Source organism: Myotis nattereri (assembly GCF_964212035.1).
Source record: "Myotis nattereri genome assembly, chromosome: 2".
NCBI lineage: Eukaryota > Metazoa > Chordata > Mammalia > Chiroptera > Vespertilionidae > Myotis > Myotis nattereri.
The window spans coordinates 16,472,488-16,760,845 of record NC_138076.1 but is presented as its reverse complement, the minus strand read 5'-3'; the positions used below and the strand labels follow the sequence as shown (position 1 = coordinate 16,760,845).

The following is a 288,358-nucleotide window of genomic DNA, read 5'->3' as shown; positions in this document are numbered from 1 at the left end:
TCATTTGCACAGTAGAAAACAGGTACTAAAATATGTATCACAGTGTTTTGTAAAAGGTACGGAAAAATAAAAGGAAAGAGCATAAGTATTAACCAAATGGAAAGTGGATAAATAAATTATATTTAAAAATGGAATACTACATAGTAATTTAGTAAAAAATGAAACAACATGGAGGAATCTCCAAAAAACAAAACGTTACATTTACAAAACAAGGATAGTACTGAATGATAGCATGTATGTAAAATTTAAAATGTGCAAACAACACTGTTAGTACATTGTTAATCCTCACCAGAGGATATTTTTTCCATTGATTTTTCAGAGAGAGTAGAAGGGAAGGGGAGAGACACACAGAGAGAAACATTGATGTGAGAGAGTCACATGGATTGGTTGCCTCCCACACTGTGGCCAGTGTTCGAGCGGGCAACCCAGGTACGTGCCCTTGACCGGAGTCGAACCCACTCTCAGCTGCATTAGGCTGATGCCGACTGAATACAGCAGGTGTATTCAGGCCTCAGATGAACAGGTGCTGACTGTGTACAGGGACCCGGACCTGTCAGCAGGCACAAACTAGGTCAGCAAAGACACAGGAAGACGCACCCAGGAGGCTGAGCCTTCCTGAGATGTCACAAACACTGGGGACTGCCACAGCTCATGGAATGTCATCCTGGAAAGTGGCAGCCTGCCAGAGACCCCTTGGTACTCCACGAAGGGTTCAGACAAGAGCGAGATGCGCCCCGTTCTCAGCCTCGCCCTCGTGGCAGGGCAGCTCTGGCAACACACAGCTTCATCATGAAAAGAGTAATGCCCTTTCTTGGACAAGACACCGGGAGATGCAGGAGCCGAGCCTGCCAGGCCTTGCCGGGAAGGCACACAGGCCCGGCTGCCCCTGGGGTCCTGAACCGGAGTCCCTGAGGGGCTGGCCCGGCTGACTTCGGGGCTGGAAGGTTGGTCTGGGTCTGAGCCCGGTGGTCTCAGTGCTGAGATACCGCGATCTGTTGACAGTCACCGGGGCTCACCAGTCAGTGGTCAGAGGGCTCCCTTGGGACACGAAGCACAGCTTTCTCTCAACCACGAAGGGTCAACAAGCAGCTCCCAGTCATTTCTAGTCCGTTAAACATTGAAAATTGGAGTCCACGGGGGAAGCTCATTTCCATCCCAACAGAAGAACCACGGCGCCCCAAATCTGTTCTCCAGTTTTGCCCAGATGGCTGTGTAGGCGCACGCGCACAGGCCAGCTCACCCCGTCCAAAATATAACAGCAAAACACATAAAAATAAACAAGTGACTAGCTCCTGGGGCATGTGCTCCATTTTCGGAACAACTCAAGGGGCACGACTCGGCGCGCTAAGATTTTGTGGGGAGGGTCCAGGTGTTTGAAACAGGATTGCTTCCTGACGCGGTTAACCTTACTCTGATGCTAGAAGGTTTTCCGCAAATGCCCAGAAAGCCTCGAAGACACTGCAATCTCCCATTTAAGCTGCTGCTCCACTCCGCATCCACATTTCAGACCAATTTATTCTACTTGAATATAATGTGTCTCATTAATCTCTTCCATCTGTTGTTTATGCGCGTGAACAATTCTAATGGGAAATATAAAGGACTGACAAGAGGATTTACTCCTTGGGCCTCTGAGTCCAGGACTAATTTGCAAGGAGTTACTATTCCTGCAGATGGGACACAGACACCTAAGAGCTGGCTTTCCCCCAGTCGCCCAGGCATCTGTGAGGGCGCCCCTGCCTGCCTGGGCAGCGTTCCCATGACCAGTGCCGCACAGATGCTCACGAGTCAACCTGTCCTGATAGCATCAGACGTCAAAGGCAGAACAGGACTTCCAAGACAGGAACAGAGGGCTGCCAACGCTGTCATTCAGGCATTTTCTCCTTCTGTACTGCGTAATTGAAAGTACCCATGTGAGAAGAACCTGACATTAAATTGGCCGCACTGAGGACTCGGGCTTATGGACCATACAGTCCTCCAATTCCCACATCACCAGGATAATCAACATCTTTGAGGGAAAACTGACACCTCATGAAAAGCCAGTCTGAAAACCCGGGGTATAATTAGATGAGGATTACTCAGTGTATTCGTTACTTCCACAAATTTGTGAGGGCCCTGTATGGGCCATGCGTTGTGCTGGACACTGGGGCATTCAATGGTAAAGAAAACAAACACAATCCCCATGTGTCTAAATTATTCAGTGCTGCTGTGGGTCGACTTGTGCCCCTCCTCCAAATTCATCTGTGGAAGTCTTAACCCCCTGACCTCAGAATGTGACCTTATTGGGAGATGGAGTCATTACAGAAGTAACCAAATTAAAGTCATTAGAGTGGGCCTTAATCCAATATAACTAGTGTCTTTATAAAAGAGGGAAATTCGGACACAGAGACAGACATGGGCACAGGGAGGACGTCCATGTGAAGATGAAGGCAGAATTGGGGTGATGCTTCCAAAGATTGGCAGCAAACCACCAAACACTAGGGGAGAGGCATGGAACATGTTTCCTCGCCCAGCCCTAGAAAAAACCAACGCTGCTAACACCTTGATCTTGGATGTCTCGCCTCCATAATTGTGAGGCAGTACATTTCTGTTACTTAAGCTACCTGGTCTGTGGTACTTGGCATGGCAGCCCTACAAACTACATACAGATGCCTTCTACACAACAATGTCACTGAAAAAGAAAGAACTCATGAAACATTAGACAACATTTTCCTCATTTCCCTTCTACCACCTAAGGCATCCAGCTTTCCATAAACACAACCCGACTTCCATCTCTTCCAGCGGCAACAGGTGTTCCCAGCTGTGCATAAACCCAACACACAGCTCCGGCCAGCCACTCTGAAGGAACTAGGGCCAGAATAAGTGGGGGCCCTTGGGGTCCTGTGGAGATGATCTTAAGCATCAGTGGACTAAGAAATAGTGAAAGGTATTATCTATAAATCAACAAACAAGTGTCGGCAAGGATGTAGATAAAAGGGAACCCTCGTCCACTGTTGGTGGATTATAAATTAGTTGCAGTCACTATGGAAAACAGTATGGAGATTCCTCAAAAAATAAAAAACAGAGCTGCCATACAATCTAGCAATTCCTCTTCTGGGTATTTATCCAAAGGGGGAAAAAAAAAGATCTTATTTGAAAAGATATATGTGCCTTATGTTCATTGCAGCATTATTAGTAATAGCTGGATATTGGAAGATATGGAAGCAGCATAAATGCCCATCAGTAGAAAAATGGAGCCCTAGCCCGTTTGGCTCAGTGGACAGAGCATCAGCCTGTGGACTGTAGGGACCCAGATTTGATTCTGGTCAAGAGCACATACCTCCATTGCAGGCTCTTCTCCAGCCCAGGCCCTGGTCCAGGCAGGTGCATGAGGCAACCAATCGATGTGTTTCGCTCACATCGATATTTCCCTCTGTCTTTCCCTCTCTTCTACATACTTTAAAAATCAATGGAAAATATCCTCAGATGAGGATTTAAAAAAACAAAACAAAAGAATGGATAAAGACTTCCCAAGATAGGCACTGTGAAGAGACTGGGTGTGTTTTTATTTTCTAAGCATATACAAGAACACACACACACACACTCTCCAAAAAAATGTAATCATACCCAACATAGGGTAGGCATCTTGCTATTTTCTTTCAATCATTGTGTTTTGAACAATTTTCCATGTCAACATTTACAGCTTTTCCTTATTATATCTTTTAATAGCTGCATTGTGATTCCATTCTATATATGAACCATGTTTATTTCTGCATCTGTTATTAATAGGCATTTAAGTTATGTTTGAGGGTGTTTTTGTTTTGTTTCTTTGCTATTACAAAGAATGCTACAAACAGTATCTTTATACACATATCCTTGCATGCTTGTATGATTAATTCTATAAGATAAAGTTTCTAAAGTAAAATTACTGGACCAAATGGTATGTGTACATTTTTTATTTTGGTGAATATTTTCCAAATGTGGCACCAGGTCACTTTTGTTTTGTTTTACAGATGTACTGTGTCATGGCTGCGGGTCTTGGTGGGTCCCAACCTTACTTATTTGGTTTAGAAGTAAAATCCTGGGGCCTCATTGTGACTAAAAGCACTTGGTCATTAGAAACCCATCAAGTTTGCCCTAATCGGTTTGGCTCAGTGGATAGAGCGTCAGCCTGTGGACTGAAGGTTCGATTCCAGTCAAGGGCATGTACCTTAGTTGTGGGCACATCCCCAGTAGGGGGCGTGCAGGAGGCGGCTGATCGATGTTTCTCTCTTATCGATGTTTCTCTCTCATCGATGTTTCTAACTCTTTATCTCTCTCCCTTCCTCTCTGTAAAAAATCAATAAAGTATATTTTTTTAAAAAAAAGAAATCTAGCAAGTTTGCACAGCTCTGCCAATTTATTTACTGGCAACATGGGCCTCAGCAGTGGTGGGGGAGGGTGTTTTAGGATCACAGAGGTTGGCACGATACAGTCCTTAGGGAGATGATTTAATCGACCTCCTCATTTGATGAATGAGCAAATGGAACTGTGGGCGGGTGCTGTCTCTGGGTGTGCATCACCCTGTCCCCGTCTTTCTGTGAGGTGTGGGTGGTCATCAGTCATCCAGAACTTCTGGGTCTTTCCAATGCAACCTCGGGGGAGGGGCGGGGACAGGCTTGGGAAGGTAGAGTGGCCGCCTAGGCCATGAGAGGTGTTCTCAAAACGTTCGTCATCCCAGTGTGAAAGCGTAGCACCTGCTCTGGGGAGAACAAAAGGATGAGAATATATTTGTTGAACAACAGGCTGAACTATAAATCTACCTCCTGTGGCATGATTCACTTCAGCATGCCATCTGTGGGAGGGGGCTGGCTCCTGTTTTAATATCTTAATTGGTACAGGACTCACAGAAAGAGAGGGGCTTTATTAATCGGCTCTTCTGAAACCACAGCGTTCTCCCTCCAAGCCTTTGGGTGAAACGCTCAGGAAAGGAGAGGTGGATCCAATTATTCACCTGACGAGGGCTCAATGGCCTCCTGTGTGCAGAAGCTGCTGGACCACGGACCCTCACTCTCCTTCCTCTCAAGAAGCAGGGAATGGGATGGAGTGGTTCTCTCAGGGATATTCAGCAGGAGATGCCCTTTTATCTCAGCTCAGAGGATTGGGAGCTAGGTGCCTGCTGGAGCATCAGCACACCTGTTAACAAGGGGACAGAGGTGCTGGCAGAGCCAAACTGGGAATAAGAATTGTGAAACCAGTATGTATACATACACATGCGTGTGTGTGTGTGTGTGTGTGTGCGTGTGTGTGTGTGTGTGTAGGGAGGGAAGAAGGGGGAGAAAGAGAGGGAGAAAGAGGAATTAGAAAAATTATATAATTGAGCCATATCTCTTCAATTGTTAGGAATGTTCCTAATATATTGTCAAGGGGAGGAATGGAGGAATCGAAAAACAAGTTGCAGGCTAATGCATTTACTTTAATTATACTTGAGCACAAACAAACCCAAAATATCTATCTAAATGTAAATATGCATTTGCATCTGTTTGAATGAGCAAGGGAAATGCGTGGGAAGCAGATAGCAGGTGTTAGCAGTGGTAGCTCAGGGGATGGGATTGGAGATGGGACCCAAGGAGATGATTTGCTTCTATTTTATGTGTTTGTACCATTTCCATAGCTACAATAAGCATGTATTACTTCTGTATTGAAAAACATCAATTAAGGAAATTAGATGAAAATGAAAAGAAAATGTTCATCCAAAATTAGTATATTTCTCTGTTTGGTGAAAGAGGGGGGATAATAAAATAATGTGTTTCATATGATCTATTTACATCAGCAAAAAATATTCATTCACATATGTGCTAGTATATGCACTGAAATATTTTTTCAGTACTTTTGAAACATTTGCCATGGGTATGTAATTCTTTCATTCATCAAAAGGTTTAATTATATTTATGAATAATGCGTAATACAAGGAGAAAATGCTTGTGATGTATTAAACCAGAGAGCAGTAACTCAAACTGCTAATATCTTAAAATTTCACTAGTGAGGGAAATGCGCAGACAGAAGGCTAGATGGGAAAATGCCATCATGTCAACAGTGACGGCTAAATTATCGGTGGCATTTGTTAAAGTTAAAAACAGGCGCTGTGGGCATGACTTTACCTCTCATGCTTCAAAGTTGGGAAAGGTTTGCCGGTTGTGGATGCACAGCAGGCTCCGGGACCATGGCATCTCTGTGGTAGCCCCCGGAGGTCCAGGGACATCGTGCCTTGGCTAGGACACCTGAGGGACAGCACAAGAAGCACAATGCTGCCAGCTCAGGGAAAGCAGCAGCAGTTCCTGTCCCGATGACAGAGTCAGCACCCTGTTTTTTTAAATTATTATTAAGGACAGAAAGGATTCCATAGGAATGAACAGAAATTAAAAAATACTTCTTGTTAAATAGCTTCCTTTTACTAGACTGATTCAGAATACAGACTTTGGAGTCTTACTTCTTGGACTCAGATTCCAGTTCCATGATCTAGATCTTAACCTGCCCATGCTTAGGCCTTTTCATTGCAAAATGATAATAATCATAACCTATGGCTCATTGGATTATTCTGAAGCGTCAGTGAATTAAGAGATGTAAAAATCTTAGAATAGTGCTTTGAACATAACATTCTGTGTTTGCTATTGTTATTAATGTGATGATTCCCTTAGCATTTAGGAAATGATGGCATCAATACTCAATTTCTTATCATTGTTTTAATAATTACTACAACTTGCTGGAAAGTGCATGGCTCTCTTCTGAGGAAGGGCCCCGGGGTCAGCACAAATGGTCCTTCAAGTGAGCAGCAGAGTCTGAGTTTGTGAACTGCAGACAGCCTGTCCCTAACGGGCACTCCCATGCAGGGTTGGGTTTGAGAGCTCAAGGGTCCTTGGAGAAGTTATGGCTCTGGGACAGGTGGTGAAGACAAATGACATTCTCAAAAGGCAATATCTCACACTACAGTCTTGGAATTTTCCCTGGCAGGTTTAGGAAATGTGGTACTATTTCAACTCGTAAAGATAACTAGCCAGGTCTGAACCACTCCTAGGTCAGCACATGGTCTGTGTGTTTCTTGCAGCGATCATCACATGTTGCTTCATTCATGACATGAACCTATCTGGGCCAAAGAGCAAATTCTACAGCTGATGTGCCATTTGCATCTCCTTGTATAAATACAGATGAGTGACAATAGCCAGACAAATAAATGAGTATACGTACCATTGTACATGTACTAATATATATATATATATTAAGTACTATATATGTATTAATTTAAAATGTTCACATCCATCCTCATCTATCAAGTTCTGCCCAGGTAAAGTTGTACCTGACCATTTTTTCTTCTACCAAATGTCCCCTAATCACTCCCAGATCCCATAGATACCCTGTTCTTTGGAATTCTTAGGCCTTCTAAATAATTTGCAATTTAATCATAGAGTAACTTGCATTGTTACAGGCATTTCATATGGGTTTATCTCTCTTGTCTTGATAAACTTTCTGAGGATAAATGTTGTAAAAAATTAAACTTCCTTTAAATCTACTCCCTCCCCCTCAAAATCTGAGCATACCATGAAAAAATACAAAATCATAGTCTCAACGAATTTTAAAGCTCACAGGAACTTGAATCTATGAAGGAACTCCTTTCATAAGATGAGGAACCTCATCTAGCATTGCCTACTAAAATGATTATTACATCTAAGCTATGGACATCGCCAATAAACACACACATACACACACACACAAACACGTGCACGCACACACGTGCGTACACACGCACACGCACACATATCCCCTACCTGCACAGGTCCACTCTGAAATCAAATGGACATTTCTCCTATAACAAATTTAGACACAGCAGAATTCTGAAGCAACTTCTGATCAACCAAAGGGAGGCCTAAAACGTCTTCTACCTGACAAAGACAGGTCTCAAGAGCTTTCTGGGTGCAATTCTTTTTTATCGTCTTTGCTTTACAAATGCAAAGGGAAGCAACAAGGTTTGGCTTTGGCTGGTCTTAAAGTTTCTACCAGTAAACCATGGAAAAGAGTTTCCTACTTGTAACTGCAAAGCACTGTGGGAATGTGTTTAATCCTATTAGTCACATTCATGGGGAAACTCTATGCATGGTTTTATACCTTTTACGTTAATCCACCTTATTCATAAAATGTAGGGTAACGTTCGGCCCACAATATTATTTCACCATGTATAAGAAAAAGAACAGTAGCTGGGGGAGGAGGCTGAACACAGACACCAGAACCAGGGCCCAAATCTTAGTTTTCTGATCCATTAATAAACACAAATGGAGCCAGAAAATTGGTTCCCAGGGCTTATTAACTGTGACTTTGGAGTAAATCAGACCCTATGCCTTCTCTGCCGCATTACACAACACACACAATAAGAAGGAATAGGACTTGACTGGTCAGCCACCAACTTCTTGAGTCCTTTGGGCTGACAGTTGTAAGTACCACATGCGAATGGAAGGACTTTGCAACTCTGAGTTTAGTGGTTGGGCAGTTGCTTCAGTATTCTACTTTGATTAATCTCTAAAAAATCTCCTTCCTCTGCATTCAGTGGACTATAAACTGATCAGCCATCAATGTTATTGATCTCTGTACCCGACTACTAGCAAAGAGGTTAGCATGCAGTAAGTGCTCAAAGGACTGATTTGAGAGTGAATAGAGTAACAGTAGGAAGACTCCTGCCTGGACAGTAGCCATCTCTTTCAAAGCAGCACCTTCCTCCTATCCACCACTCCTTTTCTTTTTCCGCGTTTCTGGACATTAGGAGGTCGGCCCTGACTACCGAACAAACCCCCACTGACATTTGTTTACAGATGATCCCAGATTACGCAGGGCTCTTCATCGTCCCAAAATAGCCTCCATCAGTACCAGCCTGAATCTGGAGAGTAAAACGAGCACTGATGTTCCGCCTAAAGGCCTTCCACGGGCTGCAGGAAGAATATCAATTATGTGTTCTATTTGTTTTCACAGCCTAGGGGAAGCCTCCACAGACACCAACGCATCTTTCATCGCCTTTCCATTTCCTGTCTGGGGGAGGGGCAGGCTGACTCGCCCTCCTCAGTCTTTCTAATTCAACCATATCCCTTCCTGGGGAGCTACTGAGAGCAGCAGAAAAGCACTGGACTCTCTTCCCAGGGAGGAGTGGCATGAGATTAAGTACAAGGTCCAGGCTGGGGAAACGTTCTCTTGAGCCCTTTACTTCTGGCTGGCCAAATAATGCAAACAACAAACAGCACATTAACAGAGAACATCCAATTTTAATACAGGGCACAGAGAATTCACATAGCATGAAAATTCTAAAGACAGGCAAAATGAGGTTTATATGTCTTTTTGGACCAAGCAGGAAAGATAGGCAGTTCACAGGTAGGCGAGAAAGAGCAAATATTTGGTAAATTCTTGCAGGGCCATCCAGGAACCTTGGGGCACAGGAAGGGTTTTTGCTTGGATCCTCTCAGCCTGCCACGCTTCATTCATAGGTGCCAAGGTGAATGGTAAGGTTCCCTTCCTGAGCAGTTCCGTTCCCCAGCCCCAAAACCTCACACCCCAATAACCTGCGTGCCAGGGTGGCACATTCTGGGGAGACTCACTCCCAACCCCCATGGCAGTTCTGAAATGACACAGGCTGTTTTACATCTGTTCAAACATAGAATATTTCTTCTTTCATCACAGTCCATTATAATGTCTATCAGACTATTTTGCCTCTCTTGGTCAATTTCTGTTTCTCAAAGTTTACCTCTGGGCCAAGTTTCATACATTTATTGGATTGTAGAATTCTAGAACCCTGTCAAGGGTACTAAAGAAATAACAATGTTACTAAGTATCTTTTTAGTTATAGAACACTGACCTAAAGGTATATGTGTTAGTACCCAGCCTTTCTGTAAACCAATCATTGGTATTTGGAGTTTTATATCCCAAAGAATGTTCAGAAAAATGGAATAATAGCTTTACTTATGATTCATTTTTCAGCATTTCCTGACTGATTTTGCCTTAAATTGGGTGAGATTTAGAAAGAGAAATATGTTTAAGGAAGAAATAGATATCTATTACTCAATCTCCAGTCTGCTATATTTGGATTTGGGAAAAATAGGTGATTTTTCTAGGAAACTTGGAAACCATTTTTTAAGCAAATTTTTAGACAAGAGGAAGTATTTTCTGATTACACTCTGACAGGGTAAGCCTTCCAAGTACTTCATTGACCTAACCTTTAAAGCATGCTCAGGAACAATTAAGGAACAATAAAAATTATACCAACCAGTCAATCAAAAAGTACAAATGGGCTTTTGCTAAGGGGCAATGATTGGCCTAGATTTTCAGTTTACATAATTAATCCCACACAGATGTAAGCCTGGTTGCAGCCAGCTATGCTGAGGGTGAACCGATCACTCTTCAGTGATTCCAGACAACAGAACACCCTTGCCCTTGGGTGTCTCACGTTACATGGCACTTAGCTATGGTCCCTGTGGGTGGTGAAATACAACCAGCACCACTGAAACACACACACACACACACACACTTCATAATCTCCAGTGTCTTTCCCTGTACTTCCAGTTAATGTTTGGTGGATCTCTGTTACTAGGGTGATGTGAGGTAGGCACTAATCTTGGGAACAAACTTTAACAGGACACCAAAAAACTCAGTCACCAAGACAAATAATGTTTTAATGCATTATTTTAAAAATCAGTCAATTGCAAAACAATCCATGCTGAGCAAAATAGGAAAATATTTTAAATATATTTTGATTGATTACACAGAGGAAGGGAGAGGGAGAGAGAAATAGAAACATCAATGATGAAAGAGAATCATTGATCGGCTGCCTCCTCCATGCTCCACACTGGGGACTGAGTCTGCAATCCAGGCGTGTGCTGTGACAGAATCGAAACATGACTTCCTGGTTCATAGGTTGACGTTCAAGCACTGAACTACACTGGCTAGGCCCAAATAGAAAAAATTTAAATAATAACAAGAATCAACTTGCACACCCTTGCCTCACTCACCCTACCCTAATCTTGACTCTGGCTCCAATAAAACCTTATTTATGAAAACATGAAGCCAGCCCCACTGGCCATCATTTTCCAACTTGATGTTTTTAAATATATTGCATGAAAGTATTATTTATGTTGATTACTGACTGTTTTAGTAGCCTTTAAACTTCATATTTAGTGTGAGAACAGTCTCCTAATAAGCAGTAAATACTATTGATACCATTGTAATAACCTGGTTATTAATTAATAACTGGAAAGGAGCAGAGGGAAGCTGTAATTTAGACGCATGCCAAGTAAGGTCTGGGTGACATGACATGGGAAGATGCTTGAATGTCAGTCATATCTGGGAACAGGGCATGGGCCGAAGTAGGCATGTAGGCATGGCCACTGCAAGCACGGGAATATTTAATATTTAAGCTCCTGAACAAAGGAGACCCCCCACCCCTCTCTCTTGCTGCTCGAGTTTGACTCATGGCTCATGGTCATGTGGACCCCACACACAATGGACTAATAGATTGTGACTAGCCTGATTCTGTGCTGGACTCAACTCCGCCATGGAACGGAGACTGGACACTGGCTTTGCTTCTAGCTCTGCTGAAGCCCAGCTGCACATTTTCCAGGGCTGGCTGAAGGAAAATGGGACTTTGGAAACTGAGGGTTATCATTGCACACAAATAAACCTGTCTACCACATCTCATTCTCTCATGCAAGTCTTAGAAAATTCTTAAGATCTTATCAGAACCCCACTCCCACTAGCAATCGAGGCATTTCACCCATGCAATCCTCCAATAACACTATGAAGGCAAAGATCAAGTGTTATTCATCTTTGGTACACAAGAAACACTCATTAAATGCTCACAAGTGATTGTCAAAACAAATACTTAAAGTCATATTCAAATCATTTCCCCAAATTTAATTCTTAAATTTTTTAGTAAAAAAAATATATTGCAACCCTGGCGAGGTAGCTCAGATGGTTAGCATTGTTCCAATCTGCCAAGGTTGAAGGTTTGAGCCCTAGTCAGGACACATACAAAAATCAACCAATGAATGCATACATACGTGGAACAACAAATTGACATTTCACTCTCTCTCAAATCAATAAATTTTTTAAAATGCATTGCTTGTTCTGTAAGAAAAATACAAACGTAGTGGAAACTACAAATGTAATCTCTATGTTTAATATAAATATTCTACTTTTAGGAATTTATCTTAAGAAAGTAATTCAGCTAAGCAATAAGGTATAGGTATGAAAATGTTATGGCAGCAAACTAGAGAACTGTTTATATATTATGGTATATCAATAGGATGGAATCTTATGTATTAATTAAAGAAAATAATAATTAAAAGACATGCAAAAGTTTAAAACATTATGAAATAATAAATTAAAATTAATAAAATATAGATAAATATGTGTATTTTAAAAAATAAGCCAATGTACACAATTAGAAATTAACAAGCAAAACAAACATTTTTAGAATAATGGAATTATGTTTTCACAATTTTCAATAAATTATGTTCTAATCTTGTTTTTATAATGCTGCTATTAAAATTATTTTAATGAAAATTTATTTCCCTTAGTATGCACAAGGTAAGTCCAATAAGTGCAGTATATTTTTTGTCTTCATGAATATCCTAAGATGAAGAGAGAGGAGTTGAAAATCTGAGAACAAAAATATACCCTTTCTTTTACTTCCAGTGAAGGGAATTCTTTTTTCTTTTTTTCTTTTTCTTTTAGAGAGAGAGGAAGGGGGAAAGAGAGAGACATTGATCTGCTGTTGTCCCACCTATTTATGCATTCATTGGTTGATTCTTCTATGTGCCCTGAGCAGGACCAACCAGCAACGTTGGCCTATGGAGATGACGCTCTAACCAACTGAGCTACTCGGCCAGGGCTGGGAATTCTTGACTATTTTTCTCACAAAATTTTCAGAAGTATCCTATTTATAAGCATGGCAAATACTAGGAGAAGTCACATAAAGAGGGTTTAAATATCTCAAGTTTCTACTTGAAATGTAGATAAGGGGAAATATGAGTGGTTATGACAGAGGTTAAGGAAAGAGGAAGTGTTCTAGGGCAGAGATCAGTAAACTGTGCTCTTTGGGCACAATCCAGATTGCAAACTAAGAATGATTTTTATAATTTTAAAAGGTTCAGAAGAAGAAAGAGGAGAAAGAAGAAGAGGAAAAGACATACTAGAGACCTACATGGCCCACAAAGTGTAAAATACAGAGGGGGCAAAAGTAGGTTTACAGTTGTGAGTACACAAAACAGAGTTTATTATTGTATTTTTATTTATTAATTATTGTTTATTTTCCATACAAACATCTGTTAACCTACTGTTGCCTCATCCTGTCCTTTTTACTATCTAATCCTTTATAGAAAAAATGTTGCCAATCTTGCTTTAGGAAAAAAATAAATAAATTTCTCTGTGTTGAACAGTCTACTTTATATTTTTTTAATTAGTAGATTTTATTTTTTTAGAATAGTTTTAAGTTTACAGAAAAATTGAGCAGAAGCTTCCATATACCCCTTCTACCTCAACACACCTCAACAATTTCCCCTATCATTAATATCTTGCATTAGTGTGGCCCATTTGCTACCATTGATAAACCAATATTGATACATTATTATTATAAACTGAAGTCCATAGTTTACATTAGGGTTTACTCTTGGTATGGTACAGTTCTATGGGTTTTGACAAGTGTATAATGTTATATATCTATCAATGCAGTATTTTCCAGAATAGTTTCACTGCCCTAAAAATCCCCAGGTTCCATCATCTCACCTTTTCTCCTCCCAAAACCCCAGGCAACCACTAATTTTCTTTTTTTTTTCCACTAATTTTCTTACTGTCTCTGTGGTTTTGCCTTTCCCAGAATCTCATATCATTAGAATCATATAGATATAGTCTTTTCAGGCTAGGTGCTTTCATTTTTACCTCCTTGATATCTTCTAAAGGTATTTGGTTTTGCAATATGCCTTCAGGATTCCTCCATGTCTTTTTCTGGTTTGATAGCTCAACTTTTTTGTCACTGAATAACGTTTGATTATATGGATGTATCACAGTATCATAGTATATTTAGCCATTTGCCTATTAAACGACATCTTGATTGCTTTCAAGTTTCAGCAATTATAAATAAACCTGATATAATTTGCAGGTTTCCTATGTGGACATTAATTTTCAACTCCTTTGGCCAAATACCAAGGATTGCTAGCTCTGTGGCAAGACTATATTTAGCTTTGCAGGAAACTGCCACACTATCTTCCAAAGTGACTGTACCATTTGCATTCCCACCAGCTATGAATTCGAGTTTCTGTTGCTCCACATCCTCACTGCGTTTGATGTTGTCAGTGTTTTGGCTATTGGCCATTCTGATAGATGTCTATTGTATCTCATTGTTGTTTTATTTTGCAATTCCCTAATGACATATGGTGTTGAGTATCTTTTCATCTGCTTATTTGCCATCTGTACATCTTCTTTAGTGAAGTATCTGTTTGGATCTTTTGCCCATTTTTTTTTTTAAATTGGGTTGGGTGCTTTCTTATTGTCAGGTTTTAAGAGTTCTTATGTATTTTAGGTACAAGTCCTTTATCAGATATGTATTTGCAAATATTTCTCCCAGTTTGGACTTCTTCCTTTTTTAAAAATTGATTTTCAGAGAGAGAGGAAATGAGAAGGAGAAAGAAAAACATCAATGTGAGAATGCAACGTGAACTGGCTGCCTCTTGCCTGCCCCACATCTTTCAATGCATCGTACCACGTCCAACCAGCGGAGCCACACCAGCCAGGGCTTTTCACTTTTCAACAATATCTTTTGCAGAGCAGAAGTTTTTAATAAAGTCCAACTTATCAATTTTTTCATAGATTATGCTTTTTGTATTGTATCTAAAAACTTATTATCAAACTCTAGATTTTCCCCCTATGATCTTTTAAAGATATTTAGTTTTGCATTTTATGTTTACATCTGTGACCCCTTTGAATTAATTTTTTTTAAAGATCTGTGTCTAACTTCCTTTTTTGTGCATAAAGATGTCCAGTTTTTCCAGCACCATTTGTTGAAAAGGTCAGTCTTTCTTCCATTGGATGACCTTTGCCCCTTTGTCAAAGATCAATTGGCTATATTTGTGTGGGCTCTGCTCTATTCCAAGGATCTATTTGTCTGTTCTTTCACCAAGACCATGCTACTTTGATCCTGTAGTCATAGTAAGTTTTGAAGTCAGGCAGTGTCCATCCTCTAACTTTGTTTTCAATATTGTGTTGGCTATCATGAGCTTTTTGCATCTCCATTTAAACTTTAGGATTCTTTTGTCAATATCCATAAAATAATTTGCTGGGATTTTGATTGGGATTGTGTTGAATCTACAGATTAATTGAAAAAGAACTGACATCTTAAACAAAACTGAGTCTTCCTAACCATGAATATATTTCTATTTAATTTAATTTTATTTCTTTCCATGGAATCTTTTGGTTTTCCTCATATAGGTTTTGTACATATTTCAATAGTTTATATGTAAGTATCTCATTTCTTTGTGTTATTGTAAGTGGCATTGCATTATTTATTTCAAATTCTAAATGTTTATTGTTGATATATAGGAAAGCCATTGAGTTTTATATGTTAATCTTTCATATATTATGCAAACAGATTGTAGAGACTTGGTTCCTCCTCCTCCTCCTCCTCCTCCTCCTCCTCCTCCTCCTCCTCCTCCTCCTCTTCCTCCTTCTTCTTTTCTTAAATGTTTTGTAAAATTCATCAGTAAAGCTATTTAGGCCTAATTTTTTTGAAAGTTATTAATTACTAATGCAATTTCTTTAATGGATATTCTTGTATTCAGTCTATTTCTCCTTGTGTGAGTTTTGGTTGAGAGTGTCTTTCAAGGAATTGGTCCATTTAAACTGGGTTATCAAATTTGGGGGCATAGAGTTAATCATAATAGTCTTTTATTTTTCTTTCAATATTCATGAGATCAAAGCCTCAGTAGTGATGGCTTCTGTTCTGATATTAGTACTTTGTGTTTTTTCTCTTGTATAGTCTAGCTAGAGCCTTATCCATTTTACTGATCTTTTCAAAGAACCATCTTTTGGGTTTGTTTATAATCTCTATTGATTTCCCATTTTCAATTTCATTGATCTCTACTGTAATTCTTATAATTTCTTTTCTTCTGCTTACTTTGGGTTCAATTTATTTTTCTTTTTCTAATTTCCTTATGTGGAAGCTTATATTATTGATTTTAGGTCTTTCTTCTCTTGGAATATATGCATTCCATGCTCTTTAATTCCCTTTAATCACTGCTTTTGCTGCATCCCACACATTTTGATGAGTTGTATTTTCATATACTTCTATGTGTTAAGGAGTCTGTGGGGTTTTTTAAGTAAACTGTATCTGTATCATAATATCCAGTAGACAGGTTTTTTTTAGAGACTCTTTAAGGCTAGAAAAGCTATAGTTGGAAGGAAAAGTAATGGGCAAATAGGAGAGTGTCTACACCAACCCTCCCTGAACTAATTATGGTGAAAACTGACTCAATGCCCTAACAGGTTTGGCTCAGTGGATAGATCATCAGCCTGCAGACTGAAGGGTTCCAGGTTTGATTCCAGTCAAGGGCATGTACCTTGGTTGCGGGCACATCCCCAGTAGGGAGTGTGCAGGAGACAGCTGATCGATGTTTCTCTCTCTCTCATCGATGTTTCTAACTCTCTATCCCTCTCCCTTCTTCTCTGTAAAAAAAAATCAATTTTATATATATATATATATATATATACATATATATATATATTTAAAAAAATAAAAAAAGAAAGAAAACTAACTCAAACATTTTTCTAATACATGGAGCATATACCAAAGAGCTCAGACCAACAACAGCCACTGTGACCACTCCTCTTCACCTGGTCTTTCTCTTTAGAAAAGTGACGACTTACTAAACTTTATGGTCTCAGTGCTATGCTAGAGCCAGTTAGACCTGCTTTGGAGAGTCCACTGTTAGCCTAACTTGAAATTGGCCATGGTGGAAGTATTTGTACCAGGAAAATTGGCACACACTACAAATCAAGGTAGGGTGGTGGGGGAGTTACTGCCTCATCAGCATACCAGTGCCAAAAAGTAAAAACTATGAATTCCCCAAGCTTTCTAAATTTACTAGACACAAGTAAGAAACACATACTATTGTATGTGAAAATTGGAGGGGAATATTCCAGACCATCTAGAAGAGGAATTCTTTCAAGCAGCAATTTTAATTGTAGCTGGGCCACCGTCCAAAATAGATTTTCTAAGAACACTCAGTTGTGTCTTCTATAAACATGAGGAAAACATCCTTCGACTGACTTTCATAAGGTTAAACTTAGGTGATGTGATTCATCCAGAAATACAAGCTAAAAGCAATTAAAAATGGAAGCTACAATGTGCGTTATGATTTATGCCATGGTGGTTCAGGCCGAGGACTTTACCTAGAAATCAAATGCCATCCACCTGTATCAGGATAAGTGCAATTACCTGAGGCTTGAGGTTTGGAGGAATTGGGCAGTAACTGAGGGGGAAAGCCTGGAAAAGGGAGAAAGGATTTTCCTGTAAAGTTAAAAATAACCTTGGTATCATGATGTGCTTATTGGTATGTAAATGCACATTCCTAACTATAATTTTAAAAGACATCTGGCTCTTCAATCTGATTACTGCCAGGAAGAATAGAAATCAATTATTTTAAAAGTTTTAATTATGTATAAATAAAAATTATACAAAACAAGTTGTCTCTTGTAATTACCTTGATGTGTATTTTACAAATTCATGAATCCAGGCACACGTGTCTCCCCCCACCCCAACACACACACACACACATACACACCCAGAGACACAAGTGGCAATCTATCCATAGCCATCTCTCCAACTATTCTACCTCCCTATGAAAGTATAAAAAAATAAAAGTCAATAGTACTATTACAATAGTTTTCACAGACATTATCCTGTTGCTTATCATTTGTTAATAATGTAGCATTAGTTACATTCTACGTGAGGAAACTGAGCCTCTGAGAGGTTCGCTGACCTCCCAAGGTCACACTGTAGGTCAGCATATGAATCAGGATTAAAATGTAATTTGTTTTTAACTGGGGCCTCCCATGTTCCCTTCATCACACAGAAACCCTTGCTCCATCTTTCCATTTCCCCTTTGTGGCTGCCCTGGAAAAATACTTTAACAGCCTCCATCAGTAGCATTGAAGAGGAGCAGAAAATGCCATTCCAAAATATGCCATCTTGGCATAAGAATTATTTTGAGCTGAAGGCAATTGAGAAGAAGCGGATACTAGAAAAGCTCTGTCCTCTCCCTATTCGCCTAAAATCAGGACATACATTTGCAAAGGTGTCCCTCCTCCCCTCTCTACCAGGAAAAGCAAAGGTGAATCACCAGAGTCAGTACCAGAGGCATCAACATAATACACTTTACCAACCAGCCCTTATCTACCGTTGGTTTCCCCATGTCTGCCTTCTCACAACTTGCCACCCTAGAAACTCAAAGTCCCTTTCCTTTGTCTTGTCATTTCTCTAAATGCTATTGTTCTTTTGTTAAGGTGCTATGTAAGCCCAAGTTCTAACCACCCTTTTGAGTTACTCATCCATGCAGGTGTTAATAAACTTCTGTTTGTTTTCCTCTCGCTAATCTGTATTCTGTTAGTCTAATTACAGGGCCTCAGCCTGAGAACCTAAGACAGGTATAAGAAAAATATATATATATTTTTTCTCCCCTACAGTGTCATACAATAGACATAGCCTTGGACCAAGAATTTTCTTACCCTTTCTATTATAACCTCCCTGCTACATTGGGCACTAACCTGGAGGAGTTATGGACTTGCCACCGGAGGTAAGAAATGTACTATCTGCACAGGCCCAACATATGATCAAGGAGAGGGCCTTTCCAATGCAAACACATTCTTCTGAGCTTGTGAGCGGCAGCCTTGCTTGGGTTTGGTTCTATAAAACACAAATAGTAACATAGTTAATGTCCAGCTCAACATGCTTAAAAAGGCTCTTTCACTATGTCATGGATTCTTTTTGGACTTTCTTATACAGACATAGAGAAAGTAACTTTTTAAGTCAAATGAATTACTAAGAATGAAGTCATTTGATTTCCTTGAATGTCTAAATTTGCATCTATCTAGCTCATGTTTCTAACACTAAAAAATTTTTTTTGATTTCTCAAAAGATGGAAACTACCTATATAGTATCATTCAAAGGTTCTAAGTAATTCTAATAGATCTAAAAAAAAAAATTTATATTTAAGGGTTTTTGTCTGTCTTTACCACTAATTTTTATAATCTTTGTCAGCTACTTCCTATGTATCTGAGACTTCATGCAAAGTGTATTATTCAGGTCATGAAATGCAAATATGAATAAGGACTATGTGCCCATCTCAAATTCTAAGAATTTGTGACCAATGCTAAGAATTTTTTTAAAGCATTTTATTCTAGTATTTTGAAGCCCAAACTAAATTTAGAAGGATGTCTTTAGATTTCAAGATTCTCTAGATTTTTAGTGTACAAACATAGACAAGTACTCAGGTTATAGAAGTAGTGGAGAAAAGCTAAACAAACTGAATTATCCTATATGAGCTGCCTGATTAGTGTCTAAGTTGCCCAAATGCCACTTTACTCTGTTGCAGGTGGACAATCTGCTTCTAATTAGGATCTAGTTGAAAGCAGATATGTTGCAATCAACTTGGCTCACCAGTGTCAAGAACTGTCACTTTGCTCATAACTGACTCTCCCCCGGTATTTCATTAAGGTAGCACCTCAAGATACTAGAAGTAGGCTCCTAATTCACTCTCCAACGGGAGGTGGGGAAAAGCATTTTCTAAAATTCTTAGGCATTGAATCCAGGTTAACTGAATGTTAATTAAACAAGGAGGCCATTGACTGAGGTGGCTCTAATGCAGTGGTTCTCAACCTTGGCTGCACATTAGAATCACCTGGGAATCTTTTTGAAACCCTGATTTCTGGGCCTCATCCTCCGGAAATTCTGTGTCTTTGTTACTAATGTTGTGGCCCCACCCCATAACAAAGAAACAGAATTTCCAGAGGATGAGGCCCAGAAATCAGGATTTTTAAAAAGATTCCCAGGTGATTCTAATGTGCAGCCAAGGTTGAGAACCACTGCTCTAATGCTTTGGCTGCCTGCATTAGCAAACTAAAGCCTAAGCCTGTAAATGCCTCAAGGTTAAGGACCTGAAACCTAAGGACATCCAATCACAGACAGCTAACGGACTTTACCAAATAAGCTCACCACTTATTAGCCAATCAAATAATTTCCTTGCTTTATTTCTGCATCTTCTCTATAAAAGTGCTGAAGGGAGCGCTCCAGACCCCTTCCAGTTAGGCACTGCTCCATTAGATTTCATGTTTGCTCAGATAAACACTTAACACATTTATCTTATGCCTCAGTTTATCTTTTAACTTAAGGAAAGATAAATGGAATTATTGTACTGTTATTTTAAGTAATTCTCCTCCTGTCTTAACATTTCTCTTTAGCTATGTGGAATTTAAAGACAAAACAAAACAAAACAAAAACATGGTCTTAAATCTGCACACAAATTATTCCCTCATCATTAATTTTTTGCTAGTAAGAGTTTGGGAGAGAGAAGAAGGAATTGGTTCTGTAACTCAATATACTGGGTGGGGCAAAAGTGGGTTACAGTTGTTCATAGGGAAAATATACAATAATCTATATATATATAAGCCTAAGCGACCATCCGGCCGTTTCACCAACTGACCAGTAGCTATGACGTGCAATGACCACCAGGGGATAGACACTCAATGCAGGAGCTGCCGAGCCTTGGTGACTTGGCAGCTGTAGTTCTCAGGTGACCCACCTGGAACCAGAGCATGATTCTGGGGTGCATCACCTGAGAACCACCCTCTTGCAACGTGGGACCCCTCAGGGAATATCGGAGAACTGGTTTCGGCCCAATCCCTGCGTACCAGGCAAAAATTCGTGCACTAGGCCTCTAGTTAATAAATAATAATATAAGAATAAACTGTGTTTCACATACTCACAACTATAAACCTACTTTTGTCCTACCCTGTGTAAATATTTCTCTCTTTTCCACATCCACTGTGGCTAAAGAGTGGTCTGGTTCCCGAGTAGAGGCTGCTGGGGACTGAGAAAATGAAAAAAAGAGACAGACACAGAGATAGAAGGAAAAGGCTAGGGCCGGGTGGGACAGCTGTCCTCTGATAGACAGTGACCCAGAGCCAATAAGGCACGTTTACTTTATACAGCAAAACCTAGGAAGTTTTACTTAAGGTCAAGACTAAGATGATTACGTGCTTTCTTGGATGGGCCCGAGTCATATTCATTCCTGGTGCTTGGCTGGATTTAGATAACGAAAAACCCCCCTGGTGCCTGGGCTGAAGGTCAGGCTGACAACACTGCTGCCTCTGGAAAGGTGTGTTTCCAGGATGTGGCTCTGCCAACACCACTGGATTCAGCTGACAATAATTAAAGAAATTCCCATGTGCCTTCCCAGGTGCTCTCTACAACCCTGTATGTTGCCTACTTCATGCAGACCGACCCCTTTAATTAGGTAGCTCAGAATCTGAAAGGCCAGCACAGATCCCCCAAAAGAGAGCTTATGATGGGTTCAGAGTGGGGAGAACTGAATTCAGAGATGCTCCTGAAACTTCTTGGTAAAGAAAAGCATCCCTTCAGAAATCAACCAATTTTAAAGACCAGTACCCACCCACCCACCCACCACCCCCAAAAAGGCCTCAGGGTTCTGTCTCTGTTTCAATTTCCTGATTAATGGAGAAGCACTTCTCAGAGCCAGTAGGAAAAGTTTTCATTTTCTTTAGCATTAGGAAAGACACATCCAGGGCTTTTATTTGTATTTTGATGATAGCTTGCCGGTCCCTCAATTTACTCCCCAAACCTACACTGTGTTGACTAACTTGATTGAAAATTGCTTCATTTATAACCCAAAAGGTAAAAAAAAAAAAAAAAGTGGTGGAGGAAATTTAAATAGGTAATCCCAATGGAGCTGACCAGCAGAGAAACCAATCATACTAATCCTGCTATTTTAACTCCCTGGGGTCTATACCTACCCCTACTCCTTAAGTAAAATTTTTGTTTTGAAAGTACCTATTGCATTTTTATTCCTAGGGAAAGTGTGTAGAAAACACATCAAATTTTCAAAGATGTCCATGCCCCCCAAAGTTTTAAAACCCCCACTGTGAGGCGGAGAAATGGAGCTGCAATCTATGAAGCCTGAAAAAATGAAAAGGGCCTGGTGCTCCCTGAACTAAAAGTCAGTTTCCCAGTATGCAACAAAAGGGGCCAAGGCTGTTAAAATCCGGTGGTCAGATGAGCTTCCTGTGGTTTCCCAGTGGGATATCACTCTCTTGAGAATCTGGGAGGACTTCTGATCCACAGATGTAGATGCAGTATATTTCCATGAAAGAAATCAGAAATATACCAATAAAAAGAAACATACCAAGTCAGAATCATGAGAGAGAGAGAGAGAGAGAGAGAGAGAGAGAGAGAGAGAGAGAGCAATAAACACGCAAGTTGTCACAAATGGAGCATACCCTGTAAGTACCACTCAGCTCAATATATTAAAAAAGCATTGCCATCATTATCTGATGACTATTGATAACTAATGAGGCTGAACACTTTTCATAGATGTAGGGTGTCCCAAAAAATGTATGCACACACTTTGAATAGTTATAAAGGCAGTGTTTACTAAAATACATTTCATTTTCAAAATTGAGCTGTTAGCTATTAAAGTGTGTATTCATTTTTTGGGACTCCCTGTATTTTGGTTATATAAGATCTATATTATGATTATAAATTTTAATAACATTTATATATTATTTAGATATTCTTTTTTATAAAGTGAGTTTTCAAGTCTTTTGTTCATTTGTTTACTGTGTTATTTGTCTTTTCTAACTGATACGTAAGCAATAATTTGTGTGTTCTGGATATGAGTTATTTGTGAGCTATATGTCTTGCACTTACCTTCTCTCACAATGTTAATGGCCCTTCCCTCCCAAAGACATATCTGTGGTGAATACAATTGACAGTTAATATTTGTTTTTTGTCCTGTTTAAAAAATTTTTGCTTACTCCAAAGTCATGGGAATATTCTGCCATGTTATAGAAAATGTGTTGAATTCCCATTCACATTTAAAGATACAGCCCACTTGCAATAGAGTTTCATGTGTATGAGTTAGGAATCAAACTTCAACTTTTCTGTATGGATATCCAATTGTCCCAGCATCATTTATTGAAAAGACTGTAATTTTCCCATTGTTCTGCAGGGTCCCTTTGTCATAAATCTAGTATCTATAGTAGGTACAGGAATCTGTTCATCAATTTGACCTATTTATCACTCCTGTGCCAATTATATGCTACATTAACTGCTGTAGCTAAATAAAATTGTTACCAGTAGTATAAATTTTCCAACTTCATTTTTTCAAGATTGTCTTGTCTTGGCTATTTTTTTCCTTTTGTATTTTCTTATAATTTTAGAATCAGCTTGTCAATTCTCTCTCACACAAAAGAATCCTATTGGGATTGCACTAATAGATATAAATTCAGGGGAAATGACACCTTTACCATATTGAGTCTTCTCTCCATTTATTTGTGTGTTTTTTATTTTCTTCATTTGTTTCAGTACTGTTGTATATTTTTCTGTATAGATATCTTGCACATCTTTCTTAGATTTACTTTTAAGTAGTTGATTTTTAAAAACTAATCTAAATGGTGATATTCAATATTATTTTCAATTGTTTATTGTTGGTAAAACTATCAGTTTTTATATATGGATCTTGTATCTAGTGATCTTACTTAATGCACTCATTAACACTAAAAGTGTGTTTGTAGATTCACTTGGAATTTCTATGTAATTTCATGTCATTTACAAATAATGACTTTTTTTTCTTCCTGTCCAGCCATCTCTTATTTGTTTTTCTTCTCTTTTAAAATAGGACTTCAGGACAATGTTGAGTAGAAGTGGTTACAGTGAGCATTATTGTCCCAGTCCCTATTTCAGGAGAAAGTTTCAGAAGTTCACTGTCAAGTATAATGTTTGCTATGGGATTTTTGTAGACATACACCATAAGATTAAGGAAGTCCCCTTTTGTGGAAATCAGCTTCCAAGATGGTCCTAAATACGTTTTCCATTCTGGCATTCAAGACCTTGTATAGTATTCTCTCACACTGAATCATGGCTGGCCTGTGTGTTCAATAGAATATGGAAGAAATAATGGGTGACTCCCAATTAAGCCACAAAAGACACTGCAGTTTCCACCTAATCTCTCTTGGAGTTCTTAATCTCTCTTGGATCACTCACCTGGAGTAAGCCAGTCCCTACGTCCTGAGAACACATAAGCAGCCCTGTAAAGAGGTCTGTCTACCTGTGTTTGATAAGAATGATAAAATAACCAACGCCAACTTGTCAAACATGTGAGTGAGACACTGTGGAAGCAGATCCTCCAAATCAAGCCTTGATATTGCAGGGAAGAAAGATCATTTTCCCTCTGCCTCTCTAAGTTCTTGCTTTAATTCCTAACTTTGCAATAAACACTCTCTATGGCCTCTAAAATTTCTCCACGCCTCAGTTCCTCTGCTATGGAATGAATGGTAGTGAAATGTGCTCTACTTCATAGCCATGAATATAAAAATGACTCAATGCATGTATACATGTAAATTATAAAGTTGGGAGGTGTGGTCTATGCTTGTTTTATAAATATGGGCATTACCTCTTCCACTTCGTTTCATCCTGCTTAGTAAGAACTGCAGAGGCATCTTGAAACCATGAGAGAAAAGCAGAGACCTCAGCCCTGGCATCCCTGGGCCAAGCTTTCATGGTGTTTGAGAAGTCAGAATAAACAAACAAACTTGTGTGAAGTTTAATCCTTGGTAAATATTAACTCCCAGTGCCTCAGGGAAAAAAGCCCTGATCTTTAGCATTTGCTGTTTTCTGTGATATAACTTGAAGAATGGTGGGAGATAACATTGGCTGATATATTAATTAAGATTGTGTCCCTCCAAGAGTAATTTGAAGCTACCAACGTCATGCCACTGACTGCAAAGATGAGAACAGATGCACAATAGCACACTATTATATTGTATTCCAGCTACTAGATAACAGAGATGCAAATAACTTCAAAAGAATAGATAATAGTGGGAAAAAAAAAGAATAGATAATAGTGAAATGTAGTGAAGGAATTAGGTTCTGATGAATTTCTGGTATTTATTAACTTTGTAATATAATTAACTTAATTGTACATTTAAACCATTTAATTTTTAATAATGGCTATATTTGACAACTGGCTTGCAAAATTCCTGAAAATTCAATAGTCAGCTCTTGTGAGCCAGAATGCATCCAGTCCAACACACTGCTGGGTTTCAACCCCCATTAGTGTGTTACTCCTAGAGGGATACAATCTTAATTAATATGTCAGCCAATGTTATCTCCCGCCATTCTTCACCTTGGCTGCCTAAGTCATCCAGACCAGCACCTCACCAAGTTTATTCTTGCTTTCATGCTTTTTCTTTCATGCTTTTTCATCCTTTTTATTTTATTTTTCCATCTTTCAAAGGGGTAAAATTCCATGTGCTAAAAACTTCGTATCTAGGGCAGATAGACCCCAGGATGACCCCAAAGTTCTTGTCCTCTGTAATTCCCTACCATTGAAGTGCCTGTGACTTGCTTCTAACCAATAGAATATGGCAAAGATGATATGATGTCACTCCCATGATTGTACTAGGAAATGCGTATATAAGGCTTTGTCTTGATAACATGCACTAGAGATTCTCTTTGTTGGTTTGATAAATGAGCAACCATGCTGAGACAGCCCAAGGTCAAGGAACTGCTGATGGCTCTGAGGACCCGAGGGTAGCCTCCATCCCATAGACAGGAAAAGGAGAGACCTCAGTCACACAGCCACCAGGAAACAAATTCATTCTACCAACAACCTGAATCAATTTGAAAGAAGAGTATTCTTCAGTCAAGCCTTCAGATAAGAAAAGGCAGCCTAGCCATTGCACAACCCTGAGTGATACGGAGCGGAGAACCCAGTGAAGCCATGCATGGACTTCTGACCCATAGAAACTCTGAGGATGAATGTGTTGTTTTAAGCCACTGAGTCTGTTGTAACTTATCATGCAGGATAGAAAACTAATACAATGCTTCATCATTGTTCTTCCTCCCTGCCTCCCATTACCACTTAAATTCCATACTAGAAAATTGAACGTAACTTAGGAGTTCTGTGATATGGGGCTAGCATTCATTAATTCAAAAAAGTCTCATCCAGCCGAGACCGGTTTGGCTCAGTGGATAGAGCGTCGGCCTGCGGACTGAAGGTTCCCGGGTTCGATTCCGGTCAAGGGCATGTACCAGGGTTGCGGGCACATCCCCAGTGGGAGATGTGCAGGAGGCAGCTGATCGATGTTTCTCTCTCATCGATGTTTCTAACTCTCTATCTCTCTCCCTTCCTCTCTGTAAAAAATCAATAAAATATATTTAAAAAAAAAAAAAGTCTCATCCACATTAGAGGTGTATACATCGGTCACTCCTGTCTGGGTAGGTTCAGACCTGTTCTGTTATTTACATGACATATGCTTATTAGCTGCAACACGAAACAGGAAGAGGTAACTAATTTTTTCAAAATAATAGAACAGATTAAAATAATGAGCAAAATAACGAGATAATGGGGATGAGTGTAAAGCAACTTCAGGTTTAAAAGAATAGAATGTGAGAAGCCTGAATTAACCAGAAATATCAATGATCAAAAGTCTGGAAACAATTGATCACAGAAGGAAAAAAATAGTCAAAAGACCTGTCTGATGTGTGTTTTTATTTAAATACCATTAAGAATTCAGTTAAGAAATTAACTGAATTCTCACAATCAAGGCCTCAATTGTACAAAACTACCCACCAACCACCCCCCCCCCCCACCACCACCACCACCACCATCATCACCACCACCAACTTCAGTTGCTAATGGCAAATTTGGATTGTCACCTGTGATTCTGACCAAATGGCTGTAGACTGGAGGTCCCCACAGGCCCCTTCTTGGTTTAGATTAATGTGTTAGAGCGGCTCGCAGAACTCAGCAAAACATTTTGCTTGCTAGATACTAGTTACAAAAGGATAATATATGATTGGTGAGGGACACTGTCCATTCATTCAAAAACAGACAAAGACAATGTATGTGAGAAGGGGTGTGGAGCATCCACGCTCCCCTGAGTGGGCCACCCTCCCTGAATCCCCCACAAGTCATCAACCTGAAAGCTCTCTGGGACACTCCGCGATGCCAAGTCCTTTTGGAGTTTTATGAAGGCTTCTTTACCTAGGCACAGTTGATTAAATCATTGGCCATTGGTAAGAGAACTCAATCTCCAGCTTCTACCCTTCCCGGTCCAAGGCCCTGACTGAAAGCTCCGACCCTCTAGTTACATGCTTGGTTTTCCTGGCAACCAGCCCCCATCCTTAGGTTACCTAGGGCTTTCCAAAAGTCACTTCATTAGCATAAATTCAAAAAGGGCTCCAAAGGTTTAAGGAGCTTTGTGGCAGAATACAGGGACAACGACCAAACATATTTCTTATTATACATACCACAACCTGTAAATGTGTAAGTTGAACAAAATCCCAGGCCAGGAAGATTTATGAAATAAATCTAAGGTGCCATCAAAAAATATGAACCCACGTTGGGAAGTATCTTGGTCCAAGGGTATGCAAAGAATTGCTAATAGTCATTCATACAGAATCCAATATGAAGGTGTAGAATCTTTTTAAAACTTGGTGTGGCTTTACAATAACCATCAACACCTACAGCATTGTATGCCCCTCCCTCTCTCCTTGGATTGGTCAATGTCACTATGGATAATTGTGTCGGTCTATTGTTACATAACAAATACTCCAAAATGTAGTGGCTTAAAATAAAAACTGTCTTATTGGCTAATAGTTCCGTGGGTCAGCAATTTGAGCTGGGATCAATGGGGCAGGTGACTTTTGCTGGTGTTGCCTGGAGTCAAGGAGGTTACAGTCCTGGTGGATCAGCTGGAGGTGGGTTGGTCTAGGGCAGTGGTTCTCAACCTGTGGGTCGTGACCCCTTTGGGGGTCGAACGACCCTTTCACAGGGGTCACCTAAGACCATCCTGCCTATCAGATATTTACATTACAATTCATAACAGTAGCAAAATTACAGTTATGAAGTGACAACGAAAATAATTTTATGGTTGGGGGTTACAACAACAGGAACTGTATTTAAAGGGCCAGAAGGTTGAGAACCACTGGCTAGGGAATCTTGGGTAAGAGAGATCATCTCTATTCTGTTTCATCCTTTAGTGGGCTAGCCTGAGCTGCTTCACACAGCAGTGGTAGCATTCCAAGGGGACAAAAAAAAGAAAGTAAAAGCCCTCTTGTGGCCTAGGCTTGGAAGTCATAAACATCACCTCTTTTACATTTTATTGGTCAAAGCGAGTCACAGAGCCAGCTCAGCTGGAAGGTGTGGGGAAATAGATTTCACCTCTTGATGGATGGGGCTGCAGTCTTTCTGGCCATGTTTGATGTATCACATCCATGAATTTATGTGATTTTATCATCTCTTGTGCTGGTGCCTAGTCTTCTGTGTATGTTCTTTGATGATGATGTTCCAACAGGATGGGAGAGGAAATCTTTTCCAAAGAGATTTCAACTATGATGAGACAGGTGCAGCCTCATTACTTCATTCACGGTTGTTGATAAGGTCAGGCACATCAAACTTTTTCTGAAACTGTCTTTTGCCAGTATCTTGTGTGAAGAGGAGGCAGAATGGTCTCAATTGGCTATTAGAGAAGTGCTTGCTTTCTTTATATTCAAGTGCCTTCTTCACAGCACACTTGCTGGTAAACTAGTGCTAGATAAAAAGCAGTAAGCATGCTGACATTTCACTAAGAGTTGTTATCTCTAGACACCTGTGGATAAATGTGCTAATGAGAGACTTTTCTTAAGGGCTCTTATGTCCATGATAATTCCACACATGGGGAGAGAGTGGCTTAATCATCAAGCTTCAGGTAGAAAAGCACCAATAAGTAATGACTTCCCAGACCTGGGATACTTACAGAGCCTATGCATTTCCAGTCTAATCAAAACAACAACCAAAGTAACTCTTTCCGTCGAATTTTGTTATTCAAATCATTTATGGGATAATTTTCTAAGAGGGACTAGCTGCATTTCATACTTCCTTGGTAGAATAAGAGGCCACAGAAGGACTTTTTATATCATGCAAAGTCTTTAATCAGATACTCAGGGACCCACACTATTTTCACAAATATGATGACAGAGCATCTAGAGGAGGGGTGGGCAAACTTTTTGACTCGAGGGCCACAATGAGTTCTTAAACTGGACCGGAGGGCCGGAACAAAAGCATGGATGGAGTGTTTGTGTGAACTTATATAAATTCAAAGTAAACATCATTACATAAAAGGGTACGCTCTTTTTTTTTTTTTTTTAGTTTTATTCATTTCAAATGGGCCGGATCCGGCCCGCGGGCCATAGTTTGCCTACGGCTGATCTAGAGGCTGTTCAACTGCCCCTAAAATCAATGTGATCCTTGATGTTCACTTATTAAGAGATTTTAAACCTAGACCTTATGGCATTGTTGCTGCCCCTCCTAGAGTTTTTCATGTTTTACCTGGAATATCACCTGTGGATGTTACCTTATCAGTACCTCTTTCTTCTCCTTACCTCTTGTACCTTCTCTTTCCCACATCCCTTCTCCTTTTATCTTCATTATCCCCTTGGGACTGTAGGAGTTAGAATTTGGTGCTTGAAACAGAACTCACTCAATTTTAAACAAAAGGAGATTTAATAAGGGAACTGATGGAAAGGCTGGAGAAGTGGGCTTTCAGATGGGCCTGCAGGAAAAACTCCTAAAATGCCAAAATGCTGGCCACCAGGTAGCTGTTCCCTCGGCTAAAATCAAGAAAGTAGGAAATCAGAGAGCTGCCCCAGAAACTATGGGTTCAAGAACATATCATCATGGCTGCTGTACAGGGATGAAGAATCAAGGATCTGAAAGCCAGGATCAGAAGGTCATTACTTCTCATCACCTACAAAGTAGGACAAGTGCTTCAGAAAATTCCATGATCCCATGACCTGGTTTGCCTGCAGAAAATATACTTAAGCAGCATGGAAATGGTCACTATCTCACTTCCTCCTTGCAAATATCACATAAGCAAATCTGACCAAAGTAAATAATTTTCTAGCTGATAGAGGACCTGGGAAATGCGTTGGTTTGGGGTTTTCTAACTTCTACAGTAAGGGAAGGCACCATAGAAGGAGGTGAGAGTGAATATGAATGCCTCTTAATTAAATCCTACACAAGGACTCTCAGTGGCCATACTCCACTCTAATAACATTAATGAAAATGTATACAAGCAAGCATGGGCTGGGCCCTCTGAAACTCATTTTCAACATTATTCCATTTAATGCTTATATCACCCCCATACATTAGGCACTATTAACCCAGTCTTCCAGATGAAGAAACTGTTGGCAGACAAGTCAAGTAAATGCCCAGGGGCTCACAGTAGTAAGGGGAGAGCTGGTAATTCAGGTTTGTGTAATGCCAAAGTCCATCTGTGTCAAAATCTATCTGGCATCAAAGACTACAGTCGTAACCACCACACTAGACCACTTAACAGAGGTGCTCATTTTATATCCAGACCATGGGCTCGACCAACTGAGCTTATAAGAATAGTTTTCCATTCCCCTTGCTGGAATTTGTCTGATTGCTTTATTTGCTTAACCCATTCCAATAAGCTCCAGATTAAGGAATAGCCATGGGCCAAGTAAAGGACTGACAATACTCCCACCCACATGTCAACTGGTTTTCCTAAGAAAGCAGTATCTTCACAGAGAGACTTGAAAAAACGTTTAAAATCTAATGACATAAAAGATTTTGAGGACTTTTAGCTCGGTGTTTATAATCATCCCCGCATAATGAATGTCATTCACAAACATCAGGACAAGGGATACAGGCCCACAGCTGACCCCACAATAGTCTTGCGGCAGGTGAAAATCAAGGTGAGAGCATAAGCTCACCCACTTGATTGAATGCCAAGGGCTATTTAAAGCATTTTATTCTATTCTGATAAAGAACAGAATTTAGAATCTGATGGAAAATTCCCCTCCAGAGGCTGCTGGAGGCGTCGTTCTGTCATGGTTGATTACCAGACTAGTGTTGATTGTGAGGAAAACAAAAACACCAAAAAACTCTTCTTGGCAGAGTACTCGTTTGATTTTTTTTTCCTCATTATAATTATGTCTAGGTTCAAACCCTCTCAACTGAGCGATCCTTCACACACAGAGAATGCTGCGTGAATCCACAGTGGAGGTGAGTGTGTGACAGCTCCCACATCCACCTGACTCTGTACCTGTCAGGTCCTCCTGGCAATGGGGCCAGGCTTCAGATCCTTCCTTCTTCGACACAATGGCTTGAGACAGCTCCTGGTTCTCAGAGGAAATCATTCTACATACACTCACTGATTAGTGAGAAATGCTTTCAGCAAGCTGCCGTTTCAGAACTATCACTTCCTTAAAAAATGTAGAAAACACTGCCCAAGGGGGTTATTTTGGTCTGAGGAGTCCCATGGGCTACACCCTTCTAAAAAGGATATGATAATGAAAACACACCTTCCATCTTCCTCCCTGAGGATCTCTTTACCAACAGTAAAGGTTCTCAGTTAGCCATGAGGTGCCCTTTCTGCCTGGAAATCACCTCTGCTTGTGTGGGGGGTCATTTACTAAATGTGGGTGGTGATGAATCATGGGTAATAGACACTGCTTTGCATCATCAACTGAGAAAGTGAGAAGTCTTCCATTTATCAGTCAGATGATCTGTTCTTTATGTCTAACAGGTCATATTGCAATATCCCCCGCTAGCACCCATAAACTCAGTCCTTTCTTTGTGTCTACTATAATTACTTGGGAATTCTTCCTAACTCCCCTACAATACACCTGCCCCAATGGGGATTGTTATGGTCCCAAGGGAGAATGGCTATTTATTATATTGAAAGTCCAATCTTCTTGGGGTTAAATAATTCTAGTTCATTTGGCTGCTCCTTACCCTCCAACATTAGAAAGTTGGCTTTGTGACTCATCTTTAAAGTCTCTCCTACTTCTGCATATTCCTATTCTCTAAAACCCTGAGCAAGTTTTGATCCTCTTTAGAGGCAAAGCGTCATACAATGTCCTCATCTCCATACGTGTAGGAGGAATATGACCCAGCCTGAAAAGGGACCAACCCTTCTTTACAAATAAGAAGATAGAAAAGGGATTTATCAGCCCAATTTACATAAGAGTAGAAAGGTAAATGGTAGAAGCCAGGCTGGGTTCAAGTTATGATCAAGCCAAAAATACACTGTAGGTGAATTGTGTGCATCCACCTTATTCCTGGTGCGAACCCAACAGTAGTGACTCAAAACTCTTTCACTTCAAAATTCCTTTGACAGTCATTTCCCCCAGTGCCTCTTTGGTAAAACGCTTCCTTTGAAGTTAAACTTATTTCCATTAATCTGCTTGAAAGTCAACGTTTTTATTTTATTTTACCTACTGGAGGGTTAGCATTTTGCTAAAAATTGGTATCTACTAATGGGTATTCAAACTGTGTTTGCTATTTAACTTATGTGGGGAAGCACAGGACATGGTTGGAATGTCTGTAAGGAGGATTCTCCGGAAGGTCAGGGGCCTCTGAGGGGCCCTTGCGCCCTACCTTGACTTTTCCAAACAAGTCCGATCCCCTGGGGTATTTTGCTAGAATCTCAATGTTTAGTCCTTTAGACCCGACCTTGTAGAAGCATGTGCTTTCTCAAGGATACTTACCCTGTTGAATGTATCTAGAGGTTAATTTTAGTTCAAGCTGTTAAAACAATAAAAGCCAAAGGAGGCAGGTGAACAGGGCTACTTGGCAGAGATAGTTACTCGTAAGTAGTGCCTTAGCCTCTCTTTCACAGAAATGTGTGTTAGAGTAATCATTCGTCCATCATTCAGGGTCTGCTGGTCAGCCCTGGCAAACTTAAAAAAATGTTTTCTCATAAAATGAAAGACAAAGAGTAACTTTAGGAAACCCCACATTTGGCCATGCCTGCTCACAATACAGATTGGGGCAAAAGTAGGTTTAGGGCTGTTTATATATAAAATAATACAATGATTAATAAATAATAATCTAAGAAGAAACTCTGTTTTGCATACTCACAACTGTAGAACTACTTTTGCCACACCCTGTACATATTTGTAGCTCTAAGAGAGGGTTATTTTTTATTAAACCCAAGACATTGTACTGACACAAAATTCATAAAGTAATATTCCTGTAACAGTACAAATTATATAACAACATAACCATCCAGGAGATATGGAATATATAGAAACAAACAGATCAATTTGCCATGTGGTTCAAAAAACAAGCAGATGGAAATGAGGGCTTGGTATGATATTTAAGTTCCCCCCAAATGATTTTAATGAGTAGCCAAGAGTTGAGAACTTCTGACCCAAAGTTTCAATTTCTTATTATGGGAGGTAAATTCCTCTAGAGCTGTGCCCCTCATCGGCCTGTCTCTCACAATAGTGTCTCCATCAGACCGTGAGCTCAGCCTTCTCAAAGGCACATGGGAGTGCTTCCCACCTGCATCTCTATGCCACTGCTCTTCTCCTGCCCACCCAGTTCTGCTAGCAAAGATGACCTGGCCCTGCCACCAAGGAACCTTTCCCCCCCTCCTCGTCCCCCATCCTGCTGGGCTTATTTACATGTCTTACAGGTCTCCTCTTACAGGACTATATGTAGCTCCCCTAACCCCCACACCAGGGCCCAGGACCCAAATCTAATCCTAGAAAAGAAGCTCCATCAGATCAGGGATTTACGTCCGTTTTGTTTGTTCACCATTTAGAACTAGCTGCATAATTTGCAGGCTCAGTGCAAAATGCAAGTGCAGAGTCTCTAGTTCGAAAATTACTAAGGATTTCTTTCGCATTGGCATCAGCGGAGCATTAACTCAAGCACAGGGCCCTTCTGCCTAATACATAGTTGGGACCCAAAATGTTTGTTGAATGAATGAATTTCGCATCTGCTGCACCTGGCGTGGTGATCGGTGGAAAGAAGTTGTAGTCCCTGCCTTCTGAGAACAGAGGCTGCAGTGGTGGGAGAAAAGAAGGGAGGATGGGAGAGCCACTTTTCAACTTGTGCTGAAGCCAAAGCCGGGCACTGCGGACAACCCTGCAGGAACCCCCTTTACGGTCCTATCGGTGAATCTACCCAGCAACAGCTTTCTCCTTCCAGACTGGCAGGCAGAACATGAGGAAATGGGTCTCTCCAACCAATCACGTATTTTCTGCTTTTAATTGGGTAGCAACATAACCAAGAGAGCTCTATCAAAGGCACTTGATCCTGGAGGAAAAACATATATATTTTCAATTTTACAAATGGGGTTATTGTGCTGTTTTTTTTTTCCATTTGCTAAAACATAACATGCTTGTTTTTCTAATTTTTCTTATATTCCTGACAGGAGAGGCCATTGCTAACCTCACCTTTCTATAAAATGACAGTTATAATTTTGGTCTACTTTATATTTATATAAGCAAATCCAAGGTATTATGACAGTTTGTTGCTTACTGCAAGAAGTCCAGAACCAGTAATCATATTACACTAACAAAATGATAACCATACGCCATTATCACACCTAACAACATTATCAGCAGTTACTTCGTACCCGTCGCCTGTTTCTCTCTTGAACAAGTCCTCCAGAGTCTATTTTTGTTAATCTCCATCTGCAAATCCTTGGGCCCTGCTCTGTCCACCCAGAACCATCTGGAAAAGTACGACCTGGGAACACCCAGCCTCAGCAGAAGAATGAGTCACGTCGAAAGCACATCGTCATGTTCATTCCTGCCTCACACACCATCTGGCTAGAAAAGTCATAACATTTTGTTTCTGGGAGACCAGGGCACCTGGTTTTTCTCTGAAAGAGGAAAACCAGCAGGTCAGTTAACTTTCCTCATTCACTATTTTTAAATAGACTTCTTCTCTAGTAATTTCGGTTCCTGCCTTGCCACGCCCACGCTTCTCCTTCCCTTTTTGTTCACCCTCCTCTTCGCCCAAGACAGACTGAGCAAGGTACTCAACATACCAGGTGTAGCTCACAAACACTTCAGAAAACTTAGATTTGATTTTCAGCAGCTCAAATCAAGGGTTTTCTTAATCATTCCGTTCTCAGTCTTAAACACATCCTATTAATTATTCCATTAGCAGCCAGGAGTCCCACTATGCCTCGTCCCCCTCAGGGCAAATTCACACAGCTAAAGGTGGGCTTTCCATTGAGACCCATTTAAGGGAGAGGGGCATTAACATCTAAATGGATTTTTACATATAAAATGACACATTTACTAGCACCAAGTTAATTCTGTACAAGAATGCTGTGTGCAAGGGTAAAAAACAGCATTGCCACCCAAAGTCCTGAAGTGTTGGGGCCTCCAGAGGCAAATTCTAGAACATAGCTAGATACTATAGAAACAAATATATGCTGTTTAGGGCCCTACACTGAAATTCTATATAATAAAAGCCCAGCGACCAAACAGAGGAATGACCAGAACAACAGGTCGACCAGTCACTATGATGCACACTGACCACCAGGGGGCAGATGCTCAATGCAGGAACTGCCCCCTGGTGGTCAGTGCACTACCACAGTGGGAGCACCGCTCGGCTGACTGGGATGAGCGGCTGCTCCCGCTATGAACCACCGGGCTGATGGCCAGAAACCCAGGCTGCAATCATTGCCTCCTCGCCCCAGGATCCTCCTCACCCCAGGCTCCTCCTCCTTGCTCCCTGCCGCCTCCTCTGGATGCCTGCAGACCACGCAGCATCACCATCGGGCTCGCAGAGCTGACCCCAGAGGCTGGGAGGTGGGTTTGTGGCCACTGTGGGTCTGGGGTCCACTCTGCTGCCTCTCAGTGTTATTGTCCCTGGGCCCAGCCTCAACCGGGTCCCCTAAAGAGGCGAGTGCTCCGGCTCCACGGAAAATGCTGGACCAGGGAGCACCACTCAGAGGGCGGGTCCACAGCCACTCAGTGACTGGGATGAGCAGCGCTCCCACAGCTGGCCAATCCCTGCAGGCCATGCCCCCCGCCCCCATCAGTGCATGAATCCCATGCACCAGACCTCTAGTTTAAAATAATCATGCTAACATTTCTTTAGCAATTTACCAGGCCAAAACAACCCTATGAAATAGGCATGGTTATGCTCATGTTACACTTAAGTGGCTCACCCCATTGCACAGACAGCTGATGGCAAATCTAAGCCGAGGTCCTCCTGCTTCCCAGACAAATAACCAGGACTCTGGTTTATGTGCATCATGCTTTCCCCCCATTTTAAAAATACATTTCTATTGATTTCAGTGAGGGGAAGAGAGAGGTATAGAGAGATAGAAATATCAATGAGCGAAACATCAATTGGCTGCCTCCTTCACGCCCCCCACAGAAGATCAAGCATGCAACCAGGCATGTGCCCTGACCAGGAATGGAACTATGACCTCCTGGTTCATAGGTTGATGCCCAACTACTGAGCCACACCAGCCAGGCTGCATCATGCTTTTCAGTCTGAGGACAGATAGTGCCTCCTTGCCTATCCTCCCTTCTTGTGTCAAAACTGCATTTGGTTTCCTCACACCTCTGAAGAAGCTTCTGGAAACCTGAGACCATTCAATTGCATGCAAATATTTATGTCTATTTGCACTTGTTTATTTTTCTAGGAAAAAAAGACTGAGTTTTAAGGAAAACAGAAAAGTAAAAGTTCAGAGCTACCTTTTTAAAACCTTACAATATTTCCAACCTCTAGTAGTGCAATTGCACCGATGACCTCGCCTCCCACAACTGCAGGCGCTGCACATGTGCACATAGGCTCACACACAGTATTCATTCCTCTCAATCCCCACATTTTTAGTTTAATTGCCACATATGACAAATATTCCTCTGTTGTCAAGACCAAGTTTGACATAACCCATATAACAGCTAAAAATATATCCTGAAGAGACCATTTTTCCTGAAAAAGATTGCCTTTTAAAAAAATCAAAATTTAGAGCAGTTCTACAGATGAAATTTTATTACTACTTCTGTCTGTGCAGAGGACAACAGTAATAGAATGAGATATACCATCCCTGCCTATAGATTCATTACTGACTCATCGAACACTAATTAAGACGCCTTTGCTTGCAATTCTATCAATTAGACTTGTGTCCCAGACAGAAAACAGTCCACCTGAGAAGCCCAAGCAGCCAGGATGTGAAGGGTGGGATTAAATCCACAGGCCAGTGAAACAGAGTTATTGGAGATGATAGCTGGACACCCAATGGGGGGGGGGGGGGGGGTAATGAGTCTCAAACCCCAGAATCCTGCAACTTAAAAATATGATTTTCAAAGTGAAAATTTTAGTAACTAAATTCCCTGTTTATATCTAAACTAGGGCCCAGTGCACAAAATCACATGAGACCCAGACCTGGCACGCCGCGGGATGCAGCATCAGTCATCTCCTGGTGACCATCATTATGGTGTTACGACTACGGGGTTTTTATTATATAGACTAGAAGCCCAGTGCCCAAAATCATGCGGCACCGTCCACCAGCGCAGCCTTGCTGCACTCACAGCCCCGCCCACCCATGCTGGTTTTTGGTGTTACACCACAGGCCTTTTATAATATAGATGAGTGGTCTTGAAAATCAAGAACATCTCAAAGGATAAAGAGGAGAAAATTATGAAGACAAGATAAGAGGCTCAGAAAATACACCCAGGAAACTATGTGTAAAAAATTAATGTTTCCCCAGGTGGGTATTGGTATTAAGATATGGTAACAGTATTGCAGTTACATTGAGGGTGAGATTCAGATTGGTGTTCTTATGAGTGAAATGATAAGATGTCAGGGATGTGTCTTAAAATTCTCGAGAAACAAACAGAATGGAGAGTGCAATGAAATAAAATAAGAATGATAATATGTTGATAATTGCTGAAACTGGATAATGGTTCATGGAAATTTATTATACTGTTTTACAAGAAGTTGAATTAGAACCAAGTGCCCGGCCAGTGTGGCTCAGTGGTTGAGCATCGACCTATGGACCAGGAGGTCACAGTTTGATTCCCAGTCAGGGCACATGCCTGGGTTGTGGTCTCTATCCCCAGTGAAAGATGTGCAGGAGGCAGCTGATCAATGATTCTCTCTCATCATTGAGGTTTCTATCTCTCTCTCCCTATTCCTTCCTTTCTGAAATCAATAAAAATATATTAAAAACAACAACAAAAAACACACAAACTAACAGAGAAAGGTGGAAAAAAGTTTTTTTCAAAGGGTGGAAAATTGAGGGTGGCATCAGCATGGTGGACCAGAGTCTCTGAAGCTCCTACTACTATTAAAATATAACTAGTTTCTTGATAAATTATAACAGACAAATGTTATAATGACAATGTATGCCCTACATACTAGAAAATAAGAGAAATGTTCAAGAACCAGAAACAAACGAATAATAAAAGCAGAGACCTAAATCTTGAGTTGGGAGCATAAGTAATACACAGCTAGATAGAAGAAGAATTCATAAGAGCAGTGGCCCTGAAGAAACCTCCTTACTCCTAAATTAGCACAGTCTTTTATCTCTGCCTCCTTTGCCACTTGGCATAATCCATGTTACATATAGCAAAAGTCCATCCCTTTTTATCGTTGAGTAGTATTTCATCATTTGGATGTACCACAATTTTTTTAGTGGATTTACCAGTTGAAGGATGTTTGTATTAGTTCCAGTTTGGGGCTATTATGAATAAAGCTACAATAAACATTTGCATACAGATCTTAGGATGGACAGGTTTTCATTTCTCCTAAGAGTGGAATTGCTAGGTCACATGTTAAGTGTTTGTTTAACTTCAAAGAATTTGCCAAGCTGAAGGAAAAACAAAACTTAAAAAGACAAAAAAAAAAGAAAAAGAAATTGCCAAAATGCTTATCAAAATGGTTGTACCATTTTGTATTCCCATCCACAAAGCAGAAACGTTCTGGTTAACCCACATCCTTGAAAACATTTGACACAAATAGGTCTTTTTTATTTTGACTATTCTAGTAAGTGTGTAGTGATATTTCATTGTGGTTTCACGTTGCATTTCCCTAATTTCTAAGGGTGTTGAGTACCTTTTCATATGCTTATTTGCCATGGTGAAGTATTTGTTAAATTTTCTTTCTATTTTTAAATGGTATTGTTTATCATCTTGTTATTGAATTTTAATTATCTACACTAATAAAAGAGAAAAATGGTAATTGGCGTACGGCGATACCATTTTCATTGGCTAATCAGGGCTATATGCAAATTAACTGCCAACTAAGATTGGCAGTTAACTGCCAACAAGATGGCGGCTAATTTGCATATGTAGGCACAATGCAGGGAGGCGAAAGGGAAAGCAGGAAGAAGCCCCCTGCCACTGACAGTGATCTGAAACCCAGGGGGGAGCTAAGAGCTGGGGGGCAGGGCAAAGGCGGCCCTGGGGCTGCCTTTGCCCTGCCCCCCAGCCATGATCGGAGAATCAGGCGCCTTTGCCGCCCTGGCCAGTGATAGCAGGAAGTAGGGGTGGAGCCAGCGATGGGAGCTGGGCACAGTCGAAGCTGGCAGTCCCGGGAGCTAGGGGTCCCTTGCCTGGGCCTAAAGCGAAGCCCACGATCGCGGTGCCCCCCACTGCCACTGCAGGTCCCTGCTGCCTGGGCCGGATGCCTAGGCCAGAGGCGTTAGGCCTGGGCAGGGGCGGATCCTGCAACTGCGGGGAGCTGGGGGTCCCCTGCCCAGGCCTGACACCTCTGCCGGAGGCCTCAGGCCTGGTCAAGGGGCCGATCCGGTGATTGGTGATCGGAGGGTGATGAGGGTCAACTCCTCTGGCTGAGGCATCAGGCCTGGGTGGGGGGCGGAGCCGTGGATTGGGGGGATATGATGGTCCTCTTGCCCAGGCCTGAAGCCTGGGTCAGAGGCGTCAGGCTTGGGCGGGGGGTGGAGCAAGCGATCAGAGGGAGATGGGGGTCCCCTGCCCAGGCATGATTCCTGGGCCAGAGGCCTCAGGCCTGGGCGGGGGCTAGAGCCAGTGATCGGGGGGAGATGGAGGTCCCCTGTCCAAGCCTGACACCTCTGGTGGAGGCGTCAGGCCTGGGCAAGGGGCCGATCAGGCGATCGGAGGGTGATGGGGGTCAACGCCTGAGGGCTCCCAGTATGTGAGAGGGGGCAGGCTGGGCTGAGGGACACCCCCCCCCACACACACACACACACACACCCAGTGCACGAATTTCGTGCACCGGGCCCCTAGTCTCTATATATTCTACATACGAGTTCCTCATCAGATTTGTGTTCTACAAATATTTTCTCCTAATTTGTTGCTTTTTTATTCTTTCAACAGTGTCATTTGAAAAGCAGTTTTTAATATAGATTTTGTTAAATATATCTATTTTTCTTTCATGCTTTGTACTTTCTTGTGTCCTAGCTAAAAAATCTTTGACTAACCCACTATCACAAATATTTTCATATTTTCTTCTAGAAGTTTTACTATTTTAGCTCTTATGTTTAAACCTATGATTCATTTTAAGTTAAATTTTGTATATAGTTTGAGGGAAGAGTCAGGTTTATTTATTTGTTTGTGTTTTTACATATGAACGTCAACTGTTCCAATGCTATCTGTTCAAAAGAGTATCCCTTCCTCATGAAATTACCTTTACATCTCTGCTAAAAATTCTGTTGACCATATTTATATGGATCTATTCCTGGACTCTCCCTTCCATTATATTTATCTATATCCCTGTCAGAAGACCAATACCTCACTAACTTAATGATTTCAACTTCATAGTAAGTTTTAAAATTATGTGCTGTAAGTCCTCCAAATTGGATGTTTCTTTTCAAAATAGATTCTTTGTGTATAATTTTTATTAACAAAAGTGAAAATTAAAAAAGAAAGCCCACAAAGAAAAGAAAAAGACAAGTTAAGAACTTGAAAAAGATATTTACAACACATATGAACAGCAATGAATCTTTTATCAAATATATATATGTATTTCCTACATATCAATAAAAAAATACACACAACCCCAATGAAAATCAGAAAAAAAACACCTACAAACATTTCACACAAAAATGAAACAGTAACAGCAAAAATAAACATAAAAATATTCTCAGCCCCTTGATAACGAGAGAAAAGCAAATTAAAACCAAAATAGGTTATTATTTTACAACTTAGAAAATTTTGCAACTTGGGAAATATTAAGAAATTTGACAATATTAACTGTTGGTGAGAATGGGAAGCAATAGAAATTCTTAAACACTACCAGTGAGAGTAAAAATTGGTAAAACAAACAAACAAAAAACACTTGGAAAACGTTTGGCTTTATCTAGTACAGTTGAACCATAAAATTTTAAATCAGAAACAGCTATAATATTGTTTAGTGACACATAAAATATTTTTTAAAAGTAGGAGAGATGAATATTATATCAGAAAAGGATACTCAGAACAATTTAAATGTACTGTTAATATCCTAATTCCAAAGATTAATGTGTATAGAGTTGTTTCATAAATTTGTCACTATTATTATTTTAAATGATATTTTATTAAAAAGAAGGGTAGGTACCACAATACTAAGCAGATGTAAACAAAATAACCTGAGTGAAATGTAAATTTCAGACAAGATGAAATTTAAATTTATAAACATTTCGGATAGAGGCATAAAACTCAAATGTCCAACACACTTTGCTTTCTTTCATCCCAATTACATTTAATAGGGCATTATCTAAGGAAAAAGAGAGAGAGGGTTGGGGGGAGAGAGCGATATGGTCTCCACTTTCTTGCAGCAGGACTTTAAATGTTGCTCGGCTATCTTGCCAGGTTAGATTGATTTCCTAGGAGCTTTACAGTTTTAACTGTATACTGAAGCATAATAGAGAGAAAAATGTACCTGCGTAGTATACAGTTCAATGAATTTTCAAAAACATAACAACCTGAGCAGTTAGTCCCAGATCAATAGCAGGGCATTTCTAGTGCCTCAGAAGTGCCCTTCGTGCCCCTTCCAGTCACTACCCCTCAAATCAAGATAACCACTAACTTGATTTCTATCAGCATAGGCGAGTGCTGCCAGGGTAGCAGCTCTCTGTTTAACAACACAGAGTATGGAATCCACATTGTTTTGTATGGCACCTAGAATGAAGACATTTTAGAATGGTCATATTCCTCACTATCCCATGTGTACTCCAAGACACCAAAAATAAATTGAAGTAATTATTTGATCCTGAAGGTACATCTTGTGATGCTATACACATGTTAAAAAATGACTATATATATATATATATATATATAATAGCAGTGCGGTGACTTTATATATATATTTAAAACAGTGGGGTGACTTTATACTCATTCCAAGTAAGAAATTTTCAAAATATTTATTGAGTACTGCTACATGCTAGGTACCGTGCTAAGTGCTTTGCATATATAATCTTAGTTTGTCTTCATACAGATTCCCTTAAAAGTGAGCATAATTATTATCCTTATTTTCCAAAATAAGAAACTGAGTCTTAGAGATGTTAAGCAACTTTACTAAGATCACACAGGTAGTAAGAGTGTCTTTCTTACCCCAAAGCCCACATGCTCTTAGTTATACTATTAGGCCTTCTAAAGATAGTTGATTTCTCAGTGTGCAGATAGAAAAAGCAGAAATAGCTACTATGTACCCTGAGTCTATACAAGTTATCAGATAAGCTGTGTTCTTGACCACAGGAGAGGACATAATCATTTAAGAGGTGATATGAAGAAGGGAAAACTAAGATAACCCCAAATGACCCTTGTCCTGGGCAGGCCCCTGCATCTCCATAGACTGAGCTTACTCAGGGTAAGTGCCACCTTCCCACAGACTTTCAGAATATCCGTGTGGAAGAGGAACTCTGATGTGCTGGGCTCTTTTCTACATTCAGATCAGCTCAGAGGTGGGAGAGGCAGGGAGGAACAAGAGAAGAGGTTGGGGGCAGAGGGACTTGAGATAATGGAAGGTACATGTATGGCCCACACCGTTATTTTCAAAAGCATGAATGTATCTCCATGAGTGGGAATCCATGGCTCAGGCCATGCCTGAGTGCCTAAGGATTTGCACGATCTGGAAGTTTTCCCCCAGCTTCCTCAGTGTCAAACAGAAAGTGAAAAGAGTAGAGGCTTGCACATGGAAGAAGTTTTCTTGAGATAATCATCATCACCATCTCAAAATAGTCCCTCCATCTTGTCAGCAAAAGTGATGACATTTGGACCATCTAGAAAACATGCAAAATATGTGAGAATCTACTGAATCTTTAAGAGGTGAGCAGCAACGGAAAAATAAATGTTTGGCAGACCTACCCTGGGGAGCTCATCAAAGCCAGTGAGCTATTGACTAACAAGTCTGAGAGATGGACAGATCTGAGTATATGAAAACAATGCCTTCATTTGGGGGACATATTAAATTTGGGGTGCCTACAAAGATGGTGAGTATGCAGTTAAATATATGAGTTTAAGTTAAGATGAAATATTAGGGCTGAAGATAAATACTAGTATTTGAGAGTCAGTCTTATAAGAATGGTAACTGAATCCTTGAGAATAATTGTAAATAATCCAGATTCTAGACAGCAGATAGGAGAGGTAAGATAGTGATGTGAAAACCTGATTACTCAGAACATCAGGCCTTGTTCAAGGTGCCACTAGAAGAAAGTAAGAAAAATAAAGAGCATATTGAGGCTGGCCTTCTAATTTAGCTCTTAAAAGTTCAAATGTGTCAGTTCTACCTAAGTACTATAACATAAAAATTAAAAGCACTAAGTTTTAAGACACATAGATACAGAGGACAGACTGACGCTATCAGAGGGGAGGGGGCTTGGGAGCTGGGTGGAAAAGGTGAAGGGATTAAGCAACAACAACAAAACCTTCATAGCCCTAACAGGTTTGGCTCAATGGATAGAGTGTTAGCCTGCAGACTCAAGGGTCCCAGGTTCGATTCCGGTCAAGGGTATGTACCTTGGTTGCAGACAGATACCCAGTAGGGAGTGTGCAGGAGGCAGCTGATCGATGTTTCTCTCTCATTGATGTTTCTAACTCTCTATCCCTCTCCCTTCCTCTCTGTAAGAAATCAATAAAACATATTAAAAAAACAAAAACCTTCATAGACACAGACAACAGCATGGTGAATACCAGAGGGAAAGGGGAGTAGGGTGGTGAACACACAATACAATATACAGATGATGTATTACAGAATTGTAGCCCTGAAACCTATATAATTTTATTAACCAATGCCACCCCCAATAAATTAAATTTAAAAAAGCACTAGGTTTTAGAATCAGGTAGACCAGGATTTGAATCACAGTTCCAAAATGTACTAAATGTATGATCTTGGGCAAGTAATTTTAATCTCTGAATTTTAGTTTCTTCATCTATAAAATATGGTAATATTTATAGTAAATGACTACTTACTAGTTAGAGACTTAGATTAGAATTAGAATCCTATCTAATAAAAGAGAAACATGGTAATTAGCGTACGACCGCTACCCTTCCCATTGGCTAATCAGGGCGATATGCAAATTAACTGCCAGCCAAGATGGCGGCCGGAAGCCAGGCAGCTTGAAACTAACATGAGGCTTGCTTGCTTCAGTGACGGAGGAAACCAACGTTCCCCGCCTGCCTTGCCGGCCTCTGAGCATGCAGTTTGAAACATTGTAACAAATACAGAAGCTAAACAAAACCCCAGAAACCTGCTTTCAGCAAGCCGGGATCTCAGAGCTGGAGTTATACATTGTTTCGATTATAGAACCCAAACAAACCAGATACCTGCTTTCAGCAGCAGAGGCCTCAGAGCTGGAGCCAGAGCTAAAGCTGGCCCAGAATAAAAAAGAAAAAAAGAAAGAAAGGAGCAGTTGGGAGCTTCAGCCCTCAGCCCCTCACCCAGACTGGCCAGGCACCCCAGTGGGGACCCCCACCCTGAAGGGTGTGTGACCAGCTACAAACAGCCATCATCCCCTCACCCAGGCTGGCCAGGCACCCCAGTGGGGACCCCCACCCTGATCCAGGACACCCTTCAGAGCAAACCAGCCAGCCCCACCCATGCACTAGGCCTCTATCCTATATAGTAAAAGGGTAATATGCCTCCCAGCACCGGGATCAGTAGAGCCGAGAGGCCTCCTGGCACAGAGGTCAGCATGACAGGGGGCAGTGCCCAAACCCCCTGATCGCCCTGCGGCTCTGTGTGTGACAGGGGGCAGTGCCCCAACCCCCTGATTGGCCCTGCTCTGTGCATGACAGGGGGCGGCGCCCCAACTCCCCAATCGGCCCTGCTCTGAGCCCAACCAGGGACTGCACCTAGGGATTGGGCCTGCCCTCTGCCACCCGGGAGCAGGCCTAAGCCAGCAGGGCGTTATCTCCCAAGGGGTCCCAGACTGCAAGAGGGCATAGGCCAGGCTGAGGGACACCCCCTTCTCCCCGAGTGCACAAATTTTTGTGCACCGGGCCTCTAGTTTTATATATATATATAAATAATATATATATAAATAATACATATATATATATATGTATTACAATGCCTTGTAAATAATAAGTGTTCAAAAGATGATATATAAAAACATGATGATGATTATAAGAGAAAAATAGTTAGGTATCTGACAAAAATCCAGACACCTCCTTCCATAATGTAGAGTTGTTGCTAGGAAGTAGATACCTAGGCAGGGCCCATATATCCCAAGAAATAAATTTGGAGCATGGTAGAGCCATTATATACTTGGAGGCCTATTTGTTAGGAGAGTTACAAAGAGGAAATCACAAATAAAGTAGCAGTTAGTTCACCCTAATGGGTTTTAGTTTTCACTGACGTGGCTCTTGTGAGTTGAGTATCTACCTAAGAGGCACTGGTAGATAATAGTATCATTCTAGTGTCCTCATGCCCCACTTCTGTGCTCTTCAGGGCATTAAATACTCAGAGATGTATACTCCAATCTTTGTGGAAGGAGAGAAGCTGATAGTGTTGGTGTTAGATAGCCCAGGCTTTTAACAACCCATCATACCAAAGCAAAGTAGGCCCTGAAAGAGGGTGCAGGAGGTGGGAGTCAGCAGAAATGTGGTCAATAAGGAATTTCTGGTGGCAACGTGCCAGGGGGACTTTTAAAAACAAAGATGTTGAATATTCATTTTTGAGTTATTTGCATTGCTGCAAGGTAAACCTCCTTCCCCCCAAAACTTAAACAAATTTCACACACACACACACACACACACACACACACACACACTACATGTCTATACTGCACATCCCTACACAATTTTCTGTAAAGATATGTCTGAGAAGCTTTGGGAAATCTAAAATGTAATCTTGGTTACTTAATAGTCTCTGAGAAGCATTTAATAAAATACTAGAGGCCCAATGCACAAAATTCATGCAAGGGGCTCGGCTCTCATAGCCCTGGCTGCCTCAGTTGGCCCTCACAGCCCGTCACAGCATTGGCTGGCCCTCGTAGCCCCAGCTTCGTTCAGACGGTCATCTGGATGGTCATCCAGAAGGTCGTCTAGACAGTTGTGCTGCTGTTCAGCATATTAGCTCTTTATTATTATAGGACTAGAGGCCTGGTGCACGAATTTGTGCACCAGTGGGGTCCCTCGGCCTGGCCTGCAGGATCAGGCTGAAACTGACTCTCTAACATCCCCTGAAGTGCTGGGGTCCAACCCCAGCAGGTCCAGGGGTCCCCAAAGGTGTGGACAGAGTCGGCGAAGAAGGAATGACATGGAGACAGCGTTCAGTTGATCAGCAGCCTAGCCAGGATCTCCAGCCAAGTTCTGATCTGGATCTCCAGCGAAGTTCTGGTTAGGATCTCCAGCCAGGTTCTGTGTCCATGTTCTCTTACTAGGTTCTGCAGCCAGGTTCTCCAGGTTCTCCAGCCAGGTTCTGTAGCCATGTGCCCTCGCTAGGTTCTCCAGCCGGGTTCTGTCCAGGTTCTCCATCCAGGTTCAGTCACCAGGTTCTAGTCATGTTCTCTTGCCATATTCTATCCAGGTTCTGTAGCCAGGTTCTGTCTCTAGGTTCTTCAGCCAGGTTCTCTCGCTAGGTTCTGTCTCTAGGTCTGTTGCCAGTTTCTGTCCAGGATCTTTTGCCATGTTCTCTCCAGCGAAGTTCTTCTGTCTCTAGATTCTGTGTAGGTTCTGTCTTCTAAGTTCTGTGTCTTGCTGTCTTGTTACATCTATATTTATACCAGTTGATTCAATCCTATCAATCTCTGTTACAAAGGTTAGGGCGTTTCTTATCTCCATTCCAGGGAGTAAAGATTATGTAGCTTAAGCATGATTCTTCGTAGTTAAAGTGATTAATTACCAGCCTGGCACTTAGTTAAGGGGTTTTATTCCCTCCCTAACTTCAGGGGAAAATCCCTACCTGGGGAAACAACCTTTCTCAGAGAGGTGACCTTGGTTAAAACACATAGTGCCAAGAAGGTGAGCAAACATATTAAGAACAGTATGCCATATATGCCAGGTCCCTTGAAACAGCAAGGATGGACCGGCTCCCGGCACTGAAGGGTCCCAACTTGTGAGAAGGTGCAGGCCAGGCTGAGGGACCCCACCAGTGCACGATCGGGGCCCGGGAGGGATGTGGGAGGTTGGTCAGCGGGGGAGGCACTGCAGGAGGGCTCCAGGGCATGTCCGATAGGCAGGACCCCAGCAGCAAACTAATCTACCCGTCAGAGCATCTGCCTCCTGGTGGTCAGTGCACGTCATAGCGAGTGGTTGAGCGGCCTTAGCATATCATTAGCATATTATGCTTTCATTGGTTGAACGGACAACTGGACAATTGGACACTAAGCATATTAGGCTTTTATTATATAGGATTGGTCTAACTAAAAAGACAAAAACCTAGTTAACTGCATTGTGCCCGAACAGAAGGATAATGGTAAACATGAAACCTGCCTGGGCAGAGGGCAGAGTTAGAGAGTGTTGAGCAAAAAAGAAAAAGAAGGGTCAGAATTTATCCGTGTATATCTGTCCAGGAAGAAAACCACTGGGCCTGGTAGACAAGACCACGCCATGCAGGAGCGAGTTCTCCACTGAAGGAAGTAGGTATTTTATAGAGCACTCCATAGTAAAAAATACCTCTTAAATTATTGATCTCAGCAGTTTTTGTAATGGCAAGAGATCACAAGTAATAGATGTGCCCATCAATCATGGTATATCCAAACAATGGAAAAATGTCCAAGTACAGTGTTAAGTGAAAAAGCAAGGCATATAACAGTGTCTAGGGTACTCCTGATGAACATATAAAATGTAAGTGGAAGAAATATACACACATGTATGTTTCTACACATCCAGTTTATCTCCAGGAGGAAGCATAAGAAACAAGTAGCTGTAGACAGGGACTGGAGAACTGGGCCCATAAGTGGGAGAATGCTTCTGCTTTCACTGTATTCCCTTTGTTTATTTGAATTGTTTAGAATGTGCATGTTTATTATTACCTGAAAAAAACACATAGTAAATAAAAAGATAGAACAACAGAAACTATGTAAAGCTTTTTATTTATTTTATTTATTTTTTATTTTTTTAAAATATATTTTATTGATTTTTTTTACAGAGAGGAAGGGAGAGGGATAGAGAGTTAGAAACATCGATGAGAGAGAAACATCAATCAGCTGCCTCTTGCACACTCCCTACTGGGGATGTGCCTACAACCAAGGTACATACCCTTGACTGGAATCGAACCCGGGACCCTTCAGTCTGCAGGCCGACACTCTATCCACTGAGCCAAACCAGTTAGGGCGCTTTTTATTTTTTAACTTTAGCAAGTCAGCTACACACACACATGAGAACAATGAATGGGTAAATAAAATTGGATGTACATTTTAATTCACTCCCTTCCTTTCGATTCTAGCTGCACCAGGGCCTTCCTAAAATTACAATTGGCTTCACATGTACATAAGTCTACAGGGAGAAAATGAGCTGCTCAATTAACTCTTTTCTGGTCCACTGGTGGTTATATTTCTTATTCTTTTTAATATATATATGTGTGTATATATATATATATATATACATATATATTGATTTCAGAGAGGAAGGGGGGAGAGAGAGAAACATCAATGATGAGAGAGGATCATTGATTGGCTGCCTGCTGCACACCTCTTACTGGGGATGGAGCCCACAACCTAGGCAAGTGCTCTTGACTGGAATTGAACCCTGGACCTTGCAGTCCGCAGGCCGGCGCGCTATTCGCTGAGCCAAACCAGCTAGGGCTTCTTATTCTAAACTGATCATCTCCTCTTGGAAATGTGATTAGGATGATATGATAACACATATACGATATATGTTCTTCTGTGCCTAAGCTGCACATCTAGATCTGAAACTCCAACCGGAAGACCAGATCCCGGAAGGGGGATTTGTCCTGGAGATCGCTGGCTGGTCTACCTGGAACCCTCCATGCCCTGCAGGGGTGGCTAATGCCCAGAGCACAGGAAGGGCGGGTTGCCCAAGAGGCCACGTGCACGTGGATGGCATTCTTCCCCTCTGCATCCATCCAGCCCTTCACCTCCTGGACCCCAGACCATTCCCAGGAGGTGAAGGGAACATGCAGATCTGTCTCACTAGCCAATGGTTCCTACCTCATTTGAGGCCTGAAATATTAGCCAAGGGCCTGTAGGGAACCCAAACAAACAATCAACCAGAGCAGCGAGCCTGGGCTATTCAGAGACTGTCATTAAAGACGATTTCTTCAGCACTGGGCTCCAGGGAGGAGATTTACCAGAGGCAGCCTGCCTGCCCAGGCTGTGGGAGCCCGTCTCTCACACACGGTAGCGAGGAGGTTTATTCCTACCTGTGCCGATGAGTCACCGTATTTGTAGCTGTCTGACAACCACGTCAGAAACAGACAGATGACCTTGACCATGGGACTTTTTCTTTCAGGGAAAATCAAGTGTGTTTCCTCATAGTGGTACTGAGGCTGGAAATTCTCAAATCAGATCAGTGAGAGACGCGTGGGCCTGCCAAGCGAGGGGTGGAGCGGGGAGGGGGGGAGCCAGACCCCTCTCTCCTGGCTGTCTGTGATTCAGTGTGCTTGGGGACCCCGTAGGAGGAACAGCATTGAATTCTGACTATTGCTGAGCTGAGGTGGGAGAGGAGGGTAAATTACTTTTTTGAGGGGGGAAAGTTATAACTGTGTGATTCTTGCTGCCACTAATGATACTGCAAATGCATAATAGGCTGTAAAGCTCAGAAACTGGGCTTTGCTTCACATTCCCCTTCACTGTGACTGCCTGCCTTTCCCCACAGTGAAATGGGGAGGCTGTTGAAAGGCCCACAAGCACCTGGTGCCTTGGTTGAGGGGCCAGGGGAATGAAGGAGGAAGTCTTTGTGAACCCCAACAGAGGTAGGAGTGCGGAGGACATTGCACTCTCCGAGGCTGTGAGGTCACCCCCTTGATGGACTCCTGCCTTCCATAGTCTGTGAGCTGCACAGAACACAGCTTGGGGGATGCATAGGGGCTGTTTCCAGAGCCAGTAGCAGTTTGCTGCAGCCCCCTTCTCTCCTCTCCTCTCCATTTCTTCTGCACAAAAGTACCATTCTATCAGTTAATAGTAAATTCCAAAAAAAGGGGAGGGGATAAAACAACAGGTATTTGGAGATGAGAAATAAATAAGAGTGGCTCTTTCTCTCTGAGCTAGAAGAGGAAGGAATAAGAAAATGGTAGAGATTAAACTCTGAATCATAAGTCAGATGTCTCAGTCCTAGAGAAAAAGGTAGAGAGGATAGGGTAGGGGGATCAGCCCAGAGCAGAGCAACCCAAAACTCAGTTTATTTCCAGTCTGTCTTTGTTTTTATTTTGGCTGAAATTTGCTGCAATAAATGTGTATAAAATACACAAAAAAACTGATAACTTTGTTTGCTCCCAGGAGGAAACCTCTTATGGCTTCCAAGTATTGAAGGAGGTTTGAATATTTGCCTATTCAAACTATATATCAATAAAATATGTAGGAAATGAATGCTCTTCAACTCATGGCAATGAGAAAACAATGGTCCCTGACTGAGAAATTATGAGGATAATGTTACAGGTAACCCATTAGCAAATGAAACACCTATAGATGACAGTCCTACACACACACACACACACCTCACTTCCAATACACGGCAGGTTAAAGAAATTTTAGCTTTGAGACTCAAGAATATGTAAATCTTGCCCTAACCGGTTTGGCTCAGGGGATAGAGCATTGGCCTGCAGACGGACGCAAGGGTACCAGGTTTGATCCCGGTCAAGGGCATATACCTCGGTTGCGGGCACATCCCCAGTAGGGAGTGTGCAGGAGGCAGCTGATCGATGTTTCTCTCTCATTGATGTTTCTAACTCTCTATCCCTCTCCCTTCCTCTCTGTGAAAAATCAATAAAATATATTAAAAAAAAGAACATGTAAATCTTTAATAATATTTCTATCTTAATAATCATAAAAGTAACATACTAAATGTAGAAAATAGTGAATAGTATTTTTAAAAATGAAATTACATTTCCTCCTACAATCAGAATTAACCCCTTTCAGTACTTGCCCTATCTAGAGGTAGCTGAGTTCACAAGACCAATGTTCAGTCATATCTGACTAAACCTCAGCCCAGAGAGAGAGATGACCGCTCAAAAATTCTGCCAATCCAAATCCATAGATTAATGTTCTGAATATTTTCCATTTAGTCTTTCAACAAATAAAGCAACATTTAAATTTATTTTTTAAAATTTTATTATCTCAAGATAGTCAAATATCTGATTCCTACAATATGGAGCATTTTCTTGGAATCCTTCATAGAATACACCAGTTTTTCCTAATTTGGATAGACTAAGGTTGCTCTTTTCCAGAGAAGAGAAGTGGGCCACCATCACCCACAGGCTACTCCATGGCCCACTGACCATGAAGAAGTCCTTGCCTTGAACAACAGCATCTGCATCCCTTGGCTGCCTCTTTACTATCCACGCAACACTCCCTCCAAAGAAATAAAAATTCAGTTTGTTTACTGCATTATATTCCCTAAGTGGCACTCCCTTTGAAAGGCTCAAGTCAGGCGAAGTGAAATAAACCCAGAGATGCCACAAATAGAAGCCATGGAAGGTGTGTTATTCAGCACAGTTTAGAAGTGCAGTCCCCAAAATGTCACACAAAGCATTTACATTATGGGCACATTTGATTCACTTTCCTTTTTGTCACAACGAGGTAGAGTTCTCCCCTTAAAAGTGGGGCTTTGAAGTCAGCCAGAAGGGGACCCAATTATTTAATTGGGACTTTGGGTTAAATTTTTCATCTCTTAAAACTCTATTCCCTCATCCAGGAAATAAGGATAATAATGCCTTCCTCGTGGAGTTTATGAGAGTGCAAAGGAGAGGATATAAAAAAATTAACCCAATGCATGCTCCATGGTACACACCGAATCAACATTATCCATTTTTATTGTCCACATATTGTGGAAATAAGAATGCCTATGTCGTGGGTGAGTGAGCATTGCTTCACAGTTTCCAGGGTTCAAACTCTTATATTCTGTTTTTTTCTGGGTTCTAGATCCCTTGACTTCTCAGGAGCCCAAAAAAGTAACAGCTAATTTCTTGGGCTCCATCCAGTTCCATTCCTCCACCCCCATGCCCCACCTCCTATGAGTGAGCAAACAATACATCATCATGAAGGAATGAATTTTATTGTTTAGGATTTGACCCAGATCACAGGTGAGCTGTCCCTAAAAGAACCCTGAACAATAAAAAGTTGGCTTCATTTTTTTTTCCCCCTGAAACCCCAAATAGTTTGGGAAGTTTGGCAAGGAGAGGGCACAACTTTTCCAAAACTTGCCCCCGCGTCAAACACAAAGTTCTCTAACATCAGCTGCCAGCTTCCCAGACAAGAGGAGAGCATCCCAGCTGCTAAAGGACCCAGTGAGTGAGTTCAGAGGACTCGAGAGTTCCCAACCACTCTTTTCCAGATCACTGTGCTGGGTCTCAAGGTCACAGAATTTGGAATTTTTTTTGCATGACAAACAAAGCACATATCCTATATCCCACAGCATTGAGCAATTCAACATATAAGGCACTTGTGTTCAAAATGAGCACTTTCCCACCGTTGCGAGGAGAGAGCCATCCAGACTGGCTTGATTCCAACGCGCTTGCTATGCTCCCTACATTCCTCCACTGTGTTCCTAAAAGGACTCTATGAGAATACATACTACACTCCCACGACATTTTCCCTTTGCCCCCCACTCCACCCCTGGCATTCCCACCCCACCCCTACCAAATAATAACTTAAAAATTAATAAATAAGATGCCTTGCATTTGTGATAGGTCTTCCTCAAAGCAGGCTGTGTCCTGTTTATTTTATGAGTAAAGAAATTAGAATGAAATAACTTAGGCCATGAATACAAGGCATTATTGTATTGAATAAAACAAGAACTATAGGAACAAAAGTCAATTCTACCCTCAACATCTCAATATTGAAGAAAAGAATGACTTGATAAAAAAAAAAAAAAAACAGAAAGAAAAAAAAAACAATGAACACAAAATCCCCAAACCAGGACAGCTAAACCTAGCAAATATTGTCTTTTTCAATTTAAATTAACATGAATCTATAAGCTAGGAGTCAGCCACCTGTAGGAAACCTGTTGAGAAGGTAGAGCAATTAAATGGAGGCTGGGGGCCTGGGGCACTGGCTGTCAGGAGAAGTTCATATCCCAGTGAAATATCCATTGGTAGGGTGACCATACATCCCAGTATGCCTGACATGATCATTGGTTATGCTTGTAGCCCTAGTTTAAGAAGTAATTGCTCCTCTTTTCTCTCTCAAAACTGCCCTTATTTGGATGACAAGTTATATATTCACCCTACCCATGGGGGTCATTATAAAGGTGATAAATGTTCCATGAGGAATAGTAGGGGAGACCCATTTCTGTAGAAGAGACAAACTATAGGTGAGTTGCTATTCCACAGGGGATGCTGTAAGGCATTAACACCAACAGAGAAACATGGATATTGCACGGGGAAGAGCCAAGCAGCAGGGACATCCACAGGGACATCATATCCTGTCACAACCCCTTGTCCTTTGAACTCCCTGTGCATGTTGTACATGTACCATTCTTGCCATTCATAACATTCTGGCTTATCCTATAGCTATGTGTTTGTAATACATACAGAGTAATTTTTTCTACTAAGATGTAAATCCCTCAGGATAGACGCCTTATTTTTCTCCTTGTTTCCTCCACAGTGACAAGAAGAGGTTTGTGCACAGAGAAGTACCTAATAAATTCTTGTATCTTCAACCAGAGTGTTGTGATTGAGGTTGCTAGTTGTCCACCATAATCCATTTCATCTTTATTTCTGGGCATATGAGCGGACCACATTTCCCAGACTCCTTTGCAGTTAAAAGTGCCCTCTAACTAAGTTCTCCTCCAAGGGAGTGAACGGAAATGATACCTGCCCCTTGCAGGCTTGAGACTTAATAGAGTGCTCTGCCTCCTCTGTGTCCTTTCGTTACTTTCTTCCAGCAAACCCACCCCCATACACGCTACCACAAAGTGGCGATGGGGAGACCCTAGCTGATGGTGAAGAAAACCAGTGAACGAACCTGGGTTCTTGATAGCTAGCGAGGAGCAGGACTGTCTGCCAAATTGACACGTTTCTTTGGATGGCTATGTGAGTGAGAAATAAACTTGTATCTTTTTTTATCCACTCAACTATGACGCATCCCTATTGTTATAGCTAACCCTAACCCAACGAATAGAAATATAAAGCCAGTACATATATCCTAATGGGCCAGGCATCTTGTCTGCCTTGTTTTCACCTGGCAGGAAATAGGCATTAACAACTGTCGGACAAATAAAATCACCCCCTTCCCCGAGGGAATAGAAATGCCCCCCTGAAGCATGTGTGAGAGGAAATTTACTGATAAGACTGAGGCCCTCCTTAAATACCACTGGAAAACTGCTGTTCTAATATGGAAACATTCCTATGTAGAACTGTAACCTATTGTGAGATTAAAATAATATTATGATGTTGAGTCTGAAGAGGGAAATTAGCGTTTATTAATTAGGCAGTTCTTCTCCAATACTATTAATGAAAGACAGTCCCTGACCAAGTTGACTTCATGTATATACCTCTTTAGAGAAGAGAATGAGGGATAAACCTGAGACAGATTAATTAAAATATAATAAGATTATCCAACTCCTTTTGCTCTGTTCCTAATTTTACCAAGCAAACTTGTAATATTATTTGATTGCCTAAGCAAATTTCCCTATTAGAAGAAAAGAAGAAGTACTTATTCACCAATGCATACAAACCCAAATGTTTGTATCCATGTATCAGTCTGGCTAGGCTAGATTATGCTGCAAAAACAAAAACTCTCTAATCTATGTGGTATGCAAAAATAAAGTTTTATTTATTGCTCTTGCTATCATGCTCATCACACGTGGATCCAGTTCATGTGTGATCCAAAGATCTAGAGAGATAGAGTACCTACTACCTGAATGTTGCTAGTCTCTGCCAGAAGGAAAAAATAAAAGAGAGAGAGCTGTGGAGGATCTTGAATCAGCTATTAAATGCTCCAGTGAAAGTGACAACTAGCCTAGTTTGCCAGAGACTGTCCTGGTTTAACACTGTAAGTTCTATGTCCTGGGAAACCCTTCACTCTCAGGCACACTGGGATGGTTGGTCAGAGCTCTAGCCCCAACATGACACATACCATTTCTATTCACAACTCAATGTCTAGAACCAGCCACGTGGCTTCTCCCAACCACAGTATAATCTGAAAATGTGACCAGAAATATTTGCCAAGTCCTCATTTGGTTAGAGTGTCAGCCAAATACACCAAGGTTTCAAGTTTGATCCCTGGTCAGGGCACATACAAGAACCAACCAATGAATGCATAAATAAGTGGATGTTCTTTCTCTCTCTCTCTCTTTCTGTCTCTCTCACCCTCTTTCCCTTTCTCTCTCTCAAATCAATAAATTTTTTAAAAAGAAATACTTACCAAGCAGCATTAATACAAACTCTTATCATAAATTGCTATTCTAATTTGTAAATCGCTCTCTCATCAGTTTTTCTTTTTTTCCATTTTGCTTTTGATTGTAAGGAAACTTGGCTATATAAGTAAATTCTGAATTTGGCCCAATGTATTGAATTTCTATTTCTACACTGAGTTATGCAAGAGTTACAGAGATGAGTAAGCTGTAGCCCTCTCCTCAAAGAATTCAAAATTAATAGAGGAAATAAGATACAAACATTATAACACAAGAAACAGAAAAGCATAAAGAGCTGAGGCATTAAGAGTAAGGCAAAATCACATCAACTGAGAAGACATCCAAAAGAGTAATCCAAGAGGAAGAGTATTACCCCACAATAATATTCATCATAGACATAAGCATCTAAAAACATCAAAACCATAACATCAAGCCCTCCAGGAAATCTTGCTCCATTAAACAAACCTTCCATTAAATCCTCCCAAATTTAAGACTTTTAAGACTGATCCTAAAATCTGGGGTAGTTACTTAAATGTTATTTTTCTAGACTTACAATAATTTCCATGAAAAAAAATATTTCTTCAACAATAAATATTTATAGAATGCTATGTTGTTCTACCAGTGTTATTTTCCTGATGGGTTTTTAGAAATACCTTCTGGGTTATAAAAATCTTCAGTAACATCCCTCATAAGGGAAAGTTAGTATTGATGTGTGGGGATGCTTTGTATTGTAATAACTCCTTTTGATAAAAATGACTAACCTTTGCACAGTCCATCTTCAGTTAACAGGGGAGTGGTCATGTCTGTTATCACGTTTAATGAACTGGAGTCAGGAACAGATTTTTTAAAAAGTGATATCTTAATGTTTCTCTCTCTGTAGGACCAGGAGGGAGAATGCAGTAATTAGGTAAGATTTTTTAAGTATTTCTACCAAGCGATCATTTGTGGCAGACTCTCTTCCATCCAGGTTTTGTTAAAGCAGTCCTGGAAAAAGGAATCAGAAGTGGTTAAGACTGATATTCCTTTCTGTGGTGACCCCAGGATCGCAGGAACCTGTCACTCCGACAACTTGTGCTTGAAAACATGACCAGGTCTTCCGCAGCTGTCAGGCTTCCTCGTGACCGTGGAAAGGGCGTTCATTTCACAAACCGATTGTGAAAAGCCACATGCGACGTGCTAATGGGATTCACCTGTGTCTGAGTGCCGACAGCCTCAGCGAGGGCAGCACTCTCGCTTTTATCTGCTCATATCTTGTATCTTGCAGCATCTACCTACTCCCAGATGGTCATGACATGAGTATCCCCTAACCAGTGTGCCTCCAAAAACACAGCAATGGCAATAACCACGGGCTCCCAAAGGTGTACGCCTACAAGGCAGAGTCTGCATATACAAGTCCGATTATCCAAAAGCTTTAGAGGAAATCATTCATTCACAAACACTTATCAGCCCCTACTGGGTCAGGCACCTGCTGAGGAAAGTAAGGCTTGGTCCCTGATGTTAAAGGTAAGATACACAGGTGAAGTCAGAACAATGGATAGAACTCCAGTAGCTCCAGGTGCTCTGTCCTGGTGCCGTCCCAGAGGAGGGATGGCATTTGGGCTTCGAGGGCTGGCAGTATTGTAAGAGAGAAAAGGGGCCTTCTTGGCAGAGCAAATAGCATGGAGGTAATTGCATGGCATGCTTAAAGACCAGTGAGAAGTTCAGAGTGGTAGTAGCATGAGGGGGGAAGGAGAAACAGAGATTTGCTCATTTGTTCAGCAAAGACCTATTAAGAATTTGATAGTAAGCCTTGGAGATGTCACAAAGACTAAGATAAACTGTAGACAATGAAGCTCTCATGATTTAGGCAAGAAACAAGTAAACAAATGAAACGTAAAGGAATTTCGGATAGTGATAAGAGCTAGAAAGAGAATAAAACAGAATAATTCGGTGGTAAGAGAGAAGGGCTTTCTTTCGATAGGTGGTCAGAGACAGCCCTAACGTGGGGAGGGGACATTTTGGCTGGGAACCAAATGCCAAGGAGGCTGCCATGTAAGTTCCAAGAAGAGAGGTTCCAGGCAGAGTGGAAAGCAAATGCAAAGTTGGGCAGTGATGCACTTGGCCTTACCCACTAAGATGATTGCTTAGAAATCTAAGTTTTAATTCATAGTTGATTTTGAAATTCTATTCAGTCAGTGACCTTTTAACATACCTAAATAATATAAATATTCCCTTATATAAATAATCCCTGACAGAGATCAACACTAATCCTTTATACCTATGTACTTCTAAAATGTTTATTTTAAGAACTTAGTAAGGAAAGGTGATCTCCTCTCCACCTATCCAACCGCCCAAGAAAGGAGGTGAAGGTTGATAATGTATAATCCAAACAGGACTAAAAAGGAAAATTGTAGTTTTCTATCTAGAGTAGAAAGAATCTTAAAAGTCATCTGGTCTAACCCTTCCCCTTCACCCCCATTCCACAGATGGGAAAAACAAGGATCCAAGTGTTTAACTCACAAACAAAATCAATGGCAGAGCTGGGACGGGAGAACAGCCAGGTCTTCTGACTTCCAGTTTTAATGCTCTTGCCAGGATTTTTTGTTTGTTTGTTTCATTTGATTTTGTTTTAAGAAAAATTCAAGCCTTTAAGCAATATTAGTTTATTCAACTGGACTGAGAAAGAACATTTACTATTCCCATCCATTTCACTTTAAACAGAATCACACACAAGAACAGGACAATTATGTAAGAGCCCATCTATGAACATCTATCAGATACACTTGGCCTGGCTTTCCCCTGCCCCAACTCCACCTGTGGGCATAAAAACAGCACCTGCTCTCAAGGGCCTCGGAGAGTGAAGTTTTACTGTATACTCCATTTCAGTCATGGGAAAATCAGACCTAAAATAAATAATTACTCTGCAATTGAGCAGGCGACCTTGCAGTGGAAGTGTTTTTTTTCTCTTGGGGGAGGGGATTCTCTCCATTTTTTCCCATCAAATGATCAGAGCCATTAAAATCTTGAAGGAGTTAAAAAAACAACAACAACATTCCCAACCTTTCTGTATGGAAAATGAAAAAAAAAAATTGCCTTGAGAAACTTTTGGCATTTTCTTCTTCCTCCTGGTTGTGATCCATGCGCCTGAGAAAAGCCAGCCGTAGGTCTATTTTGGTCCACCCAATCCCAGTGCTGCAGGAAGCGCAATTACAACAAGTCCAAGTCCTGCTCAAGGCGGGTTCCGTTTAGTTTTGTGTTGGAAAGACAGTCCTGCCTTCTGCACAGGCTCTGTGGGTGATTTCATAACTGCCCTGCGAGCTCCCTCCATGTGATTCAAGTCACCCAGAAGGTTTGTGATTGAAAACACCCTCTGCTTGGGGTTTGTGTAGATATTCCTCTGACACACTCCCGCTCACGCCGCAGCTCCAAGGGGAATTGGATCGTAAGTCATGAAACCAAGCTAATATGACAAGCGGAGAAGAGCCATCTGGCAAGTTTGTCAAACACTTTCCTTGTGTTTGTTAAATCCCTTTTCCGTGTAAGTCACTTGCCAGGAGACCAAGCACACACTTCAACGAATCCTGAAAGTCCCCCGAAACTTTCTCAGTGGGAATTAAGGGCAGGACAATAGTTAAGCCTTTTGAGTATAGTTTGGCTCAGTGGATAGAGTGTCAACCTGTAGACTGAAGGGTCCCGGGTTCAATTCTAGTCAAGGGCACACGCCCAGGTTGTGGACTAGATCCCCAGTGGGGGGCATGCAGGAGGCAGCCAATCAATGATTCTCTCTCATCATTGATGTTTCTCTCTCTCTCTCTCTTCCTCTCCCTTCCTCTCTGAAACCAATAAAAATATATTTTAAAAAATAAATAGATAAAATTCAGACTTAAGAAGGAGGACTTAGATCCCTCAAAGTTAGAATATTTAATTATGGCGCTATGAAAGAGACATCATTAAACAGACTTGGAAGCTTCTAGAATTTCCAATAACTGCTATAACAAACCACCTTTTGGTAGGTTAAGCACCAAATTGTTTCCCTTGACATTCACAAGAGGCTGAAAAGAAGGGAAAAGAGAAGGACACACACATACATGCACACCCACAAGTACACACACATGTATGCATGCATGCGTGTGGGTCCCCAGACTTAAAAGGCAGAATCAAGTCTTAAGATGGTCAAAGGGTGTGTGTCAGTCCAACCAGGAGAAGAGGGAGAAAATGAGAAGGCCTCAGGCTCCCCTTCCAGCTGGTAGTGAGTAGGGAGCATGTCAACTATTAGATGAAATCCAATCAAACCCAAAAGAGTCTTTAATAAAACACCAAACGCCTTCCATTTTATTCCGAAGCACAATTTATCTCTCTCTCATTATTCTCTCTGGGCCCTGGGACCATGGAATGCCAAAAGATTTAAATGAGTCTTGGTTTAGCACCTAATTATTAGCAATCGCTATTTCTGACTTTGGTTTTATTCATGACTTAATCAGTGAAAGGCACATTGACTCTGGGTTTGGAATAGCAAAGTCGAGCTTCCCCCCACACCCTACATCCCAGTCACCCCCAAGTCCCTGCAGCCACCCTCCGCCTCATGCCATCGTGACACCAGAAACACAGGTGTGGCCCGTCCCTGGCCTCAGCTGCCCCAACAGCTCGGCAGCTGACAGTGTGAGCTGGGGTGTTGACAGCTGTTGTTACCCAGAGTTCCTACAGAGATAAATGCCAGGGGTGGGGACCTGCAAAGCAGATAAAGTTTGTTTTAGCAAGCCGAGGTGACGTCAGATGAAAAATTTACTAAACAGGAGTCTCTCGCCCGAGGCGAACGAAGGGTTTTAGCAGAGTCTTCAGCTATCACATGTCCCGCACATGTTCCTCACTGCTCACACTGATGTTCCATGAATTCTCCCCACTCCAGGGTGAACTAATTGGAAACTTTAGGAAAAGGTTCTCATTAAACCCTCAAGTACCTATTCTCCCAGGATCTCAGTGGTGGTGGTGGTGGTGGTGGTAGGGGGTGGGTGGGGAGTCTGGCTTCAAGTCTTTATCAGGGATCCTAAATATTTTTACTTCACTTTCTCTATCTTATAAGTGTGGACAGTCATAGTCAACCCCACATCTCCGGCTACTTACTGTCTCCACAATCTTAGCTTTGCCATACTTGGGAGAAGAATTTATTTATTTTTAAAGAAAGATACCTATAAATATGTTAAATTGGAAGAATTGAAAAGTTTAAAAATTGAACAATTTTGTTTCAAGTAAAGTAACCAAGGCCTAACCATGTTTTAAAATTTTCATTTATTGATTAGAGGCCCAATGCATGAAATTCGTGCACTCAGGGGCAGGGGGATTGGGGAGGAGGGTTGTCCCTCAGCCAGCCTGCGCCCTCTCACAGTCCAGCAGCCCTCAGGGGATGCCCAACTGCTGCAGATGCAGGAGAGGCTCCTGCCACCACAGCTGCACTCACCAGCGGAGAGCCTCGCTCAGGGCTTCTGACTGAGTGGTGCTCCTCCTGTGGGAGCACACTGACCAGCAGGGGGCAGTTCCTGCATTGAGCGTCTTCCCCCTGGTGGTCAGTGTGCATCATAGCGACTGGTCGTTCCACCCTTCAGTCAATTTGCATATTAGCCTTTTATTATATAGGATTTTAGACAGGGAGGAGAGAGAGAGAGAGAGAGAGAGAGAGAGAGAGAGAGAGACAGACAGCGATTTGTTGTTTCCCTTCATTTATGCATTCATTGGTTGTTTCTCTCATGTGCCCTGACAGGGGCTCAAACCCGCAACCTTGGCATATTGGGACAATGCTCTAACCAACTGTTTAAGGCAAGACCTAAACATTTTTATGTGGCCTCTCCCGACTTGGTGCCTACTGTGCATCTTGAGAAGTTATTTTTCCAGCCCCTTTCTAACTATCCATGTGAATAAGGGCTAGAACTAGTCTGATCACCTTACTCTCATTTGAGTTGGAGTTGTATATATTTGTTCAGTTATTTCTTCCAGTTCTATGCTCTAACTTACTTTCAAAGCAACTAAATATCATCCCATTTGATCTTCTCATCACTAATCCGAGGCACGGAAGTGACTGAATGGAAACCAGGGTGTCCTGATTTACAGGAGGGGTATGGGCTCAAGTTTTCTTTTTATCCCGTGTTTACAGTCTCACTGGACCCACACAGAGAGTCTCCAGGCCACTTTCCCACCCACAAGGTCAAAGTCCATTTCCATCCATTCACAGGAGCTGCTAAGTGACTTGAAGGTCAAAAACTCTGCCTGCCACCACCCCCAGCTCTCTCTCTTGACCCCCTGGTCAGGTTGAAAGAGTGAGTAGACAGGGGAAACAGGAACCAGAAGAAATCAAGGTCTCTCAGGGGGTCTTCCCTTGGCCCCAAATGTGCCTCTCCCTCCTACCCCTCCCCCCATCCACCAGGTTCAGCCCCATCAGGTTCAGCCCCAAAGTTTTGGTTCTCCGGGATCAGGTTTGAAGAGACAGAAGGGAGCAATGACCACCAGAACAGCGGGGCGCATGAGGCCTTCACCTGAGTGTCAGTCACAGCTGGGAAATCAGAATCATTGATCCACACATGGTGCTGCTTCATTCCTGGAATTTGAAGAAGAAAATGCAGATCGCAACTGTCTGCGTGCACAGCACATTACCGGTCCTGGAAAGCAATGTGTGTTGAGAGAGAAGGATTGGCCTAGGGAGAGGAAGCACGGTGTCCAAGGGCCTACTCGTCCCTTCTGTAGTCCACTGCCTTCCCCTCTTATCTGGGGCATGGCTGCACTGCAGACAAATGCTTAAATATAGACAACAGATGAAAGAAAGGTTTGCAGCTTATTCAGGTATTTGCTTCTCTTTCTCCTTTGTTTTATTCCCAACATAATAGTGCCCTGAATTAGTTGGGCCACAAAGTACCCTAAAAGAGGTGAACTTTATGAAACAGGTGGTGATAAGGGATGGTGTGGAGAGAAGGCACTGAGAAAATGGAAAGTCCAGCAACCCGCATCTGGGAATTTGTTCTAAGAAATAACATGTAAATATATGTATCTTAGCATTGTTTATAATAACCACAAAAAAGGGAAAAAAAACTATCAATAGGACACAAGTTAAAGCAATTGTGATATAGGCACAGAATGAAACACTATAGAGCTGTTTAAAGACAACATTATAAAACAACATCTAAAATTTTCCTATTGACATGATTAAATGTCTACAGCATGGCAAGTTTTTTTTAAAAGAGCACATTGTGAAGTAGCATTTATAGTATGATTCCATGTTTTGGTTTTTAAAAAAGCACGTATGCGTGTCATTTAATTTTTTGCAAAAAAGAAAAAAACATATATTTTACTTATTATGCCATACTTATTAGACTGGAAAAACACACACTGAAATGTTAATGGTAATTGTGGGTGGGGGTGGGATTCTTGCTTATGTATAGAATGTCTTTACTGTGTGAACTTTTTATAATGAAACACACACATACACACATGATCAGTTTTCATTAATAAGAAAGCAAAGCCTGGGCTTCTGGCAGGTAATCGGCAGGAGCCCTGACAGCTGGGCTCTGGAGCAAACATGTTGTGCAAACCGCTCATGGGATGACACGTGCCGCCCCCCTGCAGCACGTGGCTGCCTCCCGGTGCCTGGAAGGAAGAGAACTCCCAGTGTCTGCCGCTGTCCCCAGCTGCTTTATGGAGCAGACTTGAAGATTTGTGCTTTGGGTCCCTCCTCGGAGGAAAATAAAAACAGCAAATGAGTCAGAGAAACTGGGCGTAGGAAAAATAAAATAAGCCCCCCATGTTAAATACATTCATCTAAATTTGGATGCCATATCCGCTTTCCCCGGGGTCAAGTTCAGAGTGATAAAGGAGAGAATCTGGAGATAATCTCTGGGTTCAGATGCATAAAGACCAGATAAAGCAAACAGAAAAGGAAACGATTATGTCTTGTGACATTTTATGAGGAGATCACCTGCCTTTTCTTCCTCTCCACCTCAAGCAGTTTTTAAATGAAGACTCTCTCTGGGGGGTGGTACGTTATAGTTTCTGTTATTTCCCCAAGCAAAGACCTGGTCTGGCGGATAAAACCTTCCCAAAGGGGTGAAGAAGGACTAGAAACAGACATGAAGAAGAAAGAGAAACAGACAGGAACAAGCCCTCGGGGCTCTTCCTGTAGGAGATCATCAAATGTATTTTTACAAGAAGAACCTGAAGCTCAGAGAAGTCCTAGGAACTTACCCAAATTCACACCGCTTAATCCGTGGTAGAGCTGAATTGGGAATTCTAGTCTTGTGTACAGACTTGAATTCATAACACATTCTGACATCTTTGGTGGTGTCATAGTGATGACCCCAAACGTAAGAGCTGGATCAGGCTCGTGATCCATCCAAGGGCAAAGCCTGAGGTTTTGTAAGTATTATGAGTAAGGACATTTGACAGTGATGGCCAGGCCAAATTGTTGGGCAGCCCCAAAGGCAATAACTCCAAATATCCTTTGGTATCTCTGCTTTCTCTTTCTACCCTGCCAAGCTTCTCCCTTTCCTTTCTTTGGATACCTCCAGTGGAGAGTGTAAGGGGACTAATGTTTAGAAACTCTACGTGCAGCTATTGCACTCACACTGCACCCCGCCCGCTCCCCTCACCTCCCCCCCCCCCCCGCCCCAACACACAATTTTGTTTATTTTATCCACATTGTCTCCTTTAATCCTCACAACAAGCCCTTAGACTTAGAGGGTATTCTTATCAACATTTTCAGATGAGGAAGCAGAACCTTCCAGAGGTTAAATACTTTGTGGTTGGTCACTACTACATTGCTTGTACAGTAATGTGCTTTAAAAATCTTCAGTAAAATCAGTGAGATACTTGGACAATTCGCCTCTAAACTATACTCTGGGGCAGTTAGTGAGTCTTCAAAGACAAATAAGGTGCCAACCCTCCAGGCATGGTTAACAGATGATTGCTCCTATCAATACCTTCAGAGGAGTTACTTAGCATTTAAATTAGAGTATGGAATTCTACACTAAGGAGTCTATTAATAAGCAGAAGGGCTGCTAGAAATATTTCTATGGTGAAATGAATGCATGTCTTCTTCAAAAATAGGCCATTGGTTAGACTGATGACAGTCTCCAATGCCCTTTCATAAATGAGGCCTACAAAGTGGGCAAGTCAGCAGGTCCTGTGTCCTGCTGATGTAGCAGAAGATGCTCCCTGCCTCTCCCAGCAAACCTTCCCCGAAAGGTCCTTGTCAGAGCAACTGCAGGGCGGTTTGGGTGGGCAGGTTGTAGGACTGTGTTGTACCAGCCTGCTAATCAATGTTTGTGTGCTTGACCGGATTCAGTCTAAGACTCATTTTCACTGTATCCGAGAGCACCACTGCTGTCCCTCTTGAAAGAAAGCATGAAGGCCAAAGGGAACAAACAGAACCATGGGAGACCAATGCTTCTGTGAGTCAACAAGTAGGAAAAAATCCTTATTGACTAAACCATCTTTAATCTTCAGGACCTTCTATAAAGTGAAGCCTTAAAAATCCTACTTCTGTCATAAGTTCTTTAAAGGTCAAGCTGAATAGATAATCCACTTTAAGTCCTAACAGGAAATAAATGAGGTTCCCCTTGAAGTGTGCACTTAGGATGTGTCATGTAAAATTCAGTACCAGGCTAAGAAAATGGGGGCGGGGGGATGGAAACCATGGACACACATTTCGCGGTGTTCCTTTTCCAAAGGCCGGCTTTATTTAACGCTGGTAATCCAGGGAGACGCACTCTTGCCTTTCATGTGTTGAGACTCCAAGCTGCTGCTCTTTCAAGCAGATTGTCTGGATCATCAACAAATACTTATTTTTAGACCTGGAAGGATAAGAATTTCCTATCCTTCCAACATCCTCCGAGAGAGGTGGGGCCTTGTTTGGGAGTATGATCAGCAAGGATAGAAAGCAGACAAATCTTCCCCCAATTATTTTTTTCCATTCACATTGACAGTTGACTGGATGTATTTCCAAATTGGACACCCAAAGAGAAAACATCATGAGCAGGAAAATTGCCTCAATGAGAATGAACAGTGTGTTATTATCTTTAAAACATTCATCTTTGCCTTTAAAACACACGAGCTCACTGCCGGAGACCTCTGGGAACGTTTTCCCTGAATGCATTTATGGTAGTGAGACAAGCGAGACCACCGCTTAGAGCTCGTGGTACTAGAAACATGTTTCCGAGCTGGAAGGGAGCTTACAGGTGGTCTAATCCAGCATTCTCATTGTACAGGTGAGAAAACAGGCTTGCCTGATGTCCCATAAATCCCTCGGAAGAATGCAAGAGTTGGGAATCCCGAGTGTCCTTTTCCCAATGCTGTTATCAGAGGATGGCATGGGTGAAATTCCTCTCCGTTGCTAGTGGGAATGGGGTTCTTACAAGATCTTGAGTAAGAAGAATTTTCTAAGTCTTTCATAGGAGAATGAATAATTTTTACTTGCATGAAATTACATCCCTCAGTTTCCAAAGTCCCATTTCCTTTAATCCAGTCCTGGAAAATGTGCAGCTGGGGCTTTAGTAGAGCTAGAAGCAAAGCCAGTGTCCAGAGTTTCCCTTCCGTGGAGAAACTGGGTGCAATGTAGCATCAAGCTAGTTAAAGCCCATGAATCCATTGTGTGGAGTCCACATGGCTGTGGGCCACATGGATGAGTGCAGAGCGTGCAAGGCCTGCAAGCCAGAACGTCAGAGGGCCAAGTGTGCCAGAGGACCAAGAGAGAGAACTCCCTTTGTTTAGGAGCTTATGTATCGCAGATTTCGTGCCCTTGTGGTGGTCAAGCCAATTCTTGCCAATGACCTGCTCCCAGGTGTGACTGACAGATAAGCACCTTCCCATGTTACCCAGACTTTACTGGGCATGCATCTAAATTGTAGCTTCCATTTGATCCTTTCCAGTTACTAATTAATAGCCAGGTTATTACAACGATATCAATACCACTTACTAGAAACTAAAGTGCCTGTGGGTTCCAGGCCATCCCACAGAGTTGGGCCATTAATAGATAAAAATCTCTAGATCCTTGTGTATGAATCCTTCTATGTTGAGTCACACTGGGGTTAAAGCGCCCAGTAAACCTCCTCTTCTCCACACTTCTTTTGAAATCTTTAGTTCCTGCCTGGAAGGACTTGAAGTCTTTAAGACTTGTCATTTATCCCTCATTATAACAAACACATGGAAGTGAGACCACACTTTTCACTCCTTGCATAAGCAACTACCCATCCACAACCTGAAGAGCTAAATGGTCAGAACCCTTGGCCGGGATGAATGGAAAGCCTTTGATGCTTTTGTGAAGATCTGGAACTTTCAGCCTAAAGTAGCAATGGAAAGGGAGAGAGGCAATGTATTCCAGACATAGTGGATTTCCTGGGCCTCTCCAGTGAATTTCCTGATCCTTAATGGGTCTACTGTCCTGGGTCCACTGAATACAAGGATAAAAGTAATAAAGTGTGGGGTTTGGAGATAAGAGAGAAAACCTAGTTTATTCTAGCTTTTCCCCAGAAACTCTAAGCTCCTCCTCCTCATTTTCAGAGCACTCCCCTAGGTCTTTCTCCCTGTTTGACACTGTCCATTTGTCCCTCTACCCTGAGAGGTATGTCTTTCTGGATGCTAGGAAGTCCAAAAGCAAGAGGACCTGGTGATGTTAACACTCAACCTCCTATTTACTCCTCCATACCTATTCAACATATATGTTCTGAACACTTCCGTTCCAGGCTCTGTGTTTAGCACTGAGGCTCTGGTTTGAACTAACTCTGACATTTTCCCTGCTGACATTCTGTCTTACTTCTGGGGAGCTGACCAGGGCTGGTCCTTCCCCCTCAGCTCTTGAACTGAGAACTCTGCGTCCTCCGCTGCCTTTCATCCATTCAACAAAGACTTCCTGATTCATCTCCTATGTTTGAAACACTGTGAGGTTATGCAGATGAATCAGGTAAGCATCCTGTCCTCATTGCCGGGAGGGAAGATGGCCACATAAAAATAGAATGCCCAATTGGGTTGTTTCCAGTTTGGGGCTATTATGAGAAAAGCTGCTATGGGTATACTCATACAGTTCTTCTTGTGGACATGATGTTTTCATTTATTTGGGGTAAATGTGTTATCCAAAGGTTCATTATTGGGTGAGTAGATAAATTATGGTATATTCATCCAATGGAATATTACTCAGAAATAAAAAGAAATGAACTGCTGATACTTGCAGCATCATGGAAGAATCTCCAAAATATAAGAGCAAAATTCGGGCACCAACAAGTTCATTCTATTTGATTCTTTTATATAAAGTTCCAGAACAGGAAAAACTAATCCATGGTGAGAAAAATCAGGACAGTGATGGCCTCTGGCAGGGGGGGAGCTAGACTGGAAAAAATATATAGAGAAAATTCTGTATTTTTTCTGGGATGGTGGTTACACAGATGCACACAGTTGTCAAAACTCACCACACTGTACATTCAAAACCTGTGTCCTTCATTATATGTAAATTATACCTTAATAAACATTTATTTTTGAGAATCTGCACAGTTTATTTGCATCAAGAACAAACGTGACAGAAAGTTAAAATTTGACAATTACTTACCGATTGCATCTGTATTTGTTAGTTATTGTATTACTGGTATACTTTTCTGTATGTTCAAAAAATCCACAATAAAAAATATTTTAAAAGTTAAAAAGCAAGACATAGAATAATTAAACCCTAAGTTAGAAGGAATCTTAAAGTTCATTTAAACCAACTTTCCATCTTGAACTTGGATCCCCTTAAAACAGGGGTCCTCAAACTTTTTAAACAGAGGGCCAGTTCACTGTCCCTCAGACCATTGGAGGGCCGGACTATAGTTTAAAAAAAAAAAAAACTATGAACAAATTCCTATGCACACTGCACATATATTATTTTGAAGTAAAAAAACAAAACAGGAACAAATACAATATTTGTATTTGCATGTGGCCCGCGGGCCGTCGTTTGAGGACCCCTGCCTTAAAACATCCGTTAGATGGCTTCCAAATTTGACTTGAACACATTGAAGGAGAGCGCTTACTACCTCCTGGGGCAGCATATTCCAAAACTCAAATGATGAGTGCAGTGGCCAGAGAGGCACATGAAGGGTGACGTGGAAGTTCGGAGAAAAAGGAGGGCCCCTAGACAGCCCACCCTCTTGTGGAACAGGTTCACTTGAGAACTACCATTCATGGAACATTGACTAGGAGTTGCCAGTGGAGATGCAACACTGAGCAGAGGCTGACTGTGTCCCTGCCAGCGGCAGAGCTGCAGCCAGTAGGTTGGTCTGCATCCTTCCTCTCTGTTTCACATTTGCCTTGTCTCCTAGCACTGACCTAGCTCCAGGGGTGAGCTGATCTGGCAGAGAGAAGAGCAAGAGGGGAGGCTGCCCACATGGAGCCTGACCTAATAAAGAGTCAGAGCTGGGAGGCCGGGCTGCATGCTGGGGAATTGCTCAGAGGACCTCTCTTCTCTCCATTGAGGACGCAGGCAAAGTAAAGAGAATCTTCTGGAAAGCGTGGCCCATGAAGGACAACACTGACCACACTGCGGAAGCTGGGGACAGGCCAGCTAGCCCATGGACATCACAGTGCAGCTGGGTGGCTCTGCCTGCAGAGCCCTCCGCTCTCCAAGCTGCACCATCACTGGGGAAAGTGGGGCTCTAAAGACCCTGTGAGCCTGACTGGTTGTATGTCAACCTCTCCCTGTGTACCCTGTGCAGGATCAGGTCCAAGGACAAGCGAAAGATTAGCTTTCCTATCACTTAGGGTTCCAAGGTTGCCAGCAACAGAAAACAACTCTGGAAAATCTAGGCAAGAAAACAAACATCTTGGATAGACACAGGGTAGTTCCAGGAATGAGAAAGAGAAATGAATAATCAAACTCTAAACGGACAGGAGCCGGGGCCACCTGGGACCTGAGTGGCAAAATCCTATCAGCAGGCCCAGTGGGACAAATCAGTTCCAGCGACCTCATGTCTGCTCAAGAGAAGGAGTCTGACAGGCCAGCTTGGTGGCTGTATCCATCGCAAGCAGGCAGCTTGTTTGACAGTCCCACCAGAACGGAGGGAAATCATGGCGCTGTGGACAAAAGAAGGAATACTGGATAGATGAAATGCCTGGCATGATTCCACTGCCCTCAGTTTGTGGTCTGTATCCTCGTCTGCCATTAGGCACTGTCCAGGTAACGCGATATTATGGAGCACATGGCACTCTGCACCTGAGTGCACCAGCTGCGCGCAGCTTCCTCCAGTTCCTCTCCCCTGCAGTCTGCCAGCTTGGATTTCAAACAAGAAGCAGGGCAACTGGAGAATGTGGGTTCCAGAATATAATTGTCTCCAAAGCCACCAGCCAAGTTATGCTCATAATTGTGTGTCCCAAGTCCTGCAGTTTGAACCAACCTAAACTCAAATTGAGTAGGGGTTGTCCCTGAGCAATCACTGGAGGGCTTGCCTCTGTCTCCATGGGGCCGAGCAATTCTCAAGTCTTCCCTTGCAAGGCCTGCCCCAAGCGGGGCTTTAGGGAAGGCAGTCATGTGTCTTCTGCAGGCCGGGCTGGGGGTGTATGCAGGTAGGAGAAGAGGTCCTCGGGACTGAAACTAATCTGAGCCTCGCCTGTAATCTGTGCCAACTCCCAAGGTGACCAGGACCAGGAGGCAGGACAAGGTTGGGGGAGGAGGCGGGGGTGGGGACCACACTCACAGGATGATGGAATGCCCATCAGCACCATCTTCAGGCTGGAAGGCTTACGAATCTGGTTAACGTCACTCATTCACCCAGCAGAAGGCGAACCCCTGGAGGGCAGGGTTGCTCCTTGGTTTTGTTTACGGCTGCGCCTCCACTGCCTAGAGCAGAGCTGACCCATCTGGGAGTCATGAAGTGTTTGCAGCACGAGTGGGTAACACTCCTGTTTACTTCAATACTAGTTGGGGTCTTCTCACCCAGCAGCAGGGCCTGCTGTGAAGAGCGGCTGGACAGGCACCTCTGCCATTCGGTCCTGGCCATCGGAGACGGCTGGGAGACCGGGCCAGGCAGCTGGCCAGCTGCTCTGCAGAGCTCAGGGCTGGGGTGAGTCAGCTGCAGAGGCCGTGACGCAGGCCGGTGGCCCCTCTGGGCAGCCGCTTGCAGCAGAAACACACAGACAGACACACAGAGCCCTGAGCTGAAGAGGCCGGAAGCCGAGCGAGCAGGATGGTTATGTAAGAGACAGAAGATGGGGCATCAAAGGCCTGCTCGGTGCTCCCCCACACTGACTATTCCTGGGCGTCTCGTCTTCCTTCAACTCCAGAGAACGTGATGAAAAGGAGGGAAAGAACCTGCCCTGCACGGAGCTTCATTCACCGAGCTTGGGAGACAAACTCACACCCTGAAGAACTCAGGCACCTCAGGGGCTGAGAGGGAGCTGCTCCCCACACAGCCAGGCCCCTGGAGCCCTCTTTGCAAGGGTGGCTTCCACCCCAGCCTCCTGCCCCTAAGCTGTTTGCTAAGCCCATGGTCAGATCTCACCCTGCTCCCCACTCCTCACCCCGGGTTTTAGGTCTGTCTGGTGATTATGGTCCCTTAGCTGCAGCCCCTCTCAGCTCCTGCTTTCCCCCACCCCACCCTGCCCCCCAGAGCTTCCTTGCTGTGCTCTGAAAGCACCTCCCTTTGACCGTCAACTGTCCTGGGGTGTTGAGAGCTGGTGTCAAAGCTGTCCCCCTATCGGCCTGGCAAAGCTCACCTTCTTCTTTGCCCGGCACAGCCACTCGGGGCCAGTGGAGGACGTTCACTGCACCCCAGACGGACACCTGAATCCCCTTTAGTGCCATTTCCATCCCCCTCCACCTATACCCACCAGGGAGGAGGCTCAGAAGTAGGACCCTGGACCAGACACCTGAGTCACAATCCTGGAATATCCTTTGGAGTTCCTACCAGGGAACCTTGAGAAGGGTGCCCTCAGCTGTCCTCCTCTGTGAATTGGGCGCATTTGCAGGACCCACCTCACAGACCTGCTGGGAGGTGAACTGGGTTACTATAGCACCTAAAACAGCTCATGGCATGCAGCAAATGCTTGATAAATATTTTTAACTATTACCACACCTGTCCTCATCCTGCCTACCCTTCAGGGCCTAACGGGAAGTCTCATGAGTTCTCTCTCTTCTTTGAACTCCCATTGCAGTCTCCTCCGAATCACACAGAATGCTTTGTGTCGCACACTGCCAGTAGCTTTTACTCCGTGTGGTTGCCTTTGCTCCTCAGGGAGATGTGAGGAGCAGCATGAGCAGCTCAGTGTACGGCCTCTCTCAGTTGCCAGTCACACTGCACACCACCAAGATGTGTGTGTGGGGTGGGGGGGTGGGGGGAGGTTGGAGGGCTGATTTCTTACAAACTGATTTCAAAACTCTTTTAGGCTTTTCATATTTGAGTTCAAACAGCCAAAGGAATATTTTTCACAATCTATTATGTGTAAAGTACCATGGAGACAAAAAGAGTAATCAACCCATCTGCTCAGATTGAGCCAGAAACCTTTGAGTCATTCGTGCCTGGCTCTCCCCAGTCCCCATCTCAAGAGCACTCACTCGGCCCTGTGGCTTTCACCGCTTCCTTCCCCTCCTGACTTCTTCACGGCATTGCCCTCCTCTGGGCCCCTCTGCTTCTTGTCTAGACTGCTGTGAAGGCTCCTGGCAGGCCTCGCTGCCTGCTGCCTCCGGCCTCTACCTACAACCCCAGGCATCTCCTACCAAAATACAAACCAACCCTGTCACTCCAAGAGTTAGAAACGGTCATGTTTCCTATTACCCATGGAATAAAAGTTCCAGTTCCACACAAAGTCACTATCAGTGTGGTCTACAACCTTAACACACTCAGCTCCTACCATCCTCACTGCGTACCTGCCAGATATCTCATGCTCACACCCTGACAACTCTCTTCCTTCTTCTGAGAACAGCTCTCTTCCCCCCTCTGCTCGGCAACCACCACGCTTCCTTCAAGGCCCGATCAGATGCCACTTCCCTCAACTTCCCCAAAGTTTGTCTGCCTCTTTCTGCTCCCACAAACTTGGTGCCTTCCATTATGAGAATACCTGCCGCTGTTTGTAAATGAACTTCTCCTACTGGGTGGATACTCCCAGGGGAAGGCATGGCTCCAGCTTTGTTCTTTTGACACCCTTCCCTGGCCTGAATTAGATGATCAAGAAATATGGGATTGCCCTAGCTATTTGCTCAGTGGATAGAGCATTGGCCTGTGGTCTGAAGGGTCCCAGGTTCGACTGTGGTCAAGGGCACAGGCTGGGTTGTGGTCTCGATCTCCCTCCCTCATTGACTCAGGCTCAGCCACACCGGCCCAGGCTGTTCCTCACCAGGCCAGGCACATGCCTGCCACAGGGATGTTCACTTACTCTTCCTTCAGCCTGCAATGCTTCCCAGAGGATGCATGGCTCACCCCTCCACCACCTTCAAGCCTTCCTATAGGTCCTCCTTCCTGTGAGGTCTTCCCTCAGAACCTGTTATGATATTAGCAATTTACTTTAAAATACTTCGGTATGCTCAGCATGTGCCAGCTCATTTGAGTTTTAATTCTAGAGATGGTCTGCAACCAAGAGTGCTCGGCTGGCCTCTACCAGAAGAGCTGTACTCTGAAACTGCTATTCTGGGAGCTTCTGTTAACCATCCACATCTCAAGCAACAATCGACACTTCAATTGGCACACTAAACTAAAAAATAGGTCTTTATTGGTGAAACTAGAAACATGTTAAGTAGTGTACCCAGAATGAAGAATTTGCTTTCTTTGGTGAAATTAAAAAATGATTTCTGTGAATGGCCGCCAGTAGTCGGCTATTATCATTTAGAGACTTCGGGCCATTTCCTGCTCTTACTATATGTAAATGGGGTGTATGAAGCACTGAATGTGAAAGGGACAGATAGAATGTAGGAAGGAAGTTTTGTTCAGAAGGCTTGTAACCTGACCCTGCGTCCATCAGGAGAGACTTGTCCCATAACCAGATGTTGATTTGAAAGGATTTGTGGTGCATGATTCCAACATGGAGGCACAGAACCTCAGAAATGTGGACAGGTCCATGGGAATTCAAAATAGGTTACATGAACAATTTGGGACCTGCTTCAATAACATTTATCCTACATAATAAAAGGCTAATATACAAGTTGTCCCCTTGACCGGGAGTTCGACCAGCCTGCCAACTGCCTGCATCCTCTCCCCCTGGCCCTGCCCCAATCGGCCCCCCACCCCCACCCCACCCCTATTGGGGCGGGCTGGCTGGACCTTACCTGTGCACGAATGCATGCACCGGGCCTCTAGTTTGGTTAATAAACCTCATAAGAGAATCTGGTTTGAGATGTGTTTTGATTATTCCCTGATAGTGACATTATGCGGGAGTGGCAACCCTCACTACCTCAAACTTAGTAGCTTCCATTATTTACCCAAAAGGTCTTAAGAATCAAGCATATCCAAAACAGCTTGGGTCAAATTTTAAATGGTCTTATTTTAAATGTTTACCATCCTCCCAGGCTCTGTATATCTCTCTATTCCTGTGTTATTTTTGTCCATGACCTATACTCAATATCTAACATGCTATATATGTTACTTTTTTGTGTTTGTTGTCTGTCTCTACCTGCAGATAATGTAAACTCCATGAGGGCAAGGTTTTTTATCTTTTCTTGTCTGTTTTGTTCATGACCATAACCAGTATAAATAACCGTGCTTGGTATAATAACAATGCCTGGATGTCTGTTTAATAAATGAATAAAAAAAAGATAAGGGAGTACTTCGAGAGAATAGACAAAATGATGACAGAGTTCAAAAGGAAGAGGATTATTTTGGGCTGGAAAATCAAGGAAACATGAATTTGATTGTGCCATGGGACAAGGAGAACCAGTGTAATCTAAATGCATAGAGATGAAGTTATTGCTTGCCAGGGAGGAGAATCGCATCGTTTCAGAAAGGTCAGTGAGTCTCCGTGAACTGAAAGTGAAAGGGACAGAGCTAATGTGGAAAAGAAGTTTTGTCTAAATTTCCAACTGATTCAAAAGTGAAGTTTGAAGTCTCCCCTGAGATGGGCTATTATTCTGGTTTTGCATCACTCGGACATGGGGCAATTCTCAAGCAGATCCAGGATGGGTTGCCTAAGGGCCTGCTGGGAGTGAGCTGGGGATTGCACAGAGGGCACATTCACATGTGCACGCTCAAAGCTTGGCGAGATCTTTCTCAGACTGTCTCAGGAGACCCAGGAGCAGGGCATTTGGGGCAGAGAGAACAGTGTGAGCGGAAGCACTCAGGAAAGAAAAGAGAGCTGATCTGGGGAAGACACAGGCCAAAGGATTTGCAGACGAAGGGTCAGAGATGTTGGGGGAGGAGGTAGAGGTTCCACTGTGGAGCCCTTGAATGTGGCCGCCAATAGAGTCATCAAACATTTGTAATCAGAAAATATGCCCAGCTGTGTTTAAGACGATCGATCCAGCAGCAGCGTGTAGCAAGAAGAGGCGGGAGTCAAGTTAGGAGGCTGGTGTAATATCCAGATGAGAGGTAGTAAAGGCAGAAAGACTAGAGCAGGCTGTCAGGGAGGTGGTCAGAGAAGAGGGCACGAGAAGTCACAGACAGCTCTAGGTGAGGCCATGGTCAGTCTAATGCCCACTGCTGTGTGTATCTCCTGTGTTGACACTCTCCCAGATCCTAAGGCTTGGGGGCTCAGCCAGGAGGCCACCAGCCTGTCATTGTGGTTTGGCTGGCCAATGGGTGGAGGTGGAGGGAAAGGCAGGAAAGTACAAATTCCAGTTGTCAGTGGATAATGTAGCTGCTCCAACATCCCCCGCCCTGGCCCCGCCCCCAAGCCTGCACTGACATGCAGAGGTGGTCACTCGAGGAGTTCAAGGTCTTTAGGGCCAGCAGGTGGAACAACCTTCCATCTAGGAGGTGGGGGTTCAGTGAGCAGCATCTAGCCCTACCACCAGACCCAGCCAAGGGAAACAAGATTCAGCCAGCAAGAGCCCAGGCCCAGGAGAGGTTTGGAGCTGAAATCATGGTGAGAGGCCAGACCCAAGGTGAGGTTACCGAACGAACCACAGGGCCTGCCAGCGGGTAGGGAAGGGTGCCAGTCACAAAGCCAGGATTGGTGGAGGGACAGTGGGGCTCAGAGACATGTGTGTCTTAATGAATATGCTGGGGGAGGCTGGGAAGCCCTCTTTTTACTCAATCTCTCCTTCCCTACTCCTCAGCAAAGCTTCTGGCAGACACTCAGCTATGGAATGGGCAGCGCTTATTTAACCTGTCGTTTTCTGTTGCATTGGGAAGAAAGGGGGTGCTTCTGAGTCCACGATACCCAAATAAGCCTAACACAGCTTCCCCTGCCAAGCAAAACAGGCTGGCTTCTCTGTAACCTCGTCCCCTTTCGCACCTTCTGGAGAAGATGGGAATTAGCAGTGAGAGGACAGGGAAAAGGCACCCAAGGGCCAGCTGCCTCCATGCAAAGCCCTTCACGTGACTGACATCTTCTTTCTCTTCATTCATCTGCCAGAGGGTGCTGCCCACCAGAGCCCCGACCTCAGAGGATGGTGAGCGTGGGAGAGACGTGGGGGTGGCCCTTGGAAGGCACTGACTCCGGCAGCTCTGTAACAATCTTCTGATTGAGAAACTCTGTCCCTGTCCCCAGGGACGTCCTCCACACACTGCCATCGAGAGCAAGGAGAGCCAAGCTCTCCCAGCGAATCTGGCCCTCTCCCATCTTCTTCCCCTTCTTCGCTCTACACAACTGCTCTTAGCAATTGCTTCTGACTCTCCTGACAAGCCATCGGTCATCCTGAGCCTGGGAAACTGCTCATCACTGGAAGCTAACATCTAGTGCAAGAGGCTTTTGCCTTGGTCCCACTCCCCTGTCCCTCCCCGTGATTGTTAGGGTAATGCCCTTAGAGATGAGGCTCCCTAGGCCTCCCCCACCCTCAGCCCAGCAGGGGAAGGAGCTGCTGTGGGGAGGGTCCAGGAGTACAAAGCAGGCTCAGCTGTGCATGAGGGGACCGGGAAGGGCCCCAGGAGACCAAGATCCTGTCCTGGAGGTTCTGAGATGTCATGAGGTGGGCACAAGGGATTGACCCATCAATGCATCCATCTGATCTCTGCATGGGCATGTCTCTGGGGACTTAAGAGAAGTGAATGACTCAAGAGACAAGACAGGGGAGCTGGGTATTGAGTCAGGTACCACGCCAGGCTCTTTCATGTCATCTCACTGAATCCTCGGGCTTGCCCTGAGGTGTGTGCATTTCATCTTTGTTTCACAGCCAGGGAAACCAGGGCTCAGAGATATTAAGAAACCCGCCTATGGTCGCACTGCTAGAAAGGGCCAAGCTGGGGTCCAAATCCAGCTCTGGCTGACTCCAGAACCTAAGCTCTGTCCATTCCCTGAAACTAGCCCCTGAGGACAGAATGTCAGGAAGAACAATGGTGAGGGGTTCAGGTCTCTTTCTGGGGAAAGCTCTGGTATGTCACCAAAATTCATATCTTAAAGTTCTAACTCACCCGTTCCTCAGAATATGCAGAATATGATGCAAAGCCATTGTCTTTAAAGAAGTAGTTAAGTTAAAATTAAGACTTTAGGGTGGGCCCTAATCCAATATGACTGGTGCCCTGAGGAAATTAGGACACAGAAGAGAAGAAGGGCATTGAGGACACAGAGAGAAGGCCACAATCTACAAACCAAGGGGTGAGGCCTCAGGAGAAAGCACTCTTGCCAACCCCTTGATCTCAGACTCTGGCCGCCAGAACTGCGAGACAAGACATTTCTGCTGTTTCATCCACTCAGTCTATGATCCTTTGCCATGGCAGCCTGAGCAAACTAAGACCAGTCCCCATTCACTAAGCGGCCTATGTTTTCTAGACCTTCTGCAGGAATTTCACACTGAGCTATCTTCAGAGTGGAGCCCCATGCAGGAGGCTGAGCAATTGCTGGTGTCCACAGAACCCCTTCACTAACCGTATACTTTGGCTACAAAACTCAGCAGATGACATATGCCTTTGTCAACTATCTTTCCGTTGTGATGATCATGGCAACCACCACCTCCGCCTCCCCTCAAAGCAGGACCTGTAAGAGTGTAGGAGAGTGTCAGGTGGACAGATGCTGACCTCCCTGACTGCAGGCATAGCTGACCTTCAGGCACTAGCTGGGTGGGGGGCCAGGCACTTCCCCTGTGGCCTAATTTGAGCAACTACTTTTCTTCTGTAATGATCACAGGGAAACAAAAGATGCCTCACTGCCGGGCGCTCCCTGGTCCTCCCCATTCCTGCCTGTCAATCATCACTGCTGCCCTTCCAAACTGATAAGTAACTGATGATGCACTGATGGCAAGAAAACCCAGACTGGAGGTGGAAGACAATCCGTCTCTGAATTTTTTGAACATTTAATTTGAATACATCCTGTCACAAGTGAAGATGAGTTAACACTCAACCAAAGAGAGTGTGGGGGAGGGAGAGAAAGCCCCTTTGAATTGCAAGGGCTGGGCGAGGAATAAAGTGGGTTTACAAAAATGAGCCCAAGTATAGAGGGGGAGGGTGGAAATAGATGTTTCAAGAAGAAAACATAAATGTTATACACAGATGTATGTGTATGTGTATGCATGTATATGTGTACATGCATTAATGTATGTAAGTGTGTGTGTGTGTGTGTGTGTGTGTGCATGCGCACACACACACATGCTTCACACATCTCTGCAGTTCAAGGCCTTGGGGAATCCCATACAGGAAAGGGCCTTTACCAGCTGTCCCACAGGGGAGGTTTAACCCCTCTCCAACATTTTTCTTAATTCTTCTGTCCATTGGAAAAAAGGCACAAAAACAGGAGCCCTCATAAATAAGACCGAAAAAAAAAAACCCCTACATTTTTAGCATTCTGTGGTTTATTATCCTTCAAATTTGATAACTTCCAAGTGGAAATCCTGATCATTTTTAGAAACTATTTCTTCTGTGTTTTTCATAACCCTTAAACCAACCACAAACACCCCCAAAGCAGTCTGCTCTAGAACTGCATCTCTGACATATGTGTAAAATACTGAACAGCAGGCTTTGTTTACTCTATTTTTATGCACATGCATAAAACACGAGAAGGACAAACCTCTGCCTGACTGACCTAAGATTCTAGACGAGAATACATTCTGACCACACTTCATTTCAAGCGTGAAAAATAGCCCTCCGAAAGGGAAAAATACATGCGGTGTTTATGCCTCAGGCCAGGAAGTGTACCCTTTCGCTTGGGTTCTGCTCTGAACAGTCATCTAGACACATCAGCGCCTCTCAGTGTGACCGCCCTTGTGAGTTTCAGTTGGGCGGAAGCAGTTAGTTTGGTCAGAAGTTCCCCGCAAAGAACATGAGAAGATGAGATCTGCGGGTTTGGGACGGGGCTGGAGAGCGCCCGGTGCTCCTGGACCGTGCACGGAGCAGAGGAAGCCTGGGGCAGTTGGGGGGGAGGGGGGCAGACTAGTCAGCGGCTGAGGCTCTGGATGGGTCTCTCCAAAGAAGGGAGCTGCAGCCCTGGGCACCAGCAGCAAACATCAAAACCACATAAAAGGAGCAGGAAACGGTGGCCAGAGGAGCCGGCAGCAGTGGTGGTGTGGTAGAGCAGGTAGTGTTTGCAACAACGCGAAGAGCACAGCTGGAACAGAGGCTGGGGCGTGCAGGGTGGAGAGATGGGAGGGCTTGTGGTGTTTCTTCTGAGCACAGTCAGAACAATCAATAAATGAACAGATTTCCGTTCCAAACTTTCTGTGCTCGACTCTGGCCTGAGGACTGCAGAAGTTTTGTCAAGATCCAAGAGCAGATCTTACAGTGTTGCTAGGCAGATAATATGAACAGGGGTTATAATGTGAATTATACAAGTATACAAGACGAGTGTGGATGGGAGAGTTGGAAGGGGTCGACCTCAGCGAGTGTACCTCAATCAGACTGAGGACGTTTTTAGCAAAGGCCAGCTTAGGAGTACCCTAACTAAGTTAATAACAATGTACCTACCTATATAGATTAAGTTTAAAAAATGTGGCTCTCAAAAGAAATTTCAATCGTTGTACTGTTGATATTTGGCTCTGTTGACTAATGAGTTTGCTGATCACTGGTCTAGGTGTTAGTAACATTCCCATTGAAAATATGTGGAAAGTGAAGGTCAAACTTACCCAAAGTTCCCCAGCTGCTAGATGGCAGAGCCCACATTGAAAACCACATTCGTCAGCCCCAAAGCATGTGTCCATTCTCATTGCACCAAATGACACCCAGGTCTGGAGAGGACGCGGCTCAGACTCAGGGTGGCATCCAAAGGGGCCCTGAAAAAAAGGGCGTTGGCGGCCTAGAGGACAGACCTCGTCACGTAATTACTTGGTGGGGAGGTTCAAGACTGGCATAAAGGACACAGGGCACTGGGAGTTAGGGTTGGGGTGGGGGTGGGGAGAGAAATAAATTAAAAATAGAGTTGGCGGGGTGCTAATTAGTTAAGCCCTAATACATGGGATAAATAGCAGGATGTAATTAACCACTGCTTAAAGAGGACCCTAGGTATTCCCCTCCGAGAATAAATCGTGTGGATTGTTATGCTAATTCCTGTTCCTTCTGACGCTGGTAATCTGAGAATTCCATCCAGCTGAGAGAGGCTGTTCAGATCCTGACTTCAGAAAACCACTCTTCAACTGAAGTGAATTGATCAGTCTCACGGGGTGTCAAAGGCCTTGGGGTTTTTGCTAAAATAGTTAGAGATGACTATTTAGGAATTGTTGGTTCTAGGCCCCTTCCATCTACCAGAACATGCAGAAGTAAGGACTCTCGGGTTTCTAAAGGACTAGTTTCTAATCTAGAGCCACTGTTGGCGGAATGGGACCTGCTCCTCATTCAAGCAAAGTTCTAGTTGAAATTCTGACACCTCTTTTTGCACTGCCGACCACCTGGTCAAGCTGTGATATGGCTGTAACGAGGATCAGAATATGTCATTCTGGCATACGGGTTATTTTGAACTAAAGGCAATTGGAAAAAGCAGACATAAAAAGAGCTCTCCGTCACCCTTTCCATCTGCCTAAAAGCAGGCCGTAAATTGCCCATGTGCAGGTGTCTCCTTCTGCCCCACCAGGAAGAGATCAATCTTTATCACCAGAGGCAGTGATGGAACCAAGATGAGTCTGCACAAATAACCTTACTAAATAGCCCTTATGTACCATTACTTTCCCCCATTTATTCCTACTCACCTTCCCACAACTTATCAGCTCCAGAAGCCCAAAGCTCCTTTCTTTTGTCTAGTCCAGTGGTTCTCAACCTTGGCTGCACATTAGAATCACCTGGGAATCTTTTTTAAAATCCTGATTTCTGGGCCTCATCTTCCAGAATTTTAAAAAGATTCCCAAGTGATTCTAATGTGCAGCCAAGGTTGAGAACCACTGGTCTAGTCACTTCTTGACAATTTATTGTCCTTTGTTAAAATGGCATGTAAGCCCCTGGGTCTAACTACTTCTTTGGATTTTCATTTCTTTTCTGCGAAGTCCCTGTGCACCTGTAAAAAAAAAAAAAATAACATCAATTAACATTGTTTGTTTTTCCTCCGGTTAACCTGTCTTTGTGAGTTTAATTTGCAGGTTCCAGGTACAAACCTAAGAGGACAGAGAAAGATTATTTTCCTCCCCTACAGGTATGATGAGAATTAACCAACCATCACAGAAGAAGACCTCACGGAGGCCAAGATGTGGAGGTGAAGAAGAGCTGAAACATCGGAAAGGCTCAGGACATACTCTCCTCACACTTGCTAGGCAGGAAGGACTGTGGGCAGGACGAGCCAGCAGTGGGTAAGGATGACCTGGGGCTGCGGTAGCAGGCAGGTGGCACCACAGGGGCTTCCTATACATTTGCTTTACGGTTCCATCAATGAAGAAATCATGCCCCAAAGCCCAAAATTTTCTTTGATCATCTTAATTTTGGGTTGTTTCATTGCTTTCAATAACAGTTTTGGAATATGCATGAAGAATGTGATTTAATGTTTACTTCTCAATGAGAATTTTTATTTAATAAGTTCACAAGTCCAAAACTCTTTTCTGACCTCATACTCCAACACATTTGGAAAATATGTTTATTGCTGTGTCCTTGGAACAATGATTCAGACATTTTGTTGTCCTAAAAAAAAAAAAAAACACCAAAATAATTACATTATTTTTTTTCTAGCTTGACAAATGGTAAAATTAAGGTATAGAACAGTTGACCTGCTTAAGGAGACAATGAAAGTTATAGAATTGGGCCCACACCTAGGTCATCTTGCATCTAGGTCAGCTCACAGCTCATGGTCCATGGCATAGATTTTCTACAGCCTTTGCATCATCTTGGCTCCCTTGCAGCTTCAGACCAATTGTTCATCTATTTTTAGCAGGCAAAACCACTGGGGAAGGAAGAAGCTAACAAAGGAAAGGAAAAGATATAAGGCACAAGGGCAGAATGAATACCAGAGGTGGGATAAAAGTTAAAAAAAAAAAAGTACCCTAAAATAAATCCAGGGTAACACGTAAGTAGATGAGATGTATGTTATGCACAATGGAATTTTTCTTTCATTTCCCTAACCCCACAACAGGGTTCAATTCCTTTCTTGACTGAATCCCCCTCACATTTTGTTTGTTCTTCCCCAAGGACATTTATTAGATCCTGCCTCCCATAACATACCGTGACAATCACACCCTGACCAGACCAACTAGATTATAAACTATTTGAAGGCATAGACAAATTTCTTCCCCCCATTGAATTTAACATGTTTGTTGGATAACCAGGAAAGTATTCACAGCTAGAGTGATTAACAGCAACAACAAAACTGCTGGGTCCATTTTTATCTTCTATTTGGAAAAGCATTTGTTTCCAAAATGTGATTTTGAAAAGCTGAAGAACTGGCGTGGGACATTACCGCTTGCTTGACTAAACAGATAAATAAAAACCACCAACTTTGCTCTCCGCGAGCACAGGAGGGACAGAAAGAGAGAGGAGTTTGAGCCTGTGCTTTGTGTTGTGGCATTTGAGTGTGCCTGGCGTGAGGGAGGAAGGGGGGAAGGCTGCTGAAGCTTGGCTTGGGGTTGACAGGGGGCTGGCTCTCCTGCTCAGATCACACCATGTTGGCAACAGACCAGACATGAGGAACCCGCAGGACCTCTCTTAAACCTTTGTCACCTTCATTAATTCAATAATGATTTTTCAGGCAAGTTTCATTCAGGCACTTTGGGACAGGGCAGTGAGTCAGAGGTTGGCATTCAAACCAGAATAGAAGCCATAGTCCTCTCTGGGGAGCGTCCTCTGGGCCTTAAATTCCCAGATCACACAACTTCCTAATTGGTAAGAAATGTTCTTAAACAAGAGCGTCGGTTTCACCAGGCCTGACAGTGACTCACCAGGTGCTCCAAGGACTGTCTGATGAGAAAGAAGTTGGATTCACATGTCACAGTAAATTTCTAAAGTATTTTCCACCCGGAGGTTTATTGCTAAATATAAATAAGATATCTCTCCTTGGGCAATCCCATTCCAGCTCCAGCAGATATGCCTTCGTTAATTAAATTAACTTTGAAATGACATTCAGACAATGTCTTCCTTCCAAATGCCTTTGTTTTCTCCAAGATCTTACTGTCAAGCTGTTTCACAAGTTCCCGTGTCCACCGATTAAGCGCCCCACCCCCAGCCCGCATACTAATTGAGACGTTTTATCCTGTGTTCGGTAGGTTAGAGCAGTCCCCACGTTGCATTCATTTAACTGTGTTCCCAAAGGCCCACACACTTACAATACCAAAAATTAAAAAAAAAAAAAAAAAAGATCCAGGGTGCTTAAAAAGGATCCGGATAAATGCAAAACTTAAATCTCATTTACTGAAACGCACACAACTGACAGCAAATTCCTGAGTTGAGGAGAGAGGATTTTTTTTTTTAAAAAGTAGTCTCTTTCCAAAATCAGGCATTCGCGTCCTTATTACAGGGGCTCTCGGCTTAAATCCTTTCAGTCCGAAGCTGATCCCCGCCTCCCCACCCCCGTCCCCCCTCGCCTCCCCCGGCGCGGGCGCGCAGGCGCGGGCACGCACACGTGGACACACAATCACTCGCACGCGCCCGCCCACACCCCCTTCCCTGCGAATCTCCCGCGGGATTTACAGGTTTCGCCACCGCGGATTACTGTCAGGTGCAGAAAGCAAGCCTTTGTTCCGTGAGCATCCTGCCCCCCACCCCCCGGGTTTGACTTATTTACTTGCCACGTGAGCTCTGAGCCGGGGCGGGTCCGGCGGGGAGGCCACCCCAGCGCAGGGGAGACAAAGGCTGGAAGCGCGCGGCCAGTGCGGCCCGGGGACGTCCCCCAGCTCCGGCGACACGTGCGAAATTGGCCTGACCTGCCTGCGACAGAGCGGCTCTGGCACCAGACGTTCTGTGCCAGCCCGCGGGAGGCGTCGGTGTTCCGTTGCGCGGGGAGAGGGCCCGGCGGGGGCCAGAGGATCCCTGGATGGTCGGGGCAGAGGGACTCCGCAGAGAGGCGCGCTCCCCGGGTACCAGGTAGAGCGAGGCTTTTAGACGGAGCCTCGCAGCCACCGCGGTCTAAGAGAGACCGACAGTGGCCCCCTTTGTCCTCGGGAGGGAGTACGACCCCCTCCATTCCCGAGAGGCCAAGCTCGGAGAGCCTTGGACCGCTCTCCTCACACAGTGCCCGGCGTGAGCGACGCGCCTCGGGCGCAGAAGGTTAAGGGCACCAAAAAGTCAGTGGTCAAAATATGTATCCTAATGCAATGCTTTCTGAAGCGATTAAAATTAATGCCAAAAAAGTATGTTGAACAAAACACTAAATTCTAAATAGAGACAGTGCCCTGCTGAGCCAGTTTGTAGCCATAGGTCAAGGGAAGATTCCCCGGGTGTCGGGAATTTGTGGCGCAAGCGGGGAGGAGCGCGGGCCTCAGGCGTCGGAAGTGGAGGCCCCTGAGAGCCGGGTAGGGAAGTGGCGGGGTGGCCCCGGGGGCCGGAGGTGAGAGATCAGGAGGGGAACAAAGGCGGGGCGGAAGGCCAGTCGAGGGTGGGAGAAACGTCCTTCGATGCCGGGGTCGGGCTTCCACTTGGACCTGGAGTGTAAGGCTCCGCGCCGCCAGCGAGTCCTGCAGGGTTCCCGCTCGCTGGTTAATTCTCACTAACAAGACTTGGCAAGATGTCGGGCGAATAATTTTTGGCTTTTGTTGTGTCCGCATCGCGATGCACACAAGCCCCCTGACAAAAGCGGCTTCTGGGAAATTAAATGCATAACTAAAAACCGGGGGTAGCGGGAAAAATGCTACCTGACCCGGAAAGGGGACGCCCCAGAGCTTATTAAACCCTGGACGGTAAATTTCTCAGGGTCTAGCTTCGCACCAGATGTGGGCCCTCATTGTTATTTCCTGAGAAGACAATTTGCACATGTGCAGTACGGGGTGAGGACTTTTCCAAGTCACATAAATAAATAAATAAATAAATATCGGATTTTTTTTTTTTTTTTTTGGTCTACTAGGGTTAAACACACATCTTTAGGAAGCGTGGACGGGAGTAGCACCCTGCCTTCCTCCAGAGGAGCAACGTTCCGGCAATGAATGCCTCCCTCTGGATCTTAAAGCAGCTGCCCCAACACTCCGCTCCCATTACTGGACTTGGGGGCGGGAGGGCTTTTCCTTTCATCTTCTAAGTCGGGGCTTGCCCACGTCCTAGGGAAGCTATAAAGCTGATTTAATGGCGCAAGATGAAAATCGATCACGCTAATGCATAAGCTAACGTCAGAGGAAACGCACTTGAAAAAAACGGCTAGCCGGGCCCAACGCACTCGGTAAATCAGGAGCGAGGAGGTTCCGGGGCCTGTCGGGTGGACGGCGGCATCACGGTCCCCACTCCGCTTGGATGCGGGGCAGGGGACTAGCGAGGCTGGGAGGGGGGAGGGGGAGGAGCAAGGAGGTAAAAAGGATCAAACCCGATCCCTCGCCTCGGTTAGGCCGGGCTCTCAGCCGGCTACTGTCTTCCTGCCAACGCCGCAGCCCGGGTGGAGCGCCGGCACCGCCGCTCGCTTTGCTAGATCGCGGATGGCGGAGGCTCGCGCCCGCGGGCTGACGACGAGGCGCCGCCGCGCTCCATTCACAAAGTCCCTGCGCGCAGCTTGCCTGCGGGTCGGCGGCCTCCTCCCTCTTCCTCTAGGTCCGGGTTTTATGAATGGGCCGGGCGACTAGCGCCCAGCGGCCTGTTTACTCCGCTCTTTGTGACGTCGCGGCCTCGTGACTGAGCGCGAGCGGCCCGCACTCCATTCACCCGCAAGGGAGGGGGCGGGAGGAGAGGCCGGCGGGGCGGAGGGGGCGGGGATGGGGCGGGGAGCCCGAGCTGGGGGCGGGAGGCGGGAGGCCCCGAATGGAAAGGGGCGGGGCTTCGCCAGGTAGTACTGAAGCTGCCCTCTCCCGGGGGAGAGCAGAGGAGCCTTAATAAATCTCTAAGCCGAGGAGGAAACTCTGGCTGGGGCAGTGCGCCGAGCTCCGGCTGCTCCTGGGGTGCGGCGGCCGAGCGGCGGCGCCGGCGGCGGCAGGAGCAACGCAGCAGGCAAGATACAAAGAGGCCACGACAGAAGGGAGCCCTCGGCCCACTCGCGTAAACACAGCCCCCTTCACCGTCGCCTCCCCCTCGCACCGCGCGGTGCTGCCGGGTGCCCGAGGCCGCTCGGACTGTTCTGTGCCTGCGAGACTGCGGAAGGAAGGCTACTGGGGACCAGCCGGTCTCCTGTGCGAGCCCCCGAGGGCCAAGTTTCTGGCCACTTTTGCACGCGCCCCCCTTCAGCCCTCGCCCGCCCCTTCCAGCCGCCCAGCTGCTGTTCGCCGCCTCGTGTGCCAGCGGCCCCGGTTCCCAGCCACCATGGTGACGGTGGAGGAGCTGCGGGAGATGGACTGCAGCGTGCTCAAAAGGCTGATGAACCGGGACGAGAACGGCGGCGGCGCCCTGGGGCTGCTGAGCGGCGGCAAGTGCCTGCTGCTGGACTGCAGACCGTTCCTGGCGCACAGCGCGGGCTACATCCGAGGCTCGGTCAACGTGCGCTGCAACACCATCGTGCGTCGGCGGGCCAAAGGCTCCGTGAGCCTGGAGCAGATCCTGCCCGCCGAGGAGGAGGTGCGCTCCCGCCTGCGATCCGGCCTCTATTCGGCCGTCATCGTCTACGACGAGCGCAGCCCGCGCGCCGAGAGCCTCCGCGAGGACAGCACGGTGTCTCTGGTCGTGCGGGCGCTGCGCCGGAACGCCGAGCGCACCGACATCTGCCTGCTCAAAGGTAAACGCGGGCGCCGGGGTGCCGGCTCCAAGGGCGGTGTATCGGGGCTGAGTGGCCAGGGGAGGAAGTGCCCGGGGGGGTGGGGGTGGGGGGACTCGTGGCGGCGGGGATCCCCGTGAACTCCTTTGTGCGCGTCGGTGTGCACGGGTCTGCCCGGGTTTGGGGCGCTCGTGTGCAGTGCGAGCTCCTGGAGTCCTCGGTACGGTGAGCGCGCGTTTCCCCCGTCACCTGCCATGCTGCACCCTTCCTGGCAGGTCTGCGGTTGTTTACACTCACTAACGGTCTGACCTCGCGGGCGAGGCGCCTCTTCCGCGTTGCTCACCTGCCAGGGAAGCGCTCCTAAGTGTCACTGTGCGGGTGGGGACAGGTCAGGCCTGTTAGTTTGGCGCGCTGAGGCCCTGTACCGAGGTCCGACCCCGAGAAGCCAAGAGGCGGGGAACGGGTGAAGGACGGGGAGCGCCAGTTCGATGGTACACCTGCCCCTCGGAAATGCACCGGGAAGGTCGGGTTGTGGACGTTGCGTGGAGCGATCTGTACCCACCCCCCGCTTCCCCCGCTGCCGCCCAACTCGAGGACCTCCCGGGAGAGGTGGTCCACTCCTCCGGTGCCGAGCTAGAACCCGCGGGCGCGGGAGGCGGGAGGAGTGAGTGTTTGGGGAACGCAAGGCGGGACAGTGCCTCCCTAATATTCAGGCAGCGGAGTAGTACGACCTTTTGTTCAGGCGCGATTCTGGAGGATCAGACGGAAGGCTTGATGTAGAGAACCCTGGTGCAACTCTTCGGGGAGGAGAGTCTTGCCAAAGCTGGAAGCCGGTTGCCGACCTCATACCGTCCAAGTAGCTGGAGGGAAGGTGCGCTGGCCGCACCTGCGGACCCGGCCGCGCCCCTGGCCCCGTGGGCCCTCGCGCGGGAGGAGCCGCAGGACGCGGGGAGCGAGGGCGCCCCTGGCCGCGACGCGCCCCTGCGCCCCTGCCTCCGGCCGCCGCATTCCGCGCATTCTTCCGCCCGTCCGGTCCTCGCTGCCGAAGCCGGGAGGCGGTTCGGACTCCAGCCTTCAAAGAGCCGCTCGGTTCCTCCTGCCGGCGCCGCTCGCCTCCTCCCTCCTTTCCCTTCCTCTCCCGACCGGCTCACCCGGGAGGAAGGGAGACGGTGGGGGGAGGAGGGCGGAAACCTCTCCCCGCCGCCCTGTCCGAAAGGCTGCACAGAACTGCCCAGCGGCGACGGGCCGGGCTGGCCCCGGTGAACAGCGGGGGGCTTTGTTCTCGGCAGTTGTTTCCTGGCCATTTGACCTGTCAGCTGCCGGGGAAACGCTGCCGCTGACCTGTGGTTGAACCGCTCAGGCGATTTTGCTGATGCTTCTTTCCGTGGGAGGCTGCCTCCTGCACCTCCGGCGGAGCCCCGTCCTCCTCCCTTCTTCTCAAAGCGCTTTCAGAGAAAGTGCCAGGAAGGGGCCGGCGCCGCAGGGACCGCGCGCGGAGCTGTGTCCGGTCGGGGTCCCGGTTGGACCGTCCGCGTGGGGCCGGGCGGCGGCATACGCCCGCCTTTCCGTGCCCGGCGCTGGAGGGAACAATAAGAGAAGCTGCTTTGGGGCGAAAGTCCCTTCGCGTGGCCGGGGGTGGACGGGTGTCCTCCTTGCTGCGCTGCCCTGGGGCGGCTCCTGATTTAGAGCCGCAGCGCGTGCCTCCCTCGGGGGCTTCTGAACCCAGAACCCTTCTCGGGGGAGGGCAGACCCACGTGGAGTCTGGGTTCGTTTTGTTTTATTTTTCTTCCTGGAAGAAATCCGGAGGGGACCGCCCTAGAGCGGCAGCTAGGGACCTTGGCCCTTGGGCTTCCGGGCGGGCGCGCAGAGAGCCTCAGGCCCCCCTCCCAGGGAGGGAAGCATATTTTTAAGGTTTCCTCCTCTGGCTTGCGGCACCTCCCTGGGTCCCCCAACCCCATCGGGAGAGCCCAGAGCCAGATCGATTCCGAGAGACGCCTCCCGGACTAGCCACTCTGCAGGAGGCAAATGCTGATGTAAAGACTGGGTAGGACCCGAGCTTCTGGGTAAAATGACAGTCCCCTGGCGGTTGGCGAGGTGCCTGGCCCACTGAAAAGCAGCGTTTCAGGGGCTGCTGCCGCCCAGGCCTGCACTGCCTCCTGTTGTCGGACCTGGTGCGGCCGGGAGGACGACCCTATGCATCTCAGAGTCCTCAGACATCCTCCCTCTGAGATGCAGAGTGTCTGGGCCTGGGTCTCAGGTTCAGCTTGTCTTTTCAGGAGCAGGCCAGGGGCGTAGCCAGGAGGGGCCTGGGCTGCATGAGCAGAGGAAGCCTGCCCTTGGCAGCCAGGCCTGACATTCATTCCCAGGGGGGCCAGTCTCTTGCAGCTGGTTCTGTGGGCTGGCAGGCTGTCTTGGAGGTTGTTACCTGGGTCATATTCTGTTCAACTGAGCTTATTGTCATATACGTGCTAAGCTGAGGCCCTCTTAACACAGTTCCTCCTCCTTCTCTTTGCCTTTTCCTGGAAAAGGCTTTCACCCTGAGGACAGAAAGAAATTGGGCGGCCTCTGCTCCCACGCGCCTAGGGAAGGTGCTGTATGGGGGAGGCAAGCAATGGATGCCTCCTGCACCCCCAGTTGAAGGCAGCGGAGTGGAGGCCATGCGGGTTGTGGGATGGGATAGGGAAGGAAATAAAGGAAAACACCGGAAACAGCCTTAGATGATCTTTAGTCAATCCCTGAATTGATTAGGGGTTGGGCCATTTGGTTCCCAGTGGAGCAGTTCACCTTATTTTGTAGCTCATGGGCTTTTCTGTGTGTCTCGCGTCATGTGTGGTGCTGGGTGTGGAGTACACGTGGTTAGACATGAAGCCAGTCATCCAGTTGTTGGTGTCCGCCATCCGGAGGGACCATAAAAACAGCAGGGTATATGTTCAGAAGTTATATTATCCTTCCTGGCCAAAGGCTATTTAATTCTACCAATTATAATTATGTTTAACATTTTGATTTTTCTATGTTTAAAATTATGTTTAAAATTTCTGTCTCTTTGACCGGGCAGTTGCAGGTGGTTCATAACTAATACCACAGGTAAGAATTTCAGAGTTAAGAGTAAACTTTCCTTAATGCCAATAAAATGCTGCCAAGTTTTGCTAAAAGCAATAACCCAAATCACTACATTTCTCTGGTCTTTTTTTGTGATTAAAATTCCCATTGGGGTAAACTTTTTTAAAAAGCTAAGTTTATTTAAAATCCTATGAGGCATTTTTAGGGACAGTTTAGAAGTTTCAGTTTTTCAGCTTTTATTACAATACACCTCTCCTTTCAAATCCCTTTCTCCTTCATAAATCCTTGGATTAGGGTTTTAGACCACCCCCTCTCCCCCACCCACCCACACACACACCTTGGTCATTAGAGAAAGACAAAAAGAGAATTTTTTTTATCCTAATGGAAGTCATTGCTTACCTCCCATCTTCCCCAAATAACAAATCAGTCTGTTAAAACATTATCTTTCCCTTTTCCTGTCTAAAATTCATCTCAGCTCATGACCGTTGTCAGTTCTTCAGGTTCTGAAATAAAAGCTGAGAAAGTGGGAGGATCCACCAGATATTCCAGCTTCTCATTCCCAGTTGGAACTCATGGGCCCCTTGGGCCCCAGGCCTGGCCAACCCTTCAGAGGCTGTTATCACACTTTCTGCAAAAAACAGCCACAAAGGGCAAAAGAGAAATGGTTTGGGGGCGTGATGGGGCTCAGCCAGCAGCCCTGGCAACTCTGGTGACTCTCCTGCCTGGTCTCACTCTGTCCCCACTTGTCCAGCCCATCTCAGGTCCCCAGGAGGTGAATAGCATAGTCCCGGGGGGCGGGGGGGGGGGGGGGAGGATGCTGAGTGAGGTCACATACCTCCTCCACCCAAAGGGACTGGCTTTTCTCCTTACAAATAAGACACAGAGCCTGTGACAGCCAAGGATTTTAGAATTACAAAAAAAAAAATAAAAGGGTAGGCCCTAAAGATAATTTCTACCCCCTATTTAATTTGTTACAGAGTTACAAAGAATGAAGCAAACTCACTACTTTTTGCATCATTTGAACTGGATGCTTCTAACACACCAGTAACTACAGACAGAGTGTCCCCGTAAATGGAGAGTGAAAACATCATCCTTACTAAGCCCATCGCAGCTCCCTGGGGTTTGTCCCTGATGCTTATAAGAGAGCTGGGCTGCACCCACCAAGATGGGCTGCACAGGCGCTGAGGGGTGGAGAGAGGAGGGCGGCCTTTTTTAAGGAGCCAAGACATTTCTTTAAAAAGGCAGGACATCTGAAACCAGATAGCTGGTTTCCTTACTGGGAGGCAGTTCCCGCCTAACAAAGAGGAAGTTTGACAGGAAGGAAAGTTCCCTGAAACGGAAGCCAGCTTGCTGAACGCAGCAGACAAAACAGGACTGGGAAGGACTTGCAGACAAGACCAGCCGAGTGGGGCCTCAGGTGTCAGCCAGCTGTCCCAGGACAGGCAGCTTTGTGGTGAGAAGCCCACTTAAGTAAAATTTAATAACTGAAAACTGCTCAGCATTCCGTGGGTGCTTACTAAGTCAACACCCACCTCCAGGGAAGTGCTCAAAGCCAAATGACCTTCAAATGACCTCAGACTTTCTTGCTGGCAACAGATGCCTTGTATTGATAGGATGTCTCTGGAGAGCCGGGCTGCGAGCCCTGACTGTGAACGGGTGATATGCTGAGTGTTAGGGGGGAGAGCAGCAGCCACATTAACATTGGCGAACCCGGTCCCGCCAGTGCCAGTCTTCCCCATCCCAGACCCCATTAAGGGCCCTGTTATGGTGATGGGATCAGCACCGCATCAGCCTGTCCTTTCTGAGGCGCCCTACACACACTCTCCCAGCCCTGCATGGACGGAGGCCAGCCGGCCATCACTGCCGGTAAACTCTGAAACGTGCATTGCTGTGCGAGTGAGAGAGGAAAAGGAGAGCACAGAATTGAACTAGAAATGTTCCTGAAGGAAGTTGGCTGAGAAATTTTATTCCCCCCCCCTCCACCCCCCCAGAAAACCAAATCATTCCAGTTTTAAATGTAAGATGAGAAAACCAGAACTTTAAGACTAGGAAGCGTATTATTAAATAAGAACATGGAAGAAACAAACAGGTCAAAATGAGTCAGAGTCTATTATGGGATGACATTTACTAGGGCATAGAGAAAGCAGGTGGAATCAGTAATGCAATTGTTTTGAGATAACAATGAAGATCTTGAGCACGTAATGTCAGTTTGTAGTTCGCAAATAATTAAATTGAGGAATTTAGAGGTGACATAGTCTGAAATCCTTCCATTCTGAGGGCGGGAATACAAAGGGTGAGGAGGGAGTGTGCTTGCTCAAGCCCCCACTGGCGCCCGCACCCTGCGCTCTGCCCCTCTCTCTGCACCTGCAGGCGGCATGGGCTCCAGCCCGGCCCACGGTGTTCTGTTGGAATAAGCCTTCTTCTCCTAAGTTCTGGATAAAACTTGGTGATTTAAACTGAGCTCTGACAGGGCTGTGGCTCTGGTGTTTGCGTGGATTTGGGAGTGTGGAGGGGAGGCGCTGGGAAGCTTGGGAGCATATTTTGACCTCCCCACCCCGCCACAGTAGGAATTCATGTTCATTTCCATCCTGACCCAGTACAGGGATGCAGACACACCTGAAACCAGAGTTCCGTGAAATTATAGCGTCTTTAAATGCCAGTGCATTCTAGCAGTTTCTATTTTATTGCGTTAAATTTAAAAGGCTGGTCACAGCTCCTCATGACAACCTGGAGGTAGGAAAGCACTGGAAAGAAGTGGGGTTCGGTGAAATGCCAGCAGTGTTCTGCCGGGGCGGGGGGGGGGGGGGAGTTTTGCATGAAAACGGTGTCTTTGCACGTTGCAACCAGCAAGCAGGCCGTGCCCTGGAGAAGGACCACCAGGAGGGCAGGGCTGGGTGAGAAGCAGGGTGGGCCCCAGACAGCTGGTTAGAAGCCCCCTTTGAGTCCAGTGGGCTGAATGCTGGCTGTGCCCTTTCCTGGGGCTGCCCTGTACCTCAGCTTCCTCCTCTGTAACATTGGAACTAGCCACACCTTCCTCAAGGGCTGCTGGTTGGACACATGTATGGGAAGAGCCTGGCATGGTGAGCATTTCCTCTCAAGAGTGCCCATCATTTTAATTAGCACAGATCTGATACCCAGAGGCGGCTTCCTGCGATGTGGCCTGGTAGGGTAGACTTGGAGGTTCCTAATGTGCGCGATTCCATGTACCCCACTCGCCTGCATGCTTCTGGCCCGAGGGCAGCCACTGGCCCCCCAGAAGGCCCTCCTTTGTAACAACCAGCCGGACCCCCAAAAGCCACAGGTCCGGAGTGAAAACCCCTTTCATTCCTGCCACCATCACAGATGTGGCCCTTCTGTGCTCCTGTCCCTCCGGCTGATCTGCTTCTTCCCTTAAGTCCCTTTCTGCTTGTTCTTTAAAGGTCCGCCAGAGGGCACTGACTTTTCAGCATGTTTCTGTTCTCTTCCAATAGTGTCTTTTACCATTTCGGGTCTGGCCTCTGGGTCACCTCTGTCTTGTCCCCCCACCGGCCACTCCCCCGGGGTCAGCCTCTGATTGGGGTTCTCTGCACCTCCGGGTTGATGGAGCCTGGGAGGCAGCGGATGTCCCAGGCCCGGGAGGGTCTCCAGCCCAGAAGTGCGGTACCTGTCCTTCTGCTGGCTGAGTGTCGGGTCTGAAGACTCCAGCTGGAAAACACAATGACGCCCAGGAGGAGAAGGGGGCCCAAAGTCTGGGAAGTGGCCAGGAATGCTGGGGTCCCCTCGTCGGTGCCCAGAAAGGAACCTTCCTTATGCGTCTCCCTGAGGCCAGGCGCGCACTGGCCATCCCAGTCAGTCCTCCGAGGACTGCTGGCGTGGGTGCTCCATCCCATTATATGGACGAGGAAGAAGCTCAGCGCAGCTGAGTGCCGGCCCCAGGCCCGTGAGTCTGACTGCAAAGGCTGTGTCCCCTCCAGAACTTCAGTCTGGTGCCCTTCCTGTACCTTCTCAGCAGTGGGAAGAACATTCTTTTTTAAAAATATATTTTTATTGATTTCAGAGAGGAAGGGAAGGGAGAGGGAAAGAGAGATAGGAACATCAATGATGAGAGGGAATCATTGATCCGCTGCCTCCTGCACGCCCCACACTGGGAATGGAGCCTGCAACCCGGGCATGTGCCCCGACCGGGAATTGAACCGTGACCTCCTGGTTCATAGGTCTACGCTCAACCACTGAGCAACACCGGCCGTGCCACGTGCTGACTTTTTGTGTAGGTGTTCAACATGGTCTGTTGACTGATCCATTTCCCTTTCTACTTTCTCCGAAGGGGAGGAAGCATTTACAAGGTTTCCCATCTCAGATGTTTGGGGGGCAGTGGTGTTGGCAGCTTTATAAGGAAAGAGGGGGCAGATGGGGGTGATAATGGGAGGGAGAGCTGCCCTGTGCTGAGGTCACCGCTGAGGCCACCAACCGCTGAAACTGGCAGCACGGGTGGGCCCCTCCGCCGGTTGTCTGTCCAGGGAGGCTGGTCATTATGACTCAGCAGGAGCAGGTGCCTGTGACTGGAGAGATAGCCATTTATTATCCCGGTGAGGAAGGGAGGCAGCGGAGGGGAACAGAGCCTCCGGTCAGGGAGGAAGAAGTGCAGGCCCTGTTTCTGTAAGCCTTATGATGTGGCAAAGAATCATGTCCCTTCCTTTCTGAAGCAGCTTCTAGGGCTGGAATTCTGGGCAAGAAATTGACTAACCATCACATGTCAGCATATTGGAAGGTTACGATGAATGTTACAGGGAACAGTGGCACCAGGTCACTGAGTCACCAGGATTTAAAGGTACTAGCTACACACGTGACCATCAGTTCAAGGGGTCCATTAGAATAGTTGTTCCACAACATGCAGGCCCTACTGAATTATTTTTAAGTAAATTTATGGTTTAAAAAATTAGATATAATTGACATGTAACATTAGTTTCAGGTGTAAAACATAATTATTCGATATTGACTATATTGCTAAATATCACTGCAATAAGTTTACTTAACATCTGTCACTGTCTAGGGTTTAAATTTTTTTTTCTTGCGATGAGAACTTTAAGATCTAGTCTCTTAGCGACTTTCAAATATGCAATACAATATTAATAGCTATAGTCACTAAGCGGTACATTACATCCCAGGACTCATTTATCTTATAACCGGAAGTTTTGATCCCCTTCATCTGTTGAATTAATTTATAATCCATCTTTGGTCCTACAGAAACTGCAAAGTGAAAACACAATCAGGGCCAAACATTGACAGTAGTTGGCAAGTGACTGCAGAGCCACGTCCAGAAGTCACAGGATCTGAGTGGAGGCTGAGCATTTCTCGTCTCGGAGTGGTTTCCTGCCTGCCTCTGCCCAGCCAGGCCTTTCTGCTTGGCACCATCCCACAGGTTTAGCTCTTTTCACTGAAAAGATCTCCCTTCCCCGGAAGGTGATCTCACAGATAACCATCCCAGAGCTTAGCAACTCTCAGGTCAGGAAATCCTCCCTTGCCCCAAACCTGTGTGTGTAGCAAGAGGGGTTTATTTAGATTGAAGCCCATTTCCTCTTGTTCTGGCCCCTTGTCGACGGAACAGCTGTTCGCAAGGCTGGTCGACTGGCATCGGCCTTGTTGCCGAGATCCGGAAGGGCTCGTGCCAGAGTAACCTTTTTCCTTCTCCCCCCACTGCAGCTCTCCAAAGGAAGGGCTAAACTGGGGAAAGACAGACATCTTTGCAGGTTTCTTGTTCTTATGGACACCCACAGCAGCCTTGGCCTGTCCTCACCCTAAGGGGCTCCTCTGGAAAGAGGCGCTTCTGCATGCCCCCTGCACATCTTCCTCTGTGTGTCTGTATCCCTGAACGTGGACTCAGCATCTCTGGAAAAGGCTCCGGAGCCATTTTCTCTGGGCCCACAGCGCCACCCAGTGGTAAATGCAGGGACAGCTCGCCTCACTCAGTGCAGGGATAGGATTCAAGTTCTTTGTGGTTCCTGGCTGGCTTAGTGACCCCATTAACCTGAACTTCTTACTCCTCACAGGTGGCTATGAGAGGTTTTCCTCCGAGTATCCAGAATTCTGTTCCAAAACCAAGGCCCTGGCAGCCATCCCGGCCGCAGTGCCCCCCAGCACGGCCGAGTCCTTGGACCTGGGCTGCAGCTCCTGTGGAACCCCACTGCATGACCAGGTGTGTGGGGGCTTCTTTTCAGAGTTCTGCTTTCAGAGGCTTTGGATATTGGGATGGGTTGTAAGGTAGGTTAGGAATAGGTTATTCCTTGGAATTCTTCCTCTTCCCTCTCTTACTCCCCTAACTTAAGAAAAAAATAGAAAGACATAACTCCTGCCCTAGCCAGTTTGGCTCAGTGGATAGAGCATCGGCCTACGGACTGAAGGGTCCTGGGTTTGATTCCGGTCAAGGGCATGTATTTTGGTTGCAGGTTCCCCAGCTCTGGGGTGCATACAGGAGCCAACCAATTGATGTGTCTCTCACATCAATGTTTCTCTCTGTCTCTCCCTCCCCCTTCCAATCTCTAAAAATCAATGGAAAAATATCCTTGGGTGAGGATTAGCAACAACAACATTTAAAAAGACGTTACCTCCCTGATTAGTCTCTAGAGTTACGTGTAGACAAACGAGGAGGCTGCTGAGGCTGGACGTGTGGACCTGCCCTGCAGGAAGCTGAGCGAACACCCTTCTTTGAAGGAGTGGCCTGTGTACCCCACCCCGTCCAGAACACTCAGGCTGCCCCCACTTATAAATGACATAAATGGCCAGCCAGCTCTCCCCCAAGAGAACCGGCATAAGCCATTCCATTTCTTACAAGCCCATCCCTTCCAGCCCTTTTCATGTAGATGGAGAGGGGTGCACTTATGGAGCCCAGCAACTCTGCTCCCCAAATCTCAGATTGCTTAGGAGACCGTCCTTCATTTAAGCCAAGGTTACCTAATTTTGCCAAGATCCCTCCTTTTGTCTGTGAGGCCGGCATGGCATCTATTTTTTACGTAACAAGTGAAGAAGTATCCAACCTAAGAAGCCCTAAACCACCCAACAGATAGCTTGGTGATGGGCAGGTGTAAGCTCTTAAAGTCACAAATGGTGGACAAGCCAGCACCGTGTCTGTCTCCCTCTATCACGGGGGAGCTGCTTGAACAAGGCTTTCCTGTCCTGGCTTCTCTGCAGAGGGCAACGAAAGGCGAGAGGAGTCCCACTGGGCCACCGCTCCCTTCAGGAGCCTCCTCAGGATGAGGGGAAGCCTAGAAGGGCTGTGTCCAGGCATTCTCCCCAGGGCGGTGAAAGCCCCTCTCCCTGTCCCAAGCACCCCAGCCCTCTTCCTGCCTGCTTTGCACTCATGATGTTGGGGGTCTGTTTTCCCTCTCTGGTGCAGGGGGGTCCGGTGGAGATCCTCCCCTTCCTCTACCTCGGCAGTGCCTATCATGCTGCCCGGAGGGACATGCTGGACGCCCTGGGGATCACGGCCCTGCTGAACGTCTCCTCTGACTGCCCGAACCACTTCGAAGGACACTATCAGTACAAGTGCATCCCCGTGGAGGACAACCACAAGGCCGACATCAGCTCCTGGTTCATGGAAGCCATCGAGTACATCGGTAGGTAGGCTGGCCCTGGTGGGGACCGGGTCCAAGGCAGGGTGGTAGGGACCATATGTAACTCGTGTGGGGGAAGGAGGAATGGGAGGTGGTTCCCAGGGTGTACTCTGCCCTTTCCCCGCGCCCCCCAGCCCCCTTATAGGAAGGCCTGCCTGTTGCATGGTGTGCTGGGCAGGGATGGGAAACCTGATCCTAGCCCGTGCTGTTAGCTTGCAGAGCCAATAGCCTTTCCCTTCCATGTCCCCAGGTTATATTGGTGATAAGGCTCCCGGGATGGGGAGGAGGACAAAGAAAGGAGAATTGAGTCATTGTTTTTATTTCTGCAGAGGAAATCCTTGAATGTATTGGGGTTTAGCATGTGTTTTTTCCCAAACTCAATGCATGGGTTAGGTTGTCTGAAAAAAAGACTAGAATGGTGGGGATTCGACAGCCCCTCCACGTAGGTATCCTCCCTAACCCCCTTCCGTGGGAGTGCCCATCCTCTGACACCTGTCCAGCCCCCTCGCCCTCCCTCCCACCCCCACTGCTGGTCCGGCCGCCTGCCTAGGCATTTGGGACGGCCTGTGTGGGGTGGGGGGCGGCCTGTGTGGGGTGGGACGCGGCTGCGCAGGCGGGGCACTGACGCCTGGCTCCCCGCAGACGCCGTGAAGGAGTGCCGCGGCCGCGTGCTGGTGCACTGCCAGGCGGGCATCTCGCGCTCGGCCACCATCTGCCTGGCCTACCTGATGATGAAGAAGCGCGTGAGGCTGGAGGAGGCCTTCGAGTTCGTCAAGCAGCGGCGCAGCATCATCTCGCCCAACTTCAGCTTCATGGGGCAGCTGCTGCAGTTTGAGTCGCAGGTGCTGGCCACGTCCTGCGCCGCCGAGGCCGCCAGCCCGTCGGGGCCCCTGCGCGAGCGCGGCCAGGCCACCCCCACGCCCACCTCGCAGTTCGTCTTCAGCTTCCCGGTGTCGGTGGGCGTGCACGCGGCCCCCAGCAGCCTGCCCTACCTGCACAGCCCCATCACCACCTCCCCCAGCTGCTAGGGCCGCGCGGGGAGCCCCCGCACCAGGGGCCTTCAGCGACAGCCGGGACTGCCCGGCCGCGGACAGGCCCCAGGCCCCAGGCCCCTGCCGTCCCTTGTCCCCGGCCGGCCGCCGGCCGCCAGATGGCAATAAGGACTCTGCCCACCTGGTCACAGCCGGCAGAGCAGCGCTCCGACTTCCAGCAATAACGCCGCCGCCGCCGCCGCCGGGCGGGGGAGACCTGGGCGTGGTGTGTGAGTCCCTGTGACGTGGCGGATGGGAATCTCTTACCTCATTTTTCTAAGCAGTAAGGCTTGAAGTTCGGAAACCCACAGGTCCTGGCCAATGTGCCCACGCAGTTTTACGAAAGGGCGGGGGAGGGGGGAGGCGGGACAAGACGACGACGAGTTGCCCGAAGTGCCTGGTTCTGTGTGCTTGGCCCTTTTTGTGGTTGAGGTTACAGGGACTTTCCTCTAAAGGAGTCTTCGAGGACCCGGTTTTCCCTTCTAAGTCACAAACAGGTGAATAATTCTGCTTCATAATAAAAGTATTTATTAAGAGCTTCCGCGAGAATCTAAGTACAGGGGGTCTAGCGCAGTGACTGAAGGATATGCTTTTGTGACGGCATAGCGGCGGCTGACGTCACAGTGGGCACAAGAGGCGGCTGACGTCACAGCGGCCAGGAGGTCCGTGGCCCCCCCCCGACGGGGCCAGGCTTGCATCTGGTCCGCCCGGACTGGCGCTGAGGCAGGCAGGGCGCGGTGGAGGAGGAAGAAAGGGACTGCTTTTTAACAACTTTCCAAGCTGGTTCCTGGGCACGTGGACGCCGGATGACTTCAAACCACAACAGCACAGCCTTTTCTCTCTGATGCTCAATAATTCAGTTCGGCAGGTGGGAGCATTTTTCTCAGCCACCTGCCTGAGGACTTGCAGACCATCTGTGACAAATGCCATATCCTATCAGGTGCTCTAGACACGCTGGGTGCAGTTCCGCTTGTCCCGGGCCCTCGGGGAGACCAGCCAACTAGAGGCACACCGGAAACGAATCCTTTTGTACATGGAAATACCACCTTTTCTCCTTTGCATACATACGTTGGAGATTTTCATGTTCGGGGGTTACTTGGCATGAAGTGCAACCAACAAGTTTAAATTCCTGGTTTAGGGGAATGACTTCAATGGCCCGCTTTTGAATAAAAAGGGGAGTGGACCCCGCGTTTCAGGTCTCCCTGAAGTCCAGGATGGCAAAAGCGTGAGAGGGGATTGGGGGTAGAGACTTTGCTTAGGAGGTGGCTGTGGGCTCCTGTGAAGGTCACCATGGGCATTTGGGTGCCGTTTCAGGGTCCTGTCTTGAGATACTGCCATGTGAAGGGGCCTCCCAAACAGAGGAGGGGCTTCTGGAGGGAGAAGGGGCTTTCTGTGGGTTGGGCTTGCGGGGAGGGAGAGGGAAAGCAGCTACGTGTTACTTTGTGGTTCTGTGGAACAGTGTTGTTTCGGAGTGCCGGATTAGAGGTAATTGCAAACTTGTCTAGAAATGAGCATTTTTTTAGTCCCTGGAGAGCCTAGATCTAGATGGACATTCTTGCTCGCCTGTGGATAACGTCCAGCCTGTGTCAGGGCGGTGTTGGGGTGCACTTCTCAGCCTGGCGGTCCAGACAGGGCCTGGTTCCTTACATTTCCTTCGCGAACGTGAACCCGTGTTGGCATTATTCGTCCTGCCTCTGTCAGGCCCTGTCCTTGGGTGGTGATGCCCGAGATTCCCTCCTTCCCCGGGAGCTGCGCAGCTGAATAGTCAGGGGCGAGGGGTGGTGGGGCTGGGGTTCCTGGACAATGGAACTGTTCAGACACAGCACAATTGGGCGTTCCCCCCTTTTCCTTGATTCCTGGAAGTCCCTTCGTGTTTTGTGGTAAATGAGGTCAGGTGGGTTCTGGAGCTGAAAAAGCTATGGATTCCAACAGTGGGTAGGCCTGGAGGAGGGCTGCTCGAGGGGGGAGGGAAAGTATACATTTGCCAAAACCTATGTATCCTGCTTCCCCAGACGATCCCAGCCCCATGGACGTCAGAGCTTGGCCCATTCAGGCCTTCCCCCGCCTTGCAATGTGAGTCTTCTAGCGCAGTGTCAACTGCTATTTATAAAGCCATCTTCTGGGTACTGGTAACAGCGTGAGTCCCCAGACTCTCAGAAATAAAGTAGAGAATTGGCTTGATTGGAAAAGGGGGTTTGGGGTTATTCTCTCATCATCAGAGGCCACTCGGATGACTTGGAGTAGCTCCATGAAGATACCACCACAGGGTCAGTCCAAATGGCCAGCGGCTTTCAGTCGCCATCCCTCCCATGAAGTGGCTCCTGGTGATGAGGCCTTTCTGTAATGGCCGCTTCCACTGATGATCAGCTGTGCTGCTGGCTACTAAAGTCAGTGGACTCTGTCTTCTGTAGAGACCAAGGAGTGCTGCCAGTTGCCTTTCAGAACCGGTGCGGCGTAAGGGTGTTTTTTATGGGATGTCAATTATACAACCAACAAGATGTTCACTACCAAAAATTCAAATAACACAAATACATGAGTAAGGGAGCAGCAAGGGAAATGGACTTGGCTTCCCCACGGAGCAGCATCCGGCTGAAGTCACCGTGAGCAGGTGGCCTGGAGCGCCCAGCTTCAGTCCTCCTCTCCTGAGGCCATTGTCCTCAGGTGCTCATTCCAGGTGGATTCCAGATGGATTTCAACAAGGTTGGGAAGCCACGAGGCTATTTTTAAAATCCTTGGAAGGTGGACAGAGGGAGGTGGGATGGTTGATTCGAATGTGAGGGGGAGGGGCTGTTGGCCATCACGCCCACCTTAAAGCAGTGGTGACCCTGCCCACTCACGTCAGTTGGGGAGCTTAGAAAACCCTGCTGCCAGGCTATCCCAGACCAATTCAGCCAGGATTTCTGGAAGAGGGCCCCAGGCATCAGCATGTTTCAAAGCCCTCCACGCCACCACCCGGGGCTTGTCACTGGTTCAGCCTGGCCTCACTTGCAGTCCCAGCCTGGCTGAGGATCAAGGCGGTTTCTCTCAGGAGCTCAAGGAGCATGTGACCTGAAGGGGCCACCATTTCATGCTTGAAAGCTGATCTGGGGAGTATTGTTAGGGAACTGAATAGTGTCTGCATGTTGATGTATTTCCTGAAAAGTCTCCTTGTCTGTCAAGATGGAGAGTTTCACCTCTTTGAAGATACCCCTCCCGCCTCCCGGAGCACAGGGGCGACCGGCTTCCTCAGAGTTTGAGTCATCCCAGGGGGAGGCTTCTTCACCACCGAGCAATGCAATACGTGTAACTTGTGTAAATAGCCCCACCTTCCGGAGTGATGTCATTTCTACATTTGATATGCTTGTATCTCTGTAGGATGTATATAGTGTAGGGGATTTTCTTTTTTTTTTGGTTTGATTTTGTTTTTTAGAAAAGTCAACATGTCTGTTTTTATTTATTGCTTGAAAAAGATCATTTGACAAAAAAATAAATGCATTTTCAACCACCTTTGGCTCAGGTTATCCTTTCCTTGGAAACTGCTGCTATGATGACTTGGCAGGGGAGGAAAGATTTGGGCTATTTAATACTCTTGTGCACTTGGCAATATCTACAGTGGAGCCTGGCTCAGCGAGCCCACTTCTGCTCTCTGACCACCACTCAAGGATGGTGACAGGAGAAGACCGATAGAAATCTCCAACAATCTGATTTCTCTAGGCAGAGAGACCACCAAGAATTGAATGATAAGAGACAGGGAGTGTCTTCCATCTGAGAAGGTACTTTGTGCCCCGCACAGGATGGCGCGATAAGGATGGCTCCTCAATGGCAGACGTCAATCTTAAACAGCCCAAGCACCAGTGATTAGGGCTGTGACAAGAACGTAGAAGGCAGTCGCACTGCTGGGACACCCCTCCCCACGGATAACATTCCCACGCTACTCTATGTCACCACTTTGGTTGGTTGTATACGGCTTAAATTTAGTAAATTTACTAAAAATCACTGAATCGCTTCAAATGGGTAAATATTATGGGATGTAAATTATACACCAATAAGATGGTCACTACCAAAAATTCAAATACAAATAAATGAGTAAAAAGTGAAAATTCCTCCGCCATATCCCCACCTTATATCCCACTCCTTTTATTTTTAGTAACCGAAAGGAACATTTGGTGTAATGACTTTGAGACATTTATTTATGCATTTTATAGTTATGTGTCTGACAGGATACTATTCGAGGCATCAGCCAGGATCTTTCCCCTGGGTGTTCCCTGCCCTCAGTCTGATCAGCCATTTACTCTCACTGCCCCACGTTAGGGATGGCGCTGGAGAACACAGACATGGAAGATTCATCCTGTCTCTTGTGCTGCCAAGGCACAAAGCAATAGAGTTGGGCAAAGGTGCTTGCTTAGTCAGACCCTCCTGCGCAGGTGACGGTGGTGCACGCACACACGCACGCACGGGAATCCCAGCCGGCTTTCCCATTTCAGGATGCACAGCTGGCCCGTGTCTCACACAGTTCTGCTTCACCCTTTTTAATGGCTGCATATTTGATAATGTGGGTCAATTACTTACAAATAGCAAAAAATTTTCACTTTTTATTTCTTCTTTAGCTTAAGAATTATATAAGGCAGAATTTTAACCATTTTCATCTTATGGCATACCAAAATATGTATTTGTTGCCGATCTGACAAAAAAAAGTATAATTAAAAATACTATATATTTTTATTGATTTCAGAGAAGAAGGGAGAGGGAGAGATAGAAACATCAATGAGAGAGAGACTCATTGATCAGCTGCCTCCTGTACGCCCCCCACTGGGGATCTGAGCCCACAACCCGGGCATGTGCCCTGACCAGGAATGGAACCATGACCTCCTGGTTCATAGGTCGACACTCAACCACTGAGCCATGGCAGCCGGATTTCCACATCTTTTCCTGGCTTGATAGCTCATTGCTTTTTAGACTGAATATTATTCCACTGTGTGGATGCAGCAGTTTGTTTATCCTTTAACCTAATGAAGGAAAGGACATCTTGGTTGCTTCCAAGTTTGGCAATTTTAAGTAAAGCTGCTATAAACATTTGTGTACACACGTTTTCAAATATTGAGAAGCATGCTTGCTGGATTGTATAGTAAGAATATATGTTTAGTTTTGTAAGAAACTTCCAAACTGTCTTCCAAAGTGGCTGTACCATTGTGCACTCCCACCAGCAATGAATGACAGTTCCCACTGCTCTACATCCTCACCAGCACTCGGTGGTGTCCATCTTCCAAAGTTTGGTCCTAATAGGCGTGTAATGGCATCTCATTGTTTTAATTTGCATTTCTCTGATGACATATGATATTAAACATCTTTTCATTTGCTATTCACCATCTGTTTATTTTCTTTGGTGAGGTGTCCATGTTTGGGGCTATTTTTCACTTGAGTTGTTCATTTTCTTAATACTGAATCTTAAAGAGTTCTTTGCATATCTTGGATAATAGTTCTCAAACCAGATATCTTTTGCAAATATTTTCTCCCAGTATGTGGCTTGTCTTCTCATCCTCTCCAGTCTTTCACAGACGTTTAACTTCAATGAAGTTCAGCTTATCAATGTCTTCTTTTCACGGCTCATGCCTTTGGTGGTGTGTTTTAAAGTCATTGTGGTGTGGGGTTTCCAGTTCTGCAGCTAAGCAGCTTGCAAGCTGCCACCTTGTCTTAACATGTAAAAGGCTGAACAGACTGAAAAGTCAACTCTCCTCAGATGCATGAGAGGGGTAAGGACACAGGGAAAATGACTGTCCCCCAGAGGGAGAGACTGACAGGCGAATACGGAATATAACAATTTACCGGACACGAGACACGAGTGGAAACCGCTATGGGAACCAGGGCTGGGTAGGAAAAGAAGGCCATACTTAACGAATTGCTGGAGGCTCGGGGTGGACAATTCTGGGAGTTAAAAACTCCAGGGGGACCCAGTCAGAGGGGCCACTGTAATTTTGTGAGATTTATTTCTAGGAGCTCTAACAGATTCCCACAGTAAATACTGGAGAAAAATCTCCTTGTGCTTCTGGCACGGGGAGAAGAAACTAGTTTGAAATATGCCTGAGCATCGCTCCGAACAAGTCCTGCCCTTAGCTCTATTCATTCTCTTAGTAACTCTACGAAATAGCTGGGGCAACTACGGCACAGGGCAGATGAGGAGCTTCCTAAGGTCGCGGGGCCAGTAAGTGGCCGAGCCAGGCTAAGAGCCAGGCAGGCTGATGACGGAGCTGGTGGTCACCCCATACGGTTCTTTGGCAAACCTGCTGCACTAAAGGGACTGTCCCGTCACCTAAACTTCTTGCTCCACTTCCATTTTATTCTGGGACCCCAATAGCATTTGATTGGCATCACCTTGTACATCTTCCAAATACTCCTGTTAAATAACTATTTGGCAAACAGTATTCCTACTTGGTAGACATAGGAGTAGAGACAGAGCCGTCACAGAATTTCCTCGGAGTTGTGAAGCAATTTAGTAGCATACATCATGGTTTCCTGACAGCTTCAGCCCCGACGTATGGCCAATGATTCACATCCATGCTTTGTATCACGTACTCCTGACATGTAAGCAGGATCAGGACAGTCAAGATGAACAGACTTACTTTACAAGTCAGTTTCTGGCCAGGAAAAGTATGTGAAGAATCATATTAACAAAATGAAAATATTACCTACATATTGTCTTACTTAAGCTGAGCTGTTTTATTAGCCAGACGACAGGTGGAAATTAGTCACAAATGAAGACATAAACTCACCTCCCCTCCACTTCTGTTGCTCAGTCCAGGTCTTCAGGGTAGATGCCAACACAGAAAACTTGGCAGCTAGTCCCAACTTAAGGGGAACAGATGACCTTTTATTATTCCTAATGTAGCACCATATGCCCCTTCTGCCTGGAGGCCTATTGGACTGCCTGATGACCCTAAAATCATGAGGAGAAGTGAACAGTGCAATACGGTAAAGGTTCACAAGTGCCATCACAATATGGTGGGCGGGCCCTACCCTGAGAACTGGGCCACAACAACCAGGCACTCCATGTGGACAGTATCATTCAAAACCAGTTCTTCAGCTGGCCAGTGTAGCGCAGTGGGTGAGCATTGACCCATAAACCAGGAGGTCATGGTTCGATTCCTGGTCAGGGTACATGCCCAGGTTACAGGCTCAGTCCCCGGTAGGGAGTGTGCAGGAGGCGGCTGATCAATGATTCTCTTTCATCACTGATGTTTCTCTCTCTCTCCCTCTCCCTTCTTCTCTCCGAAATCAATAAAAATATATTAAACACACACACGCGCACACACACACACACACACACACACACACAAAACCAGTTCTTCAAAATTTGCTGCCCAGGAAGCAAATTATAGTAATAGGACTTAGTTTCCTAGGAATTTCCTGTAGAAAATACATCCAATCCAGCAAGTGATTTATAACCATTCCCCCTGCCCCCCATAAACACTTCCCCCAGTGCCTCTAACCCAGCCGTGGGCAAACTACGGCCTGCGGGCCGGATCCGGCCTGTTTGAAATGAATAAAACTAAAAAAAAAAAAAAAAGACCGTACCCTTTTATGTAATGATGTTTACTTTGAATTTATATTAGTTCACACAAACACTCCATCCATGCTTTTGTTCTGGCCCTCCGGTCCAGTTTAAGAACCCATTGTGGCCCTCGAGTCAAAAAGTTTGCCCACCCCTGGGCTAGCCCACAGGAGTTCAGCTATAAAAGCAGGCCCTTGGGATCCTTCTGTATCAATGATCAAAGCAAGTTGCTGATATTCCAAGTTGTTTATTCATATTCCATTTGCTTTTAATGCACAATTCAGACCATTTCTATTTCTAACACAGCAGTAACCAAAGGGGAGGAACTGAGTCCTGGGCATTCAGAATCTGACCTCACCAGACACAGATGATAGAAAACCTTGCAGTAGCAGCACCTCGCTGTCCTCATTCCTGCTTCGACACCCACACTCCACACAGTCAGGGTTTGGTGGTGAGTATCACTCAGAACCATAGTCTGTAGTGGGAAGAATTCTGGGATATGAAAGAAACTATTTCACAATTTAGTGTCAGTTTCTTCATCTATACAATGGGGATTAAAATACCCGCTTCTGCAGGGTTGGTAGGAATGCATACGACACACCTGGTTCACTGTATGGGCTCAGGGAGAGCTACTGTTATTTGCAGGGCTGTCAGTGCTTCCAAGTACTGAATTTATGTCTCCTGGCGGCTCTGACAATCCCTCTGGCAAAGAAATCTGATAAAATTCTAGCTTCCAATTTGCTATCTAGCGAATCACTAGGTGTGGAGAAAGGAGAGGGGGAGGAAAGAAACCATTTTCTCAGTGCTATGTGCCAGGCACTGTGCAAGGCATTTCATGGTCACCATCACAGGAGGCAAGCATCCCCTCTCCCGCCTCCAACAGGACAGGTGGAGCCAGGGGCTCTCTGAGCACCAGAGGTGGGCAGGGCCTCTGGTCCGCCCTGTTAACTGGTATGAGGTCTGGCCGGCCCCCTCTGTTGCAGAGACATTTCTAAAAGCAACCTGCGCTCGCTGACCTTCTGTAACTCTCGCATGAGCTTAGAGGTGAGGACAAGGCACTCCCAGCACAGACCACACTGGAAAGTCAGGAGGGAGAACGGCTGTTTGGGTTCTGACAGTTTTAGGTCAGTTGTGTTAAGGTTGGTCAGGTTAAAATGAGCAAAAAGGGAAATGAAAACACTTCAGAGCTAACTGCTGTCCACATACAGGATATTTGAAAAATGTTTTTATTGAATATTAAACAATTACAAGTATTGTAAGTTAGACATTTAGCCAAAGCACAATTACAGGTTAAATAGAATCATAAAGATGCCTTAAATAGGAACCCACCACGCAGGCAGGTTAGCTCCTCGCTGCCCTCTTTTGGAAAGTAGAGGGGGCGGAGAAAAGGTCTTCCATTCCACGTGAAAGAAAGTGAAGGCTAGAATTACATGCTGTAAGCCATCTTCCATGACCAAATCGGTAGGGTTGCCAGATTTAGTAAAAGAAAACACAACAAAGCAAAAAACCAGGATGCTCAGTTAAATTTGAATTTCAAATAAATAATAAATAATATTTTTACTGTAAATGTATGGCAAGTAACGCACCAAACATAGGTAAGCTAAAAAATTATTTACCTGAAATACAAATTTAACTGGGTGTCTTGTATTCTCTCTGGCAATCCTACAGATAGACAAATGCAGAGAAGAAAGGGGAGGGGACCGAAACCCTTGCCACAGTGGGCCACACAGACAAAATAAAACTACACCAACAGGGAACCAGAGTCACTCCACTGGCACCACACGGACCACGACACCAGGAGAAAACACAAGTACTGCGCTAAACGCGGTCGCCGGGAAATACTGTCGATTTCCTCCCGGCTGGTTTTGTAAATGTTTTTGAGAAACCTTGTTGAAAAAGTACCTTTTAGTCTGTAGGTATCAAAGACAAACACTGCTATCACAAAGACAGGATGAACTTGAAACAATGGAAGCAGAAGCAGGCATATATGCACATGAAGAGTTTAAATATTTCGTATAATGAATACAAGGGTTATATAGTCAAGGTCATCTTCTAGCTCTAGGCTGTTAGCCTTGCAGATTTGGGTTCCTTTCTAATTTTTACTGTTGTGTTTTCCAGCTTTTTTATCCTGAACCGTGGGAGGGGCAAGGAGTGTGTAAGGGACTCCACTATCGGTTTAATTGCATTTATCTGCAAATGCTTTCAGGGTTGTCTGCAGAAATAGGCAGACAGATAAAAAAAATAACAAAACCATCTGAATTCTGGAGAATGAGAAATCAGTTGGAAAAGATGGGTAGCCGGGTGGGGTGTGGAGATGTGAAAGTGTAAAACAGAAAATATAAGAGCCAAAACGCAGCCATCTCTCCAGTGTGAATGCTGTTTCAAAGGAGGCAGACCCACGGCGGATGCACAGAACCATCACACACGAGCATATCTGGTCTTAGAAAGTATAGGGAATCTTTAGCTTCCTACTGCTCTTCACGTGTCACCATGGTTTATGTTTTAAAATGACTGAAAAACAGCTTGTGCAACACTGAAATTCTACAGGGTATCGCTTTGTGAGTTGTTGCTGTATCTCCCACATACACAAAACTTAGCAAGTTCTGAAATCTTTCTACATTTCTCCAAACCAGATGATTTGGCAACTGGAGGATTTCCGACAAAAAGAAATTGAAATGGGCTGATTGTATCAGCTCTCTGCATGGAAGGGAGCATGACCTATGAAATATACCCTCATCACATAAGCCTACCAGGTGTGAGATACACAGAGACATAGCCACTCACTGACACCTTTCAAACACCAAGAAATGGAATTCCAACTTTTTATTAGGATATAAAAGGTTTAAAAGTTTCTGCCATAGTTAAGGCTTTCGTAAGAAATATTTAATTGTATATTAATTTCAGAATCCACAAAGTGTCTGAAGAAGCCTCACCTTGAAGGGTGGTTTTAAAAAAAATGCATTTCCTTGTTGCTCACTAGATGTGCCCAACCAAAGCTCAAACATTGTCTTCACAATTACTTTCTTTTCGTTCCTTTGTCACTGATTTGACATCAAACAAGTTTAACTTTAGTCTTGAAATAAATTTTTGACACATGAAACCCTGTATTAATGTCGGTTTTTAGTGTTCCCTGAATGACTAAAAATCTCTTTCACTATGCAATATATCAGCCCAAAAGAAAACTGTCACGCCATGGGCATTTTTGGTAAGAAGGCAGTTTATCACAGATTATCATACAAATGGGGTCTGGGCACACTGGGGAAAGGTGCTTAAAATACACACCATTCCTGTTTCAAAGAGTTTACAGAAATCCAGAGAGTGCACATGTTTAAAAAGAAGGTGCGTGACATCCAATAAAACCATTGTGCAATTGGGAGATGTACTGAAACAGAAAAACCCAGCCAGCTCACTGAATTCTCACGCTGTTCTTCCAGAATATACCAAGTTTTTTTTTTTTTTGTATAAAGGCTATAATAATAGAATATTAATCTATATTACTTTATTTGCCACATTCAGGCATTTCTCAATGTCTATCAATGCACTGAGAGCAAAGAGAAATTAGTCTAGCCTCCAACATCAAGCTCAAATGAACACAAGGATGCTGTTTCATGGAAACATCCTAATGATGTTTATTCTATTTATGTTATTGAAAAGCTAGAAACTCTAAATTCCAAGAAGGAAAAGGTCAGTAAAAATCCTGGTTGTACTGCTGTTATTTTGCAGGCATAGAATTAAAACTCTGGGTTCCATACTGTCATTTGTTTAACGAAGTAGCAGGCCGAACACCTGGGTCTGGGTGTGATATGGAGACAGAAAGGTAGAGTCTCCTTTTGCAAGATTCAAAATGAAGGCAGGAAGAAAATGAGTGGAGTCAAAGGTAATTGCTGGCGCTATCTATAATTCCAGATGAGCAGCCTGGGGAAAAGGGGAGGCCAAGTAGAGGGAGAAAGAGTCCAGTCCAGAGCACTTAACTTGTCTGTCTCAAGCATCCAGGCTGGCCATGCCTAGTACCCTGTCAGCACTGCAGTAGAGCTGATGGTGTCCAGATTCTCCCTCTCATTGTTTGCGTAACAGAGCGGCCAGTTCAGGGGAGGCCATGTTGGAAGTCCTCAACTTGCTAGTGTTTCTGTAGAGTAGGTACGTATACAAGAACCTTACTGGACTTCAGCCTAGTTCAACGCCATGCTTTTACATCCCAGAGGGTTTTCACAGTTCTAGGTGGGAAGCCCAAATGTAGCTGACTTTTGCTAATTTGAGTTCACTCATGATGACCTTTGGTTTTCAAGTTGTGAAGACATGTATTTGGTTCCTGTGAGATGTTAATGAACCCATTCTCTTTAGCAGATGAATAATATGTACACCTTCTTCCAAGAACTACTATATACTTGAATCATTACAAGACAAGAAGCACTGCAAATGTCTCCCTTACATGGTACCTTTACTCGGCACACAGAACAGACGATACATAACATCGGCAGTTTAAATACTGAACCACAGTTTAACTTCTTAAGTGTAAGGCTGAAGTTTAAAACTGGCACATCCATTAATCCAGTTAGCATGATGGAAACGACATACAACCACAGTTGGGTACTGGCCTTTTTTTCAAAGCTATAAAGCTTTCGATATCTATACCATATTAACCCTTTTACTTAACTAAAAATCACAGCTGTGTTTACCATTTTAAACTATGTCTAAGTGGGGAGGTAATATACACTTTCACAGCTACTGAAAACTACACGGATGCCAATTTCACCAACCCATTGTTACACAGAAAAACAGAAGGAAAAGGGGGGCGGGGGGAGCAAGCCCTCTTAATGAATATCAAACTTCAAAGCTCCACATGGAATTCTAGGGCTATTAAACAAGGAGCCAAGACACACACTGAAACTTGATCAGTAGCAAAAACGGAGGCTAATTCTTGATTTAATTTTGAGCTAGAAAATTCAAACTAATGCCCAGTGCCTAGTTCTAGCAATGGACTCAAGCCAGAGAGAAAGTGAAATGTATATTTTAAGCGCCATTCTAGGAATTTTGCATGTAACTATTTTATTTTTCTTTAGGCAATTAAATGAGGTCACAGCTTAATCAGCCTGCATTAAAAAACAAATTAGTTTTCAGGACTTTAAGTTGAAATGGCAAGTCTGTGCCACACTGTTTTTCCTTTTCTTTACCACATATTACTTTGCTTCAAAGCTGAGTAGGTGCACAGCATGTGAAAGTAATAAACCAATGCACTCATCCGATGTTCAGTTAAGTGAAAAGGGCGAGCGTAAGAACTACAATGTCTAATTTTTCACAAATGTCTATGTGCACTTAGCAAATGTTGATTAAACAAGCTAAACAAAGTAGTAATTTCATGAAGTAACAGTATGGTGTTTCTCCATCTTCATTAAGAAAATAACTGAAAGAGCTTTGGTTTCAAGTTTTTGTTCTTGTCTATAAGATGTTTGAAGAAAGCACTCTAAAATTTCGTGCAGGGACCTCTCTAAACTATCTGAAGAACCTCACTCAAAATAAGCGCCAAATCTTAAGTAAACAAAAAAGTCCTTGCATTTGTGCCTATTTATCTGCTAAATAGGATTTAAACCCTAGCTTTCTAACATAGAGAAACAATAAGTGATATTTCTGTGACTCCAATGAAGCACAATATTTTGACAGAATTTGGATAAGGCAGCTGCTCTGGAGCAACGATTCTGGTGGTGCGGATTAAATGAGGATTTTTTCTTTGAGGCGTTCCCGCAGTCCCTTTCTGCTTCAACAGCCCAGAACCACAGGCTCCTCGCACGGAAGCGGCTTCTCCTTCCCAGCCCTCCCTGGTTGTCTCACCTCCGGGCGTGATGGCAGCGCCCCTTCCCTGGATGCGCTCCGGTGGGTCCCAGCAGGTCCTGAGGCCTCTGAAGCTGGTACTGGAGACAGCAGGCTCTCACCCTCTGCTTCTCACCTTGGGAGCTCCAAGCCAGGCTGATGTTTGTGCCTTTCCCTTGTAAGACTGGCCAATCAATAAAAGGACTGAAATCTGATGTTTTCCCTTTCCATCTCAATTTATAAGAAGTACACATATAAAATAAATCAAAGTGAAAAAAGTGGAGACTAGTCCTGTTCAGCCAGAAGCTTAGGTTGCATTGCTAATGATTTTAGTCAGTGTGACTTTGTGCAAGATATCATCAAGAAGGCTCCAGCTTATTATCAAAGTAAGAAAAAAAAAAAAAAAAGCCAATGACGCCTGTTTAGAAAAAACTAAGAATGAGCCAGGGTATGCGTACTTGTTATATAAATGCCGTATATAACAAAGCAAATGTAGTGTGTGAATTGTGAACATTTGGGAACGTACTGGTTATGTTTTCTTTTTTTCCACTTCCAAGTCTAGATCAAAGCAATCTTATTTTAGAAATGGATAACTGCAATGAAAGTGAGCCTGAGATATATTAAAAGGCCGCCCCTGTAAACATTTCCTCAAAGGGAACAGCAGCAGTTGAGTATGTATCAGTTACTCATACTATATCCATTACTATAGCAATGCTTCGTAACGACAAACAGCTTTTCTAGGCTGTCAGGGATTTATAGAATGTTGGTTTTGTTGGAAACAGTCCATTCGAGTCCAGTCCTAGGTTTCAATCTGATCTGGCTTTCCCAGGGGGCATTCACTAGGTCTTCTGCTCCGCGGCGGTTGCAGTCTGTGAAGGAGCTTCCGGCTTCATGATCTGGTACGTGATGAGATACTCGGGGTATGCCTGAGGGACAGGAAGGAGAAAGGTCACCCTTTTGGCAGCTACAGTAGTAAAGCCTTACTTGATGTGAAAGCCTCAGAAGCCGTTGATCCAAACCAATATTCTACTCCATATGCTCAAAGTCTACAAAGGCCATCCCATTAACAGGTGCCCGAAAGAGGAGATGCACCTATATGTCTGCATATACACTTACAAATCCTACAGTCTAGTCATTGTTAAAATGTTATGTGTACTTTGAATACTGTACATTGGTTACACTGCATTCCTCCCTCATTAGAGAGCCAGGTGCCTTAAATAAGAAAACCAAGGCAAGAGAACAACTCTCCCTTGTTCACCTCACCTAGCACAGTGATCAATATAGCATGTGTTCAATACAAGTGTGTTAGATGAAAGAATAACTCTGCTGAATCAATTTTAAATTCATCACAAATGATGATGTAACCCACTGATCTATAAGAAGAAAGGAGGAGATATGTTGAGTCACCAATAATGTAGAGGCGACAGTTTGAAGATAATTTTTAAAGCCATCCAAATATGAAAGAAATGATCTTTACACTAACATAAAATATTGAAAAGTATATGGTAAAATAAAACTGAAATTACTTATTTATATCTGTCACGCAAATGCATTTTTTAAAGTCATAGGCATAAAAATATACTCACAGTTATGAAATCACTAGAGGCCTGGTGCACGAAATTCATACACTGGGGGAGGGGGCGTCCCTCAGCTCGGCCTGCACCCTCTCGCAGTCCGGGAGCCCTTGGGGGATGTCTGACTGCAGGGAGCGGGCCTAAGCCAGCAGTCGTATTTCCTTAGCACTGTCACTGCGCTCACCAGCCATGAGCCCGGCTTCTGGCTGAGTGGCACTCCCCCTGTGGGAGCGCACTGACCACCAGGGGACATCTCCTGCATTGAGCGTCTGCCCCTGGTGGTCAGTGCGCATCATAGCGACTGATCGTTCCGCCATTCAATTTGCATATTAGCCTTTTATTATATAGGATTTTATTTTTGTTGAATGTTTAGGTTTACATTTTCCATTGTGATTAGACAGTAATGGGCCCTACAGGTTTTTTTTGTCACCATCACTGATTATATTAATACAAATTTCTAGAAGTGGAATTACTGAGTCAAAGTGAAAGTATTTTCTCTAGAAGTCTAGCGTTTCTAATTTAAACAAAAATTTGACAAATTTATTCTTTGGTAGCTCTTAAACTTTTTATTTAGAAACAACTGCAAACTTACACATTAAGTTGCAAAAGTGAAAATGGTACCCCAAACAACTTTATACCCTTTACCCATTTCCATTTATTGTCAAGGTTTTATGTCTTATTTGCTTAATTATGTACGCTTCCTCCTACCTCTACATATACCAGGCAGACAGATAGATACACAGACACTTTTTTTTCTGAACCATTTGAGAGTTATATATATTTTCACAGTTCTTTATCCCTAAATACGCCAGTATTTATTCCCTAAGAAGAGAGATATTCTCTTACATAGCTGGGGGTGGGTGGGAAGAATTAACCAAAGAACTTGCATGCATATATGCATAACCCATGGACACGGACAATGGTGTGGTGAAGGCCTGGGGCAGGGGGCTGGCTAGAGGGATCAATGAAGAAAAGAGCGACATCTGTAATACTTTTAATAATAAAGATAAACTAAAAAAACACACAATTTTATAATGCTAGACTTATCTATCTATCTACCACTCACATTCCAATTTTGTTTGCTGATTTAATTTGGGGGCAGAACATTAAGTTAGTTGTCCTGTCTCTTGGGTTTCATTTAATCTGGAAAGTTTTCAAAGCCTTTCTTTGTTTTTATAACACTGATGTTTTTGAAGAATCCAGTCTTCCCACATTTTTTATTAATAGAACACTCATTTTGATTGGATGAGGTTATGCATTTTTGGCTGGAATACTACACGGATGATGTGCCCATCTCAGAATGTCACACCTAGAAGCACACACTGTCTATCTGTCCCTCATTGGTGATGTTAATTCTGATCTGGTCTGGTATGGCCCCCCCTCCAACGTATAATTTCTATGATTTTTTTCCCTCTTTTCTAACTAATATAAAGACCATGTAAATATCCTTTTCCTTGTTAAAATCCCCTCGATTTAGCATCCATCGATGATTCTTCTTCCCTGGTCAAATTTTTACCACAATGGTTGCAAGATGATGATTTTCCCAATCTGGTACTCCCTCCACATACACCCATCTATCTGCCCATGGCTTTCTACTGTAAGCAAAAGCAAAAGCCTTTCTTTCCCCTTCACTTATTTATCTATTTGTTATCAGTAAAGCATTATGAATTCCCATTTTTTCCCCAATGGTTGAAAATTTATTACTGTGCTTATTTGGTGTTCAAGTTGTCGCAGATTTGGCCAGTGGGACTGCCTTCACGCTGGCTCAGTGTCCTTGTAACCAGCCCCCATGATTTTTTTTTAATTATTTCTTTTTTAAAAAATATATTTTTATTGATTTCAAAGAGGAAGGGAGAGGGAGAGAGAGAAATATCAATGATGAGAGAGAATCATTGATTGGCTGCCTCCTGCACGCCCCCCTACTGGGGATCAAGCCTGCAACCTGGGTTTGTGCCTGTGACAGGAATTGAACCCGGAACCCTTCAGCCCACAGGCTGACCCTCTATCCACTGAGCCAAACTGGCTAGGGCCCCATGATTTTTTTTTTTTGAGCACTTCATTACTTTCTGGCATTCCAGATGTTCCAGGCTCACGTTGTTCCTATTCTGCCCTCTTGTTCACAATGTTACTTGGTTGACAGGTGACTAATGGGTTTTGTGTGTAAAGTTGATGCAAAGAATTTTGTTATCTTCATTCACAACCTGAAGCAACTAATGCTATCAGACTATGAGGTAGGTATTTTATTAAATGGCTTTCTTTCACTCTTACCTGGTATAAGTATACTGTATTGTGTTTAGTAACTGTGTATGCTCATCTGATGAGTAACATACCTGTTCTCCTCTGTAGATGACGTATTCGGCGTACGCCAGCCCATTCACACTTGGTCTTCCAATCACTGAGTGATGTCCTGGAGGGGCATGAGCCATTTTCATGGTGCTGAATTGCAGAAAGGATTTTCCAAGGGTCACTCGACAGAAAAGCATTTGTCTAAAGGAAAGAGGAAAGCAATGCCTTGAAGGAAGCTTTAAGTCTTAAAATATAATGGTTAGGTTTGATTAAAAAAAAAAAAACTTAACACAAGGCAAGCTAACTTAAATGTCCCTTTCATATTTATGAGTAGAAAGGATGAGATTTGACATACTGATTTATCATAAACAGTAGGTGCAATAGTTACCCTTGAAGTTTAAAGTCGTTTTGGTGTGGTTTAGAAATCAATCATAAAAAATACCTGGCATGTTTTGACCAGTGGAAAAGGAAAAATACTTGTGAAAACCGAGCGCTTATACGGAATAGTAGGAATAAAGTGAAGAAAATAAGCAAATGGCAGCAGCAGCTGAAGTTAAGATTTGGCTTTACTCATTGTGAAAAGTAAAAACTGGGATGAGATAATAACAGTAAGAGTGGCTCATATAAAAAAAATACTTGCTTAATCACAAGGCTGACAATTACACTACCTGGGCAAAACATGAATTGGAGCAGATGCTAAATATTATAGAGAAGAAAGGTTGGCAAACTATGACTCATGAGCCAAATCCAGTCTGCCACCTGTTTTTGTAAATAAAATTTTATTGGATCACAGCCACACACTCATTTACATATTGTCTATGGCTGCTTTTGCACTGTAAGGGCAGAGTTGAGTCATTGTGATAGGAATCATATGTGGCCCATTAAAGTTCACCAACACTTAATATAAACAACGTTTAAACTGAACAGTAAGGTTGGCCACACTGTTAACTGTAAGTAGTTATTCACATAGTTTGTTTTCAGTAAAGGAGTCTGATCAGAGAGATTATTCTCAGTCAATTAAACACTGTGCCATTCTTAGTATAACTGGCTCCTTCCTAGGCTGGCTGTTTAGTGTGATGCTAATGATGACCCTCCGGGACGCTGGCTTGGTTGCTACTGCATTCTCTTGGACCCAGAGGAAAACCCTTTGATCACCACAAGAGGGAGGCTTTCTGAGCTCCATACCCACATTGTGGCAGCATCATGGTATCATTGGCCTCTGCCCACTAGGCCAGCTGGGCCCAGTGCCATGGCCACTCCCAGTCCATATGTCACACAAAGCCTGACCTGACAGGCTTGCCTCCCACCTTCTGCTTCCTGCCCCAGGGCTTCACTTTGCTGCGGAGGTGGGAGAAGCAGCAGGATCTGCCCAGCAGCCCATTGGGCTGCAGGGTGTAGTGCACAGGTTGGGAGTACTAGTAATGGCTCCAGCCTGCTCACCCGCTTGCCTCGTGCATTGTCCTGCATTCCAGAGATGCAGCAACCCAAAATGGGGCTTGTGGGGATTACCAAAGGCCTGTGGAGCAAATGTTGACCAGCGCAAGACAGGAGCCAGCAGATAAATTCGTCTCTCTTCTCCCATGATGTTCTGTTCTGAGATGCTTTAGTTCATACGGCTTCTCTGAAGATGACTCCTGGCCTGAGCAACCAATTGCACTCATCCTGAAACTGCCCAGCTCCCGATGAGCCTGTCTATCCTGCCTCCTCCTGGACCTCACTTCTTTTTATGCTCTCATTCCTGCTTCCCTGGGATTGCACTCCCAAGAAAGCGCTGGTGAATAAACTTCGCTTCAGGCTGTTTCTAGGGAATCCTGGCTAAGACAAAAACCATGGTTCTAATTTTAATGAATGACTGTTCATCCTCATCTAGGTTCACTTTTATTGTTTATTTTGGTTCCAGACGAGTTAATTTGAAGCAACAAAGAGAAACTTTTGCATGTTACCAATCACAGTAGACTTAATGAAATTTCTTTCTGTATATGGCATCCATCTTAGAACTGCTGACCGCTGCAATTTGTTTCAATGTAACTGAGAGTGGTATGTTTTAAGGTCAACAATTACAATGAATTTCAAGGTTATTTGGGTCTTTTTTGAGGTTTTAACTGAATTATAAGATTTCTTATTAACCCAACTTTGCAAAAAAAATAATATTTGATTAATTTAAAGAGAAATGTAATAAACTGCAATCTCTGTAAAGTACAATTCCTTGTATTTTTTCTATTGGCAAGGAAGGGGGGAGGGAAGGGAATAGAGGAGGAAATTTTTTTTTTCACTGACTTTAGAGAGAGTATACTATTATTCTCTCCAATTTCTGAGCTTTAAAGTCCTATTTAAAAAACTAATATTCATTTGTTTAATAGTTCCAGTTAATATTCTGAAGTTGGACTTTTTAAGGCCTATTATATATCCTGCCTTGAGACATTACTAGAAATATCAGAAGCACATTAAAGATTCTACTTGTTTATAGAAGTTGTGTGTCTTAGTTCAACATGACTCTCTAGTCAGAGCTAAAGGTTCTTTGTTCTAAAGAAATAATTCTGACCCTTTTCTTGTTGATTCTGAAGCAAGAAATGTGAAGTCCAGGGAAGAAGCCAAGATGGAGGGAGGTTCATTGTAATCTATGATTGGTTGACATATATTTGGTTTTATCACCACTAATATCAGCCCTGTTATCATTGCTCCTCTTAGGGCTGGCTTATCAACTATTCCGACCCAATTTCCAACCTGTGTGATTCATTAGGATTAAGACTGAGAACAACTGTGGCTTCTGCATAGCCTGAGAAACTGTTCATGACCTGAGGACAGCAACCATTCCATGAAAGCCAAGATGCTCACCTGTGGCATATATAACATGACCGATCTTTGTGCGTGGGGCAACCTGTTCCTCCTCCAATCCCATAAACATACTGGTTGCTTTTAGAGGAGTTTTCAGCAAAATAAATCCCAGCACCAAACATTCCTCCTATATATGCATGTCGCTCATCAAATCCTTTATGAATAATGGCATTAATGAAAGGAGAACCTAAAAATATAAAGATAGTAAAATTAGTTTTTGGACACTTTTCTAGAGTATCAATTAGTTACATACTATTTAAACTTGGTAGGTTAATACTAAGCAATTAATATTACATAACTGAAAAGTTTATTTTGTAAGATGTCTATTATACATAATTTATAATGTACTAGAACAGCGGTTCTCAACTTGTGGGTCGCGACCCCTTTGGGGGTCCAACGACCCTTTCACAGGGGTCGCCTAAGACCATCGGAAAACACATATATAATTACATATTGTTTTTGTGATTAATCACTATGCTTTAATTATGTTCAATTTGTAACAATGAAATTGGGGGTCACCACACCATGAGGAACTGTATTAAAGGGCTGCAGCATTAGGAAGGTAGAGAAACACTGTACTAGAATCTTATCAGGACCCCTAGTGCTCACCAAGCTATTATTTTGCAAATGCATCAGATTTTTAGGTAGCAAAGTATAATGTGGCTTTGAAAATACAGATTATTTTATACCCAATCTTTAAGCAAACACAGATAATCTGATAAACTAAAACAATTATGCTAAACTATAATAAAAAATATTTCATTTTCGACATGGCTCAACTTGTAATATAAGTTCTGAAACAATTTCAGATCATTTGTTTTCACTTTAAAAAGCCCATATAAGAATGTAATGCATTAGAAAACTGGAATTGACTGTAATTATTTGGGGAAAAAACCAACCCATTTTTAACATAAGATGAATATAGTCAGTAACACAGGCTTTTTATTCTGCTGGAATTTGTGAAAGCCCGAGAGATGTCTGTAATTACTGGCATGACACTCACCATGAAATAACATGCGCTCATTGTGATGGTTGTGATTCTCTTCAGACACTTCCTTTTGTCTGTGACAGAATCGTTCCCTCAACTTCTTGTTGACAACTTTTTGAATCTTTAAGGATGAGGAAGAAAGAAGCCATTGAGTGTAATGTACGTTAATTGGCAGTTTATGATTTAAATTAAAAGTATGTTAGAGGAAGGCCCAATTTTTGTTTTGTTTGCTTAAAACATTACTAAAAAACTAGAGGCCCGATGCACAAAATCTGTGCAAGGGCGTCGGCCCTCGCAACCACGGCTTCGTCCGGAAGGTCTTCTAGACGGTTGTTATATAGGATAATAAAGATGCCAGGTTAGTGTAATTCAGTTGATACTCTGGTTTTTAGTGACGTACTTTTTAAAAAAAAAAATCTTTATTGTTGTAAGTATTACATTGGTCCTCCCCCCCCAACTCCCCCACCCCATTAACCTCTTAAGCTTGCTCCTGCCATACCCTTCCCCCGTAGGCCCTTAATGCCCCATTGTCTGTGTCCATGGGTTATGCATACAAATTCATTGGTTGATTTCTTCCCACCCACCCTCCTCTGCCTTCCCTTTGAGGTTCAACAGTCTGTTCATGCCTCTATGACTCTGGGTCTATTTAGTGACAAAATTTTTAGGTATGGTTTTTGTTTGTATTCTGCACTAGACCTGGCTATACCTCAGAGCTACCTGAGGAAGAGAAGGAAGAGGTGGAGGAAAGAAAGGTGGAAGAAGATGGAGAAAAGAAGAAGAAAAAAAAAGCAGGAGAAGGAGGAGGAAAAAAGAAAGGAAAAATGAAAGAAGAGGGAAAAGGGGATATCTGTAATATTTTCAAAAATAAAGATATATTTTTTAAAAATTAAAATAAAAGAGGAGGAGGAGGGAAGAGATTATTTCTAGGCTCCTCCCCAGACTTATTGAATTTTAGGATACAGGGGCCTGTCAACCTGTATTTTGCAAAAAGCTCCCTGGGTAATTCTGATGAGCACTGGTATAATTTCCACAGGTCTATTAACCCAAAGGATTAAATTAATTCTCAATAGGCTTTATTTATCTTCATGATATCCCTTTGGAAAAAAGCATATAGCAGTCATCTATTCCATATTATTAATTAAGGCACTGAGATGAGGAGATATATGCATTCTGATATAATCACTGACTCAATTAGATGGAAAAATCCAGGCCTTTATTGCTACTTTGAAATGGTAATAAAAATGACTGTCAGCTATGGTCTGAATTGATGGATGAGCAGGGAGTCTCATCACCATATCTGCATCACCAATACCAGCTGACCTGGCCTGTGTGTGTAGGTTTGATGTTTCCTGGGTGTCTCGACTTCTAATTAAGTACGATCATGAGGGTTAAAACTGTATCGTAGTGAGGAGGGTGACACGTGACTGCAGGGTAATAGGTGAATGATCATCCTTGATTTGAAAACATGACTTTAAAAACCAATTTTAATCACTGTTTATAATTGCTTTTCAGAAAGCCTTGCAATCCAATTTTCATCCTGAAATTTTAAAAACTTACTCGAATGACATTGTATCTGTTGAAGATGCCACCGGCATTACCACCATCTCTGTGTTCTCGAATCGTACTTTGCATCTACAGAATAAAATAAAATAACTTTTGAAAATATGCCAGTGTATATTCTAAAGATACTCTTTCTGTTGTTAACATTTCAATTCTATTATACTGCTTCACTGATGAGTCTAAAATTTAGCACTTATAAAAAATAAATATGAGTCCACTATAAATTGATCAATAAGTTTAGTAGTTATTTTTGGTGAGAAAATAATCATAAACATAAATATTAAACAGCTGCATTTTCTTTTCCTTTTTTAATAAAAGCTTTGAAAGATTTTTCAGTAAACACAATGGGGAAACATAAAACATCACATTAAGTCACCTACATGACTATTTTATGTTATTGAGAATGGAAGCAACATTGTGACTAAGTCAAACTAAAACTCCTCATATTCTATTAATATCTCACTGGACAAATGCTAAAAATAAACAAAGAATTTTAAAGAAATCAATAATTTTTGTTTCCTAGGTGAAATATTCCATATTCTATAGACCAGGGAAAGTTGAATATCACATGTAACTAAGTGGAATAACTTTCTTCTCAACACTACTCATCCTTCTTCCACTTTCCAAATTAAAAAGAATTATTATAGAAAAGTAAAATGTTTTGAAGACCTAAATTTCTCATAGAATTGACTCAAAGAGTTAATTCTCTAACTTACCACTCCATTTCTGAAGTTATTTACCACATTTTGACATTATTATCAGAATTTATTAACTACTAGGAGATTAGGCAATAAGACATTAGGAAACATGATGCTTTCCTGAAAAACTGGTTCAGGATGAGCTGAAATACTAGCCTAAGGTAACTGTCCTGAGTTTCCAGAATGGGAATAACAGGAGCACTATTTAAAAAGAAGAAAAAAACAAAAATGTGGGCATGCCTTTCCATGCAAAATAATGCCATTAGGCACCTTGCTTATTCTGTGTCAGAGCGAGGCAGAAGCCATTGGTAGAGAGGGATCTCTATGGCACCCTTCTACCAGCAGGTTCTGACAAACTGCCTTACTGTGGTGCTTTTAAAAGCATTGTGACTGAAGAAATGAAAGGTGACTCCAGTCATGAGGCATACTGTCTAAGCATATGTGAAAATTAGGCATATTATTTTGTAATCATGTTCTGTAACACTACATAAAAATCAAGATGAAAATATATTTGCTATCTAGGAGGCAAGATCCTTACTCCACATCATTTTTACGTAGCATTTCAGCAATATAAAAAAAATAGTCCTAATAGGGTCCTTACTTACATGGTTTTCAAGAAAGTCTACAGAATAAAGACAGATCTGAACCATCCAATGGAGACCCTAGGCTCACGATGAGAAGCCATGTGGCAGAATTCTAGTCCGCAGTCCTATTCTAATTTTGGCAATATTCCACCACAATGGCTAAGGGAGACAGAATACTACATAGGCAAATGTAAGTAAGTCAAAGTGAGACAAGCTTACCTAATCTCCCGGAAAAATAGGTTTCAGGAAAAGATAAGTAAAAATTCTGATGTACATTACCTCTTCTTCTACTGACTGATATTCCTTATCCTCTGGAGCAAGATCCAGCAAAATAGTTCCCTGATTAACACAGTGAAAAGTCAAATAAGGGTTGGTGCCTGTAGGAAAGAAAAGGTAGCACAATGAACAGGAGTCCACATTATGCAGGTTCTATTTTAGGGAAAACTTTGTCAAAAGTAATTGATATTTTGGAAGAAGTCTAAACTATTTGTAATTTGAACCTAATTATGTACAATTATATAAATCAAGTGAATCCAAAGACATGTGAAATAATGGAGATATGTTTGGGGATCAATTTTATCTGTTCTTAAATAGTTCCTTGCACACACAGCAGGGTTCAACAATTACTTGTCTAACTAAATTTGATCAAAAACATTCATGAAGTTATGTTTGATACAAAAGAGAAACACACTGTAATTATAATGTATTCAGGTCTAAAATATAAGAAGTATCCATTTCTAAGAACTCTGAGATGGCTTGAAATGGTCACTCATAATAAGTTTAAAATACAGTATTATTGTTAATTTCATTATCCTTGTTCCTTTAATACAGATAAATAAAAAGACTCAAGATCAAAACCACTAACATTTAGTTTCATGTCATTCCTGCAATTGTATTAGCTCTGCAGACTAATTGACTAATTCAAGTTATTTCTTTCCTCTCCTCTTGCTTTCCTACAGTGAAAGCACTTCTAACAAATAGAGAAATGATAAACACGGAGGCATACAAAGAACAAAGATAGGAGGCTTGCAACAGCAAAGTGTGATGGCAAAAGACAGAGCTGACAGGTGTAAGGGAGGGAGAAAGGTTCAAGGTGAGGTAAGAGAGGAGGTCAGATTATGAAAAGCCATGTTGTGAATGTCTGACTTTATCCTAAAAGTAACAGGATTCTGTTGAAGGGTTATTAGCAATGAAATGATATGATCTCAATCATGTTGAAACGAGTCTTCTGGTAACATTGCAGGAAAGGTACGGAAGGGAGGAGAAGGCGAAGGCCGAAGATAAGCTGGAAGGTGGTTGTGATATTCCAGAAGAGAGATGATGGTGACCTGGATTAGGTGACAGCAGTGGAAAAGGACAGAAGTGTATATTCCGGAGACATTTAAGATATAAAGTGTGTGAGAGAGGGAAAACTGACTCAATTCCAGCTAGAGCAATTAGAGGAGAGCAAAGCCAGTAAGTGGGATGGGGAAGGCAGTCGAGCACATGAACTCTGGGGTCAGACCACCTGAGTTCAGATGCCTGCCCTGACATTTATCTTGTACCACAAATATCTGAAATTTATTTTTTCTGAATAGCTTACCTTGTTGTCCACCTAAAAGTCTTTCTACTCCTTTGATTAGTTTATGGCGGTGTCCATATGCATTGATGCCTATTTCTTTCAACTCTTCATGACCCATATCAGCCAATACATCTAGGGTAATCTGAAAAGTGAAACAAAATTAATTGATTAATCTTTAATAGTTCCTCAGATGATGAAAATTCTTCCATTTGTCTTCAATGCTATCTATGTATCTATTCAAATTAAGAAAATTCTTTTTCCATTATAAGCATGAACTTAAAATTTTCTTAAAGTTTTCTTGATAATTTTATCAGCTTTCTGCTCACTTTAAATACTCCTTAATTGCGTTTAGTAAATGGAGAATTAAAATGGGACAAACAATGCTAAAGAAATAAAAGATGATCACTGCTGTATTTCCTTTTCATTTTTAAAAACCAGCACCTTTTGCTTGCTTCAAGATACAAGAGGGAACAAACGTAGGCCTGAAAATGGGGAAATACCAGACACTAGTATCCAGCAGGTAGCCACTGTGAATGGTGAGGAAATGGAAAGGTGTTTAGCACAATGAAACAGAATGTGGCAAAAAGGAGTAAGTGTATTAGGTAGTGAGGACTTATATAAAAGTAAGGAGGAATTCCCAGAGCTAAGAAATATTCAAGCACACAAAAAAAAGACTGCCTTACAAAGTAGTGAAATTTATATCATAAATAATGTAGTTACCTTATAGACCATTTTATATAGAAGCTATGTAAAGAATTCCAATTTGAAGATGAGAGTTGATGGATTTTAAGTTCTCTTATAAATTCTCAGATTTAACAATTCCTGAAGCCTAACATACATTCTATATTTGTACAAAATAGTTATGGTTAATTTTTGGTTATTCATCCTTATAAATGCAGATGATTCAAAATTATCTAATTCTTTGGTTGGCTAAGAGTAACTGTGACTGACTCCACCGCCACTGATTGGCAGTGCTCTGAATGCACAGGGTGAAATCATGGCTGACCACATTTCTTGAGGGCTGAACATGCAATTTTCCAGCTCAGAAGAAACTGGTTCTGTGACCATCCAAATACTACTTCACAAGATTAGCCTTTGATTTTTTCTTTCCTTGGAAAACTGAGAAATCTTTTTACAGATACCCCTTTTTGAACTCAAATGAGATACTTTTTATCTATCCATAGCTTCTCTACCTTTACACTTGTATATAATATTTAAAAGACTGATAAATTAGGCCTGGAGCTCTTCTGATTTTTATTGTTAGAATGAAATATTATATAATGAGTCTGATCTTCTCAGTACAACAAGCATTCATCACTCAGTCTTTGGAAATAATTTGCTATATTGCTCCTAAATGGCCATTTAAGAAATAATTGCTCCACTGCACAAAATGGGCAATTCACTTCCAATCACCCAAAGGAAGTTTTCAGCAGCCTTTAAAAAGCAACAGTTCTGAAATATACATCTTTGAGACAAATAGTTCATTATATAGTAGGAACCTTTATATGTTTAGATGGGATTTTAATATAATTTGGAACCATGCACAAGGTTTTCATTATTAACATCCCACTGTTTTCCTTCTAAATATTCTAAACTTCAGTTCAAATAAGGATTGATGTAAAAACAGGACTTAATATCTATGTGGTAGCTTTAACTCATACAATGCTTAAGCTTTTCTGAATTAATACGTATAGTACATATCTGGAAGCAGAAACCAGGTCAGCAAATTACAGTATTTGTCCATTATATAGCTCCAATCATAAAATAATTACCTCATTTATTCCTCAAAATAACCCATCAATAATGAGATGAATAAGTGCCAACAATTTTTGGAAAGAAAATAATGATTTTTAAAAAATTCTTTTGAGGCAGTTTCATAGCCTAAGCTCTGACATGTAATCAAACATATTAAACCAGACTGCTTATATAGATGTGACAAATAACAATGAAAGACTCCCATTATCTGTTAGACTATTTGGGGGAGAGATATAAAATACTGGATTTCTCCTGGCTTCTTTAGAAATTTGTTGTGGGTATAAAAATAGCAGTTTAGAAGAAGAAGGAGAAAAAAGTGAAAAATAACTCAATATTAAATGACTCAAGAGAGCTTACCTGTTCTGTTTCAAAGATGTCCCGAAGGTGTTCAAGACCAAGGCTTTTTAGAAATTGGCTGATATTCATGTCAAGACCCGTAACTAAAACAGACACAAAGTTTCAGAAAAAAGTTTATCAATCTAAAGGAAGTTCCAGTATTTTTTAAAGCCATGTCTCTCAGACACCTGTGGCTGTGCAGATGACTTTACATAGCATAAAATAATCCTAAGTTTCATTCAGATACTTCAAGTTTTTTCTGAATTTGGTTGAGAAGTAAAAGCAGTTATCTTTATCAAGTCAGTAGTATTTATATTAATTTTAATATTATAGTGCATAACATAATGCTTTTAGTGTAATATTCAACTGTAGGTATAAAATTCCAAATTTATTCAGCTACCATTTTAGTTTTCATTCCTTAAATAATCTGTTTTTCCTGATATATTTCAGTAATAAGACCCAATTTCCAATGGTTGGAAATTGATGTACTGAGATATACACAAGTAAGGACAATGTAGATGCCAAGACATTTATTCTATGAAGACATATTTCTCATAAGCTGCTGTATATATGAAAACCTACAGAGAGTTAAGATATCTGTAAGTGAGGTGTTCAATGATTACCAATAGAAAAAAAGGGAATCTGTTAATTAAAACAAACAAAAGACAAGAACCAAATAAGTATTCCCAGGGCATACTCACCTTCTCCTTCCTTCCTTTCTGTGCCCGCTGCACCATCCCCCGTGTTGGACGCCCCTCCTACTGCCAATTCCGCTAAAGGGACAGTGAGGTTATCTATGCTGCTGGCAGCGGACAGGCAGGAGGGGGTGGATGCTGGTGAGATGAGAGAGGCACTCACTACAGTGGCCTGAGGTTTAAAACAGGTAGGTAAGGCCTCTGGGGGCATGGCATCTATCAGCAAAGCTCTGATATCGTCAGCCTAAAAGTGATACAAAAAACACAAAAATACCACATTTTAAAGTGGTAAGCTTTTCGTCATTTCTTCCTCTTCCCTTCCCTTATCCACAGCTCTGGAGACTATAGTAGTTTCAGTAGGTAGAACTGGAGAAACTATTAATTAAAAAAGTATTTCATTTTTTGAGCACTGAATGTACAGTTTGAAGGCTACAGTTAAGAACACTATTATACCTATACTTGAAATATGCTGAGAGTAGAGTAAGTGTCCTGGCCAGACTACAAAAAAAGAGTTAACTACGAGAAAAAAATCTACGAATGTGAACTATGTTGACTCCTGAAAACACTTTTAACATTAAGTGAAAAGTGTACACATAATTGTTCAGATTACACGTGTATTTAAAGGATATGCAAGTTAATAAATATGTGAAGAGTTAAAAATATTTCATCTTTCATTTTAAAAAGCACATTTCAGAGTGTTAATTTTTAATCTTTGCTTTAGAAGTAGTTTCCATATTTATTTACTGTATTTTGTTTATATTTAAGCAACTACAATAGTTTCTGTTCAGCTATTTAGTGCACATGATTTAATGTACAATTAAAATCTGCTGAACTTTTAGAGGAACAGTACTTTAATTTGGCTAGCTACTCATGAACTTCATAGTTTGTTAGCCATAACTGGTGTCAGAGGATGTGCGAGACAGCTTCCAAAGACAGCCAGACATCCATCCATCCCTCTGTATGCATGTCTGTTTCCCTTCTCTAGAATCTGGCTTGCCCATCAGTTGTTGTGACCAATAGAATGCAGAGGAAGTGATGGTCTGAGGCTTTTGAGCCAGGATTTAAAAGGACTGACAGCTTCTACTTTTCCTTCCTTAGAAGCTATCCTCCATGCTGTAAAGAAGTTTGGGGTACACTTCTGAGTGATGCATACCATGCAGAGAGGCCCTGTAGGATGAAAGGCCATCCTGGACACTGCAGCTTCAGCTGAGGTCCAAGTAAGGTAAGTGCACAGACAGCAGAACTACATCGCCGAACCCAGTCAACCCACAGAATCACTGTATTAAGCCACTCACTCAATTTTGGTTAAGCTACTAAGTGTTTTGGAAATCATTTGTTACTTAGCAATAGATACCTGAAACAGAATGTGTCTTGGAAATGTATTTCTGGCTTAAAAATATGGTTAGTTAAGGTGACCATTATTAACTCACTGATTTTCAGAAAGTTCAGGAAGATAATGCGTGTTTTAACTTTGTAGTTAAATAATATTTAACCACAAAAACTAAATTCTTAGTTTTGAAAATATTTCTACAGTATATCAGTTTATTTTTCCATCTTCATAAGAGTAATATACTGCCCAGAAGTAAATTTTTTCTAACTATCCCAAAGCCTCAGGTAAATTATCATGAACAACAGTTGCTCTAGAGCAGCGGTTCTCAGCCTGTGGGTCGCGACCCCTTTGGCAGTCAAATGATCCTTTCACAGGGGTTGCCTAAGACCTTCCTGCATATCAGATATTTACATTACGATTCATAACAGTAGCAACATTACAGTTATGAAGTAGCAATGAAAATAATTTTATGGTTGGGTCACAACATGAGGAACTGTATTTAAAGGGCCAGAAGGTTGAGAACCACTGCTCTAGAGTAATACACCTAATGTAGAAGGGATAAGATATTTTGTGAGTATAGTTCTTTGAGAATACACTCTACGTATTTTTCTATGATTTATCTTTTCCCTCCAAGTTAAACATGGAAAAAAGAATTACATTAGCTTATACTACTTAGTTTTTCTTAACAGAGTTTTAAAGTATATTAAAAAAGCAAATTAAAAAAATTTCAGAAGGAAGTCTGTTCTTATTCTAAGTGAAAAATGCATTTTAATACTAAAGGCCCTGGTAGGCCCTGCAATGTAATATCATCTCTGAAAGTATAAAAAGCAAGTGTGAGGATTTTGAAATGAGGACTTACTGTTGCCAAATCTAAAGGTGTCTGACCTTCTTGGTTCTTCATAGTTGGATCTGCTCCATGTGCTAGGAGGAGGGCACATAACTGGGTCCTTCCTTTTTGGGCTGCTTCATGAAGAGGAGTAAAAGCCCACTTATCTGTTGCATTTACACATGTGTTGTATTTTATCAATAATGCTGCTATGTCAACATGCTGAAGAAAAGAAAATGTGATGAGTTAAGAAAGATTACCTGGTAAAGCTCCATCACAGACACTTCCTTTATTTCACATTTCATTCCCTCTAGATCTCTATGAAGAAGTTTATTCTATAAAAGGAGTATTTACCCTACCCGCCTCCCCTGTATTCTGGACTACATCCTTCCTTGCCTCCTCCAGGATATCAGTTCCAAAATTATTATTTTGTCCTGTAATCCTAATTCTTCATGGGAAAATTTAACATTTTTATTTAGCCTTCTAACATATTCAGGCCTATCTTAAAAACAAACATTTCTCTTCTGACCCATTACTAGTATAATCTGGTTTATTTATTAAAATAGTCATCTCAAAGCTTCTTAGCCTTTGGGAAAGTAACATAACACAACAAAACCGTATTTTACAAAAACTAGTCTGTCACGTCCAAAATGACTTGGGGGGTGAGGTTATTAGCAGCAGACACATTACTAATAACCTGGGCATGAGATGATGAGATCCTGAACTGTGGACTGTGCTGGTTGGAGAAGGAAAAAGAAGAGCTAAATCTGAGATATTTTGAAGGGGAAAAAATATTGGCTTTTAGAAAGACAAATTAACTACAGAGGAAGGAAAGAAGAAAAGTCCTTTGTAGGAAAAGTTTAAGTAGGAATCCTATCTAATAAAACACAAAAAGGGTAATTGACCGTACCTTTGCTACGCTTCCCATTGGCTAATCAGGGCGATGTGCAAATTAACCACCAACAAAGATGGCAGTTAATTTGCATATGTAGGCTCCAAGCGGTGGAGCGAAGCCAAACGGCCCCGAAGCCGGCTGAGCAGTAAGGCCTCACGGCCCGGGAATCAGCGGAGCCGCGAGGCCTCATGCCCCCGGGATCAGCGGGGCTTCGAGGCCTCACAGCCCCAGGGCCAAGCAGAGCCGCCAGGCCTCACGGCTGGGGGGGGGGGGGGGGGGGGCCCTGGCCGGAGCCCAGCCAGAGCGAAGGCCTGGGTCCCGGAGGAAACTGGTGCCGGCAGCCAAAGCAAGGGAAGGCCTATTGCACGAATCTCTTCATGCAACAGGCTTCTAGTCTATAATAATACAAGTGGAATATGCTAATTAGACCAGACAGCACAACAATCTTCTGGGAGTCCTTCCAGATGACCTTCGGGACAAAGCTGCGGCTGTGAGGGCTGAGGCAAGCTGCCGCGGCTGCGAGGGCCGAGCCCCTTGCACGAATTTCGTGCATCAGGCCTCTAGTGAAACTATAAGAACAGTAAGGTTCACTTGGGGTATACAGTTTTTGGGATAAAATATCAAAGCCATGATGTTCTGTAAATGGTCAGACACAAAAGGTTGAAGCACAGATAAGAAGGCATCAGTTATTCATTCAATTACCCACTCACCCATCAACCAAATATTTATTGAACACCTACTAAGTGCTTGGCACTAGAGGTAGGAACTCCAGGGGAATGACAAACTGGAATACTGAGTTGAAAGCTATAGCTACTTGATAAATGAGCTCATTAAGAAAAGGAAACAGAAAGATAATCACAAGGGGGATAAAGCCTTAAGAACAACAATATTTTGGGAAAGGAGAGTGGAAGACAAAAGGGGCAATAATAACAGCAGAACTAAAAAGAGGCAGGACTATGAAAAACAATGTAGAAGAAAGTTTCAGGAGAGTAGGTTCTCTCAAATAATACCAAAGATTTCAGCTTCTTTAGAAAGTCCTTATAAAACAAGCTTAAGACAATGGGTTATGCAAAGATGATACTGATGCAATGATTAGTCTTTTGAAAATAATAAAAAATTAACTTTATTCTTATCTACACATTTAAGGATGCTAGTTTGGTTACCACTAAAGTACTTCTGAAACCCTTTTCAACACCAGTATTCTATAATCTTTGTGCAAGTGGCACATTGCCGGGAGCCGGTCCATGCTTGCTGTTTCAAGGGACCTGGCATATATGGCATACTGTTCTTAATATGTTTGCTCACCTTCTTGGCACTATGTGTTTTAACCAAGGTCTCTGAGAAAGGTTGTTTCCCCAGGTAGGGATTTTCCCCTGAAGTTAGGGAGGGAATAAAACCCCTCAACTAAGTGCCAGGCGGGTAATTAATCACTTTAACTACGAACAATCATCCTTAAGCTACATAATCTTTACTCCCTGGAATGGAGATGAGAAACGCCCTAACCTTTGTAATAGAGATTGATAGGATTAAATCAACTGGTATAAATACAGATGTAACAAGACAGCGAGAGACAGAACTTAGAACACAGAACTTAGAAGACAGAACTTAGAAGATGGACAGAAACTGGCCTCAGAACCTAGAGACAGAACCTAGCGAGAGAACATGGCAAAAGATCCTGGACTGAACCTGACTACAGAAATTGGCAAGAGAACCTGACTAGAACCTGGTGACTGAACCTGGCTGGAGAACCTAGCGAGGGAACATGGCTACAGAACCTGGCTGGAGAACCTAGCAAGAGAATATGGACACAGAACCTGGCTGGAGATCCTAACCAGAACTTCGCTGGAGATCCAGACCAGCACTTGGCTGGAGATCCTGGCTAGAGATCCTGGCTAGGCTGCTGATCAACTGAACGCTGTCTCCATGTCATTCCTTCTTCGCCGACTCCGTCCACACCTTTGGGGACCCCTGGACCCGCTGGGATTGGACCCCAGCAGCACATTGGTGTCCTTTATGGATATATTTCCTGGAATAACTTGATTACTTTAAAAAATGTATCTGTTTTTATTGATTTTTAGAGAGAGGGGAAGGAAGAGGGATAGAGAGAGAGAAACAATGATGAGAGAGAAACATCATCAAATGACTGTTTCCTGCACATGCCCCACTGGGGCCTGAGCCCGCAACCTGGGCATGTGCCCTGACTGGGAATTGAACTGGTAATCTCTTGTTTCCTGGGTTGACGCTCAACTGCTGAGCCACACCAGCCAGGCTAACTTGATTACTTTTGATAATTAACTCAGAAGAACATTATCTTTTGAGAATAAATTTCTAGCTCACGCTATTGCTCAACTTCAATATATTGAGTTATCTGAACTGAATTTCATGAGAATGGGAAGAGACAGTGAAAGGGAAGACAAAAATCCCAAGATGGGATTTAGGGCATGTTTTTTCCTATTTTCCTTAAGACAATTTTGGCTCTCTTAAAGGTACCTATTTCAAAAAGAAAAGTCAGTTTTTTTTTTTCCCCTAAGGTATCATTACAGTTTGTTTTTTTAACATAATATAAATACTTACTCATTTTAAGAAAGGTAATTTGAGAATACAAAGAGAAGAAAACTTATTAGAAAATACAAATCAGATTTGTATAGATTTCTAATAAAGATTTCATATTTACTTTGACGATATAAAGACCAAAAAAAAAAAAAAAAAAAAAAACCATAATCAGGGGAGGATTACTGAGAATAGGATGTTTTGTGATATTTTTGGGATTTTGAATGATATCATCATTATAAAGCTAATCTTAACATGAAGATAAAAATAGGCACCATCTATAGTACTATGTCAAAATCACTTAAAACAAAACAAAACCTAGTCATTTATTTCCCTTATTAGGAGGATACATCTTAGTTATTTTGTTTAGTTAACCAAAAGCATGGGATAATTTCAAGCTTCTTCACAGTAAAGTTACAACTTAAATTGTTTCTGATATTAATTTTACTCTACTCCCATGGGTACTGAAAGAATAATACAATTTGGTAGACTAATTTTCACAGGCTTCCAAAATTAGGTAGTCCAAGGAAAATTATGTGTATGTATATAAAGTGTATTACATATATGGTGTGTATTATTAAACTTTCTTTAAATTTATAGTTTATGCTTGGGGAAACCAGTTACAGGCTTTTAAAACTTGCTGACAAAAGTCTGACTGAAAGAGTGATAAATAAAAAGGAGTATATTACTACCTACGTACACTACAAACACAATTATTAAGTTTTTAAAATATCTACACCACTGAGGCAAAAATAGAAACTGAAATTTAAGGCTGACACATGCTATAAATAAGCTACAGGTCAGTTCTATACCACAGATAAGAGCAAAGTCCTGAAAAGTGAAATGGTGAAGATACTAAGTACTGGCAGGCCTAGAAAAGGAACTGAACCCTTAGAATGTTTCCAGAGAAACAGTCCATTTAATATGGTTTCAGAATCCAGCTTTCAAATGTTTTAAATGACAAATACAATGTAAAAAGGGCCCTAATTTAACGTAGGTGGGAAGTAGAAGAAAAACATGCTTGGTTTTTGCAGGGGGCCTGAGGGAGTCAGGATATTCTCATTCTGAAGGGCACGGAAGAAGAGAGTAGGAGAATATGAAAATCACAGTGACTAGTTTTTATTTATAGTTTGTCAGGCGTTGGTAAACCTGGAAACTGTCCTCATCAGTAGTGATTCCAACTGTGAGATCCCTGGTACGCACAATCTGGCATCTGTGAGTTTTATAGCCCAATTGGGACTAAGTGGATGAGCAGACAAGCACAGCAGCGTTCAAGCTCTCCCTGTGTGATTCACTGGGCCTGAAGTGGCCCATGGTGACTCCAGGCAGTCAGTTCCAACATATGGCACCAAGGCAGCCAATACATTCCTCTTCCTCTTTTGGCTGATGGTTAGTTACAGTGTTTTGAGAGCATGGCTGGACTTTCACGGTGTGGTTTTAGCTAGTCAATTCAAATTCTATGAAACTATATATACCAATAGCTCAACAATTTACTTGGTTATTTTAAAAATGTGGATGATAAACATAAGCAACCACAATTTCCATGTCTACAAAGGATTCCTGGCTTTTATAATTTCTAAAATCTACTTGCAGTAGAGTATTATCTGTATCAATAAGTATTAACTGAGCTGCCATTATATATTTATGATTTTTTTATAATAATAAAAGCATAATATGCTAATTAGACTGAATGTCCTTCTGGACATCCTTCCTTCTGGACAAAGCCGCAGCGGGCAGGGGCCACAGCAGAGGTGGCAGAGGTCCCCAGTCGTGGCAGCGGCAGGCAGGGGCCAGGGCCAAGGCTCTTGCACAAATTTCGTGCATCGGGCTTCTAGCTGTACTATAAAAAGGTGTGGTCCTTGGCCAAAAAGAGAGTTGAGCTTAATTGGGAAGGTTAGAAACACTCTGAATAGAAAATTATAATTGTGCTAAATTATCTATTTCATACATAGTATACATTTAATAAAACAGTAAATGTCAGTAAAGTTTTCTAGACTTGAGCTTTAGCATGCTCACCCCATAGGATGCTGCATTATGAAGAGGAATTAAGCCACCTTTGTCTTGGGCATTAACATCTGCTCCATGCTCTAGAAGATATTCTGCTACTTCCAGGTTATTGTAGCCGGCTATTAAAGTAAAAAAAGGCAAACATGTCAGTTTAAAGGGGAAAAAATTGTATATAAATAATAAGGATCGAAAAAATGTTAAAGTTGTAGTACTTTTTGCTTTAAAAGCTAATACTATTATCACATAATTAAGAGACTTTACAGTAAGAAATTATATAAAATTTTGTCAATCAAAAGCATTTACTAAGTAGTACTCTTTATGCTCAGCATTCATCTCCCAATAAGCTGTAGTAGGTACCAGAGGAGGGACAGTGAGGCTTAGGCATGCTCATGATGCTGACCTGCCAGGTGCAGAGGGGTTGAGTTTCTACCCTGGGTGTCTCTGCAGTTGATATTCTCTGGGGTGCAGAGTTTTTGCACTCTTGCCAGGCAGCCCTTCTTGGCAGCATCCAACAAGGCAGCATCTCCTCTCAGTAAGTCCTGAATATCCGTGTCTCCTTCTTTAACCAAATCTAAAGGTGTATTTCCATCTCTGTTCTTTTTAGTTGGATCTGCTCCATGCTACAAAGAAAAAACAAATGGGGTTTGTATTTTCTGTAGTATCTTTCTTTAAGTTAGTTTATTTAACTTCACCTTCACTCATCCAAGGAAAGTTATCTATTCTTCATGCATTTTGAACAACAGAGGAAGTATCCTGTTTTATTTTTCAAATTCCCTACTTAGCAGTATACTGGATCAACTTTCTAACTACTACTAAACCAAAGCCCTAAGTCTAAGGATGGTGAAATGGCGAAGATACTAAGTATCTTTTACTTTTTATCCAATATACTTTCACAAACTCCAAGCTGTCTTTAGAAACACCGTTTCCTTTTAAGAATAGTCTGGATGTAAAATTTTGATCAGATTTCAATTACACAAAGATATTCAATGAATAGCATGAAAAAGAAGTAAAAAGAGGAGCACACACAGGTAGAAAAAGTACTTAATTCTAAATGCAGAAGAAAATTTGGTGATTTTAAAATATTTTTATTATAAGTCTTAACATCTATCATGAAATCAGGTATAAATATATTAACAATTAATTTGCTTTTAAGAGTTTAATCATATATACTATGAAATAAAGTAAATAAAAGTCAAGAATCTTTATTATGACAGTCTGCTATTGGCCCACTGGAGAAATTTGAAAGATACAAGCTAGACAATGAATTAATTCAGTGACTTACTAACCAGTGATAATAGAAATGTGCATCAAATACAGTGTTATTCTCAATACTCATGATAATATATTTGATGCCATAAGAATGGTGGAAGAAGAATTTTATTTATATGTAACCCAGGACAAGTTTTTCTCTAGTTAAAAAGAGAGAGAGAGGGAGAGAGAGAGGGAAAGAGAGAGGGAGAGAGAACAAACTACATGTCTGGTCATTTTTCACATCCTTTAAAAAGAACACAAAATTATTTAGTTTCACATAACTATTAATTTCTACTATTTCATGTATATACCAAAAATTTATATAAATAACTTTGTTTAGAGATTACCTTAAATTTTAATTAAAATCTGATATTAAAATAAAGTTTTTATAAGATATATTAAATAACGTTTAATAATGAGGAGTTTAACAATAAAATAGCCAGTAAAAAAAATCAAACTTGATAAAAAAAACTTGTTTTTCTTTGTACAAATGTTTTCTGATATCAATACTATAAGTATTAGATAAGCAATGCAAACTAATTCAACTCTTTCCAAAACCTACCTTGATGAGCTGTAATTATCTGAACTTAATCAAATCAGTTCAGAAGGCACTTCAGACACTACTCAAAGCTATGTAAGTATCATGATACCACACTTAAACATCCTCCTAAAAAGGAAAGTGGAAGCGGCTCTATAGCACTTATTGTACATAACAGAATTTACTTTGATGTAATTTTATATACTAACCAAAAATAAATATAATTACTTTATAATTTTTAAAATTACGTACTTTTAAAAGGAGCTTGCAGATTTCATATTTTCCTTTAGCTGCTGCTTCATGGAGAGGGGTAAATTTCCATAAGTCCGCCACATTGACAGAAGCCCCATGCCTTACTAAAAGCTCAGCTACCTCATAGTGTCCATATGAACAAGCATTATGAAGGGGCACCAGGCCACTAAATAGAAAAAAATTATTTTTAAGACATATGACAAATCTTTTGAGTTAAAATGATAATTATGAAAATAATAATGAAATTCTTCTATGGCATTGACCATACTACAGACTCACTTAGAAAATTCTCCTCTGGTCTTGAAGATATAGTCATCCATTTCCAAGTGAGGCTTAACAATTTTTAAAATTTCCCTTTCAATATAAGGACTTTCCATAGTTTCTTAGTGAAGGATATAAATTAAGTAATCCTTATCCTTAAAATACATATATCCTTGAAATACACACACGCACGCACACACACACACGCACACACACACAGAAAAAGGTTGCATCACAATACTTTCTTTTTATTTTATTGAGTTAGAGAAAGAGAGAATCAATGTATGTGCCCTGAGTGGGGATGGAACTGGCAACCTTGGTGTATTGGGATGATGCTCTAACCAACTGAGCTAACTGGTCAGGGCCTCCATCACAACACTTTTCATTTAGGTTTCATCCCCTGGCAATATAAAGCAACACTACAAAGTGATTTTAGGAAAAACTACTTAATAATTTGGTTTATCCTCTCTCAAATTTTCTTCCATTTGGGTTTTCCTAACGATAACACTGCAATCTTATAAAATGTACAATGCAATTTAGGTTATTTATTTAGGCAAATTCTACCTTTAGGTTTTGGTTTTTATTTTTATTTTTTCTGTGTAACAGTTTAAATATTTAGGTGCCAAGCAATGAAAACTCAAAATCTAAGTGACAAACTTAAGTATTTGTTAAAGAAAATAATGGTGTGAACCATAAACTCCAGTCAGATGAGAAAATCTAGCCACCTTATTATGAGCAAACTATTCTGAGATGACTCTAAGTTCTGCTGAGAAGGCAGCTGATAGTCTAAAGGGACCAAAAATGTTCCCATAAAAAAGGGTGCATCAAAAGGGTAAGTTTAAGTTGCACTTAAGACATGGAACAAACTAGGTACAAGTGTCTTTTTATTTACAGATCATGCTTTTTTTTTCTTTTTAATGTTTTGAGATCAAAATTCTAAGTGCTAAAATGGGCAATATTAACAAATGTTGCTCTCCGTACACTGTAATACTTTGAAAGAGCTAGTGGTACTATTACTGAATACTTACGTCTGATGTGTCCCATAACAGTTAATTGAAGTTTAAGTTGTATGGTTTAATTCTATAGTATTGCATAGAAATGTGCTTACTTATATTTTGAGATGACGTGAAATTAACTCAGAAGAAGTTCATTTCAATTAAAACTTCCTCTTGCATTTCTAAATAGCTTTCATGGTTGCTTTAAAAACTCTGTCTAACCCTAGTTGGTTTGGCTCAGTGGACACAGTGTCAGCCTGGGGACTGAAACATTCCAGAGTCTATTCCGGTCAAGGACACATGCCCGGGGTTGCGGGATCAATCCCCAGTAGGGAGCATGCAAGAGGCAGCCGATCAATGATTCTCATCATTGACGTTTCTATCTTTCTCTCTCTCCCTCTCCCTTCCTCTCTGAAATCAATAAAAATATATTTAAAAAAATAACACAACTCTGTCTAGATAAACAGAAATAATTTAGCAAACTAATATAAAAATATAGATGTGAATTATTAAAAAAATAAAATGTTTCTATTTTAATACTGATGACTTTGGGATGGATGGCTTCTTTTTGGAAGAGATTATACATTTTTTATGGCAAAACAAGGGTTAAACAATAAATTACAAACTATATAAACACATTCATACTATATATAGGCATTAAAAGGATGAGATAAACTATTAAATACTGATATGGAAAGATATTCAAGATATACTACTAGATGAAAAAAGGAAATTGCAAAGCAAATTGTCTGGAATGACATTATTTATGTTAGAAACAACCACAACCCCCACAGCAGCATACACACTAGTACATGCATTTAAAAAATTGGGAGGATTACAACAAAATTTTAATGTTGTAATTCATCTCTAAGAGGTGAATTTTCACTTTCTATACTATACATTTCTATGTTTTAGTTTATACTTTAAACTTTAAAACACTTGCATTACTTTTTTTAAATAGGAAAAACAATCAAAGACCTAAAAAATATTAAAATACTTTTTTTAAGTCTCAAAAGAATGAATCCCAAACAGTTGGATTCTAACACATACCCTTTGTCTTTGGCATGGACGTCGGCACCGTGGTGTAGAAGGTACTCCACAACAGACACACGATTATAGCCTGCCGCAAAGTGTAAGGGTGTAGAATGCCGGCCCTCTAAATCTCGGCAATTCACATTTTGAGGGCTGCAAAGTTGCTTTTATGGCACATACACACAGACAAACGTAAGAGGAACATTAATATTTAGTCACAGCCTTTAAAAGGCTCCAAAATACTACAGGTATCTGGATAACTTGTAATTTTCTAATATTTATTTCCAAAGATTAGATAATACAACTGATGTTTAAAAATCAGTACTATGTCTAAAAATATTCTTACTATTTACAGAGCAATTGACTCTCACAAAATCCTAATAAAAAGGAAAAACCCATAATAAAGCAAGCATTTGCAAGGCAACTGATGCCTTACTTTTTCATTTTTTAAGGCGTTTGTTCCCCAAGACTATTAGTCACAGCATTTTTGCATGCTCTTAGCCATTCTTCTCTCAAATAAGAGCAACCCCACTTGACTGCAGAGTTACCCAGAGTTCTTGTCTCCTCTGATGGGGCAAGAAAAAAGGCTCTGGAAAAACTGTATTAATTCTGCTTGGGCCACACACTTGGCCCTTTGATCCAAAAGTAAAGTTTGCTTATTAACAAGTGACAAAGTTTAGTTTGAAAAAAATAATCTGGTATGACTGCCAATAACAATATTGCAATTGGCCTTTCTTAAAAAACAAAACAAAAATATAATAAAACCAACCAAGCCATGTAGTCCACAGTGCTTTACTTGATCTTTGGGGGATGTCTGTCTAACTCTACAAGTCGAACTGACTGTAATCGTATTCTAATTTTTGGTTTTACTTCCACCTCTTTCAGCTATGCCCTCCAAACCTCTCCTCTATCTCCTTTTCTCCTTTTGAATGTTACCAGTTCAGTACCAACGCCACTCTCCTTGATTACAAGCAGTAGGAGCAAAGTAAGGGCTGACAGGCTGCATCACCAGTGGTGACAGACGAAATACAATGATATTGGAACAATCATTTACAATTTGTAAAAAATGGCATATTCTTTCAGTAAATTGCTATCTGTGAAGTTGATAATTATCTCCATTTTATAAATAAACCAAGGCTCAGTGAGGTTAAGTGAATTCCTTTTTCATGGGGTTGGTAAGGAGTAGTAAAGACTCAGACCCTGTTCTCCTGATCTTTTTGGTGCATGGCTGGTTAAAAATGAAGAACCTGTTTCTATTGATATACTCAGTAGGGGCTTTCACACTGGTAGGGTGAAAACAGGACTTTTCAGACGGTACAATTTTTACATGACAGAAACAAGTCTGGGCAGTATTAGGGAGAGCCTACAATCGCATCGACTCTATGTGGAAAAGCACCAGACTCTAACTTCTGAAGAACATTATCATCTGATCAGGTCAAACATCTTATCTTTTCATGGTAAGTGAGTCTGTGGCTACATTAACACATAAATTAGAGAATAAAAATATACAATTAAATAAAAACGAATAAATTAATACATAAACTAAAAAGAAAGGCTGTAAAAATTTCTAGTAAACACCAGTGCTGTCTTACATGACTGAAGCACTTACTCTTCTGGTTCTTATTTTTTAATTTAACTTTTTTTTCTCCCCAGAGAAGACTGGCAAAATCGGAATGAGGGAGGAAATGAAGAAACACAACTCATTTTACCAGGTTACAAAAATAAAACCCCATTCTGCTTATTAAATACTTGCTTTTCGATATTTGGAATTTTTTTAATCTCTAGTCTGTTTTACTTCCTTTTTGAATGACAAAGCAATTTCACATCCTTTCTAGCTGCTTTATATAATGTCAAATATGTTACTCAGCAAACAGCTTTTCTTCTAATATCTAATTTCTAATACTTTCTAAAACCTCTAGGAAAAGAAATTTATGCAGCCTAATTCTCACTTAATTTGTGCTTTTTCTTCCACCATTTTGATTCCATTCAAAAAAATGTAGTTGGTCCTTTATTGTGAATAGACTGTTTAGGAAACCGGAAAGGTGCAGTATATTTATACACAAAAGATAATGGAATTTTGTTAATTTATTACATTAAAACAGTTTTAATTTCATTATAATGGGTACATCTAGCAATTCTAGTGCTGATATTACCATGCTGTGACACAGAAAAGGAGTCCTAATCATTTTTTATATTTAAACATTTTCCTTTATTAGGATACACTTCAAATTACAGAGTATTTTTAAGAAAAAAAGAAAAACATACTGTAATTTTAGATCTAAGAGAACTTGAAATTTTCTCTCCAGTGGCTATTTACTTACTATTTTCTTTAAGTAACTTAGATGTTATTATATGATGAAAGAAAGACTGAAAGTGACCAGATATTAAAACAAAAATAAAATTTCTAGGCCACAGAGCTTAAAAAGTGTGTACCGTCACTTTCAAATAGTATACGTCATCAACAGTGCTATAATTAGTTTACTAAAAGTCACAAAAATAGAGTTGGCTTATTAATAAGTGACAAAGTTTAATTTGAAAAATAAAATCTGGTATGACTGGCAATAACAATATTGCAATCGGCCTTTCTTAAAAACAAAACAAAACATAATGAAACCAAAAACTATATTCCTTTCTTCTATCTTCATCTCTACATGAATGATTGTAGATGGGAAGTGTGTATGTTTTTAAAAGTATATTTGATATTAGAATATACTTTTCATTTGAGAAACATTAAATTTATAACCATTGTTTATACCACAAATAAAGGTTGATTAAAATTTTCTTAGCAAGCAGAGTTACATAAAAAGGAAAACCCATCTTCTGCATATAAATAATTCCTAATGGTTGCAGGATCATTCTTTCCCAGAGCCAATGTGAGAATCTCTTGGAAAACTTCAAGAAACAATGTTTTAAACATTATTGTACTACTACCTGGGCTTGAACTAGCTTAGAAATTTATGAACGCAGCCAAAAGTAACAATTTAATTAATGTAAGTGAAAATAAAAGAGCTATCACATAACCACAAGAAAAGTGACTAAAAAAGAGTTTAATGAATGTAAGGCACATACTAGGAAACTTTTTGTGGTTAGAGATCTCTCTTGTTTATGCACCTATTATGCTCATTCCTTTCATTGCCTGGATTTGAGTAGTTTCACTTACAAGCTTCAAGTGAAATGGTTAGCAAAGCTTCACTAGTGCTACTCAAGACATTGAAGCATTAACTTACCTTCACAGTTTCCAAGTCTCCAGCTTTAGATGCCTCTAAGAGTCGATAGTCAACATCAGAAGTGCGCATAGGTGTACTTTCTGCATAAAAGGAAAGACTAGTGTTGACTTTCAAGGAATCACAGAGTAGTTAAAGAGGGTAAATTATTTGGTGAAAACAGAGAGATTAAAGGATCAGATTCTGAGACCTATCTTTTTCAAACAAAAGATAAGTGGTTTCTTACTTCAATCTATATCCATCTCATCCTAAGCCAAATTTAAATAAATTCTAAGACACATAAATCCGTCTCCAACCCTGCTACTCTATTCTTCAAACTTTCTGGTCAATACTTGGCATAGGGGAATGAAGATACAAAGCACCACAAGATCACGATCATCTTCATGACCGATTGGTTTTACAAAGTGTTGTAGCAAAGCTTTGCCATGGATTTTGTTATGCAAACCTAGGGAAGCCACTCAGCTTTCAGTACTTAATGTTCAGCCTTTCTTTTGGGCCTCAGTTTCCCCAATATGAAACAGAAGTACTACTCCTTAAATCAGTGATCTTAGAAAACATAATCAGTGTACAAAAAAAGGCCTACTAAAAAAAAAAGAAATTTAATTCACGTTTATTGAATGGCTTTAAGGAAATACAATTCAAAATGTCTGTAAAATGGAAGGCATTATGCTAATTGAAATAAGTCAGTCAAAGAAAGATAAATATCACATGATCTCACTCATTTGTGGATTATAATGAACAATATAAACTGATGAACCAAAACAGATCCAGAGACAGAGAAGCATCGATCAGATGCTCAGACCTCAGAGAGAAATTATAGGAGGGTGGGGGTAAGGGGGAGAGATCAACCAAAGGACTTGTATGCATGCATATAAGCATAACCAATGGACACAGACACCAGGGGGGTGAAGGCATGAATGTGGGGGGGGGGGCAATAGGGGGGTAAGGACATATATGTAATACCTTAATCAATAAAGAAAGGAAAAAAAATGTCTGTAAAATGAGAGGTGTGATATAAATACTAAATAGAACATAATTAAATTGGGCTGTTAAGTCTATAAGTATGAGGCTAACAAATGGAGTCTTTTGATTAATCCAATATAAACAAAACAAAAATGCATTATACATTGGCCTCAATGAAAATGTTTTTTAAAAAAATGAATGTACTATATCACTCAAAATACATTTATGAACAATAAGTGCGACTTTTATAATGTGTACACACATTCAGATAATAGAAATAAAGGACTGAAGTCCAGGAGAATGGGTTTAGACTGGGCTCTATTAACCGTGACAGACAAATCACCTAACAGCTTAGTTTTTGCACCTATTAAGTGATTGCTGGTTTCCCTTAAATTCCTTTCAGATTTAAGATGGCATTACTTTATGATTAGAGACATCTTTATTCAGTCCACTGTGCAAATGGGAAGATCTATTGATGCTAAAAAAAGGTTTTAGATTTCAGAAGAAATACTTCTCTCTCTACTCTAAAGAGCTTTGTTCAGGAAAAAGATTTTTACAGAGTGAGTTATGAGAACTCTTTAACGGAAGACAAACTGCATTTATTTAGTCATAATAATAATAGGAAATAAAACGTTAAGATTAAAGGGAGGAAAGAATAGAGTATTTCATCTAATAAAGTACATTTTTGAGATATCAAAAATTATTTTTCTTTGAGTGAGAGATTATTACATTTGTTAGTTAGGAAGCGTTGAGGAAGGGAATTAGGTTTTGCTCATTTTTATATTCCTTTTTACATGGAAATCATTCAGAAAGGATCTGCTGAATTGACTTCCATGCTATTCTATGTTGGATCAATGATGTCAAATCTTAACTCGTTGGCTTCCCTTATTCTGTCTTTCACATCTCATTTGTCTCCATTTTAACTGTGCATGACATTACTGCATTTAAGGTGTGCATATTATGTCCCAATGATAGTGATTCTGGTAGTTGGTAAAACTCATTGAAATAGCCTTAGGGAATCTATAGATGATATTTTTAGTTTATCATTTCAACAGAATAAAATGACAACTGTTTATGTACATAGAGTTAGAACTTCAGATATTTTCAGATTCTAGCATTTGAAGGATACAATTACTATGGTTGAATTTTTAAATTCTAAAAATGATTTGAAATTGGCACACCTGTCGATGCAGACTGATTTATAAAAGATATAATTTTACAATCACACAAAAATTGCTATCCTATATAATAAATAAAACCCTAATATGCAAATTGACCAAACGGGAAAACAACCGGTCTCTGATGTGCACTGACCACCAGGGGGCAGACACTCAATGCAGGAAGTGGGGCTCATGGCTGGTGAGCACAGTGGCAGTAAGGAGCGAGGGGTGTCCCGGACTGTGAGAGGGTGCAGGCCAGCCAGGTTGAGGGACACCACCCCCCCAACCCACCCCACCCCCCCCCCCCGCCCACCCCCAACCCCCGCCCAGTGCATGAAATTTCGTGTACCGGGCCTCAGATGCTTCTGAAAACTATGAGAAAGACTTAGTCCTAATCAAAGAATAGAGTTATTTAAAGATATTGGTTAATTACTATACAAATAATGCATCCATTATAAATCCTGAACAGGTTTAGATTCATTTTTAGAAATAATGTGAACAAAGTATTAGCTGAAAGGACACACACACAGCCCAGGACCTTTATACAAAGAGATGCACAATAAAAAAAAACCACATAAAAATGAAGTTAAAAAGGAAATACAGTCAAAAGAAGACTAGCTGATATGCAAAATACTGTATTAATAAAATTCTTTATAAGCACACTGACTTCAAAGAGGATGAAAATAAATATTTCACCTAGGGTCAAAGGCTAGAGATTGGTTTCTAATTTTTTTTAGAAACCCTAATTCTTTCTGTCTCACCAAAATGAAAAAACAAACAAACAAAAAGCTAAATAAGGACACACAAAAAAAATGTCAAATATCCACTATACTATGTTTAAAAAAGCTAGAGTTTCAAAGCCTGAAAGGCCGTTGGTTATTTTAAAAAATCTCCTGTAGACTTGTTTAGTATTGGACTACAAAACTGGCAATAGGTCTGAATGGCTTATTTTAAAATGCAAATAAATGCAAATGGGGATTTCAATTGTAATTTAGCTATCATTAATTCCCCAAATCCTTACTTCTGTAAAGGATTAGGTAAAAGCGATGCAATAACCACAATGGAATATATAATCAGAAGAATTCAAGTTAAGATCTGTTCAAAAGAACTGTCTGTGATGCTAGTAATACTCTATCTGTGCTGTTTAATACAGTAGCCACCAGTCACGTGTGGCTATTGAGTGTCTGAAATGTGGTTAGTACAACTGATAAATGATTTAAAATTCTAATTTTAATTTTAACTAAATTTAGCCACATGTAGCTAGTGACTAACAATTGGATAAGTAGGTTTAGAAAGAAAAGTCCAATCTTCTAAAATAATTTTAAAATGCTCATTTATAAAAAAACTGCTTATTTTCTTTAATCTGACATTAATTTTGACATAAATATTGCCAGTAGTTTATAATTAAGACTTACCGTCATTTTTTTTTTTTTTAATGTTATAGTTAGGACATTTAATATAGATTTTTGGAAGGTATCCATATAGTTAGACCATATTATTTATGTATTAACTTCTGGATAGTAAAAGGGATATTACAAAATATTCATTATAAAAAGGGGGTCCTGCACCTGACGGAGTAAAGGACTGGGCTACAGGTAAGAACAAGAACTAGGACTTCTGAGTTGTAGTCTGTTGCTTTCCCCATTTTACTCTTCCACTTTCTTATGTTATTCTGGAGCAGATAAACTCCACAGTCAAAATTAAAGAAATGAGAAATAAGGGTCAGGTATAGAAAATTTCTGTTGTAGCAATTTCATCATTTTTCAGTAGGTGGATTGTGTTATTTTGTCTAATTTTGGGGTTTTGGGAACTAGTGTCTATTTTTGTATCAGTCTTATGTATATTCTTCCTCAATAAACATGCATATTCTTCCTCAATAAACTAAGCACTTCAAGTATCAAACACTGTACTAGGTGGGCACTGTTAATACTCAGCCAGGTTTTATAATTATATTTAAGCCAGGAAAACACAAGATAATTTCAGAAAATTGCAATGAAGTTAAATTACAAAACACAGGTCAGAATATAACATTTGTAAGAACAATTAATTAAAGATCCTAACCAGATGAATGACCTGAAATTTTCTCTATTGACAGATTTTAGAGCTACCATAATTCCACACTGTTTATATGAGCTTTAACTAACCTTTGATTGTAACACACAAGTCAAGTTTTTAATTTAAACCTTTTTCTCATGATACCTACTTCACCTCACCAAAAAAGCTGACAGAGAGAGCCACTGGCTAAACTATAAGGAAGGAAAGGCAGCAAAAATATTCAATCAAACAAACATTCCAAGGAGCTGCTAAAAACAGGAGGTACTAAGTTTGTCTTGTGTTCATTAGGGGATGGGACATGGGAGAGAGAGAATAATGCAATGGTTAGCGATTTGAACTCACCACTTAGGATCTGCTGCACTGCTTCGTTTCCCATCTGCGCTGCAGTAAAGCCTTGTAAGGAGATGATGGAGGGGTCAGAGCCATAACTCAGCAGGAGGCGGCAGGTCTGCAGGTGACCTGCGAGGGCAGCTCTATGCAAAGCAGTCTGACCAAGAGTGTCCAGCGCATTCATCTGTAAAATCATTGATGGGCACATGAAATCGAATATCTAATTTTGTTCCCTTTTATACTCAAGCAAATAATTTCAAATGAGAAAATGCAATTGACATAGCTTTTGAAAAATGCCAAAGATAATTCATTATTAATTTCGCTCACTGATTCTGTAGAAATATCATCTTAAGTTAGCTTTCTCTGATCACCTTACTGAAAATCATAACAAACCTATTCTTTCCCTAAATGACCATCTTTCTGTCCATCTTCTACTCCCTGCCATTCCCCTCAACACTAGAATATGGCCAGGACTTTGTCCGATATCCACTGCCTATCACATTAAAGATATACATTAAATACTTCTGGATGAATATGTTTTATCAAACTTGTTCTCAGATATAAAAACAACAGAATATGTAAACAAAGACAGTTAAAGTGATTCATTACGTTTTTTTCTAATTTTAGTAAATAATTATAATAACATGCCCTAGTTGAATTACAAACACATTTAACAAAAAGAATATAATTCGAAGATTCACATGTTCCATTTTTAAAGGACTGAAGAGTTGTAAAGAATAATAATTTAGTTAGTTTTAAAGCTAGGATATTAAACTTCTGGACCAAGCTCATGATTTGATCAAACCTTACTGATCCTAAGCTGTTTTCCAGGATGCCATGTAAATACCTTCTACTCCAGTCAGCCCAAGTCTATGTTCATTGTACATATTGCTACTTCAGAGAAAAGCCCTTCTCTCTGCTGCTCTGGATTATGAGATCCAGTGAAAGTCCCACTCTTCTAAGAAGCCCTCCTTGAATATTTGAAGCCTCGATAATTTCTTTCTGAACACCTATGTCAAGTCAGTGCTATCTGAAATATTATAACATCGTGATAGTTTGCTTCCCAAGTAAAACTAAGGTTATTGACAATATGGACTATATTAGGTTTTCTGGGTCCTCTATAAATTCCTGTTAATGGTACATAGTAAATTATCAAATATCTGCTTGCTGGTTATTCAAAACATTTGTGCACACCTACCAAATGCATGAGTAAGAAAAAAAGGATTTAAGACAATGAGTCTCCCTGTCTCCAGTCTTGCATCGTTACAAGTAAGGCCGTCACACTTGGTTAAGCAAGGGTTCATCTAGATTCTTAATGGTGGTTTCCAAATTCGCCATGAAATACTGACATATTTAATTACAGCAACTTTGCCATCAGAAAAATGACTGATTATACATAGACAGCATAAAAGCACAGCCATTAGCATGTACTGATGGAAAACACAAGCTGCCAAAGTAAACTTCTTGATTTTTTTCCCTATGAATATTTCTTTATTATTTCTTCACCACAGGAGAAAAACTTAAATTTGAGAATATTCTAATCACTAATATTTTTCTGGAAATTAGATAAGAAACCCACTAAATTCTTCAATTATAGTTATGAAAATCTTCAATGCAGCTTATTAAATCATGGGAACATGGTTTGAGAATTATTACTCCAAAATACTGATCTTACCAAGTTATTCCTCAGCTTAGTGACTTATTCAAATAAACCTGAATGAACCCCTCAGCATCATTTAAGGCAACCCACAATTTACTTTTGTACCACCTTGCTTTCTGTATTTTTCCATCACCGTCTGATATGGCTATGCTCCAGCTTTATCAGATTATGAGAAGCCCTATCTACTTTATGAAAGTTAGTTTCTAAAGTCACTGCCAAAAGTAAAATATGCCTTTGGTCAAGAGTATCCTTGAAAACACCGTAGCAGTACAATAGGAGAGACGGATGTAAAGTTTCCCGGTAAATCTAACACTAGCTAGCTTACCTCCAGTGTCTGAGCAGATTGACTAAATAGCAGATAAAGCATAGAAAGTATCTTAAACATTAAAAACAGTCTATGTGTAATAAGAGGTCCTATCTATAAATATGTATGGTGAAGCTGAGCGTAATATAGAAAATAGTAGATTCACTTCTATTATCTCACTTCTTCATGGGCATGTACTCATGGAGTGAAACACTAGCCAAAAATCACCACTTATTAAAATTCTTTAAATTAATATTTCTTGTTCCTCTTCTTTCTCTCCATGTTTTGAAAGGGGTGGCCCTGAGTGCAACTCTACTGTGTATTCTGTGTTCTCATTTCTCTACCACGCTCTTCTCTCTGCTTCACATTCCTTCCCTTCATATATACCTATCAAAATCAGAACTAGTTGTTCATCTCCTAAGAATTCACTTAAGAAAGGGATGCAACTAACACAACTACTAAGCTCTGTGTTAGATGCTTTTTGTAAATTGTCAGCTATTTAGAAGCAATGATTATGACAATCTGCAATGTTACTTTTCCTGCACTTTCATCCTCCCTAAGAACATAGCTGGAGCTTCAGAAATGCCTTCTGAATGAATGAAAAATAAAAATAGAATAATATGTAAATGGTTACTAGAATTAAGTTATAAAAGGAACTTTTTAGCTAAAACAATTCCAACCATTTGAGGAGAATTGATTTGTAACCCTAAGCTAAAAACTTGACCATATATTGAAGCTCTATGTCCTCATTCCTATATTTATATATAAGGCATTTACTAATTTCTATAAGTAGTATTATATTCTAATATTTCAGAAAGCCCAATTTTCTTAGACAACGTACAAGTCAGACCAGAATAACACAAATTCTTCGCTTTAGTAAATGTATGCATTTTTTGTTATGAAAGAATATTATAATTCTTCCCTCAAATTCTAAATGGTATTAGTAACAAAAGAATATCTGTGGAGTGCTTTATCAGACAACATAGTGGGGGCACTATAAGAAGTCACTGAACAGTATTAGCGAGTAATGTAATAGAGGCACTCATTCCATAGAAACAAGTAGAACAACAAAGCTAGAACAATTTGGTGATACTTAGTACAACCCACTTAGAAAGAATAACAATGGAAAACAGGAAAATATTAAACATTCTATAAGGGTTTTTGTGAGGAAGAATTATTTCTCACTAGGTACAAATGTCAAATTTCTCAGGTCCACTAATCTTAGGACTCCAGGCTTACCCCTCTATTGTCAAAATATGACTGGCAGCTCCATGCATCCATCACTCCATATATTCTCATCCAAGGCCAAAAGTCAAGTTTTTTACATCTATTTTAAAAGAGAAGAAACCTTTCCCAGCAGACTTCTCTTTATGGTTGGGGCCAGAAATGTTCCCTAAACTCATGTCTACACCAGTCACTAGCGAAGAGAATGAAATTACTAAACTTGTTTCAGATCCAGCCTTCCCTGAAGCTTCCATACATGCCAAAAAAAAAGTTCTATAGGATCCGCAGGTCAATTTCCACCAGTGGGCTATTTTATACTGACTGCAAACTAAGAATGGTTTTCACATTTTTTTAATGATTATATTTTAAGTGGCTATATAAATATCTACATAAAATCATCAATTTTGTCTCTTGGCTTACAAAGCCTAAATATTTGCTATTTGGACTTTTAAAAAAATGTTTGCTGACCCCTGTTCTGAAGCAAGGAAGAAAGGGAAAAATAACTACTGGATGAAAAATCGACTACCTGCTTGAGCCATTACAGATCTTTAAATTGATTCAAAATTGAAAAAAGTTTAAGGTTCCCTACTTCCTCTTATATTTAACTTTATCAATACTGCTAATGTGCTACATTTGTTTATCTTTTTATTCAGTCATGGGATATAATCAGGGATCTCTAAAAAGTGGCCAACCTCATTTTTTATTCCATATTTTCTGAAGTGGCCCAACACACAGAAGAGCACAACGTGCTTGCCATCCACAGTAAGTGTAGGTTGCTTTCAGAGGGCAGCAGTAACTGTTTTACATGGCTACAGATCAATCTCCATCCCTCGATTTTTAAAAGGACAATCTGGAAGGATTTGTGTTACTGCTCTAATTCCATTTCCCAGTGAAGAAGAGTGATATTTTGGAGCTAGTGTAACTTTATTTCACTGTGATCCCAGAAAACTGTTTAAAGGAGGCTCTCCTAAGTCTGGATTTATTATTCTAATCTCTATCATTCTATAAGATAAATGACAAGTGAGTAATTCACTCTATTGTTGGAGAAATATAGAAGATTAAATGACTCATGCATGCTACCCACAATAGCAATAGCAATACTGGAAGCACTAAAAGAAGGCCAACTCAAGGACAGAATATAGCCCATGACCTGGAAGATCTCTGAGACAACACTGTGTTTTGTATTCTTGGCTTTGACAATTCTGACTCACACACTGACAATTATTCACTGAGGCAAAAAACTTGGGCTCAATTACATTTAAAATATTCTTTATATATAAAAATCAAACTCTTAAAGAAACAAAGAAATACAGTCTAGTATTATATATATAATTGCCTCAATGGTGATCAAGCTGAATTATCAAATAAATGAGATCGCCACTCACAAGGATTCTTCTAGAGCTTTCAAATTAAAGTGTATGTATGTACTGCTGTCCAGAATTTGTTTTCAATCTAAAATATATATTTGATAGATTTATTTAATATACATCATTAATTTACTCTCCATATTTTAAAGACATAAAACTTTAATTCTTAATATTATTTGGAAATACCAACATACATATTTATTGAAGAAGTCTGGGAATGTTAAATCAGTTTTTCTGATCAAGTCATTTTTAGACCCAGTCCTCTCTATTTTTCTCTATCAAAATATCCACTATTAGGATATGATAGAGGATGCCATCAGAAATGCTTACTCTTCAGCACTAAAAAGGCTATTTTCACTAAAGTACAGAAACTGCCTCAAGTAAGAAAAATGCTACATTTAATGTGCTATACTCCAACTGTATAAGGTGTCAGAAAAATAACAGACATCTGGCAGTTTTAGAGATGAAACAGATTCCCTCCCTGTCTCCCTGCTGTATCTACAGATAGCAACCTGAGGTATATATCTTTATTTCTATCTGAGTAGAATAATAATTTTCTTAAAGAGGCTAATTGGATGATAGAAATTTCAAAGGTATTTGGCTTAAAATGTATAGGACATAAAATTATGATTCAAACATGGCAAAACAGTCCTGGAAACCAGCAAGAAGACTATAAGGAACTGGCTAAGGGGAATGTTTCAGTGTGAGATAATCTAGTCTCAAAGAGCTAATCTAGAGGCTGAGTTCATTTCTCTACTAAATTTGAAGCTATCATTGTCCAAATCACTCATTTGGTAGGTAATCATGAACTGTTCCGTGACATTTCTGTAATCAAGCATTTACTATTAACTCACATTGTAACTCTACTTTGATTAAGAAAACATATGTATGTCTAAATCTTAACCTGATTTTAAGTACCTGAGAGTTGACACTAGTCTCTGTATTCCTTTAGCTAGAGTGACAATGTGTATCCCCCCCGCCCCCCAAATCAAGACACCTTGTAGTGAAAGTGTACAAAAAAAGAAATTAACAGGTGTTAATGAACATACAATAGAGCAGCGGTTCTCAACCTATGGGTTGTGACCCCTTTGGGGGTCAAACGAACCTTTCACAGGGTTCGCCTAAGACCATCGGAAAACACATATATAATTACATATTGTTTTTGTGATTAATCACTATGCTTTAATTATGTTCAATTTGTAACAATGAAATTGGGGGTCACCACAACATGAGGAACTGTATTAAAGGGTCACAGCATTAGGAAGGTTGAGAACCACTGGTTTAGGATAATGTCCTAATGTGCTGATTAGGACACATGTAAAGTACAATGTCACAAGAAGCTGAAAGTGAACAGATGAGTGAGTTTTTCCCTGTCTGGGTTATGTTTTGTACTGCCAGTGTATTAAGGAGGAATTTTGATCATCTTCATAATGTAAAATATATAAGTGTATTTTGAAATAACAATGTTCGGCACATTGCTATTTAATTCAGAAATCTACTTTAAAAAAAAGTTTACTTCATTCACTTTTATTCACTTTACAGCACTGTGCTGTGGCCTCCCTGTCAATCCCTCCCTCTCAAGCTCCCATTTTGCCTTAGGAAACACCTTGGGCGTAGACGTGACTCAGGTTGACACATGGACCTAAGGAGGTTGCCTGCAATAACCTGTGTACTAAGTATTAATACATTTCAAATTCTTTATTCTTAAATAAAGATTAGTATTTTAACAAATTAAAATTCTTTAGTGTTGAGGTTATTTGAAAAAAAATTACCAGTATGAGTGTGAAGGAATATAGATATTCTTTAAAATAAGTGGGTGATATTTTGACTATCATTCCCGTAAACCATCACTGATGTTAACTATAAAATATATTAATTCCAGTATTAACTTAAAACAATGTAAAGCTGAAATATATTTCAAATGATAAGACTGTAGTTACATTTTATTACTTTATAAGAGAATAACAGTAAATTACAATAAAACAAATTATTTTTACTAGGAACAAGACTTAAATCAGCTTTTAAAGGAGAATGAATGAATTCAAATACATGCTAACAGTCTTATTACTTTCTCTCAGATTTTCCTGAAGAAATTAACAGTCTTAATTAAGAGCACCTATCTACAATGCCAAGTCTGGCACTTCATTTCAGGTGTGTGCCTTACCTTTGCTCCGTGCTTATGCAGAACTTCCATGACATCATTGTGAGCTCTTTCTGCTGCAACATGCAGTGGAGTCATGAAACTATGGAGAGGGGAAAAGGAAGAGGTGATTTACTAACTTTTATTGCATTTCCCCTTTAGGAATTGAACAACAACTGCAATTACACTTACTCTTTATTTTTTTCATTAACATTTGCTCCTTTTCTAAGTAACAATTCTGTCACTTGCTTTCGTTTGGGATGCAGGGAGGCCACAGCACAGTGCTGTAAAGTAAATAAAAGTCAATAAAATGAACTTCTATTTAAAAGTAGATTTCTGAGTTAAATAGCAATGTGCTGAACACTGTTATCTTAAAATATACTTATACATTTTACATTATGAAGATGATCAAAATTCCTCCTAAATACACTGGAAGGACAAAACATAACCCTGGCAGCAAGATGAAATTATGCTCTTGGTTAAGCACTAAGAAATACTTCCATCTTTTCCGATAGCCAATAAATAATTATCGTCCAAATTTACTGCCTCTCCAAAGCTACAAAAATCTATAACTAAATTTCTCAATTCTTCATTAGAATGAAAGCACTGGCCACAAAGGTGGATTTGTTACAACATGGTTGGGTAAAGGCAAATGTAAAATTAATTCCCAAATCAAGGTTGAGCAAGTCTATTCTCTCACCCATGAAAGCAACAGCCTCCTGAACCAAATTAAAAATCAGTGCAACCATTAAAATGCAAATCCCTGTCACTTCAGATACCACAGTTACTTTAAGGTTTCTGAAATAAAAATCATATTTTGTGCTTACACTGCAATTATCAACCCACAGAATGAATTAACAATAAAATCTTACCAGTGCAGTTTCGTGAGACTGTGGTTGTTTGAAATTAATGATTTCCAAGGCAAGTGTTTTTTTAACTTTGGCTAGGTCTGCTTCTCTGGCTGCTTGTAGTAAAGAATGACCTTTAAATTCATCTATTAATAAAATAATAATTGAAATGAAATTTTTAAATTTATAAAAATCATTAGCATAATTGTGAATTAAGATAATTATTAACTTCACACAGTCCTCTACGTTAGCAACATCAGCAGCATGGTGATACATTAATGAAGGTGCAAAAGATGAGGGTGTAGGTTAATGAAAAATTATGAATTATGTATGATCTGAAATAAGGCTTTTTATACTTATACTCCTAGAGTTCATAAAGATACACATACCAATATATTCACTCCAGGAAAGTTTTCAAACGAGCAATCTAACTGTCCACCAAATGGAAACTAGTTAAATAATTTGTGAACACTTATACACTGAAATACTTTACAGCTCTTAAAAAACAAAAAAAAAGACAGACCAACATTTACTGACATAAAAGCATATATTAAATGAAAACTCAAGTAACGAAAGAGGAAGGATAGGCTGATCGAATTTTTGTGTGCTGTACTACCATTATTGCCTCCACCAATAAATGTAAGTAATGATTATTGCTATAAGCAAGTAAGAGATTTTTAAAAAGAGATTTCTAAATTAATTACATAAATAAGAGTCTAAAACCCTTATTTATTAAAAACATATAATCTTATTTTCTATTTTACAAGTTGGTTTGTATTCTGATATGACAACTTGTTAACAAAAAACTGAAAATTGTTCTCCAAAGACACAGATGACCAACAGACATATAAAAAGATACCTGAGAGAATTATAAACTGTCATATGTAAGGAGTAGGATCCTGACAACTGCAAAGTAAGGTGATGTACTAAGAACTGATTTCAAGTAAAAATCATGGTTTTGCTTGGCTTATCCATTAGTCTAGAGAAATTTAAACTGAATTCAAATCATACTGAATTCAAATTATCAGTATTTTAGACTACTTCCACCATATCATAAAAATTATCTTATGTAAATGTGGGCATGTGATTTCACTTTGGCTATACCACACAAAAGAAGTAAAACAGAATTGTGCAAACTTGATGATATATATTATTACCAACAGCACAGGAATATAAGCTCTAAGAACTCAGAGATATTTTTCTAGTTTTATTCAGATGTATTTCCAGTGCATGGCACATAGTAGGTATTCAATATATGGTTTTTGATCAACTCATCCTTTACAAAAAGGGAGGGGGGAGCCTCAACTTGTGAATTAGAATTAGGCTTGAATAAACACAAAATATATATAGTATATAAATATAAGATTCCTATGGAATCATGAAGACAAGTTTAAGATCAGAAATGAGGATTATAAACTAGTGTACGTATAATAAATAGGGATATCATTTACAATATTAAAAAGTGATTTAGTGCAATGGAAAAGTTAGAAAGGGGATAGAAATTGCTAACGTGGTGATAGTATAGAAATTTGAAATAGGATAATCAAGAAAAGTCTCACTACAAAGGTGGTATTTAAATAAAGACAAGGAAAGGGGAGTAAGCAATGCTGAAAGCAGAAGGAACAGCTAGTGTAAACTCCCCAAGGGAGGGAGGAAGTGAGGGAGAGGGAGGGAGGGAGGGAGAAAGAATGGAAGCATATCATCCAAGTTAGACAAAACACCAGCCCTTATAACTAAACAAAAGTGAGATAGTCTAATCTGTAACAAATAATTTTGACTTCAGGATATAAATACATACAAGTCAATCTCTCCCGGAGCTCAGGAGTTGGCGCCATATCCACAGCACTTTTTCCATGGCAATTGACCAGTGTAGGATCAGCACCATGGCTAAGCAACAGAGAGCAGACTTCTACACGATTCTTGGAAGCAGCCTCATGCAGAGGAGTAAACTGCCAGAGATCCATGGCATTAACACAGGCTCCATGCTGAATTAAGAGAAAAGTTTTAGGTCAGTAATCATTTTGCTGGATTAAATAAAGCTCAGAAGACATTTATTTCACTGTAAAATTCAGTTACAACTCTTTGAAATGTCAACAGTATTTTAATTTCAGCTTTTATAAATAGTTTAAGCAATGATAATATTTTAAAACTGCTTTTCTTAAAAATCTTATTCACCAATAAACACATGGAAACTTCATGACGAGTTAAAAAGAGCAAATGAAATTCATTATTTTTTTATTTCTTTTACCTTTAGTAGCAGTTCTGTGACTTCATAATGTCCATATGAACATGCATTATGAAGAGGCACAAGTCCACTAAATGAAAAAAGACAAAGTAAAATACTGAAATTTCAAACAACTTATAGTCATTTATCCAAGAAGTGCTAAGCAACAAAAATCTAATAAATCCTAATACAATTATGTTAAAAATATTTTAAAGTATTTAGTAAGATAATTCAAAGCACAGATAATTTAACCTTTTGTATTTCCCTTGTATTCTGTGTATACAATCCTTAAATATAATGATAAAAACACCAATTAGAGAAGCATTTAGGCAAAATGAAGAACATGTGCTGACAATTGCATGCTTTATATATGAAGTGTTTACATTAAATAAATGTTAATTGATAGAGAATTGAAAATTCCTACTCTTTTGTTTCATTTTCAAAAGTACCAGCAAAAGAATTAAATATCCAAACTACTATAACTTGCATTTTAAATGATCTTTCTACATGAGTCAAAGACCCCCTTTTTTGTGCTGTACTTCCCTTGATGACTCACCTATTGTACACCCATCTGTTTTCAGACATGCACAAGGAAATAGAGATGTACAAGAGCATCAGGCATTTGTACCCCTATACTACCGGGACACCATTCACATATGGCACAAAACCTGGTGCAGGCGAGAGAGAACAGAGTACGGAAAAGAGCAGATTTGGAATGAATGGATTCCCCCTCGGGTAACTGTCTCAAGTACTGAGTTCTTTATTCATTTCTATGTTTCCTGACATGGAAAGGGGCAAACTGAAAGAAACCTCCTCCAGGGCTTCTCTTCTTTATGCTGCCAATCACAAGAGTGTAACATGAATCTATTTACCTGGGTAGTAAGGTCAAGTTATCTTTTAGATCTTAAGGTGGGATAATGAGAAATGTTAGCCCATCACACAGGACAGCAAACTTGATTCATATGTCCCTGGAGACTAGATAGAAAACTCGTACAAAGTTTTCCAAAATACACTTACGCATAAAGTAAATGACGTGATTGCTTTCTTAGTCCCTCTGCCCTAACCCTCCAACCCCCACCACATCAACCTTCATACGGATCTTTTAGGTTTTCCAAGTTCAGATGTCCAAGATTTCATCAGAGAAAAAACAAATTAGAATACTGTATAGTTATGATTTTGGGTTATTCATAAGAGATAACCTTTTCATTCCAGATAAATGATAGCTATATTAACAGATTATCATAATTTTCAATTTGTCTTATCTTTCTGAAATGCAACTTGAGTTAAGAAATAATAATTGCAATTGAAACAAATTTTAAATAATAGAATTTCAATAAAATTAAACTAATTTAGGAAACTATTATGAGACGTAAGAAGTAGTATATGAAAATAAAATTGAAGTTGCAAACATTTTTAAAATGCTACACAAGCTGTAAAGAAATGGTCTATATGACTTTCTTTGCCTAGTGTTCCACAACTTCAGCATATAAGATGTTGAAAACAAGCAGAACAATCCACGAGCAAAACCATTAAAGGAAATAAACCGCTACACCTACCCTTTGTCTTTTGCATGAACATCAGCACCGTGCTGAAGCAGCAGCTGAACTATCCGAACTCTGTTGTAGCCTGCGGCAAGATGTAAGGGCGTCGACTAGAAAATAGAAGAAAAACACACCCACTCCTTCAGGTAAATAATTCTTGCTTTAGCATTTAATCTGTATTTGTTTAGATTTAAACACAATGAATGTTAACATACACAAAACATACTGAGTTAAAGTGTCAAAAATTCCTATTTCCTAATTGAATGAGAGACAATTCACTCACTTCAGGAGTAAATTCTAACTTCAGTGCCGTGCACCTGTTTTCTCCTACGTTTTTTATTGTTTAAAGTATTACATACAGTATTACACATGTCTCCTTTTCCCCCATTGACTCCCCCCCCCCCCCCGCCATCTCCACCGCCCAGTACATGCCCTCAGCCCCCTAGTGTCTGTGTCCATTGGCTATGCTTATATGCATGCATACAAAGGCCTTCAGTAATCAAGCCCTACCCTAATCTCTCCATATTATTTCTTTCTTCTTTCTAGCATGAACCACTCTCACTATTCTCAGAAGACATGTCAGGGCTCACATCCCTCATAACCGAAAACATGCTTCTTTGTCCTATTTAAATCTTGCCCACCTTTCAAGTTCTAACTTTTCAATTACAATTCTATCAAAAAGACTAACTAAAGATGCAGCTCTCAAAATTTCTCTTTAATAGGAAAGGTTGAAAAACCTCCCTAAAGAACTATTTGAAGAAACTTTAGTAGAAATAAAAAGGACAATGGACCATATTCATTCCAAGCAGCTGCTAGCAATGGGTCAAAACTAATTTGCTACATTGGATGCAATGAAATATGCCAAGGTAGTATTTACGCCCTCTACTTCATACACTACACATGCAGTATTCAAAAGGAAAATATCATTTCTTCCCAACTAATTTCTGCCACCCTGTAATTTGAACCAAATTAAAAGGTTCTCTATTAAAACTTAATAATTTTTAAAAATCAAAACTCATCTTTTAAAAAATTAGAAATAACATTATTTTAATTAAAAGGTTCTTTACAACCATAGCGATTTTTCTACTTGCTCATTTACTTAAGGTTTAAATACTGCAACATCTTTTCAAACAGGGTCAATATACTTTTATGTACTCTCACTTTTCCTGTTTTCTATTTGGGCCTGGGAATTTAATATAATTTTCAATTTATTTTCTTTATGTATTACTCCAAATATCAAGATACAAAAGAATTACAAAATACTGTATTATCTATTACTGTGTTCATAGTACTCCACACATTTTATATATTCTGACAGCCTCTAAATTTAAGAAATATTTCTGAGCAATCTACAGCTAATAATGAGGAGACCATCCAGATTTTAAGAATCCTGAATAGGAAGTCAGGAAACCCAATTATAGCCTTGGATCTTATGAAACTGTGAAAGTCATATTACCTATGTATCTCAGCTTCTTCATGTGTAAAACAGAAATAAAATAAAAAATTTTGTATATAGTTGATTCAATAATAGCTTTTATTTCTTATTTTTGAAAATGAAGTAACTAAATGAATACATATACACACAATGTTTATTTAGAAGGACAAAACATTAAAAATATCTAGTTTCTGGATTTTTAAAAATCATTTTGAGATTAAAAATTATTTATAATGCCTTAAAAATGGTAATATATTTAGTTTTTAAATGGCTAAAATTCAAATAACAAATAAATTAGAAGGCTCTGTAACTAACAAGGTAGAAGGTAATAGGAGGCCTGAAATAAAGCAACTGTGAATAAATGGTGTTGGGGGCGAGTGTCAAAAATTATTCGGCAGCAGAATTAATAGAATCTGATAATTGACTGATATAGATAGCAAGGGGTACAAAAATTCCAGTTTGGAAATGTCAGTGACAGATGAAAGAAAGGAAGGAAACGGGGAGTGAGGGAGAGAGAGGAGAGGAGATCGAAGGGGAGGAGAGGAGAGGAGCTGAGAGGGAAAGAATCTGAGGTCTGGGTTTATTGAATTTGAAGTGCCTGATACCCTAGTGGTAATGGGTCTAGAATTCAGGAGAGGTGAAAGTGGGGCACAAATTTGGTCATCACAGGTATTCATAGAATGTCAGCATCTGCCATGTATCTGGCACCATGTTAAGTGCTAGGAATAGCATGGACATAAGAAAGGTTCCATACTGTGCCCTTAGGAGTTTTCTTATTCCTTAAAAACAGAAACTCCCTAAATGAAATACATATAAAACAATTTTTGATGTAGGAGGACAAAGGATGAGGGGGGGAAATGTCTAGTTTCTGAGGAGTCAACTAGAGAAAGCAGACAAATACAGTTAAATGTGATGACTACAAAGGGAAGTTCAGGATGGCATGAGAGGCTAGAGGACATACACCAAACCACTCCAGAGGTGAGTAGAAAGGAGTCGGGTCAGGGAAGATTCTCAGAATTGCTTCCAAAAGGAGACGAGCATAAACACAAGTCTCTGAGGCAAAAGGATGGGGAACTTTATTCCAGGTAGTGTGGAGAGCATATATTAATACCCAGTGGACATGGTACAATTGAGGAACTCAAAAAATTTCAGTGGTTAAGTATAGTATGAGATTGGGGGAGATTATAAGAACAATGGGAAACCCCTGGAAGACTTTAAACAGGAAATTACTTAAGACTAAAGTTTTGGAAAGATCAGTCTAGTTACTCTATAGATAATGCATTGGAGGGGGAGGGCAAACCAAGTGACAAGCAGACATGAAGAGAAGAGTGCAGGACTAATATAGGAGAGAGTTAATGACAGTGTCAGGCAGCAAAATTGGTAGCAGCATCCAAGCAGAAGTAGCTGAGCTATGAGAGTGGATGAATTCCCAGGGAGAATGGGTATAGAACAAGACAGATGAGATTTTCCAAGCAGTCATTCTAATGTGAATGCTAATTATGCAAACTAAATAGTATCACTAGAAAGCACATAAAAATCTGTAAAACGCATGCAATAAATTTGAGGAAATGGTAGAAAGCAAAAAAACCCAAAAACCAAACAGTACAAATTGAGAACAAAGGATGATTTAAACAAGTAATACTACTAAGAGCCCAGAAGTATTTCCTCCAGAAAAAAATTTACAACTAAACATTATACACCAAATGCTATCTTCTGATACAAAACAATTAACTTCATGTGGCCTAGACTACATTTAGTGAATTGTTACCACATAGTGCCAGCTTTACATCCCAACTGTCAAGTGGCAAAGCGATGATAAAAGTAATTTTCTAAATGCTAGGATAATTAACAGAGTATAATTTCAGTTTTGAAAAAAATAAAGCAGACCCATTTGTAAAATACACGTTATTTGATATTTTTTTGGTGTCTGTAAACTAGTAAACATAAGAATCCAACATTTAAGACATTATACACTGCCAGTTTATACTCCTCAGATTTATTCTTAAGAGATTTTTAAAAAAATGTTTTAAAAGTCAAACATGTACAGTGATAAAGTATGGAACAATTGTAAATACAAAAAGTCTTTCTAAAAATTTACCTAAGTATTATTTTGCTGTAAGAAAAATACTATTACTAATATTTTCATATTATAAAACATTTATAAAAAAAGGATCCTTACTTAAAGAAACCCCCAAAGTCAAAGTTTCCTTCTTAAAATCAGGCCTTTAAAAAAAAAAGCCATTTATATCTTTGCTTTTCTGATACAGATCTTCAGGGCAGTAGAAAGCATTTAAGGTAGCTTTCAGTTATCCTACATGCATAGGTACAATAGTGACAACTGACAACTGTTATAAAACTGTGGGTGTAACTTTAACATAGGTCCAGGTAGCACAATATAAGGAAATGAGTAAAGGCTTTAAAGTCTTGGTTTTGCATTCTTGCTTTGGTATTTGATTTTTTTAAAACAAAAATATGTGCTTGTTTAGTAATTAAAAAGAAAGATAAAAGTGCTTTCAAAAAGTAAAATACCTACTAAAAAAGTTAAAGGCCTTCCAGTAACAAAATATTTTCCCACTTAAATTTAATTTTACATATGATTTCTTAACAAACTCAAGCAACAATGGAAGACAAAATATTCCTGAGGATTAAAAAGAAAAAGAAAAGAAAAATCTTACAGATAAGTTATTAGCTTTGGAAAACCTATATACTATCATGTGTCTAGAAAACCAAAATTTAATTTTTGGATCTTTTGTTTCCAGTGAACAAAGAAGTCATGATAACTATTTTTCAAGATTTAAATGTGTTATCACATATTCAATCCCACGGGAATTTTAGCATTTACATTTTAACACAAAGCACATATTGCTATCTCACAAATGACAGCTGGGTACAGGGGAAAGAGTTCCCTGATCTAATGGTGCTGAGAAAGCTTCTGAGGTTAACAATTACCATATAAAAAGAATATCTCAACCTCTGTAGCACTTTTAATCTAGGAAGCATAAAATATTATAAAATTTAATTCTGAATTTCTTGAGACTATTATTATTATTATTATTATCCTATTTTTATAAAGTACAAAGTTTGGGACATTCCTTAAACAAGATTTTAAAATGAGATTCCAAAATATCAATACTCCAGAATGATTTATCCTTTCCTTTTATTCTGTCTTTGGACAATACTTTTGCAATAAAAACACAAAAAAAGATTATCAAAGACTGGTCCTTAAACTGCCATAATCTTTCCCTAACACTTGTCACAAAATAATATAGTTATTTATGTATGTCTCCTATACTCCACTCTGAGCTCACTGAGAATGGAGAATGGATCTCAATTTTATGTTTTAAGGCAGCGGTTCTCAACCTGTGGGTCGCGACCCCTTTGGCGGTCGAACGACCCTTTCACAGGGCTCGCCTAAGACCATCCTGCATATCAGATATGTACATTATGATTCATAACAATAGCAACATTGCAATTATGAAGTAGCAATGAAAATAATTTTATAGTTGGGTCACAACATGAGGAACTGTATTTAAAGGTCCAGAAGGTTGAGAACCACTGTTTTAAGGGCTAACAGTATTTCATATATAGTAGATGTTAAAAAAAAAAAAAAAGAAAGTTATTGCCAGCTTTTGATTTACATTACCAAGAAATTCCTGAACAGAAGACACGAATACTTCAGCTTGGTGAATCTGACTTTAAATCTGTGTGAAAGGTTTACAACTATATTTCTATGCAGGCCTGTGTGATGTTTGCTGCATTCCCTAGGAAAGGACAAACCATAACCGTGAAGCCATCATGATGTAAGTCATCAGAGAGCTGTCTAACCTCATGGTGTATTGTGTAGTTTGGTTTTCTTTAAGATGGAGATTCAGTTTGAAATAAATCATACCCTCTGGGATTTTTCAGACTAGGGTGACCAACTAATGCTGGTTTGCTGAGGACTTTCCTGGTCCCAGGAAACCCATGCAAACTGAAACGGTTGGTTACCCGACCTAGCCAGACTTAATGCTAGATGAGTTTCTTGGTTTCTAGAGCACTCTCAAGTCAGAAAATTGTGTGTGCCTGTGTGTGGGTACACATGTGCAAGGGTACACATGCATTTGGAATAAGGCAAGACTTATTATTACTTTACCAAATTGGGAGAAGAAACCTATTAGGAATCGACTCAAGAGGTAACAAAAGGTACTACTCTTTCTATCTAACAATTCAATTCTTAAATAAGACTCAAATGTAGTTTTTTTTCAGTTCCATACAAGCTCAATAATATAACATGCTATTCAAATTTTTCCTCCAGACTCCTGCTCTACAGTTAAAATTACCAAATCCTAAATAATAAAGAGCTAATATGCTAATTAGACCCAACGGTGGAACGACCTTCCAGACAACCAGTGGGCAAGGGGCAGGGCAGGGAGGTGGGGGGGGGGGGCTGCGAGGACCGAGCCCCTTGCACAATTTTCGTGCATCGGGCCGCTAGTGGTTTCATAAGATAAAACTTCATGATCTTCTCAGCACTTGAACACTCATGTGCTCATCAACCAGATTCAACATACATTGATTATTAAGACTTTGTTACACTGGGCTTCTGCTATCACTTTTATCTTTTCTTTTCACCACTGAAGTATTCCAAAGCAAATTCAAGACACAGTAACCTACATACTTTTGTAGGTGCCTCTAAAAATTATAGGCATTTTCTTTCAAAACCCCTAATATTTTTATTACATCTAAGAGAAGAGTGTAATCCTTGGTTATCATCTAATGCCCATGTCAATATTCAAATTTCCTGATTACCTCAAAAACTTTTAAAGTTGGTTTGCTGGTCAAGATCAATACATTTGGATATTGTGCCTTCAACAGTCTTCATCCTTTTTGCTTGTTTTTTTTTCATAATACTTCCTTGTTGAAGAAACTGTTAGTTCCCTTTTCTTGTGATTATTTAACTTGTGCCTATATCTTCTTGTATTTTATGTAATAAGGAAGTTAATTTTCCTCCTTCAAATGAAACTTGAATATTTCATAGGATAGTACTTATGGTGGATAGCAATTATTATTTTTTAAAATACATTTTTGTTGATATTAGGGGGGGGGGGGGGGAGAGAAAAGAGAGATGTGAGAGACAAGCCCTGACCAGGAATCGAACTGGCAATCTTTTTGTGGAGGCGACGATGCTCAACCAACTGAGCCACACCAGCCAGGGAAGAGCCGTAATTATTTGCCCATTACCTACCAATGGACATGTAGGTTGTTCCATCTCTGTTCTGGCTAACTTAACAAAACATCTCTTTCAAATTTATTTGGTTGAGATACATCAATGTTTCCCTTCTACACATAAAATAATATATTTGCCATTAATACAAAATTCCAAAGAAAATATAACCACATTATCAGAGCTTATTAAATTTCTTTTAGATACAGAGACATGATCAATTTAAGAATTTCTTTGAGACAGTGATACTTAAATCAGAATCAAGATAAATTAAAAGCTAAGGAATCAATATGGGCATGAGTGCATGGAAATAAATTTATCTCATGACTGCTGCCTATATTTTGAAGGGATATTTTCAGTAGTACCATAATGAAGATTAGACAATATCCTTGAAGTTTCTCAACTCTTGGGCTATTATAAAAATAATTTAAAAGAGAAACTACATCTGGAAAATAAAATTAATGAGCCAAAGAAGAAATAAATTTTTAAAAAGATATTTTATTCACAACTTTCTTACAAATAATGTCTTCTTTAACTTGTTTTTTTTCTACAGATAATACATTACTAGATCCTCTTATAATAAAGTTTTATTTCCTATTATGAATCTTTTCCTCTAGTCCTTGGCCTCTTGGTCAACTGTTTACTAAAGCACAGTGCCTAGTGCTAACCACACCTAACCATAGATATGGTCTCATGTCAGTGGACTCTATTAGTACTATTCATGAATAGACACGATACTACTCATTTACTTAAGAGTGTTTAATATTTTTAAGTCACAATCTCTGTAATGGGGAGAGTTGGGTGACAACAGTATTTGGCTTCCTCACATAGTTATTTTCAGGCTAAAATGAAGTAGAAAATACAAAAACATTTTGAAAATACAAAGTATTTTTTTTGAAAATAATAGCAAAATATTGTGGGTACTTCCTATGTAACAAATACTATTCAGAGTGTATTATATGTATTAACTTGTTTACTTTGTACAACTGCTACCAGAGCTAGAAACTATTAGTATCTCCACATAACAAATGAGGAAACTGAGGCATACGGGGATTAATACAGTAAGTTAGCAGATTCAGAGATCAAACCCAGACAGTCTGACCTCAGCACTCTCCCTCACCCTCTTCCTTTTCCTTTGGCTGGGCATTCTGGATAGGATGTTTAGAAATGCCCTAGTACGGCTAAGTGGCAGGAAGAGTTATTTTTGGTGGCAGGATTGCCTTAGTAGTTCTGACCACCTTAGTTAGCTTGCTGATCCACAGGGTACCACATGTCAAATGCTGTCAATAATCAGTGTGTTCATACCACTGGATGAGCACCCTAGACATGTATAACTTCTTAACAACAATAGAAATTGTTTAAAACAGTAAATATTGGAGGACAAGGAAGAATAGAAAAATACTGAAATTGGAGAAGATAATTTATCTGCCTCTTTCCCAGTGCAGGATTTTTCTACCTATCTCTAACACATAGTCATGCGGTCTCTTTTTTGAACTCAAGATGTCCAGCTGTCTCAACTGCTTTACATAGACTAACTTCCTACCTACCATCCCTCCTTAAAGTGTGAAACCCTAAATTCAACACTAAATCCACATATGGTTTGGTACAAACAAGTGCGCTCTCATTTAAAAAAGTGTTCAAATAGAGCCAGATAATACAGTTAACTGTCTGTCAGAGTTATCACAGTGAAGGTTCCAATACTGTCCTCTTCCAAAAGAGTTTTTCTGAATTCTACATAGACGTGACCAGAGGTACACTAATGCTTGACATTTTACAGCCCCAGAAAGAATGTGCTTTCAAAGTAACATATATGGTCATCTTTAGAAAGGGATCTAAAGCATTTGTAAATTTGTTGAATTTATGAAATATAAAGCAATATTTCTATACTTCAACTGCCTTCTATAGTAAAAATTTATTTTTAAAGTGATAATGTAAAGGACTTAATCTTTTCTTAAATATATTTTTATTGATTTGTTAGAAAGAGGAAAACAAAGGAAGAGAAACATCGATGTGAGAGCAAAACATTGATTGGCTGTCTCTTGCACGCTCTACTGAGGATCCAGCCTGCAACATGTGTGTCCTGACTAGGAATCGAATTGGCAACCTTTCCATGCACAGGATGACACCCAACAAACTGAACCACATCGGTCAGGGCAAAGACTATCTTTATATCAAGTGCATGTACTGGGAAGAGAAAAAGAAGAAGAAAATGAACAAACAAAAAGAATGGGAAATCCACAGGGTAATCTCTGTGAGAATAACACTCTGAATACCAACTTAATTCAATTTTAACTTAATATTATCATTGTGGAAACTCCAAGGGGATTCTTCAACAGCCAGAAATTTGTTTCTCTTTTCCAGCCTCATAATCAGCAGAAAAATTGAAATGTATGCATGAAAATGAGTTTCTAGCATGTTCTCTTAGGGTTTGTATGGAAAAAAATGCTTAGCACTCTCAGAGGGTGCAACATTAATTTTGCATTGTTTAATGAGAAACAGCTGGCATACTTTATGGAAACCAGGTTTCTTGGTCTGATGTAACATGATGTTTTATACTTTAAGAAGAAAAGTATTCACACTACCTAAACCTCACAGGAATTCCTTTTCATAATTAATATTTATAATCTTAGGTTTCAAATCTAAACATCCAAGATTCTAACTAATGTTCAACAAATAACTTGTTCTTGAAACAGGAAACACGTTACACTGACAGGCACTTAAAGATTATTTATGAAAGAATCATAAAGAATCATTTCACCTTGGATCATTAGATAGCTCTTTTAACTGTGTAAAGAGGGAGAATGGTAAATTCCTTTAGTTGATTTCAATGTGGCTAAGACCTCTAGGACTTTTGAGATACGTTGTCACGTCATGTTCCTTCAGTGACGAAGTCCTTGTTGTTTCTGGGTTTGCATATGTGAATTCAGGAGCCAAAGGTAGAAAGGAACAGAGATCTCTAGCTCTGCTCCCTGTCCACAGGTCCCTCCCCCAATCTTACAGGTTTCGAACCCTCTCTGAAACTAAAAGATTAGTTTAATAGACATTATCGTATTCAGAGTAGGATATATCATGTTACTATTAAAAAATTAAATATCTTAACAAAAGGAAAACCAATATATGAAATATAGTATAGTTAGAATTAATCTATTTCCAAACTTACTAATTTGGCTACCCAAATATGCATTTCAAAAAATTATGCAAGGTACGTATGGTGTTTTTAAAGTTTTACTATTGATGCCATTATTAGTGAAGAAAGATGTTTTCTTAGTCACTGAAAACAGTCTTTTTTTTAAAACAATAGAATATTATGAAAATTCTTGATGCTTTTAGAAATTTCCTCTTATAATTCTAATTGAACAAATGAGTGAATGGATAAATATGCATATGATGTAGAGAGGGGAAGAAGTAGGCTTCCTGGGCAATTATACTTCGTTAAAAAGAAAGAAAAAAAAAGGTAGTGATACAAAAATAAGCAAGTGTGATAATGTTTGTCACCCAGTCCCCTGAACTCGTAAGCTGAGCCCTAACCCTCAGTGTGATGCTATTTGGAGAGGGCCTTTAGGTGGCCTCCCTTATAATAAAGGGAGTGGTGTCCTTATAAAGAAGAGACACCCCAGAGCTTGCTTTCTCTCCATAAGCCAGGACAAGAGCCCCTCATCAGAAATTGACCATGCTGAAACCTTACCCTTGGACTTCCCAGAGAAATAAGTTTCTGTTAAGCCACCCAGTCTACTGTATCCCAGCCTGAGCACCATACAACTGGTAAACAATGAATTAAGAAGTCAACAGTTTATGTTGGTTTTGTATTACTGCCAAACCACTGTTCTTAATAATGCTAATTCAAAGCTACAGATAGCTTCAAAGTCTTAAATCCCAAATCTTCACTTTTTCTGCTTCTCACCAGGCCAGAAGAGTTTCTGAGATCAGACTTTTCTTTGTACCTAAGTAAGCCTTTTTACTCAGTAAGATTCACCCTTTACTAAAAACATTTAAGAGTTTTTTTCAAAATACTGTCAACTAATGTTAACTGAACAGTTTAAGCTAAAGAAATCATAATCAAATAATAATCATTATAGGAGTATTTTTAAATCTCTTTATCATTTAATAATTGATAAATAAAAATATATCACCAGGGCCTGGTTGGTGTGGTTCAGTGGTTGAGCACTGACCTATGAACCAGGAGGTCACGGTTCGATTCCCAGTCAGGGCACATGACTTGGCTGTGGTCTCGATGCCCAGTGTGGGGCGTGCAGGAGGCAGCTGATCAATGATTCTCTTTCATCACTGATGTTTCTCTCTCTCTGTCTCTCTCTCTCTCTCTCTCTAAGTGGCCCGGTGCACAAAAATTTGTGCACTTGGGGAGGGGGGTCCCTCAGCCCGGCCTGTGCCCTCTCGCAGTCTGGGACCCCTTAGGGGATGACCACCTGCTGGCTTAGGCCCGCTCCCCGGGGGATTGGGCCTAAGATGGCAATCAGACATCCCTCTGGCAGCCCGGCAGCCCTCGGGGGATGTCCACTTGCCAGCGAGGAGTGGGCCTAAACTGCAGTCGGACATCCTTAGTGCTGCTGAGGAGGCAGGAGAGGCTCCCACCACCACCGCTGTACTGGCAGCCATCAGCCTGGCTTGTGGCTGAGCAGAGCTCCTCCCATGTGAGAGCGCCCTGACCACCAGAGGACAGCTTCTGCATTGAGTGTCTGCCCCCTGGTGGTCAGTGTGTGTCATAGTGACCAGTCAGTCCCAGTCTTTCTGCTGTTAGGGTCAGTTTGCATATTACCCTTTTACTATATAGGATAGAGGCCTGGTGCACAGGTGGGAGCCGGCTGGTTTGCCCTGAAGGGTGTCCCGGATCAGGGTGGGGGTCCCGCTTGGGTGCCTGGCCAGCATGGATGAGGGGATGATGGCTGTTTGCAGCTGGTCACACTCCCTTCAGGGTGGGGGTCCCCACTGGGGTGTCTGGCCGGTCTGGGTGAGGGGCTGAGGGCCATTTTCAGGCTGGTGGGTGACTGAAGCTCCCAACCTCTCCTTTTTTTCTTTTTTTTATTCTGGGATTTATTTACTTTCTATGGCTGTCACTGGAGCTGAGAGCCAGCTTTAGCTCTGAGGCTTGGCACCAGCTCTGAGACCTCGGCTGCTGAAAGCAGGTATCTGGGTTTGTTTGGCTTCTATAATTGAAACACTGTTGCAGCTCCAGCTCCGAGGCCGACTGGCTGAAAGCAGGTTTCTGGGGTTTATTTAGCTTCTATAATTGCAACATTGTTTCTTAGAGTGCAGCTCAGAGGCCGGCAGTGGCAGGCGGGGAACCTTGGCTTCCTCCATCACTGGAGCAAGCAAGCCTCCTGTTCGCTTCAGCTGCCTGGCTGCCGGCCGCCATCTTGGTTGGCAGTTAATTTGCATATCGCCCTGAATAGCCCATGGGAAGCGTGTTGGAGGTACCGTTAATTACTATGTTTGTCTATTATTAGATAGGATATATATATATATATATATATATATATATATATATATATATATATATAAATCACCCAGCACCCATTCCCACTCACCTGAAGCACTAGGACAGCAGCAATGCCACTGAGGCCACTTAGTATGTTTCTTCCTGATCCTCCTATTCTCTTGCCACTCAACCACATGAATATTTTTCAAGCTACTGCTGCAGTTATAATCTACCCTACCCTATTAAGATTTTACTTGTAGAAACAAAAAAAGTACCTTTAAACGTAGATTGTTACAATTTTAAAAAGAGATTCAAAAGTGTCATTTTTGTAATTTGGCCTCTAAATCAAATTTAACAACGAATCACACACACAGCAAAATGACGTAGTTATTTTCTATACCTCAACTATAAACTCAGAATGCAAGAAACTTGTTCTCTTTGGATATGAGTGTAGGAGAAACCACAGTTAGGAGGAGGGTGGCTAAGCAGAACTAAAATGAACTCCTAAGTTTTACCACCTACTTTTTAACACTATGGTCTCTTTCTACTAGAAATTCTTTTCTCAAAGAGAGCACTGTTGGCACGGGTACTAATTACCCTCACTAGCAGAAATGTCATGCTTGACAAAATAGAGACTGTTTTCGTAGACGTGATTCCCTAATGAAAAATAAAAAAAAGACATTTTCAAGGCCTTATTGTTATAAAATGAATATACATAAGCATAAAGATTTTATACAATACATCCCAACATAAGTAGGCAAGAAAACTTGCTCCAAGGGATTTCTGCAATATAGTAAGACATGCACCACTCAGCAAGATATTCCTTAAAGATGTGAAGTGATTAGATATATAATTAAATCTAAAGCACTTGAAGAGTTCCCTAATGCAGAGTTACTGCATTTCGACCTTCTTGTAATCCCAAGTAACATCTGAAGTATGGTCTATGAAAGTTGAAAATTAGAATATGGTATGACCTTTTAGCTACCAAGATTTGGCAAGAACAGAGGATGATGCTATAGGCCACTAAAGGCCATAGGGAGCCAGGCATGTGCCCACACTTTCTTAAAGGAGAAAAATGTTCCATATAAACTTTATTAGAGCTACCAGGAGACTTTTACTAGTGTGACTCTATGGGCTCTTAAATATTCCAATTATATATTATGGTAATTACTACTAACTGATAAAAAAAAACACCTATATAATAAAAGCCTAATATGCTAAGTGTCCAGTCATCCATTCAACCAATCAAAGCGTAATATGCTAATGATATGCTAAGGCCACTCAACCGCTTGCTATGACATGCACTGACTACCAGGGGGCAGATAGTCGATCAGTCAACCAGTCGCTATTTGATGTGCACTGATCACGTTAGGGGGCAGATGCTCTGACCAGTAGGTTAGCTTGCTGCTGGGCTGGCTGATTGGGACTGAGCGAGATGGGCCAGACATGCCCTGGAGCACTCCCACGGTCCCTCCCCGGCTGGCCAATCTCCCACATCCCTCCCCAGCCCCGATCGTGCACTGGTGGGGTCCCTCGGCCTGGCCTGTGCCCTTTTGTAATCCGGGACCCCTCAGGGGATGTTTGAGAGCTGATTTCGGCCCGATCCCGCAGGCCAGGCCCAGGGACCCCACTGGTGCACAAATTTGTGCACCGGGCCTCTAATCCTATCTAATAAAGTGGGAATATGCTAATTGACTCTCACGCCGTCACAAAGATGGCGGCACCCACAGCCAATAAGGAGGGAATATGCTAATTGACTGCTGCGCCCTCAAAGATGGTGGCGCCCAGTGCCCTCAGCCCTGCCAGGGTGGCAGCTGCCCAGGACCAGCCAGAGGCACAGGCAAGCCTCGGATGGCGGCTGCCTAGCTGCCCAGGGCCGCCTGAGGCTCAGGTAACCAAGGCCAGCTGAGGCTTGCACTGCCGGCAGTGGCAGCAGCAGAGGTGTGATGGGGCGTTGCCTTCCCCTGAACACTGGGTCGCCTCCCATCCCTGAGGGCTCCCGGATTGTGAGAGGGAGCAGGCTAGGCTGAGGGAAGCCCCCTCCAGTGTATGAATTTTCATGCACTGGGCCTCTAGTAAATTATAAAATGCATTATAATCTTAAAATGTTAAGAGTTGAAAGGTATCTTAGAACTAATGTGGCCGAAACTGTTATTTTTTAGGCTAAAAAAAATTCAGAACTCAGAGATAAAATAAAATTTGCCATGATCACATAGCTAATAACAATATTAACTCAAAATGGTCTTTAACTTTCAAGCTCCTGCTTTTTCCCATAACACCACAATCCCAAAAGATGCAATTGGACATATCTAAAATAATGTTTGGGGTCTTATTTTGAAACTAGATCCCCGGTGCATGAAATTCATGCACTGAGGGGGGGGGGGTCCCCTCAGCTGGCCTGCACCCTCTCCAATCAGGGACCTCTTGGGGGATGTCCAACTGCTGGTTTAAGCCTGATCCCACTAAACCAGCAGTCGGATATCTCTCTCGCAATCTGGGACTGCTGGCTCCTAACCGCTTGCCTGTATGCCTGTCTGATCGCCCCTAACCTCTCTGCCTGCCTGCCTGATAGCCCCTAACCGCCTCTGCCTGCTGGGCTGATTGCCCCTAACCACCTCTAACTGTTGGCCTGATCATCCCTAACTTGTTCCCCTCCCGTCCTGATCTCCCCTAACTTGCTCCCCTGCTGGTCTGATAGCCCCTAACTGCTCCACTGCCTGCCTGATCACCCCAAACCATCTCTGCCTCAGCCTCTGCCACCATGGTTTTGTCTGGAAGGACGTCTGGAATGAAGTCCAGAAGACGTCCAGTCTATCTGATCTAATTAGCATATTACCCTTTTATTAGTATAGATCTTCACTATTTTCCCAAGGAGCTATGAAAGAACCACTTCCAGTAACCCACCTGAGAAATGATGCAACAGATAATAAGCATTGACTGAATTACATTTTCTCAGACTAGAGGTAATTTAGTTATCTATTATTAGATAACAAACCACCTTCCAAATTACCTGGGCAGTATTACCCTAGGGTGCTAGGATGGCTTATGTCACCTGGAGGCTGGACTGGGAGTTCAAGCAGAGGCCAGGATGTCTGGGACCCCTGGCTGGTTAGGTTCACTGAGAAGCCTCACTGAGCTCAGGTGGGTCTCTGGTTAGAGGCCTTAGTTCTCCATATGGACTTCTCCACATGGCTGCTTGGGCTGCCTCATGGCATGGCAGCTGGGTTCCAAGATAGAGCATTCCAAAAGCAAGAAACTGGCAGCCGCCACACCAATTCAGGGGCTAGTCCTGGAAATGGCATAGCAACACTTCTGCTTTATTTTATTTGTCAAAGCAGCCCTCGGGTTAGTCAGAGTCTGTGTAGGAGAGGACTAGATAAGGGCATAAATAATGAGAGGTGCAATTCATTGAGCGCTCTTCAAAATAACAATCTCTCATAGAAAGACTGTTAAAATGCTGGTCAAACATGATATTCAAAGAAGATTTACACTGAAGGAGAGAGCTGTTAACCAATAATACTGTATTACAATATGACAAATGTATATAAACCTAAGTTTAAATATAAATACAAAAAGTTACCTAATCCCATATGTTCTCTGTGCTTCATGGATGTGCTTTGGAATTTAAATGGATACCGAAGCATTATTTTCAGCCAGATATTAATTTTAATAAGTATGTTCTTATTAAAAAATATATAGCTCAAGAACATATTTCTGAATTTATAAGCTGCTAATTTAAAAAAATTTATTAATTCAATGAGATGTTGGGTGGTGAGGGGACAATGGCTAAGCTCCAAAATAATTAATTCAATTATATGCTTTGTAAATTACCTGCTAACCTCATTTTATCCAAATGCTACCTGGGACTGAGCTTAGATAATAAAGACAGTTTAAGTGGGGAACACTAGAGTACTCAAAAGTATGTAGGTGTCCATTATAAATATGTTCAAAAGCTTCAAAAATGTATCAAGGGAGTAGGAACCTAATTTACTGAGGTTCTACCATGTGCTACAAATTGTATACAATAATCACATTATTTTACTTAATCCTCTCAAATGCTTTGTGGAATGGGATGATTATTCCCATATGAATGAATACACTGAAAACTGTACAGGCACAGTGACATACTTAGAAAATAAAAGAGCACAGAATAGTACCCAATCTGTCTGACCTCAGAGCCTATTTGCTCTTTTAATTACATCACACAATTTTTTATGATGCCTTCAAGGGATGGTACTAAATTTTACTTTATTTCTAATCTATATTTTAAAAAGTGTTTAAACACTTTACTTTTTTCTGTTTCCACAGTCTTATAAATTATTAACTATTTTATGGAAGCAAAGATTTACACAGTAGAAATATGACATTTTAAAAAAACTCTTCAGTTAATCTTTCTGAATTTAAATCATGTTCTTCCAATTGCCTGTTAATCTAAATTTGTGGTTTCTTACAGAAGAGCATACATGTCTAAATACTAATGCTTTGACAATAAAAGGGCCAGAAAACAAACCCCACCTTAAATCTACACTTTATAATTGTATTACAGGCAAAAGGAATCATACATTTTTTAGTGTGTTAGCTTCAACGTACTGGATAATGTCTTAATCATTCTATCAATTTTTAAACTCCCTGTAAACCAATACCACTAAACACATTTTTATCTCCCATGATACTTTATAGAGTAACCTACATATATAAGTACTGAATGTTGGTTAAATGAGTGAAAAGAGCAGAAAAAAATCTGAAATACCAAAAATTACATTTAATACTTTATAAAAATAAAGTTCCAACCAAATGTCAGTTACATTCAATATTTATTGACACACAATCATAGCAACAGGAGGCATTGCAAAGATACATAGTACTCCTATTTAGGAGTATGTACAGTAATGCCCAACTCCAACCTCCTCACTGTTATAATTCTGATAAATTCAGAATATTTATTCTGAAAGAGGATAAAGGCAGCCAGGAAAGGAAAATAACAAGAGAGGGACCTAAATGAATTCTGAAGAAGGCTCAATGTTAAGATAATCTGAGATGTATTCAAATATTAACAAGAGACCACCACGTCCTTAAATTTACATATCAATCAAGGCCAGAACATCTGTATAATTGCTAATAAAACATCTGATAGAGCAGAGCCAGTGTGGCTTGGTGATTGACCATCAACCTATGCACCGGGAGGTAACGGTTTGAGTCCTGGTCAGGGCACAAGCCTGGGTTTCCGGTATGTAGGGGGCATGAAGGAGGCAGCTGGTCAATGATTCTCTCTTATTATTGATGTTTCTCTCTCTCTCCCTCTCCCTTCCTTTTTGAAATCAATAAAAATATATTCAAAAACAAATAAACAAAAAACATCTGAGAGAAAATACTGTAAAGGAAGATTAAATGAAAACAAATTTAAGTTTGAAAATACAATCTGTCTTAAGGATCTGGTTGTATTTCACTGCAATTTAAAATAATTGTGGAATGTTGTACCTAATCATTCTGGACAAAAGACACAGAAAGAATAAATTTTATCTGTGCCCCCATGTTTCTAAAGTGACCATCATTAAAACATGTATATAATTCTATAAAAGTATCATTGCAGAACAAAGTTTTTTTTTTTAAAAAAATCTGCCTTTGCTCTTTAGGGGAAAATAAACAACTGCAAATTTCTAAAGTAGTCAAGTTCCACTTGATTTACATGTAAAATAAAAGAATAATATAGCCGAAACCGGTTTGGCTCAGTGGATAGAGCGTCAGCCTGCGGACTGGGAGGTCCCGGGTTCGATTCCGGTCAAGGGCATGTACCTGGGTTGCGGGCACAGGATGTGCAAGAGGCAGCTGATCGATGTTTCTCTCTCATCGATGTTTCTAACTCTATCTCTCTCCCTTCCTCTCTGTGAAAAATCAATAAAATATATTAAAAAAAAAAGAATAATATAAAAATATAAATTACTTAAAATCTTAATGATACTCTACTATTTTCAGAATTCTATAGGTTAGAAAAACAAATGTGTATGGGAAATAAAAATATTAACATTTACATATTAACTAATTAGATAATCATGAAGTCACAGAATAGAATTAGGAGACTATTTAAAATTTACACTGTCATTGTATAATCCCACGCATTACATTAGAAAGGAATGCTGAAGTCTAAAACCCCCACACATATCTAGGCAAATTCTCCACCTACTAGTTAATGTATAAGGAACAATTCTTTTCTAAAAACATTACAAAATTGACATTTCCATGGGCTTTTAAATTTGCAAACCAGGAATCATAGTAAAAACAGAGACAGTCAGGGACTCAGTTAAGCATTAATATAGTTATTTAGAAACCCTCTAAAAATGAATCTGATTCTGCACTGTGTCCTAAAATGTAAATTCAAGAAATAAAGCTATATATCTGACTAACTTACTATATGTGTATAGTGCATTTATCCTCTTCATATAAAACCTGAGTTCCTAATTCCAGATAAATACATGCAAATGGATTGAAAAAATATTAAATATATAAATCAGACTTGTAATTTAATAGGTAGATTTGCTTACACATTTTTATTGACATCACTAATGAGAAAACAAAAGATAATGTCATAATTAAGGGAACTTATCCCACTCTCTATTAGCACCCAGAATATTTACTGCTTTGTGGCTTTGCTGCAACTGGTATATTTAGTAAGAACTACTTTGTGCCATAAACAAGGGTAATATTTAAATATAAACATTATTCAATTTTAATTATGAAATTTTATTTGCATTTTGCATATCAATGGAAAATTTTAAATGATTTTTGTTATGTGCAGAAATGCACTAAAACCTAATAAATGCTTGTTTAATACTTTCTAATTTGGGAAATTGGTAATCTAAAAAGAGTACATTTTGAAAAATTATTGCATTATTAATGTTATGAATCATTCAGTAGAATATTTGCAACATGTTCTTTAAAATGTTCTAAACATTAAAATACATGTCACCCTCTCTAGTACAATTACTCAAAATAAATTAATAAAATAATAGTAGTAATAATATATAATAGAAAATATAAAATCCTTATTCACATATTTCTGAGTTAATTATCTAAATGATAAAGAAAACGGATGACTTTTTTCACTCAGAGAATAAAACTGCTCATCAGGGAACATATTCATATCTTAAGGTCTTGCTACATGCAAAGTGCCTGGCTTGGTCTGACGCAAAATACAAAAGAGAGCTAATATATCAGTGGAAGAAAAAGTCATGTAAGAATAACTACAATTCAATAACTCTGGTAAAAGCCATTGAGTAATTCAGAAAAGGAGCCATAGGAATTTGGTTTTAGCTAAAAGGAATGAGGGAAGTATATCCTCTTTTGATAAGAAGGAAAGATAAAGGAGCTCTATATATATTTGTGTAGGGGGGGAGGCAGGGAGAAGAAGTAATTTGTTAATTATTAGTGTTCATGCTCCTTAATTATTAGGATTGCTGAGCTCAAAATGGGCTGTCAAGGTATAAGGGTAAAGATGGAAGAGTAAGACTGGGATGGAAATCTACTCCTGCCGTAGTATTCGCACATAAATTCTGCAATATTAAAATGGCTATGGAAAACTGAAGTATGCTGGGTTCTATAAAGAGCTCTGTCTAAAGATATTGCTGCATTTACCATTCATAAAAAATGCCCTGTACTGCACTGTGATAAAAGTCACGTTATCTACTGAGAGGATCCAAACAAAATTTGGAGCTTTAAAGTAACTCAAGAATGTTAAAATCCTCAAAGCACCCTCAAAATTTAAGGGGAAATAAGCAGTTATCATGTTTAAAATCTCCACAAAGCTATTAGTAGTACTTAGTAAATCTCTGCTAGTTTAGAGTTTTATATATACATAATTTAATCTTACATGAAAGTAGAAGTCTCTCCTCAAATTATCCAGAGAAGTGGAACACTCATTAGGCCATGTGAAATAATATACAATAACAAACAACACATATTCCGAGGATTCAATCCGTGCCACTATTCTATGGATTTCTTTAGAATGGAAAAAAAGTGTGGAAGCAGTCAAGGAAAACTGAATAATTCTAATCCATAAAATCATCACTCAGAAAAATAATTTTTAAAGGCAAAATATGTATTATTTCTATCCTCATAGTTTTCATAGCATATTTCAAAATAAATAATCTCAAAGGAATTAATTCTTTAAGTTTTAGGCACAAGATGATTTCCCTCAATATTTGCAGTGTAATGTTAAATATATTTTAGGTTTTTAAAACATAAAAGAAATCTTTTAACATTAAAAAATTAACTGCCATTTAAAGGAAGACTTTATAGTGTCAATATACCATGTTAAAAACTTAGCCAATAAAAAAAAATAAACAAAAAGCAGGGCTGTCACAGAGATCTAAAGAAAATCATTAGCAACATTTTCTCAGCTTTAAATTGAAAAAGTATTGGTATCTAGTAAACAAATCTTCTTCTGCCAAATAAGAAATAAAAAATGCATATATCCTAACAAAAATGGGTAAATAGGACATAAACAGATATTTCCAGTTTCCATGATCATACACAGAAAATAATATGTTATTATAATTTTAATCACCTACAAAACTGCAGTTCCATTTAACAAACAACTTTCAGTGTCTGACATTTAAAGAGACAGGCTTAAGATCCATGCTTCACCAGCTCAATGAATATGTCACAACTGCCAATAACAGATACAGCAGCATTTTATGTTACAGTGAATAGATGCCAGGAAATACGGCTATATATGCATACATATATATGCCAACTTCAAACATTTTAACTGTAAAGCAAAAAGAAATTACTGAAGGGGGAGATAATATTTTAAATAACTTACCTTTCGTCCATCACTTGCATGGCAATTCACATTGAGAGGAGTCAGTAAAGCCATTAGTTTTTCTTCATTACCGCTCCTATAAAAAGGTATGTTATTCTTTTAAAATTATAGAGCTTCTTATGTATATTTATAGATATTTTTCACAAGAAGGAAAATAGTATGGGTTTGCTTCAATTTCTTTTATATGGTTTTAAATGACTCTCTTTTGCTATATTCAATTCAATTAATATATTCCTAATTAATTCCTGTTAATCACCATGTAGTGGTACAGCTTGGAAGATCTGGCTTTCTACATTTTTATGTTTTATTTGTCTGCAGAAAGTCACCTTCCTAATTACAAGCAAACTTTATTCTGATAAGTGATCTAAAACACAGGAGTTAAAATATATACAAAATGCAGTAAAAAGCTAATCAATTAAATTATAAATGAACAAGAACAAAAGAAAATGAACGAGAATTTTAACATTTACTTTATGCCCCTCATTCAAGCTTTTGAAAATTAGAAAAAATTTTAAAGAAAAATGAAGGTATAGATATTTAAATACTCTGAGAATATCATTGGAAAAGCCGGACAACTAAGGTTTGCAGGTACCTTAGATATGTTCCAAACACAATTAACCTTATAATCATCACCAGACTGAGAGACTGCCTCATTTAATACACCTAATCATGTAAAGTAAAATACACAAAGATTTACTATAAGGTCTGATCTGCATTATTGCATAAAATCAAGCAAGACAATACCATGTTATAATTTTTATAGTCCTCCACCTGCCCACCCCTTATTCTCCCTTAAATGCATTATACTCACTTAAAATGAATGGAATCACTTACCTAGCAGCTTCTAGGAGTTCGTCTTTCTTGTATTCACCTAGATGATTACAAAATATCATGCTGTTAGCATTTGGCAGAAGACAGATTAAGAAATGCAGTAGGCAGCAAATAGAGAATTAAATAGAGAAGAACAGAAAAAGATAGTCCACACCCCGCTGGGTGATGGAGCCGTGACGTTAGCCAGCTTGTGAAGGCAGCATCACCAGTGCCTTGGAGACGGGCAGCAAATTGACGCAGCTTCTTGTCCAATCCTCAGATGAAGTAGCTTTCTTCAGACAACCAATGAATGCTAAATCTCATGTCCAGAAACACATTCCCTCTGATAACAGCATGCCAGCTGAAGACAATACGCCCTTCCCCCCCTTTTCTATTCAGCCTGTCACAGTATACTTGTGAAGCATAATACATTCTGAGACAAAAGCAAAATAATGTGGCTCTTTAAAGGTACACATTACTTGTCTTTAAAAAATTCGGTTTTTTGGTAAAGACATGGAAAGTTAAAAAAACCACAATAATTGCCATTGCTGAGTTTTATAGCAGCAGAAAAAAAATCAGAACCTTGAAGCCTTTGCCTGGATAGAGTAGGTCTGTAGACTAGAAATACATGAACTATGTACCAAATGCTATGAACCTCTTGGAGGCAGCGCTCCAAAAACCAAAACAGTGAATACATTTCTAAATGACAATAATTTTCTAACATGCTATAATCTTTATACGTTATACAAATCCAGTACCAAGTTGTAACAAACAATAAACCATAAAAATATTTTTAAAAAGCAGGCTGGGGTCTCTGTGAATGAGCAGATATCTAACTATTGAGATGTGAATACATTTTTTTCATTCTATTTTTTAATATATCACAGACTAAAAAGAGGTATATAATTTAAGACCTTCAATACAAACTTCCTAGGGTATTCAAGATTTAACAAACACGTTTCTTTTGAAAGCTTAATTAAAGAATAAGAAATTTTAATAATATAGCGTCTGTTCATTCAATAGAGAAAAAGAATAGCCAGGACTATGATTCAGCTTTAATAATACATGGACTCAGTTTGCTATATCACTGAAGAAATACTTATGTTTAATGCTATGAAGAAATAGCTTAAATTATTTTTATAATCTTACTGTAAATATAGATTTCTTTGCATTTTGTTTCTGTTTTGCTACAGAATGCAGACTATTGATGCAAACACTATAAAGACACTTCAGGACCACCAAGCACATGTTTAAGTTCTATAACCCATCATTGGTAAATATTCTTTTAGTTTAGACTCAGTCTTGCTTCTCAAATTAAGATTACATTAAAATCTAAGAACTGTGAAAAGTTATTTTCTAATAAGGAAATCATTTTTAAAAATCTATTCTTCCCTAAGGAAATTTTATATACCAATAAAATCGTAGGTTCAACAATAAACATAGATAAGCTAGAATGCATGATTCCTGATAAGAGTTGGCCTTTCCTATTTCCCATATTTTGCACTCCAGATTCTTTAATTGATTCACAGTTTAAGATTTGTATTATTATATCTCTCGCCAATAAAGCTGTTGACTTCCCAAAACCAAACACCTATCTTTACTAAACATTTTAGTTGGCAATATGGAAGTTGGTGAGTTAATCATAACCTCAAATATCTTAAATATCAAGAGCAAAGAAAATCACATTATGGAATTATCTATAGAAGTCTTTCAGTCAATGAACATTTTTTTTGAAAGGCCTATATGCCAGATTCAAAACCAAGAGAGACACTATCATCTCTGTAGTCAAGGAATTATTAGTCTATCAAATGAGACAGACGAGTAAACAAATGATTACAGTAGAGTATAAAAAGAATCGTATGAAGTTCTATACAGAGTGTAAAGACTAGTCTAAGTGGGAATTAATAAAAGGCAGGTAATTATAGTTCAAGGAAGATTTCTTGGAAGATGGGAAACTTGCACAGAGTTTTGAAGGAAGACAGGTGATCCTCAGGTAAAGAAGGCTGAAGGAGAAGGAAAATGGTAGCTCTGCAAGCCTGAAACAAAGGACTTGCAGGGGAATGGGTAAGAATGAGGCAGAGAAGAATTAGAAAGATCATGAATGACCCTCTAAGAACTCTGAACATTATTTTGAAAACAATGAGGAAATATTAAAATATTTTAACAAAGGGAGTACAAAGTATATTTAAAGATCTGCAAGTTTTGTGATCATGTAAACTATTTCTATGCTCTACTCCAGTGAACTTTAGTTGGGAAGAAAAGTGGCCCAAAGCAAAGAGGAGGCGGACAGAGTAGGACAAGGAATTTTGACAGTTTATATTTTTGAGTAAGTATAAATTCCCTTATATACAGTAAAAACATTACAATTGGGGACTGAAAGTAGCTACTACTGAAATCTATGTCATAGTAAAATGTGACTCCAATAAGCTAGGTAGTAAAACTGCAAAGTATTTGGGATCTTCAAAGCTAAAAATCAGTCTACCTACAGTTTTCTCCAAAAGGCACATTTTTGCAAAAATGTTATCCTCTCATAGATTAGCTGATAATAAACCAAAGTGTTCAAAAGAAAACATTTACATATATCTGACAGAGTCGGACATAGGTGTTACAAATGGCTTTCACTCTTACTGTTAGGGAGCCCAGTACTTTAATCAGCTTTGCTGCAATACATTCCAACATCCACTATCTGGTGCCCAAGGACTACAATCCATAAACAGTCTAAGCTATTTTTCAAATGCTACATCGCAGCTACAACCAACATAATGAATACAGGAGGTCTTTACGCACTCTGACAACAAATCTAAACTACTTATTTAACAAACCACAGGTTCTGTTCCATTTTAGCTGAGAATCTGAAAATATTCTGGCTGAGACTATGGTGCTCTATGGAGCATTTATATTTTTTAATAACATTCAGATAAAGGCTAGCAATAGATCAGTCGGAAACAAAACTAGACAATTTTAATCAAGATAATAGCGGCCAGGAATGGAGAAAATGGATGGCTTAAAATATTTTTCTTTGATTAGAATAAAGTAAGTGGGATAAAAAAATAAGCAAGCAAAAAGTTTATTTTCCAAAGTCTGAATTTTTATTATTAGTAAACTAATGATAGGATACATGTAAAGATAAGCGTGCGCGCGTGCACACCCCCCCCCCCACACACACGAATATAAGTTAATGTGTTAAAGAGGTATGTTATCAGAAAGAAGGTTGAAAATAAAGGCTAAAACATAAAGATTAAAAATAAAACTCCCCTTGTATTTCTCTGAAGTAGTTAGAAGACAAATTACTTTTTGAATAAAAATGAAGAAAACCTACATCAATAAATAGAAGTCATGATTATTGACATCTCAATTTTAACATTTTAAGGGTCTTCTGACCCTTTTTTCAGCAACTGACAGGGTCAAAGTACACTTGATTTTGTAAAAATGAGTTCATTTGGCTTTGCTGAGATGGAAGAGCATGGAAAGATTATGATCATGAAATCACAAGTTCTTAAAGCAGTAAGGAACTAAAAAGAATTATGACCTTTCTTTTCTCTACTTTGAAACCATGCATAATACATGCCTATCAGTAACATCTCTTGTTATATGGCATGAGGGGGGTGTAGTTTGAAAGTCACCTTTCTCCTGTCACCTCATCCCCAATTTCAGTCACTCTCCTAAGGGACCATCTGCAACAGATTCATTTACAATTAATGAAACTGACACTAAGGCAGTTAAGTGAACTGTCTAAGGTTTCATGAGTGTTATTCACTATCTGTTAGGCCCTGAACATGGCTAATATATGAGTAAAAATGAAACAAATCTGAGCTCTCAAAGAAGCAATGTAAACAAAAGAGTAACAAAACTGTAATAGCAAAACAATGTTAAAAAGCAATCCTAATAACTAGTTTTAAACAGATAAAACATATTTATATAATATAAGCCAAATATTTTCATCAAAACTATATTAAAGCATTGGAGCTTTCATATGAGCTTGTAAACATGGGCAAAAGAAGAAAAGTAATTTTAGTTAATATTTTGGGCCAAGGGACTAAGAATGAAGAAAATCCATCCCGAGACTATTCAAATGATCAATGCATTTTGCATTCCCCATAACATGCTTTAATTCCTCATGCTTTAGGTATCTCAAGGGAAGAGCTATGTATAGACTTCAATCAAGAAACAGATTCATAGATACAGAGAACATTTTGACAGTTGCCAGATGGGAGGAGAGTTGGGGGGGGGGGGGTAGGGAATAGGTGAAAAAGGTGAAAGGATTAAGAAGTGGTAGTTACAAAATAGTCATGGGGATGTAAAGCATAGCATAGGTAATATAGTCAATAATATTATAACTACATTCAGATGAGTACTAGATTTATTGGGGTGATCACTTTGTAAGTTATATAAATATCTAAACACTGGGTTGTAAACTAATACAATATTGTCATCAGCTGTAATTGAAAAATAGAAGAATATTATAAAACAAAACCTGTTATCAAGGACTTTATGTTGCCAAGTATTAAGAAGTACCATGAGTTTATAATTTTCATACAAATATTTTTTCATCAAGATACTGGCAAATATATGAGTTGAATTGACTCTTGTAACTAAACTGACAGCCTATATATAAAATAAAATATTAATTTAGGCGATATATTCCACGTTTTCACTAATAGTTTGAAAATTTGGAAACAGCTATGTAGCGATAGAAGGAATTTCACTAAAGCACCAGGGGATAATCTAATCTCAAGAAGTTAAAGCTATGTCTTCCATCAAGATCAATTTCAGATTAACTGATATTCTAGTATATATAAACGATGACTCTAAGAATTATTGATTATTTTTTTCTCCCTATAATCTTTCATGAATATTTTCAGGACAATAGGGGGAAAATTATAGTTATCAGCATTCTCAATGCTTTTTTCTTACTTCTGCATCCTGTCACTCTTCTCATTCATTTTGCTACTTGCTTCAAAGTCTAGAATTATGATCAGACTAAACACTCAACAGTCATTCTAAACATAGAATAATTTGGGGCTTTCAAAATCTACGCTTGAGCAGAGTATTTTCCTGGTGGAGATCCTTTCCTTCTTTTGCCTCCTACAACTTTGACCTTTTTAATTAGCCAGTATTAGGTAACATTACACATTACCTGTGCTATAATGTTATCATAACAAAGTATGCTGTCTAATACAGTACCCACCACTCTCACATGGCTACTTACTTTTAAGTGAATCATAAAAAAAATTTTAAAAATACAAATTCTGTTCCTCGGTTGCACTAACCAGATTTCAGGTTTTTCAATAGGCACAGGTGGCTAGTGCCCACCATACTGGACAGACAGAATGTCAGACAGACGGTTGAAACTTCTTTTGGACCATGACAATTTAAGAAGTCATCTTTTACTCTAATAAACTACTTTTCATATATTATTACTCAACATTGTTACTGCCAAAACTCTATAAACTTTCCCCCCGTAACTGAATACCAAACAACTTATTCATCAGTATAAAATACAGGGGGAAACACTGGACCGTGTGATAAAAGATCTGGAGTGTGTGCTAGCTCTGCCATCAATTTCCTGGTGTGACCTCGGGGAGAGTCACTTTAGCTTCCTGGAAGCCTCCATTTTATTGTCATTTGGAAAAATGAGGTGGAGGGTTAAATGACCTCTGAAGTTTCAGATCTAAAACTCTTACCATGTATTTGATTCTCAATACTGCTCAGATCTTTTTCTAAAACAATTTTAATGATGCCTGAACAGAATTTAAGGGAAAACAAAATTATCTCGGGAAAAATCTCTACTAAACTATTATAGAAAGTAGTACCTGGAATTATAGGGTAAGCATTAAGCAATTTTATCTAAACGGCACTATTATCTATTGTGTTGGTAAATTAAAAAAAAAAGTTCACCTAAGTATGGAAGTAGACATAAACCAGGAAGATTATTATTTAAGAAGAATTTTCCAATTCATTAGGAAAATGGAGATGTGTCTCACTCCCTGAAGGACAGCTGAAAATCATTTTTTCAAAGAAAAAAAAAGACACGCCCCCAATAATTATACTATCCTGTGCCACAATATTTAAATAATAAAAATTATAATATATTACATGCCAATACAAAAATCTAAACCAATATCCTAAAACATTTAAAAAACACAATATAACATTCAAACTTAACAAAACTCTGAAAAAAAATGTAATCAATATATGATTATTAGCAACCAATTTCTTGGTATGCAATGACATGACTTTGCTTAGCCCCAATAACATCTAAGGTACATATCCCATTTGTAAACACTTATCAGGGTTTCAAATGATTTATACCTGTTTCTGATATTCTGTTAACTGTATTTGAAATGTGACTCGACTTTTTGCTGAAATTCATTTTTCTGTTAAAATGTAAGTATTAAAATTTGGAACATAAATATAAATACACACTGGCTGAAAAACTTTTAAGATATATACATTCTCTAAAGTTGGATATTAAAAGCCAAGAGGCATGTTTCTCCAGGACGCTGTTAACCAATGAGACATTTGGCAAAGTGTGTCTACCAGTATATTGGGGGGACAGCACACATATAAAACTATCATGTGCTGAAAGGTTACAAAACTTAGCAAACACTGTCACTAAAGTGGGAGCAAATTCTCTGAGTGAGATAAGAAGGGCGCTCCAAGATATAAGGAATTTAGTATGAGATCCAGAGCACAACTTCTGGACAGTTATTTGGTAGGATAGAGTGATGATGGGAGAGAGAAGGAAAGGGAAGGGAAGAGGGAAAAAGGAAAAAGTCAGAGAGAAGGAGAGTAGTAAAATAAAGGCAGGAATGAGATTAGGAAGGGAAAAGAATCCAGTAATAAAGTTTATGAGGTAGACACTGAGAAGGCTAGAGACTCAGGAGTGAGTAAAACATAAGAATACTGAGCATTAATGATCAGAATAATGCCGAAATGAGGCTTCTCTCAGTAGGTAATCTAGGTTTTTAAAGATACATGCACTAATGATGAGAATTCACGGGTATTAAGGAACAGTGATGATTAATGATGATTTATAGAGGCAGCACAAGCTTTCTATAAGACTACTCACTCAAATGCATATGCCAGGAAGTGACTGAGAATATGCTTGGATAATGTGTCAAGCACACCACTAATCACTTTTACTGAATTTTGTAGAAATGAACAACTTTACCCAAAGAAATACAGACCATGTCTAGTGCCTCTGAAGTCCTGGGCACGGGACCAAGAGACTTGGTAAATTCATCGTTTTTCTTGCTAACTTAAAAGAAATGGAAGTTTGAGGAAAAGGAGCAGCTGGCTATCCATGAAAGAACAAAATCAGTCTTGATCTTAGGATGCAAAATGATGACAATTGATGATGAGTATTAAAAGAAGAACATAAAAAATGAGGATCAGATATAATGTCCTGCAATTAGAGATAAAAAATGTCAACTGTTCAAATATATACATCAAGATTAAAAATTAATTGAAGTAAGACTAGCCCAGATTAAACTACTCTGAAGCTGGTTTGACAGGAAGCTCAGTGAATCGATGTGACAAATTTACAAAAAGGTAAAAGGAAACTTATGTCGTATCAGCAGAATAAAAAAACGAATGGGGTTATTTAGTCTACAGTATAAAAGACTGAGGTGGTAAGAGAAGGTTATAATTATAGGAAGGGTTCTAACTTCTATTGTCAGTATTTCAGAGGACCTCTAAAAAAGAAAAATGCTTAGCCATATACAATGTAGTTCCAAAAAGAAGTGACATGTACTGTATTTGGCTTAACAAATGGGAGAAATATTTCTAACCATTTAAGTTATTCCACAAAGAACTAATTATGGCAGAGAGCTTGTAGGGCTATAGCACAGAAATGCCAGGTTGGAATATAGCATAGAATCCTTATGGGGTAATGGAGTAGATTAGTAACCTCTAAATCTAAGGTCCTTTCCAGATCCATGGTTATATATGTGACTTTCAGGATACAGCTGTATACTTGTTAATTATAATAAATTTGGACTTAAGTTACACATGATGTGTTCTTTACTATCTACTCTTCATGAGATCTAACCACTGCTCTCCAAATTTAATTCACATATAAAATTATATATAAAAATCTTATTTGACAGGCACTTTACTTGAATGAACTAATTTAATCCTCAAATAATGCTTCTGTTCTATTATTACTTCCATTTTACAGATGAGAAAACTGAGCAATAGAAGGTCACAGAGTTAATGTATGAGGTTCCTTATGTTATTGTAACAAATTACTAGAAACTTAGTGGTTTAAAACACAAATTTATTCTCTTACAATTCTGGAGGTCAGAGGTTTAAAATGGATCAGCAGGGCTGTATTTCTTCTGAACACTCTGGGAGATAATCCATTTCCTTGCTTTTTCTAGCTTCAAAAGGGTGCCCACATTCCTTGGCTTGTGGCCCCTGCATCACTATGACCTCTGCTTCCACATCACATCTCTTCTCTGTCTGACCCTCTTTCATCCTTTCTATAAGGACCCTTGTGATTTTATTGGGGCTACCAGAGAACTTAAAACAATCTCATCGCAAGATCCTTAACTCAATCACACCAGCAAAGTTCCTTTCACCTCATAAGACAACAGTCACAGGTGCTGGGTATTAGTGTATGGCCATCACAGGGGACCCATTATTGTGCCGATCACAGCTAGGATATGGCAGATGGGAGATGTTTAACCACAATAAGTGCTGCCTCTCAAACACTGCTCCTCTAGAGATGGAAAATAGAGTGACTATACCTTCTAACGTATTCCCTAGAAGCTGTTAGGAATAAAGAATTTTCTTCAATAGGGCATGTGAAATTTAACATCTAGAATCATAGGCTGTAAAGCAACATATGGAATTCTACTTGGCATGACCTTCTTTTTGGAGAATAAGCTGTTTAAAAAAATATGTGGTGAACATCTAAAGAAGGCAGCTACTCTACTTTTTGGTTAAGTTACAATAATGGAGAAAACATTCTTTATCAATAAAAACACATTTGTGTATTCTGAAAGAAAAAATCTGGTGAAATTCGGAGGACCCACATTCATATCTCCTTTTCCATTGCAAAGGAATTTAATTTCTTATGAAATCATGTTTTTCTAATGTAAGGAATAGTCCATTTCTAGCTATTAGTACTAAGTTAGAACCAGGGAAAATATGAATCTAAGTAAAAAAGCACAGAGGACATGCGATTTTTGTCTGCCCAATGCCATTACATCCTTCTTCTGGGAAGCGTTCTGTCCCCCGTTTGGGGGAATTGCTCCTCCGTTTCTATGGTTATGTCATTCTGGTAGATTTTCCAATCACAGAGTCCTGCTCCACCCCTGACCAATAATCACAGTCCAACCACAGACCAGTGATTGGTCAGTTTAGAGTTCTTCCTTGAGACTTTTCACGAAGAGCCTTCTTTTTACATTAGAAAAAATAATAAGAGCTCTAGTGTTGTATCCCCAGAGCTGCCAATAGCGATGCTCAACACAGAAGAACCTAAGAAATCAAAAACACACTGACAGAAAATGGAGAACAGAGAAGGCAAAGAGAAAGAACAAGAAGAGGGCAGGAGGGAGAAGGTGTAAGAGTGAGTGAGGGGAAGGGGACAGAGAAGGCAGCAGAGTAATGCTCAGGAAGTGGGACAAAAAGGCATCGGGTAGGTGGGTTAAAGAAACAGAAACAGTCAGATACATGATATAGTTTGAGTCTCTGGATCCAGCAGACTCTGATGTCAAATATATCTTTGCCTTTATGTGGTTTGTACCCTTAAACAATAAACTTCATCAGTTAAATAATAGCAATTTGATTCATGAGTGTTTTGAGCAATTTGATTCAATGTGCTTTATTATATTCCCTATAATTCCTCCCACTTCACCTTAAATAAAACAACTATCATATTCAAACCAATCTTTAGCAGTGAAGCCTCCAACCTACTTTAAAAACATGACCTTAGGTAGATTCTAAATAATTTAACACTGATATAATTTAGTTCGTCTATTTGCTTCATATTGTTTTTTGAAAATGTTTTTATTGATTTTAGAGATAGAGGATGGGAGAGGGAGAGAGAGGGAAACATCCATCACCTACCTCCTACATCCCCACTACTGGGGATTGAACCCTTAACCCGGGCAAGTGCCTTGACTGGGAATCAAGTCAGCAACCTCTCAGTGCATGGGACAACACAATAATATATCCAACACAAGATAATAATGACGGTGATAACAGTAATGCTTTTCAAACTTCAAAGCACTTGATTTGCTAAAAATTATTTCTCCTATAAATCACCAGGGAGATAGAACTTCATTTTTATTAACATCAGTGAAAGAATTTTAATTAAAAAAACTAACATTTAAGGAATCTCAGAAAACAGATTTCTCCATTCCTCTTTATAATAAAACAGCTTTTATGTAATGAAAATGGGGCGTGTCATTTGATCTTACTATCCTAAAAATTTTGCTGGGTCACTAGAATATTGTAATCACACTATGCGAAGAATAGAAATGGATGTATACATTCATAAAATAGTGGATAAAATAGAAGGGCTTAAGTAATTTCCAAGAAAAAGTAAAAGCTTCTCAGAGGAAGGTAATGAGAAAAATCATGCAGATGAACTTTCCCTCTTCTCTACCAAAAGAAACAGAACCTTACAAAGAATAAATCTCTGTTTTCTCATTAGATAGAAAACCTCATGCAAAAGGAAAGATCTATGTATTGGTAATAAGTTCCTATCATACAGATATTTGATATTTTTTACTATACTAGTTGGTGACCTATTGACTTGTAGCAGCTTCAAGTATATCCATGTGTCAACAATAAGCCATAGTGAAAAATATAAATTTGTTACTATATTTAATATATTCTGCTTTTTGTTAGTTTTTATCTTTAAATTTACTTTATATATAATGATTTCATGAAGTACATATAGATTTTGGCCTATTTTTATCTACTGTAGAAATGGACCAACCCTTCAATGTAGCAATCCTTATGAAACTTGACTAAAGATTAATATGCAAAAAAGTAGTATTTTAAAATATGAAGTTTGAAATAAATTAAAAATAAAATTAATCTAGGATTAGTACCATATTTAATATTGAGGAAATTTAAGTCAGCCCTACTGATAATGGCAGTTTCTAAACAGACATGGACAAGGCCATAGAAAACAATGTCCCTCTACAAGTCCATACCACAGCTATATAAGTGAACCATAATCCTTTAGTAATAGAGTTAACTATTACTTTCTTAATAATGACATTACAAGCCTGGCTTCAGGATCAGTTCTGCTAGTCACGGACTACCCAAGGCCTCTGTGTATGTACATGTGTGTGTAGGTGTATATACCTCTATCAGCAGCTAGAGTAAACACTAAAGCACAAAATTCTTCGATTTGCAGATTGGAGATTAGCAAGATATTAATTAACACCTTAGGAAAACTAAAGAAAGGACACTTTTGGAACTTGAGATAAATAAGTTACTGCCTATTAGCATCTTCAGGAAAAAGTTCCAAGGTTATACAAGCTTTACCTTTAAAAAAATAACCAGCAAACCAGTTCATGCACATAGGCAAGCACACTTTTACCCTCATTCTAGACAGTAAGTTCCTGTTTTCACGTTTTGCATAATGATTCTGATCACTTGATGCCTCCTTCCTGACACAGAAGAAAGTGCTATCTATTTGGTAGAATGATACTGTTGTTGAGAACAAGCTAGAGAAGAATTGTATATTTTCTCCTTTTGCTTAGTTGTTCATTTCATTTATTTTGTGTCAAGCTTTTAGATGACCCAGAGCAACTGGAGAGTGAAATTGAATAAGATCATATAAGGCAATATTCTTTTGACAATGTCAAGCAAAAGTATGGAAAAAACAAATATTCTAAATGGAAAAACACACAAAAATGTTAGACTGAAAATACTAAGCCTCAAATGTGGGTAGAGAACAAACCAGGAGCAGTAAATGCTGAGTTCTTGCTTTAGTAATTTCTACAGAGAATCAATTGCTCCTTCCTCTGTGCTTCATAACACTTCCTATATTGTATGAAAAATCATTTGTGGTTCTGTTCTTCTTTGCCCAACTTGAGCTCCTAGAAGTCAGCGGGACCATATTTTATATTCATTATTATATTTAAAAAAGAATACCTATTTCACTTTCCCATCCTGGAATAGCACATATTTCTTAAAAAGAATGTCTTATCTAGAGGAAAGTCCATTGTAATAACAGAGGACTATATTATATCTAGGCTTAGAACTAAGAATAAAAGTATCACAACATCACACAAGAAACTCCTGAAAGAAAAAAAAAGTTCCAGTAAGAAGAATTTTAGAATCTATCTAATTGAATTACTGTGGGAAGAAAAAAATTTTTAATAGCAATCAATAGACTAATTAAACATATAGCTATTTAGGTTATACAAAAAGAACTTGTTATTTTCTTCCCTTTTCTCCAGGAGAATACTGGACTAATTAAAGTAGTGAGCTTTTATAATAATGAATAAAATTATATTTTTATATATAGCACATTTTATTTACCCATTCATCTCTTAATGGGCACATGGTTTGCTTCCACCTTTTGGCTCTTGTTAATATGCTACTATGAATATGAGTGTACAAATCTCTCGTACAGTTTTTGCTTTCAATTCTTTTGAATATATATCCAAAAGTTGAATTGCTAGATCACAGAAATTCTGTTTTTTATTTTTGAGAAACCTCCATAGCGTTTTCCATAGCAGATATGTCATTTTACATTCTCACCAATAGTGCACAAAGGGTTCCAATTTCTCTACATCCTCACCAATATTTGTTATTTCTGTGTTTTGTTTTAATAGTAACTAGCCTAATATGTGTGATGTAGTACCACCCAAAATTTCTATTTCTTTTTAAAACTATGTCTAATGAACAAATTTTTAATAAAAACTGACTTCCCAAGAGTCTGGGACTTCAAAATATGGGTAAAATGCAAACCTAGCTGAATAATTTCTCATTAAATTATTTTAATAAAGCAAAATTGGTTATTACTTGGTCTGTGTTTTCCTTTCAATGAGTTAAATTTATATGAAAATAGATAAAACATTCATATTTTCTTACTATTATGAGTATAGTATAGCTGCTTTATGATACCAGGGTATAAAGCAGTAAAGTACTAATACACTTTTAGTAAGACTGGTATTATAAGTCCTGCAACAGAGGTAAAATAATGAACTTTCTATGCTTTGAGTTTACTTGAATTTTTATGAGATTCTAAAGTATGTATGTTTATTTAGTAGTATTTTCTTTAAAGGTATAAATCAAGGTTCATATGCTAGAAAGAGTTACATTTTTAATAGAATTTATTGGGGTTACACTGGTTAATAAAATTATATAGATTTCAGGGGTACAATTCTATATTACATCGTCTGCATATTGTATTATGTGTTCACCACCCCAAGTCATGTCTCCTTCCATCACCATTTACTGCCTTATGACCTAGCAATTCCACTTCTGGGGACTTATGCAAAGAAACCTGAAACACTAATTCAAAAGAGTTAACACATTTTTATTAAAGACACTATTAATTCATTAAAAAAACTAAAATATCTCCAGGAAAGACTTGATAAGAAATTAGGTCTAAAAAATTGTATTTTGATATTCCAAACTAATTAAACTGAGTCATATTTCAAGGAATAATATTAAAAGACTTATTTTATACATAAAAGAACAGTCTGACAAATTACACCTAAATAGTTCATGGCTGCTCATATTTATGAAGGATGACATTATTTTGGCCCATCTGCCACCATCTCAGATTATTTGTCACTAGCCCAAATAGGATATAGACACAACAAAATTGAAATTATGCTTGTGGAAGTCTTAATATGACAAAAGTAGACAATTATTTCAAATAAAATCACATTTCTAATTTGTGATTATAAAATAATAGTTATACATTTTAGAGAAAGTTATTGTTAAGGGCAGTTAGCACTGTTTAAATACTGAAATGATTCTTCCTTTATATAATCTCTCATTCTGTGCTAGCAAAAGATACTATACATTCATTTTGAGTAAACATGACTTAATTGATAGAACCAACAATTTGTGTAATAGCTTCTGCAAATAATTATCCAGGAATAGTTACAAAGACTACCTAAGAGTGAGTTATTATAAAATTTCAGCAAGCTATTTTCAGATTCTTGACAGCTTAATGTTTTCTCATCCTAATAACCTTAAAAGATTTAAGCCAAACACTTCTACATCAAGTTTGTAAAGAATTATCTGTGGTTGTTGGAAATTTTTACCTTGGAATATAAGAAGACTTGGCAAGATTATTTGCCAAGGAATGAAACTAAAAAACATTTTAAAATTTATCCTCTGCTTTGTGTAAGGTGAATAGACTGAACTAAGAAACTGTCACATCTTACAGAAAACAACTTGTGGAGATATATCCTAGGGCATATGTTGAAACCAACAGTAATTCCAGGAATTATTTTAGAAAAGGCACATAATGTATCAATGCATCATCATAACTGACCACCAGGTGGCCCTGCGTATCATTATGACTGAGTTACAAAATAAATGTCTCTTTCTGTCTCTCCTTTGTCTCCTTTTCTCTCTCTCCTCTCTCTCTCTCTCTCTCTCTCTCTCTCTCTCTCTCTCTCTTCCTCTCTCTCTCTCTCAAGAGGTTGTTTTATAATGTTATGAACACTGTGACATTAGAGTTTATGTAAGCAAATCCCAAAAATTTAGCTCTTGTCAAGATAGACAAAGGTAACCAGAATTCTGTAACTTATACAAAATTATGAAAATATATCAATTGCTAAGTTTGAAATCTCCTAGAGGGTAGAGACAGTACCTTATTTATCCTTATATACTTAACAACTATCAAAATATCTGACATGTAGGTGCTAATATAGTGAATTGGAAATGAATATAGTGAATTGGAAATACCCTATCTAATAAAGAGGGAATACGCTAATTGACCATCACACCCTCACAAGATGGCAGTGCTCACAGCCAATAAAGAGGAAATATGCTAATTGATTTCCACGCCCTCAAAGAAGGCAGTGCCCACAGCCACAAGATGTCAGCACCCAGTCCCCTCAGCCCCACTGGGGTGGCAAGCGCGCGGCATGGCAGGGCCTGCCCCCGGGAAGGTCTGGCCGCTCCACCTGCGCCTGCCTCCAGAGTCCCCCAGTCCCCTCAGCCCCCCAGCCACCCAGGGCCGACCGGAGGCGCAGGCAAGCCTCAGATGTTGGCTGCCCAACCAATGCCTGAGGTGCAGCAAGCCTCGGATGGCGGCTGCCCAGCCACCCAGGGCCGGCCCGAGGAGCAGGTAAGCCTCAGATGGCAGCTGCCCAGCCACCCAGGGCCGGCCCGAGGAGCAGGTAAGCCTCAGATGGCAGCTGCCCAGCCACCCAGGGCCAGCCCGAGGCTCAGGTAACCAGGGCCGACCAAGGCTTGCGCTGCCAGCAGTGGCAGCAGCAGAGGTGTGATGGGGGTGTCGCCTCCCACCCCTGAGGGCTCTCGGACTCTGAGAGGGGGCAAGCCAGACTGAGGAACTGCCCCCTCTAGTGCAAGAATTTTCATGTACCAAGCCTCTAGTGTATGTGTATGTGTGTATGTGTGTGTGTGTGTGTGTGTGTGTATGTATATATAAATAAAGTTAACAAAGCATTCAACTCTTAAATGTTGGAGAAATAATTTGTATTTTAAGAAATATCTTTAAGGAAAGTGTTAATGCCTTCCAGCCAAAGACCACCAGAAACACGCCCATAGTAGAACACATTGGGCTCGTTACTTGTTACAGAAAGGGAGAACACACGCCATGGGACCAGTGGGGCAGCTCAGGAAGAGGGTATTAGAAAGAATCTATTCTAGCATGTGAGATTTGTTCGAAGTTTTGGAAGGGGGGTGCGCCTAAGAAAACAGAGGTTAGTTCTAGATTGGATGCTGTTAGAAAATGGGGGTTAATTCTAGGATCAAAAACAGCAGCTATCGTTCATATTAGCGAGATGATGATGTTTGGTATTTTATGAGTTCACAATGACCTTGTTTTTGTCTGTGGCCTGTTACAACAGTTCTCATGTATAAGGCACTATTTTCTTTCTCAAAAAAGTACATTTAATTGATAATGAAAAAATTATTCCTGAGTACAAATTAACAACAAAAATTTTTTTTTTTAAAGATGAACCTGTTTGGAGCACTCTTAGTATGCCAATTTCACTCTCAATCATTGCCAACTAATAACCAAAGCAGATTCTTGAATCTAATGGATCCAACCAGATACTAAATTACTTACTTTCTACTATTATAGTCTAACTGAAAATGCTAACAGGTAAACAATTCTCCAAAAAAATAACTCAAATAGTGTAGCCTTGTATTTAATGATAAACCTAATGTTAGTATGGTCACAATGTAAAAATATCACAATTACTTGAGAGACCTTTTGATATATTCCTGTATAAGTAAGTACTTGTCCATGATGCTTTTCTACAATTACCCTTTGGTCAATAAATAAAAGTACATCTCCCACTGCTCCTAAACTTTCCTGATTGTGTTGAGACATCCAGCTTTACTAGTATACAATTTACTGAAAGACATGTAGAGATGTGTGTCTTAAAGGAAAATGAGGCCTGGCCAGTGTGGCTCAGTGATTGAGCATCAACCTATGAACCAGGAGGATCAATTACCAGTCAGAGCACATGCCCAGGTTGCCGGCTCGATCTCCAGTGTGGGATGTGCTGGAGGCAGCCAATACATGATTCTCTCTCATCATTGATGTTTCTCTCTCTCCCTCTCTTCCTCTCCCTTCCTCTCTGAAATCAACAAAAATACATTTTTATTAAAAAATAAAATGAATGAAAGATACTAAGTATAGGGCTGCAAGTACTCAAAATAAGTCCTTTTGCTTCTGCACACTCCTTCAACTCACTCCTCACTGTAATATCCTCACAACAAAAACCAAAATCCCCTAACTATGATACTAAGAACTCAGTAGTTTCTGAGGAATATCCTCAGTGGTTACTTAATCCATTTAATTAAATCAGAAATAAATATGAAAGTTATTGAACTGCATTAAACACATAAAACATAGTAAGTATATGCTATATTCTCCTACATAATAAAAAAAAATATAAGGTCTTCCATTGAAAAACACCCAGGAAAGTCATACAAATAAAGGACTAAATGAACAAGATTATATAATGGAAAGAAAAGAAAATCAACTATGTGATGTATTTTAAAGTGATCATAAATAATTCATCATTCCAATTAAAAAATGGTTTTTGTTTGTTTGTTTGTTTTAGAAAATGGAGAAATGATTGGTCAAAAATCAAAAGAAAGGTGCTCTTACATCCTACCAATAAAAATTGTCGATAGGCTATTTTCCTGTATATGAGCAACTTACAGTTTGGAAAGCTTAATTGCTTTTTAGACCAATTAAAGATAGGTCTATTTAAAAGACTAAATTAGTGATCCTGAATTTTAAACTTCAAGAATTGATAAGATAGCATTCTGGTTTCCTTTAAATAACACAGAACATTCAGACTTTATTATATAACACTAGGGGCCCGGTGCACGAAATTCGTGCACTGGGTGTGTGTGTGTGGGGGGGGCGGGGGAGTGTCCCTCAGCCCAGCCTGCCCCCTCTCACATACTGGGGGCCCTCAGGCGTTGACCCCCATCACCCTCCGATCGCCTGATCGGCCCCTTGCCCAGGCCTGACGCCTCCGCCAGAGGTGTCAGGCTTGGACAGGGGACCCCCATCTCCCCCCGATCACTGGCTCCGGCCCCCGCCCAGGCCTGAGGCCTCTGGCCCAGGAATCATGCCTGGGCAGGGGACCCCCATCTCCCTCTGATCGCTTGCTCCACCCCCCGCCCAAGCCTGACGCCTCTGACCCAGGCTTCAGGCCTGGGCAAGGGGACCATCATATCCCCCCAATCCCCGGCTCTGCCCCCCACCCAGGCCTGATGCCTCGGCCAGAGGAGTTGACCCTCATCACCCTCCAATCACCAATCACCGGATCGGCCCCTTGACCAGGCCTGAGGCCTCCGGCAGAGGTGTCAGGCCTGGGCAGGGGACCCCCAGCTCCTCGCAGTTGCAGGCTCTGCCCCTGCCCAGGCCTAACACCTCTGGCCTAGGCGTCCAGCCCGGGCAGCGGGGACCTGCAGTGGCAGCGGGGGGCGCCGCGATCGTGGGCTCCGCTTTAGGCCCAGGCAAGGGACCCCTAGCTCCCGGGACTGCCAGCTTCGACCGTGCCCAGCTCCCATCGCTGGCTCCACCCCTACTTCCTGCTATCACTGGCCAGGGCGGCAAAGGCACCCGATTCTCCGATCATGGCTGGGGGGCAGGGAAAAGGCGGCCCCAGGGCCGCCTTTTCCCTGCCCCCCAGCTCTTAGCTCCCCCCTGGGTTTCAGATCACTGTCAGTGGCAGGGGGCTTCTTCCTGCTTTCCCTTTCGCCTCCCTGCATTGTGCCTACATATGCAAATTAGCCGCCATCTTGTTGGCAGTTAACTGCCAATCTTAGTTGGCAGTTAATTTGCATATAGCCCTGATTAACCAATGAAAAAGGTATTGCCGTACGCCAATTACCATTTTTCTCTTTTATTAGTGTAGATTGCTATTAGGACAATAGCAAACCTGTTTGTAAAGTGTGATGATAAAAATCTAGCAACATTTTCAACCAGCTTCATAGGAAGAAAGTTAATTTAGTAATAGAAGTCGGTAAGACACCGATTTGTTTTGAGGGTAAACTGTTAGAAGGCAGCCATTTTGGAAACTTAAGTCTTTCTTCAATCTATGTAGCTTTCTAAGGACTTCACTCACTTTGTTCTCTGACTAAAATTTTAGGACATTCCCACCCCATTTCCATCTCTTTCAATTAAGTTTACAGAAAATTTTACAATCATTCATTATTTTAAGTGCTCTTTAGCCCTGTAAACTGGGCACCTATTTTAAATAGATATACATTCATTTCTCCTGTGGGACTTTCTGTACATCATCTTCCTACTTTTTGTCATTCCAAATAATATACTAATCTCCTTTCTGCTTCCATAGCTTGTAGCACATTTAAAAGAATTTCCTACTTCACATTTTCAAATATTTCTTAGGACTATCTTTACCTTTATACTTCGGCCAACTCATGTTTAAAAATATAATCTCAGCCCTGGCTAGGTAGCTCAGTTGGTTAAAGCATCCTCTTGATACGCCAAGGTTTCAGTTTCAATCGCCTGGTCAGGGCACATACAAGAGTCAACCAATGAACGAATAAATAAGTACAGAAACAAATTGATGTCTGCCTCTAAAATCAATCAATCAATTAAAAAAATAATCTAAACTTTGTTTAACCTTTTTTCTCTGAAAAGTATCACATAAGGACCTAAAGTGAAAAAATATTTGGAATACTCTTTTCCATTCTCTCTTCTTTCAGAAACAAAGTGTGTAAGTATCATTCAATAACATTCAGTACCATTTCTTCCTTCTGAAAAAAAAAAAAAGTAATCATGTAAAATGTATGTGTGTGTATATATGTTGAGACATGGACATGGCTGTATGACCATGGCTATTTTCTTCTCCAAGAGATTAGTAGATCTTTAGGTCTAAAACCTGCTATAATTCACCAACAATATTTAAGCATGGCATTTGGCCCAAACCATACTTTAAATCAGGGGTCGGGAATGTCCGGCCCACAGGCTGTATAGGGCCTGTGAAATCATTTGGTCTGGCCCTACCAAGGCATTAGGGGGGATTTAATGAAATGTTTGACCAACTATAGCAGGCTAATTTTTAAGTTGATAATTTTGTATGGCTCACAGATGTCATAAATATCAAAATGGTCTTGGCAGAAAAAAAGTTCCCCACCACTGATTTAAATAATGGAGAGAGTAAGTAGCACTCACATGAGAACTGTGAGTAAGGTCAATATAAGGAAATATAAAAGGGTCAAAGAACTTTCTATGAAGCACTAGTCCTTTAAGCTGTCAGATGTTCCCAAATCCTATATAATAAAAGCCTAATATGCAAATTGCCCCCTCAGGCAGTTGTTCGACTGCTCACTATGACGTGCGCTGACCACCAGGGAGCAGCGCGGAACATCGTGGGTGTTGGCAACGCAGCGCTGGCAGCGGGCGGCAGTGGAGGTGCTGCCAGCCCCGATGGGCCCCAATGAAAACGGGATAGCGGCAGGATAGTGGAGCAGGTGAGTGGGCGATGCCAGGTCAAGGTGGGTGCGAAGAGGGGCACAATCACCCCAGAGATGGCGACCAGCAGTGGTGGTGGGGGGCCCAGCTCTGATCAATCAATCCACAGGCAGGATGGTGAGGGGGTGGCACCAGGCCAAGGTGGGGTGCCAGATGGGGCTGCAGGGATGCGAGGCTGGGGGCGTGAGCTGGGACTGAGAGGCTGGGGGCACGAGCTGCAGCCCGATTTCTGCAGGCCACCCCAAGGGACCACATCTGTGCACGAATTTGTGCACCGGGCCTCTAGTCTATACATATAAAAGCCTTAGTGACCGTTATGACCGGTCAATTGAATGACCAGTCGCTATGTCGCGCATTGACCACCAGGGGGCAGAAGCTCAATGCTGGAGCTGCCCCCTGGTGGTCAGTGCACTCCCACAGCCAACTTCCCACACCAGCCAACCTCCCACACCGACCCACCTCCCGCGGTCCCTCCCTCTGGCCCACCGGCCCCGATCGCCGGCCAAGGGATAACATCTGTGCATGAATTCGTGCACCGGATCTCTTGTTAAGAAATAAAAGCCCTGGACTGGAGGCTCAGTTGGTTGGAGCATTGTCCCTATACACCAAAAGGTTTGGGGCTTGATTCTAGGAAACATACCAGGTTTCAGGTTCAACCCCAGGTCGGCATGCGTATGGGAGGCAACCAATCAATGTTTCTCCCTCACACTGATGTTTCTCTTTTCCTTCCTCTCTCTAAAAATCAATAAACATATCATTGGGTGAGGATAAAATATAAATAAAATATCAAGATGAACATATATAAATATATATCCTTAAGAGAAAGGAATAAGCAAAATCACAAATTTTGGCATAGTAGTACTAAGCATAAAGCATTTAATTAATGCTTCCATTTTTAATTTTCTTTCCCTTCTGTATTCCTAGCTAGCCTTCTCTTTTATAAATCCTCATTAATATTTCTACTTGGTATGTTTTTTGTTTTACAAAGAGTATGAGCAAGTAGTTATTTTATGTTCCCTTATTAGGTTTTAAAAATGAAAGAAGACTTATTTTGCAAACAAGTTCACAAAATTTGTTGCTCTTCTGGAGAAAAGGATATTCTCCCATGTCTGTCTATTATTGCCACTGGCATTCTAATAACTTCTTAAAACAAGAGTCATTTTTATGTCCTGTCATAAGCAATATATCATTCACTTTCAGTGCAATGGAGGGTAATAGAATAATAAAAAAACAACATATGGAAAGCTTAGAACATCAATAGAGAAAAAAGACTCTTTTTCACCCACCTGGGGCCTATTTCCAAACACTGAAGCCCAACACATAAAACTAGAATTATAAAGAACAATGAATTTTTCCACCCAAAGAAAAAAAACCAGAGGGAAAGAACATAAATAAAAACTGATACACAGAATGTTATTCCTCTTCAGAAAGAAAAAAAAATGATACAAACTGGCAAAAATACAGTTCTGATTATCTACAAATCAATAGGCATCCTATTTGTAAAGCACTTCTTATCTAGCACCGATTTCTTGTCTAATTAATCTTCTAAAAACTAAAAAAAAAAAAATTCCCACACATAAGAAAATATTCAGTCAGGTCAGATAATTAGACATTTTTCATTTTCATTCAAAAAGACTTGAGCATATGACTTACTGTATGTTTCTCCATGCCAGTCAGACAATCAATTCAGAAGACTTACAATGTCCACATTCAAAGAGTCTAGCAATTCTAAAACTGTATGGGGGTTGTGCTCAAATAAATGTACAATGTTAAGATGCTCAAAATTACTGACATTCTAGGTAAGCTTCACTCTTTCCCTGAGAAAATACTGGTCACCTCCCTATCACAGTCAAATGCACAATCAGAAGGCTAGTCTGGTTAAAAAGCTTCCTGGGAGCCGAAACCAGTTTGGCTCAGTGGATAGAGCGTCGGCCTGCGGACTGAAGGGTCCCAGGTTCGATTCCGGTCAAGGGCATGTACCTGGGTTGCGGGCACATTCCCAGTAGGAGATGTGCAGGAGGCGGCTGATCGATGTTTCTCTCTCATCGATGTTTCTAACTCTCTATCTCTCTCCCTTCCTCTCTGTAAAAAATCAATAATATATATATATAAAGCTTCCTGGGAAAACTAGTTAGTACCCACCTAATGCCCACTAAGGTAATGCATTCTCATAAAATGATGTGAATATATGCTTTCTAAAATCGGAACGTTCAGCTTTTTGTGTTCTTGAGTAAAGGAAAGGAACAAAAGGGGTATAGATATCATTTGTTTCAAAACAATCAACAAGTTTAATGCCCAGGAGAATAATATAGAAAACAAGGAGGTTAACAGTTATAACAATGTCCTGAAGATGGTGTTAATATGTTAATTCCTTATAGGATACAAATAGCAAACAGTATTTCCAGAAATGAATGAAGAAGCCCAATAACTGAAATTCTAAGAAAGCAGTTTAGAGAAATCTACAACTAAGTGCAGGCTTGATAAGGAGATTCTTAGGAATGCTTTCCCGGTTAATCCCTTATGTATATTCTTAAATTCAAGTTTGGTGACTGAAGTTAATATTTCACAGAAATTCTATGATAACTATTAAGCAAAAGCTCAAAAACACATTCAATTCTTATAAAGCCTTAATTATTTGTCACCTATTAGTATCACCTTCATAGATTAATAAAGACCGTTTTCCTGGGACTGCTAATCCTTTACACTCATTGCCTGTGGTAGCTACGTGAACACAAGTGGGCTGAAGAAACATATTTGTGTTTCACATAACAAAATAATTTGGTACTCCCTGCCCCTTTGTGGGGTGGCTGCTTGCAGGAGGATGGTGTCTCTTCCGGGGGGAGCAGGGGGCGAGCCATGAGGATGAGGACACAGTGCTGTGTGGGGCAGCTGACGGCAGGTCACAATGGACAGTTCAGGCTTAAAGGCAGCTCAGGAGGGGTTGCAGTTCAGGCTGAGGCAGAGGTTCTGGAGAGGACATGCAGCAGTCTTCATGAAGGACAGATGAGCAACAACACAATGCTATGGCAGGGCAGCGCCCAGAGCAGCCATGTGCTATACATGTTCCGTGGCTCCATGGGCAAGCTGCAGCAGCAGCTGTGCAAGGGCGATTCGCCATGTTGACATGCATTCCCATATTTGAGAGCGATTTCATCCAGATCAGTAAAAGAGGAGAAGTGATCCATGTGCTCAACTGTGTGCAAGTGGTCACTGTGGGCATCGTGTACACCAGCCCCGACCTCACAATACCTGACGTCACGCTGCTGGCAGGCTGGCAGCAGTGCAGTCGGTGCCGAATACAACCGACACACCCAGAGCTCCACTTGAAGCTCGCCACTGGCACTCTTTTTACCTACAATTATGCCCCCCTTAAGATGCAAAAGAAGATGTGTCTGCACACTGGGACGACCTGGTGTTCCTCCTGAGGCTGCCAGCGGAGGCTTACAGTGGCAACCACACCATACCAGCTTGGGACATGATGGACATACCTGTGCTGGAGGCAGAGGACAGGAAGAGCCCAGCAGTAAGGTTTTGCAGAGATTCTGGGAGGGCCTGTGTGCGTCAGGAGAGCAACTGAAGGCTCTCGGGCTGCTCTCCTGGGCTGCCTGGATAAACACTCATGTGGAAGGGCTCAGGCCAGAAGAGCCACTATGTGGAGGTCTTGTCACACTGGGGAGGCCCTGTGTGCTTCTGAATATCCGAGGTCCCTTAGATGTCAGCTCCTCTAACCATATACCTGATGCTGTAATGCTGTCAACAGCATCCCAGTGTCCAATCTGTTCTGGAACACTTACATACTACAGTGGACTCAGGCAGTCTGATCTGCTGTAGGGTGCCACAGGCCAACGCTCTATCCACTGAGCCAAACCAGCCAGGGCCATATCAGACCAATTTATAAATTCTTTATTTTTTTAAGGATATAGCAGGCATTTATTTGTTTCAAGAAATGAAAGAATTGACCCACTTCAGAAAACTTTAACTCTGCTGAAAGCCCTTTTTAACTCTGAGAAAGCCCTTACTTTATTTCAGCCATAAACTGATTTTTGTATAAATCTGTGGCATTGTAGCATGCTTTGCACACTGGTGAACAATTTGTTAGTAGCTCTCAGAAGGTAAGATGGACATAATTTTTGCCCAGCAGTCTTCCTTTAGGAATCTGTTTTGTAGAAATGCTAAGACAAGTGTATAAAGTAAAAGTGTGAGGATGTTCACTGGTGAATTGCACTAGTGCTCTCCCTGGTACTGCAACTATCCAGGCAAAACCTCAGTGATTCTTGTGGGGTGTCACAGGGGGATTTCCATCCAGACTTGGTGACTTCAAAGGTTCTTCTATTCTAATGCTAAGCTCTTAAGGACAGGTGACAGCCCTTTCTAGTCTCACTTTATTTTCTTCTTTACTTCCCTGTTTCTTCTATTGACACAGGCCATGGAACTCCATGGAGAAGGTGGCCAAGACCTGCTCAACGTGAGAAGCCTTTCCACAGTCGCTGAGGTATCTGGGGCCACCTCTTGCTTATGCTGATGGGGAAGGAGTCCAACAACCTGCTTCATGCAAATACTCTATGCTTAGGGACACATTGTTTTTCCTAACGCCGGCACCGGCAGGGCCTGACCAGGAGGCATTACCAGGAGCAGCAGCAGTAACACCCCAACACAATGTGAGTATGGTTGCAGGAGGGGAGATGATCAACAGGCCTGTGACAGAGATCATGGAAGGCCCAGGAGCTGAACCCTTCATCTCAGTCCGGCAGAGTAAAGAGAATATGCGCGAACAGAATGGAGGCCAGAGAGTCTCCCAACGCTAGGCTGAAGCCCTTAGGAGAACACTCCCACCAAAAGGCCGGCTCATTCTGGTGGGAAGTGGGAAGACAAGTCAACCCTAAGATCCCAGGGACCACTCAGGGAGATCAAAAGGAGAAGGACCAGCGCAGCCCAGGGGGCCAAGGACATGGCTCCGCCCACCAGAAATACAACAGCCTCAGCATCTCTCCAAAGGGGTCTAGATCATCTCAAAAATCAAGATGGAGCTGATTTAGAGCTATTTGGGGGAGAGGGATAATCCAGAGATCTGTTCCCTTGTCCCTCCCCCATTCTGCAGCCCTCCCAGGTCTAGGAGGGAACACTCTAGCCCAGTGGTTCTCAACCTTCTGGCCCTTTAAATACAGTTCCTCATGTTGTGACCCAACCATAAAATTATTTTTGCTGCTACTTCATAACTGTAATTCTGCTACTGTTATGAATCGTAATGCAAATATCTGATATGCAGGACGGTCTTAGGCGACCCCTGTGAAAGGGTCGTTCCACCGCCAAAGGGGTCGCGACCCACAGGTTGAGAATTGCTGCTCTAGCCATTCATGGAACTTATGCATACAGACTGGAATGGATCTCCAATGTTATGATCCACCTACCCATTTTAAGATAGGAAAACTTAACTTTTCTGAAGTGGGTCAATTCTTTCATTTCTTGAAACAAATAAATGCCTGCTATATCCTTAAAAAAATAAAGAATTTATAAATTGGTCTGATATGGCCCTGGCTGGTTTGGCTCAGTGGATAGAGCGTTGGCCTGTGGCACCCTTTGCATCTACAAATTGTGAGGGCTTGTGTGAGGCTGAAAGCAGGCTTATCCAGAGGGAGGATAGACACTAGCATTAGGTAATTGGGCTTCACTCCAAGCTTTCCCACTCAAAGGCTGTCTGACCTCAAAAGCGGCATTTAACCTCTCTGAACTCCCGAGATAATAATCTCTAACCAACAGGGTATTATTGTAAAGATTCAATTAGTCTCAAGTTTAAGTCAATTAATCATAATGCTCAGTTCCCAAGATCCTTAGGAGCCACCAGGAAGACAACTTGAGAACAGAATCAGGACCAGGCGAGTTGGTTTCAGATCGGGTGGTCGCTTCAGAGCCCCACTGGGGCATATGGAATGTCAACCAAGGGTCACTGGCGCCAATTCAAATGCCAACAGGAGTCACCAACTTGGGGGCAGTGAAGAAGGAAAGTTTAGTACAAAGAGCTCGAGGATAAGACAGTATGGCTGTGAAAACGGCACTGCTGTGGAACAGCTGGGTAACACTATGGAGCTGCTAGGAAAACAGCATGGCCCTGAGGCCCAGGCCCCTCTTCAGCTAGCCAGCTCACTCTACTTCATCCACTCCACTTGGTCCCCTCCCAAGCTAGGCCCCTCTTTTTTTTTAAATTGAATTTATTGGGGATGACATTGGTTTTTAAAATTACATAGATTTCTGAGGCACAATTCTATAATGTATCATCTGCATATTGTATTGTGTGTTTACCACCCCAAGTCACATCTTCCATCAACATTTATCCCCCTTTTACCCTCTCCTACTTCCCCCATCCCTCTTTCCCTCTGGTAATACTGTTGTCTGTCTATGAGGTTTTGGGGTTGTTGTTTTGTTTGTTTTTTTGCTTAACCCTTTCACCTTTTGCACCTAGCCCTCTCCCCGCTTCCCTCTGACAGCTGTCAGTCTGTTCTCTGTATCTATGAGTCTGTTTCTATTTTGTGTGTTAGTTTATTTTGTTCATTAGATTCCACATATAAGTGAAATCATATGGTATTTGTCTTTCTCTGACTGCTTATTTCATTCAGCATAATACTTTCCAGGTCCATCTACGCTGTTGCAAAGGGTAAGATTTCCTTCTTTTTTTACAGCCGAGTAGTATCCCATTAAGCTAGGCAGCTCCACTCCACTCTGCCCAGCTCCGGGCTACTCTATGCTAATCTGTTCCACTCTGCTCTGGTGAGATGTCTTTGGTGTTTCAGCTCCAGCTGGGGAAAAGTAACCTTCAGTTTTTGGTCTTCATGGAAAGTATATATATTCTAAATGCAGATGGTTCATTTGTTTCTGTCTGCATTCAAATTTTAGGGCTTTCCCCCTAACCTTGATTTAATTTTGTGGGGTTTTTTTTAAAATATGTAAAACATTAACGTACTTCTAGAGTTAAAATTATAACCAAAAGGTATACTCTACAACAAATTGCAATGAATATGCTATAAAGTTGCTAGTTTATAGGGAAAATTGACGGGTGCTCTCAGGTATACACTAATAAGTTATTATGCTTCACAAATATGTCATTTTTGATGAGCTGAAAAATCATGCTGGTTTTAATGATGTAAGCCTCCTGGCTTTAATTACATAAAAAGGTTAATGGGAGGAGCTTGAAATATTAGAGTGTTGGGTTATCTAAACAGAAAGTGTTTCTATTCCCTCCCACTCCATTAACTGCCTGAAATTTGTTTAAGACTTACATTATTTGAGCTGCCTTTTACCAATAAATAGTTCAAACATTTTGAATATTACATCTTTCCTTATAGATTCTAAATATTAATGTTTGAAAAGAATGTTATTCAAGCCTATTGACTAGAGAGTAAAGATTTACGAATAGCATTTATAAAGTTGGATAAATCAATTTATTACCCAATTAGTTAATTTTATTATGATAATATGATGATAAATCATGCAGGTATTATTAATGAGTTAAGTTTTTTTAAAGAACAATCTTTAAGCTAAGAAACGAGTGAGACATTATATTGGATTGGGTTTAAGCCCCGAGTTTATGGGTCAGTCCAATTTTTTAAATATGAGCTATACTACATCCTTCTCAATGAATGAGTAGGTAAAAAATGTGATCTATATCTATCGCAATCCGGAACAGCTGGCTCCTAACTGCTCGCATGCCTGCCTGCCTGATCACCCCTAACCACTCTGCCTGCCTGCCTGATCACCCCTAACTGCTCGCCTGCCTGCCTGATTGCCCCTAACCTCTCGCCTGCCTGCCTGATCACCCCTAACCGCCTCTGCCTCAGCCCCCACCCCTCAGCTTCCTCTGGAATGATGTCCGGAGGGTCATTTGGCTGTCCAGTCTCATTAGCATATTATGCTTTTATTATTATAGATGTTTCTCTCTCTCCCTCTCCCTCCCTCTCTGAAATCAATAGAAATAAACACAAACACACACACACCCACAAATACAACTACTAAACAAATTAAATAGGTGCTAATTTAATGTGACCTAGTCCTATATAGTCTTTTAAAAAGGTACTAGTTTTTTATTCCTCTTCTAAATTATTTTCATATTTTTAAGGTTTCAAAAAGTGTTTCAATAACTTTTGATAATAAAACCTTAAATTTTTCTATTCATGTCCAAAATTATAGACAGATTAAACCATTAATAAAACTTTAACAGTTAGGGGATTAACATTTACAATCTATCTTTAAAATGAGTATTCACACTATTTTATTGCAATGACAAGTTTTAACTTTCTTGCCTAGTACTAAAGGGAATTTTTAAAAGGAAATTCATGCTAATATAATAATAATTTTCCCCTGATAAAACTGAGATGGAGAGATGTACAGCTTTTCTTGAAAACTAAGGTATTACTACCTCTTACGCTTTCTTTTCTAGGAAGAATGCTGTAATTTTAGGCTTCCTAATAACTGATAAACAATAATTTCTAAAGTTAAAATTAAGAACATGAGAAATCTGCGTTTAATCATGTAGGCTAATAGTAAAACTACACTATACATGATATGAAATACGTTACATTGTAGTGTAGCTATTGTGCAAAACAATGCATTAATAACAAAAGAAAAGAGTAAAAAAGAGGTCCTGGTCAGACATCAGGAAGTTTGATGTGACAGCTACACAAAATTTGATCCTTTCAGAAATGAAATGTTCTCAATCAAAGGAGCCATCCAAGAAATCTGGTGATAAAAGGCTCAGTACATACCTCACCCATCATACCAATTAAAAAATATTTTTAACACACTGTTTTAAGAGGTATACATGACTATCAGCAATTCAAAACAATTTTTGGAAAGTAGAAAATGTAATAGACTACTACAATATGACATGAGATGAGTATTTGTAAGACTTGGGAAATATGCTGCCTTGTTACCAGTAATCAGACCCGAGATGTATTTGTTTACTTAATCATTTTGTGTACTTGTCTAAGTCCTGGGCACAATAAAGTAAGCAAGACAGATAAAAGTCCAAATCCTTATAAAGCTTTCCATCTATTGGGGTAAACAAACAATAACTTACAAAAAGATGCAACTTCAGATATCAATAAACCCATGAAGAAAATAAAGTAAACTAATGGGATTGAGGATAAGATGCCCTGTCTGAGGAGTAAATCTTTGCGTGGAGACTTAACAGATGAATCACATTAAATTCTGGGGCAGTGTTCCAGTTTCGGTAAATAGCATGTGTTAATCTAGACACAGAAAAAGGCTTCATCTGTTTGAGCAACAGCAATCATCCAGCTGTAGCTGAAGCAGAAATCAAGAACAAATACAGAAGACAAGATGATTGGTATGTAAGGCAGGCGCCATATTATGGTAGGTTATGGTTAGAGTTTGGATTTTATTTGGGGGTAATGAGAATATATTACAGGGTTTTCTAATCATAGGGCAGAGTATGCTTTAGAAAGACCACTCCAGCTATAGTAAGAGCTGAATGAAGTATAAGTGGCGACCCAGAGATCCATTATGAGACTACTGCTGTCACGAAAGAAAAATGATGAAGGTGGGTAAAGGGCTGAAGCAATGAGGCTGGTAAGAAATGGTGGGACTGGGAATTTGAATGCATGGTAGACCAAAATTACTGCCAGGTTACATGCAACGTGTAAGAAATAAAAAGGAAAACTAGGCTTGAGCAAAACCTAGTAATCAAACCTATATAGGCAGGGTCCAGATCACCTAAGTCCTCACTGATCATGTTGAAGGCTTTAGTGTTACCTGAAAGCAGTAGGAATCACTGGAAAGAAAAAAAGAGGTAGGATTCCAGATATAGTTTGTTGATTTAACACACCAGGCTCAGCAAGCACATACTGACCCCTCAATACTGCCTCCAGCCTGAGCCACAGCTGATTTTTCCTGGAAAGACTGGGAGCCTGCCAATCAATCATAGATTAGGATTTCCTCAGAGATGCAATGAATCCAGATTAAGCTTATTCTTATAAACTTATTCTTATATTTGCTTGGTGCAAATATATCTTTCTTCCTTACTCCTGTACCCCCAATTCTACTAGGAAACTGCTGGGACCAATTATCATGGCAACCCTGTGATCATCTACACTCACCCACTTCACATCCCTGTCATCCTTGGTTCTGCTTTGGTCATCTATCCTTTCTCAAACTCTCAGACTCAATCTATTGTCACTTCTTCTCCTGATCCAACTTCCCACTGTGGCCCACAGAAATCCTCCTCACATGATTAACAAACACCTCTACATCTTTACTCTCTTCAATAAGCATTCCCTTTGTCAACCACATTTATCTTCAGTGTGGCTCTCCCAAAATAATACCACGAAGCATTGCAGCCCGTAAAAAGGAAGCTCCTTCTTCTCCAAATCCTACACACGCCAGCCAGGAATGGAGAGATATAACATGTTTGTAGATGCTAAGACTGAATATGGTAAAGAAGTACAATTCCTATGGAATTGATAAAGTGACAAATTCTCAAGGAAGCAAACAACCTACCTAAATGGTAAACACTAGAGGATTGGCTAAAAATAACCTAAAATATATCCATAGAAGGATATTATAAAGTTGTCATAAATTCATGTTGCAGAAGAATACTTAATGCCTTTTAAGAATATTCATGTAGCCGAAGCCGGTTTGGCTCAGTGGATAGAGCGTTGGCCTGTGGACTGAAAGGTCCCAGGTTCGATTCCGGTCAAGGGCATGTACCTTGGTTGCGGGCACATCCCCAGTGGGGAGTGTGCAGGAGGCAGCTGGTCGATGTTTCTCTCTCATCGATATTTCTAACTCTCTATCTCTCTCCTTTCCTCTCTGTAAAAACTCAATAAAATATATTTAAAAAAAAAGAATAAAAAAAAAAAAAGAATATTCATGTAACAGTTAAGAATAGAAACTTCACTCATAAGGTAAGGAATGGTGCCACAATTCAATCTGCCATAAAAATAATGACACATCATCCAGAATAATCTATAACAATAAAAGCATGATATGCTAATTAGACCAGAAGACCTTCCGGACGAAGCCGCGGTGGCGGGGGCTGAGCCCCTTGCACGAATTTTGTGCAGCGGGCCTCTAGTCTCTAATAACTCTAAGTCATTCCTTTCAAAAGATTCCCTTTTATCAATGCTTAATCTTTTAAATTTAGCTTCAGAAATAGTACTTTCACTATAATTCCAAAGAATTTCTTAGAAGAGAACCTGCATGGGCAGAAATACATTTGGAAATACATTTCACTTAAGTGTTATTTCACTACATTATATAACATGAATGTGTAAATATCAATAGCTTATATTTTCCACAAAGGTAATTACTATTACCAGAATGTTATAGAATGTTTTTTTAAATCATAACTGAAAAGTTGTATGTCATTTCCAAAAAAAAGTAAATATTCTTGAAAAGAATAATTAATGAACAGTATTATGATCAAGAAGAATGAATATCATCCTTATCTAAGCAAGGTGCAGTGATAGATGCTTTTCAAATCAAGTCTAACATATATAGTATCTGCTCCCCAGGAATCTTCAGTCTCCATGACATATTATGCCACAGCTCTTTCCCAAACTTTAACAGCCAAGATGATCTCCCCTAAAATCCATTCCAAATTAGGAGGTAGCTTCTTCTTGCTAATTAACTTATATTTAAAACTTTCTCTTAGAAAAATATAAGTGGATCCAAAAGCAGTGTTGCATTAAATGAATCGAGCAAATGGACAAGATAGGTGTTGAGGGATGAAGAGAAGGAAAGGTCAGAAAGAGGACACTCAGATATAGAGACAGTCACGGTCAGCATTTGTAATCTACCTCCATTACTCTGAGCCATATTTCTCCTTTCGTCAGAGACCAATCCAAAGCTACGATTGTTGTCAGGGCTTTGTTAAAAGAAGACACTGAAAGGCTGCAGAGCCTACGCAAGCCTGAGGCTATATATTTTAATTTCATTATTTAAATTTTATAATTATATTTAAATTTCTTCTTATCTACACTGGTTTAAAATAGCTTTATTTCTCTAGTGTATGTTATCTTGATTCAGTATCCCAATCACCTAACCTTTTAATTGAGAAAAATCATATTACTCTGATTTAGCAGAGATTATATTAATTTTAGCACAGTGGGAAGTTGTCTTCTATACAGAATAATTAACCAGAATTCCGCATTTTTTCAAAGCTTTCTGTATATAAATGTTTTCCATTCACCTCAGAATCTTTGTTTAAAATGCACAGCATGACACCAAACTTAAAAGTGAACAAAACAATTTATTTTCTTCAAATATGGGCAAATTTAAATGAAGCAAAAAGTCATTTACTTGCACACAAGCTCTAAAACAATACTCTTAGCACTGCAGTGACTAAGAGGCTCCAAATTTCAAAGGTCAGTTAAGTAAAAGAAGGCAAAGGCAGCAACACTCAGATGCTAAGAATAAAAACAAAAATAGATCCAATGCAGCATTTTGAGAATGAAGATCAATGAAAACAGTTGCACAATGCCATATTACTTATAGCATTATTTTCTATACAAATTATGAGATATCATTTCCTCTTTGGTTGTTGACATTTGTCTCAATAAAACCAATAGTTAAGCCCCAAATTTTCATTATCTGAAGTAAAAAGGACATTGCCTCAGTTAAAAAGTAGTTAGGTAACATGGTAAAATGAAAAGATGCAACAAAAATATAATCAGGGTGGCAAGGAAAAAGCAGCATCATATTTTATTTAACTATTAATTTAAGTAATACGGCAGCAGGTTGTCTTTCCAATCAAAACTACTTTTATAAAGTAATACAAATGCCCTTGTTTGCTCCATAGTGAAGGTCTTCAAAAGAGTCAACTAGAAGATGAGGTATAAGAAAATTATGATCTAAACAACAAAAAATGACTACAACATTAGTGAGTAACATATGTTACCATTCAATGCTATAATTCTCAGAAATTCTAACTAGAATAAACAATCCTATTGCTTAATGCTTGTAAGAGCAAGCACAGCAATTAAATGAGACTGTTAATGTACCAAATCAATAATGAAGTAGAGATAATGGCACATATTTTTGTTGAGCTTAATCAGTAGAAACAAATAAAATTCAGTGCATAAAGATTTTTCTAAAATCAAGCCCGTAGTTCCACAGATGAACTAATTCGGTAGCTCTCGGTTTTCTTACCTGTAAGAACAGCTTTTGCTGAAGGATCTGCCAGGTCCAGGGCTGATTTCCCATCAGTGTTCCGAATGTTTGGATCTGCTCCGTGCTGCAGCAGCACTGTGCAGGGAAAGCAGAAACAGTATCTTACCTCAGGGATACAAAGATTATTTACTGGTAAGTGTCGTCTCGGCATGGTGTAGGCATACACATACATTGCACAATTTTTTTCTTTTTCAAGAAAAAAAAAAGAAGAAAGAAAAAGAACGGGGGGAAAAGCACTGCAGCAAAGGATCCTCTCTAGAGTAAAGCAAAGTTGGCAAGTTATGGTACAGTATTATCACATGACTTAACATCATAAACACGAAACCAGAAAAATCTTGCAACAGACAGTTTGGGTTTGCCTCCTTCTGGCAGCAGGATGGGGAGCTGTGTGCTCACTGCCTCACACTGTGCAATACGCTAACAGTGAACCTGCCCTATCTTTACTTCCACTGTGGCTGCTTGTTGCTGTTGCTGCTGCTGCTTAACTGCTGAATTTCCTAACACTTCCTCTTCTCAGAAGAGTTGTAATACTGTGCAAGCCTTTTAGTGGCTCACCGCTTACATATGAATCTCTCACCCTAACATACTGGCTTGCTTCCAAGAAGTTTCACAGACATAGTAATGCATGCAACTCTAGTCCCCTGCAGTCAAGCTGCAAAAAAGGAACTGCCTTCTACACTAATTCTTTCTACCGAAAGTGTTTAGAAACAGAAACTCAATCACTATAATAAATGCTAAGGAATAAATGTGGAACATGCTGTACTGGGTAGAACGTAGATAACGGGGGCTCCCAAAAGACAATCAATGTTTAAGTAAAATCCAGATATAATAATTTGTTAACCCCAAACATTTCTTAACTACATCTGATATGCGGGGCTGGGGAGAAGACCCAACCAATGGTTAAACTAATAAATATATTAAAAACTAGCCCAAATAAGCAAAGCTCAATCACAAGTTATTCTACTAGTTCAAATAGTTAAGATTTTGTGTACGCCTGGAGAGAACAGTTGTTACCACTTTACCACTATACTGTAGCATAAATTTAAAACAAAACAGAAATATTTCATTCAAATAAATATTTTAAAATGTGTTATATATAATGTCTAAAAACACCTACTGCTCATGAGTCCCAAATTTTCATTCATTAACAGTTCCATGTTAAAGTACTTACATTCTTTTGGAATATTCGGAAGGTGATCCTCTTCTGTTACTAAATAATAAGTCCTGCTATTTATGAAGCACTTCATCTCTCTTTAATGCACAGCAATCTAGTCAATGACTTTGTTATAACATACAAAGGAAGAGCCCTATCCAGAATTAGGACACAGCTGCTGGGCAGTATTTACCAGCATCTCCTGCATTAAATCTTTGGCACTCTCAGATTTGGGGAAGAAGAACTAGCCATGGCTTGAAAAGATACAGTGAGATTTTGCCAAAACTTTCTATATTATTTTATTCTCATTTATTTTATTCTTCATTAAGCAAGAACACAGTTATTGTTTACAAATTGACATAAGAGTAAGTAGAATAAAATAGCAAGTATCACAATATCAAACTCTAGCTACTTTCATCATAATGAATAAGCTTTCACAGCAATAATTTCTTTTTTTTATTTCAGGAAGAAACCCCAACATCAAGATTCAGCTTTTAAAGGGTCCTTATCATGAAGCGACTCATGTATCAAATGTAAAGCTGACAGCTATCGCAATATATTTATAGCAATATATTGCTGAGTGATTACAGACAAAGGTAGAAAAACAAAGAATTAACAGCTACCATGAAAAGCAGTTTTTTACTGCATACATCAAGAAATAGCCCTAGCCAGTTTGGTTCAGTAGATAGAGCACTGGCCTGAGGACTGAAAGGTCCTGGGTTCGATTCCAGTCAAGGGCACATGGCTGGCCTGTGGGCTTGATCCCCAGTAGGGGATGTGCAGGAGGCAGCTGATCAATGATTCTCTCATCATTGATGTTTCTATCTCTCTCTCCCTCTCCCTTCCTCTCTGAAATCAATAAAAATATTTTTTTAAAAAAGAAACAAAGCAATATGTTAACTGACATATTGGCTTGACAACAATATGATGGGAACTTTCATTTTGCAGCTTAATGAGTGGTAGAGGCAAAACACTGAAAGCCTGTTGTTCCTCCAAACGTCACTTAAAATCTCAATCTTTTTTGTTGTAACCAGGACCTCACCTATTATATCTTTACTATTTTGCAACAGAAACCTGCCATTAAAGTTTAGTTGCAGTATTGCTTTTCTTTAGGTGATAGATATTTAAAGGAGCAACCTTTTTACTAGAAATAACGTTTTTCTAAAGATTTCTGAGTCATACCTAACTCCTTCATTGGACCTGAACACAGAAACATCCACTGTAGAGTAATGTGCAACAAGGAAGAAGAAGCTGAATATTCTGAACCAGATGCTGATAACAAAATCCACATTAGAAAATATCTAACCATTTTTAATTCACCACATATGAGTTAAAAAACAATAACACACCAACAGAGTTAAGAGTTTTTAGGAGCAAGAAAGGTATCTAAAACTAGATCAGAGGGATCTAAACTTACCTAACTTTTATAAAAAGGGATTATTGAAAGGATTAAATGAGAACAAAAGTGGCATAATATGTATCAGCTAATAATAATATTTAAAACACATTTAAAAAAATGTAGACCCTGTTTGTACGCGCAACTCTATCACTAACTACTAATTTTGTCCTAAAACCAGATCTTCAGATCTTAACTTTGTCTGTAAAGGCCCAGACAGTAATAATTAGGGTCTACAGACCATATGGCCTCATTCTCAACTACTCATCCCTGCCTCAACTCCAATATTACAGGGGGAAAAGCAGCCACAGACAATACTTAAAAGAATGTGTGACTGTGTTTCAATAAAATTTTATTTAAACACACTGAAATATGAATTTTGTATAATTTTCATGTGTCACAAAACATTGTAGGTCTTCAAAAATCACTTAAAAATGTAAAAATAATTCTCAGCTTACAGGACATACAAAAAACAAGTTGGATGTAGCCCATTGATCATAGTTTCCCAATCCCGACCTTAGGCAGTGATATACTAGTACAAAGTGAAGTCTGTGGACTATTCTAGTCCCAGAACTTTTTGTAATCCACCTACATTGAGACAAACACAGAAATTAAGAGGAAGCATTTAGAATTATACATATCATTTTAAAATTACTTTTTCTAGTACTTCATTTTTATTATAGTTTACAAAATGATTGGCCTGCCATGCATTGGGGATAGGAAGAAAAAATGATTATCTACCACAGTCAGTTTGATACCACAGACAGTTTGAGAAGCACTGAGCCAGGGCACCTGTAAAAACTCTGGGCCTCAGTTCCCAGATCTCTGAAGTGAAGGAGTTGAACTAGGTAGATGATTTCTACATATCAAATCCCTGATAATGCTCGTTTAGAGTTACAGCCAAACACTTGAAGCATTAATATCTAATTTTTTTTTAAAAAAAGGAATCTTCTAATGCCAGAACAGCAGCACATACATGAGGCGAAGGTAACAACAATGGCTTTTAAAACTGCCCTTATGTCCTTGAAGTGGTGGCACGTAGGGCTCTTTATTCTGGATGCTTCAAAGTGCTTTCAAAGTTCTTAGTTACTAAAGTGAATAATAAAATGTGACTACTAGTACATAATATAATTAGAAATTCATCTTGTAAAAATCAATATAGTGACAGCACACTATTATCTTTTAAAGTAGCACAAATGTCTGAAGCAAAATTCCCAAACTATACAAACAATATACAGAGTAAAGTTTCAAAGAAAAACAAGGAAATTAAAATCTGAGTAACATCCAGTACATAAATTGAAGACTACTGTGGACATTGAAATCTCCTTGTACCAATTAGGGCATTATCAGACTTCAATCTCAAATGACTCGGCTGTATCCAGTGGTTCTACTGATGCACCTTCAATCCATTGATCTCCTTTTGATTTGAGAAGGATGGAGAAAATACAGCAGTTGGTACAAAAACAGATTGTTAAAACTAAGGTAGGTTCACAATATTCAAAATGTCATCTGCAAAAGGGCTTATGGCTAGAAGGACATGTGATTGTCCTATTTCTGGTGCAAGCGTTTAGCTACAGTGAGCCTGATTCAGAAAGCATGCCCTCAGCCTGTGACCAATGCGGTGGAGACTAAAATTGTTCCATTTAATTCCTCAAAACTGTTACATTTAAGCATTCACATCATTTTAATTCTTCCAAATAAAAATATTCCTACACATATGTAAATTCATCTTGTTAACTTCCTATAGAAGCATACAAAAATGCTATTATAAATTGCATTTAACTATAGAAATATTATTAACTGATTTAAGAAGATAGAAGTAAAAACAATGTGAATTGCCCAAACTAAAAATGTAACAAGCCTGTTAGGTAAATTATCAAAATGTGTTTTAGTATAGTTTTCACTTTAAAGTACTGTAAGTTCTTGGTTTGTTATGTGAATTTTAGAGCTACTTTAATGGTCTAAAACTGCTCCTCCTTACAATGATAGTAAATTTTAAAAGAAGTTACATTTAAGTTAAAATATGTTAAAATATCACTAGGTTTTAATTTATATAACAATTCATTTTATTTTAACTAGCAGGTTTTTTGGAACAAGTCTGTTTTCAAAGCTCAAACACAAATCTAATAAAAAATAAAACACAATATTTAAAAAACAACAACAAAACAGGAAAAGGCAAGTCACAGACTAGAACAAAACATCTGCAACAAATTTATGTGATAAAGAACTCAGATCCAGAATATACAATGAACTCCTACATATCATTAATAAAAAGACAATCAACCCAATTTGAAAAATGGGAAAAGACTACGATACTTCATAAAAAATATACAAATTACTAATACTTGAAACAAGTTCAACATCATTAGTCAACAGAGAAATGTAAATTTAAAAGACAGGCAATGCCAATTGTTAATGAGGATGAACTAAACTAGAACTCTCATACATTGCTGGGGGGCATATAAAATGGTGTGACCACTTTGGAGGTCAGTTTGGCAGTTTCTTATAAAGGTAAGTGTACATCATTACTGACCCTGCCAATTCTACTTTTAGGTATTTATCCAAAAGGGAAAAAGTGGTCTACACAAAAGACTTACACATGAATATTCATATGCTTCTCTATAATAGCAAAATATTTGAAACAATCTCAATATCCATCAACAGACAAAAGGTTAAGTAAATGATGGTATAGCTATACAACAGAATAATGCTCAGCAATAAAAAGAAATGAACCACTGATGCATACAAGAGGGATGAAATCTCTAAAACATTATGCTGAGCAAAAGAAGCCAGACAGTGAAGAACTTATTTCTAGAACGGAAAACTAATTTATAGTGACAGAAAACAGATCAATTCTTGCCTGGGGATGGTGAAAGGAAAGAAAAAAACTGACTACAAATGGGCACTAGAGAACTTTTTAGAAAGATGAAAATGTTCTATTATTTTGATTGTGGTGGTGGTTACAAGGGCATATACATTTGTCAAAACTCATCAATTTGTACACTTAAAATGGATGCGCTTTATTTTATTATCTCAAACTCATGTTATAATTCAATAAAATTGATTTTTTTAAAATTCAAGAGTGGTTTAACTGCAGATTAGAAAAATTAACCTGAAGAGAAAATTATTGAACTGTAAAAGATGTCAATAGATATTTCCAAGAATGCTGGCTGGAGAAATTATAATAGACAAAGCACAGAGTGAGAAGGTCTAACATGTTGTAATCAGTCTTAAAAAAAAAAAGAATAGAAAATACACACATATGTAAAGAGATATTGCCTAAGATTTTCACAGAACTAATAAAAGACACCAATTTATAGGTTCAAGAATCCCAAACAAGATAAACTCAAGAAAAAAAGTTATTATACATATAAATTAAGATCAACTACCATTTTAAAAAGCTCTTACAAGAGAGCATGTAAGTAATAGTATACAAAATAATGAGAGATAATTTGTGAACTATTCTAACTATAGTAGTATATATTAAATAATATAGCATATGTTAAGCAATAATTTAATTATGTTTCTATTTCCTTGTATATTGCAAAAGGCCATTATTCTGCAACTATAAAATATGCCACATTCCTATTCCTAGAAAAAACTTGACTTATGTAATATCAATTAAACAATGTTCTACTTTTAAAATTATTTTAAATAAATGGCAATAGTAAAGTAGATATATTCAAAGTTTTTCTACAATACTACTCTGCAACCAAGGTCTGGTTAGCCAAACCAAAGAAACTCTTTGATATAAATTTAATACTTATTTTCATTTAAAAAGTATTTTGGTTTCTCTTTACATTTTTAAAAGAATTCTCTTTAGTTATTAAGATCCAACTTTTTCACAGTAGTTTCCACCTCTATATAAACTAAACATTTAAATTCTTCAAATTCTAACATTCATAAGAGATAAACACTGGCTCTGTATAAAATTAAATTTGGTAGTCAAGAAAAATGATAAACTCCTCTTTTAACATACTCATGTTAATAGGTTTCTCTTAAGAACATAAGCTAGACATTTGATGCTCAGTGGTGTCTTTTTACTGAATGAGTATTGGCATTCACTGAGAGAAATAAGCTTCTTTCATTTTAACTAGTATCCTTTGGAGAAATCTCTGAGAACCTCATAATATGAAAGCATGGCTAATGTGACTGACTTATAAAGATCTTCTAAAATGGAGATTTAAGAACAGGTATTCTAGTAACATGAACAGAAAACTGAGCAAGCTGGGCTTCAGGAGAAAAGTTTTGTAGTAATGGTTCTGTGGTCTTAGCTTGGTCTTGTTAGACAAATAAACATAGGAAGTGATTTCCCACTAATCATATGTGGGCACCGGGTGCTTGGCTGATACCCCTTTCTACTTGTAATAAGTACAGGCTTTCTTTCTTCCTCTCCCCTTATACTGGCTCTTCAGCAATAGGCTTTCTGACAACTCATGCTGCAGTCACAGTCCTTTTTCTTTCATTGTCATCCTTTTTGGAGTGTGGTATAAGGATCAGAGGCAACTGGCACCACTGGCTTACCCTTCTTTTCACTGTCTATATGTAAGTAATAAACTATCTAAATCTAAGAGTGGCTTGTTGCTTCTTTACCGGTAAAATCAGTCAGGTCTTGGCTTGTCCTGCAGTGTATACTACAGTGGGGAGCTGTCCCATGCATTAAAGGATGTTTAAGAGCAACCCTGACCTCTATCTCCCCTGCTGTGACAACCAAATATGCTTCTAGACCAGGGGTGGGCAAACTTTTTGACTCAAGGGCCACAGTGGATTCTTAAATTGGACCGGAGGGCTGGAATAAAAGCATGGATGGAGTGTTTGTGTGAACTAATATAAATTCAAAGTAAACATCATTACATAAAAGGGTACAGTCTTTTTTTTCAATAGTTTTATTCATTTCAAATGGGCCGGATCTGGCCCGCGGGCTGTAGTTTGCCCACGGCTGTTCTAGACATTGCTAAATATCTGCTTAAGAGGCAAAATAGCTCCTGATTAAAACCACTCTCTTTAGGTTCTTAAAGGCCCACCACACCCACCCTCCTCACACATATACACACAAGGTATAATACGTGAAGGTCTATACTTCTTCCCACTGTCTGAACACTTTTATATATATATTGATTTTTAGTTTTATATAATAATTGATTTTTAGAGAGAGAGAGAGAGACATCAATATGATAGTGAAACATCAACTGGCTACCTAGCTCACAACCCAGGCATGTGCCCTGACGGGGAATCAAATCAGCAACCACTCAGTAAGCAAGATGATGGCCAATCAACTGAGCCACACCAGTCAGGGCTGAACAGTTCTGGGTTTCTGCATTTGATTTAATTTGAAGAAAGAGTTCTGTGGTTTAAAACATAATAGAAAATAAGTAAATACTAAATCAGTAAAGTACAATAGTAACTAATAAATAAGTTTCTAAAAAAATAATCATAAATAGTAATAAAAAATGACCTCCAAGGATCCTTCTAAATTTAAGATACTGTAATCTATGAATATATCTTTGAGTACTGACTTTTTCAATTAGAGGGTTTTTAATTAGTAAGGGAGAAAATACTTTAGCTAGCTTACACAACAGGAAAGTATATGAAAGAATATAGGTATCTCAGTTAAAGCAAATGCAAAAATGCATCCAAAAATTTATCCTGCTTCTGTCTATCCTATCTCTCGGCACCATTGCAACCCTCCCTTAGATACAAACACACACACCTGTATCATCTGAATCTTAATTTCAAACTCTCACTAAAGAGATTCTGGTCCGACTTGCCTCAATCTCTGGTTCTGGACTTCAAAAGTTTGGCCAAAGAAGGCAGAAGAGCCAATAAAAGTGAGGCATTAGTTCTTGTGCCGACACTTCAATGGGTCTCTATTGCAATAAGTATTATGTAGGTGTGTTTATTCATGGTAAATTAATAAGTTTACAAAAAGTATACTATCTCTGAGTGAAAGATTTGGGACTTCCATTTTTTATTTTACACATTTCTATACTGTTCTGTTTATAACACATGTGTATTATTTTTCCAATAAGAGAGAAATGAGAGAGAGAATTCTTTTCAGACAGAAATTATCTTTATGCATGCTGTTTAAGTATGTTTGCCAAAATAATACTTGTCTTAAAACTGCTACTTAAAGTAATTAATTTGTATCCAATGGAGAAATAATTGGATTGTTCTTCCTGTCAAGTGAACAACATTAAATAGGGTGACAGCGTTAGACAAATAAGACCAATATATAAAAAAATCCATTAATTTAAAATCTGTGATGATTCAGAGGCTGTAGAAATAAGCCTTAAGTAAAATAGTCAAGAAGTAATTTTCTACTGTGTAAAAGTCAAGGTTTTTAAGACAACATTTTAGTCTCTGCCTTTCATACAAAAGTCACCAACAATTCAGAATTCTGGCTACATCTGGGGCTAGCTTACTTGTGATACATTACTTAATTTCACCTCAGTGTATACTTTGACTATAATGTGCCTCAATAGATAGATACCCACTTATAACTTTTCCCTTGTACTTCACTGGAAAAAATAAGACAGCATTCAGTTTTTTAAATTCTCTACTAACTCTGATTCACTTACTAATGGCAATATGCCATGGCTACGGTGAAAAGCAAAGCTGTGGCCCAGAGCTGGTCCTCTGGAACCAGACTGTGTGGGTTAGAATCCCAGCTCTGTCTCCTCCTCATTTTGGGACCCTAGGAAGCTACTTCATCTCTGTGTGCTTCCTCTACGTTAAGTCAGAAGATAATAATAGTATCTACCTCACAGGTTATTAGGAGGACAAAACAAATAATATTTGAAGAGCTCTTAGAACAGTGGCCAGCATATAGTAGGCATGAGTATAGAAGAATTTTTAAAAGAGACATTAGAAAATATATGATCACGCACTCAAAAAATTAATCCAAGTAAATAAAATTTTACTGAATTTATGTGGGAGAGCTGTTTTGCTTTAAAAAAAAGATTTTTTTTAATTATTATAGAGAGAGGAAGGGAAATGGAATGGAACCACGACCTCCTGGTTCATGGGTTGACGCTCAACGACTGAGCCACACCGCCTGTGTGGGAGAGTTGTTCTTTATGACCAAACTTTGACATGAAAATTTATAATTAAAAAATCCCTCAATTAAATGTTGTTCCTACTGTCAAGTTTTCCTAGAAATATATAAAATCAAGATTTTAAAAAATATATATATTTTTAGGAAATTGAGAATATTTTAAAAGGCCATTCCATCTTGAGTAACTTAGATATAGATTATTCTATGTTCAATATTCCATAATACATTCAAATCAATTTTATACACTTTTTACAATAGTGAGTTAAGCCAGTCCACAATATATTTGTGAAATCAGCATTATCTACTTACACAAACCACAATGCACTGGAAGATAAAGTAGGCACTGGAATAAATATGAGAATGATTATAATAAATCCTATGTCTCTACATAGAAATCCCCCAGTCTAGTCCAAAAGAAAATACTGTCCAGGAGTCAGACAAACCTGGGCTTTAGAATGCTCCTCTGTCCTTAGCAATTGTCTGACCTGAGGCAAGTTACTTCGCCTCTGTCAATCACACTTTTCTCTTTCATTAAACACCACCTACTTCTGAGGATTGCAGTTATAATTAAATGAGACAATATATATATATAAACCTAGGTTGGTACTTGGTGCATAACAGGGACTCAATAAATCCCCTGTCCCTTCAACCAGGATTTTTCATCTACTTTCAAAAATAGAATCATATACACAGAGAATGGTAAAAGAAGATATCTGTTGGGTTGAAATAAAGACAAACTGGCAACAGTCCTAGGAGCAATGAATTCACTTGTGCTAAGTCAATTATTGTTTTATGCTCCCTTTTATTTAGGGAGAGATTACTTTTTCTGTAACTTGACTAGATTCAGCTAAGTGAAACACTAATAAGAAATTAAGCAGATAAATTTACAGTCTACATAAGTTTATTACATGATCACAAAGTTTTTACTGTTCTGAGGGACAATGACTATATGAAAAAAGATGCTTCCAACCTGTTTCTGGGAGAGCCTTTCTGAATCATTCCTTAAATTGTTAACTCCACCTGCCCTCTCTCAAGGCCTCAAGACTTTACTAGTATTCCATGCAAACTCTCCATTAGTTTTAAAACATTAAGACCAATTAAAATAAGTTTTAATGCTACTAGTTACTGGGTTTAAAATTAAACATATAAAAGCATTTTTTGCAAGTAACATAGGACTGGACCTGTACCATAACATTCTGATTCTGCTTTGAACTTCAGTTTCTTAAGAAATTATCTCACAATTATTACTAGTATTCCCCTATATCTCTGAGAACTGATACAACAGCTTGAAACTTAAATATACTGTTGTACTTTCAATTTGAAGGAGCCAAAGAATAGAACTCTTAATTTTTCATTTCTTGAGAAATTTACTAAATAATTTTTAAATAATTAGTTTTCTTTTCTTGGATTTAATAAATTATCCTATTAGCAATTATTCTTAGTGACAGTATTCAATCACATTTTTTATATCCCACCTCAGCTCCTTTCCCCTATGCTGAGGAGAAAAAGACTGTCTTTTTTTTTTTAACGTAATCCCTCCTCTACTTTCGCTTCTCTCATTCCAAGTGCATTACAATTCTGGCAGCTTGAAGAACTATCTGCTCATAATTAATTTGCTTTAAAAATATTAATCATTATTCATACCTATGCTCAGTCATAGCCAATCACTATAACTTCATACTTCAGCTATTAAAATATTTGTGGGGAAAATGTCGGTTACACTATAATTTCCCATTATCCTATCTGCAACATCCCCACTGAATAGGTTAAAAGACCTAAATTGCAATGGGGGGGTGTGTGATTTTATGTCTTATTAAATCAGAATTCAAGTTGACGACATTACAAAGGATACGAAACAACGGATATAACACTAATTCACATTGATGGAAAGAAAGAGCAGCATATGGTAACTGCCAACTAGTCAGTCACTCAGCTTTTACAGTGTCAGTATACAAACCTGATCTATGAGAACACCTGGCTGTTACCACCCAAGGGAAAAGAGAGTGGAAGGAAACAAGCATTTACTGGGGCTCTTCCTGCTTTTTTACTTCACTATCTTCCCATAACAACCCGAAGCAGTAGGTATGATGCTCACTGAGCTTCAAGGCAACTAAATTATTTGTGCAAGATCAGTTTTTAAATCACATAATGGAATTCATACCTACTTCTAAACTCATTTAATTTCTATCGTATCCTTCTAGACAAGTGCAAGCCAAGGTCATCCCCGAACTGTAAAATTCAAGTTTTCCCCCCTGATGTGAATTCTGAAAGGCATATATTGGTCATAAATACCTTATCTACTCCTATGGCCAATACTCTCTTCGTATCTCATCAAACAAGCCCCTGTGGGAAAATGTGAAACCACAACTTGGAAATGACATGGAAAACAATCCATGACAGCTAGGGTTCCATTTTAGGTGAGCCACTAGAATATTTCCATATTTCCCACTCTTGTTCCCTCAATCCTCATGCTCAAACATGTTCTTTTCAAAAGGCCAACAACACAAAGCTGTGCCCCAAACAGGCCAAATAAAATAAATTCCCTCTATCTCTAATCACGATTACTTATATCAGAGCAAATTTTGAAATTTTTAGAGGTTTGACATAAAATAAATATTTGGACACACAGTGGGATTTCTTAATGTTTTACTTATACTGTCATATCCGAGGGCAGAATGAAACTCACAGTGAGATTTACATTCTTCATCCTGGGTTCCGTTAAAAACCCTAACACTCACCCCATTTTAAAGACAATCAACAGATTCCAATAATTAAAAGAACAAAGCGAGTACATAATATATTTTTTAAAGCCTGAAATTGCAATTATTATACTTTACAACTTTCTACTTTGGTCAGCTGGGAAGGAGTGAGAAGGACTCAACAAATCTTTATCATCAATCTGGACCTCCTCTGAAATCTCAGTTACTGCAGAACTGCACAAAGTGAGGACACAGTCCTAATACGAAACGAGTTTCAGATAACATGATAACCTGTAAAGTGAGAACTGACTGAGTTACATGAGCCATTTGCCTCAAATACCATTTTCATACAACCTCAAACTTAAGCCAGGCATCTCACTGAAATCCACAGATTGTTCTGAGCCATCATGGTTAGCCTAGAAGTAAATGCAAATGTATAAATAATTCCTTTAATGGGCAGATTGAGCAATAAGCAAAGCCTTTTATCACTTTAAAAAAAATAAATGTGGGTTTTTTTTTCTTCTTCTTCTTCTTTTTTAAACAATTTCTCCCTCTCTCCCTTCCTACTTTAAGTACCTTTGACTTACTTCTTAAGGCCTTAGGAGAATAAAGGTATGCATACTGGTGTTTTTCTGGTTATTCTAATAAAATGCAATATACAAATATGAAACTCAACACACATATTTGCCACCATTATCCAGAATGTCTACTTAAGTAGTCCCAAATTTATTAGGTAAATGAATAAATATTCTAACCTTCTTGAAAACAGCTGAAGATAAACAGGCAAGTCATCAAAATAATGGTGCTCACTATCAGAGGGGATTATTTCAGAGGGGAAAAATTACTAGCATTCTTGGCTTGTCTTCTCCTTTGTAAGTATACAGGTATGGAATTTTGCCAAGTTTTACTTTTTTATGAAAATACTACATTGAGACTTTTAAAAGAAGATCCCAATTCAATTTTTATATGGAAAAATGCAGTTAAAAATGCCAAAGGAAGGTATTCTGGCAGGATAAGGGAAATGAGACTATAATGAAACAAAAGCCAGTGAATCAAATTCTCAAGGCGTTGCTGAATTTTCAATGAATTTTTATGAAGAGTAAGGAAGGTGTGGGAAATGATTTTTCTTAGTCTAGCTCATTTATGGATGACATATGGATAGATAATATGACAGACTAAATAAAGAGCCCTGGCCCTGCCGGAGTAGCTCAGCTGGTTAAGTGTCCTCCTGTGAACCAAAAGGTTGCTGGTTCAATTCTTGGTCAGGACACATACCTAGGTTAAGAGTTCGATTCGTGGTCAGGGCACCTATGGAAGGCAACCAATCAATGTAACCCTCCCTCCTTCTAAGCATGTCCTTTGGTGAGGATTAAAAAAAAAAAAATTAAACTTGCTTTTTAAAAAATATTTTTAAAGAGTCCTAATGTTGAGTTCTCCAACAGCCACAATTTCTTTAGCTTTTATTAAGAATCTGTGGCTTTCCAGAATTTATGCTAAAATAATTAAGGTTTAAACTTATATTTACTAGTAATGAAAGGGATAGTCATTAAGTAATGTTTATAAAACAATTTAAAAATCAAAAATAGTCTAAATTGCCTAAAGTAGGTGACTGATTTAAAAAATAATGGTTATCTATATATATAAAAGGCTAAGTGTCTGTCCATCCGACTGGTTGCTATGAGGGGGACTGATCACCAGGGGGCAGACGCTTAACACAGGAGCTGCCATGACGCGCACTGGCCATTTAAAAATAAACGGCACTATGGAACTGGTGCCAACAAACCAACACTCAGCTTCCCCCAAGTGGGACACAGGCCCTGCCACCACCCTGGAGCAACACCCCACCTTATCGCTGCCAACACTGCCAAGACCCCATGGCGCAAAATGTGGCCCACAGCCCAGCCCACCCGGAAATGGTTGCTGTGGGCACCAGGTAATGACATCATGTAGCAATGCCCAGCTTCCTCTCCCTAGTGACTAGCCCACTTGGAGTTTCTTCAGCCCAGGAACATGACTTGCTTTATAGCCAGGTGCAAACATTTTACACTTTAACCAAATGTTTGTGAAGCGTTTTCCCGTGACTCATCTCATTTGATCCTCACAGAAGTCCTGGAGTAGACAGATAGGAAACTCAGTAGAATCCTATTTTCTTTTCATTAGCGAGATGCAAATAGCAATAATAAAATATTTCTTCTAATTAATTTCCTTTCAATGTGCATGAATCTGTGCACCAGGATACTAGTTTCTATATAATCCTTCACAGCCCTTAAAAATGAGATTAGATAGAAATATTCACTGATAATGAAGTATGTTCACAACACAATGTGAAAAAATGAGAAAACAAACTATGCATGGAATGATCCTAGTTTAATTTTAAAAAGGACTATGTGCACAGGTACAATGAGTCTACCAGCACTGTCTAACAGAACTTACTGTAATGATAGAAATTTCTATATCTGAACTCTGTAATAAGATAACCAAGAGACAGATATGGTTATTAAACCCTTGAAATGTGGCTAGTACTACAGAAGAACTAAATTTTAATTTTTTTAAATTTTAATTAATTTTCATTTAATGGCTATAATATTGGATAGGCTAGGTCTAAACAGACATATAACAAAGTCTGACAGTTTTCTTATTTTTCCTTAATGAACATCTATTACTTCTAATAATATTGTTAAGACAAAACTAGAAAATTATTAATCTTTGATATACTATACTTACACTACAGAAGATAAGAATATACCAGAGGCAGTTCAGCACTGATCCTACCTTCTGTTCCCCCACCCCAAGTTCCAGGACTTTTATCAAAGGACAAGTAACCATGGAAGTGATCAGGTAATTTAAATTAACACAGAGTTTGTACAAGGAAAGTAAATATATCTTTCTAGATAGCAGATATACAAAATGGTATTATAAGGAAATTATGAGAGGGATATTACTTTAGGACTGAGTTATAATAATAAAAAAAGTTTAAGTTTCAGTAAATAGATTATTTTGGAACTTTGTTTTTATTTTAATTTTTTTGTAAAACTAGGTAAAGTAAATCTACCACTGTAAACTTGCTAAATATTAGATGATCTAAAAAGCTAAAGTAAGAATAAAGAAGAATTTGTTTGACAGACTTAAAGAATGAACTTTTTTATGCTTAAATAAATGTACTCTTTGTTTTCCTTTATTGATCAAGGCATTACGTATGTGTCCTTATCCTCCCATTGCCCCTCGACCCTCATGCCCTCATGCCCTCACCCGCCCTAGTGTCTATGTCCATTGGTTAGGCTTATATGCATGCATACAAGTCCTTTGGTTGGTCTCTCCCTCTTACCCCCACCCTCCCCTATGTTCCCTGAGGTTTGACTGTCTGATCGATAAACATACTCTTAATCTCACTAAGCAGAGAGAATTTTTAGTTCTCAATTAAGAAGAGATTTCTTTTATAACAACTCTATATCAGCTCTATAGAAGGTGGCAAACTAACAACCTTCTCCTTTCTTCACTGGTAAATGGTAGGGAATTTGAATCATTAGCCTCAGGCATAGGATGAAAATATTATTAAAATTATTTAGCTAAGTACTTTGAGGTGCCTCATGGGAAAACTTTTCATTATTGTGTATCATCTATCCACAGTAATTTTGGGTAAATTTACCAGCGTCACCTTTTGCTCTCTTCTTCCTCCCTACCTCAACTCCTCAGTTCCTAACAGGAGCAACTCTCATGGGTTTAATCTGCAAGTAACAACAACAAATGTTTGACTGCCCATTCTTTATATAAAAAGTCCATGGTAACCAGAAGTCAATGCTTGATTAGAATCACCATTCAACAACCCATCCTAATGAAGAACAGTAATGATTTGACAAATGGCAGATAATGTGACACAATTTATATCTGACTATAAAACGTGTTTTATATTTGTATTTGAATATGGGAGCGTTGGACATACTGCAAATTCACATTAAAATGAAAGAACCTCAAAATATCATCTAATCAAGAAGAAATAGAAAATTACTCAGCTTCATCACCCACACCAACACAGACTAGTGCAAAAAATCTAGAAAGAACTGAGCCGCCATCTTGTGAATTTGTCATTCCACACACATTTCTTGAGTATACAATTAGATACCAGTGATAGAAATGAGAACAGAAGAAGGAATAAGATTGTTAGTTCCCTACCACAGAGAACTAACAATCTATCAGGCAAAAAGAACCAAGTAAGACCTAAGCAGAATACTACAGGAGCATATAAAAAGGTACTAACTTATTTGGAGCATGTTCAAGTTCACACCTTACATGACTCGGTTTAAGAGACTATTACCTGGTCCTACAGCCAAATTAGAAAGTAAATATATTTTTATTACAGCAACTGTAATTTAATTCATTACTATATATGTATCAATTGCATATGCTAATTAATAAGAAGGAAGGTATTTTATACTGTATTTTGGACCCTGGTTCACTTGGGGATTACCTCCAAGATATACTTTTCTCAGATAAGTCATTGCTCTTAAATAATTTCTTTATTATTTATCTTTAGTGATGAATTTAATTTCATAAATAATGTGTTATCAGTCAGGGTAGTCTAGATTATGCTGCTATAACAAAGTGCTCCAGAATTTCATAGGCTTATTAGCAAAAAAAGTTCATTTCTTGCTCACAATACAAGTTGAGAAAATGACAGCAGGGGAGTTTCCTTAACTCACAGGCCCAGACACTGAAGAGGGCTCTGGGTTAAAATGTGACACCCTAAATAACCAAGATAAGAAAATACAAAATATGGTAACTGTGCTCTTATTCTTAACACTTCTGCTCAGAAGTTACATATTTTGTTCCCACTCACATTTTGTTAGGGAAAAAAGGGGAAGTAAATGTATTTAGTGGACAAAGGACTACTATATTTCTAGACTAGTCCTTGCCCATGTGGTGTGACTGAGTTGCTGAGCATCTACCCATGGCCCAGAGGTCATGGTTCCATTCCCAGTCAGGGCATATGCCTGGGTTTCTGCTCAATCTCCAGTAGGGGGCATGCAGGAGACAGTCTATCATGATTCTCTCTGATCTTTAATGTTTCTATCTCTCCCTTCCTCTCTCTGAAATCAATAAAAACATTTTTTTAAAAAAAGAGTAGTCCTTGATATTTTAAACTGCTCAGACTTCCTGTCTCAATACTATGGGAATATGAAAAGCTATGAGAATTCTACCAAAGTCAATGACATGAAGAAATAGCTCAAAAAACATCTACATGTCTTTTGATCTCAGAAAACAGAGGGAAAGCATAAACCAAAAAAAAAAAGAGAGAAATGTTTAACTATTAGGAATTAATGAGTGCTCCTTTATGGAATGATTCAGGCAACACAGAAATAACCGTGCATTTTAGGTAATTATTTTCTAATTAAACAAGGTATACTTGACTTTACTCATAAATCTTAAATATAAGCCACATAATATGTTCAATTTTTCATTATGGAGTAGCTTATTCTTTCATTTTAATTAAAAAAATATATCCTAAACAAGTTATTATAAAGCACTTCAGAGACCCTTAAACCAAAAAACGGCTTTCTGCATTTCCGCAATGTAATTAAAACTATAATCTTACTTCACTAGAAACTGTTTTTAACCTAAAAATAATTGTCTAATAAAAATCTTACTTTATTATTCCAATGCTAGTGAGACACCAAATACATTTGTATTTAACTGACAAATTGGGTTTTACCAAAAATAAAATCCTTTGCTTGTCTAAAGATACCACTAAGAAAACGAAAGTCAAAGTACTGACTGGGAGAAAGCATTTAAAATACACACATCAAACAAAGATCCACGTCCATAACACAAAAGAGTTCTCACAAGTCAACAATAATAATACCCCCCCAAAAGGTCAAAAGATCTGAACTGAGACCACCCAAAGAATAAATATACACAAATGACCAGTAGTCACATAAAAATATGCTCATCACATTCAAACATTAGAGTTTCTTATCAGGTTCAACATATACTTATCATTCCATTCAGCAATTCCATTCTTAGGCATCCACTCAAAAAATGAAACAATATGTTCACACTAAGACCTATAAACCAATGTTCACAGAAGCCTTCTTCAGAACACTCAGAAACTGGAAGCAACCCAACATCCACCAACTGTGCTACATCCATATGATAAAACACTATACATCATCAACAAATAGGAATGAACTACTAAGGTACACAATAATATATACTAACAAACTTTTAGCTTAAACAGACCGAGAAAAAAATAAGACTCAAATAACTAGAATCACACATGAAAGGGGTGCATTACTCCCAAGCTTACAGAAATAAAAGTGTTATAAAGGAATATTATGAACGGTATGGAAAAACTGGGTAGGCACATGCAAAAGAATGAAGTTGGACCCTGTATTTCACATCATATACAAATATTAACTCCATATGGATCAAAAGACCTAAAAATAGAGCTAAAACTATAAAACTCTTAGAAGAAAATAAGGAAAAAGCAGACTTAACTATTAATCAAATCACCAAAACTAAAAAATTTTTTTTTTGCTTCAAAAGCCACTATCAAGCAAGTGAAAAGACAACACAGAGTGGAAGAAAATATTTGCAAATCATCTATCTGGTAAGAAACTTATATCTAGAATATATTAAAAAAAAAAAACTCTTACAACTCAATAACAAAAAGACAATCCAATTTAAAAAATGAACAAAGGATATAAGTAAACATTTCTCCAAAAAATTGTGTACCAATAGCCACAACTAGCACATGAAAAGATGCTTGGCAAACCACCATGAGGCTCTGGCACAGAATAAACATTTTACTCTGAGTTGACACAGAGAATACTACAGTGGGGATACAGGGCAAGATAAGGTAGACAAGGTTCCTGTGTTTCTAATTCAGGCACAGAATAGAAATAGAGTACACACAGAGATGGAAACAAGCAAATAAATATCTACACTAATAAAAGAGAAATATGCAAATTAACCATCACCCTGTCACTCCGCTACACCCACCAGCCGATCAGAGCGACTATGCAAATCAACCCAACAAAGATGGCGATTAATTTGCATATGCAGGCACGGAGCAAAGACTGAAGATGACTGAAGATGGCAGCGGCCACGGAGCTGGAGCAAGCAGGAGGCTTGGGTTGCTCCCGGTGACAGAGGAAGCCAAGCTTCCCGCTGGCCCTGGACTCCGCTCAAGGAGGGGCTAGGGGCCTGGGCTCCGCTCAAGGAGCTGGGGAAAAAAGAAAAAAAAGAAAAAAAAAAAGGAGGGGCTAGAAGCAGCTAGAGCAGAGAAGCCAAGCCTCACTGCTGCGGCCGAACCAAAGGCCTGGGTCCTGGGTGCCGGAGGTAAACCGGTGCCAGCAGCTAGGGGAAGGAAGGCCTATTGCATGAAACTTCGTGCAACAGGCCACTAGTATAACTAAACAAATATATAATATCAGGTAATAAGGGCTATGAATTACAATGAAACATGGTTAGTAAAACAAGATATGGTTAAAGAAACCAGACAAGCAGGGCAGGGTAAGAAATTATGACAGCACTGTCTACACAGATATTACATTAAGGTGCTTTACTTGCATTCTCTTCATTTAAACTTCTTAACACCTATATGAAGTAGTTATTACCCCCATTTTAATAGCTAAAGAGAATAAGTAATTTGCTCAAAGACCCAGGTATCTTTGACTTAATGCCACTGAGTGTAATTTAATGCGGGGGATGAGGACACATTTGTAATACCTTAACTAATAAAGAGAGAGAGAAAGGAAGGAAGGAAGGAAGGAAGGAAGGAAGGAAGGAAGGAAGGAAGGAAGGAAGGAAAGAAAGAAAGAAAGAAAGAAAGAAAGAAAGAAAGAAAGAAAGAAAGAAAGAAAGAAAGAAAGAAGAAAGAAAGAAAGCTATTTTTTTAAAGTTTTAATTATTAGATTTTAAGTAGCAGTTTGAATTTTGGGCTCCCAAGAATTATTTGAAAGAAAAGAGAAAGAAAAAGAAAACAAGTGGCAGGAACTTTATTTCTCTAAAATAATGTCACTTGCTCTATTCAGTCTTTCTTACACCCCAAAAGCTAAAGCACTGCTCTTTATGAAGAGAATTACAATTTAATCCTTCTCTTCTATTCTTTTTAGAAGGTATTCCACTGTCTTCAAGCTTTCAAAGTTGTAAATGGAAAGTTTTATCTCCTTTTTTCCCCTTTGTAGGCAACTTATTCTTTCTACAGGGAAAAGTTCATACATCTTCCTCAGTGTTTCTTCTCATCAATACAGCATGAAACTCCATAAGCCATTTCAATCTCAAGACCCAAGTTTTTCTCTGCTTATCATTTAATTATTATTAATCTCTACATTGGTTATTTCTTCCTCCTCCCCACCCCCTACCTTCTGGAACTTATACATATGTAAGGTTTTAAAATAATGTTGACTTCTTGGGTTTACTTATTTCTTCCTTTATGATTTCTGTATTGGGGGACATTTCTCACAAATGGTCTTCCAGACAACTAACACAGTCTTTCTTTAATTTATCTATTGAATTTTCTATTTTAGAAAAAAAAATTAGATATTTTTTGGTCCCAGGAAGTTTCTTTCATACTACACTTTTATTTCCCAGAGGGATCTTTTTATTTTTATCTTTTCATTCAGGTATTTATCTGACCCCTTAAGCAGTCCTGGATATGTATTCTGATTGTTCATTCAATCTTCCCCTCTTTGGCTGAGAAACGTTGCTATTTTACATTTGGCTTTCTGGGCTTCAAATTTAGATATTAGAGTATTCCAAATATTGAAAATCCCATAAGTGTTAGAAGACTATGCACCTCTATTATCTTCAGGACTGTTTACTGTGGAAGCCAGTAAGCTCTCCATTCCCCGCTGAGGAACCCAGAGGGAACATGCTCTGTCCCCTTCTCACTGGAGAATCACAGACTATGAGAGATGGGAGTATGGTAAACATGTAAAGAGTGTGAAGGCAGCAGGAATTTTTAAATCAAGATTCAAGAGATGTCTTTGTTAGTTTAAAGGTCCCATAACAAAACCTCTATTTACCTATCTTCTCAAGATCTCTACATCAGTCTATTCATTTGGGAATTTCAGAAACCAATTGTGCCTACCTAAACAGAAATGGCAGGAGGATGGAGGACCAATCTCAGAAAATAAACTAAGCCAAGCCAGCATGGCTCAGTGGTTGAGTGTCAACCCATGAACCAAGAGGTCACGGTTTGATTCCTGGTCAGGGCACATATGGGGGGCATGCAGGAGGTAGCCATTCAATGATTCTCTATCATTATTGGTGCTTCTATCTCTCTCTTCATTTCCCTCTCCTTTCCTCTCTAAAATCAATAAAAATATTTTTTAAAATGACATATACATTTGAGTTTTATAAATATAACTAATTAAACTGAAATGGATGCCATCCAGGAAGACAACAATTATATAAACCAACTAGCCATGGGTTAAACAACCACCCACTGTCTTAAGTATGAAGAAACAGATGATACACACAAAAGAAAACTAGGCTTGTCCTCTACAAGCTTTAGATTTTAAAATGAAAAATTTTATACACTAAAGCAAAATCTAAAGTATACATATATATACTTAGATATCTATAAAAGAGAAAGAAATGCTGATTAAATACAATTTCATATAATCTCAATATTTAAAATGGTTGAAAAGTTCAATTTTGTTTGAAATTGCTTTTTCTTTAGACTATGGCACATGTTGAAAATATTAAGCCTTGAATTACTATATTTGAATTACTCACTCAAAGCATTCCAGTCCTAATAAAATAGCTGGTGTTCAATTTCAGCAACATAAAGAGAAAAGCTTTGATAATGTTCCTTGAATCAAACTAAAGCATCCAAATATGTCATCCAATTCAGTAAGAATTTGTACTTTATAATGGTTCTCATTGATGCAAGGATAGGAAATTTGCAGTCTTTTAAAGAGACTGTAAATTAACTAAATTTGATAACAGTAATCTATCAAAACTGAGTTCCATACCAGTTAGCATTTGACTTGCATTTGGAGGGTTCATGTTGTGAATCTTGTTCTTAACCAACTTAAATTGCTGTCTCTTTACTTCCCTTTTAATGGAAAATAATCGCCTTTAAGAATAAGAAGTAATAAAGACCACCCTGCTAATTCTAATGAAACGCTATTTCCATCATAATAGGAAACGAGAACAGAAAACTTGATTTAACATTTTATACCTGTCAGGTTGATCTTACAACTTAGTTATCAGCAAATTATACTTACCAATGCATACATCGATTTTCCCTTTAATAGCAGCTTCATGCAGAGGGGTATAGTTCCAGTTATCCCTGGCATTTGGATCGGCTCCTTGGCACAGTAACAGACTCACAACCTCCGCATGGCCAAAAGAACAGGCATTATGAAGTGGGATGAGACCTCCATCATCACGAGCATGGACATTAGCGCCCATCTGCAGCAAATGTTCTACGACATCCTTCCTTCCAAAACCTAAAAATAAAGAGGGAAAATATCTTACATTAAAATCAATTTTGCAAAAAGAACCATTAGAATTCCTTTAACAATATCAACAAATAAGAACTGAAGTGCTATATTCTATAGCAAAAAAAGTAAAAAAAAAAAAAAAAAGGCTAATATTCAAATGGATTCTTTCATCTCAGAAAACTTAGAACTAAGAAAGCTCTTCCTTTAGTATTTGGGCAGTTTACTAAAAAAATTTTTTTCAATACCTCTGTGTGCTGGGCAACACATGACTCCTGTCCAAGGCATTCACTTTCCCCTCATGCTTATAAGACAAAATCAAATGTATAACTATATTCTAAGAGATAATGGTTATTTAAACACTGCTGACAACCAAATCAAACACTCAACATAACAGTACGATAATTGGAGAAATATGTGGTGATGGTTTGTTGACAAGTTATTTAAAAAATAACAATAAAAGATAATGCCAAAACATTTACTCTTGGGACTGGTGGCCAAACTAAATGAAATGGGTGGTTAAGTGAAACAATTCAAGCTTGGATTTACTGAGTCTGAGGAAACAATATGATAAACAAGTGGAAATACAGACATGTGAAAATGCAGAACCAGAACACTGATAAGAAGTATCATAATTTTTAGACAGAAATAAAAGGGGGAGGGAGGCCAGAAAAGACCTGCAGCAGAATGGGGCTAGATAAACACTGAGAAAGGTAAAACATACCATGAAAGTACAACTTTATGGAAGTCAAAGGCCACCAACATTATGCAATGTCCAGCATGATGAGGATTTTAATGAGATCAATAGACGGGAAAAATAGCCAATGACAATTTTAAAGTAATTGTATTATGGTGATGAAATGAGCATTCTGATTAAACTTCCAGACTTCTTTCTTTGTCCAAAACTGTCCTCTAATTCAGTCTATCAATTTTCATTTTCAATCGAAATGCTTGAGAATACTCATTTCCCTACTCTGTATATACATTAATATAATTTATAAGATTTAAAGCAGAGAGGCAAAAAAAAAATACAAATGCTATTTACATTTTTGGTTAAGATATTTGCATTTTACTTTTGAAAATAAAATAATTGCAATCTCTCTTAATCCTAGTCATCAACTTTCTTCTTTAGAGATACCATTACATAAGTCAATGTTTGTTACACCCCCACATATTTTTATACTTTTCGTGTTTTTAAACACATAAGTTTATGTATTTAGATATTTCTTAATTATATTTGAATACGTCCATGTATTTCATGTTAATATATTTGTACATTATATTCCACATTTCATATTATTAGAATATATTACATATTCATATTATGTCATCAATATTGTTTGGTTCAACCTATATTAATGAGAGGCTAATAATTACAGCAAATATCTTCTCTTCTTGCTGGCAAAGAAAAACTCAATTTTCCTCAGGTATTGGACAGAAAGTAATATGGTCAGAAAAGGTAATTCTTTCCCCAGTTCAGGGAGTGAATCCTGATTACTCTAAGCTATATGGGTGATTCATTCCCCTCTGTCAGTAACTGGCAATGAGACAGAAGGAAAAATCTAGAAGCTTATGGAATGATTTTTCTCCCCACTAAGAGAAGGTGTATGGAGGGTAAAGGTCCCCTTTCTCCTCTTTCCTCTCTACTTTAAAAAATTCTCATAGAAGGTTATCACATTGGAGCTGCTGATACCATGATGGGAAGGTCGAGAAAACTATGAAAATGCTGACATGTAATCCTACTGTGCTCACAGAGTGCTAAACGAACTCTTGAACTTCCTACTTCTAAACTTGTCAAGGAGGAAAAAAATATCCTTAGGCTTTATGTTTCTGTTAGCTGAATTTTTTTCGATACTTATAGTTGAACCCATGCAAACTGATATAATCATCTGTTCATATGTTTACTGACCATTCAAGTTTCATCTGTTAAGTACTGGTTTGTTGTCTTGACCAAATTTTTTGTCTTTTTCTTATTGTTTTCTTATTATCACCTGATCAGGGCCTGCCGGCCAAACTCTCAGTCCCTCACCCTGGCTGGCAGTCTCCAACTGCCTAATGGGGAACAGGGAACCAGGAGTTGGATGGCAGCAGACATGGGCAGTGACGGAGCCCTGACCGGCAGAAGCGGCGGCAGCAGGGTGCAGGCCCAGCTGCCAGCAGCCGGAAAAAATCAGCCCTGATCGCAGGCCAGCATGAATTTTGTGCATCAGGCCTCTAGTAAGCATTATAAATATACTCTCTCCATTTATGGCTTGTCTTTAAACTGTTTACAATGTTTTTGATTTCATACAAGTTTTAAACTTTAACAGAGTAAAATTTATCAATCTTTCCCTACAATGTTTGTACTTTCTACATGATCTTTAAGACACCTTTCCTATTGCAACATTTCCTTCTAGATTATTTTTATAATTTTGCTTTTCACATTGAGATGTTTAATCTACTTATAAGTGTAATGTGAGCTAGAGATCTAATTTAGATCTCTAAATTAGAGATCTAATTTTCCATATCTTTTCTGTCAGTTTGTTTAATAGTTTAACTTGAAAATAAGTCTAGATATTGAATAGGGCAATGTCAATCTACTTTGTTACCCTTAAAAAATTACCTTGAGCCCTAACCGGTTTGGCTCAGGGGATAGAGCGTCGGCCTGTGGACTGAAAGGTCCCAGGTTCGATTCCGGTCAAGGGCATGTGCCTTGGTTGTGGGCACATCCCCAGTAGGGAGTGTGCAGGAGGCAGCTGATGGATGTTTCTCTCTCATTGATGTTTCTACCTCTCTATCCCTCTCCCTTCCTCTCTGTAAAAAAATCAATAAAATATATTTTTTAAAAAATTACCTTGACTATTATTGCTCTTTGATGTTCAATATGAATATCTTCAAGTTCCATGAAGAAAATGTTAGAAATTATTTTTAAAAACTCACTGCTTCAAATTAATCCTGGAAAGTTGACAAATTTACAAAACTGAGTCTTCTATGTATATGATACACCTCTCCTTCAATTCTGGTCTGTTAAGTTCTTCTATTTTGTGTTTATCTTCATTAACATCTTGCACATATTTATCACGTATTATTGGATATTTTAATGTTTTGTTGCTTTGGGGTTGGAGAGGGCAGTAGTACATTAGGGAGGTCAGTAAAACCAGATCAAACGGAGCCTCTGAGTCCTAAGTAAGGAGTTTGGATTTGAGCAGGGGGTTGTCTGCTAGCAGATATGGCTAGAGTACAGTGATAGGGTCAGAAAAATGGGCAAGGGCTAGGTCATATAGGCCCTTTATATCAGTTAGGAACATATTTGGCTGCAAATAACAGAAAATAGTAGAGGCTTAAAGAAAATGTAGAGATTCACATGTCTCTCACAACTTGTCAAAGCATTCAAGCTGGCACAGTTTAACAATGGTATTAAGAGCTCTTTAAAACTCCACTTTGGCATCCTTAGCATGTGTAAGTTTTCTTCTACTAGCTTGTCACTTCCTCCTGTTTGCAAGAGTGCTACACCTCTTCAAAGCCTGACTGCATCCAGGTTCCCATACAAAAAGGGAGAGAGGGCAAAGGGAGAAAAGGCTTTCTTCTCTTAGCTTTTTATTATTAAGGAAGCCTCTCCAGATACTTTCATCTATATCTCATTAGCTGAAAGTGTCTCATCTATCCAGTTACCCAAAATGTATGGAAAATCAAGACTTTTATAGCTGGGTACACTGCTGCTAAACAAAATCTATAATCTCTTAGTAAAGATTAAGAGATGCTGGGAGCCGGTCCATCCTTACTGCTTGACACAGTCGCTGCAGGGAAGAAACATCTGCACAGCATATGTTTCAAGGGACCTGGCATATATGGCATACTGTTCTTAATATGTTTGCTCACCTTCTTGGCGCTATGTGTTTTAACCAAGGTCACCTCTCCGAGAAAGGTTGTTTCCCCACGTAGGGATTTTCCCCTGAAGTTAGGGAGGGAATAAAACCTCTTAACTAAGTGCCAGGCGGGTAGTTAATCACTTTAACTACGAACAATCACGCTTAAGCTACATAATCTTTACTCCCTGGAATGGAGATAAGAAACGCCCTAACCTTTGGAATAGAGATTGATAGGATTGGAATCAACTGGTATAAATACAGATGTAACAAGACAACAGGACACAGAACCTGGAGAAGAACCTAGAGAGAGAACCTGGCGACTGAACCTGGCTGGAGAACATGGCTGGAGAACCTAGACAGAACTTGGCTGGAGATCCTAACCAGAACTTGGCTAGAGATCCTGGCTAGAGAACCTGGATAGATCCTGGCTAGGGGACCTGGCTATGATGATCACCTGAACACTGCCTCTGTGTCATTCCCTCTTCGCCGACTCCGTCCTCACCTATGGGAACCCCTGGACCTGCTGGGGTTGGACCCCAGCAAAGAGAGAAAATAAATTGGGTGGATAACCAACCATATCTACCACAACTTTGTAAATCATGAGTAACAAGTTCTGATTTTATTATAAGTACTCAGGAAGTCATTTATAACACAAATTACTTGATTCTATCTAAGTCTTAAAAGGATTATCAGTCACTTTATAAAAGATAAATTGGAGAAGGTCAAGAGCAAAATCAGAGAGACAGGTTAAGAAAAATTTTGCCATAGTCTAGGCAAGAATTGATGGTGACTTAGAATAGGATAGTGGCAGTGTAGATGGTTCAAAAAAGAGAAAACTGGGATAGGCTTTAAAGCCAAAAGGACTGACCCCCAAGTTTCTGGCTTAAGCAACCCAGTTCCTGGAGATGCCCTCTGGGGAGGGTCAAGGCAAGCAAGGAGCAAGAAAAAGTTCACCTGATGAACTGTTCTTCTCCAACTACTAAACTAAGTACCACAAACCTTTTTTAACTTCAGAAATTACATTTCACATATTCAAGATATTTTTAAAATATGCTATTCCAGAATTACATTATTTCACACATTCAAAGAAATTTTTTTAAAAGCATTGTTGCTGGCACTGTGAGAAAAACCTAAATTTTTAACACATAATCTAACCTCAATATACTCAATAATTTTCTTTTATTATAATGTTACTAGAGGCCCGGTGCACGAAATTCATGCATGGGAGGGGGGTGTCCCTCAGCCCAGCCTGCACCCTCTCTAATCCGGGATCCCTCTCGAAATCTGGGACCGCTGGCTCCTAACTGCTCACCTACCTGCTGGCCTGATCCCCCTAACTGCTCTCCCCTGCCAGCCTGATCACCCCTAAATGACTCTGCCTTGGCCCCACCACCACAGCTTTGTCCAGAAGGACATCTGGTCTAATTAGCATATTACCCTTTTACTAGTATAGAGGCCTGGTGCACAGGTGGGAGCCGGCTGGTCTGCCCTGAAGGGGGTCCCGGATCAGGGTGGGGGGTCCCCTTGAGGGTAGGGCCAGCCTGGGCAAGGGGCCTAGGGCAGTTTGCAGGCTGGCCACGCCCCCATCAGGGTGAAGGTCCCCGCGGGATGGTGTAGCCTGCCTGGGCAAGGGGCTGATGGCTGTTTACAGGCTGGCCACATTCCCATCGGAGTAGGGGTCCCTGCTGGGAGGCGTGACCAGCCTGGACAAGGGGCTGAGAGCTGTTTGCAGGCTGGCCACAGCCCCATTGGGGTGGGGGTCCCCACTGGGGGGCATGGCTAGCCTGGGTGAGGGGCTGAGGGTTGTTGGCAGGCTGGCCACACCCCCATCAGGGTGGAGGTCTCCACTGGGGGGCGTTGCTGGGCTGGGCGAGGGGCTGGGGAAGGTCTGCAGGCCGGCCAAGCCCCAGGCTTTGTCCAGAAGGTCTCCCAGTCTAATTAGCATATTACTCTTTTATTAGTATAGACAGAGTTTCAATTAGGGCCATTCAAAACATTTCAATGTCAAAAGGAAGGTCATTTGTATCTATTCACCAGGAATTTAGGGACAGAAAATTGTTTCACTTATGTTCAGCATTTTACTGCCTAAAATTAAAGCTTCAAAGGAACAACTTTGTCCGCTATTAAATTTGTAACAAACAACTATGACTTCTAAAATTTAATAAAAGAAAAAAATTGAAAGTGTTTGCAGTATTTTAAAGTGATGTTTTTGTTTATGGTAACAAAGTCACAGCTTAAAGACATTTTTCACTCTAATTGTACTGCCAGGAAAGCCACAACCATTGTACTTCATTTGAATTACTAAATCATTGATCTATACTTATACACCCAATGAGAAAATGTGTATTATCTCATATCTATTTATTTTTAATTTTTCCCCTTAAGTATAAGAAGATTATACACAAAAGATACTCAAAGTGACAGTAAAATAAGTTTGGGATTGTCTGGGAAAACAACTCATGAAGTCTTTTTTTTTTCTTCTTACAATTGTTTATTGTTACAGGTATTACATACGGCCCCCCCCTCTTTGACTCCTCCAGGCCCACCCCCACCCAGGCCTGCCTTCAGCATCCTACTGTCTATGTGTGCAGAATCTCAGAGGGAAGGGGGGGGGGGAGGAGTAATAACCAATTTTCTTAATTTTTAAATGACATCTAACTTACTGATAATATACAGATCTTTTTTTAACAAACCAAAATAACTCATGAAGTCTTATACATATTGTATCTATTTTCCAGACAAAGGAAATCACAGAAGGTAAGTTGAGAAAGACAAAAAATGTACTTGGTGACAGAAGTGACTTGTTCACTCTTCTCTCTAAAAACATTAGGAAAAACTAGAATCTAAAATATTAAAATGACCTACTTACTTTCTTAAGCATTATCAATTCAATCCACTTAAATAAAAAAAATCTCTTAACAATGACAAAATTACTTTCAATAAAATAAAATTGAGCTATGATACACTTACGGAAAAGCTATAAAATTTTTAAAGTAATTTTCTTTCCTGGCTAACAGACTCATCATTCACCAAGACAACACTGGTGATTCCAGATATCTGTGAACATCTCCAAACATTCATTAAACACAGTAACTTATAATTTTACTGAATTAAAAATCTTAATCATACTTTTATCTTGGCTGCTGTGCCCGAGGCAGCCTCAAAATTAGAGAGGGGTAGCTAGCAGAGCAGACCCATCTCAACATGATATTCTAATTCTATTAACTTTCTTGTACAGGTGTACCTTCTAAGGCAGCCGTGGGCAAACTACTTTGAAATGAATAAAACTATTGAAAAAAAAGACCGTACCCTTTTATGTAATGATGTTTACTTTGAATTTATATTAGTTCACACAAACACTCCATCCATGCTTTTGTTCCGGCCCTCCGGTCCAGTTTAAGAACCCATTGTGGCCCTTGAGTCAAAAAGTTTGCCCACCCCTGTTCTAAGGTCTCCCAACATTTTCAGTTTTATTGCATTTTAAGGAGAAAATTACATGCCACAATTTCTCTAATCTGGGGATTGAAGAAAATTTTGTGATATAGTCTTTAAAAGGGGTTTTCCATATACTGGGTTAAATTTGTGCAGTCCAACATACTTAGAGCCATAGACACCCAGTAAAAGATTCCTGCTTAATTTATAATAAATGTTCCAAGACAAAGAAAAATACATTTTCTATTTAATATTCAAAGTCATTACTGGTTCCTCTTCTGATTTCAATTCTAACTATATTAGCCTTTAAATAAAGAACTATTTTATACTTCATTAGATCAGGAGTCACTCCCTGTTGTTTCTAAAATAACAGTTTAGAAAACAAACTACAAAATGACTTCTATAAAGTCAATGAAGCTGCATGTTTTTCATTTGTCAAAGGCAGACTTGGACAGATTAATTTTTCCATTTTACAGACCTGATTTAAAAAGGAAACCGTTTATACTTAAAGAAAATTATTTAAATAGCAAGTGTAGTCAAGAATGTGTGCCTTCCCAAACCCAAGGAGAAATCACCAGAAGCAAAAAAGGATAAGAAAGGAATCCCAGATTCCAGCCCAAAACAAAACAAAACAAAACAAAACAAAAACAAAACAAAAACAAAATCAACAGTCCTGGCCAGTTTTCTCAGTGGTTAGAATATCGGCCCCAGGACCGAAGGGACATGGGTTCAATTCCCGGTCAGGGCACGTACCTGGGTTGCAGGTTCAATCCCCGGTCCTGGTTGGGACACAAGCGGGAGGCAATCAATCAATGTGTCTCTCTCCCTCGATGTCCACCCCTCCCCTCTCCCTTCCACTCTCTCTGAAAATTAATGGGAAAAAAAATCCTCATTCCTCAGGTGAGGATTAAAAACAAACAAACAAATCAACAATGAAAGAAATCATTCCTCCTTGGGGAAGAAGGAAAAAAGGCTGAGTGCCACTGAAAGAAGAAACATCAACTTAAGAGCTGAAGATCACGTATTCTTGACAGGCCGGGCCAGAGGAAAGTGTTCGAATTGTGTCCTTTTGACTCCCTAACACTGTCCAATTGTCCCCTATGCTATATGTGGAATATGAAAGCAGTATCTCCAGTGGAGCTCTAGCCAAAAAAAAGAGGGTTAACACCAAGGCAGATAAAAGTTGCCTGAGGTGGGAAGCAAAATACAGGTAGACTCCCAATTAGGCATTCACAAGGAAGGTGACAGAACTTAGAAAAGGGTCAGAGAAACCCTGAGCAACCGGAGTGTACTGAGCAAAACTCACCAGCCAGAGCCTCTCTATCCTGAGACATGTCCCTATGTGCCTCACACCTGGAGGACCAAAATCTGAGAAAACAGGCTTTCACCACCCCTAAAGCCAATGCCCATTTAGGAATATATATACGCATAGCACTGTCTTAAAAACTTTCAGCAATTTGAGTTCATTTCACAGACTCAAGGCCCAGAGTTCCTATAACTCTAAAACTTGATTAATACCAAGGCAGTTTTTCCCCTGAGATAATAACTACCTTATAAGCTTATAAGTAGTAAGTAATAACTGTACAAATACTTTCTAAATCATAAAAGGTTGCGCAAATATTAAATGTTCTTAATCTCACTAGACTTGGGAATCTTAACCTGGGTTCCATGTGTCCTAAAGCAATGATTCTCAACCCTGTCTGCATTTTAAAATCACCAGAGGAGTTTTAAAAAAATAAAAAGCCCTACCCCTACTCCTGCAATTTGATTTAACTGATCTAGTGTTGAGAATCACTGCTCTGAAAGTCATTATCAGCATTCTCAGACTCTACTCCAGGCCAGCTGAATGAGAAATTTGGGGAATGTGGCCTAGCAAGCTGTTTTAACAAGCCATCGGGTGACTGATGCAAAGTTTGAGAACCATAGTTCCAGTGCTTCTGAAAGTTTGTAATTCTCTGAAAATTACATACAAAATTTGGTACTTGAGTTCAAAACTACTTACAAAGTAATACTAATATGAATTTACCTTTTCCACCATCAGGACAGTGCTTGATTTTATATCATGTGTTGGTCATTTGGAAAGTGTACACATAGTGTTCTTGATGATACAAAAGCAATGGTAATAAAGCTACTGACACCTTGGCATGAATCAAGACAAGTGGCACCAAACTATAGTATTAGCCATTGTATTCTTCACCACCAGGCCCTCAAAGTTAAAATAAAAATTTTTAAGAAGCCCTCAGTTTCACTTAAGAATATCCTTCACGAAAATGTAAGTATTATTGTTACTAAATTCCAACTCTTGTGTACATATCTCTTTAATATTCTTGTGACAAAAATGAGAAATACACACTAAGCACTTCTGCTACACACCAAATATGACTGTCTTGAGGAACAAAACATATGCACTTGTTTGAGTTCAGTTTCATCTGTGTATCGGGCAGAAAATTTCTTGAGAATGAACAAAGGGAGCCTGTCCCTCCAAGGAAAACAGTAGATAATATTTGTTCCCAATGATAAAATTTGAGCTTTCAAATAAAAATGAGAATTTTATAAAACTGGCATCTGCCACCATGAGCTTAACAGTTTCTCAATACTTAAATACTTTTACGATAAGATTGGTGATGATATTAACAAATGTGTTTATTATATAAAGTGAAATGTGTCAACATTTGGAAGATACACAGAGGTCAGTGAACTCATATTTTTCAAATTACCAAACATGAATTGGTATAAGATCCTTTTGTGCAAGATAGGCTAATGAATTTTAGCATAACAGAGTATGAAAAACTTATTAATATGGCTTAAAATCCCATACTGCAACTAACCTTTAGGAAACTGCTAGTTATCAACTTTGGGTGTAGTATCAAAGAAAACAAATCTAAGGTTATCTGAAAATGCTATTAAAAGATTCCTTCCCTTTTCAACTATATAATTATCCAGGATTTAAAGCTGAATTGTCTTCATATACTTCAAATAATAAAGTACAACAAATGGCATGAAGAAGCAATGAAAATTTGCCTGTCTTCCTTCTTCTATTAAGTCAGACATTAAAGTGACGTACAAAGGTAAAATAATGCCTCTTCTCAACTAACCTTTATTTTAGAAACTAGTAATTGTTCATTAAAAGTGTGATTTACAAGTGGACCTTGAGAAAGAAGATACATACCAAGAAGGGCTCCTAGTAGCTAACTGGGCTCAAATTAAAAAACAAACAAAAAACAGTCTAGCAGCCAGTTCTAAACAGGGGACTCTCACACAAGCCACACTTCAAGGAGAAAGCTGCAATGAGCTGCTGCCTCCCACAATTAACTACCTACCTGTCTGCACTGTGTGTCTACCCACTGAGCAAACCTTTATAAAGGAGTTCCTGGAATTGTATTTCAACCAATAGGACTGAGGCTTTCCCCCCATCCAATTAGAGCTGCACAGCTATATCTCCATCAGCATATTTACTTAACAATCAGAGTGGCTCCATTCTGACCAATCAGGACAGTGCCTTTTGGGCCAATCATACTGCAAGGATTTGGAATTCTCATTTGCATAAGGATGGACCAATCAGGAACTAGGGGGGTGGGGACTTCTGCCTATATCAGCCCCCCTCTGGCTCAGAGAACACACTTTCCCTTTCCATCAAAGGCTGGAGGTAAAAAATCAAAGGTTGAAACAGAAACACTGAAGGTGCCTTGCTGGACCAAAGTGGAACAGACTGGCACAGGCCAGAGCAAAGCAGACCAAAGCAGAGCAAAACTGTCTAACCAGAGAGGAGCCTCACCTGGAAGGCCACCTTGTAGCCATGCTGTTCCATAGCCAGTGCTACCTCTTAATTGAACTGTAACACTATTGAGCTGTTCTCAGAGTTGTGCTTATCACAACTGAACTATTTGCACTTAATAAAGCTTCCTTTCTCCACCCCATCTCAAACTGGGAATTCCTGTTGGTGTTAAATTGTCACCAAGAACCATCGGTTGATACACAAAGTTTATTATTGTTACTTCTTTTTAAAAAAAATATATTTTATTGATTTTTTACAGAGAGGAAGGGAGAGGGATAGAGAGTTAGAAACATCGATGAGAGAGAAAAACCGACCAGCTGCCTCCTGCACACTCCCTACTGGGATTTGCCCACAACCAAGGTACATGCCCTTGACCGGAATCGAACCCGGGACCCTTCAGTCCGCAGGCCGACGCTCTATCCACTGAGCCAAACGGTTAGGGCTACTAACCAACTCTTGAACTTCCTACTTCTAAACTTGTCAAGGATATTTTCTTGCAATGACGGAAAGTGTAAGTTGGCATCTCTTCTCGAGACATTAGAAAAGAGTAAATGTGCTCATTAACTATAACCCCATATCATTTCTTTCTTAAAAAAAAAAAAATAATAATAAGACAAATTTCCAGAACCAACATGAGAACAACCTAAGCTTTTGGAAATGGAGAACTGCCTATTTTATTAACAAGATGGATGAGAATGTCAAAATGTTTTTCATGGCTGGTGAACATATCAAAATGAAGGCATCTTTTCAGTGTCTAGTTATACACATACATATCCTAGGTTTTCAAAAGCATGATAACTGGGCATTAGCTGGACATCAGGAGGTTTAGGCTATTTTTAAACTATACCTGATGATACAGGGGACTTCAACTTTAAGGATATGTGGTAGATCAGTAAATTCAAAACCATGTTTTTTCAGTTTGTAGTTAATAAAAATTATCTGCTAATACCAAAGAAACCAACAAACAGTTGCCACTGACCATTAGTTCAGTTTGTGTTACACCAAAAAAGCAAGAGGGAGAGGAAACTTTACATTATTTAATTTTTTCCTTTGCTACAATTTTAAAAAATCACTAGTCTAAGTTGAATAGGTAGCTGACACAGAAAACAGTTTTTTGAGAAAACAGCCTCAAAAAAAAAAAAAGTTCAAATTCACACTGCTGATTCTACACACAGATACCTGAGCAAACAGGCAAAACAAGTTTCCACTTGACCAAGAACCCAGCAACACACAGTTAGGAAAAGCAATACTGGAGAGCTGATGAAGCCTTAAAGGAAAACTCAGTAGGCACCCAAAAACAAAATACTTAACTTGCATCAATTACTCAAAATCAAATGATTTTTAGAAAATGATCCTCAAAGTTAGCCATGAGCACCTACACTTTAGTAGAAATCCCCAAAACCCACCCTACTCAATTCCTATTATAAAAAATTGGTCCCTCCAATCAGGGCTATATCCTACCTTCCTGAGAGATTCTGTCAGAAGAATAGACATAAGCCAAAGTAATTTCAAGGACCCTAACATAGAGGAAAAATAAAATTTAAAAGACACTTGTCTCTTCAATTGTGTCTACTGTATATTTTACAATCAACTACGGAAAAGATTTATTTGTCCATGAAGCAAAAGCAAGCTATTATATACATTTAAAAATAAGCCACTCTAGCGTTTACATCAGCATTTCCTCACAAAGATATTTACGCCTTTCCAAAACCTAACACTACAATGAAATACATTTTCTTCGTATTATTTACATTCCTAGTTATACACATACATATATGTGTATATATATATATCCTGGGCTCTAACTGAAGATTCCATTTTTCAATATATTTATGCTCACAATTTCACCCTGTATATCTTCTATCAACCAGATGTACTTCTTTGGCCTTTTAACTGCCAAAGAATCACCTCAAGTCTGAAAGGAAGGAAATGCCCAGAGGAGAGAAAAAAAGGCAGGTGACCAGACTAAAGTTTTCAAACAACCTTCTATGTAAAAAGACTGTGAAGAAATCATTTCATCTATAAAATGTCCTTAGCAGAACGTCTCTGATTAAGGTGCCCTAGAAAGTGGCACATGGGCTATTTAAACTGAGATATAAAATGGTGACACTTCATAATTTAAATGCTACTACTGTAAGAGATGATCCTGCAAACAACTGAGAGACTTCATCTAGTCGAGGTCAGAGACACCTATGTCCACGATCAGAAGAGAGGACAAACGGAGTTACCCTCAACATCTCAGACCTCTATTTTTGTCCTTGCAATTATTTAGCAATTAATTCCTATAAAAATGAGCAATGGAAAAATATCGAGGTCAAATCCCATGCAAAATTCTTATAAAAAGAATTTGAGCCAAATTGGACCCCTATAGATAATATATACCATAAGAAAATGCTCACATCATAGACAAAATTATGATTTACTATTTCAACACTAGATAAAAGACAATATGAAAAATGATACAAGTTGGCATATACCTGAACTAGACATAAGATGGCAGAACTCAGAAAATAATTCAAAATTAAGAAAAATCATTTCAGAAATAAAGACTAAAAAAGGAAAACAAAAGTGAAAAACCCCCACAGGTAATGCATTATAATGGAGATTAGCAAACTATGACCCATGCACCAAATCTGGCCATCACCTGTTTTTACAAATAAAGTTTTATTGAAACACAACCAATGGATACCTTCATGGTGCAAAATCACAGCTGAGTATTTGAAACAGAGACCATATAGTGCACAAAGCCTAAAATACTTACTGTCTGGCCATTTACACAGTGTTTCCCAACGCCTACAATAAGAGAAATGGAAGGTAAAAGAAGAAATATTTTGAAAAGCAAAAATAAATGAAGATATACTAGTATATATTTTTTTAAAGGATACAAGAGTAAGTGACAGTTATCAGTGGCTCTGGGGAGGTAACTACAGGCAGTTATTATTTAAACGGGCAGGGTTTCTATTTAGGATAAAATATTTTAGAAATGGACAGTGGTGATGGTCTTACAACACTCTGAATGTTAATACCATTGGAGTGTACACTTAAAAATGGTAAATTTTATGTTACATATATTTTATCAAAAAAAAGAGAGCAAGTGGCAAATTTGGAAGACAGGCAAAGTTCCAATATACATAAAACCAAGAAAAGAATACTAAAAACTGTAATTTAAGAAAACTTGAATGCATATATGCATAACCCATGGACACAGACAATAGGGTAGTGAAGGCCTGGGGCAGGGAGCAGGGGCCGCCTTAATGTGGCCAATAGGGGGGAAAAGGGAGATTTATGGAATACTTTCAACAATAAAGATTTAATTTAAAAAATAAAATACTATGACATCTCAGAATTCAATGCTTTGTTAAAAGCCTTTTTTAAAAGACCTCACCTGAATTTTTCTTTAAAAAGGAGACCTCATCAGAATATATTGACCCTTTAACAAAATTATGTCTCTATAAGGCACTGAAATAAGAAGATATCATCACTCTAAATTTATATGATTTATAAAGTTTTGACTGCTATCCTTTGAACAATAGAAAACTGGGGGTCAAGGATCTTACTTGTAGAAGAGAAAGTCTTACATAAACTCTAGTCAACAATATAGGACTGGGTCATTTTGATATAGCCATCCTAAGAAGTCATTAGAAATAGTGTTTTGAGAACTGTATCAAAAATGAAAACTGAAGATTATGTTTCAAATTGTGGATAGGGTGATTCCATTGTCTCTAAGCCATATTTTAAACAAATAATTGTCACAGTCCAAGATAGGATAGAAAGGATTCTTAATTGTGCTGCTTGGAAAGAATTTTGGTTCCTCGTGGTAATATTTTTTAAATGTCATAAGGTTTAAATATGATTTCATATGATTTCTGAGATCTTTAAAAATTGATTCATTTCATTCTATAGAACTGTAAACTCATTTTAAAATGGAAATAAAGACATTAATTAACATTCTTCTAATCTTTATTTGGCTAGCTAGTTGGACTCATCTTTTAAATCCCTGCTTAAAAATCTCTATCTGGAAAGACAAAAGTCCCTATTATCTGCTCCAACAGATAGTATAATAATGTACTTTTTCTATCACTTTAGACTACGTACTTTGGGGGGGTTTGTTATTATTGTTCTTGTCTAGCTGTCCCTACCAGACTGTAAGCTCCATAAGGGTAAGGACTACTTATTTGCCATTTCAAAATTGTATCCGTATTTAACACCTGTTCTATGATAATAAAATATTTGTGAAAAATGAACTACAAGTTTTAAACTTTTCCATCCATCCAAGAGATTGTACCTATTTCCTATCTTTAAAACAGCTATTCAGACAATTCAATGAATAGCATTCCAATCAACTAATCGTCAACTGAGAATTACTTTTAACTACTCAGACTATACATGATGGAGAAGACTAGATTTAACAAAGCTTTAATCTATACATAGAAACATAAAGTATGGTAAACTGACTATAGGGTGGTTTGTTTTTATACCATGGAGAGTTTTACTGTTTTTGTTTCGTCTTGTTTTCCACAAATAAACTAAACAATTTTTTTTTTTTTCGGTAACAGCCAGTTCAATAACTAAAACATAATTACAGGACTAAAACAAAATAAAAAGTAACTGTTATGACAAACAGAAGTAATTTGGGAGATATGCTCTACTTCATGTGTGGCTAATCCTAAACAAGTTCATTATTACACAAATAAAAAATGTAAGTATCATCTGTGATTACTTACAATGCAATAAGCTGAGGAGTGACAAGATTTGTGAAACAATATTAAAATAGTCAAATTTGGAATAAAGTATGCAAAAAAACAACTTTGGTTAATTTATAACACCAGGCATAGGACTTTCATTTGGCCTAAAGAAAAAGAAATGCTAATTCATCTAAAATAAGCAGTATCCTGAAGCAAATATCTGGTTAGATGAAAGCCTGTTTATGATTCAACTCACTACATTCCCAATAGTAATGTCTACTTGCCAAGAATGGATCCAGTAATCTAATAATGATTTCCTGTGTTTCTCTTATTGTTGATCTGGCCCATTAATGAGTCACAAACAGCATTTGTAAATAATGAAATGTAATCGGATATAAAATATCAGAGTACAACACGTGTAGTAAGGGAAAGTATTGTTTCCTGAAACTTTTGATTCAGTTTGTGTGTGTGATAATGTAAAATATGTTTCTAACTATTGGTTGCAATAAAAATTGTGTGAATCTACTCTAGAAATATATACCCCCAATTAGTTCCTTTCCCCAAAACTGAGAAAGTAGAAATTCTCCATCACAATTACTCACAAAAATTAAAAGTGACATCGTTACAGGTTATAGGCTATCATAGTTGAAACTTGATTTCACAAGCTAGTCTAAAATCAAACTGTTTTGAGTTCAAATCCAGGTTCCACTACTTCCTGTGTGAATTTGGACTTATTTAAACGGTATGTGCTTCACTTTTGTCATCTGTAAAATGGGGATAAGAATATCTTGCAAGTTTTGGTAACAATAATAATATATATATCGTTAAGTTCTTAAATCTTTTTCCATTAATAGAGCAAACTGAAGGCATGATATATATTAGAAACAGCAAAAAACTTGACAGAGGTATCTTTGGCTTGTTATCTTTGATGTCTGTGTGTGTGGTGCTTTTTAATTTTGTATATTTCTGTCCTATATAAATTGTATAATGAATATTTTAACATGTATATTTCTAATGTCATGTTTCTGATGTAGATAACATAACCTTTATTTTTAAATACATTGACAGTAGTTATCTAGGCTGTGAGAATATGTCCTGTGCTTTTGTTTTATATTTCTGTAGTTAATTAAAATATACTAGATGTTTTTAAAATTAAAAACCTAATTCCAAGGTTTAGGAATTAGAGCTTTTTCTTGAGAACTTACGTGCCGAGTGCTTCTCACTAAATACTCACACCATCTTCGTATAAAATTTTTGCCCATGAGAAAACGGAGGCAGCTGAGATGAGCTAAGCTGTCTCTGTTAGACAAGAAACAAATAGCAGTAGCCAGGACTTCAAATCCTATATTTCTTCTATTATCACATAATGCATCCAAATATTCTTCTCCAGTTGTTTCATAGAGAGATACTGTGACCTACCAATTAGACTGTACACTTGAGAAAGGGGGAAAGTTTCACAAACTTTACTTTTGTCTCCCACTGGCTTACCAGGACTAGGACAGATCTTAAACACTTGTGGAGTCGCACTCAACTTCTTTTGTTCCACGCTCTCCTCAAGGGACAGACATACCCTTGTAAAAACGAAATAAACCAGCAAACACACGACAAAACTACTCTAAGACTGCCCAAATCTAACTTTGTTCCTACATAGACAGAACCGAAAAAAAGTTTACGTATACCCATATCCAGGGACTGCCACGAAGGGGGTTCGGGAATGAGTACAAATGTCACTAAACAGAATGGACCCCCACGTCCCCCCACCACGCCCCCGTCACCCAGGCGCTAAGGAAAGGAACCCCCGTGCCTAGCCCCTCCGCGAGGGGTCCAAGAGCCAGAACCACGCCCCCATCTTGTTCCATCACAATAACTTCTTTTTCTTTCCCTACCCGGCCCCTAACTTAAAAACCCTTAAAAAGCAATAATGAAAAGTTTCTGACCTGCGGCGAAGTGCAGGGGAGACGATTTCCGGCCGGCCATGTCCTTGGCGTTCACGTTGGCCGCGTCCACCAGCCGCTTCACCCGGGACACGTCCCCATTGCGGCAGGCCTCCAGCAGCTCCCGGAGGGCCCCGCTCACGGCCGGGACCCCGGGCCCCGGCCCCGCGGCCCCCGGCCCCAGTGCGGCTGCGGGGCTAACTCCCGCCGCCTCGGGGCTCTCCGCCAAGCTCGATCCCGGGGAGGACGGAGAAGAGGAGGAGGAAGAAGTTGGGGAAGAAGAGGACGACGGTGAATTATTACTGCCACCGCCGGCCGGGTTGGGAGGGACCCCGACGGCAGATGAAGCGGAAACCCCCGGTACCACGGGAGCGGTGGCGACGGTACAGATTGTGCTGGTGGTACTGCAACAGCTGGTACTGTCCACCGGGTCCGGGGATCGGGGCCTGTCGGGCGGATCCCGACTGCCATCCCCCTCTGGCAGCGCTAGGCCGTGCCGCGGGGAGGCGAAGGGGGCCAGGCCGCCCGCCGTGGGAGAGGCTGGGGTGGTCCCCGGGGCCAGGCCCGGGCTGAGTGGTGGGGGAGGAGGTGGCGGCGGCGCCGAAGCCCCTGGGGCGGGCTGGAGCTGCTGTTGATGATGGTGGTGATGATGCTGAGAGCGACGCGACGCCGCCATCTTCGGACTCCCCCAGCACTGTCACTGCGGCAACGGCCCCACAGCCCGCCCTCACTTCCGACTTCCGGACCAATCAGCATCCAGCGCACAGGAAATGATGCTTGGCGGGGTGGGCGGGGTCGAGGAGAAGTAGGGAAGTATTGGGAGCTCGGATGACGGCCGCGGAAGGGGGCGTGGCCTGGTGGCTGGGAGGCGGGCTTTGTGACGCCTGGGCGGGCCGGCGGGGAGATTTGAAAGCGGCAAGCAGTGTCTACCTAAATGGGAACTTTCCTGCATTTCTCGCTTTCAGCTGGCTTGCACATTGCCCTGCTCCGTTCTCTGGTCCAGTCTCCTTTAGTTTTCCTTCTCTTGCCCAGAGCCTGCTCTTCAGGTGTAACTCAGTGCGAGAAGAAAATGTGTCGTTTTTCATCTAGCAAAGGGCCTCGTTTGAAAAATGGAATACTAGCTACCTCACAGGATTGTTAGCGGGGTTCAATGAGCTAACATGTGTACAAAGCGTGTGTCCGTTAATAAAGCATAAATATAGTCAGTCCATTGGTAATTCAGTCTTCTCTCCCTACCCTTCCCCAGTTATCCCCTTGATCTCGATATCCCTTCTCTGTAAGTTTTCTCACTCTTGTGTACTTTTTAAAATTATATATGTTTTTATTGAATTTTGGAGAGAGAGGACGGGAAAGGGATAGAGAGGCAGAAACCGATGAGAGAGAAACATCATCCATCGGCTGCCTTCTGCACGCACCCATACTGGGGATGGAGCCTGCAACCCAGGGTATGTGCCCTGATGGGGAATCGAACCGTGATCTGTTGGACCTTGTGTCCATGCTCAACCGCTGAGCCACACTTGCCGGGAAGTACTTTTTTTATGTATATCTTTTTATTGATTTCAGAGTGAGGAAGGGAGAAAGAAAGAGAGAGATAGAAATATCAATGATGAGAGAGAATCGTTGATTGGCTGCCTCCTGCATGCCCTCTGCATGCCCCTCACTGGGGATTGAGGCCACAACCCGGGCATGTGCCTTGACCAAGGTCCAACCCTAATCTGGTTCATAGGTCGATGATCAACCACTGAGCTACACTGGCCAGGCTGTGTACTTTCTTAATACTCCCTTTTAAAATAGTGATTCTTATTTCCACGACTGGAATTCAAGCTCTCATTTACTAGCTGTGTAAACTGGGCAAGCTATTGAACTATGTGGTGTCTACTGTTCCTCTCTGCAAAATCAAATTCGTAGTTGAATAGATGTTAACTATTAAAGTTATGATTTTTTCTGTGATCTCTGTACTTTTATTTCTCACCTTAAGCTCGACTCAAATAATTGTGGCTATGTTCCTTTCTCTTTAATTCTTTTTAACGGAATCTGTCCTCTCCTTTCACCTTTCCTCCCCCTCCCAAACTAAGATAAAAACCTCACTGCTATCCATCACTCTTCTTCAGATGTCATTTTCAGCAACTACTTTTTCTCTTCTGTCTATACCTACTGTTTTTGTCTGCCATCAAAAGAGGCAGGATGCATGGAATAATCTTGGTGAGGTCTCCATTTCCGGCCCCCTGTTCAATAGTAAACTAGGCATTGTGGGAGTTTATACAAACAGCATTATTCCAATAGAACGGACACAGATGGAGATTTCTGTCTGTTAAGGAAAAGCAAGGTTTACATGGGTCAAGCAGAAATTTAGCATTGAAGAATATTGAAACGGGTGATAAATTGTGTCACATGTTATTAATATAATCCTATCTAATAAAAGAGAAACATGGTAATCAGCATACGACTGCTACCCTTCCCATTGGCTAATCAGGGCAATATGCAAATTAACTGCCAGCCAAGATGGCGGCCAGAAGCCAGGCAGCTTGAAGTTAACATGAGGCTTGCTTGCTTCAGTGATGGAGGAAACCAACGTTCCCCGCCTGCCTTGCCGGCCTCTGAGCTTGCAGTTTGAAACATTGTAACAAATATAGAAGCTAAACAAAACCCCAGAAACCTGCTTTCAGCAAGCCGGGATCTCAGAGCTGGAGTTGATACAGAGTTTCAATTATAGAACCCAAACAAACCAGATACCTGCTTTCAGCAGCAGAGGCCTCAGAGCTGGAGCCAGAGCTAAAGCATGCCCAGAATAAAAAAAAGAAAAGAAAAAAAGGAGGAGTTGGGAGCTTCAGTCACCCACCAGCCTGAAAACAGCCCTCAGCCCCTCACCCAGACTGGCCAGGCACCCCAGTGGGGACCCCCACCCTGAAGGGTGTGTGACCAGCTGCAAACAGCCATCATCCCCTCACCCAGGCTGGCCAGGCACCCCAGTGGGGACCCTCACCCTGATCCAGGACACCCTTCAGGGCAAACCAGCTGGCCCCCACCCATGCACCAGGCCTCTATCCTATATAGTAAAAGGGTAATATGCCTCCCAGCACCAGGATCAGCGGAGCCGAGAGGCCTCCCGGCACCGGGATCAGCGTGACAGGGGGCAGCGCCCAAACCCCCTGATCACCCTGCTGCTCTGTGTGTGACAGGGTGCGGGGCCACAACCTCCCTATCCTCCCTGCTCTGTTCGTGACAGGGGAAGGCGCCCCAACCCCCTGATCAGCCCTGCTCTGTGCCTAATAGGGGGCAGCGCCCCAACCCCCTGATCGGCCCTGCTCTGTGTGTGACAGGGTGCGGTACCCCAACCCCCCCCCCCCCACGGGCCCTGCTCTGTGTGTGATGGGGTAGAGCCATAACCTCCCCATCGGCCTTGCCTTGAGTGTGAGAGTGGCGGCGCCCCAACCCTCTGATCAGCCCTACTCTGTGGGTGATAGAGGGCGGCGCCCCAACCCCTTGATCTGCCCTGCTCTGTGTGTGAAGGGGGCAGTGCCCCAACTCCCCTATCGGCCCTACTCTGTGAGTGACAAGGGGGAGCTCCCAAACCCCCTTGATGGGCCCTGTTCTGTGAGTGACAGGGGGCCGCGCCCCAACCCCCTGATTGGCCCTGCTCTGTGCATGACAGGGGTGGCACCGCAACCTCCCCATCAACCCTGCCTTGAGTGTGACAGGGGGCGGTGCCCCAATCCCCCAATCGGCTCTACCCTGAGCATGACTGAGGGTGGCATCGCAACCTCCCGATCCGCCCTGCTCTGTGCATGACAGGGGGCGGCGCCCCAACTCCCCAATCGGCCCTGCTCTGAGCCCGACCAGGGGCTGAACCTAGGGATTGGGCCTGCCCTCTGCCACCCAGGAGCAGGCCTAAGCCAGCAGGTCGTTATCTCCCGAGGGGTCCTAGACTGCGAGAGGGCAGAGGCCGTGCTGAGGGACCCCCTCCCCCCTGAGTGCACAAATTTTTGTGCACCGGGCCTCTAGTACATAATAAAAGGATAATATGCAAATTTACCCTAACAGAGGGACAACTGGGAAGGACCCGTCGCTATGATGTGCACTCACCACCAGGGGGCAGATGCTCAATGCAGGAGCTGCCCCCTGGTGATCAGTGCGCTCCCACAGGGGGCGCTCTGCTCAGCCACAAGCCGCCTCCTCAGTAGCGCTAAGAATGTCCAACTTATGGCTTAGGCCCAATCCCTCAGGCAGCAGGCCTACGCTAGCAGGTGGACACCCCCCGAAGGGTCCCAGACTGTGAGAGGGCACAGGCTGGGCTGAGGGACCCCACCTCCCACCCCCAAGTGCATGAATTTTCGTGTACCAGGCCTCTAGTTAATATAATAAATGTGATGTTTATATTCCTACCTTATAAATAGGTAAGTTTATTTAGAACTACCATCTAAATACAAGGTCAGGAACATTTATTGTCATCTAATATGGCTTTACAGATTATCACTATAACATTATTCATCTTTCATAAATGTGTGTTATTGTTCATATATTGACAACTGTGTGGCTGGATAGGAAAACTCCATCAACGCAACTAAAATCTGTCCACAACACACATTCTCCTTGTTTTGGATCTTAAATTAGTGCACAGCACAGGTAGCTTTAAAGAGCAGGGGTGAATCAACATACCTCAGATGTTTGTAACTCATCTGGGGAGCAATAAGGAGTATCTCATCTTGATTCCCTATTGGCCAATTATTCATAGATCAGGAGAAGTAGTAATGCTCACCTTAATTTAAAATGCATCTCTCATGTCTGTTTATCAGTGTAAAATAAATAAGAAAATTTCTGCTGCATAGAGATAAAAAGGCAGCATTGCCTAAAACTACTGGTAAACTGTCTGAAAATCCATTCAATCAATTGGAAATTGCTTTTTCCCCCTCCAGTAGAAAGTAGTAAAAGTACTTAACATTAAGTATTTATATGGTTTAGGTTTTTATGGCCTAATGTTGAGTTCTAAACACAAAAGGGCAGATATCATTACCTAATATTTTATAGCTAAATGCAATTCCATGAAGAATGCACAATAACCTAGTGAAAAAAAACCCACAAAGTATGGTATCAAACAAACCCGGGCTGGAATCACATCTCTGAAGATTACTAGGTTGGCTAATCTTGGTAGATATACTTCAGCTCTGTCATTCCAAAATTCTGACTTTATTGTAGCATGAGGATTAAAGACCTAGGTATTTTATAAGTACTCCTTGACTGTTAGTTTCATTCTCTTACGTGGCATAGTTTCAATAGGAACTCATAGCCACTATTAATAGCCATCTCCTCACAACTTCCTTTATGAAAAAGATAGTGACTGGGAATAAATACCCACCATTTTACACGTAACAGGAATTTTAAGAAATGAAAAATCAGGTTTGTTTCCTCATCTGAAAATTTAAGATTTTATACAGTCCCTAATATCTCCAAGAATAATTGTTGAGGATCATTATTGTGTAGTATCTGATCATTTTGAAAACTGTTTTCAGAAAAATCATGTCCAAGTGGTTTAAAAGTGTGAGCACATAGCCTTATTGTTGATGCAAAAGAGCCACCAACTCAAAGGGCCCTCTCCTTCTGGACTGCATTGATATGTTTGCTTTTCCCCAAGGGGATTGTATGGACACACTGTAAGTTTCACAGTCATAAACTTGCACAGTCTTCATATTTCACTAGATTTGATATGATTATTTCATCCATGTACTACTCATTAATCTTTCCCAAATCCAAGTTCACTGGGAGAAGCTTGGATTTATTACGTCCGTCAAGCCATGATGAATTTAATGCCTGCAGGTTGTGGAGCACCAAATACTGACCATGGGGAAACGCTTACCCTGGTGAAGATTGGAGCAAAGACCTCTGTGAGCAGAGACCACCAGACCGACTGGATGGGAATAAGTGGCAGCCAACCAGCGAGAGACACTAGTCAATGCCTGAACACGTGGTGCGTGCCTTCCACCCACTGTCTCTTCTTGCTTGCTTGCAGTTGTTTGGCTTGTTGAAGGAAATGAATGAAAGCCATTTGAGTTCCGTGATGTTTGTGTGCAATTTCTCTTGGTATTGCCTACTCCTTCAGATCTTGTCTTTGTTTTGATGTTGTTGCTCAGAATTAAACATTATGTAATCCAGGAGAACTCGTAACCTCTCTGTAAACTCATCTGCAAGGTAGGGATATGAAGAGTCATTATGAGACATAAATGAATGAATATATGCCAAGTGCTTAGAACAGTTTCTGACACAGGATAAATGCTATGCAAATGTCAGCTGTTATTGTTAAGAACTGGGATAGGCTTCTGTTATTGGATGTTAAAGAGTTACCTAGGAGACATATTCAGTACGAGAACTGTAATAGGGTTAACGTACATCCTACCTCAGCGATATATCAACTTCCTACCCTCGTGTGATAATTTAGTTCACATAGATTCTGATTGCCTTTTTCTTTCATAAGACATCACACTGGCCCTTCACATTGATGACAGTATGCTCACTGGATCTTGTGTGCAAGAATTAAGAACTACTATAGACTTATTAGTAAGACATTTGCCTGTCAGAGGGTAGGCAATAAATCTGACAAAAATCCAGGGGCCTACCACCTCAGTGAAATTTCTACCAGTCCAGTATTTTGGGGCATGTGATGTCCCTTCTAAAGTGAAGGATAAGTTGTTGCATCTAGCCCCTTCTACAATTAGAAAAGAGACACAATGCCTAATGGATTTCTTTGGATTTTGGAGGAGACATATCCTCAGAGTGTGTGACTCTGGCCTGTTTACCGAGTGATCCAAAAAGTTGCTGAATTCGAATTGGGTCTGAAAGAAGAGAAGGTTCTGCATCAAATCCAGGGTGCTATGCAAGCTGCTCTGCCACCTGGGCATATGATCCAGCAGATGCAACGGTGCTTGAAGTTCATGGCAGATAGGGATGTGCCTTGGAGCCTTTGGCAGGCCCCTATATATGAATCACAGCACCGACACTTATGATTTTTGGAGCAAAGTATTGTCATCCTTTGTGGATAATTACTCTCTTATTTAGAAACTTAATATGCTATTGGGTCTTGGTAGAGACTGAATGTTTACACATGGGATCACCAAGTTACCAAATGATGTGAGCTACCCATCATGAACTGGGTGTTGTCTGACCCACAAAGCCGTAAAGTTGGGTATGCACAACACACTCCATGATCAAATGGAAATAGTGTATATGAGATGAGCAGGCCTTGAAAGCACAAGTAAATTACATGAGAAACAGCCTTACATGAGGAGCCAAGTGTACATGGCTCCCATTACTACTACATTATTCTCTCCCAGCCCACATTTGTGGCCTCATAGGTAGTTCCCTTAAATCACTAAACTGAGGAAGAGAACATTTGTGCCTAATTTACCGATGGTTCTGTACAATATGCAGGCACCACCTGAAAGTGAAGCTATAGCACTGCAGCCCCTTTCTGAGACACCCCTGAAGGACAGTGGGAAAGGAAAGTTCTTCCATTAAGCAGAACTTTGAGCTATGCACTAGATTGCTCATTTTGTTTAGAAGAAAAAATAGGTAGATATGTACTTATATACCAATTCACGGGCTCTGGTCATGGCTTGGCTCAATAGTAAGACTTAGAAAGAATGCTTGGAAAAGTAGTACCAAAGAAGTCTTGAGAAAGGGTATATAGATCCATCTCTCTAAAGTGATGAAAAAAACAAACGTAAGGATATTTGCATCTCATGTGAATACCCACAAAATAGTGTTCTCAGTAGAGGAGGATTTTAATAATCAAGTGAGTAGGAAGACCCATTCTGTGGCTGCCAGTCAGCCCTTTCTCTCAGGCACTCTTGTCATCATCCAATGGACTCATAAACCAAGTGGCTATGGAGGCAGGGACAGAGGTATGCCTGGGCTCAGCAATATGAGCTTCTACACACCAATGCTGACCTGGCTATAGTCACTGCAGAGTGACTAATCTATCAACATCTGACACCAAAATGAAGTCCCCAATATGGCACCATTCTCTGGGGTGATTAGCTATCTGGTGGCAGGTTGATTGTATTGGATCACTTCTTCATGGAACGGGCAGTCTTTTGTTCTTATTGGAATAGACACTTACTCTAGTCACGGATTTGCCTTTCGTGCACACAGTACTTCTGCCAAAACTACCTCTGTGGACTTAGAGAATGCCTTATCCACTATCATGCATTGTAATAAGCATTGCTTCCAGTCAAGGAACTAATTTCACAGAAATGAGGTGTGGTAATGGGCCCATTTTTATGCAATTTGGTGGTCCTGTCATGTTCCCCATCATCCTAAAGGAGGTAGCTTGATAAAATATTAAATGGCCTTTGGAAGACCCTCGAGGATAGCACAAGCCAGGTAGCAATGCTTTGCAAGCCTGGGCATTGTTCTGTGGGCAGATATATATATACTCTAATTCAGTGTCTAATATATGGTGTTGTCTCTCCCACGGTCAGGATTCACAAGTCTTAGAATCAAGGGCTGGAAATTGAGTGGTACCATTCACTATTACCACTAGTGACTCACTAGCAAAATTTTTGCCTCCTATCCCTGAGAGCTTATGCTCAGCTAGTCTAGAGGTCTTAGTTCCAGAGCAAGGAATGCTTCCACCAGGAAACACATTAATGATTTCATTGAATTGGAAGTTAAGACTGCCACCTACCCACTTTGGGTACCTCATGCGTCTGAATTAATAAGCAAAGAGGGGAGCTGTTGTATTGGCTGGGGTGATTGATCCTAATTACCAAGGGAAATTGAGCTACTACAAAATGGAGATAAGAAAGAGTATGTCTGGAGTACAGGATATCCATTAGGGAATCTCTTAGTACTACATGCCCTGTGGTTGAAGTCAATGGAAAAACTGTAACAGCCCAATTTATGCAAGACTACTAATGGCCCAGACCTTTCAGAAATGAAAATTTGGGTCACTCTACCAGGCAAAGTACCATGACCAGCTATGGTGCTTGCTGTGAGTAAGAAAAATATGGAGTCGGTGATAGAAGCCGATAAATACAGCTACAATCATTTGGCCAATTGTAGAAATTAGGACTTAAATATTACAAGTATTTCTTCCTTATTTTGTTATGGATCTACATACGTTTCCTTCCCTCTCTTATCCCCTTATCATATAACATAAGACTTATTAATAACAGTTAACTTTCTACCACAGTATTTAAGTTACAATATTTTTTTATCAAGGGGAAGAGTAAACTGAATCATCCAAGGACTTGGCATCATCTTCTAAGGAAAGGGTGAGCACATTTTCAGTTGTACACAGTATAGGCTGAAGTATGATTTCCTCATTGTATTTGGAGATTAAGGACAGTTTAAGAAGATGGGTATGGATGCCAAGTTGACGGGAGGTGGATTGTAATGCTTAGTTTTATATGTCAACTTGGCTAAGTTATTGTACTCAGTTATTTGATCAAGCAATAAGCTAACGTTGCTGTAAAAATATTTTGTAGATGTTTTTAACATCTACGTTCAGTTAATGTTAAGTAAAGGAGATTTTTTTCTTTCATAATGTGTGTGAGTATCATCCAAGCCGCTGAAAGGAAGCAGACTCGACCTGGGTACGGGGGTATTTTTAACATTCAAACAAGTCCCATTTACATTATTTGACTATTCTGTTCATGTGTATTATGAAAATGAGACTATCTTATTTTAATTACACTCTAAATAGACATCATTGTTTATTTTCTGAATAACATCTTTTTAATAAATAAAAAGGAAGTCCTTGAACATTATCCCTGTTATATATGTGTACTCTATAATGGGGGGGACTACTTAATCTTATTTGCCTTCCAAATTTTGAGAAAGTAGGGCCTAAGTCTCATTCAGAATGGATTTCTCTATTACCACCAGCTCCACTACACTGCTTACTCTAGCCTCCTCCAACTTGTCGTGGTGAGCCTTGGTATTGAATGGTGTCCCACAGTGAATCAGCGTTTCGCTCATTCTTTCAAGAAGCTTGGCTTTCTCCCATCCCATACTGCTTTCTGCATTCAGACTTCCCGACATTCAGAATACGCAAACTATACACGCAAAGCTGACTTTGAACAGGAGTAATTCTGGATCTCACAGACGAGTGGGCAGCTATTGCTGCAAGAAGGCACAGGAAGGAGTTAGCCCCCTCTCCAGTTTCCTGCTGTGCCCTCCATCTCTCAGAGATCCTGTGTCTGGCTCAGGAAGAAAATGTGTGCTATTGGAACCTAGTCCCATGTGAGACCAGCATGGCTATGTTATCTCCTGTCCCGGAACCTACCAAGTGGTCTAAACTTCTGCATTACAGCCGTAGCTGGTTTGGCTCACTGGGTAGAGCCTCAACCCAAGGACTGAAGGGTCACAGGTTTGATTCCAGGCAAAACATGTACCTCGATTGCAGGCTTGATCCCTGGCCGGTCTGAGCCTGTGTAGGAGGCTACCAAAGATGTGTCTCTCTCACATCAATGTTTCTCTCTGTGTGTCTCTTCCCCTCCCTTCTACTCTCTCTAAAAATCAATGGGAAAATATCCTTGGGTGAGGTTTAAAAATAAATAAATAAACAAATAATAAACTTCTGCATTACAAAAAAAGCATTGCTTCTCTAGTGATAGAATTTGATTTCTTCCTTTAAATTGTTTTGCTGCAATATCTGCTAAAGTGAAGTATGCACAATGTGAATTGTTGTTGCTACAGTGGGACTTCTCTTCCTAACAAGAGATTCTATTCTTTCAAAAATTCAGAGGGGCCTTAAAGAGAAAATTTAAGCCCCTTTCTTCCATCCCTTATTTGACTATTCAGCATCTACCTCTGTAGATCATTTTACCTTTAGGGTTGAAGAGCTCAAGAGGATTTAGCCTTCTTCTGGATTCTGGGATTGGTAACATCTTTATGGTGGAATTCCTATAATGCACCAGATTCTTTCGTCTATAATCCAACATAAGCAGAGCTGATGTTCAGCTAAAAAGCCGTCATAGAGCTGCATCGATTGTTGCTGACTAACATCTATCTAACTGATTGGTGGCTGAGCCATACAGGTTGTTAAATATTTTTAACATCACCCTTGCATATGAGTCCTCACATATAGAGGGTTGCAAATAGAGATAACTCTACTATGTTGAAAGCTTCATGGAACCATGCCTTCAATAACTGTAGTTCAATTGTTTGATACAACACTGAAAACATCATAGACATCCAATAAAGACTAATCAGCCAGTTAGGTGCAGTGTGTATTCGTGAAGTATCAGTATTGATTACCCAGACTTTATTATAAAGCGTGAGTGGTATTAATGGCATTATAAGCATTGGAGGAGCAATCCCTCTGGGCACCCAGGTCCTCTGTGCTTCAGGGGCAGACAGAATGCAGTGTAGATGGTTACACTCTGTAAGCAGAGTGCCCAGAATCTTACCACACACCCTCTTGGGAGAGCTCCATGCCAACCCAAGGTCACCCAAGGAGAAGTTCTTATGAACACCAGTGATCTGTATCTTTATAGAGTGTCATCTCAGCACTAAGTTGTACATAATATTTGAACATCAGCTGGCAGTTATAGCATTGCCATTTGAATTTATATCTCAAGTGTACTTACACTTCACAAAGGGCTCTGTTCCATTATCATGGAATTTTTATTGGATTCCCATTCTAGTTTTTTAGAAAAGAAGCAGAGAAAGAAAATGGATAAAATGTGACTAATGTAGGTAATTGCCTTTAAAATTTTCACCAATATAGTACCCTCAAGTTCTTTTTATCGTTTTTCTTTGGCCCTCTGAGAAACAAATCTCTTTAGAAATTTGAACTTATTGAAAATCTTTAGACTTCAGCCAACCCTTTCTAAAGAGCAAGGGCATCATTATGGATTTTCTCAAGCACAAAAAGAGGTGCTCAACCTTAATTATACCAAGCTTTCATTGATTTGGCTGACTTACTATTTTAAGCCTGATTAACATTGGGGAACTTATAATCATCACCCCTGAGGCTTGGAGAGGTGGGAGAGACCACAAAAGGTCAGCTACCAAGGATGGCCATCATTTGAGGAAGGGGACACTCCCAAGTGACAGAGACACGTATTAAGATACAAAACCCAGTAGCTCTTGGTAGCAATTGAGAATACTGACGGTGCTTATTGCTCATGTGAAATCTAAGTAGACATTAGTAATCAGAAAGTCAGAGTTTACTAAGAGAACTAATTTCAGAAGTACAGTGCATTTATATAATAGCACTATCAATAGCATCCATTTATCAAGTACATACTACAATGCTTCTCAAAGTGTCCCTAACAAATGTAGAATATGGACCCTTCATGGAACCCACCACTCTCAGTTTGCTGACTTGAAGTCTGTGTTATTCCTATTTTATTTCCAGTTTTACTTTCTTTAGAATGCCTGGCTTCTAAGGAACATTGCCAGGGATATTCATATATTACTGAATCAGCTTCAGAGACTCTTTTCCTATTATGATTTATTACACGGGCCACAGAAAACAAGTGATTTATTACAAGGGCCACAGAAAACAAGTGATTTATTACAAGGGCCACAGAAAACAAGTGTGGGCAAGAGAGTAGTAGGAAAAAATACTTGCTGACAACCACTTCTCACTATTAGTTCCCCTTACAACATAGGAGTCTTGGCCTTACCCAGCTGTGTCCACAGAATATGGCCACACATTTGCACCCAAATTTCTACCCTTCCACTTGCCAAGTGATTAATAAATCCAGACTTTTCCTAGGCTTCTCCTCTTCAAATATTCTTAACTCCCACGGTTGCTTTTTTCTGCTAATGAAGTCAGTTTTTCCAGTCTGCCTCTGCTACTAGGAGAGTGAGATTGTTGAGATCAGACTCCACTATCTTTTGACGATGAGAAGGCCTGCTCTGTTTGTCTTGGTTGTCTCCAGCCCTGTGGTCTTGCTGACATCACTAGGCCAGCAGCAGCCAAACCCCAGCAATCCTACAAAAAACAGTCCCTGGTTAGGAATCACTACTTGCTGATGGGCCTACCTGAGTCTAATTATTCAATGTGGAAAATAAAATGGGAAGATATATAAGGATGTTTACAGAAACTATTTCAGCTATCTTGACATATTTCCATACTAATATTCTCGAAAGTAGTCATTAACACAGAAAGGCGAATGCCATAAAATTCTTTATTTTATAGTTTTGGTGGCTTTGTTCCAGGTATGGCACAGCTTTTCTAAATAAAAAATTATGATAGTCACTGGAAAGACATGGAATGTTAAAACTAGAAGTAATTTTAGACACAATGTTGACCAAACTCCTAAGTTTATAGCTAATATAGAGTTTCCTGTTATGTCTTATAGCAGTGGTGCATGTCCTGAGCCCAGACATTAGGGTACCTATCCAGAAACGATCTCCTAACCTCTCCAGTCAACACTTGTTTGAAGACAGAATTGAAAAGTGCTTCATGTTGTGAGTTATCCCATTGTTTAACCAGCCTGACTTTCCAAGTTCAGGTTTTGAAGAGGGACGGAGTGATGTCGATAGGAGAACAGCGTTCTGGTTCTGCTTTGGAAGGTTGATGGTGGTGCCTTAATTCCACTTTCTCACAGTGGATGGAAATCTCTTCAGAGCATTTGCTCTGCTTTTAGCAATAATGCCGCTGTATTCATATGATGGTCCACATTGGACAAGCATGTGCACACGCATTCTTCTCCTTGATAATTACAATCCTGGGAGTTGATCACATAACTACCCCTAATTTTCAGGAAAACCTGAGTCTGGAGAAGGTGAATTGACTTGTTCAAATTCTTTCATCTCATAGATGACAGAGGTAGCCCCAAATGTAAATGTTTTGGTTTCGAGTGTGGTATTCTTTCCAGTAGAAAGAGGTGCATCTCCATTGTTCATGGAATATGTGCCCATTAGCTGCCAGTTTGACCTCATATCAGCTTCTTCCCTTGCTCTGCACTGCACCACATGGGACATCTCCCAGGCTCCTGAGCTCCCTGGTGGGTTCAGTCAACAGGAGATACTGACAGGAGAGGAGGAAGAAGGGAGAAGGCTCAGCTTCCTGTGGCTTCTCTGGGTAGTGGCCTCCATGGTCTGTCTCCTGCCAGGGAGCCCCTTCTTCATTGGAGCCAGATCCCCCTGGAAACCTCCGCTCAGACAGTGCAGGCTTTGGGGCTTTGGTGATATCACCTCCTCCTATTGGACCTCTAGCCCCAGTCCCAGGAGAGGGTGCTCATAGAGCACTGCTCCTAAAGGTGACTGACACCTTTATTGGACAAGCTTTGGACATGGGGAGGAGCTGGTCATTTTATGGGCACATATTTTGATCCTTGGCTTTAAAGAAACCACTTTAATAGTGCCATTTTCTACACTGGAATTTCTTGGTTACTTGAAATTATACAAAATTGAACAAAATGCAGTTCCCTTCATCACCATTGTCACTCCTGCCCCCTTAAACACACAGTGGTGGTTGGGTCTCTGTATTTCATGAGCACAACTAGCGATTAGCAATAAGGGTACAGTTGCAGTTTGTAGTTCATGGTAGAAATTTTGTCTGCCTCCATCATTCTAACTTTGACACTAATTCAGACCTCTTTGAGTCAGTGGCTGTCAGACTCCAGACTGTATCCGAACACCTGGAGGGCTTATAAAAGCACAGATGGACAGCTCTTCTCCAGAGTTTCTGATTCAGTTGGTCTGGGGTGGGGCCTAAGAATTTGCATTTTCATCATGATTCTTTTATTATAGTAAAATACATATAACAAAACTTACTATTTTTCCCATTTTAACCATGCAATTATGTGACATTAAATCCTATATAATAAAAGCCTAATATGCAAATTGTCCCCTTGGGCAGGAGTTTGACTGACCGGGAGTTTGACCACTTGCTTTGACATGCACTGACCACCAGGGGTGGCACAGAACATGGCTGGCGTTGGCACCATGGCACTGGCAACGGGTGGCAGTGGAGGTGCTGCCAGCCCCAATGGACCCCGACTAGACCGGGACTGTGGCGGATGGTGGAGCAAGTGAGTAGGCAGAATCAGGCCAAGGCGGGTGTGAACAGATCCCCCACTGGTCACCCCACAGACAGTGACTGGCAGTGGCAGTGGACGGGGGGCAGGGCTGGTGAGCAGGTGGTGCCAGGCCAAGGCAGGGTGCCAGGCAGGGTTGTGGGGCTGTGAGGCTGAGGGTGCAAGCTCAGGCCCGATCTCCACAGGCTACCTCGAGGGACCCCACCCATGGACGAATTTCATGCACAGGGCCTCTAGTGTATTCATAATGTTATACAACCATCACCACTATTACTTTTAAAATGTTTCCATTATCCCTATCAGAAACTCTGTACCCATTAAACAATAACTCCCTATATCTGACCCTGCCAGCTCCTGGTAACTTCTGTTATACTTTCTGTCTTCATCAAATCTAACTTATATATAAGTGGAATTATACAGTATTTGTCCTTTCATGTCTGGCTTACTTCATTTTACTCCATTTAGCATAATATGTTCAAAGTTCATCCATGTTGTATCACTCATCTGTTTGAGTTCCTGCTTTCAGTTCTTTTGTATATATACTTAAAAGTGGAATTGCTAGATCATATGGTACCTTTTTAAGGAACTATCATTTTCCATAGTGATTGCCCTATTTTACATTCCCACTAGCAATGTATAAAGTTCTTATTTCTCACCAATATTTGCTGGGGTTTTTTCTTCTTTTAAAAAAATTTCCTTTCTAATGGGTGTGAAGTGGCATCTCATTGTGGTTTTGATTTGCATTTACCTAATGACCCACCTAGTGTTCCACAGGTCCCAAGACTATTGATGGTAGTGCTCTAGGTTAGATATGCCTGAGGACCTTGCCTGCGTACACTTCCCCCACTGGGGCCCCTATTTATGGCTGAGCTGAATGTTGTGGTTCTTACTATGATAGCAGGACACACTTCAGCAAAAATCATGAGAGAACTTTAAGGAACAAGGTCATGGGGGTAGAGAAAGAGAGAGAGAGAATGAGAAGAGAGGGAGAGAGTGGGGGCTCTGCTTTTATTAGGGTCTGACAGTGAGGTATCTGGGGTTCTATAGTTCAATCCTTGTTGGGAAATTTAAGCCAGAGGAGCTGGAACCAGAGCACCGGAAGGGAGAAGTGGGGGGGGGGGGGGCGCGAGGGGGAATCAAGTGGTCAGTTATCTAGGCTACCCAGGGATTTCTATAAGAGGATCTTCATGGATGGGGCAGCCTGGCTCCTTATTTAGTTGGTTTGCTAGTCGCTGTGTCATGCAGCTGGCAATATGCTTATTTGAGATGGATGTCTTTTGACATGAATGCTTCAGCATCCGAAGGCTTAATAATGTCAGGCTCTGACACTTCAGCTAATGATGCTGAATATCTTTCCATATGCTTATTGGCTATATATATGAAACTAGAGGCCTGGTGCATGAATTTGTGCATGGGTGGGGTCCAGCCAGCCTGCCCTGATGGGGGCCAACCAGGGGCAGGGCTGGCCAGGGGGAGGGGTTGCAGGCAGTTAGCCAGCCAGCCCTACCCCCGATGGGGGGTGGGGGGACAATTGGGGGTGGGGCCAGCCAGGGGGAGGGGCCACGAGTGGTTGCAGGGGGCGGAGGGGCCAGTCAGGGTTTGGATTGGGCCAGTTGGCCACCACAGTGCACGTCATAGCAACCTGTTTTTCCAGTCATTCCATTGTTTGGTCGCTGGGCTTTTATATATATAGATGACTATATAAGTCTTTTGCCCATTTTTGAGTTGAGTTGTTTGTTTTGTTGTTGTTGTTGACAAATAATTTGTTCTTAGCAAGTTCCCAGGTGATGATGGTCTGAGAATCACACTTTGAGAATCACTGCTTTAGATTATATATGTCAAAGGATTGAATGCCAGCCTTGTTTGTGATACAAAGTTGGGTAAAATTTTCTTGGTGTGTGCTTTTAATCACTTCCTGGGTATAAGGCTTTTGACCAGTCATCTGCTGTGGAGGAAGAATTGCTGGGTCATATGGTAATCCTGTTTAAATTTTTCCCCATGCAACAACAGTGGACATGAAGGCAGCCCTAAAATGAAAACATCCCAGCACTAAGTCACCCAACACCTTCAAACTCACCAGAGATTGTGTCTGGATATTATAAGGCCTTGGGGATACACATTTTACTAAAGCAGGACTCAAAAGGATGTCAATACTCACCAAAAGATTTAGAAAACTCTTGTTTATATAGCATCATGGAGCCTCAAAACTGCTGACCAGTAGGAGTCACTTTATACTTTTTTTTTTTTTTCAGTTTTGTTACTTTTTGTTTTGTTTTTAATCCTCACCTGAGGATATTTTTCCATTGATTTTTAGAGAGAATAAAAGAGAGGTAAGGCAGAGAGAAATATTGATGTGAGAGAAACGCATCGATTGGTTGCCTCCTGCATGTGTCCTGACCAGGGCCTGGGTCAGGGAGGGCCCTGCAACCGAGGTATGTGCCCTTGACAGGAATCAGACCTGAGGCCCTTCAGTTCTCAGGCTGACGCTCGATCCACTGAGCCAAACCAGCTAGGGCAGTTTTGTTACAATTTAATAGTAGGTTTTTAGAGGGATAATTTTTTAGGTCTTGTCAGCACCATCAAAGGTACTGAGTACTCCACAGGGTACACAGTGCTGCCAAGCACCTCAGAGAATTTACATGACATGGAAAAAATGTGGTTCCTGCTTGTTGAGGAGCTTACAGTCTGGGGGCTGATAACTCACAATCTAAGGGATGCGTGAACAACAAAGTTATTTAAGACTCTTCCTCATCCCTCATGCTATTGTGGTTTGAATCATTTGGAGTTAATCTAATCAGGATGAGAAACAAGACTAAATTTAGTTGAGAATTCTTTGAGGCTCATTAAGTTTTTTTAAATTGAATTTATTGGGGTGACATTGGTTAATAAAATTATGTAGGTTTCAGGTGTACAATTCTATAATACATCATCTGTATATTGTATTGTGTGTTCACCACCACCCCAAGTCAAATCTCCTTCCATCACCATTTATCACCCCTGTACTCCCTCCTACCTCTCCCCACCCCCTATACATTTTTTAAAATGAATAATTATCTTAAAGAACTCTTGCTTAATAGACTGAGTTAGAAGAATTATGATTGGCTCTATGAATATGTAATTAACATGATTTATTTGTCAATTACTGAATATACATACATTTCCCACACTTTTATTGAATTTGAGAAGTTAATTAGTATGACCATTAAGCAAAACCTAGGGATCATTATGCATGAACTATTTCCTTATAATTCCAATAAGCTGATTTCAAAACCTATTAGGTTTGAAATTTCATTTACTAGTTCCCAAACATTTCCCCCTTTGGTTATTGGATCTCTGTACTTATCCTTCTCACTAAAAACAGTCTAGATCTGTCTAAATGGTTTACAACAGTTCTTGCTGGGCATACATAATTAAGTTTGTTTCCTAAGAAAATCTGTGGAAATGTCCTGTGGAATTCATTAGAAAAGTAGAATTTGTTTTATTATTGTTACTTAGTATTTATGTAGCAATTCATATTTCCAAAATACTATATAATCACTAGTTCCTCTTGAGTTATTTTAATGTTACTAATTATAATGTCCTTTGGATACAATATGTGATTTACTTGCATTACGCCTTTCAATATTTCGAGGGAAAGGGGGAATAAAATGGACTCTTATAATACCCTGCACCGGGGGTCCACTAAATCACCCCCAGGTTTGATGATTCACTAGGAAAACTCACAGGACTCTTTAGTCAAACTCATAATTATGATTTATTACAGCAAAAGGATGAAAAGCACCATCAGCAAAAGGAAAAGGCATATGGAATGCAGTCTGGGGGAAACCAGATGCGAGCTCCCAAAGGTCCTCTCTCAGTGGATTTGCACAGGATGTGTTTGCTTCCCCCAACAACAAGTTGTGACAATCCTTGTTCAATGTTATCTGCCAGGGAAGCTCATTAGAAACTTAGTGCCTAAGGTTTTTACTGGGAGCTGATCACAGGCAACCTCTGTCCAGCATGAACCACATATATCCAGATTGCCAGGAAGAAAGCAGGGGTTCAGCATTGTAAATTTATGTCAACTGACTGGGCCACAACACCCAGATATTTGGTCAAACATTATTCTGGATGTTTCCGTGAGTGTGTTTTTGGATGAGATTTACATTTAAATTGGTGGACAGTGAATGAGGCAGAATACCCTCCATAATGTAGGTGAGCCTTATCTAATCAGTCAAGGGCCTAAATAAAAGAAATTCTGCCAGCAGATGAGCTTTGGGCTTGAACTCAACATTGGCTCTTCCTGAATCCCCAGCCTGCTAGCCCATCGTGCAGGTTCCACAATCATGTGAGCCAATTCCTTAAAATACGCCCCCTCCCCACCACACACACACACACACACACACACACACACACACACACACACACATCTTATTGATTCTGTTTTCTGGAGAACCCTGACTAATACAAGGATAAACCATATAGTTTGTACAAACACGTTAGACACAGCGAGCTGCTCTGATTAGTCAATGGTGGGGACATTCTTGAAATCTAAATTCCAGATGCCAGCCAAGGACCAATCTTGCAGCAAACCAGGCCTGCTGTGCTAACTCCATTCTGCATATACCCCCATCTCGTATACTTTATATAGAAAGAGACAAAAAGGAACAGGGAGGGGTCTTGTCTCTGCTGGATGCTTGCGCATATATACCTTGTTTATAAATCAAGGGGGGTTTTCTTATGTCCGCAGGGCTGGGGGAGCAGTCTTTTTCCAGATAAAAGCATAAACGAGCTGCAGCATTCCTATGCTTTCCCCTTGTTACTGTTTAGCATTTCCTGTCTATCTTATCAGACTCCATTCCCCAGGTAAAGCAGCTGGTGTCAAAAAATGTTGATCCAACTTTGTAGTCCTCAGATCTGGGCTGTTTGCAGTTTCTGTCCTGTGATTTTTGAACAGATAACATAACTTTTTCTTTTAACTTCACAGGAAATTTCATGCTTGACTGTGCCCTGAGATATGAAGCATGACAAGGACTAGCACCCAAGAACTTGTCAGAATAAAAACGTTTTGACAGTGGTCCTCCAGGGGTTGTCCCTCTCTCGCAAGCCATCAACAGTGAGGATGCTCCTGTGATGGAGATGGCAACTTTCCAGGCATAGCCAATGTTTGCAGAATCTGTACTTCTTCACTTAGCAGGTCCAGATAAAGGGTAGGCATGGATGAACATGGGAGAATACACCTTTTAATTCTTCACCCCATCAGGCTTTCATTCTTCTCTCATTATTGTGACAGTCTTATCTAGACTCCCTGTGTCTTTTCTCCAATTTTCAATTTCTTTCATATATTGCTAGAAGAATTTTTCTAAGAGCGTTAATCTGGTCATATTGCCTCACTCAATCACAACTGACTCTATGGTCTACTGAATAAATTCTCAAGTCCTTGACATTTCATTGAAAGAGCGTCCCAGTGTGGCCTGGATTTATCCTCCCAGACACATTTCTAGCCACCTCTGTGACCCCCCCAAATCTACGAATCCACCATATCATGAAGTTCTGTGGCTTTGTAAGAACCACTATGGGTAAGCTATGCATTCTTTGAAGTAAACTTTGTATTGAAATACACAAACAAATAAGTGCACAAACCTTAAGTGTAACCATCACCCAAATCAAGATATAGACCATCACCAGCATTCCCTTAAGTCTCTTCAGACCCTCTCCCACTCACTCCCTGCCCCCCCCCCCCGACTTCACTCACCAGTGATTCATTTTTCCTGCTTTTCAACTCTATATAAATGGAATCATACAGTATGTACTCTTTTATATCCAGCTTGTTTTGCTCAACATATGTTTGTGAAATTTATCTGTGTTAATGTGTATAACAATAGTGGGTTTGTTCTCATTGCTTTATTATGTTTCAATTTATCCATTTTATTTGGAAGGATGCCAGGTTTTCAAACTTTTTTGGCTATTAGGAATATGCTGCTATAAATATTCTTGTGTATGTGTTTTGATACCTGCATGTATGCATGACTGTTGGATATATACCTAGGAGTAAAATTACTGAGTTATACGGTATGTGTACACGTACCTTTAGTAGGTATTGCCAAACCGTTTGCTAGAGTGGTTGTGTCAATTTATATTCCCAGCAGCAATGAATGAATGTTCTTCCACATCCTTACCAACACTTGTATTGTGGTCCTTTTTCATAGTAACCATTTTTGGTGGATATGTAGTGATAGCTCATTGTGGTTTCAATTTGTGTTCCCTGATGACTATTGATGTTTATTGGCCATTTTGAGTTTTTATCTTTTGTGAAGTGTTTATTTAAGTCCTTTGCTCATTTTTTTTCTAATGATTTTGGGTGTTATTTTTATATTACAAGTTATATATCCTAGATATAGGTCATTTTACACACATACACCCATGTGAATATTTATCCCATTATGTGTCTTGCCATTTCACCATCAAGTATTTTTTGATGATACAAATTCTTACTTTTAATGAAGTCCAGTATGTTCAATTTTTTTTTTACGATCAGTGCTCTTTTGTGTCCTGTTGAGAAAGCTGCTTGCTCCAAGTTTATGAAGACTTTCACCCATGTGGAAGCATTATTGTTTTGTTTTTTACAATCTGAAATCTTCCAGACTTGATTTTTATATGATGTGAGGCGGGATATCCAGTTGATCCAATATATTGAAAAATCTCTTATCTTCCCCATTGCATTTCAGTGGCCCATTTGTCATAAATCACGTAGCTGTATTTGTTGTGAGTCTATTCCCAGATTCTCTATTCAGTTCCATCAGTCCATTTATCTATCTTTGTGCCAATACTGCCTTGTCTTAATTACGACAGCTTTATAGTAAGTCTTGATATTAGGAGTGTTAGTCCTCCAACTTTGTTCTTTAAGATTATCTTGGCTATCCCATAGTATTTACATTTTTCATATAAGCTTAGAATTAATTTTGTCAATTTTCACACAAAAATAAACCCTATGGGATTTTGATTTGTATTTCATTGATTCTATATACTCATTTGTGGGAAAATTTATTTTTATAATATAGAATTTTTCCATTGGCACCAATGGTTTAGTCATTTATTTAGGACTGCTTTGATTTTTTAAAAAGATGATTTATAGATTTTTGTGAAGAGGTCTTAGCTAATACCATATATTGTTTAGGATTTAAGCATTTATGCTCATGAGACATGCGGCCCTATAATTTTCTCTTCTCATAATATCATTGTTAGGTGATGCTGTCCTCACAAAATGAGCTGAGAAGTGTTTCTGCTCTTATAGTCTATGAAAGAGTTTGTTATGACTGTTATTCCACTATTAATCATGTTTGGATGAATTTGCTGGTGAGGTTATCTAGGTGTCTTTTTTTGTGAGAGAATTTTAAATTACAGATTCAATTTCTTTAATAGGTATATGCTTAAAAGTTTAAATTTATTTTTCTGTTTATTAAATTGTGTTTTTCTTTGGATGTGTACATTTTGCCCAAATCATCAATTTGTTGACATAATGTCATTTATAATATCAACTTTTTAACATCTGTTTAATCTATAGTAATGTTCCTTTTATATTTCTGATATTCACAATTTATGTGTTATTTCTCTTTTTCTTATCAGTTGTGCTAAATTTTTATCATCTTTAAATGTCTTTTCAAAGACCCAAATTTTGTTGTTGATTTTCTTGTTTTTATATATTCTGTTTTATTAATCTTTACTCTTTGTTATTCCTTTTATTGTATGTCACTTGGGTTTAATTTACTGCTTTAAACATTGCTTGTGATGGATACTAGTAAGATCTGCATTGGGAACACTTTCTCTGTAGTGGTGATAGGTTGTATCAGATCATTCACCTTTTCATTCTTTTGTGTGATCAAAGTCTTTTCAAATGAGAGTCTCCTAAGAAACTAAAGATATAGTTTGTTAATATAAAAATCTTATACTTTTTTAGAGGGCAGCTTCTAAGATGCAAAGCTGAGATCATAATTTTAATTGTTAATATAGCAACTCAAAATGTTTCCCAAACATCTGGATGATGGAGATCATCTTTCACACACTCATCTATATCCTATCTAATAAAAGATAAACATGGTAATTAGCCGTACATCTGCTACCCTTCCCATGGGCTAATCAGGGTGATATGCAAATTAACTGCCAGCCAAGATGGTGACTGGCAGCCAGGCAGCTTGAAGCTAACGTGAGGCTTGCTTGCTTCAGTGATGGAGGAAACCAACGTTCCCCGCCTGCCTTGCCGGCACTGAGCTTGCAGTTTGAAACATTGTTACAAATATAGAAGCTAACCAAAACCCCAGAAACCTGCTTTCAGCCAGCCAGGATCTCAGAGCTGGAGTTGATACAGTGTTTTGATTATAGAACCCAAACAAACCAGATACCTGCTTTCAGCAGCAGAGGCCTCAGAGCTGGAGCCAGAGCTAAAGCTGGCCCAGAATAAAAAGAAAAAAAAAGAAAAAAAGGAGGAGTTGGGAGCTTCAGTCACCCGCCAGCCTGAACACAGCCCTCAGCCCCTCACCCAGACTGGCCAGGCACCCCAGTGGGGACCCCCACCCTGAAGGGTGTGTGACCAGCTGCAAACAGCCCTCAGCCCCTCACCCAGGCTGGCCAGGCACCCCAGTGGGGACCCCCACCATGATCCAGGACACCCTTCAGGGCAAACCAGCTGGCCCCCACCCATGCACCAGGCCTCTATCCTATATAGTAAAAGGGTAATATGCCTCCCAGCACCGGGATCAGTGGAGACGAGAGGCCTCCCGGCACCAGGATCAGCGTGACAGGGGGCAGCGCCCAAACCTTCTGATCACCCTGCGGCTCTGTGTGTGACAGGGTACGGCGCCCCAACCCCCTGATCAGCCCTGCTCTCTGTGTGACAGGGTGCAGCGCCCCAACCCTCCACCCCCGCATGGGCCCTGCTCTGTGTGTGATGGGGTAGAGCCATAACCTCCCCATCGGCCTTGCCCTGAGTGTGACAGTGGCGGCGCCCCAACCCCCTCATCGGCCCTGCTCTGTGTGTGACAGGGGGTGGTGCCCCAACTCCTCTATCGGCCCTACTCTGTGCGTGACAGGGAGGAGTTCTCCAACCCCCTGATGGGCCCTGCTCTGTGCGTGACAGGGGGTAGCTCTGCAACCTCCCATCGACCCTGCCTTGAGTGTGACAGGGGGCGGTGCCCCAACCCCCCAATCAGCCCTACCCTGAGCATGACTGAGGGTGGCATCGCAACCTCCCGATCCGCCCTGCTCTGTGCATGACAGGGGGCGGCGCCCCAACTCCCCAATTGGCCCTGCTCTGAGCCCGATCAGGGGCTGCACCTAGGGATTGGGCCTGCCCTCTGCCACCCAGGAGCAGGCCTAAGCCAGCAGGTCGTTATCTCCTGAGGGGTCCCAGACTGTGAGAGGGCACAGGCCTGGCTGAGGGACCCCCTCCTCCCCCCCCGAGTGCACAAATTTTTGTGCACCGGGCCTCTAGTATATATATAAAACCCTAATATGCAAATAGCCTGAACAGCAGAACAACCGAACAACTGGTGGCTATGACGTGCGCTGACCATGAGGGGGCACGTGTGGAACATGACGGGTGTTGGCAGCAGGCAGCAGAGCACAGAACACGGCAGGCGTTGGCCATGGTGGGATGGTGGAGCAGGTGAGCAGGGGCGCCAGAACACAGCAGGGTGCCAGTCACTATCATTGGGGTGAGCCTCTGATGGTTACTGAAAATTCCTTGCTCCTGTGCACTGCAGTCCCACCAGGAGCTCACACCTGCTGCTGGTGCTGGAGCCACTGCTTGTACCTGCTAACAGTGCTGGCCCTGCTTGCACCCACTGCTGGCACCAGCTCCAATCACTCCCGGTGCTGGAGCAGTGGCAGCGGGGGGCAGGACTTCCAGAAGAGAGGGCACTGGGGTCCAGGTCAGGAGGGGTCAGGTGAGTTCATGAAGGATGGGCCGAGACCTGCCCCTGTGCCCACCGCAGCCTCATGGCTCACAGTTTCTTTCAAGGTGCATGAATCCGTGCACTGGACCCCTAGTATTATTATATATTAGGAAGTGACTTAGCACGAGGAAGAATTAATTACCAGACAGTGGTGGGGACAACATGTCACTTTTCATCTCTTTTAAAAGTAATCTATTAATAGGACTGTACTAGTTCCCTAGGCCTGCCATTACAAAGTATCACATAGGTGGCTTAGAAAAACAGAAATGTATTGTTTTATAGTTCTGGAGGCCTAGAAATCTGAAATCAAATCATGGCAGGACTATGTACCCTCTGAAACCCATAGGGGTAGCATCCTTCCTTGACTCTTCCCAGCTTCTGGGGGTTTGTTGGCAATCTTTGGAGTTCCTTGGCTTAGAGATGCCTCAATCCGTCTTCACACGGCCATCTGTCTCTGTATTCAAATTTCCCTTTTGTAAGGACACCATTACACTAGATTAGGGCCTATCCTAATGACCTCATTTTAACCTGATTACCTCTGCAACAACCTTATTTCCAAATAAGGCCATGGTTCTCAACCTTCTGGCCCTTTAAATACAGTTCCTCATGTTGTGACCCAACCATAAAATTATTTTCGTTGCTACTTCATAACTGTAATGTTGCTACTGTTATGAATTGTAATGTAAATATCTGATATGCAGGATGGTCTTAGGCGACCCCCGTGAAAGGGTCGTTTGACCACCAAAGGGGTCACGACCCACAGGTTGAGAACTGCTGCCCTACTGGGTATAGATCTCGCAACTTGGGCATGTGCCCTTGACTGGAATAGAACCTGGGCCCTTCAGTCTGCAGGCCGACACTCTATCCCCTGAGCCAAACCAGCTAGGGCCCTCATATCTTTTTGACTGACACAATTGAATCCACAAGGAAAACCTCTTTGCTTGTTGGGAAGGCTTCTCAGGAGGACAAATGGAAAGCCAGACAATGGAGAGGGGAAGGACCAACATGCCACAGACAGGCAGCTAAACACTCCCCTTGAATATGTAGACGTACAGCTCCAATAATTGAAAAGCTGCTCCACAGATCCACCAGCCTTCTTTGGGCAGTGCTACCTCCAGCATGTGATCATACTTGCTTTAGTCCTTGGAGTGAACGTCTAATCACATGTACCTCCCATATGAACAAAGTAATTTGGTCCCAGGACTCAGATAGCTCTGTAGGAAACCTGGCTCAGCACTGTGAGGCTAAATTGTACAAACTGCTCTCAAACCTATGCATGTTAAACTAAACCCGTGTTTTCAAGGTGGCAGTAACCTTAGGAGAAAAGTCGTTTTTCAGAAAATGGTCAGAAGTTCATGCATGCTCTTCTAAAATACATCAAAGCTTCTCTCTGGTGCGTCTTACCTTTCTGAAATTTAGTACCTACTCTGCTCCCGTGATCCTCTGTGGTTGTCTCAATGTTTCTTTCTAAATTGCACTCTAGCGGTACCACCCTCTAGGCTGCATCAATAGATTTTTAAGACCAGAAAGCAGAGGGGCAAATGAACTACTAAAAATAGGTACATTCCTGGGTCAATTAAATTCAACTTGACATCCTTAGTGCATCTGTAATGCGATAATAGTGATGATCTGCCTCATAGCGATGTTGTGAGAAATAACAAATTAATGATGGGAAAGCACTCTGAAAATAGAAAGGGCCCCATAAAAGCTTGTAATTATTAACGGTAGTCATTTGCCAGTGACCTAGAAATTACTGTTAAGTTATAGCATTTGTCTTGTCATCCATTCTTTTTTTGTAATTTTTGGATTTCCAGCCCCAAGCTCTGTGTTGAGAGAGATTATATGTTCCTACACTGCAGTACAGGAGCCATCCAAAGAGAAACTTAGAAGGAACACTATCTCTGTATTTTTGCTTTAATATTTTTCTTCCCTGTAGTTGAAATTAGAGGTAAATTCTTGATATTCATTCATTCATTCATTCATTCATTCATCCATCCACCCATCCATCCATCCAACTATTATTTATTGAGAATCACAAGCCCAGACCTGGGTTCTGGGGATACAAAGATGAAAAAAAAAAATTGACATGTTACCAATTCTGTTGGAGTTTATAGTTTATAGAGATAAAAATGAAAGCTGGCAATTATAAAAACTATGCAAAATATACTGAGATGGGAATAGCAGAGGATGCTAGCAAGGGGCAAATAACCCGGGTACAGGAGTATACAGCCAGGGAGTGGATTGATAGATAAGGTACTGTTCAGCTGAAACTTTATGCCTCTCCCTTCAGGGTCATTCTGCTCCTTTCTATCACACTTTCCTAAAAGAACTGTGCTTACATATAAACTGCCTGTCTGCCATATTTCTCCAGGTAATTAACAGTTCATCAATGCTTTTTGTCATTACTCTCTTTAAACAATTGAACAGGTGAGGCAGATCTTTTACCAAATGAAGAAGTGTTTGCCTCATCCCCTCAGCTATTCAGGGGGCAAAATGAATAAACAGGAAACCAGCCACCAGGAAGATGTACAATAACTGTTAGGTTTCCATGTCTGCTGAACCTCGAGCATTTTCTGTGAAGAGTACAGAACTCCTCCTGCAGGTTCAATGTTATCCTGAGACTAGCAACGGCACCAGTTAAGGGAATATACTAGTCAGGATCTTGCTTGTTAGCCCTGCTATTCTCAGGGCCTGCACATCCTGGTACTCTGGCCGCTCCTCTTTCCTGTGTCTTGGCGGTTAAGATTCTAAGTAACTTTCCAGTTCCTTGGAGGGAGGATGTATCTCTTGTTCTTTCTGCACTTTCCAATAACTGGCTTTTTCCGCTCCCACCCCAGCCTGTCCTTGTGACTGAGGAGCCCCTCATCCACATCTCCTAGTGACTGAGCCCTCTTGTCTGACTGTAGCCATGACACACTGGGGAGTTCAGCTATGGCTGCCTTTGTCCTTTTCTGACACGCAACTTTGGACCCCAGACTTGTTTGGTATGACTTGTTAAATGGTACTTGAATCTGGTCTATTCACGTCTTCCTTCCTTCCACAAATATGTATTGAGGCCCTCCTCTGATCTAAGCTTGATCCTGGGGACACAGAGGTTTAAACTAACCTAGACTTCCCTATACAGCTTTTTTCTAGAACCTTCCCTGGGAGGAACCACGCAGCTTCTCAGTCTACTAGGGGGGAGACACATTTAAAAATAAGGTCAGGTAAGGCCAGGGTTTGAAGCAATTACTTCAGAAAAAGACTGCTCCCCAGGGAACTTAGCAGAGCAGCTGTCCACTGGCTCTGCCCAGCTTGGATCTCTCTGTTCTGACTTTAGACTCATTCAGCTTTGCTCAGCAATTGTCTCTCCTGCCAGCACAGTCTGACCCAACGGATGGCTGTTCTTTCTGCTCAACACATCCTGTAATTCCTGTAATGGGCTCTGATTGATACCATGGATATGTATTTTGGGTTTGGCTTTCCCAAGGGCCTAGAGGTTACTTTACTCTGCAATTTCTTGGATATGACCTGTTGGGCCAAAGTTTCAGAGCTTTGTCAAGAAGGTGGATCTCAGCTTCCACAAATACAGATTTTACTGCTTGGCTCATAACCTGCGTCACCAGCTGGACCTGTCCTCTTGCTCCCACCAGAGCATGGCTTTCGTGGAGAGGGTTGGGGGGGCGGGGGGCAGTAATGGTTTGCCTGAGAGTTGCATCAAGTTATAAAAAGGACCTGCTCTGAGCTATTGGTTTGGAGCCTGGCTCTGCCACCTATTTACTAGCTGTGTGGTCTTGGACAATTGACTTAACATTTATAAACCTCAAATTCTACTCTGTAATCAAAGGAGGTAAAAATTGATTTCAGCAGGTTGTTGTGAATATGGAATAAGACAGTAAATGTAAAATACTAGCACAAAGCCTGGCATACAGCAGGTGCTTAAAAATATCGGTTCCTTCATAATATTCAGAAGAGGTGCTTCAAATATGGCATCAACTTGATCTCTCAAATCTCCAATTAGGTTAGTATTTTATTTACTTCAGTTGGCACCAAGTTGTCATCATCATCAAATACATTTCTGAACTAGACACAGGAAAAAAAGAGACAATGGGCTAAAATCAACCAAGATTAGCAAACTCAAGGGAAAAGTGTGGTTTTATATATGAATTCTTTAACTCTTATCAATCACAGAAATGTCACCTAATAGTGCTTTGTAAGTATCTGTTAACCCCCAGCAAGGAGTAGAATGCTTTATGTAATTTAGAAATCAACCTTTAGATCTGGGTCAGCTGTGCCCTTCACTGCCTACTTTCTAAACTCCAGGATTTGGAGAGAATCAGATTTTTTTTTTTTAAGTGATCGCTAAGGGAGGCTTGTAAGGCTGTAGGGGAATGCAATTATGAGGTTAAATTCTAGGGCTGCTAACCTGGCAGTCCTATTATCCCCAAGGATGAATTAATTTAAAGTGAGTGAAGAAGAGCTACAGTGATCACTGTTGGAAGGGCCAAGGAGTGCTTGTTAGGAACGGAGTGTGCGATGGAATGCTAACGATGGCCGTGTAGGCTGAGTATTTCTGAATGCTTTAGGCACAAAATTGCTTTTGTTGATGTAGCTCTGTTTCTTGTGAAATTTGCTCCTCAGGGGAAGTGTAAAAGGAAAATGTAAGTCTTTCTTAGGTCTGCTGTTCAGGGGGAAATGGCACTGTTTTCACACAATGAGGAATATAAGGTAGGAGAGGGTGATGGTTATAGTGCAAGTATTCATCTCCATTTTGTCATTCAATATTAGGCATAGCACAGAGCATGTGACGCTGAGAGCTGTTATGGAATATGATACTGTTCATCAAGTACATTACAGCTGTTATTTTGGGGATATAAGTCTTCAGATGACGTAGCAAAAATATGGTGAATTCCTTTGAATTGTCACCAAAGGAAGATGGAACCCCAATTTCTCACTCTTCTAGACAGAGCTAGCACTGTGCCCCTATCACCGTTCCCCTGAGGTTCAGTACTATGCTGTTTATGGAAATGCGAGTGGTGCAATACTACAATAAGCAAAAATTAGCCCTGGCTGGTTTGGCTCAGTGGATAGAGCTTTGGCCCTTGGACTGAAGGGTCCCAGGTCAAGGGCATGTACCTCGGTTGCATGCCAGGGCCAGGGGTCATGTGGGAGGCAATCAAACGATATAGTCTCTCTCACACTGATATTTCTGTCCCTCCCTCTCCCTTTGACTCTCTCTAAAAATCAATAGAAAAATATCCTTGGGTGAGGATTAAAAAATAATAAATAAATAAAATTTTTAAAAAGCCACAATAATTATACTCCAGATTTGTGAAATATTTTCCTTTAAAATAGTTCCATATGCTTTCATGTGTTTTCTCTCCTTTAAAAACCCTGGAAATCTTCTCCACACGTGCTTCTATATGTTAGAACAGCAATTTTCAACCTTTTTCATCTCATGGCACACAGAAAGTAATTACTAAAATTCGGTGACACAGCGAAAAATATATTTTTTGCTGATCTGACAAAAAGTAGGTATAATTTTGATTCTTTAGCAGAGAACAATGATTGTTGTGTTGGCTGTTGTCGTTTTTTAATGTGACAATCGAAGGGAAAGGAGGTCAGTGTCCCTGACTAAAGAGTCAGGTATTGCCCGTTTTAAAAATTCTTGCGGCATATCAGTGTGTTTTCTTGTGGCACACCAGTTGAAAATCACTGTGTTAGATGAAAAGTTATTGAGATTTTTATTGATCTTACAATTATGGGCTTATTCATTTTAAGGTTCTCCTATAGCAAGAAGAACAACCCTTCTGAATGCTCAATCAAGGGGCTGCAATCTGTAACTGGTAGGTTTTAGTACTTTTTCAGCCACCGCCTTGCTTCAGGTGGATTTAGGGAAGTACTTTCACCTCCTGTGGTCTCCATTGTCTGATCAGAAAATAAGGATCAATGTAGAACAAGCCATCCAAATGTTTGGCTAGCACTGTTTCCTGAGCAATGTTGCATCCAATGCCCTAAGAGTTCCACATGGGCCTCCTCCCAGGTTGTGAGGAGGGTTGGTGGTGATAAAACGCAAAAGATGCTCGTGGACACCCTCACCATGAAACTGCCCACCTTGCCTTCTGTACGTTCCATTGGGCACCCCAGACTCCTCCACGTGCCTCTAGCTTCAGATAGGAGTAGACACCTGAGCTTCTCAGTGACTTTGGTGGCAACAGCCACCCAAGCAGCCCCCACTAGAGACATGGGCATGCATTAAATTGCGGTGTCCTGTGCAAGTGCCCATGGGATTCCCCACAATGGCTGCTTTGCTCTGCCACCTTTAACACACTGAGACTGTGGCCATCTCTGTGGCTGTGCTGCAGAGTCAGGGCCAGGCTCAGTTACTCACGAGATCTTAGCAGGTCAGTTTTCCCAACCCCTTTCTTCATTCCATCATCTCATTCTTATTTCCTTGAAAGTGAAGCTTCAACAAAATGCTCATTGCAAAGATAACTCAATAAACAGACCTAATAGGTTCACAATTTCATACCCAACAGACTACTCAATTGTGTATGCTTTTGAAAGCCACGTTTTTATATTGCATGTGGTAAAAAAAAAAAAAAAAATTCTCAGACCTACAGAATAAAATTTCCTCTGTTTCTCATTCTTTCTCCACACCTCCTATCTTTTAGGATAACAAAACAAAGGATTTTCAAATTAAAAAAAAAAATTCCAAGAATGGACGATACCAACTTACCACTTACATACCATGAATTTTCTTCTCTTCTAGTGTCTATTCGTCAGTTCACATTCACAATGTTTTAAGTTCTGAATTTCAACATATCTTAACCTGGTTCACAGGTCTAATCCTTATCACTAAATCACAGTCCTGAGCTGATGCTACAGATTGAAGGGACTCAGCATAGGAGAGTCCGTGAATCAACAGTTTTCTTTGATTTCTCTAAGAATCTGAAGTTAGCACACTTGCCTTTGGAATTCTGCCTCTCTTTTATTTAAGAAATCCATACACAGATCTCTCCTTTTGACAGTATATACCTCAGGGAGACTTCCAAACAGCCTCCAAAAAGACAAAGCTGCCAAGAGGTAGTAAACAACATTCAATAAATAGAACCTGTTTGGGTGAGTGCCTTCTGGTGCTGTGTGTTTTGATGCAGTTCTTGGAGATTTTCCCAGTCAGTTAATAATTGATGGGCTATTTGAACATATCGAGGCACAAATATAGAACTTTAGGTGGGCAATCTCTTATTTGTCCTTATTCACTCCCCAATTGCCTCCAATCATAATAGTTCTAGTGGTGTCCTTCAGAACTAAGTCCAGAGTTTAAGAACTGATTAAAAGAGTTTTCTGATGGATTTCACACACTTTCCAAGGAACTCCTCAGGGTTGACCATACCAGGTATTTTAGTTATTCTATTTAAAGGGACAAATCTTTTCTAATGCTTAGCTAAGGGACTAAATGCTTAAGAAGGGAACATTTTAGAAAAATAATCCTATCTAATAATAGACAAACAGGGTAATTGATGGTACCTTCGCTATGCCTCCCATTGGCTAATTAATCAGCATGATATGCAAATTAACTGCCAACAAAGATGGTGGTTAATTTGCATACATAGGCTCCAAGCTGCGGAGCAAAGACTGAAGGCGAGCTGGAGCAGGGAAGACAGAAGGCGGCTCCGGCCGGGGCTGCAAAGACAGAGGATGGAAGGCGGCTCTGGGTAGAGCCACAAAGACAGAGGACAGAAGGCGGCTCCGGCTGGTGCCATGAAGACAGAGACGGAAGGCAGCTCCAGCCAGAGCAAAGGCCTGGGTCCCGGGTGCCAGAGGAAAACCGGTGCCCGCAGCCGGGAGAAGGGAAGGCCTATTCCACGAATCTCTTCGTGCAACAGGCCTCTAGTTATTTATAAAACAATGTCTTTAATTGGACAAGTGAGAAGATGACTTGTCACCTATGTTCTTGGCAGATAGGGGGGCTTTTTTCAGAGTTCTGGAAAGTTCAGCCCCAATTTCCCCTTATTCTGGGATGGGGCTGACCACGGCTGTGGAAGCAACAGACCCTCCCTTTGTTCTGAGGCAGGACTATGGCTGGAAGAGCTGACAAGCCTCCAGTGTTCCCAACAGGTGCGTAAAGGAAGAGCCTGGTGCAGATCTGAGGGGAGAAAAGCAGGGAAGCCAAGTTTTCATTACTCAACAGAAAAATGAGGTAGAGTACAGGGTGGCTTGAAAAGGTACATAGCACACAGCATTGTGGACACTAAGCAAGGACATCAAGGGGAGTGGTGGGTGACAGAGAAAGAATGTGAAGAGTAGAATTAAGATGAAACCAGGGCTGGAGTTGGTAGCAAACATGCAGCTAGAAAGCCCAGGGCACATGAAGAGGACAGTGTGACCGGTGCACTTAAGACCAGCAGGAGCCCAGCCTCCTGGGAAGCAGAGCTGTTCCCATCTTCTGGCCACAAAGACATTCCTCTCAGTTGTTATCTGGAATATCTGCAACCTCATTCCTGCCTCAGACAAGGTGATCAGGTTTTCTGTGGTCCTTCAGTCAAATAGGTGTGACAAAGCTTTCTCTCTGAAACCACACAATCCAGCTCTGTCTTCTTGTTCTCTCTCGCCTCTCTCTTTAGTTCTCTACACAGGAGGGAGGGCAAAGAAAAGGAAACATTCGTATTTTTGTTACTTGTATGTTAAGTATTGGACCAGGCGGTTTGTTTGTGTTACTCCACTTAGTCCTCACAATGAACCTATGATGGAGGAACTATTTCTCCTATTTTCTAGATGAGGAAAGAGGCCTCCAGAGGTTAATACATTTACTCGATGCTGGTATGTGTCATAGGCAGGGTTTAGACCTGCAGCTGACTTAGATGATAGATGGGGCATAGCTGTAATTTCTGCTCAAATCAATCGGCCAACAAGATCTTTTTAAGACCTACCTTGTGCCCAGCCCTGGAGATGTTCTATAACTCCATCAGGATCCCCCGTCTATTTGCTAACTCTGAGCATGGGGAAAGGGCAGCAGAAGATATCTGTGGCGGAAAGAAGAGTGGAAGGGATTAGGTCTTTTATATATTCCAGTGATGTTTCATCTTTTTTCTCCTGATCATCCTCCCTTCAGCAGTGTATTAGGCAGGATATGAAAAATGAGAAGAAAGCCATTTTTCCCCCAGTTATTCTTTTTCTAAGCAAGACATAGCTAGCTATAAGTAATTTTAATCCATTTTGGAGAAAAGACTGCCTGCTTGGCATGTTTTTATCCATAACACCACCAGGCTGTAGGTGAATCCGGGACAAAGTGTCTTCATTGTGTTATACGGGAGAGAAACAGAGTCAAAGTCAATTTTCATTCTGTACTGAATAGCATTATGCGAGAGTGGGTAGTTGGCTCATGGGAAGTTAAAGGAGAAACAGGACTGAAATGCTTTAATAGTCTAGAGACTAGCACAGTGAAATGAATTTATTGCTCCTAGTAGGATCCCCAGTGGATGGCATGTAATGAAACTCGCTATCTGATAAGGCCGCCTTGGTGTAGGAGCTCACTGGCAGGCGGGAGCAGCATACTGAACACTGGCTGTCAGGGAGCCTGAGGTGACCCTCACACCTGCAGGAGAGGTGGCCGACTTCTCCCCTGTCTGGGTGAGCTGATACACAAAATAAATGTGTGAAAACTCTTGAGGGGTGGGTCATGGGCCTATCAATCGCCCTGGCCTATCAATCCCATCTCCAGAGGTGGCTGTCCAGATATGAGACTTACTCCAGCAGTCTGACTGGAGTTGATTAGCCATAAAATGAATCACATCAATTTGTTTTCTTTTCTCTTTCTGTTTTTAACAGACCCAGAGGCTCAAGTAAGATCTCTAGATGCTGAATAACTAAGTAAATTAAGTTGGCACCTCTGACCTCCAACCACAAGGCCATTCACCAGATAGAAGAAAATTGATAAAAAGGAAGGGCAAACCACTATT

General features: G+C 40.6%; 2 protein-coding genes across 2 annotated transcripts; one reads left to right on the top strand and one right to left on the bottom strand.

The window, feature by feature from the left end:
• Positions 1 to 86,793: 86,793 nt before the first annotated feature.
• Positions 86,794 to 98,855, top strand: DUSP4 (dual specificity phosphatase 4; the record flags this gene model as incomplete). The annotated part of the gene is made up of 4 exons (XM_081084644.1): positions 86,794 to 87,202; positions 96,268 to 96,413; positions 97,611 to 97,830; positions 98,470 to 98,855. 4 exons carry the CDS (start codon positions 86,794 to 86,796, stop codon positions 98,853 to 98,855), a joined length of 1,161 nt encoding a protein of 386 aa, XP_080940770.1.
• Positions 98,856 to 110,805: 11,950 nt separating this feature from the next.
• Positions 110,806 to 254,171, bottom strand: TNKS (tankyrase; the record flags this gene model as incomplete). Its single annotated transcript, XM_081081292.1, has 27 exons — positions 110,806 to 113,114; positions 116,093 to 116,249; positions 118,884 to 119,070; positions 119,887 to 119,992; positions 121,429 to 121,503; positions 122,993 to 123,090; positions 124,296 to 124,416; positions 126,387 to 126,469; positions 127,067 to 127,304; positions 129,250 to 129,438; positions 134,678 to 134,787; positions 135,069 to 135,288; positions 136,710 to 136,875; positions 139,016 to 139,161; positions 142,225 to 142,304; positions 146,742 to 146,913; positions 153,449 to 153,527; positions 153,617 to 153,708; positions 154,297 to 154,418; positions 156,071 to 156,257; positions 156,521 to 156,587; positions 158,053 to 158,147; positions 178,928 to 179,003; positions 179,762 to 179,798; positions 213,051 to 213,146; positions 235,606 to 235,830; positions 253,499 to 254,171. The coding sequence occupies 27 exons, from the start codon at positions 254,169 to 254,171 to the stop codon at positions 113,028 to 113,030; spliced, it is 3,984 nt and encodes a 1,327-aa protein (XP_080937418.1). The 3' UTR covers positions 110,806 to 113,027.
• Between the last annotated feature and the right edge of the window lie 34,187 nt (positions 254,172 to 288,358).